We start from the raw sequence: 256,160 nt of genomic DNA on the forward strand, positions 1-256,160 counted from the left end.
CAGCAGCAGATTACTGCCTCTGTAATGCCGGGGTGTCCACACACTTTGGCTTTGTTATACATACTGAGCAGGACAAATGTGTTAGTGCTCCCTGGTGGATAAAGCGCATTACAACAACACTGCGTATAAATTACCTCGAACAAATGGAAATTTCTGTACAGTACTACACTACTGTGTGTGTGTGTGTGTGTGTGTGTGTGTGTGTGTGTGTGTGTGTTCATAGCCCATCTTAGATGGAGTAAAATGAGCCAGGCTCTGATGTGTACTTGAACATTGTACAACATTTATGTTAGAGTATATAAAGACTGTAAATGTGCACACACTGCCATCAATGCGTTCTCTGCGTGCACTGATTAAAAGCTTATAGTTTAAGGGACGAGCACATTCCTGATGGGAAGGAAACGGTGGGCACTGACTCCGCCTGTCCCAGAGAATATTTCAAGGGCAAACCTGTTGATGCGATCTGCGGCAGGAGGCAAGACGGGGAGCGAGCGAGCGGGTGGGAAGGCAAAAAATAAAAATGAATGAGTTGACAAACGAATGGGTCCCAGGGAAGCGTGAGGAGAGATGATGCATTAATCTGTGGTGGTTGAAAAAGGGGGGATGTTGTAGAGTTGTAGGGCAGCCAGTACTCAAAGAGCAGAGGGAGGGAAATAAACGGGAGGGGTGGAGGGAAGGGAAGAGAGAGACGGGAGGGAGAGCGAGAGGATAAATCCTTACTACATAATGATTAGAGCTCACAAGCCCTTCCTGTGACATGGAGTGTAGGAGTCAGGATTACAGCCGGCCAGAGAAGCCAGAGTGAACGCTCTGCTGATGGGCGAAGGAGGGGCACAGGTAGGAACAGCCCAAAAAACAACAAGGCATACAGGACAACAAGTGCAGCCAACTGAAGGCTAGAGCAAGCAAGGTGCGCTTGGAGAAAGGTCACGAGGAAGATCCAAGAATTTCCAAACTCCAGCAGTTTGCATCTGCACCTCTGTTCCGGCCATCTGTCGCCGGCCGCCGACGGCCTCGTCCCGGGCAGCTGGATCATTTCTCAGAGCCTTATTTTGATGGAGTGGCAGTAAAAGTACCGCTCGCACCAGAGGAGGACGAAGGAGGGAGTCTGGGAAATGAAGAGAAGGGTCACCCTGCAGGACCTGCGATAGATGGGGACACACGATGCGGACAGGTGTCAGAGACGGAGTAGATCTGCGTCTTCACGAACCGGGCAGTGACGATCAAGGACGCGGGTGACGAGCTGAAGGTTGAGGATTTCTTTTGGCGCAAGTTTCTGGCAGCTTTGTTAGTTTTTTCTTTTTCCCAGAGACTCACTTTCCAGCCAAGAGAGGAATTATCTTTCCCCCAGAGTTGCGCGGCTGGTGAAGACTTTAAAAAGGCTACTGCTTCACACAGGTATGCACACTCGAGGGTTTCTCCTAAATTCCTCCTCAGTTTCTCCTCCTGGGACACATTACCTGAAAACAGTCTTCAGAGGTGTCCCTGTCAACAAGTTGGAAAACTAAACCAAAAGCGCATCCGTGGACGGCTGAGATTATATCAACTTGCTTTGCTTCTCCTTTTCCTCCTCTGGCACCTGTTCACCTTGATCTCCCTCCGTCACTCCATCTATCCTCCTCCTGCTCCTCTTCTTCCCCCCCCTCCCTTTTACCAGCGAGTGATAATGTGACCTTCTGCCAAAGTGCTGGAAACCATGCCACCGTCGCAGCGGGCTCCTCTGTTGCTGCTACTGAAATAGACTCAAACAAGTGCAGGGAGAGGAAGAGCGAAAGGGGGAGGGAGATACGAAGGAGGGAGGAGGAGGAGAAGACGAGGGCCAAAGGGGAGAGAAAGGAGAGGAGGAGAAGGAGGGGAAAAAAAGAAAACGGGGAACAGGACGGCTGAAGCTGCACACACGGCATGAGTGGTGACGAGCCAGGGCTGGATGTGGATTGCCAACACAGGTAAGATCACCTTCGTCGATCGCATTATTTAAGCACCGGCGTGCTCCGATCAGCTTGCAGTTACTCCTGGTTAAGTATGGAAATGCTTTCTGCTTCTTTGGAGTAGTTTTGTTTGTAGTTTTGTTGAGCAGAGTTTCCTCCTGCTGCTTTCTGCTTTGGGTCAATAGCAGAATTATCAGAACGCAGAGGGGATCAGATCAGAGGGGGTACTCGACAGCATCCTTGTCAGAGGGATCAGACGACACGCTGCGCGGGGCTTTTTCCGCCTCTTGTAGGTGGCAGTAACTGTTGCTTTAACTCACCGAGCTGCTGGGAGGGGGGGGATTAAGCAGAGTGGATCGATGTGTCATTGTAAACAGTTAGAGCAGCTGAGAGGGCCTTTTGATACATGCCCGCCGGACTTGAGATACCACTGCTGCAGGGGAAATTGAACTGCCACTGAAGAGTGACTTCACAGGATGTGAGAAAATGTGTGCTTGCTCCAATTACCGAAGGATTCGTTCTAGCGTTTTGGCTCCAGGAGGACGCGGCGCCTTCGAATCAAATCTTGTGGCTCGAAATTAGAGATTTATTCAGAAGTTAGCCAAGAAAATTTGTCCCACTCAGACCAATAAATACAAGGAAAACAATGCTGCTGATAAAACAAACATGGAACAAACTATATTTTATCTGACATGTGCCCCAGGATCACTAACACCATCCGCTCCACAATTTAATAGTGTCAAGACGCATGTCTGCAGCAGGAACTCAACACACAGGCAGGAATCCATCCGGAACAAACGGCCACATTATCCATCCCTGAGTGAATAACTGACGGACGTCTCTTTATCTCAGAGTAACAGATTCTTCTGTCACAGGCCTTAAACACGACTCAAGTCGTTTTATTTTCATGCGTGGACAGAAAGTGAATATGAAAAAGGGGCTTTAACGATGAAGAGGTCAGAGGAAGGGAGGCAGTTTAAATGAGAGGCGACGGTGAGGGGGGGAATCCGCGGGGACGTTCTGCCGAGCTGGACACGACTTCTTTGAGAGCCGAGGCTGCTGCTGTCCGGACACCACAGCCACGAAGGATGGACACAGACTGACTTTAACCTGTTTTTAAGGCTCACACAGGTTATTAAACGCCTACAGAAACCTGTGGAACAGTGTTTCCTGTACAGCGGCCAGACTCAGACTACAGCATGTTTGTCTGTGTCAGAAAATGTGTTTGTGTGACCGAGACACTTTCACTGCATGCGTGATGTGATCGGGAATTACAAAAGGAACACTACGCTGAATTAGATAAGAAAACAGAGGACGAGGTCACACAAACTCATCGGCAAAGGTTTTAATGAGCTTATAGATCACGGGAACAAAAGCCTGTTTTTTCCATAGACGTCTACACAATCCAAGCCTGAGGAGACGCCCTCTGCTGGCTGCCACAAGGAATGCACATTTAAGCCACTTCCCCACTGGCTTCACTTTTCAAACCTGGAAATGATGCCTGTCGTTTAAATGCACACACAGCCACACACGTCCAGACCAGAAAATATACTCATTTAAGAATTCTGGCTTCTAAAATTAACCAGTTTAATAGGGATTAGATAAGAAGTGGGCATAATTTCCACTTTGGCACGCAGTTACTTTGGTTTGAGATCCATTAGGAAGAAAATGAGTCTGCTTTATGTCCCTTTTCATAGTTTGCAGATGTCCTCTTATTTATCAGGCTCTAAATTTGGGTCTTATGTGTCCTCGTGGGCTTTTATGCAATTAAAGAGTTTTCATTTACACCGCCTATAGAAGTAAACGCTCCAAGAATTCATTTATTTTGAATCAAACCTAAGATTCATGCGATGTTGAAGTGAGGATGAAACTTCTTCGGTTAATCGTGGTTATTTGTTGTAAAATCGCAGGTCCACAGGTGGAGGTAAAAGTCTGTTTTTCCTGCAGTGAGAGCAGAGTGGGAGCGGGGGGTGGTGAGAGTGTGTGACAGTGCAGCAGCAGTTAGGCAGGTGAAAAATGGCTGTTCATTATGTTATACCAACCATATCCCAGTTTCAGTAATTGGGTGCGTGTATGTGAGTTCAGTACAGACAGCCTGTACGTACATGCGCACCAGAAACCAGCCGGAGGATCCTCAGCCCATCGCACAACATGATGCAATCTCACTACATCACACACACACACCTGCCCTTCAACACACGTGAGGACCTTGCCTAACTCAATAAATGGTTACGAGGGTTTTTACTATGATCGTCCCTCTCCCGGCTGCACCAAAAACACGCTCAGCAGCAAATATGTCTGACTTATTAAACACTATCAGTTACAGGTTGTCAGGGAGGATCAGCCTTCATGTTAGCAGACACTGAACGAACCTTACAGCAGCACCGAGCAGCTGTAACGACTTCAAACATTACAGGGAAGGTTCTTATATGAATCTGTGGTCATGTAAGGCACACAGTCAGACAAGAGGGTGACAGCTGGTAATATCATTTTTCATTGTGAATCATGCAAAGCTTTTCTAAAGAGTCTAAGACTGAAATGCAAAGTTCATTTCTACTGTTGTGAAGTGTTTGCAGACAAATTGGCGTCTTCCAAGCAAGCTACTGACCCCCACAGCAACATAGCAGCAACCAAAGAAAGATGCTGGAGTCAGAAACCAGTTGTGGAATCCACATGTTTTCCAGGGGTTATCATGGTGATGACCCCTGCAGAAAGCAGCTGTTGACCCCATGAGGCCTGTGTGAATGAGGCTTTAGCAGCCGAGTAAGGAGAGGCCTGGCCAGCTGCACTTAAGTATGTGAAGCAGTTGATTATCAGCTGATAAAACATCAACCAGTGAGTGAAGAAATCTCTTCCCCTGTGCTGATGCTGTGCCTGGACCAGCCTGAGTATGGTAATTAAAATGGATGCAGCATTGTTGCTCTTTTTATAATTGAAACAAAAGCAACGAACGCCGTCATCCTTCGCAGCGCTGGATCTCAGTGAGCGCAGAGACTGACAGCGAGAAAAGCAACAGCAGCTACACAAACACCAGTTTAACAACCATTCCTGTAGCCTGGAGTTACTGAGCTCTTCAACTGCAGAGCTAAATTATATCGTCACGCAAGCCTCGCATGCTTGCAGCCTGCAGCCTGCGGGCAGACTGACAAACAACCTCCGGGTTGGTATCACACAGACACGGGCTGATTTGTCAGCTGTCCGGATCTCCCATCTCACGCTCGGAGCCGATCTGCTTAATCAAATGTTAAAGACACAAAACCTCACCCATCTTCACGTCTCTGCAAAGCGAGAGGCGAGGGAGGGGAGGAAGACGGGAAGAGGAGAATGATGATTGAGAGAGCAGACCCCAAAAAAAAAGAAAAAGAAGAAGACATAAAACAGAAACGCCAGTCGGCTCGCCCGCACGGGGAACGGGTTGAAATGGAAACTGCTCTGATTGACGGCCGGTTACAAGCATCCCAGACAGTAAAACATTTACTGCAGAGGAGGGAAGGAGGTTACAGGATATCAGATCAATCTATCCAAGGTCATCAGAGACGAGGGTAGATTTAACTCGGGCATCATCCCTAAACCCTTCTCTCGACAATCTCTAAAACCCGTACGGGTCACCGTTAAACGTTCAAACGCAGATCTGTGCTGCGACGCCGGGCGAGAAGAAGTTCTCAGGGCGCTCTCATACTGCACAGCCTGCGTGGTGAAACCTCAAACTCCGGGCAGAATGAGGCTTGCAGGCTATGCTGCTCTCCTCTCGAGTTTATGGCTGCACTCACGGGCACAACAGAGACTCGGGGCCCATTTATATTCATGGCGCAGCGCCGCTTGCACCTCGTCTAACGTCCTGTCCCTGTTGAGAAGGAAAACTGACACGCCGTGGGGTTGGGAGGGCGGTGGAGGGGGGCTTTCTTTGCCTCTCCTTTCCTTGTCATTCTTCTGCCTCTTGTGGATCCTGACACCAACCTGAGTGTTTGTGCATGTGTGACGCGTGTGGGTGCATGTGCGCTGTGTAGTACGGGAAATTGATTAAGCTAATCGCTTTCTATTCACAGCTGCGTGTGTCCCGCTTAATTTTTCACAATTATCCCTGAGCGGGTGACGCGGTGGGAGGGCGTCTCGATGAGGGATGATGACAGCGATAACCTTAGAAGGAGGGCCTGGAAAGTGAGGGAGGCCGGTGAGACGACATCCAAACAGAAAGCTGCGTTTAAAGAAATCGGGCTGAAGCGTTTCCACTGCCGTCTAACAAAAAGTGACGCGCAGCGTCCTGGTGGTTCGGCAGCTTGTGATGACGACGTGGTTGGGGCTTTGCCACGTGTCTCCTCCTCCTCTGTCCTTCTTGTCACTCTCAGCGTCACCTAACAAAGTCAAACTGCTCGACAGAGCAAAAAAGGCACAACTCGTGACTTCCTGAGAGATAAAGAATAGTTTTTTACTTTTCTGGAGGCTGTTTATTGTTGCAAAAATCAATACGCCATCTCCGGAGAAAACCATAAAAGCCAGAGTTGTTTATGACATGCTCCGATTGCTTTCCATGGAGTGGTTTTACATGTTTGAGCTGCGATTAGAGGCACTGAGGCTGTACCTCTCACTACCTTTTCACAGATTCTGACAAATCGAAAGCTCGTGCAGTCATCCAGACAGCAAAAGAAAACCATCTCTTTGTCGGCTTCCTTTGACATTAAATTTCTCCCACGTATCCTTTCAATAACCAATTAATAACACTTAGTGTCCTGCAGAGTGTTTTTGCAAAGCTCCAGCTCATTCTGTTTTTTTGTGGATACTTGGTAAACATGACAGATGTTTTTCTTTGGAGTCCGAACCCGAGCAGAAAGTCAACACTGATGTGCTGAACGCAGCTCAGACTGGGTGATGATGCAGATGTGCGTCTGCTGGATGTGTTGAACTTTCACAGCATGCAACACGTGGAGACATCGAGGGCCAAACAAGTGTTTTTGTTATGTCCTGGTAGCTGATCCGAACCAGCAGGTCGAGTACATCCTCTGCTGGGCAGGGTTCGGTTTATGTCTGTGAGCTGTTACAACTGCCCAAAAAAATGCAAATGTTCTATTATTATTCTAATATTTCTACTATCTATGCAGTGTTTTTGCTCTAGTGACCTTCAAGTCATCTCGAACCAAAACAAACACGGTGAAGACAGATGACACTTTCCTAATTTAACGTGACCCTGTGATGCAGCTGGATTCTTACAAGCATGCTATCCGGTCGTTAAGTGATGACGTGAGTGAATCCTACTTCCGGGCCTAAAGTAGTCTGCGTTTAATATGGCTTTTGTGTTGTTAACATGTTTAATGTTATGTATTTTCTTCTATTTGATCTCAAAAAGCTCCTAAAACAGTCAGTGATCACTGTTGACCTCCCTCGGCTTTTATTACCGCTAATCATTTATTTAAGCTCAGTTTTTAAAACCTTAGGATGTAACTACAGCCCAGCCCATGCAGCAGTATATGAATGACTAACCTCGTATTGTGGATGGATTATCTCAGTTGTTCTCCTGGCTGAAGTTTGGTCCTTTTACAGCATCCTGCCATGCGATTACATTTGTTCCTGACCACCGAGAACACTCACGTTAACTTTTATCGAGTGGAAAAAAAGTTAGCTTGTTTATATTATGCTAACATAGCTGTGTCGCTAGCGGTCACGTAGCACATCATTATATACCAGCTAGCCCAACTTCAGTAACCCTACAAACGTCACTGCTGTTTAGTTTTCTGTCTTCATTTATGCTGGAAGTGATAGCAGAGCTGTACGTTTGAATTTGTTTCCAAAACCCCGCAGTCAGGACATGCTATATTGTATTTAGATAGAAGCTAGCGAGCTAACTTCCTGCTAACTTCTAACTCTGTTAAATGTCATAAATTCCGTTTTCATGGATGCCTGGATGCTAAACTCAATTGTTACACCTGGTAGAGCAGAACGCTGATCATTTTATTAAAGATGAAAGACTTTAGACAGTTTTTCAACTCTCAGTAATGCCACAGTGATCGTTTGATATATGGACCTGCAGCAGAGTTTAGGTCCAGACACGGCTAGTGACGTCAGACTGAACAATCGGATAAGTAATGCTATTCCTGCACCAGCAGCACAGACATGGTGCAAAGGCTGACTCTTACCAAATGGCGAACAAGCCTCGTCTGCATCCTCATTTATGGTTTACATGTAAATACAACAATGACATGAAGTCCTCGAACCATGTTTAAGTTGTATTAGCTCACCCAAATGACTGAAAATCTGTTTTCTTGAAGTAAAACCCACGTATGCATTTAATGACTGAGCTCTGAATCCAGGGAGAAAAACCTAAACCAGTTTGCTGTCCAAGAATCAGCATCTGTGTGAAAGCCTTTGACAGATCCTGAAGATTATCCCCGAAACCAGCACAATGTTTCTATACGGCGATGTTGCTGAAGAGTTTATAAAAATATAATATTTCAATTCTATCTTTAGTACAAAGTAAATTGGTTTAAAATTGGTATTTCAAAGCCTCCGCACACAAAAATCAATACGGTCTTGCCAGCTTTATGCCTCTGTGGGTGTGTGATTTGGAAGAACTGACTGATGTTGCGTTTATCTTGCACATTCCTGCTTTACACACAAAATAGGAAAGGAGAGAAAGACTGCACAGGCCACACACACACACAGATTAAAAACAAAGTGATATGCTCATATGTGGATTAGAGCGTGTGTGTGTGTCAGAGGTCAGCTGTATTTGTGTGCAGCCACTATATCAACTGGGAGAGTAGGTTGGTGACAGCTGGACCGGTGGCAGGGGTGGAGGGGGGGTGGTCTGGTTCTGCATGGGCAACCCCAGTTTCAGCTTAACCAGGGTCTTACACTGATCCCTGCTTTACATACGGCTGCACATGAGGCCGAGTGCGGGGTCCGCCAAAGCCTGACAGAGGACGCTTCCGCCACCCTCCGTGTTACCTGCCGCCGCGGGTTTACAGCCAGGTCAGCCCGCAGGGTCAGAGTAGGAGTATGGATATCAGCGTGTGATGTCGCGCCCTGTAAGCCTTCGCCAAACATCCGCCCATGTGTTAAAGGCAAAATGGATTACATTTGCATTGCCATTGTAATCTTCAGCCTCGCAGAGATTATTACCCTCAAAACGCGTCACAATCTGTTCGATTTCACTACGCGCTGTGCTGACGAAGACAACGCCGGGTGATGAAGTGTCCCCTGACGATAAATGTGCCAAAGCAAAGAGGAGAGATATATATCAAACATCTGTCCAGTGACGAGCAAACACGTGGCCTCTGTCCTTGGGGATTTTTCCCCCACTTTGGAGTAAATGATGATCTTTTCTCGACTATGTTGATCCATTTATTGCACGACCAAACTACGGAGTCTTTTCTTTTTATAGGTTTAATGCAAAAGGCTCAAGCTGGGCGATGACCTGATCAAGGTTATACGACACTTGCTGCAGAGGGAGCGCTGCTTTATCGCTACGTGAGGTTTCAAAGATGGAACTGTAATAAAAGCCGGCTACATAGCTTTCCATCTGCTGTGGCATTTAAAACCTGCTGATCGTGGCCCCTCTGATGCTACAGAGTCAGAAAATCCAACTGTTCAGTTCTGCTCCATCTCCCTCCTGAATATTTAAATCCTTTAATGCAAAGAGATACCAGCAGCCGCCTGACTACTCCCCTCTCCCACCCCAGAACCTTTGTTCAGAAACGACAGTAAAAATCTCACCAGATTTATGAGGACTTTACCTAGACAGGTTTTCACCCTGTGGCAGATCAATCACTCGTAGTGCAGAGTTCCAGTAGAGGCGTGCGCGTCTTAAATATGTCTGCAGTGCCGGCGGCAGAGGCGAAGTCAAAGGGTCCGCGACAGAAACTAATATCACCGAGTGAGTCTGTTTGATGCGTCTCTGTCTCCGGAGGTCACGTGAAACAGATTCATTGTTATTGGTTTGGACTTCAAAGCCTCCACTGGGGTTTCACTTTGGGTGCATTTCAGCAGGAAACCCTGGTGGACGTCGACTTGGTCTTTTTCACGCGGCCGGCTGCCGTTTATCACACGGCCACGATACACGACCCCATCCCATAAAGACCAGAGCCGTAAATCAACAGGCAGATTTAGGGGGGACCCTGCCCCTCTGCTGACGAGTCTGTCGCTGCAGAAAATGAAAATCCTGGCCTTCATGGAAACGGAGCCATATTTTGTACAAATGAGCACAAAAACATGATATGGATTATGCATTTTGTTAACTTTATAAGTTTATATAACATAAGAGCCACATAGTTTTTTTGTTTTGTTTTATTTATTGCAGTGCTACAAGTCCTTACGCAAGCAATTTGGCAACACCTCTGGGCAGTTACTTGGAGGGGAAAACACCTGTAACATGGATTTTAAACCCCAGAAGCAAATAGATGAATGATAACTGAGATACTCTCTTAATTTTGGTGCGTCTGTGTTGTATTTTCATCACCTATTTGCTCATGAATGCAGAGATGCAGCCTCTAACGGCTGATATCCTATTTTGTAAATACGCTATGATGAATGTTAAACACTGTATATGTTTCGCAAATGATTGCATGCTCTGCTAAACAGGGTCATTTGTGGGTTAATTGGTGCATTAAATTAATTTTTGAATCATATGATTACGAGCATCGAGTAAGCAGGTGGTGCAGTTTCTGCCCAGCATGCACCACAAAGCTCCTCCCACCAACAACAGCAATAATAAAAAACAAACTTTAAAGAAAAAAAGAGTTAAAATGTTGATTTTAAGCCCTTTCGTTTTTGGAGTTGCACATCACTGCAGGTTCTGAGTCCTCCACGAGAACACTGAACAAATTCTGTTCTGATTCTTGTTATCAATATACTGATCAAAACAAAATACAGATAAGATCCTCATCTATGTATTTACTAAAATAATAAATACAGAAATATTCACAGCCTTATGACCGTGATCCACAAACGTCACAGCATCATCACTGGCTAACTGCAGATTGGCTTGTTGGGGGTCAATCGGCAGCACAGCAGCTATCTGCGTTATTACACTCGACATAAACAAGTCCAGCATGATCCAACAGAAAAACTCCACTTTATCAAATTATGTTTGCATAAAGCAGTCACAGCAGGTGAAGATGGCTGTTTTCAGGCCATTTTGTCAGATGTCTAACACTTCGTCACTGCTGATGTGGCATTTGCAGTCAGAGTCCCTGCAGTGACGAGCACCTGCCTCAGGAGATATGGTAATTCAAACATCCACAGTTCCTTTGTTAACCGGTTTTGTCTTTAATTTATTCTCAGTCGCCTCCATTGCTTTATCTACACATTTCTTTTCACTGTTCCATAAAGGTGGCCAGTTACGCACATGCTTCAGTGAAGCTTCAGTGAAACTGAGAGGCCGTGAATCTTAATCTTTGTGGCACAAGTCAAAGTTCTGATTAATATCAAACAATCCACTGATTTTAGCATTAATCTGTCGTTTCCCATCGTTTAATCTTAAACAACATCAGAGGCACAGGTGTCGAACTTAATGAGAGCTTCACGATTGATCTTCTAAACAAACGAGCCTAAAGAGAACCAAATTAAATAAGCACGATTAGAAAGGATGAAAAAAGACAAGAGATTTAACAAACACACTCGAGGAGACTGAAAAACCAAACAAGGGCCAAAAAGATGTTTCCTGCACGCTAGGATGAACACAAATTGTGCAGCTTGAGGGCAGCGAGCAGTTACAGCCCGTTTTTGCACAATAATTAATTTGATATTTCCAAGGTTAGTTGCATAAATGTACTTGTTGTTTATGCTATTTAAATTCAGCTTCGGCTTTAGTGTCATAACGTGTGCAATTTTACATCATGTTTATTTGAAGATAAAGGTTCACAGAAAGGTCTCACTGAATAAACATATATTATTATTATTAGTCCTAGACCTTTAGGTCACAACAAGCCTAAAGATCGGTCGCTCAGCAACAGGGAGGTGCAAGTTCAGGTGGTCGCCCATGGACACAGCACCACAGACGGAGTCGTGAGCTCCGGCTCAGGCCTGTGGTGGAGGTGAGGCCAGTCTGACCAGCACGCCGACCTCAGGCTTGCTGGTCAGACCGGCCGACAGTCTGGGAGGATTCCCACTCCTGCTCGTGCACCGCCGACCACGCCCCACCACAGAGTCCAATAAGATCAGACTTGGTAACCTTGTTAAAGTGGCTGGTAAGACTTCAGGGAGGTCTCAGGTCCAGCTTGCGGACTTTTATAACAGGCAGGTGCTGAGGAAGGCGACCTCTGTCATCCTCTCTTAAACGACTTTCAGCTGCTTCCTTCAGGTTGTCGGTATAAAGTGCCGTTTATACCTGCTGCTATCATCGTGCTTGATAACACTAAACCATGTTCTCTTTCTTTTGGTGTTGTTTGATGTGTGGACATACTGCAACTTAATTTCCCACTGGGGACAATAAAGTGACCACTGAGTGCATTCACATATAAGGCACAACAGTGCTGCTATATGATCAGTCACAAACATGGTTCAGTCTACTGGCAGCAAATATGTGGTTTGCAGTTTAAGCTGCTTCGAGTGGCCTGCAAAACTCAAACATGCTGTTAAACAATTGGTGACCTACTCGATTTTATAATAAATAAACTTTATAAAGTTTATTTATTATAAAATCTCACCCATTATTAGAACGGACTATAAATATAATTGTGGACACTGTGAACAAGCGAACCACTGCCAAGCTCTACTTCGAGGTCAATTTTGAAAAAGGACCACGTACAATAAACATTCAACGCATTGTACCAGAGTTATTGTACCTCGGCAGGTCAGATGCAGAAGATCATCAATTACATTTATCTGAATCTCATCATTCATGAGTAAAAAAGTGTAGAACAGCTGAATACAGCATAGTCTAATATTTGTTATCTGGTAAACTGCAGCTGAGGAACTGGTGTTGCTTTGTTAATTAACTCAAGCGCCAGACGATGTGGAGCCGTGCCAGACTCGGTCCCACGGAAACAAAGAGCAGTTATTGTCTTAATGTATTTGAATACAACTCTAACAGAGCTAACAGTGTATTTGCTGCCATGCTGTGGTTTTTCAGTGGCCTATAATTAATGATATAAGCTGTTTAACTGGAGCAGCTTAGAGCAGCCAACAGTCGGAGAGAAACTACAAACTGAGGACAGGATTTGGCACAGACTCTGTCTGTCTTAGCTTTTCTGTATTCTGTGTAAAAGTACACAGATCAGAAAGGGATAGGAAACCTTAATAGTCTGATTCAAAGGTTCGGTCAGGACCTGCACAGCGGTCTTAGTGGTAGGCTGTCCTGGGTCACAGATATATCCAGAGATCTGGCTCCAGATATTTAGTTTATTTGAGATCAGTCAGAAGATATCGAGGATTGATCACATTTAGCAAAGCTCGCGCTGTAGAACGTCTGACTGCAGTACAGCCTGTATAGGAAATGTTTACAAAAACACTTTTCATTTGGGCTCCAACCAAAAAATGCGGACACGCGCCAACTATGTCATACCGTGGATATTTTTAGATGCCGATGTTTTTCCTTTTTTTGCCACCTCACCCCGCTCCCACTGTACTTATGAGGATGATGATTCTACAGATTAGTTAAATGGGTGCAGATTTAAAGAGATTAGCGTGGCTGTATTTTTTAATCAGAGATTAGTTCAACATATTCATACAGGTGTAATCATCTGGTGGTAAATGAATCCTGACTCTTTGTAACAGAGAAGGTCAAACTGTGGCTTGTGTTTGCTGGGTGGTTGCATTTATTAAATTCTATTAAAGAAACCTCTTTCAAGCCTGGAAAGCACTGATCCTGTCTGCAGGATACCCACAGCGAGCAGTGACGTAGACCAAACTGAGAAAAACAGAAAGCTCAAAAGCTGCGACACACTTCCAACATTTCTGAAGTTTTTTGAAGATTTTGTTTTCGTAGTTCTGGAGAGAAAAATGTTCCTACAGTCCCCAACAAGATTAGCAAGCTAGGGTACATCCAATAAACTGGGAACGCTCTATTCCTGTACAGTAATACTTAAATTTAAACAGTTAAAGCCGAAGATGAAATAAAGATGTGAATTTCCTGACCGGTTAGCGAGCAGTTGCTGGGTGATGGTGCTGCACTAAAAACCTCCCTGTGAGTTGTCGTAGTTTCCATGAAAGATTCCAATTTGTCTGCAAACGCTTGCCAACTAACGGGGTAGTCAAACTTTCCAAAGGTTAAAAAATGAGAAAAAAAAACCTTCAAAGTAAAAGTTATTTATTTACCTCTAAAATTATAATTATATATATATATATATATATATATATATATATGAATAGATGCTATCTGGTTACCTATAAAAAGTCTTGATTTGGAGTACCTACATCTCTTAGTTTCACTAAAAAGTCCCATTAATTAGCTCATTATTTTTGATTTGGTGGATTGGCGTTCACTGATCACACCCAGGATATACCACTGATTTGATTTCATCTATAAAGTGATACTGTGATAAAGTGATTCAGTAAGAAGTTCTGCCTCTGCCGTGTCAAACTGAGCTCAGAGATTTATTTTATTTATTTTACTAAAAAGCTAATTATGTTCCTACAAACCTAGTGGACGTCTTTCTTTCTTTGCTAAAGATGGTGTATTTCACTATTTTGGGAAGAACTGGTCACAAGAGGAACAATAGAGCTAATTTAAGTAGTGTTTGCCTACCCGGTGCAACGATAGGGAAGCCCTAACGTTCATACGAGTCCCATAAAAGTCATAGATCTGCTTGATCATGGAGTTCTGACAGCGCTGGATCAAGAGGAAGCTGCTGGACTGTTATCAGCAGGTGAAACACAGACGCAGCAGGCTGCGGATCCATGGATGAGTGTATTGATTAAGTAGCAGGAGACGGGACAGGTGCACATTGTTAAACAGCTGCAGCAGGGGTGTCGTGCCCAGAATATAAAGGGAGTCATTAAACACTGCACCACACTTCTCACCCAGATGTATTTACTGCTGCAGCTTCACGTTAATGAGCTGGATCAGGAATCACTTGGAGGACCTTTGCAGCATCTCATCGATAAATGGCAGGTTGTTTTCTTTCATGTGGTTTCATCACTCATATGGTCTATATCAGAGAAAACAGAGAGTGGACAACTTTGGAAGAATGGATGCAGTTTGCAGGATGCAAAGATGAGATTTCAATGCGCACTGTGGGGCAGGACGGCTGTTGCAAAAGTAATTAAAGGGCACTGATTGCGCTAATCCTCATTTTCTGTCATGTGTACTGATACAGTGGTGGATGCTCATATTAAACAAGGCCAAATTTCCAAATAATGAGGTCAGTGTATGCATAAATAATCCCAAAGGGTCAGGCTTCAGGCTGCTCTAAACACTCGGTTTCAGACAGCTTCTTTTTTACTTGTGTCTTTGCATGTTGCCACAGATGGGGGATCTCCTCATGTGGTCATTCTTTGGCTGTGAGATGCCCCACCCACCAGCTGTTCAAGCTCTTTGTTTGCAAGGAGCAGCCAATCAGAAGAAAGCTGGGTCAAAAGGAGAGGAAGGGAGATGCCAGAGGTGCTTGTTGAAGCTTCCACCCCCCTCATAAGAAAATTAAGGATTACTTAGAGTCCAACAATAAAAATCTGGACCTGGAAATGAACAAAACAGGTTCCCTCCAATATGACAAAATGATATTTTTTAAAAATGTGAAAATAAACTGCTGCTTTTGGTTGAGACAGTGCTGAAAAAGGTGAAGGCAACATACACTTGCATTAGAAGGGGAAATAAACCGCACTGTACAAGACTTCAATATGCATGAACCAGATGTACTCACATTCTCATCACTGAGTCTGTGTATGTGTCGCCGTGTGCAGAAAATCCAATTTGCCTTATCAGCAATATTCAATTTCTGGGAGCAGATAACATGTGTATGAGCTGAACATGCAGATGTGGATGTTTGCATTATTTACCTGTTCAACTTAACAAAATGTCCAAGTGTCAGCAGTGTGGAAGCACAACAGACTAAAAATAAATAACGTCGTTGTAGGATAGAGCCCCAGCAGCTATTTTTAATCAGTCTGCATTTCTCAGCTCGTTCAGTAAAGACACTGCTTCCTCCGTATGTCACCCACTAGAGGGGGATAAGCACATCTTAAATGTTTGTTAGTCAAACTCTAACTAACTGAGGACAGAGAATACGAACACTGTCGATTGGTGGGACGATACTGCCGATCGGCACCGTTTAACTTTGAAAGTTCGGTCTCTCGTCCGCTTTTTAAAATCTAATCTCTCATCAGATGTTAGATAATTCTCAGCGGTGGCCTGTTTACACAGTTCAGCCGTCAAAAGAAGAGGAAACAGGAAAGTGGCTGGTATGTGCTGCTCTGAAGCAACTTATTTAAGTCACGTTGCTTTTCCATAATCCCTTTGACAAGAACGGACTTTGGCGACAGCTTTCCAAGAGAGGCAGTAAGAAATAAATAGGACAGAGGAGTGTGTGTGCTTACATTAATCCTGTAATGGGGACTAACCTCCCAAACCATCATCTCTACGTGTAACCTTAAATATCTGACTTCTTGCATTCTTGCTGAAGAAAGTTTGCAATTAACAGGGAAAAGTTCGGGTTCTTCATGTGGGTATGGAATAACCGTTAATGTGCCGTCTGTACCATATGTACAGCATGCAGCGCTCCATGTTGTTATACTCTATATAGGTTAAACATACTGTGGTCTACTTTATTTATTTAATCTCACAGTACAAAGACAACATGTAAAACACTGAAAAGGAAAAGGTTTCCCTTTTTTTAACGCAAATTTAAAGTTGGGACAAGTTATCTCACATATTTATGCAACTTGCAAGCAACGCATTAGAAACTGAGGAGCCCATCACTGTAGTTTAGAAAGCAACATGTTTCCCATTACAGCTGCAGGATTTCAGCTCTTCTTTTTTCTGAATCATAACACTGCAGATGTCTTTAGTGGGCCAATCATCATCTACCACCCAAATTTATTTACTACAGAGCTATCCACAAAGTACGAGGCCACCTCCACATGTTCAGGCATGGAAACCTGATGCCATGAAGCTCCCAGCACACAGTTTGTATGCTGATGTTAATGCCTGAAGGCGTTTTAGAACTCTTTGCCAGCCGAGCGTTGGCCATTTAAATGCACTAACACACCTCAGCACTCTGTGTCACTGACCTGACTTGTTGCAGTAGTGCTATCATATCACAGTACCATGCTGAAACTCAGTGAGTTCTTCTCAATGACCTGTTCATTCAGACATTTTTTAATTATGAAAGATCTTTCAAATCAATATTACATAAGCTAATAATAAATGAACTCCATGCTGACAAAAGAACCAGCTCGTTTTCTGCTGAAATATTTAAATGTTATTAGATAACAATGGAGTACTTTCATAAGAAGCTTACATGCAGACGTAATCAAGTATAACTGGGCAGTGACTGGTTGCACTCTGTGGGGCACCAAGTACAGTATGACTCATTCTGAATCCAGTTTGCAGCAGCATCATGACGCAAAAGGCAACCTGTCTCCGGCTCATGGCTCAAACTACAGTATGTACCTTGTGACTGCTTCGGAGCCGAAATTGTCTCTGTTTTGTTTTGATTTAGCCAAAGGACAGATGAAAATCCTCTTTCCTTTATGTATCAGTGCAGTTTAAGGATTCGGCTGGCTTTAGAGGTTCGGGGGTCGGCACCCAGCAAACGTACGGTCACAAGCTGTAATGTATCTGCATCATGAATCTTTGAAGGCTGTTTCCTCCAGATCTGAACGGTAAATAGAAACTGAGATACGATAGCCTCCATGGATCTCAAAATACAATATAAAATATATTCCAACTTTGTTTTACTGATTTCAACGATAACGTTAGCAACAAAGTTAGCAACAGCAAAGTCAATCTTGATTTCAGAACAGTTGTATGTCCATTGTACCCCCCATCCTGAATTCTCCCCCTGCCAGGTCCACACTAGACAAGACAGCACAGAGAGCCAGTCTCTGCCCACACACACAAAAAAAACATCTCAAGACTTATACACATAACAAGCATAACCCAAACAAACAACAACAAAAAAGGGACCAAACAAAACAAAAGGATAAACAAATAAATAAAGTAAAAATGAGATTAAAAAAAAAATCCAAACTTTATAATGTAGCTTCACTCAGTTCACTTCAGACTCAGGAAGTAAAGTGATGGTGTCCACTAGTAAGAGAAATGATTTCCAGATTTTGTTAAATTTCCTATTTCTTTATTCTTTTAGAGAGAATCGAAGTTTTTCCAGCTTTAAGTTAAAGAGTACATCTCTCACCCAATAATCATGAGTTGGGGGGTGGGGAAGCTTCCACTTCAACAGAATAAGCCTCCGAGCTAGTAAAGTGGTAAAGGCTAGGGCCTGTTTGAGGGGGCCAGATCAAGTCGGGAGGAATGCCAAAAATTGCGGAGAGCGGGTTAGGAGGGACAGTCTGGCCATGTGCTTGGCTAAGTGTGTTGAATATATTCCTCCAAAATGGACTCAGTTTCGAACAAGACCAAAACATGTGGAAATGGTTGGCAGGTGATAGTCTGCATCTGCTACAGGCATCACTAATGGTTGGATAGATTTTAGATAATTTTGCGTTTGTATAATGTACTTTATAGACCACCTTGCACTGAATCAAAGCATGACGGGCACAAATTGAGGACGAGTGAATCAGTTTCAAAGCAGAATCCCACTGCTGTTCTGGCAGGGTTGTCTGTAGCTCTTCCATTTCAGCTTAGTATGAGAAATGGATTTGGGGACCGACGTATCTAGTATTTTATACAAGGCTGATATCAGTCTGTTTTGATGAGGGTTCGTCTGCAGGATGATATCCAGATTTGTTTCTGAAGGCCGATTGGGAAAGTGAGGGAACTACGTTTTTACAAAATCTCTAGTCTGAAGATAACGAAAAAAATTGATATTAGGCAGGTCATATTTAGACGATAGGTCAGCAAAAGATAGAAAGGTGTCCTGACTGTACAAGTCCTTAACAGTCCTAAGACCTTTATCTTTCCAACTGCCAAAGGCCGCATCAATGTTTGAAGGTGCAAAATTACAATCTTTTTAATAAAGGTGTTAGCAAAGGTCCAAGTAGCCCGAAGTATTTTCTGAACTGTCGCCAATTATTCGATTATCCCCAACAAGGGTTGGAGAGAAAGGGAGTGGTGAGCTGAGTATTGATGATAATACTAGATGCAGTTTCCATTTGTACCCAGGCTGGTACAGGGGGGTCGTTGCGAACCCAATGCAAAAGTTTGTGTATGTTAGCTGCCCAATAGTAGTGTCTAAAATTGGGCAGACCAAGACCACCGTCAGCTTTAGAGGACTGAAGAATAGACTTGCGAATTCTAGCTTGTTTCCCTCCCCATATGAAATGTGACAGAGTCTTTTCTAACTTGTCGAAGAATGCTTTAGTAAGAAGAACTGGGACATGTTGAAAAAGATACAAGAATTTGGGGAGGACATTCATCTTTATCAGGTTAACTCTCCCTGCCACTGACAATGGTAGTGAAGTCCAACGGTCACAACCTTTCCCAACATTGTCTAGTAGGGACAGAAAATTCTCCCTCATCATTTTAGGTATAGAAGAGGAAATAAAACCCCCCAGATATCTAAATCCAGTTTCTGTCCACTTAAAGGGCACTATTGAGTGGGGAAGAGCTCTGGCCAGGGAATTAAGGGGTTGCAACTCGGTTTTTTGATAATTGAGCTTATATCCTGACAGTGTACCATATTGGTCCAGTATGTTAAAAAGCACCGGAAATGAGTTTAGAGGGTCAGAAATGTACAGGAGCAAGTCGTCTGCATAAAGGGAGAGTTTGTGGGTTACACCGAACCTCGTAATGCCTTTAAATCTATCCTCTGAACGCAGCCATATTGCAAGAGGCTCGATAGCAATGGCGAATAGGAAGGGTGAGAGAGAGCACCCTTGCCTAGTGCCCCTCTCAAGTGGAAAAGGGGAAGACAAGTTGTTGTTAGTACGAATACAGGTGAATGGCGAAGAATATAGTAGCTTAACCCAGAGAATAAAGTCAACCCTAAGTCAAACCTATCCATCACCTCATAGAGGAAGCGCCGCTCGACGCGGTCGAAGGCTTTCTCCGTGTCAAGAGATACCACAACCTCTGGAATTGAGTTGCATGATGTGTGGATAATATTCAAGAGGCGTCTTGAATTGTCATATGAGTGCCTGCCGGCCATGAACCCATCTGATCAGTGGCGATAATTTGTGGCACAACACGTTGTAGCCTAAGTGCGAGAATTTTAGATAGTATTTTAAAATCAATATTTAAAAGAGAAATTGGTCTGTAACTACTGCACAACAGAGGATCCTTGTCTTTTTTCAAGAGTAAACAAATAGTAGCTTCGGACAAAGTCTTGGGTAATTGACATTTTGAAAAGGCTTCATTATACATATCTTTCAACAACGGTGCCATAAGATCAGAATTGGCTTTATAGTATTCTGCAGAGTTACCTGTGTTTAAGGATTTAATGGCTTCTTGTACCTCTACTACAGTAATCGGTCCCCCTAACCCCTTCGTCAGATCTATTCTTGGAAAATGTATATTTGGAGAGTTTCTTCTGATAGAGGTGGAGAGCTTGACGTGTACAGATTGGAATAGAAACGAACAAATACTTCATCAATTCCCTCTGGGTCCGATATTATGTCACCAGCGGCAGACTTGACCTTTGGAATTAGTTTGGAGGTTGCTTCGGCACGGGCTTGATAGGCCAGAAGTTTCCCTGCCTTATCACCGGATTCAAAAAAGCGTTGCTTTGTCTTAATTAATTGAACCATAGCTGTTGCGGTGGTGGTTATACAATATAAAATATAAATAAATATATTAAAATCATGTCACAAAGTTACTGATGACTCCATTTTTGCTTTAATGACATTTTTACCACCTGAGCGTTCAGCCTTCATTCATGCGCCTCAGCTGTTTTACGGTTTCATTAAATATACAGGAGGTCTTCACGTATTTCTTCCATGAATGTTAATCTTACGACATTAAGCCTAAACGTCTCTACTGCTGTCAGCTGAAACACGGCTGATGTCACTGAACAGGATGTAGAGTCGAGTTGCACATGCAGGACACGTCACGAACAGCTTCCCATGCATGCATGCATGATGTGTTTTCTCGGAGTCTGTGCATGCAACATGACAAAAAAACCCAATTCCTTCATAAGTATTCTAGAGATGAACCGGCCCGGCCGTCATGCACTGCATGCTTGTTCTGCAGTGTTTTCCAGAGGAGCTCACAGCTCGGTCCGACACAGGATGTAGAACGGAGAGAAAAACGCAGCACAGAGCTGCACCGTGCTCCGTGCACTAGCCAAATCTCTTGATAAATTTATACACTACAATCAAGCCGCAGGCCATGACGCCTGGTTGGGATTACCAAGGGATTACAATATATTCACCCCACTGGGATTCCATCACATGGTGGATCAGATCTCTGTGACAGGGGCCCAGTGTGCAGCACTCCCCGAGGGCCACAAACACTGCTGTGAAAGATTTGACAACGAGCCTAACTCTGTCTGACAGCTCAACACAAACCGCTGTCTGCTTACAATGTGAATGTTAAACTAACATTACAGGGTTTGACATCGCAGAGTCCCAACTATGGCATTTCTCCTGCATTACCTTCCAGAGGGCAGAAAGCACAACAATTGGAAGTAATTAAGATAGTACGGCTGAGAGTTAGTGCTTGCATTGCAGTCCATTAGAGAGGCAGTGTTGCACAAGGAGCAAGGATTTTATCACCAGAGGATTAAAGGCATTTGTGAATAAAGTTTTTTTCCTTTTGATATGTTGAAATGTATGCTAATGAACATTATTCTGACACTGTGGATGTCACATGATCGTCAAAACTATGCATGCAGATCTGCAGCAGATTAAGCCTGAATGCCTTGGGCTGCTAAAAAAGAAATTAAGTAATAGCATCAAAAGTAATGTCACGAGAGAAAAATTATAAATCCTCTTGTTCTCCATTTGTTGCATTAAACGCTGGACACCATCTGCTGGGTTGTACCGCAGAATCCAACAGCAGCAGGGTGGCAGCTGCCATCCTAAGACGCAACAGCCTGGCCACAGCCTCGCTGCACGCTGACAAACACTAAAAATACTGCTCTGGGCTCCGTTAATGGGCTCTTACACGTCTGATTACAGCGACCGGGCCGGCACGCTGAGCCGAGATGAAGCCAGAAGGTCATTTATATTTATCAAAACGTAAAAACAAACACAAAAAGATCTTCCTGTCTAACATGTCGATCTCTTCTATCCCCCCCACCAGGCAGTAGGTGACTGAGATGGGCGTTCGTCTAGGCTGCTGGAGCGACTCCCCGTGGTGGCCGCCGCTGCTGCTGCTGCTATTCTGCGCCATCCCTGGCTGTTCCGGCCGGCCGTTCGGGATCCCCACGCCCTCTGTGAATGTGGCGGTGGTGTTCAGCGGCACGGCCTACCAGACGGAGATCAAGGGGCGTTTGAGTCGGGAAAACTTCATGGATCTTCCCTTGGAGGTGAACCCTATCACTGTACTGGTCAACAACACTAACCCTCGGGCGCTGCTAACCCGCATCTGCGACACTCTCTCAACCAACCGTGTCCATGGCGTGGTGTTCGAGGACAACGTGGGCTCAGAGGCCGTGGCGCAGATCTTGGACTTCATTTCCACTCAGACGGCCGTGCCAATCGTGGGCATCAGTGGAGGCTCTGCTGTCGTCCTGCCACACAAGGTCAGCTCGTCATCAATTACTACACCACACACACACAAAAGCCTTTGTTTTTATTCCACCGCCGCTGATCTTTCAGTTTTTCTTTTTATCCAGAATACACCAACACCACAGTACCAACCAGTGTTGGTCAAGTTACTTGAAAAAAGTAATCAGTAACTAATTACTGATTACTTCCCCAAAAAAGTAATCCCGTTACTTTACTGATTACTTATTTTCAAAAGTAAATAATTACTTAGTTACTTTTTAAAAACACGATTTACAACCTGAAGAGGTGATAAAGCGATAGATCTTTCAGCCCAATTCTACTTTTTCTGCATCATCATCATACAAAATGTAATCAAATGGAAAAATCTCTTTTTTTTAAAAACTTGTTTTATTAGTTTTAATCTTTTAACTTTATGCATCAAGCAAAAATGTAATTATATGCAACATTCTCTGACTGGAAGAAATTAGTTTAACATGTAAACCTATTTTCTGCACATTCCAGCACATAAAATAAAATATTTTGTGTGTTTACACTCAGTCTTTCAAATAGATGCAAGTAAAACACAGCAGAAAATAAATAAAGGCAAAGACTCAGCGGTCCTGTTGCTCTATTTTCACCTGTAAAGCAGGAGTGGGGTAGGCGGAGGTTTACCCTGGTGCAGGTGTGCAGCGGTCAGTGGAAGAATCCGCGAGTTTCTCTGTGAGTTTCCCATTACGTCGTAGCTACTCGGTGCTTGTTGGAAGTTTAGGGTTTTTTTCGCTGTAAAAAGAAGTTTTCTTCCCACGCACAGCGGACACTAATGTTTTTATCACTTTTTATGGAATCAAACTCAAAGTAAGGTCAGTACTTCCACGCTTTAAACGCTGCACGCTCATACTCTCTCTGCACTCGATATATGATCCATTGTTGATCTGCACACAGCTGTTGCCACGAACCTCGCACTCGCTTCCGTCACTGTCGTGAGACATTCTCGCAAAAAATCACGGTTTTAGTAACGCAGTAACGCAGCGTTCCTACGGGAAAGTAAAGGTAATCTAATTACCATTTTTGCAACAGTAATCCTTTCTTTACTCGTTACTTGAAAAAAGTAATCAGATTACACCATCTCTGGTACCAACTATAATAATATTTCATTAAACAAAGGAGATAGGTGCTCTATGAAATCAATTGTTGGGGTCAATCTCATTCCTGGACAAAGTTTCTGTTTTTCCTTTTGGTCTGTCAGGTATTAAGAACTCCTTACTCTTATTGAAGTTAGATAACAGCTTCATTCAGTATTTAGACATTTACTTAATCACATGAGTCTGCAGCGTGACTCGTAGTAATTATAGTCCTCGTAGCAAAAAGAGAAATCATTTCAATCACAATTCTGCTTAAGGTGCTGATTCATTTTCTTGAGAGCAGTTAAATAATGACAAAGAAGCCATTAGGAAAAAAACAGGAATCCGAGTGCTAATTACATCAGCTTAATGAACACTGAAGGACGTATAATACGTCACTTTAAAGCGAGCAAAAAAGAAGAAGAGAAAAAGAAAATCGATGGATATTAGTAATGACCAAATTGCACATTTGCATTATTGTTTCACACAATTCATGAGAAGAAAATGTTACTATTTCAAAGTCAGATACAAAGAATATACCTTTTATTCAAATCCTCAGTTTTTAATACACATATAGGACCTTTACTGCCTGATCTACGGCCTTCAAAGCATTCTACTGTTGCTCCAGCTGGAAGCAACTTTGGGTTCAGTGTCTTGTTGAAGTTTCAAAGCATCAACCATGTATCATAATTCCACTCCACTATCTGAGCCACAGTCTAACGGATATGCTTCACACATAATTTTTGCATAACAAAACCCATCATGTCAAATGATGAAGTTGTGCTATTTGAAAACGAGTGAATAACAACACCAAAAATATCCAGACTTTCATTTGCCCCACAGATTTGCCAGCTGATTTATTGTTGGAGCACTCATGCTGCATAAATAATCAGTACAAACGATTGACATCTGCTCTGACTGGCAAAACAATGCAATACATCTGCCCATTTCCCAGTAAGATGCCCATGATAACGCTGGTATCACCACCACGCCGTCTCAGATGCTCATTACATTGCACGAATCTGTGCAAGTGAAGGAGAAAAGGGTTGGTGCATTTCTTCACTGTACTGTGGTGTCAGTGTGTTTTTATCTTGTAGTTAATATTAGCTCCCTGATTAACTTTCCAGATGTGAGCCATCCTTCCTCAATGCAAGACGCTGAATTTTGGTACCCAAGTGTATCATGAGGTACTGGCTCCAAGTCAAATGGGTGAAGGAAACAGTTTATATAAGACTAACAACATCTGGCACCAGCATGCTGATAATCTATTGCAAGAGGAAGTGATATGATTTATTGTTATGTCAACATTAGGGCTGCCACAAACGATTATTTTGATAGTCGACTAGTCACCGATTATTTTTGCGATTAGTCGACTAATCAGATCATCATCCATTGGACGTAAAACTACAGCTTATTGCACCAGCAGCATCTGGTCTTATATAACTATCATTAGCTTACAGCTTGAAGTGTTTGTGCTAACTAAAAATAAAGACAAGATGGCAGTTTATTAATTTTTAATGAAATTTGCAGATTGTTTCGGTGAAGTTTAATAAACTCCTTGCTTTCTAAAATATAACAGGACACCGGAGTATATTCTCCAGCGTCTCACACTTCTGATAATCAGCTGTCTGCTTGACAGTTTTAGCTGTGCAAAAACTGTAACTTTAATCTCAGCCAAACCGATTTACTCAGGAACAAATAAAATACTAAAGAAAGCCAAACTAACATTTTTAAGTTATCTAAGTGACTTATATATATGTTTAACCTGACTAGCGAAAGACGGCGGTGGGTTTGAAAACGATTTGCCGGGAGTCCGGTGTTCTCACGGCTCTAGTTAGCCTTGCCCCCGCCTAGCTAACGAGCTAGTGGGTAACAGACGTCTCCGAAAACGTCGGAGCGCTTTTGAAAATATGTGGTGTCTTGATAAACTGAGCAGATATTTGAGGTTTACACAGCTACATTCTCCCTGAAAATATGTTAAACGTTTATTTTGTGACCCAGAAAGAATAATAAGAGTAATATTAAAACTAACTAGCTGCCGCCATTGTTGACAACTGCGCTGGGCTGCGCTATGAATTCTGGGACACAGCTTCTTCTTCTTCGGGGTTTAACGGCAGCTGGCATCCTTGTACATGCAGTGCTGCCATCTTCTGTTTCAGTCCGTTATTACACTCTTAAATCCTACTACTCATTCCTGCGTCCTTTGTGATCTTACAAAGCTTCAAACGAGGCGTCGACTATTAAATTAGTCGTCGACGATTTTAATAGTCGACATAATCGTGACTAGTCGATTAATCGTGGCAGCCCTAGTCAACATTTAGTGCAACTTCTAATTTTATTAATAAGAAAAACTAGAGTTCCAACTCTTTTGAACATTTTTGTGCAGATGTTGTATGTCGAGGTTGTGTTACATGATGTTAGTGCCACATGCTGCTACACTGAGGTGAGGTCAAGTACAGGAGACAAGTTTGTGGCTCAAACGAGCATTTAAACCACATCTGAGTTGAAGCTGGTTTAGCTGCAACGATCGATCTAAACAAGCACAAATACCAGCAACAGAGACTATAATCTTTTCTCTGGTGACATTTCTACAAGAAACACTTTGGCGGTGCTGGGATAGCATCACACGTCGACAGCCGCAGTCTGAAGCCCTGAAAAATGATTCTTTCACTTGATGACTCGACTTGGTGGTGGTGCACATTATGCTTGGTTTCTTGAATGATGCATGCTGCACAGCTATTTATGTTTTTCCTCACACGTAACAACTTGGCTGGGCCATTGAGGCAAACACAGCCACACTGCAACTTTTGTTTTTGCTAGCTAGTCCCAGACCTGCCGGCTCATGTTTGCACAGCATCAGGTTGACCGTGTCGCTGTTGTGGCCGTCCTCAACGCCATTTAGCTGCTTCCCAGATGTTCTCTCAACCCACAGTTAGATGGACTTTTAATACACTTTTTTATAATATATTAAACAAATGTTATATATTTGTGCCCGTACCACATAAAATACAATCAAAGTCTATGAGAAAAGGATTTAAAATGTCATTAAAGATTTATTTTAAACCACTATTTAAGTTCTAATTAAGTATTACCACACCAACGAGTTTGGTCAGCAGCTTTCGGGGAGTCGAAATTAGATCAGAAGCATTTATTATTTTTCAAAGCTAAAAAGATGTTTTGTTTGTTATTACTAGGATTAATGCAAGCATACAAATGCTCTGCACCCCTATCAGCCTGCCTCACATTCACCTTTAGACTTTTCAAGACCTGTTTACTCCTTCAGATGAAATCTAAAACCAAACACACTGATGTGAGTGTAAAATCTAAGTTAAGGTACAATCAAAGTCTTAAAAGTGTTAAAATGTGTTTAATAATGTGAAAAGTATCATTGCTGCCCTAAAGCTATTTTAAGTATTAGCGATTTCTCAGTAAACTCAAATCTTCCCATTTCATTAGTCTGAAGAGTAAGCAGCTTTTAGGCCTTTTTCTTCATCATCATCTTCAAGGTTTCCATCAGCAAACTGCAGGCCTCCCACGCCTAAACTGACCCCCTACCAGGTCTCAGCACAGGGGATTTTGAGATGTGTTTTTAGCCATGAGCTACAATAATAAGCTAAAGCTACTTTTACAGTTAAAAAGAATTGGTCTCTTTATTTACAAATGATGGTGATCCTTTGCAACGATCAGATCAGTGGAAAAATGCTAATACGAAAGATGCACAAGAGGTTTTAACCATCACAGCATCTAACAGCACGAGCCTGAGGCAGTAATCTCACGGCACTGAATTCATCTTTTCACCTACAGCATCAGTGAACTCTTTCAGTGCTTTGGATAAGAATATGGTTCTTCATTCAAAGCCCCAGATTGGCCTTTTCCATTTGACTCTTGAGGCTTTCCATAAGCAAGGAGACACTAACAAGACTCCAGTAATTTGCATCATTCACACGGGCCTGTAGACAGCTCCCCTGTCAACAACATCCATTTCAGAAAACATGCGGCGTGATCTCGCCCTCCGCATGGCGTCGAGGGTAATAAAAGAGATGTCATGCAGCAGTTAATACCTCCTGCTGCTCATTTACACTTTAACCATTCAAACCTGAGGACAGAAACAGCGAATCAATCACAGTAAATTACAGAATAAACACATGTAATAAGAAATAAGCTCTTTGACAAAGGCTAGTGTGAAAATGAATGATTGCTTTTCATCAGCAATTAGTTGGGACCATTAATTTATGACATTTAGTGAAGCCATTATACTTGCCTTTCAGAGCAGTGAGTGCATGCATTATTAATATGGATGGTCCCAGCTGGAAACCAACCGTAATCTACCCACTGAGGCACCGGGTCTCTGAGTGACATGCACACATGCCTGCCCTGCATGATTTGCTATTTGCATGCAAATAGTTTCCCGCAGCCTTGGGTCCACTTGTACTTAATCCATACCACAAATACCAAAGATTTTGGTTATTACTAAACATTTCAAAAGCATAAAAAACATGGAGCATGCTTAGACTTTCTCAAACTTCACCTGCTTCCAAGTAGAAGAACACGCGACCTTCAAACTGACCCCAATAACGGTTATGAAACAAAAAATGTTGCTGCTTCAACGCATTCAAATTTCAGGTCGGCCAGTTTGTTTGTGTGAACATTTTAAGAAGCTAATAACTTGTAGAAAATTAAACCAAACCCACAAATGAAAAATGTGCTTATTGTAGAAACGAGTAATCACAAAATCCTTCTTTACTCTATATACACGTCTGTCCACTCGTATCCATCTTTGCACTGCTTCCAGGCAGATATCTGGGCAGCGTGTTGAATCTCTATCAAATAAAATCCGTAACTTTTGCAGTCGTCACTGAGACAAAAGAAAAACTACATCCATGTAATCAGTTAATTTGATTTTATAAAATTGATACATTTTTTCCCAAAATAAGGTTAAAATTAATTTCAGTCAAAAGTTGTAATTCTACTCTGCATACACACATTACAGCTGACCGCTATCTCAGCTCATCCCAGCAGAGAACTGAGCAAGTTCACGTTATAGATTCACCAAAGAAGAATCTTTATAACCATATAATGACAGAATAATGAATAGATACGCCCATAAAGCAAACAGGTGAAAAGGGGGGACTGGACCTACTGGGTAGAGGTTCCAGGGAAGACCCACAACACGCTGGAGAGGTTATATCTCTCAGCTGGGCTGGGAATGCCTCGGTGTTCCCACAGATGAGCTGGAGGAGGTGCCTGGGGAGAGGGAGGTCTGGGTTTTTCAGCCTGAACCTGTGACCTGGGCTGTGATAAGTGGCAAACAGATTGATACTCAATTGTGCATCAATTTATAAATGACTGGCTCATGTGTTGATAATCTCTCTGGTGGCAAGGACAAGGAAAACGTAACAGACAACAGATAAATGTAGTCATAAAAAGAATAATGTGAATGTGGCATTTTATCCCGCTCTAAAGTGAACCTCTCAGTCCGCACTGCCACGTCTCTTTAAATTAAAACTAATGCATGCCTCAGAGGTTAGAGATGTGGGGTAGCTGTAGCTCAGTTGATAGGAAACATTAAATCTGTCCCTGCTGACCATTTCTCAAAATATCCTCAGGCAAGGCAGTGCACCCTAAATCGTCTAAATATTCTCAAGGGATAAAAGTTAACGGCTCTGAACATTAAAATCCTCCAAAAGAAGTCGAAGTAAATGATTAATAAAATAATAACATGCAAAAATGTGGAGAACTTTATAATCTAGGGGAAAAGAGTCAGACAACATTATAAATAAAGGTTTTACAGATAAAAGCAAAGCTGGAAGTTCAAAAAAACAACAAAAACTTTTAGAGCGACTGATATAAAATATGTCATAAAGATTATAAATTACCTGAAGGAAGAAGAAGATGATCTGTAATTGTCTGTCAGACTGTTATAGACCAAATAAAACACCAAAAAGCACTGTTTTTAGACAGCAAAAGTGCCATAATTTATGCTTTATTCAGTAGCATTTTAATATTTGATCGCTGAAAAGGTAAAAATGTGCAAACAGTAATGAACGAGCTGCACAGAGATTATTTTGATCTAACCTTCTTTGAGTTTCCCCTTAATCAGGAATGCCATTCACCAATTGATTTATGGGGTGCTGTCAAGGGTAGTCAACAAGGCAATGGAGCTCATTCATTTTTCATACATATCACTGAAAGCACAGAGTTTGAGCCCTATGAAAGCGACAGCATGAAATTAGGTGATAAACCGATTGCTATCCTCAGGACATTTCTGTTTGTCGATTGGCAACATCAGAGCTGACGTGCCATTATACGCCTCATTTTCTATTCCTATCACAAACAGCCATTAAAAAACTAATGCTGGGCCGAAGACTCAATTAAGAATATTGCTTTTTCGTGTAATTATAGTATTGGAACTCATTCAGCTAGCAGTCACGTCAGGATCAGATGACCAAGGGAAGCTTTAGATCAATCAGTTCCCAGGAGCCTCCTCAGTGTCTAAACACTGGATAAAATCAATATCAATAATCACGGCTGACACAAATCACCGACAGGTTTGGGAAGCCCGAAGAACGCGCACCTGGTAAAGCTGGTCAAACAAGGAACAAATGCATCAACTTTCAAGAGGTACAAGAACCATCAGACTCCAAAGAAAGAAAACAGAGGACAAGATTAGCAGGTCTACTTGCTTTTATTTAATTTGATACACTAGAGACTTGAAATAAACTATTCCAACATCAAAGTGCCACAATTACACAAACTCACAACCGCTTGAGTCAGCTGTAGACAAACACCTGTTGTGTTTCGGAAGAGTTACTGTGTTTGGCGGTGGAGGCGGCGGAGTTTCCAAACTCGAGGGGTAGACTTGAACTGATACGGATTCTTTCTGTGTTTGTGGCGTTACTCTCTGTGCTGGTTGAGCTGCATGCTTCATGCCTGCTGCCGTCTGCTGCAGCTACAACGCTGAATGTGGATCACAACCTTTTATTCGTTCAACCAGTGACAACAAAAGTCGCTTATCATTGTTAGAAAAGATCCTTAAACTGCCACAGACACAGAGTCATCATATCCAGAAAAACAACATAGTCTAGCCAAATGACTCTAGTTGGAAATGAATAATAGTTCTTGGTGCAGTTTTTATTTTAGTGACGTTGTCATAAAACGGTAAGAGAAGTATTTTGGGGGGTTTAATCTGTAAGTGAGGGCAGGAAGGATTGATCCACCATCTTCAGTAACGTGGATTCTGTATAGTCTGCTGTGATGAAGAGAGCTGAACGTAAAGCTGAACGTGAAGCTGAATGTGAAGCTGGTCGTTCTACATTTGTGGATAGTGACTAGGGATGACTAGGGATGGGTATCGTTTAGGTTTTATCCGAGACCGGTGCCAAACCGGTACTTTTGAAACGGTGCCGGTGCTTAAACGGTGCTCAAACCGGTGCTTAAAGAATGGAGAACACAAAATTGGTCCAAAAACCTCTCATGTTCAGCTGTTTTTTGTAAAAAGATAACAATGTTAGCCTTTTCTGCAGCTATGGGGCATATATGTTATCACTCTTGGCTGGAAGCTTAAACAATGGAAAAAACACAAACTTTGTCCAAAAACCTCTCATGTTTAGCTGTTTCCCTCTTTTTCTTTGGTCATTTTAGCCTTTTTGGCCAGGGTGAAGGGAGTATCTGCCATCAAACAAGAAGACAGCCGCATGAAGCTATGATGGTGTTTGCTAGTTCACCTTACATGCATTAATGTAATAACGTGGTTAGCCTACTCAACGTAAATTACACACGAACAACATTAAGCTACTCACGCAGAGAAGAACGGCTGCTGCTGCCATCATCATCCTCATCATTTCTGCTACACTGGCAGGGCTAGGGGCCAGGACTCTCCTCTACGGGTTTTTGGGGGATGTTGCTAACTCCGGGTCCGATAACAGGCACCACACCCGCAGTAGATGTGCTCGGTGTGAGGTCTCGCAGCAAGCTATCAAATACGGCGCATTTCTCGGCTTTTAAAAAACCGCTATGCGTCGCCAGGTGTTTCATCAGATTCGAGGTGTTACCTCCTTTGACAGTATCACAGTATCAGCTTAAAGCACTTGTTGCTGCTGAGTTTGCATCTTTTGCTGTGAAGTACAGCCAGACTTTGACCGCTTCGCCTTGGACATTTTTAATCTGTAGCTCTGCTCTAAAAGAACGTACGTACCTGGCCCCGCCTACTATCCTCGGAAACGTAAAATGATTGGCTAGAATCTAAAGTGTATCACAGCTCAGGAAAAAAAAGCACCGAAATAAAGCACCGAAATGTGCGCTGCTTTTCGGTCTGGTTACTACCGTTTATGTCAGAACTGGTGCCATCATGGCACTGGATACCGGTACCCATCCCTAATAGTGACTAAAAAACAAGATGGCAGATACAAGTGTTAGAAGTCAGGTTCTTAATTTCGTCATCTACTCGAAGAGAGAGGCTGAGGAGCTGGGTAATTTGAGAGAGGCTGAGGGTGGAGCTACTACATCACCATCAAAAGAGCATCTGAAAGCATTCGGGCATCTGACCAAGATGCCCCCCGGACACCTCCTATGTGAGGAGACTTGATGTTTTTGATGGATGAACAGATGATGGATGTATGGATGGATTTAATTCAGTTTTATTTTTAATAATAATAGAGAGAAAACCCAAACATTCAAACGTCCCCCTTTGAACAAGCACTTGGCAACAGTGTGGCTACACATTCTCAACGTGTCTGATGTAATTTCGCTGAACAGGGGAGCATAAATTCAACTTTTCTCTCATTATCCATTTAGTTCAATATCCTGACCTAAAATCCAAAGTACTCTTTGAAGCATCCATTCTGTAGTGTGACAGATCACATCCTCCGAGCAAGACCGTCTGCACAAAGTGTACAAAATGTATGACAGAAAGGACCAAAAAACCCTGATTGTCTTTGCAAGAACAAGAGCCTGAGGCTTTTCTCAAAACTAGAGCACTTCTTTTTTTTCAGACTCTGCCGTGTCTACTTTTGGAACTCACTTGTGCCCACTTCTCAAGTCCTGCATGTCAAAACTCACAGAAATAAGAGGATAACCTGTCTAGACTGAAGCAGACAGACTCCTGAACGGTCACAGAAAGCAGCCAGCGGTAAAAAGGACAAGTGTTAGCAGAGTCAGTACATGTGTATATGCAGCGTCACGTTCAGCTATCGGCTCCAGTGAGATTCATTAGGTCGGGTCCAGAGAGGCCCGTGTGTATTTTTTTAAAAAGTATTTATCAGCTCAAATCCCTGATATTTATTAGTTTATTGATGATTTTCCAATTTTATGTTCACGTGCAACTATGGCTCATCTCAACCAGCTCATGACAACTAAGATTAAATTGATGACACTGCAAACCTACCTAATTATAATTTATAACATCAATCTGTCACATTAATCACTTTGGAAGTCTTTTTATCTAAAATATATAAACGCTCTGAACATGTGAACATGAGGACGTATGCTGCTAGGGCTGCTCAATTAATCGAATTTTAATCTCGATTACGATCTGGGCTTTCGACGATCATTAAAAATGACTGAGCCGATTATTAGCCCCTCCCTCGTGCTTTACTCTCGCGCTGCTCCGTGTGGCAAATCGAGCGCACCTCTCTGCATTTTGAACACGTGTCACAACAATTAAGAGCAACGGTCTCCAACCTTTTTTGCGCCACGGACCGGTTTATGCCCGACATTATTTTCACGGACCGGCCTTTAAGGTGTCGCGGATAAATACAACAAAATAAAACTAGTACCGGTACCGAAAAAAAGAAAATTTATTCATAACACACGTGAAAAGACCCAGGAAAACAGATTAAACGATAAAAACGATAACAGAATAACCCTGAAAACCATACATTTCACGAAGCCGGTTTAGTGCAAACTCTGAGTAAGTATACCCTGAGTTAACAAAAACTCTGGGTTTTCGGTTTCACAAAGCGAGTTTAGATTAATTCTGAGTGAGTTACTATGACGACACACTCCGTGAAGCTAACCTGCCCCCTAGCAGGTTTACTTCAACTAACCCTGACCTTCTCCGCCTCTTTGTCGGAAACCTGACTGTAGGAAGTGTCAGACATGGCGTGCCCCTTCCTTGAAGAGCCAGTAGATGTTGAAGCCCAAATACTCCGCAGAGCTCTCCGCCAGGAGAGAGTGATCAGAGCGCGTTCGGACATTTTATCATTTCCTGATGATTTCCTGTGTGAACGTTACCGTTTTTCAGCACAATCTATAATTTATTTGAATAACATCCTCAGGCCTAATATTGCTCATGTGACACATCGCCGACATCCTCTCAGTTCATTACATATTATTTGTATCGCACTTCGGTTTCTTGCAAACGGGAGCTTTCTGTATAATATTGGTGACGCTGAGCACGTTTCCAAGGCTACCGTCTGTCGGGCAGTCAGGAATGTTACAGTTGCACTGAAACGTCTCCTGCACTCGTTTGTGGTGTTCCCCGGTCACAGACCCACAAGATTTATCAAAGAGGGATGCCACAAAATTGCAGGTATCAGGATGAACAAAACTTAATTCATGATGTGGTGATACTTGAACTACTACTTAAATGTTACATTTATTCTCACGGTTCCCAGGCGTGATTGGCTGTATAGATGGCACTCACATTCCAATCATTGCTCCTTCAGTAAATGAAGGAGACTATGTGAACAGGAAGTCTTTCCACAGCATTAATGTACAGGTACATGGTTCCCTGTAGCATTTCAAACTAACAAATTATTTCATTATAGTAATGGATGCTAATTTGTGTTCTCTGCACTGTGAAGATCATATGTGATGCTGCCAACATTATCACAAATGTGGAAGCCAACTGCTCAGCCTCTGTGAGTGGTGGTGGTGGAGGACCCCCACCTGTTTTTCAGGCCTCCGCTTTTTTTCTGTTGGCTATAACGGGTCACATTTGAGCATACAGAGTAAGCAAATATGTACTTGTAATGTGCTCAGATAATTTCAATAAGTGCTTACAGAGGGGAAATTAATGTAGCCTCTAACTGCAATTGATTTACATGGGACAAACAGACCAAGCACTATGGCTCATAATACAATTACACCTTACCTGTTTGGACTATATTTTTATATTTCATTTTTACTTGCTGCCAGGAACGTTTGGGGCCTGTTGGGTTGCACCTGCGCTCACATCACATCACAAAATAAAATGTATAAATTAAAAAATAAAATAAAATATAATAAAATAACGTGTTAAATGGGTGGAAATCCCTAGATCAATGTTTAAATTAACACTCACGCATTGACTCTGTCGGCTATGTTTTGCCGTGCATGCTCTCTTTCTTTTGCAGCTGAGGCTGTGTTACTTTTTTTCCGCAGAATTTGCATGTTATCGGCATATGCTGCCATCAGAATTTCGGCCTCAAGCGCTGTAAAATACATTGACCGCGCCTTCTTTCCCTCCGTCTCCATGGTGACTCGCTTAATCTGTGCTCCACTAATCAGGGCTTTATGTATCCTCGTGCGCACGCTTAACTTGGGGTTAAAGCAACTCCGCGTTGATTGAACTACTTGTTATCAGCCTTTCTGAAACGGAATATTCCGAGTTGGACAGTTCGGGGTTACTCAACCCTGAGTATCGTTTTTCACTCTGAGTTTTCTAAACCGGCTTCCTGAAATAGGGCCCTGAGCCTCAACTCTCGCGGCCCGGTACCAAACGACTCACGGACCGGTACCAGTCCGAGGCCCGAGGGTTGGGGACCGCTGATTAAGAGGACCCGAGGGAAGCTCGGAAAGCTGAGCAGAAGTTATTTGGAGAGGAGAGTGACTGCTGTTGGTTGAAAAGAGAGGTAAAAAAAAACTTCAGTGGTGTGGAAACATTATGGGTTCAGTCAGACGTGGATCAAGTAGACACAGTGTGTAAACTTTGCAACAGTGTCGTAGCTGCACCACAGAGCAACACTGCAAAGTTCACTAAACATAGATGTTTACATTTTTCATTGATTTCTTATATTGCAAACATTTGCACTGTTATCAGTATTTGCACACTATTTTATATTATTTTTTGACAATCTTTAAAGTCATTATTCAACACATTGTTATTGTTAAATAAATATCGTCAAATAATGGAAATCTCAATTTCAGTGAAAATAATCGTGATTATCATTTTTGCCATAATCGAGCAGCCCTATATGCTGCATCACTAAATCATGAAACGGTAAAACTGTGTGACAGCTCGACTTCTCTCTAACTCTAACCCTCATTTACCATTCGCACCGACCGATCCTCTCCACGTCAAGAATAACTGATATTTAATGAAGTCCTGTGTCTGGTTTGTTTATGCGACTGACTCGCTTACTGATGGAGGGATTTAATAAAAGTTAAACAGACCGAAGCAACAAACAACTTCATCCCCGGTTAACATTTTGTCAAACCAAGATTAGGCAACATTTACCGATGAGTCTCATTAACAACCGCTCACAGCGAGCTCTGTGCACCACGAGAACTGAGCGTGTAAACTGTAAGTCTGCCTCTGTCGATATTTATAGACCCGTGTTGGTGCTGAAACGTGGAAGTAGTGGGACGTTTCACAAAGGACGGGCTTTGAGGCGTCTTCATTCTTGGTAACACAGAATTAATGGTTTCGGTGACTTAGTGCAGAATTAGCTTCTGTGCTCGGATGTGCGTTATTTCAGTGTCGCTGCACGCCACCTATACAGTCCTGTTTTGTGATAAATGCCACAGGGAGCCGTGTGTCTGTCCCTGGTCAACGTGCAGGATCTACGTGACGTCAGCAGCACAGGAAGACGGTGCCAGGGCGCTTCCTGCTGCGCGGCGGAGGCAGACATATGTCGCAGCAAAGCGCCGTGGCCAGAAGTCACTCTTCATAGAGGGACAGAGGGAGAGGAAGGGGAGATGGCTGCAGTTGAGTCATGTGATCAGGGGAGCCATACACCGCTTTGTGTTCCGTATCTTTAGTGCCAAATTTCACTCACTGCCACAACACATTTACCTCAGTACATCCTTTCATCGTGGTCCTATCCCAGCATGCTCCTCTGTCACACCAACCCTCTGTACCTCCTTCTTCACTACATCGACGGATCTTCTTTGAGGTCTTCCTCTGGCAGCTCCATGTCCAAACCCTCTCAGCCTCTCTGACTCACATCTGTCCCTCTGATGGACTCATTTCTGGTCTCCTGTCTTGTTCTCAGCGCCACCGTCTCTGAACCGTCCATCACAGCACGTCTCTCTCCATCATCTTGCAAACATTCTCTTGCTGCTATCTTTCTATCACAAATCACCCGTCAGTGTGTCCTTGATCCCTGACTCAAATATCTTATTTTCTTTAGATTGTTGGATACAGTCCAAGCCTATCAATAGATATCACCCACCTGAGTCATTCAAATAACCTTCAGCTATGAGCTAGGATATTTCTGAGCCCGTAAAGGTCAGTTATTGTGTATTTTTAACTATTAAATTTAATATATATCCTTCAATACATATTTTAATAAATAAAATAAATTAAACAGCCATTTAAAAAGACAGCTAAAGGTCTGTTACAATGTTGGACGTCATCCAACCCATCATCCTCGGAGGTTTTGCTCTTGTGATGGATTTGAGTTTGCCCTTTCTGTGCTGTGTAGCAACATGAAACACATAAAACACAATGGTGTCCGGACTTTGATTAATCATCGTCATTGCAATCTCAATAATTCTCAAGTGGAGAAAAGGTTGAAACATAATTGTCCTGAAAACAAAACCTGTGCAAACAACAAGCAAAAAGTTAAAATAACCAAGATTTTTGGACCTGATTTGCAACAGGAGCGCCTCATTTCGCCAAACATAGAAACTAGGGCTGCACAATTGATAAAATTTGAGTCTCAATCTTAAATTTCTGGCTTCCCACAGTTAACTAAATATAATTAAGCAACAATAAAACTGCTCTGCCAAATAGAAATCAAAGCAAACCCCAATCAAACGCTTGCTAAATGACCACACGGCTCTGTGTGCCAATAACAGCTGTTCCTGCACCGCACAGCCTGAAGTCTCCAGAATGAAGAAAGAACAAACTGTGAGACAACAGATCTACAACAAAATTAAACGGTCTGGTCCGTTGTTAGAGATAATCTTGATATGGGGAAAGTTAACTAACACAAATCATACACAAAGATGTGGGTCTGAACTGCAAAGCAACACAACCTGAAAACCACACCACAGACTGCAGTTTATCGCCCAACATTAACAACATCGTCAATAAAAACAAGCGTGTACAAAACATCAGTGTATCCATCGATACACAAAGATGCACTGAAATTATCAAGGAGACACACAGGCACAACTTTTAGTGTTGGAGATAATCACAATAGATCATCTAAACTCTGTAAGGTTTTCAAACCTTTACAAAGAAAATGTCAGGCTGCAAAGAACGTCTCCACGTGGACATTTAAGAGCATCATCAGGACTTGTTCTGAAAACTCTTAGAGGGTTTTTGTCTGTCTGCACTTATGCACGATTTCTAAAACTATGTTTGTAAACAGATATCAGTTTTGCATATTTTAAACTTCTGAATGTAATCTCAGCCTTCAGATGCTAAGCTTTTCACTCAATGGCTGTAATCTTCTTTGGGACTGTGGACCATTACTATGACACTGTGGAAGTACAGCTTACTGCGCAAACAGAGTCACGGACAGCAGTTTGTATGTATAGTATTCAAGCTACTCATTAGAGACAACTGCAAGTCAGAAAAAGCAATTTAGAGACTGCTTTTGATCTATTTCAAAGAACAAAACAAAGCAGACACAATATTTCTGTCCTTTTGGGCTCGTGCAAACCTTTCTGCCTTTACGCCAAATTTAATTTGACCCATTTCAAGATTTAAATCTGCATTTTATGCCTAAAAAGGTGGAGAATTCATTTAACATTATATGGAAATGACTGGTGACGACTGGTTCCCTTCCATACCACATGCACTGGACAGTACTCTGCATGCTGTGCACACTGACAAGGCGGTCGTGACTTCAGGCTTTAAACTGCAGCTGAGCCTGTGGTAACGCCCCAGGCTCACTCTGGCTGCACTACCAGTCTGCTCTCTGCTAATTGAGGCGTTGAGACTGTAGTTTGCAGGCAGCTTTAATCTGACACACCCGTGGGCTAGCAACCATCTACAAAGCATACAGAAACACAAGCCCGTACACACAGACGCACACCTGCACAGACACTCGATGGCTCCTCGGCACCTGTCAGGGTCACACTTGTAGGGGTGAGGCAATAACGCTGACAGATTTGCTGTGCAGTGAGGGGAGGTAAATTAGTAGATTTATATGATTCAAGGAGAGATTCTTCAGCTCCCCCGTGACCAACCTGCATAAAGACCCTGCACCCAGTATAGATGTGTATAGACAACCAGCATCCAGAACAGTCTAATCCATCTTAGTCCACAGCAGGATGTTACACACCGAGTTTCCCAAAAGGTCCAGAGACCCAATGTAACTTGTGCAAATATTAATCTGTAACACATTTAAACAAAACCATATTAGCATTCATTGCAGCTGCATGTTTGTCCACCCATGCATGAACGACTTTTATCACGCTTCTTCCCTGTTCAGGGACGAGTGTGAGGAAACAAGGGCAGTGGCAAGCGAAGCAAGTCAACAGAAAAGGAAAATATTTTCATAGCTGCGGGCAGAGTAGAGTCACAGGCACAAAGTCAGTGGATTTAACCATGACGTCTGAAACCGTAAGACCCTCATACATCACAAAACCGCTACACTTCTCTCAAGGACGACGAGGAAACAGAATGAATAAGCTCAGAGGCCCGTCTGAGGATACACGACGCCTCCTTTTTTTGAGCTCTGAGGGCGCGCTGCTCAGGATGAAGTGGTTTTTCCCCAGAGTGATAGAGGGTCAAGTGGGGGCCACCTACCTATCAGCCTGAGGGTGGCAAAAAAGGCTTTTATTAGAGCAAGAACACAACCGAGTCCAAAGTTACGCTTTTCACAATTTTGGAACGATGCATTAAAGACAAACAACTAATCGTGTTGATAAAAATTATCCATCATCATTAAACCTCCAGAAGAAAACAAAATGTATTCACAACAAAACTTTGTGCACTCAGTCACGCCGCTCCAAATGATTCACGGTCTGATGGCGGCGTTTGTTTTGCTGAGCAGTGCGGTACAGTACAAATGATACAGAATGATTGGGATCTGCTGACGAATCGATCAATAATCCTTCATCTCAATCGCTCTCACGTTAACTGTGATACCCTGCTATCATTTCTGAGAAGTGATGCTATCATCATTTACAACAGCCTCATAGTTTGCTACTGTCTCATAAGACAAGTCTTGTGAAATAAGTCAGTCTTAAAATATCACTTAGTGATTAATTATGTCTATGTTTTAATAAGTTGTCTATTTTAAGTAACAGTGTCCACCTGACCTATAGAGGATGCTTCATTCAATGCAATAAACCAATCATTAAACACAAATGTTACTTTTGTTTCAGTAGAAAGTGTCTCTACTGCCACTTTAAGAAAGTATTCCTTTGTGCCAGAAAGACTTTAACACATCTTACTAGGGCTGCTCGATTATGGCAAAAATGATAATCACGATTATTTTCACTGAAATTGAGATCACGATTATTTGACGATATTTATTTAACCCTTTAAGACCTACTATAGAACCAAGTCCACCAGAGCTTATATTATTTTTTTTACATGCTGTAGTGCCATTTGTAGGAGCATTTCAAGTTGCTATACATCAATACAACTGTTATAGCCCATATTTTAATAATATGTATGCATTAAGTCCATAGTAATTACATAAATTGCAAAAAAGTGCAATAAACTACAAAAAAAATTGAAAATCGCTTTTGTTTTGTTTACATATATTTCTACTTGGAGAAGTTTAAGAGGTTTATCCCTCAAAACTTTAAATACAATAAAGTTGCAAAAAATAGTTTACAACAACAGGAAATTTATTTTGAGTGTCTTCATAGTTTTATTTTGGAGATACAGCAATTTTTATATACTGCAGGAAAAACAAAAAACAATCCTATGATGCAAATTTGCAAAGAAAACAGCATGTGCATCATTTCACTGTGGGAAGTGTTACGAACAGCTGATAGGAACGGCAAAGCCTGTTTCTGGAATATTATGTTTTTGTTCCTGCAAGCGCTTTTTATGCAATTTTTGCAAAGCTATATGTGGAAGGAAACCGTGACCGAGGACAAGCTGATGGCATAAGATATAAGTACAACTCCTCCGGTTTCATATGCAAAACAAATTATTGCGCTAGCTTACACGGTTCAGGTTCTACAGGGATTTAAAAATAGTTACGCAAAACGGAGCGTGCTGCTCTGACCGGCTTTAAAGGGTTAACAATGACTTTAAAAAATAATATAAAATAGTGTGCAACACCACTGAAGTTTTTTTTTTTTTAAACTCTCTTTTCAACCAACAGCAGTCACTCTCCAAATAACTTCTGCTTAGCTTTCCGAGCTTCCCTCGGGTCCTCTTAATCAGCGGTCTCCAACCTTTTTTGCGCCACGGACCGGTTTATGCCCGACAATATTTTCACGGACCGGCCTTTAAGGTGTCGCGGATAAATGAGGGAGGGGCTAATAATCGGCTCAGTCATTTTTAATGATCGTTGAAAGCCCAGATCGTAATCGTGATTAAAATTCGATTAATTGAGCAGCCCTACATCTTACCAAGGATAATTTACAGCCACTTTGTCTTTAATTCTGTGCTGATTCATTGCCGTTAAATGTTTCAGACAGCGGGTTTAAATGGTAGCTCATCACTAAATCAACTAAATCACAGTAAAGAAAAAGAAAAACGGCTTTTCGGTTGAATCTCAGTCAAAACCCAATCACAGCTGCCGCAGCTAACAAAGCTTCGCTTCACCAGAAAAGTTGCATTAAAATAAAGAGGTGGGGCTGTGTCTCATACCACGAGATCATACAAACTATTTTCTCACCACTCCACCGCTTTTTCCTGATAATACACTTAACAGAAAACCCATCCTTATTCCTCCCCTCAAGGTCAGTGCATTTTCAGAGGAGACAGGTGAAACGGCGCAGGTTCTGGCCATCCCTCTGCGTTTGCAAGTATGGATGGCATCCACTGTTTGTACGGCAAAAATAAGACACGTGGGTTTAAGTGATGAATGAGTCTGCAGCTCCTGGTGGAGCAAAATAAAACAGAACCACTTAGCTCTTGTCAAAGCTGCACTGCAGACTGGTTGGGCGACTCTCTTCCAGGTGTCCGAGGATGAATTATGTGTGTGTGCAGGCTTAGTGGTATGAGGGGGGTCCTCAAGATGTTGCAGCACATTTTCCAAACTGAATTGAGATAATCATTTGCTTTTTAATCAGCAACAAATTGTGTAGTGTGTGCCAACAAAGCATGAAGGTGTTTCCCAACGTCACACCATATTGTCCTCTCCCTCCAGGGTGAGGGCTCCAACTTCCTCCAGCTGGGCTCCTCCATCGAGCAGCAGATCAACGGTATGTTCAAGGTGATGGAGGAATACAACTGGGACAGCTTTGTGGTCATAACCAGCCTCTACCCGGGTTACGAAGCCTACGTGGATTACATCAAGTCCTTTACTGACACCAGCTACTTCATATGGGATCTGCAGGATGTTCTGACCTTCGACATGTCCACTGACATCACGAACGACATACGAGCGCGGAGGCTGCTGCAGCAGATAGACGCCCAGGTGCTGCTGGTCTACTGCTCCCACGAAGAGGCCCAGTACCTGTTTGCCATGGCAGGAGAGGTCGGATTAGTGGGACCAGACTACATCTGGATTATCCCGAGCCTGGCTGTGGGAAACCCAGACATCCCTCCACCCGACAGCTTCCCGGTGGGGCTCATCAGCATCATTACGGACCGGTGGAGGATGAGCCTGAGGAAAAGGGTGCGCGACGGGGTGGCTATCGTCGTGAAAGGTGTCCAGAGTTTTCGAAAACAAAGAGGCTTCGTTCCCGAGGGCCACAGCGACTGTCACAACCCTGTCAAGGCGGTAGCTACCAATGACACCCTGTTCAGGTAAGCTACGATGTTGTGGGCAGCGCCTTTACTTTACTACCAACTGTTTCTGTCTGGTCTGCTGTTACATATCCTTAATGTAAAAGAATTAAATTCTTTATAATATGATAAGTAAACTGCTAATGAAGCAGTGCCACCGGCCTCAAACTGTGTGACACAGTTTAAGCTTATAAGAAAAAAATTAATTAATTAAAAGAGGTCACATGGACACTGTCAGGTAAAGTTGCCATAACAAAAGTTCACACCTCTAATTTATCTGTAGATAAATTCAAATTCATATACTTACCTTCAGGAGAAGAATTTATTTTATTTTATTAAGCTCCATCTACAGGTACAGGTATAAAAAGATTACTCCTCAGACTGCTTAAAATCACTTCAACGACATTTAAGACTAAACTTGCACTCGAAGTGAACATAAACTCCCCACAGAAAGGAAACAGGAAGTAAAATCAATTTATTTAGCTTAAATTTACACATTTTAATATATTTTTAAGACTTTTGAAACACTAATAAATTAGCCATTATATCTCATCTGTTATAAAATATACAGGTTTATTCAAACTGTGAAAAAGTTCAATTCATTCATCACTTGCGTGATAACAAGGTTAAATGTGATTTGGTGCTGACATGCAGGTATACTCTGTCACAGCTGTGGAAATTCTCACAATAATGTGACTAAAAACTTTTAACAACTAAACTCAGTTTAATAAGCCTCCTAATGAGGAGCATCACAGGAAAGCCTGGGAAAAAGAGCAGGAAGTATTAGATTTTACTGGCTAGCAGTTTGCAGGTGTGTGTTACCACAACTACACAATCCTCCTAGGACCTCGAAGTAATTTCACCCCAAAGTCAGACTGTGCAACGCTCAGAGAAACAAAAAAAACAAGAGCTAGATTTCAGTTAGCATGTTAAATGTGACATCATGACAGCACGACTAGAAAAAGAGAGAAAAAAAACATGGCAGCTTACTTGCTCAGGTCTGCATCTGAACAAAACACCGCACCTTTAGAGCAAAGTCCAAAGTGCCAATGTTTGGTCATAAAACATAGACCAAGTCTGGAGAAAACCAAACAGCACAAACACATCATATAGTACCAACTGTCAGCATGGTGGTGGAGACCTGATGTTTTGGGCTCATTTTGGAGCTACAGGACGTGGGCGCCTGTGCAGTCATCAAGCCATAAAGTCCTCTGGATACTAAAATATTCTAGAATCAATCGTGAGACCATCTGTCTCCAACAGAATGGCTGAAAAAGGAAAGATTGAAGAAAGTCCCAGTCAGAGTCCCCACCTGCATCTGACTGAAGTGCTGAGACAGCTGTGAATAAATGAATGGCTGCAAAGGCCTCAATGAACTGAAACTATGTTGCAGATTAAAGTGGACGTTACAACGTCACAACGTTACAATGTTACAACGTCCAGTTATTGCTGCTCAGTAGAATAGAATAGAATTCAAAAGTACATTAAAAACCACTAAATAGCAGATTCTAGAGAGACGCAGAGCCTCGCATTGTTCACGTGGTGGTTCTACAAGCTACTGAACGCAGGGGTGGACTGCAGAGAGACCTATGAAACGTCTCTTTTATGACTGTATCTCACATTTAGAAACTAAAAGGTGCACACAGAGGTGCCAGAGTCGAGCTTGCCCGTGCTTCCCCTCTCTACCAAGTTTCATAAAACTCAGAGTGGTTATTGTTTAAACTTGCTGGCAGATAAACGCTGAACACGAGTTTCTCCACTGGGAAAAACTGGTTACCGGGCCAGTCCTCGTAAATGCTGCGAGTGCCGCAGTTTGACGTTAATGGAGCTGATTGTGAGCATGAGATATGAACTCTGTACTTTATAATGTCTAGCTTGTCGTGTTTAATTGGACACTAGACTCTAAGGACAGCGCTTTAAATTTAAATTGAACCCCAGAGTTTTGGAAACGCACTCAAAAATGTACCAGCTGTTACAGCAGCTGCACAAGAGGAGCTCAAACAACTGCGAGACGTCTTCAGGACAAACAAATTAACACTTTAACACACCGACATTTATCGTCTTTTATACCATTTTATCATTTTTATGTTGCAGATAGAAAAAAACCTGCTTGCTCACTCTTCCTATGTCTATATTTTTTACTTATTTCTGTATTTATTTTGGGTGGAGTTGAGCTCTGCCACTGATTCGAAGCAGTGACGATATTTCACAGAGAAGTCAATATTTTGAGTTATTATAATAAATTAGGTTAAATTGCTCCCTGGTGGTCAGAGATCACACAGTGAGTATCAAAGATAAGAACGGTAATGGCTCCGTCTTACATCTGTGGGACATGGCAAGATTGAGGTCAACAACCACTTATTTATTCATGACTGCCCATCTGTTTGATGCTGTGGAGCACATTTTATGGCGACTGTCACTCTCCCAAACTGTGTCCTCTGCCCCGCTGCCATCTATCTCCTCGTCTCTCCAGCACTGAGCGCTCTGCTGTATCTCCTGGAGGCCGCAGGGTAATTTAGTTGGCGGGCAGGGTGTTGGTAACGACGGGTAAGGGGCGTGGTTTCGCATCACCAAAAGAGTAATCTGACACCATCTGTGCCGTTGAGCACACAGGAAATCCTATTTTATTGGGAAAATGTTTTAATCAGCAAAAGGGTAGCGCTAGGAAAAAAACTGCCCCAGCAACAGCTTTTGGCTCATGTAAGCCAAGGTCATTCAGGGAGAGACTGAGGGCGTTTTGCGTGTAAATGTTTATATGTGCAGGTTTAGATGGTCACCATGGGGCACCGAACGGGACACAAGCGTCACCAGACACTCGCCTTGCATTATGAAACATCACTCTCTCCCTCTCATGTCAGAAGTCGTTTATCTTACAGAGTCTTCAGAGCCTTGGGGGGGACAAATTTTCCTTTTGTAAACCCAAACCGTCCATAAAAGAGCGGAAAATTGAGAACAGGCTTTGATAATGTACAAACCCGTCCGTTTAAACTCGCTAAACCCAGCAGGCATGATTTGAATAGCGGCAGTAACGTGAAGGTCGGCGAGAGAGAACAAAGCACTTCTGTCACCTCGTGTTTCCAGCCAGATCAAACACGAACGACGGCCTCTCCTCCCAGATTCCTCCACACATCGCTGGAGTTGGAAACAGGCTTTTGATAATGAGTCGGCTCACCTGTTAATGAGATTATTGCACGATACCAGATTAAAGAGGCTTTTCGCATAGACCTGTTCTCCTCTCAGCGGGCCTTCGTCACCTCTGCTGGAGTGTGAGAAAGCAGCACCACAGGTCTAATGTGACAGAGGATGTGGAAGCCGAAGGAGCAGGGAACCATTGTCGCTGGCGTTCTCAGATTACCCATTCAAAGGGTTTAATAATCCCAAAAAGTACATGTAAGCTCCTCCTACACCTGAGAGTTAGGACTAAAATAACTGGTTTATTAATCACTGAGTCAATCAACAGTAAAATTATTGGCAATTATCTTGGCAAGCAACAGATGTCAAACATTACTTTATCCCTGCCTCTCAGGTCAGATGATTTGTTAAATCAAAGAATTCAAACTCTTTCATTCTTGTAGCATGTTTACGTTTAACCACCCTTCTACACCTGACGGGGTAAAAAAAAAAAAGTATCAGGGTGAAAATTAACACCACCCAGTTGACTTTTTTGCCAAGTATTATAGTTTTCAGCAACTGTCACATGTACCTCCTGAACAATGTCAGCCCATTCCTCTTTAACAAATCTCTCAGGATCCTGCAAATTCTCATTTGAGTTTTATCCATTAGCATGTACCTTGGTCTTCAGCCAGTTAATAACATTCACTTTGGTCTTGCAGAGTAAGTTCTTCACCAAGAGCGACACTTAGTCTGGGTCGCTGTAGCGTTGGAAGACATCTCAAAAACTGTGGATCCACTGGGAACTGTTCGACTGCTGCACAGTTGTGGTTATAAGGTGGCAGTTAGTTGGCACCACATGTGAATTCATTTTTTTAGCATCTTTATTTATAACGCACTTTACATCCAACAACGTTGGCCAAAGTGCTACAAATATAAAACAAAGAGAAAATTGCATATAGAATATCTTAAAAATAAAAATAATGTAATTAATAAGCAACATTAAAAGTCATCAACAAGTCCTGCTGTGCTGAAAGCCAAGGTAAATATGTTTTAAGATGTGATTTAAAAACACGGCTTCTGTAGCAATTTTATTTGTATGTCTTGTTATATTGTTACACACATACATGTTTAAATGCTGCAAAAAAATGTTACAACTGCACAAACATATTACAAGTTCAACTCACTGATCATCTTGTTCTGGGATTTCTGTTTCAGGCACATGTTGAATGTAACATGGGAACACAATGACTTCTCCTTCAACACTCATGGTTACCTGGTGAATCCAGCCATGATAATCATCACTCTGGACAGAGAGCGACAGTGGGACAAGGTAAGATGACGGCAGCTGCTCGACTTCACACCAAATGGCTTTTTAAATGTGTGTCTGATTATTTCTGAGTGGATAAACTAACAGTTGAGCTCACACAATGAGGAGTGTTTACAGGACACTGATGTCTTTCTCTACATGCTAACAGCAGAGTGATTTCATACATCGCCGGTCTCTTTGTATAGACTAGTTAGCGGAATCAAAGCTCCACTGATACCAATGAAATAATGAAGGATCGCCTCCTAATCACACGCAGCACATTCACACCCCTCCCCCACTGATCCCACCCTACACTTCTTCGAAGGATATTAAAGTAAAACCCACACACTCGGGAAACTTTGCTTCAGCAAGCTGCCTCATTGAGATCGAAACATTCATTGAACCAGAGGGTGAATCTGATGTAACACTAGACTGGAGGGAGTTCACTTCCTCATCAGGTTCAACAGAAAGTGCTTAATTTCACATTATGCACAAAATGAAGAGACACCAGCAGTTCAAAGCTAATTATGTGATTTTAATGTTTTAAGATGTTACTTCCTGTAACTTCCAATATGTTATTGGGACTGTGAGAAAATGGGAAGCTGTAATGGCAACGTAAACAAACAATTTGTGGATATGGAAGGAGACTGAAGCAGTTTTGTGCATCATTCAACACTACACCAAACACTATTGACTTTTGACTGTTGTCTAAATGACTTTTGTGTACATGAGACAATCAAATGTTAACAGTCAATCAATTCCAATTAATCAACTGTAAAAAAAACAATCAGAAAATAATTTAAAATCATTACGGTTGAATAAAATTCTGTGATGACTCTAGTAGAAGTAAAGCTTCTAGAGTGTAGAGACCTAAAACTGTTTTAGTCTGGATCAGTATAGTCGAAAGAAAAATTTAATAATTGGTGGGATAGCTTCATATTTCCATCAAACAAACCCAGCACAGAACAGCGCACACGACACTGATTAAGTGAGGCAACACATGGAAGGAGCTGCCGGGTTGTAAGTGGGTTACAAAGTGGCTTGCAAGCACAAACCAACTGTAGGAAAGTTAGAGCAGCCTAAACAGGACAGCCTGTGAGATCAGCCGACTGGACGCTGATCTGGTCTGCTATTGAGATCAGCTGATGTACCTCCAGCGCAACTAACTGTGGATTGTGCACATTCAAAATATATATGAATATTTAAGAAAAAGCAGCAATTTGCACATTTAAAAACTAGATCTGGAGATTATCTGGTATATTATCTTTAATCACCATTTATCTTTGGAAACAGTTTTTTTTTTAAATAAACGATCACTAAAAGATTGTTATTTTTGTGTCTCTATCCATCTTATTTTCTTTATATGCCATTTCTTTCTGAACAGACAAGTCTTTCCTTGGTATCTTGTCCTGGTGCATTATTCATTATGGCTCAGTCACACTAGAAAATAGGACAGCGACCGCCTTGAAACTAGGGGGGGGGAGGGTTGCTCCGTGTTTTCACTGAATTTGTTTGCAATCGAAAAACAATTTCAAGAAGCTGCAGTTTCTGTGCAATCGGTCATGCACAGGTTGACCGCACAAGCATGCAACACCCTCAATCTCTAGGAAACAACTTCTGACTGTAGGCAGTTGCACAGGTTTCCGCCAACTAGGCAACTTGTCTCCAAACAATTGCGATCCAACTCCTGACTCCAATTTTTAAGGTGAAGGTTTGCAAATAATGCTGTCAAATTTATACACTCATTCAAATTGCCAACACAATGCAATCAGTCGGGCTCAGTCTATGCTGATGAACACAACTCATCTGTGACATGCCTCTTTGCCAAAGACGACTCAACTGGTTGCCAACTGGTTGTATTCTGATTATACTCCTGTATAAAACCAAGGTTGCTGACACTTATATAAGGTTGCAGTTAAATTGCCGTCCTGCAGCAACAGGATCACGATTTGTGGAGGAATTTCTGTTTTGGCGAGTTTGTGGCGATACTCTGAATGCAAGCAGCTAATAAATTTATGTTTAATGTCCATTTCTGTCTGTGTAGAAGGCAACGGAGTTGTGATGTTTTTAGATTTTATCACAGTTGATCTCCATCTCACAAACAGATTGCAAGTAACTGTCGACGTGACCCAATTCAATCACAAACTGACAGCAGACTCATAGCAAACCGACTCCATTTTATTGCCTATTTATTCCCGTCTTGATGGACCAAAGTCACTTTGAAGTTAGCAGCTAGACCTGGTGCCCCTTCTGCATAGCAATGAGAAAATGAGATCACAAGTTCACAGCACACAGCTGCAATAATTTTAGTCACATCGCGGTGTCCGACTACTTTTTCCAAATCGTTCCATGCTCTTTTCTCTTTTTTTTTAAAGTAACGACCAACAGAAAACTTCCTGGAAGTGTAACTCTGTCTCCTCTAATATGTAAACACAATGCTAACAATAGAAGACTGAATCTAAATTGAATTCACTGATGTTAACAGGAACTGGATAGGTCATGTGACAAGCAGCTCAGCTGAGTTTAGCATAAGACGTTAGTCGTATTGACTCAGAAACACTTTCACATAAAATATGAAATGTGGGCGACAGACTTACATGTGTCCTCCCAATCACCCCCCGACTCCAGCACTGCTCATTCCTAGCGTGCTGACCTTTACATAAACCTTTCTGGGGAGGAAAAATACATTTCTCCCGTTCCCTGGAAGAACAACACTGCACTCATTTCACAAAAATTTGTCTAAGAAGTGTGAGGCAATCCATTTCGTGTGCTCCACTTTCTGTTGCCTCTATTCTCTGAAAGCTGAAAATCAATTCCACCTTTTGATTTCCTTTTTACCAGCCTTTGTATTGTACACATGCAGAGGCAGCCGGCCTGTTACATTCATACATCATCTCTGTACAAGCAGCCTCACAGTTTTTAGGCTGCTGCCTGGCATTACACGCCTCATATTTTTTTAACTTATTAAAAAAACCCTACATCACTACAACGCTCTTATCGGCCAGGCCTAATATGGAACTTGCCAAGAGTCATTGTTCAGCTGTTTCCACAGATGTACAACTCAAAGTCATTTGGAAAGAGCAAGAGAGTGAGTGAGAGAGAGAGCATGACAAAAGAAAGTGGAGACGGAAAGAAAAGGGCCCTGAGAATGACGAGAAGTGTTCCTGTCATTGCCGTTATCTGCAATTTTTTAGCTGCATGCAACACTTACAAACCCTGAAAGTAGAACCTCACCACTGAAAAGGATTTAACTGGAAAGATGGATCCAGTTGCACTTTCCCGACAGATTTTCTGTGATATAAACAACCAGTTCTCTTTCCAGACAATTAATAATAGAATTAAAACTCTCATGACAGTGTTTGCTATAAATTAAGTTTCCCATTCCTTATTCTTGCTTAGGTGCTGCGTGAAACACAAACGTCTTTTTACCGATGTCTCAGATGAATGAACAATGAAGATTTCACAGTCTAAGCAGCCACAGGCAAAAGAGTTTATTTTTTTGTTTCACTCATCTCAGTACGTTCTCTTGTAAATTGAAATTCTGAGTGACTAAATGCCCAAGAGTGGGATGATACTATAACAGTGGACTGATCGATATGACTGGCAGGAAAGAAGAATAACCGTGAGGTCCAGGGAGACCTGAGATATTTGCACTTTTCTGTCGACGTTCAGTTTTTTTCCATTTCACTGTGACAGGCTTTACTGACTGGCATGATGAGATAGGATTGCCCTTCCTGCATAAACAGCAGAGATTATGTGGGAGGAAAAACATTGTGTTCAGACTGGCGCTTTTTTTTTTAGCTCTCCAGGAAGTTGATGACATTTACAGAAGCACAGTCAAGTGAACTAGAAAGAATTTTGTTTAAATATCAATAAGCTCACATTTGTCCCAAATACCTCACTGCCAGAAGTAAAACTCAAGTGGAATCGTTTCATCTACACGAAACAAAAAGGTGCCGACTATTTTAAAAATGTGTCTAGGTGATTGATGTAGATGGAGACAACTGAGATACATTGCTACTTTGACCTACACTCAAGTATTAGGTTTACTGTTTTAAACTGGCAGAAATACAAAATAATTGCGACCACGTAATTTTACAGTCTCGCTGCCTTTGAAACGGGTGCTTTAAAGACGGTGATCGGGTCTGCGACTGTTCACAGTCAGCTGCCGTCTTCGAAGCAATAACACGGAGTCAATCTGCGGTTAGTTGGATTATTAAATGATATTAAGTTGGCAGTTACATAAAGTGGCAAAGAGTCCAGAAATTCAATAACTCCTCCACAAATAGTGACATAACTTCTGAAGGACTGCGATTTAACTGAGAAATGCTTTTATGTAAGAACCACAAAAAGTTGAGTCGAGTTTCATGTCGCAAGGAGACGCAACGCAGATGGATTGTGTTCATGGTGCAGACTGGATCAGACTGACTGTGAAGTATCTGCAAATTGAGCAACAATTTGCAAACATGTGCCAACGTCTCTGAATGTGACTGCAGGTTCGAGTCAGATCGCTATCAGAGGCCAAATGTGATTTGTCCTGTTTTGTGCCATTGGTCTAGGGCAGGGGGTGTCCAACTCCTGGCCCCGAGGGCCGGTGTCCTGCAGGTTTTAGACGTTTCCTTGATCCATCACAGCTGACTTAAATGGCTAAATTATCTCCTCAACATCTCTTGAAGTTCTCCAGAGCCAGGTAATGAACTAATCATGTGATTCAGGTGTGTTGACCCAGGGTGAGATCTAAAACCTGCAGGACACCGGCCCTTGAGGCCTGGAGTTGGACACCCCTGGTCTAGAGTAACTGAGTCATAAGGGGGCAGGAAAATCATTCATCGCGACAAAGAAACATCCCTCAAAGCCGCTGCTTTGTTTAAACAGATCAAAACTTGTCTTGTTGGTCATTTTCTTTCACTTGGTCCTTTGTATTTGAGATGTGATCATCCAGACCAGGGTCTGTGAGGGCTGGATGATGACTCTGGTCTGTCTGGTTAGCCGACCACATCCACACAAGTCAGTGTTTTGCAACAGGAGATGGATTTGCACGCCTAGCACTGGGCGTTGCTGAGTTTCACTAACCTTAGCTCACTTGCCTGCTAACAACGTCATTAGCCATTAACCTGAAGCCACATCAGTTTTCATTTTGACCTCCTTGTAGCATTTGTGCTGGAGTCTGTGTTGTGCTGGGAGGCAGTCATTCGTTTAATTAGTGAGTAATGGACTCCATTTCTACCTCCCGGTAATTTATTGTTGCTCACTTTGGATTTTCACCGAAGCAAGAATGTTGGGAAAAGTCTCACTTTCCAAGTCAATCTGCTCAAACACTGGGAAAAGTTGCATGTAGCACTTTCAGAACAAATCTTAATGACCATGTTCAGTTTTGTGTATGACTTTGTCTCTGCTTCTGAACATCATTTGTTGCCAAATCTACCAGGACCTGCATGTGTTTGCAATGCTGGAGTTTGCCAGATGACTCCGCACTGGTGCCGAGTTTGTTACCAGATTTGTCTGCGCTGCCATCTTCTCTGTGAATCTGCAGCAATCCCTGTTCAAATGAGCGAGAGGGCAGATTAATGTCGTTGTTGTTTTCTGTTTGACGCTAGGATAGAATATTCTTCAAAGGTTTTAGCCAAAACTGTTGCAAACGAGACAGGGAGCCACACTACAATTTAGCAGACGTAGAACGTGCTCTGGATTGAAAGCTGGTGTTTCTGGACTTGACTAATTCTTCATGTTTTCATATTGCCAGAGTGAAACGGAAATATTTCACCGCTGCTGATCCTCTACACTGGCCACGGTGTGTACTCTGGTCCAATGACAGCTGGGAGGGAGAGAGGGAAAAATGGATGGATGTTTAAAATGTTTTAAAGTAGCACCTGTTTACATTTGGGTTTCTGGTCCAACTCTCAGAAAGGTCATGCTTCTCTGGGAGTAAACTAACTGCAGCTGCTTGTACCTGTGAAACTGTGAAAGTCTGTTTGCCATTCATTTACTACACTGTGGCACGAAAAACAGCATTTAAAAATCAATCTGACGTGTCAGTGTTTGTGGTACACTGGGACCAACCGGTCCAACGCAACATTCACTCCTTATTTGTGAGGCTGATTAAAGGAGGGTGAGTCAGAAGGGCCAATCAGTGGAGCTGAACAGGTCACGGCTTCTTTAAATAAGTGAGGCTGAAATGTTTAATTTCTGATCTTTATTATGTATTCAGCTTGCTCGTGAATGCTCATTTCCCCACAACATCCAATTAAAATTAGCTCCCTGGTAATAAAGCGGGGGTGGAATTGCTTTCATTGCATTAGATGTATAATTGTGCTCTCTACATCCCCAGTGACAAAAAAATCAATTTCCTCTAAACTGTCCAGGAACTAAAACTCTGCTCTCTGCGCCGGGACCAGACGCTCAAATCGCAACATGTCAAAACAGCACATACAGTTAGAGGATTGAGGACAAGTGTATTAAGAGTGGAGACTGAGATAGACGGGGTTACGCACTTCTGTCCTCACAAATGCATGAGGGGCTTATTTTCTCAATATTATACAATTATTTTTATGTAGTTTTGTGGCTCGGCTAAACAGATTTCCAGGATCCTCTGGAGTTTATTTATGTGGCTGTTCCCCCAAATCCATGTTTATTTCTGTGCCTCGCTGCTGTAACAAATCAGAACCACAGAAGCCATCTGGAGTTTGGTGCAGGGATTTTTCACTGCTTCGCATTAATCCACTCCCTTCCTCTCTCTGTACCTTCAGGTGGGCACCTATGAAATGGGGATCCTGCAGATGAGATACCCCGTCTGGCCGCGGTTTGGCAGCTACTTAGAGCCCGTGTCAGATTACAGGCACCTCACAGTGGCCACACTGGAGGAGCGGCCCTTTGTCATTGTGGAGGCAGTGGACCCCGTGACTGGTACCTGTGTTAGCAACACCGTGCCCTGCCGACGACAGTCCAATAAGACCGAGACGTAAGTGAAGTGGCTCCAAAGATTCCTATTAAATCTTTCATTTTTCCTGCTGACGAGACAGATGTTGCATTTTCAGTGCTATCCTAATTAACGCTCACAGGGTGGAGTTAAAAGCTGAAAATCAGATGAATAGCATCACATATCATAAGTTGATTAATTACACATTTCACATTCAGTTGTTTTGCAAGCCAATTACTCCAAACACTACAGGGTGTAACCACTGGGACAGGAGGCTAATGTAGCAGATGGGGAATGGAGTTTGTAATAAGAATATCGCTGACCAACAGAGTACGAGTTCGGACAACAGCTTGCAGAGCGCATTAAGCTAACAGCCAAGTTTAACCTTGGCCTTATGGCAAAGTTACATGTGAAATACATTTTAATTAGCTGAAGTCAATTTGTACTTTAGTCGTCACCCCGTCGACTGGGGTCTGTGCAGAGAACAATATCATACTTTACAGATTTTTTTATTTATCTTCCCGATTTTATTTTTTATACAATTGGCTTCCTTCTAACGATGCCACAGACAGCACTGTGCAAAAGATTTATGCAGGTGAGGAAAAAATGCTGTAAACAAAGTGTTAATCATTTATTTTCATCAATCAACAAAATGCAGCGAATGAACAAAAGAGAAATGTTTGCTGTGACCACCCTTTGCCTTCTTCTAGGTACACTTGCACACAGTTTTTGAAGGAACTCGGCTGGTAGCTTGTTCCAGACATCTTGGAGAACTAACCACAGATCTTCTGTGGATGTCATGTAATCCTGACACACTCGATGATGTTGAGATCAGGGCTCTGTGGGGGCCGTACCATCACTTTCAGTACTACTTGTTCTTCTTTATGCTGTAGATAGTTCTTAATGACTTTGGCTGTACGGTCGGGGTCGTTGTCCTGCTGCAGAAAACATTTGGGGCCAATAAACGATCATTTACACTTCTGAAAACTTTCTTTGTCTACAGCATTTTTTCACACCAGCCTAAAAACTTTGCACAGTGCTGTATATTAAATGTTTTCTGTTTCTTTATGGGCAATTCCACCTACAATTTTGGGCAACTTTGATTCTTACAGTAAATTATTCTACTCCATGTATGTTAAATATGTTGGCAGGATGAAGGTGAAAACGTCTAAAATAAAGTCCAAGACAAGGTTTATATTTTCATTCCCTTGTACAGATTTGAGCTCGTTAACTTTGATCTTGTGTAGAAGTCATCGGTGACTCCACATGTTTATTACTAGAAAGAGATAAATGGACCGGTTCTTACATGAGGGTTTCAACTCAAAGCGCTAACATGCTTTTTAAACATGCTGTTGGTTTGTTATCAATTTGCTAGGCAGCTGCTGTTGTGTCTTTATCTTCAGGTGCCATTTGGTCTCCCTGAATATACGGCAAGAGCTGGTCAGGTCATTTCAACATGTGTTGATCATCTCAGCCACACACACGTCTTATGTGAACCCACTTTACCGCACAGTCCCACATGCACACTCACATGTTAACGTGCCCATTTTAATTGATTCTGTGACTAACTTGAGAGTGCCATTAGGTGTGAGATTAAGAGACTCTTCCTCTGCCATTAGCGCATGCATGACTTCTTATCACTCAATGGTGAGATGCTCATTAGGCTGCTTGGCCAGAGTGCAATATCCCGGAGATCACTCTGTGACCCAATCAGGGAAATGTACGCGCTGCATGGAGGGGTATCAATTAGATGGGACGATTAGGCCATGTCATCAATCCCGAACACCTAGAGACTGATATTGGTGTTCATTAGTGGGGGGGGAGAAGCACAGGCTATTATCCATTACTGACAATGGCGTTAACGACATGAAGGGGATGGAAGATGAAGATCACGTCCCTTCAGTGTTATGAAGCGCTGGAGTGCTTAATCGCTCATGCTGACCAAATCATCCTGCCAGTACAGAAAGAGCGTAATTCCTCTTGTCAAACAATGAAACGTTTTCACAGAGCCGAACAAAAATCCAAGGAAAAAGAAGACGGAGGCAAAGAGGGGTCCAACGAAGCATCCGGCACCAATGAAGGGTGACTAGATGGACTGTGATGGATCCTTGAGTACAGACACACTGAGGACTTCATCTATAGGTTTTATTTATCATTCATTTAGTCTGAATTGTCAGAGACTGGTGAGAGTGGCCACCTGAGTGATGTCTTCAGATTGCCTGTTCTGCCAATTCAAAAGTAATCCCTTTGCAACACTAACAAAAGACAGAGCAAAGCAGCATGCGCTTATATTCATGGAGTATTTGGAAAGGGAATGGCAACAATGTAGCCATCATTGTGACGTGTGATGTGTCTTTGATCCATCACAGCTGATTTAAATGGCTAAATGACCTCTTCAACGTGTCTTGAAGTTCTCCAGAGGCCTGGTAATGAACTAATCATTTGATTTAGGTGAGATCTAAAACCTGCAGGACACTGGCCCTTGAGGCCTGGAGTTCATCATCCCTGACCTAAACTATCAGATGTCCACTTCAGCTACAAAACTATGCAGGAATATATTTATACGTGGAAAGGATTTATTTGGAATAAATAAGTCTAGAGTTAGACTGATCTGAGATTTTACCGCCTAGCCAAGAAGAATAAATCCATAATGCAATTAAACATCGAGGCTGCAGAGCAGAGCGAGGACTACAGTCAGCACCTGCAGTCTGAGATTGTGGAGGAGAGCTGCTTCTCCACAGATATCCTCAGCTGATTGCATTGTTCGGTCCTCTCTGACACACATGTATTTACGTGTGTATAATCTCTAACCCCTCAAACAGAAAATCTACATCTGTGTAAAATACTGACCAACTGGAGTTAACTTATTTTCATACACTTCTCTGTATGAGAAAACACTTTTAGAACTTGCAGGTTACACACATTTTAATATGCATTCCCGATAGTGGTCGGCCAATTTCCCCCTCAGCCTCTTGAAAGCACCATCTTTCTTTATCTGAATCTCGACAACAGTTCCAAATTCCCCTTCAGCACTAAACATGATTGCAACTCAGACCCATGTCAGTGCTTTCTAAATGAGAAGCCACTGGTCATGCAGATTCTCCGTTTCAATCCCTCAACCCCTGGGCCATGCACGCAGCTTGCCAAGCAGACCATCTGTGTGATTCACTCACGCGTCCTCAGAGAGGCCTGACAAACAGACACCGGCGTTTGTCAGGACTTGGCAAAAGCAGCTCGCAGCAGTTACCACGAGCTCTTCCTTTTGAGTCGCGCACGTTCTCCTGTCGGATCAGAAAAATCTCGCTTCCTCGCTGTCTTTGAACAGCAGGGAGCTGGTTCTACCTCAAAGCACTCTGGCAAAGACTAATTCAGAGTTAATGCCCTGGTGAAGGGTAGTATTGACCTGAGAAGATAATGTCATCACACATTAGCTGCATTCGATGGGAGTTAGATGATAAGATGATTTCATTAAAGCTGAGACTGAGTGCAGCAGCAGATGTGCTCCCGGAGCCTGAGAGCCAAACGATCTATACGCAGTACTAGAAAGTTGCACTAAGTAAATTTACACATTGATGGTCTCAGAGGATAGTGTAGTCTCAGCACTCCCTCATATATACAGTGTGTTTACCAGCTCACTGCTCAGTCACAGTAGGAGTCCTTGTCATGAACAGAGCTGCCCCATGAGGTTGTTGAGATGTCTTACTGAAAGGTAAAAACCCCCAAAGACCACCAGGAAACCTGACCTGCTTCCTTAATCCTCCACCTTCATTAAAAAAGCTCCAAAAACTCCAAATTTAGGATATTAAATGACAATCACGTTTGTTTTTCTACAACTTAATGAACTCTAAAAAGCGGAAGGCTTGTTTCATCGCTGCATCTCAATACGTGATTTTCTGTTTGTTTCCTTTTGTGGCCCACGAGTCCATAAAGCACCTTTATCTATTCAGTGATATAAAACAGATTAGAGCTCGCTCACTCCACAGGGAACCCCAACCATAATCGAATTTTTGGGGAGGGTAATGCAGGTGTATTCATAAAGTGAAAGGCTATTTCAAAGTACTGTCCAATAAGCCTAAAAGACATTTCAGTAAAGGCAAAATAACTTGAGGTACAGACGTAAAGGAATTAAAAATAAGAGTGAAGAAGAAACTTGTCAGATGAGAGGTAAAAGGTCCAGTCGCTTTCTTTCCAAGCTCCTTAAAAGTACAAGCGTTTTTTCAAAGTTTGCTTTGCTGCTTCTGCACCTTCAGCAGGTGATAAACTGTATCAAACTATACTCTGTTATTTATTTATGTGTCGACTGCTGTGATGCAATTTCCCAACTTCTGGGATATATCAATTATGTCTTATTGTTGTCTTCAGATTACTATCATCATTATTATGGCGATCGTGGCTCAAGAGTTGGGCGTTCGCCTTGTAATCGGAAGGTTGCTGGTTCGAGCCCCGGCTCGGACAGTCTCCGTCGTTGTGGCCTTGGGCAAGACACTTCACCCGTTGCCTACTGGTGGTGGTCAGAGGGCCCGGTGGCACCAGTGTCCGGCAGCCTCGCCTCTGTCAGTGCGCCCCAGGGTGGCTGTGGCTACAATGTAGCTGCCATCACCTGTGTGTGAATGTGTGGATGACTGGATATGTAAAGCGCTTTGGGGTCCTTAGGGACTAGTAAAGCGCTATATAAATACAGGCCATTTACCATTTATTCTCTTTATTAAAGGTTCATAAGGTGGCTATTAACCAATCAGTGCTTCAAAAACAGATTTTTTGGGCGGGACACGGGAAAATAAAGATGTTAGAAGAGGATCGATGTGCACTTAGTGAGGCTTCCTGACTCAGCTGCAGCTGTCCGACTTCCATGTTGGAAGTGTTACAGTTCCAGCGGAATGGTCAGCAAATCCATGTGTACAAATGACAGGCAGCCTGGTTCATGAATGGGTGTATCAGGCTGTTTAAAGATCACCTACACCTAAAACCGCTGTGTTTCATCATCCCCCAAAATCAATTTCAGCTGGAAAACTGCTGCCGTGTTTCTCCTCTCTCTATCTTTACTATTAGTTTCCACCAATCCCCACTGATCCCCCTACAGAAAAAAAGACATTTACATTTTAATGTAAAAAATTACATTAAAAATGCAGAAAACAACAATAATCTGCACTTAAAATCTTCCACTATTAATCTGGAAATTTAAACAACAACTATACAATAATTGTGCACCGGTGTTTTCCATAGATGCGGATTCTGTTAATTCTGCTGCCAGGTGGAGTCAAAGACAGTGACACTGTCACAGGATGTGCTCACCAGGATGCCAATGAGACAGGAAGTGCCGGGCTAACTGGTTAAACTTTTAAAAATATAAGTGAGGGGACAGTCCATTAGTAAACCGATTAAACCTCCACATATACTGTATGTAAAAGTCTGTGTGTGGGGAAAAACCGAGCATGGACATGTTTCTGTCTGTTCTTTCCTCTCCATTATCTCACTTCACAAATCCTCAGATATTTTGTCCTGTTTCCTCAAAAAGCAGATTCAGCATCACCAAAAGCTCTGCAAACTAATCTAATTTAGCCCAATATTTAAGAAAAAAAAATCACCTGGTGCAAATTTACAGCTCCTTTAAGAGGTGAAGACTTGAAGAGGTTCTCAATGAGAGTGATGAGTTTAATTTTCCCAAGAAGGGGATACGGATGGAAATGAACGTGCACACGGGGAAAAAAATGGCACATACTGTCACCATCCATAGAGCACCATCAAAACAATATTCCAAGAATGTCCACAAGGAATAAACTACCTCTGTCTCTCTCTCTCACACAGACACACACACACACGCAATGATTCCCAAAGACCCATTTTAATGCGACTGGCAGCTGATTTAAGGCCCAGCCCTGAACCCTGGCAGCTGGTGAGACGAGGGATGTTGGGAGCGCTGTGTTTACTCGGGGTGTACTGTGGCAGCCTCGTTTCCCTCTAAAGTGTTTGTTTGTTTCTGTTTGTCGTGGCTCTGCTCCTCCTCGCAGCCTCGCCTTTTCGTCTCATTGACTCCCCGTCCTGATGTGTGGGTGCAGAGTCCATTAGACTGAAGGTCTGGGGGAGGTTAGGGGTGATGTGTCATTAGTGCTCTCTGCATTGCACCCATGGCTCACTACTTTGCAGCCACATTATCTCACACTGCCCACCTCATGCACCATACGGGATTGCTCACTGAAGGAAATAATCATTTGATGGTAGAACGCCACATTCTCCAACACCAAATAACACAAAATGGATCAAGTTTGTCGGAAATTATCTCCCATACGGCCAGTTTCACTCAGAACAATTAGAAACAGATCCTACCCACACAACTGTGACTCAATTGTTGGCAACTTTTTCACAAATGCCTCTTTTTCAGAAGCACTATCAAACACGCACAATAATAAAGGATCCAGGAAAATCCTGTTAGCGAGCACAGCGGCATCAGCAAACCCTTCAACATTCATTCGTCTTAGTTTGACTTCATCTTTTTCTTCTAATATCCTCGCACCACTAGTTTAGCAAGCACTTGGTTTTTGAGTTTTTACATCAATAAGGGCACAACAAAGGCAGGCAGATTTACACCCACAAAACAGAAAAATGTGGACGAAACAGGTCGTCAGGAGAGATCCGGATTGGGAATTTAGACGACTGGATTACAAAACTGTTGAGTGGAAAACGACTTCACCAGTTGGGGTCATTTTATGTAGCTTATTTAGCAGCAGTTAGTCTAGGTAAATAATAAAATTAGCAACACAAGTTACGTGTTATTTTCTTCTGAATAAGTGGGAGAAAATGGATGGATGGATGCAAACAGTGCTGGCATGATCAGGCCTCCAAGCGTCCAGTGAAACTGAAGATAACAGGTCATGTGGATGGGTAATAACCAGTTTGCAGTTTTGTCACTAACAGAGATGGGTGTAAACTGATGACTTACTTCAAGAAATAAGTAATGTAAGGAATTACTATTGCAAAAACAGCGATTAGATTATTGTTACTTCCCCGTAAGCACGCTGCGTTACGGCGCTATAAACCGTCGTGGTTTTGTTTGTGAGAGTGTCTCATGACAATGACGTAAGCGCTGCACACGTCTGTGGCAGCGGCAGACGTGTGCAGATCAACATGGATAACATCTAGTGCAGGGGAGAGTACGACCAGGCAGCGTTTAAAGCGTGGACGTATTTATATTTATTTAAAATATATTTAAAAGTGACGAAAACATTAGCGTGCGCTGTTCACTCTGCGTTGGAAGAAACTTCTTTCTACAGCAAAAAATTAAACTTCAAATCTGAGCACCGAGCGCGCTGCCACGGGAGTGTGACATTCACAGGGACACCCCCGGATCCTCCCACTGACATGACCGCTGTGGGCAAACCTCCACCCGCCCCACTCCTGCTGAACAGGTGACAACAGATTTAAGAGCGACAGGACTCAGAGCTGCTGAATCTTTGATTTTATTTATTTTTTGCTGTGTTTTACTTGCATCTATTTGAAAGAGTGTAAACACAAAACATTATTTTATTTTATATACTGGAATATGTAGGAAATAGGTTTAAATGTTAAACACATTTCTTCCAGTCACAGACTGTTGCATTTAATTTAATTTTTGCTTGATGCAATGTGCATAAAGATAAAAGATTAAAACCAATCATTTAAAAAGAGGCTTTCCATTTGATTCAGTTTTATGTGATGGATTATGCATAAAATAGCATTGGGCTGAAAGGTTTATTGCTTTATTACGTTTTCAGGTTGTGCATCATGTTTTTGAAAAGTAACTAAGTAACTAATTACTTTTGGAAATAAGTAATCAGTAAACAGGTATACTTTTTTGGAGAAGTAATCAGTAACTAATTATTTTTTTCAAGTAACTTGACCAACACTGGTCACCGACACCACCACTGCACTGTATCCTGATCCTTTACGTGTCATTTCACCATTTTCAGTGTAGATTCAGAACGTTTGATTTGATTTGTGTCTTAAACAGGAACATAATCTGCTTTAAAGTCGAGATTCTTGATAATTAATCTTCAAACGCAGCTTAAACTTCTGAATACAAATCACTAAAAATGTACAAATTTAAATAAGCGCCACACATTATGTTTTAACTGTCAGGATCAGACTGCACAATGTTTCTGTGTCTGAGTAACTTTCTCTGAGGCTGGACTTGGACAGGACAAAACCTACCTGTGAGTGATAGACAGTGACCGCTACGGAGAAAATCAAAAGTCATTAAATTAATAGCTTTATGTAAATAAAATCGCTCAGAAATAAGCCTTCATATTTACATTCTGATCCAAGTTCGCAGCACAGGGAGGGAGAGAGGAATGCAGACTCCAAATCTCCAAATCACAGCAAAGTGTTTTACAAGACGGGACTTTGTGTTCCCGTCCTTCTCCCTGGCTCACATCGCTGCTGTCATCTTCTTAGTGTGAAACTGAAGGGCATTTTCATCGCCACGTTCCTCATAATCCTGCTGATAAGCAGAAGGAGAATTGATTTCAAACCTTACGTCAGCCCATTTTACTTAGTATGCAAAGCCTGAAACTGTCCACTGGGCTTCTGCTGCCTGCTCTGTCTGAAGATCAGCAGAATATTTAAGAAGGCATGCTGTGTCTGTTTTGTGGCCCAGACAGCTGGGTTTGTGCTCGCTACTACACCGGTATATTTCATTAAAACTGTAGCAGAGACAATCAGCCCGGGTCAGAGGACAAACTGTTGTATGCATGAGTCTGAAGAAGATATGGCTGCAAGGAACAATATAGCATTTTTAATGCAGCATTAAAAGCTTTGCAGCGGTAGTTGAATAATAAAAGATGAAACGATTGGCGAGAAACGTGGCCGCCTGCCAGCCTTAATGCTACGTTTTATATGCTGTTCTAACACAGAAAGAGGCAGTCGTTACGCTGTTAGAGCAGCACTGTGTGACAAACGCATTAAAGTTTATCTTCATTATCGAAGTGACTGAGCCTAAGAGTGGCAGGGATTTTCACAAGGCATTTAAACAGAAACTAATACACAGTTCATTCCAACCAGTTTGTTTTACTGGTGAACTTGAAAGACTGACTGATGGAACCACAGGCAACGGCCCTCCTCACCATAAACCTTACCAACGTATCGCCATATCCTTAGCATCCCATCCCACAAAAACGCCATCATTCAGCCCAGATAATCCTCCAATGAGTGTCTGCTATTGTTTGTGTGTCATTAACTATGTCTGTATGTATTGTTTTGTTCCACCCAGCTGTTCATCCATCTGTTGGGACCAAGACATCATGTGCACGCCTGTAGAGTGGCTCACAATTTCCCTCCAACATCCACCGCAGCTTTGACGATGAAGTGATGGCTGTTCATTACCTCTTCATCCCACTCCAGTCAATCATTCCTCATTTCTCAAATCATTTGTAAAAAATGACCTGACTATGTGTTGGGTCTACAAAACAGGAAGAAGAAGAAAACTTCCAGTTTTAGATAGTTTGTTTCTGCAGTTTCTCAAAGAAAACATGTTAAAAAAAAAAATTCAGTATCCCAGCGTTCCGATCTCTTTTTCCTTTCTCGTTCCCTTTCAGTATCGTAGGCCACACTGAGCCATACACAAAGCTGTGCTGTAAAGGTTTCTGCATAGACATCCTGAAGAAACTGTCCCGCACCATAAAGTTCTCCTACGACCTCTACCTGGTCACCAACGGCAAGCACGGCAAGCTGGTTCGAGGAATCTGGAACGGGATGATCGGAGAGGTATGAGCAAAAGCAGCTAGTTTAGTTTTGTTTCAAGATACAAAATCTTTTTTTCCCCCTCTTTTATAAAAAAACAAGAAACAAAATCTACATCATAAAAATCCAGGTCTGAATGTTTCAGAAACTGAAACTTGATCTACTGGGATTTTTAAACAAAACCATCTTTAGGGTTTACAGAGAGTAAACTATCCCACAGGACTGGAGTTATACGAGATGAGGCCTGACTGCTTGATAGGAAGGTAACAGGAACTCAAATAACTACTCATTACAACCACGGTGTGTAGAAAAGCCTTCCTAAAGGCCATGCTGCCCACCTGCCGGGCAGGGTGACAACAATATCCATAAAAAACACTGAAATTATCCAACCAGGTTGTTCCGCACAACCAATTCAGGGTCACAGTAAGCCAAGGTGAGAGGCAGGGTACACCCTGGACAGGCCACCAGTCTATCGCAAGGACATGCACAGAGACAGACAACCACTCAAATTTGCATTCGCATCTACGTCTAGCAATTAACCAACATGCATGTCCTCAGACTGTGGATGTCAGAGTACCCGGAGTGAACCAACGCAGGCATAAAGAGAGCTTGATAAAAGTCACCCAGAAAACACGTCTGAAACTGAAAGCACAGTGAAACTAGAAGTCGGATTGTTCGTTTTGATGCTGAGTGTCAGGCAACAATAAATAAGAATAAAAACCCTCAAGAAGACAAAAGTCTGGTCTCTGATTGAAAATGTGTATGACAAGGTCGACTGGGTCAACACAAAAAGGAGGCGCAAGTGTCCTTGTGAATGATGTACTTTCAGATTCCTCTGACCGGCCCTTCTCCTGAGTTGTTGCAGGATACAACATTAGTAGGACCCCCCCACACACACACACACACCCTTTTTTATCAAAAACAGGAAGGCTATTGTGCTCAATGAGGCATCGACCTCCGCAGGAGAGCTAATGGCTTGCATGAGTGTCTGGACTGTAAATCTACCGGCTCTCCATCAGCATGATAAACAGTGGTGTTATATAGAAACAAAAAAAGGAGGGTTGCAAAGTCACAGTGGAATTTGAACTGCACTGCTGTGGTTCAAACATCAGAAAAAAATAGCATCAGCGTTTTTCAGCCAGACCATCCAGAGCCTGCAGTCTTCAGTCACTTGTTCCATTTCCAGCTTCTAACATTTGGTAAGTGTGACTTTATGTAATAGGTATTATACTATATGCTCCAATACATTATGATGGATTAGAGACGGATTAGATGGCAAATCATGTGTTACAATGCACTGGAGGAAAAAAAGGGCAGGATAACACTGGCAGTTGCTTTTGAGCTGCGTCCATCTGGCTGCTAGCTGAGCTCTGGAAGAAGCAGGAAGTATATCACCCTCAGGGGCAGAGGCCCAGTGTGTCGACTTCACTGATAAATGAGATTTATCTCAAACATCAGCAGAGGATGTCCTGTATTATGTAGCTACAAAGACTTTGATTTATGATCACATCATACAAACATCTGCTATCTGTTTGTACCTACATCCAACCCCAACCACCCAAAAAAAATCCAATAAAAAACATAAAATCGAGACTCTTCTTCTGCCACAGGTGTTCTACAAACGGGCCGACATGGCCATCGGTTCACTGACCATAAATGAAGAGCGCTCAGAGATTATTGACTTCTCGGTGCCGTTTGTGGAGACAGGGATCAGCGTGATGGTGGCTCGGAGTAATGGGACGGTCTCTCCTTCTGCTTTTTTAGGTGAGGAATGTTTCCTAGAAGCATTTTAACTAACATCAAAGCATCACTGTGCAAAAGGCCGGAAAACACGCGAAAATAAAGAAACTCATATCTCGACCTTTTTAGGCTGACATGCAATATGTGAGGCATCACAACCGCTTTCATTTAAAGTCACTTTATCGTTATATAAAAATGCAAAAATAAAACATTACAAGGTTTTGGTTTCTCAGTCAGGAGCTGCTGCAGTTTCACAGGAAACCTTTTGAAACTTTTCTACCCATTTTATTGATGTTTGCAATAATTACCTTTGTACTGGGTAAAATGATTTCACTCGGCTGGGGATATTTCAAGTCTCTTTGAAGTGGGGCCGTGCGAGGTTTGGATCCACGGTCAGTGGACCTGTGGCAGATGGCAGCACCACCAACCGACACACTGTAGTAATGTTATTAGTCACAGCTTCACTGAAGAAAAGCGTAAAGTAACAGAACTTCATATGATATCAATAAAGTATACCATCTATGTGTTTTGCAAATATTGACACATTACGAATTATCAGTTTATTGTAGTGTGACCTCGTGGTCTACAGACGTAAAGTACCTGAACATCTATAAAACACTCATATTTGCATATATCTGCAAACATGTGCACTCGATTGGCTGTGCTCTCTGTCCCCGCAGAACCCTACAGTCCAGCCGTGTGGGTGATGATGTTCGTCATGTGTCTCACAGTTGTGGCCATCACAGTCTTTGTCTTTGAATACTGCAGTCCAGTTGGGTATAACCGCAGCCTGGTCAGTGCCAAAGGTGAGTCTCCTAACCCGGTCCAGTCCATCAGCGCCTCAGCCCTCGAACAATTAACCAAACAGAAACTTCATGCAAGTATTACAAGGACACAGATACCTGCTAATTGGGGCTAAAGATCTATTAAAACAGTGCAATTTTCCTCCAATTTCCTCCAAGACTTTGACCCGACACTCGTTGCGAGGCAGCTTGTTTTACGCTGCGTGTTGTGTACCTCAAGTCGAGTGTTTTGACCGATGCACAAAACATTATATTGATAGAGATACGTTGTAATGGCCGCTATGATCTTCGTGGGTCTTCGTTAGATGGTGCCTTGCAGGAAAAAGCCTGTTCTAACGTTTGAGTCTAAGGTTTATTTTGAGCACCTGACGGTTCTTTTTACTTCTCATCAATGAACTCTCTCCACACTCTTTTACGTGATTATTGTGTATGTAGCAGAGGAGGTTTGATGTGTCTGAGGTGGATTGGTTTGCTGCATAATTTGCATACTTTTCATAACCGAACCACGTCCCTGCCACAGTGGTAGCCCCTCGTTCAGGAATGAGCTACTCAATCTGTTTTGGCCGGTCCTTCTGTGGTGGCTACTGCAAACCGTCATCTAAAGCAATGAAAAGATATTGCAGTAATTGGTGTGTTTTGCCATTAAATATAATTAAAAGGTTTTGTAAACTCATGAGATGAATAATGATTTAATCCGGCTAAAAGCCTCAGACTCTTAGTTGTCAAGGACTCATTCCTTCTTTAAGGTGAATGTTTGCCAGAGGATAGAAAAAAAATCATCTTTTGTTTAAATTCAATGATATATTGGTAGCAACATTTACCAAATACTGTGTTGGGTACCGTAATGAGCTTTTCTCTAATGGAAAATTAACCTGCATTTAGGGCTCAGTGAGGGTCATTTTGGACTTTGGTTATTTGTATCCATGAAAATCTTCTTAAAATCTTTGCACCCACAAAACCATTTTACATTTTTATTTTTTCTGAATTCGCAAACATTCTCGGAAAGTTTAAAGTGGAATTTAATCCATGCAGAAAATATTGATCAAGATATACATTTTCCATTTTAAACTAGCAAACAAACTTTTTTCCAGTATGCAGCAGCAAAATACCATTTTAATGTAATTTTAAAAACTGATTTAAAACATGGCAGACCTGACTTGTTAAAGGTTTCATATCCAATCCTGTTTACAGTGGCCACGTTGGATCGATGCCTGGTAGATTGAGACGCTGCAGTTTAATTTCAGAGCCATGTGGGTCTATGAAGTATTCTATAATGGATGAAGGACATATGGGTTAAACCCATTTAATCTTTATTACAGCAGTCTTTATTTTTATATATTCTATAAAGTACGACATATATGACGTCACAAAGGTAACAATATAAACAATAAAACAATAACAATAAATAATAAAACACCAATCATGTTCTTTTTGACATGTAACTTGAGATTTACCCAACTGGTGTCTTTGTGACCATCAGCACATTCAGTTACATATTATTGCTGCATAAGTCAGTTTGATTTAGACTGAAATACTACACCAATAACTCAAGACCAGTCAGTAATATTTGGGTAATAAAGAGTTAAATGAAAGCTGACATAGGCAAACTTGGACAACGTTCTTTTGTATATACTTATCTAATCAAATACCAGTTGCAGCCGGTGTGTTCTCAAATTGCAAAGAGTCACATCACAGATGGCGCAAACTGACTGACATAATCCACACACACATCTTCACCAGTCCATCTCAGAGTGACTGCAGTCGATCTAAATTGTACAGTAACTGTTTGGAGACTGGTTGCCTCCCACCAGCCAACCTGTGCAATCACCAAACTACTAGGCAACTACCAATTTTCAAGGATGTTGCCTTCCTATTTCTAGTTTACTGTGATTGAGCCATTAGGGGAAAAACTCAATTATCATCAGAAGTGAAAGTCTGAACCAGGGGTGCCCAATCCCGGTCCTCGAGAGCTACCGTCCTGCAGCTTTTAGATGCATCCCTACTCCAACACAGCTGAATCAAATGAATGGCTTGTTATCAGGCCTTTGCCAAACACGATGGCATGCTGAAGAGGTAATCAAACCATTTGATTCAGCTGTGTTGGAGTAGGGATGCATCTAAAAGCTGCAGGACGGTAGCTCTCGAGGACCGGGATTGGGCACCCCTGGTCTGAACAATAAGTATAACTATGTTTGTTCATCCCTAAAGTTTTCTCTATCACTAATATGTTACCAAAAAACACGTCAAGATATTAATTAACAAATAAATATTTTAAACGTGTTAGATTTCACAGATACTTGGGTCATCGTCTTGGCCGGTACTAAATGTCCCCTCTTTACTTCATCCTTTCTAGATCCCGGAGGTCCCACCTTTACCATCGGGAAGTCTGTGTGGCTGCTGTGGGGAATTGTCTTCAATAACTCTGTCCCTGTTGAGAATCCAAAGGGCACCACTAGCAAGATCATGGTCCTGGTCTGGGCTTTCTTTGCCGTCATCTTCCTGGCTTCCTACACAGCCAACCTGGCAGCCTTCATGATCCAGGAGCAGTACATCGACACAGTGTCCGGACTGAGTGACAAAAAGGTACAGACCTCTGTCATTGACCGTCCTGAGCGTGTTGCTGTGTTTAATGTACAGCTTAGGAAAGTGCTCTATTTTAGGAGTGCAAACAACATGTGGCAGAGCTATGAAGTGTAAACATCCAGAAATGCCAATGTCATAGCTGTGACTTTCCACTTTCCCTGCAAAACACTAAAGGGTTCACACAGTAAGTGGGGAAATTGAATTACACAGCCAGACTCTTTGGAAGGTGATGTCAACGGAAAGCCTGTGAAACATAATACACAAGTGGATTTTCTGGGTAGACGGCGATTATATTTTTCTGGTATTATCTTATGCATATTTGTCTGGCCCGGGGATGTGTTTTATAGGAATATTGACGAGGAAATCCATGTTAAACCATCAGCACAAAAAATGATTTGCAGACTTTTTGCTTGCAGGCAACTGAAGGGATTAAAGAGGCATTTGAGGAAAAGACCAAGCAGTCCGCCGCTCATTACGAGTCTAGCAAAGTCGTTTACAATTCCAGTTTCATCATACATTAACTCTGCAATGCAGCGAAGGAAACAGAATCAGTCTGACAGCGAGCCCATAGATTATTAAAGGGAATTCTGCCTGGCAGCATGGTGGGAAGTGAGCGCTCAACTGCTGTTGGTCCAGCTGTGCCGAACCCCTTAGGTTAAGTAAATGTAAATGAGGTACAAGAAGACACCACAGAACGTGACCTTGTATCAGAGGAGAGTGATAGAGACAAGCTCAGCTACTTTCAAGGCACTGCAGTGTTAAGGGAGATGATTACCTCGGTTGTCCAGAAAAGGCACTTCACTTACACAACAACTTTTTGCAAGTCGGAAGTTGGTAACACGTCGCTACCCCGAACTTCTTTTGGCACTAACCTTTAAAGTAGGGGTGTAATAATTCTCCATAACCACAGTTCATGCCATGCTTTTTCTTCAGAGTTGATGGTGAAAAATATTCATTATTCTGATGGCTTTCTGCAAAATCTTCATCCAGGTGGATTCAGGGAGGTTGGTCAGATACTCCTGATAAACATCAGAAATACTGTGTCGTTTATTTGTTCATTTTTGACTTTTGGATAATGTGCCAGATGTTCAGAAGTTCATGTCTGATGGCTTGAATTGTAAAGATCAACAGGTATCAGATCAGCACCTACTGACCAATCAGTTCTTGAGACAATAGCGTCACCCTGGAAGATCCCTGGGACCTCTGTGTGGACACCAGGAGGGTCTAAAGATTCTTATTTGCAGCTTTAGTCCTTTACATTTCTTCTGTTGGCTGCAAATAATTTCACAACAATTTTATTGTTTATGCTCCTTAATATAAAACCCTAAAGCAGGACGTCCATTTGTACCTGCGGACCTTATCAAATTTCCACGCTGTCTAAGCCAGGCATGTCCAACACATTTTACACCGTGAACTACATACGGCCCACTCCCCTGAAGCTCCCGTCTGTCAGTGTAAAGGAGTTCAACTACACTTGCAATTTCAACAGAACGTCTCAGTTTTTCTCCAAGGTAAATAAATGTTGCTTCAGTAAATGAAAGAAATCTATCAGCGTGACTCTTTGGGCTTAAACTGTAAGAAATAAATGTGTAAAATTACAGAAAAACATCGGTTAGCTCACAGCCTAGCACTGTTTTTTTTTTTTTGTTTTTTTACTGTAGATCCAAACGTTTTTATAGCAGATGGGAAATTTTCAGTCATTTAAATGTTTTTCTATTACTTAATTACTTCAGTGTACCAAGAATGACCATGTGGGAAGTCTTTATTAGTGAAAAAACCTCTAGTGGGCCAAAATGCTTTTCTGTTGCTGGGCAGATTCTGGCCCCTGGGTCGTATGTTTGACATCCTTGGGTGGATTTTGTTGATCATTCTGCAGATGAAAAAAATGAAAACTAAAAATCTTCCGCACATCTAAAATTTAATAAAATAAAATAATTAATTGGTGCCTTAATGACAGAGCGTTAATACTAGCATTAATAGTTCAGCCCTTTTCATCTTGGCTTCAGATAGGCGATACTACACTACTGCACACTGACTTTCAGTCACTCATACAGGCGGTTTTTCTGTAGCAGCTGTGTTGGTTTCAGTCTGTATAGTCAGTGTAGCCTCTTATTTTTAAGATAATATAGTTTCATGTTCCTTTGGGAAGTCTTATTTGTGGTCAGATGATGCCAATGACATCTATTTCATGAGAACATGATTGAAAGCCCTGGGTTGATTTATTGAGTTGATAACCACCTTTGTGTGACTGCTTACCCTGATTGCCAGTGTTGGAGTAAGTGAGGTGAAATGATATCCTGGGTATGTTGTACTTGCTTCGTACTACAGGGCCCCGACTGACCATTAATAACGCTGATCCTGGGCTGATGTCAGCAGCCTGTGCTGCAGCTGATGTGATTTCCTCCAGAAGTGTTAGCTTCTGCCATGCAGACTGCAGCAAATGTCATTTCTCTGTTTTCTCATATTATCTGTCACATTATCAGATTTTCACTGTAATATAATTAGACAGTCATAGTAGAATTTGAAAAAACAAATCACAATGATTATATTATTATGAATCCTAGAGAAAATTAAAAAACAGATAACGGGACTGGTTAAATTAATAACTTTTTTTGAGCAACGAGGTGATGAAATGCATAACTGTACAAACAAATATAATTTGTTTACATATCAATCTCTGTGCATTTTATCACAATATTGATATTTCATTTCTAAATATGAAGACGGGATACGTTACGGGCGGAGACTGCACTGGTGTTCCTCATAATGCCAACACTGTAACCTGTACTCTGCCACTTCGGTTGCTCTGACGACTTGTGTTTAATGTCAGTCTGTTCACGAGCACTCTGTCTTTCTGACATGCAGAAATTTTATACAAATTAACCGCATGTTCAGCTTGTAATCAGACACAATCAGCTCCAACAGAACAGCCTACAAGAGCCACATCTAGAAGCTAAACACCACAATACGGGAGCCACCAACCAGCATTGTGGGGCTTAGTTGTATTGTTTAGTTGTATTCAATTTAGAAAGACTTCCTTCAATGAAAAAACAAAACAAAACAAACAAACAAAAAAACCTTCGGCATGCTGTGAATTATTTTGTCTGAAAACAGACAATATTGGATCCAAAGATCAAGTTTTTTTTAATGGAAATTGTAATCATCACATTTCAGTTTTTCCTTGAGCCTTCTTGTTCTTATTTCTCTTTCACATGAGGAGAAGTGCTTCCTCATAAAACATCAGAGTGATTGAATAATCTATGTCTATATGCCATCGTCTCTCCTGAGACACTTATTCGATCAACGGCATTATTTTTGTCATTAAAAATTGTTATTCTACTTCCAGTTTCAAAAGCCGCAGGAGCAGTATCCTCCATTCCGCTTTGGTACCGTCCCAAATGGCAGCACAGAGCGCAACATAAGGAGTAACTATCCCGAGATGCATGCCCACATGGTCAAATACAACCAGAAGGGAGTGGAGGATGCCCTTAACAGCCTCAAAACAGGGTAAGTGTCTGCCAGGAATCGTAAAAAGTCTCCTCACAGCAGACGTGTGACTGAAAGAAGAGCCAGACAATTACACGATGTCCATTTGAGTAAAAATCCTTTTCTTTACCCTGCTAGGAAACTGGATGCTTTTATCTATGACGCTGCTGTGTTGAATTACATGGCTGGCAAAGATGAAGGCTGTAAGCTGGTGACAATTGGCAGTGGCAAAGTGTTTGCTACCACTGGTTATGGCATTGCACTCCAGAAGGATTCACGCTGGAAACGACCCATCGACCTGGCCCTGCTCCAGTTCCTGGCTGATGGTAAATTCTTCATTTAATAGATTGCTTTAATATTTGTATTTGCAGTATCCCCATAAAGCTGAATAAGAAAAAATTCTAATGATTGAAAGCAAAACCTATACTGTTGTAATAAAAGGGCCACACAATATTATTACAGTAAAATGTATCTGAATGAGAGAATGAAAGATCATAAAAGCAATAAAGAAACTTTCATGAGATAAGATCAAATGTGATTCATTAGGTCCTTAGGCAAATTATTGCAAAGCCTCGGGCAAAATCCCCATAACCTTTGGCAGAATATGCAGTAGGTAAACATTTGGATAATAAAGCACACTGGCAGACTTATCACTGCTCAGATCAGCAGCAAAGGCACACGATTTAGGCAGGAAGATTTTTATTCTAGAGGGAAGAAGAGGAAGACAACAGCTGTCGTAAACATAAAGATCTCACAGTTTTTGTGGAGGCAGTTTAGGAAGCAAACAAATGACTGAGCCAACACTGTTGGTGTTGCCAAAAAATGTTTTCAGATGATCCGGATGGTGGTTTATGTTTCTTTTGATTTGTAGCTTTATTTTTACTGATATCGCTGCTAACATGTTTGCTAGAGCCAGCGATGTGAAAGCTTTCTTTGCAATAATAGCCATAAGGCTGGGCGATGGTCTCCATCACTGGATCATCGTATCGTCCCCCTGAGAAATCACAAATAACCAATGGCATCGGTGCAGGACATACAGGGGCTGGGGGTTAAAGTTCACTTGTTAAGGTAGCACTTTCCACCCTCTGTAATGCATACTGTACTGATCGAACAAAACAAGCAGAGCACTACAGCTCCCGGTGACAGAGAAATACACACACCAGAGAGCACTTCCCCTATCCAACATTACGAGAGACGCTGCAGCTGCAGCAGTTGGAGAGAGTCATTTATACAGCACAAAAAAAAAAGCATGATTTAGACACTGTAATTAGTGAGAATAAGTTGAAAGTTATCATTTGATCAGTTGCCTGGATCTTTTTTGTAATTAATTAATTACTTAATTATTTAAGGTCGTTCTGAGTCCTCCAGTGTTTGGGAAAAATCTCACCTGGTTCTCCTCTAGTGTCCGCCATGACCTCTGCATACATACGTAGTATGTAGTAGAGGCTGTTAAGCTCTAATTTAAAAATGAAACCATCCTTGCGTTTTCTCTCATTTTGAGATGCACCAGTGCAGCCATTCCACACATGCACATTTATTCCAAAGGAAGCAGAAATACGTGCAAGGACTTGTGTGTGCATGCATGCGTGCACCAAGACAAGTCCAAGTCGCAGTTGTCAGTAACATGTGGAGAAATCGCATAACATAGCAAGACGGATATGTTGTCTGCATCTGCACAAACCTAAATGACTATAATAAAAGTGATCCTGAAATTGAAAAGGAGTGCTACCTTGGTCTTGTTTTCTGCTTAGTTCAATATGAACTTTGCATGAATTAAATTTACAGAGGTGCATTTCCTTCTTGCAGCCAGGTAAATGTTACCCATGCTCCCACCTGGTCTGTGGGGCTGCAGTTTGAGACCCCTTGTTTTAGACAAACAACCGCTGTCTGCCCAGGATTTTTCAATTTGCAAAAAAAAACAACTTTACTCCGTTTTATCTGGGGTACTGATTATCTGAAAGAATTTCATTATCCCATGTGAATGATGTTCAAAGGAGATTGGAGGGTGTTCTATTACTCCCTCAAAATACTGCTAGTGTTATGCAAATAGAGCTTAAGCCTGTATTCTCTGCTCCTCGCTCACAGGTGACACACAAAAGCTGCAGACCGTCTGGCTCACTGGCATCTGCCGTAATGAAAAGAAAGAAGTCATGAGCAGTAAGCTGGACATTGACAATATGGCGGGGGTCTTCTACATGCTGCTTGTTGCCATGGGCCTGAGCCTGCTGGTCTTTGCTTGGGAACATCTCCTCTACTGGAAACTACGACATTCAGTCCACAAATCAGAGCGCTTGGACTTCCTCCTAGCTATCAGCAGAGTAAGTACCCAAGTGGTTTATGTTACTTTCATCAGCCACGTAGCTTTAAGTGCATTCATGTGCTGTCAGTAAAATCTAAAAAACTATCTATAATAATAATAATAATAATAATAATAATAATAATAATAATAATAAGTTCCCAACAAGGAAAATTCACCCAAACAGATTCAGTGCTCATGTTTACGCAAACTAACGGCACAAAAATTCACAATTGTAAAAAAATGCTGTATCCTTTGTGAGGTCTCCTTCAAAGTAGAGCATTAAAAGACATCGGAAATCCAGTAGGTGAGTAACACAACCACAATAGTTCAAGGGTAGCAAAAGAAAGACTGTAAAATACAGTGAGCTTAAAGCAACGAAGGGACTTCAGGGATACTGGAATAAAGTGGCAGTCGTGCTGCTGGTGAAACTGAATCTAAATTGCCCCATTTAAAAAAAATAAACTTCATCTGTGTGTCTAGTGTAGTCAAAAATGAGATTAAGTATTCCAAAGAGATATGCAATGTGGATGTAAAATATAGCTGATGGGATAAAAGTGGAAAAACTAATATGGTAAGTGCACGATCAGCAAATCGCTCATTTATATTCCTGAGATGAATCTGTCCAAACAACATTTCAATCACAGCAACACGCACATAAACCATCAAAACAATAACGACTCTCCTTCTGCAGTTACAGCTTTCTGTCATTTTTTTCCACTTTACTAGGTCAGCATGTCAATAAAATCTCTCTTTTTTTTTTATCCCACTCAGTTGATGAAATTGCCGGTCATTCTGGTATCTAATGAAGTTTACACATATTAATATTAACTTTCCACCTCTCCGCAGGGCATCTACAGCTGCTTCAATGGGGTAGAGTCCGCTGACCACAACGGGAGCATACAGAGTCCAGACGTCACTTCTAACTATACACAAGCCAATATGCTAAAGATGCTTAAAACAGCCAAGGACATGGTGTCCTCTGCAAGAGTGGAGAACTCTTTGGATAATGCCACCAAAACAATAGAGAACTGGAGCAGGCGGGGGGCCGACAATGTGCGAGCTGCCCTGCCACCCAGAGTTACCACCACAGACATGACTCACGGACGCCTGCCCTACATCTCAAGCATCACAGACAACCATTCTCCGTACCCTCAGAGGGCCATTACACCCACCTTTCCCATTCATTATGGGGATTCTTCATCCCAAACCCTCCTGGATAAGCCCCGGGTGGTAACTCGACCAACCCCACTCCGGTACACGCTGCCCGCCCGCAGCAGTCAGCACATCTTAGAGAGGACTCTGCCCATCTCCAGTCTCAGCAGCCCTCACATCGCCATAAGGGATCCTTCTCCTGCCGGACCGTCAAACCCCCATCCCAGCAGCAGGCTGTATGTGGAGAACCAAGCCCGTCACCCCATCTCTCCTTTTGCCACTTACAGGGACTTCCAGATGCCAGATATCTACATGGAACACAGAGCACCCCTGAGGAGGAAGTTCAGCTACCCCCCTGACTGTGTGAGCCGCAGGAGGAGGTCCCATAGCTATGTGTTTGATGCTGCAGACCCGAGAGTAAGAGGTGATTACGATGGACCTCAAACCTGCCTCGCCGAGCTGAGAGCAAATCACCTCCTAAGTAACCACGCCTCCAATGCAGCTGCCATGCCTTGCACCGCAGGACACTACCCTAGTGGCAGCACCAGCTGCAACTCCTGCATGAAGTCCTACCTGGAACCCGACATGGACGACATACCACTCCTCGGAAAGGACAAGCTGAACCGCCGCGCCTCATTCCTCAAAGCCACATGGGGCAATGACAGGATCCATCAGGTAGATGAAACAAAGCCTTCGACATCCACATCTCCCCCGACCAGAGGAGACATGCCTGACCTGTTTCCACGGGTGGTAGTGGCTAACCCCAAACCCCACAAGCTATATGGCAGTCTGGGGCACAACCTGTCCTGCTACCCTTTGGCTGCTGAGCCAGCCTACTTGGACCCAGCCCACATGGGCTCCTACCCCTACAAGCAAAAGCTCAAGTACTCCGAGTCCACCCGGCTGCCCTCTTACAGGGAAGCCATTCTGCAGAACGCAGCCGCCCTGCGCCGTTCTTCCTCCACAGTGGTGCACAGACACTATTCCACCTACCTGAACTCGTACACAGACTTACCCGTGTACGTGGGGCCACTGGCTCAGGGACCGTCCCAGTTCTACAACAGTTCCAAGGACATGTGCCACTTGTTTCCCTGTACAAGCCACTGCCCAGACAATGCAGCAATGCTGCCTCGTATGAGTGACAGGCAGATGGTTTACCACAACAATATGTTTGGGGCCTACGATGGCACAGGAAACAGGGAAGACCCAGGCTCTGGGCCTAGAGACCGGAGGCAGGTGTTGGTTGCGCGAAGAGTCAACAGTCCCTATGTGCCAAAGCCCTGGGGTAGGGTTTCAAGCCTGGAGTCTGAGGTCTGAACCACCATCCTTAACAGTCCTCCATTAGGCTCTGTGACTGAGCCCCAAGGAATGCCTGGAGGTTCTCCCCTCAGCCTCTGGTTAAAGCAAAAATAAAACTCTACACCAACAGTGTATTTGAGAGCATTGACTCTCAATTATCAGTGCAATAATATCTTGGGCAGTGATATGTAAAAGGAGAAGACACTCAAAAACAAGTTACTGCTGGGACTTTATAAGCCAAACTGAAATACAAATTTTAAAAAAGGCAATGTTGAAAAGTATTTAATACATAAGAATTTAACCCGTTGATTGTTATTTAAACGATTTTTAAATGCTGTGTTGCTATGTGAACGAATACTGGGAGACAATATACTGTAGCCTCTCGATCTGATTACAACTTGTGATTTTCTGCTCTCATTTCCTACAAATTCACTTCAGTTTCCCACCATTTCGATTGAGTGATAAATTATCGATATAATTTTGTGATCAAACCACTGACATGTCTTCCGTAAATTTCTTAGTCCATGACCTTGGGCGCACCGTTGTTCTGAGACTTTCTGCTCCACTGGTCATTAATGTAATTTGACTGAGATTTTAAAAAGGGAAAACCATATAAAGTATCATGTATTTCCATTGTCACACTACCCTTTAATAAAGAACAAGGCCATCAAGGGTCTTTTGGGATCATCCTCTGTCCTCTTCATCTGTGTCCTCTCATATTCAAAGGACATATAAAGAAAGTGGTTCTCTCATTTAAACTTGAGTTGCATTATGCACACAGTCCATCAAATCATACAGAAAGAATAAATACAGTATAGTGGAACCATTTTTCAGTGAAGTAGCCTAGGGTCTGCTATTCCACAGATCACTTATAATCTACAGACATTTAAACAAGACTTGGTCAAATCAAACAAGCGGTTTTTCCTAAATGACCCTGAAGATCAGTACATATGGTAACTAATACAGAAAGACAAGCAAATTATTTCACCTGGGAAAAGAAAAGAGAGGGATGTTTATCCATTTACAACAACAAAATCTGTATTTTTATGTTGTCACTGAAAAGTCTGAATTCCCAAAGGAGCAACAGAGGGTTCAAAGAGTTGCAGAGCTTAAGAAATATCTTTCTGTAAGCCGAATCTCATATTTTCTAATGTTCAGTCAATGTTTTAGTAGATAAAACAACTGATTCACATTCACATATCAGTCAACATTGTTGTTATTATTGTTCAAATGATAAAATCCCTACAAAAAATATTGCTGTACAAGAGGTACAGCCCTGACAACTGCCCAAAGCAGAGTTAACTTCACTTCCATACCTGTCCTGACTTGATCTTAGATGTGTTTAAATATTAACTGCAGGCTCAAAAACCACAGCGTTTTGGTTTCAGCTACAGTAACATGTAAAAAGATGTAAAATGAGAAAGTTGCAAACAACAGAATATCCCTTCACACAGCTCACAGCATCCGTCTGGGTAACAAACCATAAGATCAACACTCATTCACACAACAGTCGTGTGCAAACAGCTCAGTCAGGGTGCTGCTGTTGTATCTGGCTGCCAATCTCTAAACACAGAGAGCTGCCCCTGCAGCCGCAGAGAAAGGCCGCACTCGAAATAAAATGAAAAGCAAAGGCAGTATAAAAATCAGAAGCACTGTAAGTAAGAGGGAAATGAGGCGTTTGAGCTGAGATGGTAAATATTACCACATTTTTAAAAAACGAGAGTAGGAATTTGTCTGCGGAGATGTCAATCCAAATAATCCATTGGTTGATTAGGACAGATCTATGTCTATGCTAACATTTAATGGGTTAATTCACCAATATTTAATCATAAGCTGCACATCTCCACAAACTGTCATGAAATTTGGCCTGGTAGCTTTTCCTGCGAACTGACACAACAAAAAATAACCCGACTGATGGCTCAAATAACCTGTGTTCACACTCCATGTTGTTCACAAAGCACCAACTGCATGTGCCAAGCAAAAAACAAAGGGAAATGACTGCAGCTCAGCCAGCAGAATAAAGTTTACAAAGAGTTAAAACAAACACCGCACACAGCAGTATGAACGCTCAAAGCTTCAGCCAACAGATACCAGAACAATCAGCCAGGAGCAGATCTGCAGAGAGCAACGAAAACAGCCAGCAGCGTCAGCAGGCGCACTTCAGAACAGCAATTAAACAGAGTCCCGGCAGAAACTCACCTGTTAGCAGAGGCAGTAAACATTTATCGTGCCGAAGGTTCCCATACTCAAAGCAGCAATGAATATTTCTGATATTTACATGCCTAAAGCCAAATTACAGCATGTAACCATCACCGGCTTATCCAGAAGCAAAATAACACAGAAGACAGGCAAACTGTGTCCCATGTTCAATGCTACACATTCTCCATGTGATTCTGCTAAAGAAGTCAGAATGTGTCTTTATTTAACCTCCTAGGACCTGGCGTCCACATATGTGGACATCACATTTTGGGTTATTTAGACCAAAATACTCAATTTTGCTCTACAAGGGCCTGATATCCACTTACGAGGACATTATGCTGCTACTGTTCTATCGAAATTTTAATCAAATATCCTCATAAGTGGTTCTCATTTTTCTCAGAAACAAAAATTAGGCAAAATTTTTTTTAGTAATTCTTTGTTTTTACATTCATCAGGTCCCAATCAGCCCAAATATCAAAGAGAAATTAAAAATACAAGTCATGGAAGAGTTCGGGTCTTAGGAGGTTAAGATTTGATCTGTGTGTTTGTGTCTATGAGGCATTTGTTTTCATTAAATAACAACTCTGAGAAGTATGGAACTAAGACACAAATGGACATTTACAGTAAACATGATAGCCGGCCTGACCTGGCTGATGTTCATCTGGGTGTCAGCTGTCAGTCTTCTCTTCCACCCTGCACAGACAGGAAGTAAAAGAATTGCAAATAAAGAAAATAAAAATGATGAGAAAAGAAATAAAAAAAATGCCGGGTTGAAAATAAATACATGAGATCTGGTCCATAACACTTCTCCGTCCTCAAGCTCAGAACTTACTATGCATTAGCAGCAGGCATCATGTATAAGAAACAGTAATCCAATAAAAATACTGTAAACAGGTAAAACGGCAGTATTAGAACAAAAGCAAAAAGGTAAAATGAAACAAACAAACAAAACAAAAACAGGAAGCTGGCATCTTGTTTATGTTAACATGTTCTGAACTTCATTAATATTATTTGACTTCATATGTGACTTGAAAGCGGAGAAATTAGAAGCTCTTTAAACTAAGAACAGGCAGTAAAGACTCTCACACTGAGCTGAAATTAAAGTAGTGCAAATACATTATTACTGTATGTATTTATGGACCAGTCTTTCCTTATTTCAGTGACAGATACAACCCCAGCAAATTTCTATTGGATGAACTTCTTTCTTTATTATTTATAGGGTGAGCATATTTTGACTTCCAAAAAAGAGGACACTTGGCCCAATCATGAAGAACTTTAATAATACTGTTTGTTTATAAAAACATTTTTAACATATTTAAACGATGCCTTCTCCGTGTGGTTAATGAATGGCGAAATTCAAATGTCATATAGGCTTTTACAAGTCAACAAGCACAAAACGTTGGCCACCCTATTATTTATTTATTTATTGGAAGAAATCATTTAGCCTGACTGTTAGCTAGCAAGCTCGGCTCTTAGAGCTAATCAATTACGCTAGCCGAGATCACCTGTGCCCGACAGAGTTACACTGACCGCTGGAGGACTACTGTCACGTGAAAATTACAAACAACACAACGTTTAACAGCAGAAATAATCTCATATTTAAAGGATTTATAAGAGTTTAACACAGACGAACGTACCGAAGCAAACAGGAGGTGAAACCGCGGTCCAAGTCTGGAGACACCAGCAGAGGGCGCTGCTCCTACTGATAGAAAACAGTGAAAACTACGTTAAAAATCCAAAATTATTTAATATATTATTAGTAAAAAATAAATAAATAAAATATTTAATAGTTAATAGAATCGGGCTTGAATATATGGCAGTGAATAAACCCATTTAGGGGTCATCTACCTCCATCTCACCCTATCCTATACTCTGTCACGCCCATCATGTCCACTCTCCCTCCTCTGCGCATGTCCAAACCACACCTGTGTATCCCGAGCTGCCTCTCTGCTCCACTTATTTCTCACTCAACACCTCCAGCTCAGCCTCCTGGCCTTTTTCAGTTTAAACCATGCACCATCACAGGTCTCACTACCATCTAATAAACCTTCCCTTTCACTCTCGCTGCTTTGCTTCTGTCACAAATCACCCTGACTCTCATCTCCACCCACTCCACCCCGTCTGCATGCTCTTCTTCACCTCCCTTGTGCGCTGGCGTGTTTGTGGATGGTTAACCACAGGTATTTAAACTCATCCACCTTCACCACTTGCCCTCCTTGCATGTTCACCTTTCCACCTGTCTTCCTCTCATTCACACACGTATTCTGTCTCACTTCGACTGACTTTCATTCCTCTTCTCTCCAGTGCATACCTCCACCTATCCAGGCTCCCCTCCACCTGCTCCCTACTCTTGCTACAGAACACAGTGTTGTCTGTGAACAGCATAGTCAATTTAGACTCCTGCCTGAGTAAAAAGTATTAATTTATAAGTGGAATCAAGTAGCTAAATTAACCTTTGCTCTATAAGTCTGAACAATAAAGTATTTTATAATTTTCTTCTTGTTTTGCTTTTATTCATTTTGTAGTAACAAGCATACAAGAGATACAGAGAACACAAAAAATTGTTTTACTGCTTTCTCCTATGTCTTGTAACAATTTTATTTGACTATAAGGTTTAAGCATATTCTTGATATTCTTTCTTCTTTCTCCTTTTATGTCACAACTTGTTGAAAACAGATCTATAAAAGCAGAGCACCCAATAAAATGAGATTGTTACTGAGGTATATTATACAGCTGGTATAATATAAAAGCATAAAATTATTTTAATGAATAATGAGTCCAGTCATCTGTTCATAGAAAGCCAGTTAGACACAAATATATTCATCCATGGGAATATTACCAATGGAGTGAAGTGAACACAAAGGGAAAGGGGGGGTCGGACCTCTTATATTGAAAAAAGAAATTGTTCTAAATGTAGTTTCTGATTTGTCAGACACACATATGTGAATTATTGGTTTAAAAAGTGTTAGTCAAAATCAAACACTGAGTAATGCAAATCTGAGTTTTACTACATGTGACACAGAGCAAAATGCACAAATAAATGTTTCTGGAATGTCTCTATTTCCTTTTGATGGAGGAACTGGACATCAGCTGTGTATTAAATTTCATTTTTCTGCTTATGCTTCGCTTTGAAAAAGCATTAGTTTGAAAAATCACCTTATTTCGCACCAGCTGACAGCATCACATATATCCTGTATCAGCTTATTTCAGCTTTAATTGAAGCGATGTTTACACTGAGTGTTCACAGCCAAGAGTCCTATGTTTTTCAGGATGTATCATCCATCAAATGGACATATCAGAGATATACTGTGCATCAGTTACTGCAAATCTTTCCAACTTTTCACAAGAATTTGAAATAAAGTTGGATGGGCCAGGGCACTGTCTGTCTGCGGGGAGAGCTGCCGCACTGTGTGGGGCATTAAAACAAAATTTTCCAAATCTGCAGGAAAATACTCCAAAAAAGAAGTTTGATTTGCTGGCAAACACACTTTAAAAGCCTTCAGACAAACTTTATTTTCACCCTGACATTATTTCAGTGTTTACACCAATTGCTGCGCGGGGCTGAAAGCCACACTCAGTTCTTAATCCTATCCAAACACAAGCTTTATCACAAAGCCAAACATAAAAGCCTAACACTATGTCCCACTGAGTGTCTTTCTGATACTGTTTGAAATATTACAGCTCACAGTGCTTGATTTAACATATGTGCCACGTCAGCACATTGTAAAGGAGTCCGCTGGCCCTAATCGCTCTGATTTACTCAAACGTAGAAAGAAAGAGTCAAAGCCATGAGTGCAGTCTGTGGCCCATATTGATGCAAAATTCATATCTCTGCGTCTCATGCCTCGGGCTCTCGTGTGTTTTCATCTTGGCTCCAAGACAAACAGCGATATAATGGTGCAGCGATGAGGCGTTTATGTATTCTGCACCGCTCTCTGAGACCTGCGGAATTGATGTGAGGGCTGGCTGATTGCAGTGCAGTTGATAAATGATTCTACACATGCACGTAAAATATGACCAGCAATTCGCTTTGTCCAGAATATCCACTCACGTGCGCTGTAGCAGTCCTGACCCGCGAGCCACTGAAGATGGTGAAAACTATTTTAAAACAGCAACGCTGTTTTCAGAGTTACCACACTGGAAGATAACACTATCATCATCACTGATTACTCACATTAGCAGTCAAGTGTGAAACATTTACACAAGTGACAAGAATACATTATATTAATAAATACAATCATATAGTTAACATGACAAAAACAGTTTCACTGCAAGCTTGTCAAATGAAAAAGACTTGAAATGAGTTATGCTAAAAAAAACAAACACTAAACAACAAAAACCTGTGTTTGAACTAAATATCTGTGCTGAAACAAAGACTCAGGTGTTCAGGCCACAAAATAATCATCCACATACATTATTCATGGACTTTGACATAATTCAGCACAGTGTGTGCCGTGTTCCACTTCAACTGTCCAATGTGTGACCCTTATCAGTATGGGCCTCTGCTGCCCATACTCCACAGTCCAGAGAATGTATGTTAGATTCATTTATGTTGGATTAACGAGTAATTCTAAATTGACAGTAGGGGTGGGGGGAAAAAATCGATACTGTGTAGTATCTGATATTTTGTTTGCTAATAATGTATCGATACAGGGACAGCAGAAATCGATATTTTGTTACAAAAAAGGACTTCAGAGCATGTTGATCCTTTTTCTGAGCAAGAATCCTGACATTCCTTCACTGTCCAAATGTGTTTAACTTTTTTTATGGCAGCAATAAACATGACAGTTTACTTATTTTAATTTAAGACATGTTTTATTTTAATTAAGTTTAAAACTTTTTTATTTAATGTAAAATTATATTTTGTTTTAATTTACTTTCAAATTCTTCAGTTGCTGAAGGGGCTGCATAGTTTTCATAAATTGCATAGTTCAGAATAGCTATAATTGTACCAGATGGTTGCATTCAGTTAAGTTGGACTAGACTGTAATAAAAACCGTTCAGTTTGTCAACAATAAAACTGAAATGAGAGAAAGACTGAGTGTGAGACTTTGATATTAGATAAAATGAATATTGATAAAGTTTACCTTTATGTACAAAATCTGAATATCACAAAATATTTTTAAATTTTGCAATAATATCGTATCATGAGTTAAATATTGTGATAATATCGTAAATTTGCAGTAGCCCTGCAAAAGACTGGCATCACACCTGTGGTCTACCCTGCCATTCATTCTGCGACAGCGGCAATGGGCTCCAGTCCTTCGTTTACAAAGGTGGTACACATCACACATGGATTTCAGGACCAAAGGTGTCATGATCTGAGTGTCTGGTGTTTTTCGGTATGGGTCCTGTGGTTTCCTGTGTTCGCCCAGCAGAGGGGCTTTTAAGGCCAGCTCAGTCCTCCAGTCTTTGACAGTCTATCAGCTACCTCACAGTGGTAACTACGCCTCTCGTGTCTCTTGCCTCGTACTTACCCTTGTCTCTTTGTGTCCCCAGTTCTCTCGCCTCTGATTAGGCTCACCTGCAGTGCAATCTCCTGGCCACTATTGATAAAATTCACCAAGCCTGCTTACAAACTCATTCCTGGAGAAGGCAACCACTCACCTGCCGGCCCTCCTTCCCAACATCACTCCTGGATTTCCTTTCAAACACCCCGCCATTCAGGCAGACGCTCACTCCGCCACCCTCCCTGAAGCCTCTCGCACATTTTCCAGAGGATGAATCCCTGTCCCAAAGGTGAGATCAGACCTCTCATCGAGTGAAACCGCTAAATGTCAACTGCTTCTCCACAGAATCCAATAAAGTCGCCGTTCTCTGATAATCTTCCAGCAGCTTCTAAATCAGGTGCATTTCAGCTCAAAGACAGCAAGCCGATTAAGCGCACTGATTAATTCACAGCCTTTAATTGTGCATAATTAGAGAAGAATTAAAGAGAATTAATTTGTGTGCTCTGGGCCTGTTTATCCTCTGAAAATCTTTGAGCAGAAAATTCTGTTTATTCGTGGTTCCTAGAGTTCCCTGCAGAGTGCACCAGGCTTTCTGAATTTTCAGTGAGTAATCAGTCTGCAGAGCCACAGAAATCATTCACAGTAATGAAAACTAGTGTTCACAGTCCAGAAATAAAAGAAATGGGATTTTAAGGAGGTAACAGTTAGATCAATTACACGTAGAAACGACAATCTTTGAGAGCAATCGATCTGTGGCTCTGGAGCAGAAGAGAACTGTGTCAGAACTTCACCTGACAGACAGGCAGCCTCGTGTTGTGTGATTAGGACGTGGAGTATAGTAATAAGCTGCAGGATCCCCTGATTTCTATTCCTCATTTTCAGCAGATATCCCCATAATGTTTCCTGCGTATCCAAAGAAAAGCTTTGATTATATTTTAAAGTGGTTTCTGGGTTAAACGCTCTGCATAGCTGCGTCTCAGCATGCCGTGCTCACTAATGGGAGCTGTTCGCTGATATCACTGACTGATGAGTGCTTTTCACTGTGGCTCGGTATCATATAGAAACATGACTTCTGATTGGACAAAGACAAATTAATGCCATAAGCACTTAATAAGTGTGAGAATCGAGTCTCGGCTGAATAAACTCATTCGGTGGAACTTTAATGTAAATCTCTACAGGCACGTATTTGAACTGGCCAGCATTCATTCAGCTGAGCCGGTAATTACTGAGTAATTCTGTGATCTGTGCTTTAATTGGTGACAAATTCATTGCCTCTCACTCCCATTTAAAATGTATGAACTCATAGAAGGTGGGTGTACAAGGATGAGCCATGCAAGACCATTTATTTCCCAATTTTTATCACATAAATACTGGACAAGATTACATCTAGTGTCAGGGGATTGTTTATGAATACGATTTCACTCTTGATTCCCTCTGCATATTGGAAATATTGAAATTAGACAGTCACAGGTACATCTGAGCTGCTGATGTGCATCCACAGTGAGAGAAAAGTTGACTAAAGGCCTCAGGCACTGTGCTGATGTCCTATCACAGAGCAATTAATTTCACACTGTGACTCCATTTGGTTATTTGCATGAAGGATGAACCAAATAAAGGTGCAAAATTATAATTTTTTTCATTTAAACCATTGAACAAATAACAAAATGCATGTAATGCAGACTCCGACGGCATGACAGGCAAAGACATCTATGTATTGAAATAATAAATGTATCTTAGGTTTGCATGCTAACCAGCTAGCTCTGTCCTCTTTTATAGATATAATGAGTCACTGAAGCGTCCCGTCTGCCTGCAATCCAACAGAGGGAAAGGATCGCTCTGAGAATAGTCTACACTCTTGATCAAAGTCTTTCCAGAAGCAAGTCCACTTGGCTGCTATATCAGCAACACCTCAAAGCAGTTAAGGCCAAACCTCATTAACCCAAACAGTCTAGCCTAGCAGATAGGCTTCGCTGTAATTTTAATGGTCGCCAGACAGAAAAATTAGAGGATTAAAAACAACAACAATAAAGTTTTAGAGCTTTTAGAAAAATGACCTATTATAAGGTTTAAAACGAAGAAAAATATGTTTCCTTTGTGGCCCAGAGGCCAATCACAATCTCTGCTCATCCCACCACAGCACTGAATAAGTGCCAGGCCAGCCGACCTCGTGGACACTTTAAACCAGAAACAAGCGGATATGTTGAAGCTGTGCTGGACCTCGGCTTCACCCATGTTAGTGAAACATCGCACTCATTGGGAAGCTGTTGGTGGCAGAGCCGGGACGATCTAGCATTCTGTTTTAGGCTCTTTGAGTTCTACGTCCCGTCATGTCTCTTATGATGACAGAAAGAATGAAAAGCAGAAGCTAACGATCACTCGAGAACAGGATTAACACGAGTCTCTAGCGTGGACTTTCTGTTGCTCTGTTTCCTTGTAGGTCAGTTACGTTCGCCCTTCATCTCGTGAAGCACGGTGTCTTTTGGCAGTGGAGCGTGTGACTGAGCTGAAGCTCTCAATGAGACGGGTTTCAACCCAAACCACAATAGTTTCTGAATTCTAACCAAAAATCAAAATAGTTTAGTTGGTTAAATGTAAAAGTATGAAAAAGCAGTGAAAATCAAATAAAGCAGCAACTGAAAAAAAATGCAGATTCAATCACAACAGACAAAGGGCCAAACAAGGTCTTGGCTGATAATCCTGAGACTAATGCTGCCAGTACCGATCCGGTCAGGCACAGCGGCGGTCAGGAGGCACGACGGAGGAGCAGACAGCAGGAGGAGCAACCTGAGGTGCTATCCCTCAGCTTGAATTAGCACAAAGAACAAACAAGGATTTGTCACAATGAAAGAGAGGAGGAAGTAACGAAGGCCATAATGGTTGAAACTTATTGAGAGATCAGATCAGATCTGATGGTGCGCAATGACCAAATGAGTTCTGCTGGGACACAAACGGCACTTTAACAAGCTCACGAGACACCAGAGCCGAGAAGACGGCAAAGAAAAAGTCACTTTTTAGTTTCTAGTTTTGCATCCGTAAAGGAAAAGAGTCCACAACAAGGTAGAGAATGTCGGTCACACTGTTTCGGTTCTGCTTTGCTTGTTTCTACTGCATCTACTTTACCCTTCACGGTTTTCCTCCCAGACCCTTCTGATCAACCCACAGACAATGTGTTAGTGATGTGTTTAATCAAACCACCTGGATGTGTAAGAGCTGGAAGATGGCCAGGCTTCTCACACACACACACACACACACACACACACACACACACACACACACACACACACACACACACACACACACACACACACACACACACACACACGACCCATCCAGGCCCTTCTCATTAGCTTAGCCGTGATGTGTGGACCCGAGCTGACCAGCTGAGCCAGTTTCTGCAGAGACCTCAGGCCTGCTGTTTGTTTGATGAATCCTTGAACTCCCCTTCCACTGCAGGCATGACAGCTCTGTGGATGGAAACACAAAGCCACAGAGCATGGGGGGGTGGACAAAATAACAGAAACGGTACATAAAAAAAAGATATGAGCTTTTATCTAACCACATCACACCTCCCAAGGTATCAATGCGGGGAAGTCAGATGTGTCACCTTTAAAAGATGCCTGGTAATCATCACCTTTTAATATGAAAGTATTCAAAGAGAAATGATGCAACTGAGCTCCAAGGTGCAAACAGTCGGTGCTGCACTGCAGGTGTATCAGTCAAACACAGGATGACTTAACTGTGGAAACAAACTCCCTCGTGCATGGGTCATGAAAGACTAATACTAATAAAGCTTAGGTAAGAAATATGAATTTGTAAAAATCCAAAAATGTTAAAGATTAGAATGAGAGCAAACGCTGCAAAAAGTCTGCAAAGCTCAGGAAAGTGAAGTCCCTGCGGGAGTGTCTGAAACCTGCTTTCTCTGTAACAGGATCTCATAGATAACGGCCCCCAGCTGCCCGGCTGTCAGTAAACACCTTACTGATTAGTTCATGAGTTCAAATTTAATTTAATAGAACATGATGATTGTGTTTTAAATTGAGGTCTTTATTACAATAAAAAGGATAAGATGATGGGTGTTTTAAGGTGAGCATGCTCCACACTGTTCCTACACTCCGTCATCACAAGATCGTGACAGTGAAAACATTCACAGCTTCACAACAGTCTTAAGATATGTTCTGATCTCAATAAATATGTTTATACTGCACGCTGAAATCACGCAAACCATATTAACCCTCTGAGGTCTAATTCACCATCGAAATGACCCAAACCCTGACCCTAACATTAACTCTGACAATCTGTGATTTTGACAAACAGAGAACAAAGGAAATAATAATTCCAGCATGAGAAAATTTCCTTTTTTGGTTTTTAAAGGCAGTTTTGGTCACGTCTCCAAGATACAGGCTCGGGGTCGGGTTCGGTTTTTCCCCTATCATGACTTGGTGGTTAATTTCACATTACCATATTTATTACTTTTCTTAATTACCTTACTGATGGATTACGTGACACGTGACTGACAGACTTTGACAGCCATCAGGAAGGAGCTGTGATAATGGAGTGGAGTCACTTCATCAGGATACACTCCATAAACATTATTAACTGTGTGCTTCCCAGGGGACGAAGCCAGGGTGAGCTGCTGACATGAGGTCAGAGTGTGCAGTAAATCAGGCTAATGGACGCACAAAATATGCAACGGTGCAGAAAGGTATGGATCAAAGGAATGGCGTTCGCTCACTGATCAGTATTTCAGAGCTTTTTATTCAACATTAGGATCATCACAGGGCAAAAATACAACTGTTTTTGTCTCTTATCGTACACAAAGTGCTCTCTATGTTCATATGCATTCTTATTATTAAACCTGCAGGCGTCAGAAATCTAAATAAAAACTGCCAGAATCTGTAAATAGAGCCGTCGTCTGCAGCTCTCCCCTCAGAGAAAACATGAGCATATGCACCAACACAGCTCTTTTATTGGTTTCACATGGGATTCAAACCCCACCCTGCAGGTGAAAAAGCCCTCAAACGGCCAAAGTCTCCTGTCATCAGGTTCATTTTCGTAAGTCTTAAAGAACAGAGCCCAAAGGAGGCGTGGGAGACTAGTTAGCTCTGTCTGTAACGGTTCACAGAAATCAAATGCATGGCAGCAAACTTCATAGTCCAAAATCTTAACCTTAACTGGCACGTTTGGAGTCATGTACAGGTTTCCACTCATCTCAGCGAACAGCATTAACAAGCTCCAGGCAAAGGGCAAAGTTTAAAGAACAATCAAAAAGGTCAAACGGGAGGAGAGTCGATAGAGACATGTGGAGAGTAAGAAAACAGCTGAACTGGAATCAAAAGAAATCAGGAGGCATACAGTGTAGGAACTGCAAGGGAAAAAAACAAAGCAATCCAGCAAAAGCACAAAGAGAAGCGGGGGAGTGTAAATGCTGGGGTGAGGGGTTGTCTTATTGCTAGTGGTGTTGCAGAAAACCAGAGGGAACAAACAGGGGAAGTAAAGGAATGAATGAGAAGCTGGGATTGCAAAATGAAACAGGAGGTGGAAGAACAGAAACCCAAAATACATACAAGTATATTTACAATTGACTGAAATGTCACTATGAATGTGTTTTTGTTGTTCTATCTGACTGAAAGTAGTCGTATGATGCTCCACCTGCAATCTGTAAACGAACATTAACAATGGAGTGCACTTTTACCTTAACATGAGTGAAACATGACGAATTATTCAAGCATTTGTCAAAACAAAACAGTTTTGAATGATGTCCTCATGTCCTCATGTCATTTACTAATGTGGTCATGCCACAATCAACTAACTCTGTTTCTGTCTGCAGAGGATGGATCCGTAAGCCCGTCAGGGACGCGCTATTACCAGCCTCTGGTTGTTTGGCCTGCGGGTGTCAGTCTGCCTGGGTCTTTTATTTGTGGCAGATGCCTTGGCATCTGTACCCAGGCCAGGAGCACTGGAGCAGATTGGTGGCCGTGATGGTGCCTGTTTTTCATCATTCGTTAGCCAAGGCCTGCAGATAAGCCATCGTCCCACAGGGGCCTTCCTCTGAAGCGTACTCTCAGGAAAAGATGGTGGGCCACATGTGAGGGTCTGTGGTGCCAAGACAGCAGGCGAATGAGATGATGGACACAGAAACATTGTCACTCTCAGACAGTGCTGGTATGCATGCTGAGATTAGATTATGTAATCTGTTCGATGGGGCTCTTATCTCGTGTGGAATAGTTTTTCTTCATCAACATCCAGTTATAAATGAAGCGTATGACCGTGTTCCATAAGGAAGCTGCGCCCCTGTTTTATCTCTGCTCAGTTCTCTTTGTCACTCTGGTTTTCTGGTGCCGTCAGAATCACCTCAATAATAGTTTCCTCATCACTGTTTTTGTCCAACGATCTATCTGCCTGCTTTCTGCGAGCCAAGCACTCCCTGACTTTGTCTTTTATTTCATTGTAATTCTGACGCTTTGCCTTTCAGGCCTGCACTCTTTCAGGCTGTGCGAGGATCTCATCTGAAGCCTGCATCCGTCTCCTTCACCACCATCACCACACCACGGCGACTCTGAGATGACTGTCACTGTCGCCTACCTCCACCTGCTGCTCTGCTCTGTGATTTCATGCTCAGGCATAAAAATCTACTCCAACGTTCTCCTTATTACTACTCAGTGGTTTTGGAGGCACTGAATTGTGTGATACTCAGAACAGCAGATCAAAAGAGTCCTTGTGTGTTTGCATGTATGCTCAATCAAAATGTTATGTATGTAATGTAACAAAAAAATAATTTCCCCCAGGGATCAATAAAGCATTCTGATGCTGATTTTATTTTATGAATATAGTAGTGAATATATAACAAGCTTGAGCTGAGCTGTGTTTAACTGCCGACTAAGCTAATGAGACTTCCTGATAGCGTAGCACAACATCCTCTTGATAGAATAGATCTTTATTGTAACTGTTACAAGAACAATGAAACACAGTTTCTCTCTGTTAGCAGCGTGTAGACTTTTACATTAAAATTCCTTCAGAATAAGAGGGAAAAAAGAGAAACCAAAAAAATAGACTTAAAGTTAAAGAGGTGCCTACACTGAGAGTGTATGTAATAACATAAGTATCTACACATATGTGCAAGTTACAGTTATATGTGCTGTATAAAGAGGAGCAGGTGCAATATGAGGAGCTAGTGATCGGTGGTAGCGCACAATGAATAGGAGGTAGGGCTACAGGTAGGCTGGTTGCTATTATGATAAATACGGTTTATAAATACAGTGAAAATGTCCATAAATGTTAACAGCACAGTGAAGGGTGGAGGTGGGGGTGGAGGCATGTTTGACAGCCTGTGGGTAGAAACTTTTATTGAGGCTGTTTGTCTTTGACCTGATCGACCTGCAGCGTTTACCAGAGAGAAAAGTGAGTGTCCAGGGTGCGAGGGTGATGATGATACTTCTGCCAGTATATGTCTCTGAGGGGGGTCTGCCGCCCTCACCACCCGCTGCACTTTTCTCTTGTCCTCCACAGTACAGCAGTCAAACCACATATGATCCATTTTGGCTCCAAAGAAACAAGATGGCAGCGACCAAACTGTCAAAATTCAGGTTTCAGAGGGAGACGGAGGTAATAATGCTGCTCTCTGGAGCTGTAGCACCAGAATGTAAATTTCAAGGGGTAAACATTTTTCTTTTGGCAATACTACTAATGTTTGTTGGGAGTGTCATGAAGACACTCAAAAATAAATTTCCTCTGGTTGGAAACTATTTTGTGCAATTTTCTTGCATTTAGTTCAACATTTACAGTTTTGAGAGACAGTGTTGGTCTTACTGGTCTTAATGGTCTTACTTGAAAAAAGTAATCAGTAACTAATTACTGATTACTTCCCCAAAAAGTAATCCCGTTACTTTACTGATTACTTATTTTCAAAAGTAATTAATTACTTAGTTACTTAGTTACTTTTTAAAAACACGATTTACAACCTGAATAGGTGATAAAGCGATAGATCTTTCAGCCCAAGTCTACTTTTTCTGCATAATCCATCATACAAAATGTAATCAAATGGAAAAGTCTCTTTTTTTTAACTTGTTTTATTAGTTTTAATCTTTTAACTTTATGCATCAAGCAAACATTTAATTATCTGCAACATTCTCTGACTGGAAGAAATTAGTTTAACATTTAAACCTATTTTCTGCACATTCCAGCACATAAAATAAAATATTTTGTGTGTTTACACTCAGTCTTTCAAATAGATGTAACGCGTTACTGCTAACACGTTACTTGTAACACGTTACTGCCCATCTCTGTTGAGAGATATCTCTGAAATCCCTGTGACTAGAAAAATGTGTAAAAAAAACCCCAAAACAAAACAAAAATGATGTTCAGTTTCTTTGCAGTTTGTTGCACTTTATGTAGTTACTATGAACTGAATGCATTCATATTATTAAAATTTGGGATATAATGGTTGTATTAATGTATAGCAACTAGAAATGCTCTAAAAATGTCACTACAGCAGGTAAAAATGTAAAGATAAGATCTAGAGGACTTGGTTCTACAAATGGGAAAAAAAGGAAGTGAAATGGCTCTCCTCTGGATTCAACCATCTTTTATATACAGTCTATAGCAGCCAACCATACTGAAAGCTTTGCTGACCTTACACTTCGTTTTCTTACTGTGTGACCGCTACTGTTAAAACCTGAAAATCTCCCAAAGCCATAAGTCAACACAAGTTATTAGGACACGTTATTTGGACGGTCGACGTATTAAGGTATAAAATATTCATGCATTTCATTTCCTCACCGCTTACTGGATGTGGAGACCCTCCACTGCACCTCCAGGTCGGAAGAAGCCGCCCCATCATCCTGTGCAGCTGCTGCCGCGCAGCCATGAAAACAGGTAGGAAGAAAAATGAAACTGATTTATTTTTAGAAAAGCTTTAATATTCAGTTTACTGATGTTCCGCATTACTGTGAATCACATCTCACATTCTTTTTACCCAAGCTTTTAATGCTTGTGCTTGTTTGTTATGCATTTTTATCTTTAATGTGTCGTCTCTGCTCTTTGAATAATAGCTTGCACCTCGAGGACAAACTGGTACTAGCTGACCTTTAAGCCCTGGTACGTGACACGTGTACCCTTGAAAATGTGATCGCACTCAGCCCCGCGTGCCTTTCCTCTGTGGTCTACCATTGATCATTCACTTTCTCCAGCCACATTTTGCCATCTGGCTCAGGCTCTCAGACCAGTCACCTGCTGTTTACAAGTGCATCTTTGCACTGTGAAGGTGGCGATGATGCCATCAGCTCGATGATTCAAACAGAATCTGCTAAAGATGCTGTTTAATAATCTATTTCTTTGTGATCTGTTTAAAAAATACCACATGTATCTGCCAATGAGGCAGCTTTGCTACCTTGTGACACTGATGAGCTTTTATTCTCCTTTAAAGTGGCATGCCATTAATTATGCCACAGTCTGATCAATTAACAGTGAAGATGCAGCGAATTGAGACCGGTTACAAACATGATTGATTTTAATGTCCTTGGTTAGTTTTCCTCCCTCCTCCTTTTTAGTCATATTCACTAACATCATGGCATCTATTTGCTCTGCAGCATCAAGTTTATACAGTCAGTAGTCGGTTTGAGAGGGACTCCACAGCGAAAGGAGCCAGTGGAGATGGTTTGAGCGACAGACCAAGACGTATGTCAGGCACGTCGAACTGGGATGAGGCTTCAGCACAGACTCAGGCCACGTCCACACTTATACGTTTTCGTTTGAAACGCATCTTTTTCTCTCCGCTTTGGCTCAAGGAAAACGCAGCTTTTTGAAAATGCTCTCCAAAGCGGATATATTTGAAAACGCCATTTTCAGTGTGGACAGCGAACCCGGAGCCTTTTCGAAAATGATGACACATTTTAGTCATGTGACCAGACTAGCTTTTCTTCAAATTCTTTAATTCTCACTCGCTTTTGTAACTTTGTACTTTTGTGTTACTCGCAGCAACAACTCCACCTCATTGTTAGTCCATTTAAAAAACTCGGTGCTTTTCCTCGACATTTGCCGCGACGTTTCAAAGAGCCGGAAAGGAAATAAACGGCAGAAAGAAATGAGGCAGGTCGAATCGTCTTGCGTTTCACGCATGCGCTGGACTGGCACGTAAGCGTTTTCGGCCGTTTCAATGTCAACGCACAACTCTGTGAAAACGACTGAAAACGATAGTGTGGACGCGGAGCGTTTTCAGTCGAAAACGCCGTTTTCAAATTTATCCGGGCTAGTGTGGACGTAGTCTGAGGGCTCGAAGCTAGAAGAGGTGGCCGGGATGACCCTAGGCTTGTCTTTTCTGCTCAGACTGCTGCCTGTGATACGTATGGATGGATGCATGGAGTCAGTGGTGTATGAAAACTATATTTTTCTTTTTGTTGCATCTGAACAGCCTCCAGACACGTGAAGGTGTATAACTGTGTACACACACGTCATCTTACTGCCCTCCTGAGTCTTGTGCTCGTCCATAAAGTGACTCCATAAATGGATTCTCAGGCCTTCCACTCTTTGAATATATCGCCTCACACTTCATAAACTTTCCCAGAGTGAGGCCAGGGTAGGTGTTGGAGAGCTGAGGATGGACAGAAATGAGGAGACCGAGTTCAACAGATGAGAAAGAAGAGTGTCCGAACAGACATTTATGTGGTGGTTAATATTGTAATTATACTACAACATAAAAGAGACATTTAAAAATCATTTGGAAATGATTACAGGGTTTTGATTGAATTAGAAGGTCCTGCCAACTGGTCCAGAAACCAGCAGCTCATCTTCTTACTGGTTTTAGCAGATGGCATCACAGCACCTCGGTTCTGGCTTCCCTCCGCTGCTTTCCTGTAGGTTTTAAAATTGATTTTTCAGAGTCACTTTTAAAGCACGCTTGGGTCTTGTGCCAAGGAGCACGTCATATTAATTTGGAGACCATTCAAAGTATTTCATAGACGAAAGTCTAAAGGTGCTGCTGGAACAACTTCCTTTGAGCCACTTCCTAAAACATGTTTTTACAGACTGTCCTCTTTTATATTTATATTCTGATCATCATCTTTGTCATCACTTGCTGTTATTTGTTTATCAGTACTTATTGTTTATTGTTTTGTATTTCACACAGTTTTCAAATTTTAGGTCTGTCTGAACTTTGTTTGTGTCTAAACCACAACCAGTGCATCCAACACATCGATGTGGTAACCATAAAGTTCCTTCCACCATGAAGTTTTTCCACAGCGTGTCTTTTATCCTGTCTTCCTTCTCTCACCCATGGCAGATGGCTCCGCCCCTCCCTGAGCCTGGTTCTGCTGGAGGTTTCTTCCTGTTAAAAGGGAGTTTTTCCTTCCCACGGTCACTCATAGGGGGTCATATGATTGTTGGGTTTTTCTCTGTATGTATTATTGAAGGGTCTACCTCACAATATAAAGCTCCTTGAGGCGACTGTTGTTGTGATTTGGCGCTGTATAAATAAAATTGAATTGAATAAGTATCTGTTTTTCGTGGGGTACACTTTTGACACCTCGCCCATATAGGCTTTCTTTTTTAGCTAAAAGTGACTTTAAATGAAAACAGCTCACTTTGGAGCCTCAAGGAATCGCAGCTTTTGGAATTTTCCTTCATTCCTTTTCTGCTTGTGTGTTTTCTCTGAGCCAATAATGAGACTTTGACTTCATTAAATTTCTTCCTTTCAGCCTCAGTTCACTGTGCACATGTGACGCATTCACATGAAAATTGTTTTCCTGACTTCGGTTGGACGCTTGTTGGTTTTTGAATTTATTTGTGTCGCTAAAGTTGAATAATAGATTGCTCAATCACGAATTAAACTAAGCACAGAAGTCATGGAATTATACCCTCCGCTAAACTGCCAACGCTAATTGGATGAAAAGTCAGTGGGCTGTGAAAAGGACTTTGTTTGTACTGAGGTTTCCGTATGTGAGCCGAGTGTTAATATGGTCTGCAGAGAATAAATTATTAGTTAAATATAGTCGCTAAAATGACTGATAACTTGATGGCACTGGATTCTTTGGAATCTCAGTTGGATTTTCGTAGTACTGTGTGAGGTTAACGAAGGATCTTCAAACAAACAGCAGCAAGAAAAGCCTGACTGTCGAGTGCCGGACACAATGCCGAATACACCGCCCGCCTGCATAAGCTCTAAATCGTGGGCGGGGTTGGTGATCAGTAGAGAGGATATTGGCTTTTTTTGAACATATCAGCTGATCAATATCACCTGTCACATGCTTCCTCTCATCATGTGCTGATGTCTTTGGTAATGACTAGTTCAAGGGCAATGGGAGTGCTTTAATGGGGTCCTCCCTACCTCCTCCATTTGATTTCCCGTGTCTATGAGAGAGACATGAAAGAAGGACGGGGCGGATCATTAAAGAGAGCTATTTCCTTTTTGGTAATAAGACAGAGCCAAGGTCAAGTTAAAAAAAAAAGAAAATCCTGTTTCCATTTCACTCGTTTGCCTTTTCTTCATTTTCAGGAACATTGTTGAGACTGTTTGTATGCACACTGAGAAGTCTGTAAGTAATCAAGCTTAATGTCCCTCGAAGAAAGTCTAATATCAACATGCTCGTCCGCTTCCTCACAGCCTCCGCCTCAGTTTTTAAAGGATTGCTCTGCAGAAAGTGAATCTACCAATCGCTGAACATGCATGAATGATATGACACGTTTCTTCTATCTGCAAAAGACTGACAAGGGCAGTGATGACATGAAAGGTGAGGCTAAACAAACAGTCCTGGTTTGGTGCTCATATCAGACAGGATGGTGAAAGATAACCGCTTTGCCTCTTTGTCAAAGACAGATCTGCTCTTCAAACTTTAAACTTTCTGCAGTGATGCTGGTCCCAGACAACTGTGGCTCCCTCTTTCACCAGTCATCCTAAATCCCCTTCTTGTCACACATTAGTTTCCTTTCTGTCCATTCCTCTCAGCTTGGCTTTGTCCCTTTAATCAATCCAAGTTTCCCAAAGTTACCCAAATGCCCAAGTGTCCTTACAGGCAGCCTAAATTACCTTGTCAGTCCAGTGCCCCTTGTGGAAAGCTTAGGTTTCCTTTCTATCATTCTAAAAAGTCCTGCTCCAAATCCCCCGACCTCCCAAAGATCTGTTCTAATCAATCAAATATCCCACTGATCAACCTAAATCGCCCCCAAAGCCCCATAATCAGTGCTAATCATTGTTGGTCTGAATGCTCAAGCTCATTTCAAATCAGTCTAAGTAACCGTGTGACCAGCCTGGCTGCCACTAAAATCAATGCAGATGCACATGAGGTAAGCACTGTTAATGGATCCAGATGTGTTTGCAGTTTAGCCAGCTGCCGCTTTGATCAATAGAAAAAAACCCTTGTGATGAGCCCAGCCACCACTCTTCATGCATTCATCGTGTTAGTCCTAAAAGTTCGAAGTCTAAGATTTAAGTGGGTAAATAATCTAAAAGAATCATTTTCTACTTAGTCCACACACTCATGTGGTCAAACAAAGTGCTCATGTGCTTAAACCTGCAATCTGTAGTCAGTCCAGTTTGCTTAAATGCAGACTCCAGGGGGGCCTATCCCAGGACAAGAGGACAGGTCGGCGGTTTGTAGCAGGGCCAATGCAGAGAGACAGGCAAGCCATCACACTCTGTGGGCAATATAGAATCACCAATGGTTAACCAAAACAAATAAGTGCATGTCTTTGGACTGTGGGAGGAAACAGTAGTAGTAAAATCCACAAGCAATCTATAAGTCCATTTAAATCCCCTCCTGATAAAGTCAAGACCGTATTTCCCTCTCGCTCTTACAGAATCACCACTCACACACTACAGTCAAACTGACAGATCCCAGATGTGTCTGCATGTATCTGTGTGACTTTGTGGCAGTGTGACTGTTTGTGTTTGCTGAAAAAGCTCATTCAAGCTCAGCAAATCTTCCCTTGATAAACAAAGCGGAACGTGAACCAACAACAGTCATTTCAGCAGATATCCATCAGCCGCTTTGTGTCAACATCATAAAGTACCCGCAACATCTCAAAACCATCTCCAAGGCCAGAAAATGTAGTTAAAGTACTTATGTCATAAAGCATATTCTCAGCTTCCTCTGCCTCCAGACAAAGTCATCCATCAGCAGGGCTTGATCCATGAATTGTTTTCTACTTCCGAGTTAATGAGGCCGCAGTCTGGCAACAAGGAATCGACTCATCCTGATGCTCGCCGATGGATTTCACCATCACACACATTACAGATGGTTGACTCCTGATCATTTTTGTTATTGATTTTTTTCTTTTTTACAAGGCCAAATGCGGTGCAGCCAAGACACAGGAAAAATGACCGCATAAATCCGTTGTGATTCATGCAGGACGAAGTATTTGGTCTGCTTCAAACAGCCAGCGAGGTTCCTTCAGACAGTTTCAGGCAAAGCTGCTTCAAAAAGTAGATTCAGACTAAAAACGACACGGCAGGTTTATAATTGATATTTCTGATTACTTTACTTTACTACTACATTACTACATTACTTTAATATTTCCCTTCACCACAAAAGCAACATCATTTCCTAATTTTCCCTGGAAATCAGCAAAATTTGCAACCATAGGCTAAAAGACATAGGTACAGTCATGTCACCCAATCGTTTGTGGCCATCTTGGATTTTTAAAGCTCGACATGAAAAGTGAGGGGGGAGTATCCAATACAGCCACACCTTAAATCAGGGGTCCCCAATCCCAGTCCACGAGGGCCGGTGTCCCTGCAGGTTTTAGATCTCACCCTGGGTCAACACACCTGCATCACATGATTAGCTCATTTCCAGGCCTCTGGAGAACTTCAAGACATGTTGAGAAGGTCATTTATCCATTTAAATCAGCTGTGATGGATCAAGGACACGTCTAAAACCTGCAGGGACACCGGCCCTCGTGGACTGGGATTGGGGACCCCTGCCTTAAATCATACCCTTCTTTATCATTTATTTCATTCTAAATGGGACCAAAATGTTTTCTTCCTGTTAAAAGGGAGTTTTTCCTTTCCACTGTCGCCAAAGCACTTGCTCAGATGGGCTCATCCAACATGTTCTTACCCCCAAAGTGTAACATATGTGCTATGTGACAAATTGTCAGTATGTTACGCTTTTGGCCACCCAACACTTTCCTATTTTATGCGTTCGGAAACAGGAGGAAACATGAGAACCGTTTGGACTGAATCTACACACGTACATTTATTTTACGTTCTCATTATGAAAAGCACAAATCTAACACAATTAAGGTTGTGGTTAAGGTTAGGATTAAGGTTAGGGCTCGAATACACGGCTGGAATGCGTGTTACCGCCGGGAGCGTCATTCTATTGGATTCCATCCACAATCGGGCGTATCATAGGGACGTGGAAGGTTACCTTTTGCATTTCCATGGGACACCTCAGGACGTGACAAATCGTTGGTGTGTTACGTGTCGGGAATGAGAATGCTCTGGGTCATCTGATTGTTGTGGTTTTATTTATAATATTGCATTTGTTGCATAAAATAAAACAGTATAAAAGAACAAGCACGGCTTTTTTGTGTCGTTTATCTCTGGACTACTGTGTGATCTTGTTTCTAAGAAGAAAACAGTTTCCCCTGCTTACATTTGCATAAAACATTTAAATGGTTTCTCCTTTATGCTTGCTGTAAAATTCACCCCAAACGGCCAACCTTCTTCTCCAAGGGCAAACATTAATCTTCTTCCTCACACAGAAAAGAAAAGCATACATTTATGCTGTACATCACATGCTTCACATTACTGTGTGCAACAAAAGAAACATAATAAAATACAAAAAAGCAACAACAGCAAAAAGAAAAAACACATAAAAAGACGCCCACACATCAAACCAGAGATGAATAGTTTGCACGAGAGAGGTAAGGAGTTGTAGGTTTATGGCCACTCTTCTCTGAAGTGGAAATTTCCCCAGAGGAAATCAGCGAGAAAGTAGAAACCATTTATGTGTTCAGTCCTCCCTATTGCAAAGAAATTATCCCGTACAAACCCCCACATCTCTGAGAGCTCAGGTACCCTGACCTTCACCACACACTACCTGTAAAGCCTTTCAATTTGCAGCCCATTTTGTGCTGGATATAAAAGTGGAGCGAGCTCAAGCATCGGAGAATGATATGAGCCATGATGTTCTGGGGAAAAACAAACTGTCACAGGCAAAAGAGAGCCCACACCCTCAAAACCCAATCCCACCCTGCACTTCACTGGTAAGAGGGCATCCATGAGTGTAAAGCATAAAACAGTAAATAAATCTAGCTCCTTTTATTTAAAGAGACACACAGAGCAAATTGTTTCCTCATTTACTTGTAGAAAGTTTGCACACAGCCAGTGTCACGGACCCGGTTCCGGGGACTCGGGGTTCGTGAACAGTGTGGACCTTTATTGTTATTAGTGTATTGGATGTATGTTTACTGCACTGTGTTCTTGTGTTCAATGCTGGTGTGTGTATGTGTGTGAGGCTGGAGGATGAAGGACAGCCACCTGCAGGCCTGATGGGTGTGGCCCTGCCAGCTGCTGGTCACGCCTAGCTTACCACACACCTGCTTCTGATCAGGATCGTCGGGGGAGCTACTTAACAGAGCGATGGAGCTTCCTCCGGCGCAGGATCGTTGAGTTAGACTCCATGTCAGTGTTTCTAGTGTTGTTAAAGTGTATGCCTGCCGGAGTTGGTGCCATAACGGCTGTGTCTGTGTTTTTCCCCAGGAGGACAGCGGAACACAGGACTGCAAGACACACGGGGTGTGTGAAGGCACAGGGGCAGAGAGCACGGGATACCAGCACTTGGGAGAAGACACGTCACGGGAGTCGAGGGAGCACTTTTGGAGATTCAATGTGTGGTGTACCATTACCTCACTGTAAATAAACCCACTGTTCATTCCATTAAGTCCAGCGTTTGGGTCCTATTTCCCCATCTCCCCACGATCTGCCAGCCAGACCGTGACAGCCAGGCTCTTACTGCGACTCCACAGATTACCTGCTGATCTGTTATGCTTTACAATAATAATCTGAGAAAACAACACATTATTTCCAAACATAGAGATTTTTTCACTTTGTGTTGTTTGGCTGTGGAGCCCCCGAGGCGTAAATTGTTCTCTGGATGTTGTTTAATTAGAGCGTCGCATTTAATCGGCGTCGAAACTGGAAACAAATTAAAACATTTTAAATAAATTTGTGTTTGTAAACAGAGTTTGTAGATATGTCCGTGCAGGAGCTTGCAAAGTTTGTTTTAGTGGTACAAAGTAGCTATTTGGAGGAAAACTTTTACATTATTTATATTAAAATGTTATATTACATCGCTGGTTTGCCTCTTGCAGTACAGTGCAATTGCCTCCCCATGCCACCACACCATCATAGGCTGTATATAAAAGATGGCAGTAAGAACTCTGAAATGTTCTGTTAGTGGGATTTTTATTTTAATTTTTTAAGCCAGATGTGGAGGATGTCCCCCTAAATTATCAGCTAATGCTAGTTAGCCCGTCAGAGAATGATATTAGAAGTTACAGACAAAAACGAGAAGACAGACTTGTTTCATTCGTCCAGATCACCGAACAGCTAACCAGATTTTTTTGACAGATAATTGTGAGAAACTTCTCCAAATATCACCAACAGCTGACAGCCAGCTGCACCCACCTGCCCGTCAAATCCACCTTTTAAAATGTGTTGGTTTCAGCAGGAAAACAGAGCTTTTATTTTGTAAGCAAACAGTTTCCATTTCTGGTTTGAGTTCCTCTGCTCATTGGTTATTTGGTGATGGTGTTTACAGGCAAGCTGACATCTTCCATACAAACCAATCAGCTGCTGTCATGATAATGAAAGGAAGGTTTTTGGTGCAGCATCCAGTTAAACTGATTTCACTCACCAACCAGCTGGTGGCCTTACTGGCTGATATCTTTAACTGCAAGTGGTTCACAAGCCAACCTTTAAAGCCGGTTGGAGCGGGCACGCTCTGTTTTGCAAATATTTTTAAATCCTGGTAGGTCTGCAACCACATAAACTAGCGCAATAATTTTTTTTGCATATGAAACCGGAGGAGTTGTACTTACATCTTATGCCATCAGCTTGTCCTCGGTCACAGTTTCCTTCCATGTACAGCTTTGCAAAAACTGCATAAAAAGCACTTGCAGCAACAAAAACATAATATTCCAGAAACACGCTTTGCCGATCCCATCAGCTGTTTGTAACACTTCCTACTTTGGAATAGACGTCAGCGCGAACCTTTGCATGTCCGCCATTACCTGCCCGAAACCGGAAGTGACGTCATTTTAGCGGAAATGTAGGGGTTTTTTTTACCATCAGGGCCTCATGAGCCTATACTGGTGTTTTTAAAAGTTATCTTTGACTCTATGCATTTCTGAATAGTTTCTGGGATGCTTAGGACTCATATTGCACTGCTGGAAATAGTTTCTTTTGATGCATATGCTGTTGGGTTTTTTTTGCAAATTTGCATTATAATATTTATTTTCATTTTTCCTGCAGTATATAAAAATTGGTGTATTTCAAAAATAAAACTATGAAGACACTCAAAATAAATTTCCTGTGGTGGGAAACTATTTTGTGCAACTTTTTTGTATTTACAGTTTTGAGGGATAAGCCTCTTAACTCATTCACTGCCAGCCATTGGCAGTGAATGAGTTAAACCCATTGACTCATTCACTGCCATTGACGGGTATAGACGTCAATGGCAGTGAATGAGTTAAATTTCTCTAGCTAGAAATATATGTTAAAAAAACAAAAACGACTTTTTTGTAATTTATTGCACTTTTTTGCAATTTATGTAATTACTATGCACTTAATGCATACATATTATTATAATTTAGGCTGTAATGGTTGTATTGATGTATAGCAACTTGGCACTACAGCATGTAAAAATACAATATAAGCTCTGGCGGACTTGGTTCTATGGTAGGTCTTAAAGGGTTAAGGTACCCATTAAATGCAGCCATGTAGCATCTGTTCTTCCTGGGGTCAGTGATCTTTACACTTTCACATATACACATAGGAACTATACACACATGCACATAACACAACAGCTCCTTACAACACAAATTCTGCCCTAGATCAGGGTAAACAAAAATCGTTATTATCCTGACGTGCACGTGTTCTGTAAAATATACTTCCCCATCAGTCGGATGGAACTTCTGCACAAGTACCGCAGCACTTAGTGTTGTGTCGACAACTTAAAGTTCAGTAATGGGTTCGGTTAACACTGAGTCCCAGCGATGATCTGATAGAGGAAGACACTGCAGCCAGTGTTTCTGTTTACCTCTCAGAGTGGTCAGCAGACAGATAAGGGAAGCAGACAGCTCAATGAGCAAAACAATAAGCACTCAAACAGCAATTTCCCTCAGCAGAATGAGGAGGGAGAGACTGAAAGAGCGAGGGTCTTTTTATCAGCAAACAGAGGAGCTGGGTGTTTAATCTCCATCTTGTGGGGCTGACACTTAAATAGATCTCTGGTGTCGGTGTGTGCATTTGTTTGTTTGTGTGTGTGTGCGTCCTCTGACAAAAGCAGCCGAGTGTGTCCTGACACTTTGCCCTCTGCTGCACCTTCGGTCCCACAGGTCTTTCTTTCTACACAAATTCCTTCCCTCCTCGCTCGCCCTCTTGACTCTTTCCCCACTAACTCGGATTTTATTCATTATTAATTTTTTGCAGAGGAAGTAGAAACATTTGAAAGTCACTGCAGACGAGGTCAGAGGTTTTCTTTATATCGCGTCACAGCTCCGCAGAGCACAAAACTCTGAGGATTTTTACTTTTTAGAGAACGCAAAGATAATTCTCCTGAGTCCTGCTCGCTCCCTGCAACCCAGGAGTTATCTGCAGTTACCAAGCAGGCTAACAAGGAGGGGTCACATTAAAATAGCAATAGAATGACTAATTTTAACAGTTTCTGCATGGGTACTCTGAGGAAAGGCATATACTCAGCTTTCTAACAGTATATTAGAGGATCTGAGTTAAGAGCAAATGTACCGTGCAGCTTTGATCTACTCAAGAGATGATTTGCAAACTCAAACATCCATATCTGAGTGTTCTTGGTATAAATTAGTTGTTTTCTTACTCAGTGCCGATAGTTTTCCTTCATTTATTTTTCAGGGACAATGAACATTAATCAACAGTAAACTGCAAATGTTCTAATTCCCCCCCGCTTGGCCAGATGTTGAAACATTAAAACAACAATAAAGCTGGGGCCTGTTCTTCGTACCTCGCTAAGTAAGTTAGCTGGATTAGATTGTTGACGATTTCGCGTGATCCTGGATCGTTCGGTTCCCCGAAGCTCATCCGGGACTTGCTGTCATAGCAACAGAGCCGTAAGCGTAAACCTGCTCGGGAGCAGGCTTACTTTATGTAAACAGGATTAGATCACGGCCACGCAGCTATGTCCGCTTCATTTATACGAAAGCAACAGCGATATTCCACCACTGTTTCACCATAAATAAATAACATCAATGTAACTAAAGACAATGCAGCACTTGATCCTTTTATTGATTTCACACAGATACATACAGGTCATTTCCTAAAAAAGGGAAATGTACTATTAACATTCTATTACATGTATGTGATTATTACAGATGTAATTCATATTTCAGAGTAGCAATTGTAAATTACTTCGTGTAATCAAGATGAGAGACCACGGCTATAAAAGCGAGGGTGGATTTGGGAAGTCTGTCGCAGTCATGTCCTGTCCGTATACGCGAGCCACCCATTGTGGAAGGTGCAAGATTGATAAGGAGAGTCCTCAGAATTCAGCGTATATTGCGGGATAGACAGGATCCTTTAGCTCAGCGCGACAGTGTGCTCATAGAGAGATATCGATATTCCCGTGAGGGTATTATTTACTTAACCAACTTGTTGACGAGGGGGTGCAGGACCACCACCTGTCTTTTTTTGCTCTGCCCTTTTCCTGGTTGCTGTTATGAACAAACTAACAGAGTATTACAGGGTCCCTTTCCAAGAGACGAAAAGCAATATAAGAGATAAATATTACCATTCTGTAGAATACTCCTGTATTTCACTTTTACTTGTTCCCATGTTCTTGTGGGTCCTGTTGTGGCTCTAATGTGAAAGGGGATATAATATAACATATTATAATATAATATAATGCCATATGATATTGGACAATATAGTGTCATATGATAGATCTACCCTACCGCCTACTGGTGTTGGGCAGAGGGGCCGATGGCGCGATATGGCAGCCTGGCTACAACCGTAGCTGCCTCCACCAGTGTGTGAATGTGGGAGTGAATGAATAGTGGTATCGTAAAGCGCTTTGGGTGCCTTGGAAAGCGCTATATAAACCCGATCCATTATTATTATTATTATTAAATTACCTACGAGTTTGATTTGTCAGCAACTTTCTGCCAGCCCTCTCTCCTTGCTTTTGCAGCCTTTGCAGTGTTCCCTTGCGTTTTGATTGAACTCTGAAACTCCTGAAATCCCTCACTCAAGAGTTCTTGCTCTGCTGCCAAAAATACCGAGCGCGCTCCTTCGACATTTTCGCCGACCAATCAGCGGGTTGCCGATCAATGTTTCTACTATCGATGCGTAGCCCCTTTTACGACACCCAGTGATGTCACATTACTGCGTCCAGCTGTACTAATCGTCAACAGCAGGTGTGTTCGGAGAACCGGATTAGCGAGCTCACGGTTAGCGCGATGGTTTGGTCTTGGATGTGTCATTTGATCTTGGATGTAGTAAGCGACGTACGAAGAACGGGCCCCTGGGGCGTTTTTATTAGTACACAAGAAAGCAAACCAAAACAGGAGTGCAAGCATGAAAGAGTACAACGTGTGCAACTGATGCAGGACATTATCAAGCAGACAATTAGCGCCGCAGACAACAACGAACGCCGTTACATCACCAACAATCCAGAAGGCACAGACACCAACAAACAGAGGCAACAAACAATAGCAGGAAGGTGAGCAAGCAGAGCGAAGGTTTGACGGTGTGAACGTTTCCTTTTAAATGCAAACGAACACCAATCTGCCACAACAGTCAAATAACCGGATTAAGATCATGTAGGCCGTCCTCATGTTCAAAAACACATCATATGAACACACAGTCACACGGTGTTGTTGCCACGGTTACAGCCTCTGTGCTGTGTTGCGTTAATGAAGAGGCGAGCCCACCGTTGCTCACTTTGCCAGCTGATCAGAGTTTATTCTCACAAGAACTGTTTTAAACTTCACATTATTTTAGTGCAGCATCTTGTAATTGTGTTGAATCTTTGAACGCGTTAAAATAGAATAAAAACAACAACAGAGAAAAAAGAGACAAACAAACAAAGCGAAAGGAAAACAAAGCAATAATAATTATAAATTACTTACATGTTCAAACAGGAGACTGAGCTTATTTAATCCCTTTTATTTAGTAACTAATAGTCTACACCAGGGGTGGGCAATCTCAGTCCACGAGGGCCGGTGTCCCTGCAGGGTTTAGATGTGTCCTTGAACCAACACAGCTGATTTAAATGGCTAAATTAGCTCCTCAACATGTCTTGAAGTTCTCCAGAGGCCTGTAATGAACTAATCATGTGATTCAGGTGTGTTGACCCAAGGTGAGATCTAAAACCTGCAGGACACCGGCCCTCGTGGACTGAGATTGCCCACCCCTGGTCTACACCCTTGTCTTCTTGTTTATGGCCTGCCCATCAGAAATTCTTCAGTACATTTACATGTTACATGTATTATTTTTATTTATTTATTTTCAGGTTTCAAATAATGAGGTCACTGTCTGTACAGGTAATCTCTGCATCACTCTCATACAGTTTTTTCTACTATTGGCTCTTCAGTACGTTGCAGAGAGGGGATATCCCTAATATGGTCATCCTAAGTACTCAGCTCTGGCTGTGAAGCCCCACCCACCTCCCGTTCAAGCCTTCTGTGAGCGGCAGCCAATCTGATGCAAGTATGTTTAATGGGAGGCCTTAAATGGCTCGTTTCACACACAGTGAGATAAATAAAGATCATTTAGAGCTATGAATCACGAAGGCGACCCAGCCGGGGGTGATCAGGCCCCGACTTGTGCACCAGTAGCTACCCACGGATCAGCCCTCTTGATCCACAGCCACCGTGTGGCTTTCTCTGCTGCTTCACTCACAGCCTGGATGGCCCTCTTCTTGGCTGCCCAGCCGGCCGAGGACTTTGCAGAGTGATCATCCTGCAAAGCCCCTACAGCCCACTTCTATGGGCTCATAGAAAGTCTTTCAGCCCCTTCCCCTGCACTCCTGTTTCTGTTCTAAGAATAGAAACAGAATAAAGTAAAAGGGTTTGCCATTAACATTAAACAACAGCTATTTATCAAGATATTCAAATAACAGGTAGATTAATCCTTTTCTTAAATAATATAAAGTACAACAAAATTCATGAGGTCATCCTGAGATTTAATGCCTTATTTAAATTCCAACACATTCCATAATTGCTTTTTTTCTTTCTTTTTTTTTTTTACTTCATCAGTTTCTAAACTGAGTGTAATGAAACAGCGTAAAAGTGGCGCTTCAGCCTGGTAAACAGGGAGCTGGAGGGATGTGAGGCGCTGGAGTGTCACACAGGTACGGACAGATGGCCCTCTGTGTGCTGATGAATGTTTCAGCACATTAAATCTGGTCATTTACTCTAATGACTTGACTTCTTGTTCCTCGGCGCTCCCTCTTTGACTCTTTGATGAAGCCGCGGATTCTTCTGTTCGCTTGCAGATGCTTTGTTTGCTTCATTCATCAGTGTCCAAGATCCAGGAAACTTTTTCTGACTGGCCGCCAGCATCGCGCCATCTGTCTCCACCTGTCCAATAACTGGAGGTGCGGCATGAGAAATGGACTTCAGGCGCCTAAGCTCATCTGCAAGAGAACCAGATGAAGGCGCAAGGTGCAGGCTAATAGCTGCAAATTATAATAGAGCAACAGCTACAAATATGTGTTGAATTATGCAGCGATGCACTGGGATAATCTGTCATTAATATGCCATCCTGACCTTTGCTGGTGTTTGTGACTTTCACTGTGAATAAATGATAAATGATACCAGAAAAAGAAAGACTGTTTCGTGATAAGTATTTCTTTGAACAGCTGTTGTAAGCCACAGAAGTTTGTGCCCCGCTGAGCATCTGCCTTTGCAAATTGATTACCCAGGGGAAGCCCAGACCTGCCCTCCCTCCTCCACAAACTAACCACAGCTGCTGCTTTGATTAAAAGCTGGATGGAAGTGCCTGAATGCAACTTCCCGCTCATAAAAGTCAGACTGCAAAGTGGGATCGGTATTATCTGAAGAGGACGGAGACAAGGTGCCTCTGTGGTAGAAGAATGCTGAAGCTTCCTGTTTGGGTTTTGGAGCAGAGGGTCATGTGATCAGGTATCAGCTAATGTTAGCAACATCCACAGACTGTTGTGCAGAAACACAAACACCTACACAGACTCATAGATATGTTTTTAACAATTAACTACAGAGCGGATGACTGAGCTGTCATATAGAAACACTAAAAAGTGTTTCAAATGGCCATAAACGCGGTCTGGAGGTCGAGTACGGACACTTTGGAGACCACTTGAAGACATTTGGCAAGTTAAATATAAAAGTTGTGAAAATATTCACCCTGTATGGTTTTTAAGTTTTTGTACCAGGTTATAAAAATGTTTATTTCTGCCGTAAACTTCACTCACTTTGGAAGTTTAAAGTGGCCATTAGACGTGCAGTTAGTGTCCTGTCACCTCGCCACACATCCATCTACACAGATGGAAGAGCAGATGAAAGACCGCCGCACAAAACAGTGCAGACATCCTCTCTACATCAGGACATATAGCTGGTTATCAGTTCTCCAACTTAACCAGCGTTTCCCGTCGTTAACTTAGCAAACTGGGTTCACATTAGAGGGACGGCCCAGCAGCCTCTGACCAATCAGATTTATGGATATCTGTGAGGCGTACAGGAAGCGCTGGTTTTCTGCACCTTAGATAAGATAAAAATGTTCCATGAGAAAAATATGAAGAGGTTGAAAAAAAAGAATACAGTCTTAGAGCAGCTGCTGCAGAAAATTAAAGACTAGACTAGAAAATATGGTGAAGCAAATCTTCCCTTTGGCTTCACTGTACGGTGTCTCGTGTTTGTCCTACAGTGTCCGGCACCCGTCTAATGATTCCTGCCGTGACTTGTTACCTCATCAATTCACTGCCCATGAAGCAGATCTTTTTCTGCTGAAAAGCAATCACTGGAGAAGATGAAGCTTGTTTGTCAATGAAGACGGAAAGTTCCACAGGAAATTGGCCTCTTGTTCATCCAGCCGTCACCAAATTACATCTTCATGGACCAATGAGGAGGAGGTCTGCTTCCAATATCTAATTACCCCAGTCGTGTTTAACAGGAAGGAGAACTGACCTTTGACTCTTTTTATAACATTTCAGGTCATCGATCTTATCGACTCCACGGCGTCAGTCACCCTCCTGAGCAGCGCTGGGGTCATCTGGTTAACTTGAGGGTAAAAATAGCAAAAGAGGCGCTTCTAAAGGAGAAAACGCCTCTTACATGCAACCAACTTCCCCAATATTCAGCCAACCAAATTTAAACCAAAGAGCCTTAGTCTAATCAGGGGTTAGAAAATCCTCCCAAGCAAATCAAACGACTAATATGTAATTCTAATCTACACTGACCTTGTGTTGATTAAAATAAGAAAATAATTTCAGTCTAGTTGTGATTTTGTGCAGAGGGAAAAACTCTGATTAAGTGCACAGACTTAATAAGTTACATCTATTTCAAAGACTACATGCCACGAGTGTAATCACGATGATGAATACATATTCATATGTCTTTATTATGCGTTGTGTGTGCATCACAGTGCAGAGTCGTCACAGTGCTACGCAGGGACAGGGACTGAAATGTAACACAATCAATCGAATAACTGTGTTTGCATGCATGCAGTCAGAACGGTGAGGTCTGAGGTTAAGGAGATTTAAAAGGACAGTAATGATTACTTCATAAGGTCAGAGACAAGAGACGATCATCTGCAAGACCGAATATACGAGGTTCACCTCAAGCGCTTGATTTGGAGCAGGACATGATGCACCTGAGTGCGTGTACACTGCAGATTTGGGATCATTAATGATGACTTTGTCTGCAAAAAAAACAACATTTAAAAATAGGGTTAACACGACTAACAGAAAACGCTCGTGTAGATTTCAACGAGGTGGAATTAAAACCTAGAAATAAAGTGGATCTACATCTAATGAATACAGAAATGTGGGATACTTCAAAATAAAAGCATGAATAACAGTCATAAATAGAACCAAAGTGAAGGTTGTGGAGGAGTCGTGCACGATCTGCAGGATCAGCTTTATTCTGGGAACAGGGACGGCTGAGAGAGCTGATCTCACTGTCAGGGTCACACTCATGAAGTAACCAACATGTTCCTTTGATATGAAACTGTGTTTGGTCTCTGCCTGCTCGGTTTGACATGTGAAGTTTATGTTAAAATCTTTTCCCCACACCAACCATCACTCCCACCTTTGAAGCGTCATTCTCTTTGCATGTGCTTTTCTCTGTTTGCATTTTTACTTGTTGCATTTTAAACATTTGAAGCTTTTTCCCATATATGCTTGTGCTTTTCCCTTGTACAGTATGTGTTTTGTCCTTAGGGACCACATTATATCGCTGACTCTGGGAAGCCTTTTGCTTATCTGCTGGTGAAAGCTGTGTTTTGTGCTTGTGTACCACTCCGCTGTATTCTGTGCCGCTCTGATTCATCTATTTTCTGTTGCTTATCTGGAGCCTGCGCTCGCGGCAGAAGGGTAAGTAAGGTAGTCCCTCTTCGGGGAATCCCGAACAGTTACCGAGCCGAATGAGATGTATAATCTCTCCAGCATATTGTAGGTCTGCCTCAAAGTTTCTGTCCAGTTAAGCGCGTGCAGAAAACCTCCAAAGGTGCCCCAAACAACCTTGACCGGCTCCTCTTATTGCAAAGACTCGTGGGCTTGTCTCCAAACTCCTATCTGTAAGTGTGATACTCTGATTAGTGGCACATTTTGTGACTAACAGCAGAAAGTAGTTTACGACGTACCGCATTACAACAATACTGAGCAGATAATGGCTGAAGTCACCTCAAGTGCATTTAAAGAAAGTTTGCTGTACAATCTTTCACCTGTGAACATGTGTCTGATAGAAAATGAGTGCACCTGCTCTCACTACCAAGACTTTTGCTGAAACCAAAACTGTAGTTCCTCTAATGACCACATGGGGGTGACTTCAGAGGTGGATCAATCCTGGCAGACTCGCATGTTAAGGCAGAAATCAACATGTTCGCAGCCTGTTTTTGTGTAGCTCACATAATTTTTTAAGGTTTCGAGATGTAAGCTGATGATTTCTGCACGTGAGCGGTAATCTGAGTAGTGTCACCGTGCTGCTGCTTGAAGTCTAGTGTTTTATTTGCATGCATCATGTGACCTCCTGTGCAGACTTCTTTTCTTTTCACCTGGCCGGCTCGTGTGTTTCAGAGGCGGAGCTTCCTCCAGCGTTCCTGCTCCTACTGGAAACAATCGCTTACCTGCTACTTAAAGTTCCCCCGCCGTGCACTGGTGGTGCTTCTTGTTGTTTTCCTTGTGTTTGTGTATTTGCTCGTGGATCCTGTTCTTCTCGTGTGCAGATGCCTCCCTCATGTCTGAAACCTGCGGAGAAAAATGAAAACAAAACTCTGCATTTTTGCATTTTTGCCTGCTAATTCAGTCAGAACTGCAGTAAATGTGTTAAACTTTTATTCTGGTGGTTGCAGTTGAGTCCAGATGTGGTTCAAGTCATTAGGGTTTGCTAATAATTAGCAGGTATTCATGCAGCACACCAAGCTGGCCCTCCACTGTCTCTGTGGTGGAAGCAGCTAAAGCTTAATAAAAATGAAAATAATGCAGATCCACTAATAACTAATGTGATGTCAGAGTGGCTACGTCTGTCTCTTATAGTAACAGATTTTGGGCAGATCTGTTCAATCTGTGCATCAGAAAGTTGAACAATGTTATTTTATTGCAATTAAGAACTAATAATGTGAAAGATTTCATGCACTTACATGAAAGTAGCACAAAGGGATCGTTTGTGCAGCAAGTCATAAATCAAGTGACGTTATTCTTCTCCACACGCAGACGGCCTGCTGTGACTAAAAATGATGCCAGCGTGTCATAAATTATGACATCCAGTGAGACGAGAGCACTGGGTTTTGATGGCTGCGTAGGAGGGCGGCTACATTTCACTCCTTACAAAACACAGACAGATAAATAACATCATATTGATCCAGTGTAATTCCTGGAATGTCAAAGACGCTGAGCAAAGGAGATGGAAGTATGGGAGGATGAGGAGAGGAGGAGAGGAAGGAGGGAGACGGGAGGCAAGCAAGCAGAAGTAAAGAGTAGAGTTCCGGTGACGTCATCCCAACGCATGGCAGCCTAACGAGTAGCGCTCTCTCATATATGATTCGTTCACCCCGCGAAGTGTCAAAATTATTACCAATTTTTGATAGATAGTAGAGTTACATGCGGGGTGAACATGGGGAAAAGAGACAAACAGAAAAGCTCAGCAGAAGAACGTGTAAACGAAGGGCCTATGGCAGCGGCATCGCCATCTCGACATGAAGTCAATACTAGGGCCAATATGGATGAAGGCTCGGGCTTGACCATGATACTGGAAGAATTACGGGACTTTCGAAGAGAGTTCCAAGAATTTAAATCCGACTTGGTCAGAGCCAATAACAGGATAACCGAAGCAGAAACCCGCATTGCAAAGCTGGAAGACCGGGTCCAAAACGCGGAACAGGTGATGCTAAAGATGTTAAAAATTATCAACGAGCAAGAAAACAAAATTGTGGATCAGGAAAGCCGGGCCCGGCGAAAGAATCTGAGGCTGTATAATGTCCCTGAAGGAGTGGAGGGGTCTTCGATGACAGTTTTTGTGGAAAAAGTATTGACGGAATGCCTCGACCTCCCCCAGGGCACAGAGCTTGGTATTGAGAGATCACACCGGGCCCCGGGAGCAGTGAGGAACCGAGAGGGAACCCCACGTTCGATATTGATTTGTTTTGCACGTTACAACACCAAGGAAGAAGTTTTGCGTAAAGCGTGGGCCAAGAGGACTGTTCTGTTGAACGGTCAGAAAATATATTTCGATCAGGATTATGCACCAGCTATTCTGCGAAAACGTAAAGGCTACGCTGAAGCTAAAAGAGCTCTGAAACAACAGAACATAAGGTTCCAGACTCCTTATCCTGCTAAATTGAGGGTCTTCTATCAAGAGGGAACCATGCTTTATGCGACGGCGGAGGAAGCAACCGCGGACATGCGGACAAGGGGATTTCAGATCGATAAAGTTGCCCTGAAGCAGACCTTAACGGAACAGCTGTCAAATTTGACGTGGGCGAAGATTGGAAAGTCGCAGCGGTGTGACTCGGAGGGACATAGAGAAAGTCCCAATAGTGAGCAGCTTCAGCTATCTAGAAGGTGCTCTCCCTCTACGACAGGAGACTAATGGAGATATACTGTACAGCCGCAATGGGTGAGATAACAAATACTTTTCCCTTATTAGATGATTAAGATTGCAGAGAGACTGTGGAGAAATGCACCTTAAAGGAGCTAGCAGGGGCCCTTGCCCTCCAGTCAGGGGAGGTTTCCCCCTGTCTATGGGATATACGTGCCAGGGTCTGTTAGGACTGACCCCAACCTTGGAATCACATATTATTTTTGTTTTTTTCTCTTGTTTTGTTTTTTCTTTGTCCGATTCTGGACGATTGTGGTTGTTTATTATTTGGGTTGTTAAAGGGAGTTTACCAGTTGATAAATTAATTAAGTCTGGATATTTTATTTCGGATAAATGACTGCTAGAGGAATTAAGGTTATATCTTTTAATGTGAATGGGCTCACGAATCCCATTAAACGAAGTCGAATCTTGAATAAAATGAAGAAAGATCGAGCGCAGATAGTATATTTACAAGAGACACACTTGAATAATAATGAACATGAAAAACTCAGGAGGATGGGTTTTACAAATATGTTCTCCTCAGCGTATGAATCAGGCCGCAGACGGGGCGTGGTAATCTTGATTTCCAGGGCACTGAACTTTGAAAAGTCATTTGAACTTAAAGATAAGGATGGGAGATTTATACTGGTACGGGGAACAGTTGATGGTAATCAGGTTACTCTAATGAATGTGTACGCCCCACCAGGAAGTGACCTAAGTTTTTTTAAGTACATTGTTAACATAATGGTGACAGAAACTCAAGGCCCTTTAATTTGCGGCGGTGATCTGAATATACGCCTACAACCGGACCTAGATAGCTCTAAAAGAAAGAAGCCGGGATCGAGTACATTATATAAAAGAATCTCAGCACTGTTCGATGAGGTGGGTTTAATTGATGTATGGAGAAATCGCTTTCCTACAAGGAGGGATTACTCTCATTTTTCAGCCCCACACTCACTTTACACGAGGATAGATTATTTTTTAATGTTTGGAAGAGATAGGGATAAAATCTTAACATGCGAGATGGGCTTGATAGATATAAGTGATCACGCACCGCTGTACCTAACGATTGATATGAATGTACACCCAAAAGTTTCAATTTGGAGATTGAATTCATCCCTGCTTAAAGATGTAGAATTTAGGAAAGTAATAAAGGCAGAGCTCAAAGATTACCTTGAAATTAATGATAATGGGGAGGTTTTACCCCCGATACTATGGGACGCATTAAAAGCTGTTATGAGGGGGAAGATTATAGCATTTGCCTCCTTCCAAAAAAAAGCAAGAGAGAAAAAAATGGAAGATTTACAAGCGATTCAAAAACAATTAGAAAGTGAGCACAAACATAAGCCTTCAGCGGGCACCTTGCAGAAACTAACAATGATTAGAAATGAAATAAATACGCAGAGTATACAAACGATAAAGAGAAAATTGTTATATTTGAAACAGAAACATTATGATGGAGGATCGCAATCAATGAAAATTTTAGCATGGAAACTTAAGAAGAAGATAGCGGAGAATACTGTAACTAAAATCAAACACCCAGAGACGGGGAATATAATGACTCATCCTTGCAAGATACAAAACGCCTTTGAGTCATTTTATAAAACATTATATGCGGGAGTCCCAGGGGGGGCTGAACACGAAATGGACAACTTCCTGAACTCTTTATGCCTACCAAGCTTTAACGAGGAACAAAATAAAACGATGATAGCGGAGGTGACGGAAGCTGAACTTATGAATGCCATCAATAGGCTGAAATCAAATAAGTCACCAGGCTCCGATGGTTACACCGCGGAGTGGTATCGGGAATTCAAACAGGACTTGATCCCTACACTACTTACTACTTTTAACTGTGTGTTAAAAACAGCGCAAATTCCACCGAGTTGGAAGGAGGCAATTATTTCGGCTATTCCGAAAGAAGGGAAAGACAAAATGGAGTGTGGCTCATATAGACCTATTTCTGTCCTTAACATAGATTATAGATTGTTTACTTCGATAATGGCCAGGAGAATGGAAGAATTTTTACCTGACTTAATTAGCAATGATCAAACGGGGTTTATAAGACGACGACAGACCCAGGATAATATACGTAGAACTCTTCATGTAATACATCAGATACAGACATCTAAGAGTACAGCCATGCTTATGAGTATTGATGCAGAAAAAGCCTTTGATTCTGTAAATTGGGACTTTCTATATAAAGTCCTGGATAAATTCGGCTTACATAAGGGAATTGTTGATACGGTGAGGGCACTATACACTAACCCCACCGCAAGAATTAAAGTTAATGGTTCTCTCTCAAATAGCTTCGTTCTGCAGAGAGGAAATAAACAAGGCTGTGCTTGGTCCCCGCTCCTGTTTGCATTGTACTTAGAACCCTTGGCACAATCAATTAGACAAAATAAAGACATTAAGGGGATCACTATTGCAGGACAGGAACACAAGCTCGCTTGTTATGCGGATGACATATTGATCTATTTAGATCAGCCCACTAACTCCTTGCCTTCGCTGATGAATCTGTGTCAAAAATTTGGGAAACTCTCTGGATATAAAATTAATATGTCTAAAACTCAAATTCTCAGCTATAACTACAACCCCCCAGCTCACATGGTTGTTCAATATCCAATGAATTGGCAAGCACAATCATTGAAATATCTAGGAGTTGTTATTCCCAAGGATTTAACTAAACTATCTGAGGAGAATTTTGGTTCTCTACAAAGGAGAATAGTGGGTGATATTAGGCGATGGAACATGATCCCCTTTCTTTCTTTACACTCACGAGTTGAATCTATTAAAATGAACATCTTGCCAAGAATATTATATTTATTCCAAACACTACCAATATCCATTGATCCAAGTCGTTTCAATGAATGGGATAAAATAATATCGCGGTTTATATGGGGGGGGGGAGCGGCCGAGGGTTTGTTTTAAAACTTTACAATTACATAAGAAGGTGGGAGGATGGGGGTTGCCGTCACTAAAAAATTATTATCGGGCTGCTCAGTTGAAAACGGTGGTTAATTGGTGTGATACAAGCTACCAAGCACACTGGAAGACTATAGAGGAGAATATGTTTTCCTCCCCAATACAAGCTGTCCTGATGGACTCGAATATTCGAAAATATATTGACAAGATTCATAACCCCTGGGTGTCGTGCACACTTAATATATGGAGAAAAGTCGTGAAAGAATTCAAACTTGAACAGGATTTGGCTTTATTTAAATGGTATGCATATGATTCTGACTTTGCCCCGAATAAATTGGACTCACGTTTTAAAAGCTGGCCTGCTAAAGGGTTATCTACATATGATAGTTTGATAAAGGATGGGAACCTTATTAGTTTTGACACGCTGAAACAGAGACACAATCTAGAAAAACAGGATTTTTTTCGATACTTGCAAATAAGACACTATATAAAGACAACAATCGGTCAGATGTCAAATACTAACGTGGAATTGGTAACTTTATTTAGACAGGCGTACAGTGGGGATGTTGACACAAGACTCATTTTTTTTTGGTACAATTTTTTTATGAATAAGCTTCCACACTCAACTGATTATGTGAAGATGTTATGGGAAAAGGAGGGAGGGATGTGTATTTCTAGGGAAGAATGGACTCAGATGTGGGAATGGCAATGGAGGAGTACTTCCTCCAAAAGCTGGAGGGAGTTCGGATGGAAAACTCTGATAAGGTTCTTTATCACTCCATGTCAAAAGGCTCACTATGATGGGAATCCTCCCGTGTGCTGGCGAAACTGTGGATACCAAGGAGCCCATCACACCCATATTATGTGGGACTGTCCTGTGCTACGGACTTACTGGAAAGACATTCATGGTATATTACAAGGCATTTTTAACTGTACATTCCCTCAGGATATGAAGACAATTTTTTTTGGCTGTATACCACAGAACTGGTCCAAAAATGACATATGTCTGTTAAGAGCTTTATTGGTTGCAAGTAAGAAATGTATAACAAAGAAATGGTCCTCGCAAGACATACCGACTTTGTCATTATGGTGGGAAATTACGTTAGAGATATATAGGATGGAGGAAGTAACAGCTCATGTTAATGACAGGATGGCCTGGTTCCATCTGTGCTGGGATAAGTGGGTCCAATACGTTAATACCTATAAACCGAATTTTCTCTTTAAAGCTTGAAACCACCAATTTAGTTAATTGTTTACTCCCGACAGAGCTTTCTCCTTTTATTTTATATATATATAATTTTTTTTCCTTTTTTTTTTTCTTTCTCTTTCTTTCTATCTGTCTTTCTTTCTTCTCGTTTTGTTTCGTTTTTCTCTTGTAAACTGTGTTAATTAATGCCTGTAAGCATCTTTATGAGGTAATATTGTAGAAATAAAGAATATAAAAAAAAAAAAAAAAAAGTAAAGAGTAATTTTGGATGAGTGGAAAAAATAAACTAATGGCCAATAAAAATGAGACGCCCGCTCCTCTGCTCTCCCGGAAACACTTTTTTGTGCTGCTTTATGTGATGCAATAAAAAGGACAGCTGAGAGCAGCGAGCAGGAATGGCCGTTTTATCAGCTGGAAATGAGTCTGTCTCTCTCAGCCCCAAAGACTCATATTAGTTTTATTCTTGTCACAGTGAACTTCCCTGAAGCTTCCTGCCACATTTTCCCGTGTGCTCGTTTAGCCGGTTTGCTCAGATTTACACACTCATTCTGCTTCCTCAGAGCTCCAGGACTCTCTTGCACAACCTGCAAGGTTATTTCATGTAGTGCGTGGAGACGAACAGTCAGAGAGGCGCTAATAGACGCTGATAGAGTCACTCCTTGTGCATGCAAACTGGAATTTACATATATAATAAAATGAATGGAAGGCTGTAATGAGCCATGCACAGTGTTGGGAAGGTTACTTTTAAAATGTATTCCATTACAGAATACAGAATACATGCCCCAAAATGTATTCTGTAACGTATTCCGTTATGTTACTCAATGACAGTAACGTATTCTGAATACTTTGGATTACTTAATATATTATCATGCTTTTTACAACAACGTGAATGTACTATTGCTGTGTGATTTATTATTATTACTGAAGGTCCGCGACTCCGAACTGTAGTAAAGGGACCTCTGACTAATACGGCGGGGTCCCTGTCGGCTCGTAGCTGAAAACTAGCTTTACTTTGTTGTGTGGGTCAACTTTCTTGCGAGAGACAGAGAGAGGCGTTGAAAGGCTCCAACGGAACTTATTGTTTTCGGAGGAAAACACGAACACGGCGTACAGTCGAGTCTTAATAGCTTACTTACAACTGGGCTCGTCAGGCACTCTTCTTGGCTGCAGTGGTTATTATTATATTTACATGCTTCCAGCTCCCGTTTTTCCTCGATGACAACTCGTACCTTTCCACTCCCCTTTTTCTCCCTCCTCGCGCTCACAGACACATAACGTGTATGGCAGTCCATTCTCCCTGCAGCACGGACTACACTGCCCATGATGCTACATTCTTGTAGCATTCTGCCTGTTAGCTTAGCACAACAACAACGAAAATGCGCTCTCTCACCCAGGAAACACACAGTCGCAGAGAGAGAGAGAGCGTCGCCCTGTAACCATGGCAACCGTAACGCTGCCGCCTGGAACAACAGAACGTAGCTGTCAAACAAAACCCAAACAGTCCTGACCCGCGACAATATGAAACAGGAAAGTACTGCAGTGTAATCCATTTATTTCAACAAACTGTATTCTGAATACCACCTTTTTAAACGGTAACTGTAACGGAATACAGTTACTCATATTTTGTATTTTAAATACGTAACGGCGGTACATGTATTCCGTTACTCCCCAACACTGGCCATGCATTCACATGCAAAAATAAAATAAGATTATCTACAACTTCCAGTAAAAGCAAAATTCATTCATTAAAATTAAGACCGACCTTCAGGAAGCAGGAAATGCCAACATCTACATCAGGAAGCTTCATGTGCTGCTATAGCTAAAAGAAAACAGTATCCCCAGTCTCAGTTAGGACACATCTGTGGCTGTTTTAGCTCAACATAGATTTGGAAGTATGAGTTCAGAATCAGGCACTCATCACAGACCGGTCAGCAACCGGCACAAGGCAAAAATGTGTAAAACAAGGCAACTAAAAATGAAATAAATGTAAACTAAACTGGGTCACAAACATAACACAAGGAACTAAGAGACACAGGGTTGACACAGGGGCCAGAAACAGAAAGGAAACAGACTGGGTAGACAAGGAGGAAACTCAGGGAGGCGAACATGGGAACAACTAAGGGACATGGAGGGAACAAAGACATGACTAGGGAACATATAAGTAAACTCAAACCTAAATCATTTTAATAAAGCAAAGAATCATGAATCCCAAACGTAAACTCAAAAAGCTGGGTCACAGACCCACAACCACGACACACACAGTGTCACAGAAGACACTAATTTGTCTGCAGACACACATGAACGAGGCCTTCAGAGTAAAAGCACACCTTACAGCTGCAACCAACACATTTCAGAAGGCACAGCTTTTACTTTGAAGGGGAAAGGTCTCTGTTTCCGCACATTTCCCAGCTACGGCAAAATCACAGCTGTTTTTGGTGCAGCTCTGTGTACTTGTGACCAGTTTCACCAAGCGACACCAAGCATCCTCGCAGCCGGTGTAGGAATACACTTGGTTTTGTTTTACAACCAATAGTTGCCAGATGTTTGCAAACCCGTCTGTGGACCTGTGTGATCGTGACCTCTCAGTCCCACTTTAAGGCGCTTACAGCCTTCGCTGCTTCGTCTTCTTATCTAAAATTGAATTCAAATGTAAACATGAAAACATATCTCAAACTCTCAAACGCTTGTTTGTGTCAAAGCTCAGCACTGAAGCTTGGATGCTGCTTCCGCAAATGATTCCATGATGGAGGACCTGGAGGAAGAATTATTATTTACCTGCAGGTCCGACTGCATATGCATGAACGAAGGATTTGTGCAAGCGGAAACCCTGACGCTGGGATCATCGCAGATGCTCTTCAGCCTCATTTCCAATCCAAGAGGCAACGATGAAAAAACACTAACAGTGATAACTGCTTCTACTACAACATTAGAAAATCCATAAGCCTACTAATGTGGATCACACAGGCTGCATTTACATTTATTCAAGGTTGCTCTCTCCATAATCAGAGCTGTAAACACTCGTAGTGCTAAACAGCGTTCAGCTGGCATGAGCACAGTGAGTGGACAGACTCACAATCTACTGCAAGGGCACAGGGTTACCAAACAGATCCTTCATTACAGCCAAAACAATCTTCTTCTCCTACACAATTAGCGCCAAAGCTCCCAGCGGAGGCTCGACAGCGCTGTGCTGCCGTCTGTCTGCTCCCCGCTCCGTCCAGGATGACGAACACTCGTGCACAGTAGTTTCTTCCCTGTGTTTCTGCTGCTGTGTAGCCTCAAAACACCAGGCAGACGCGCTTCCAGAGCCAGCAGCTAACAAACCGAGCTGCTCCCGAGGGCCCGGGGATGCAAACCGTCTCCAAACACGAGGACAGAAACAATAGATTCAGTTTGTCAGAACTTCTCAAAGCACTGGATACCACTTCATCACAGAAAACTTTTCTGTATCAGTCCTATTCTTACATATATATACTGTTTTTAACACACGTTTATGTAGTAATTTATAAACAATAATCTTTATCGTCACTTTAGGTATCTACAGATTTTTTTGTCTTTTCTCATAGATAAATATTTTTTTATGAAAAGAGCAAAACATACAAACAGCTAGACTCCACTGAGAAGAAAAATAATGGAGCAAACCTGCAGATGAAGGGAAGAGATGGTGACAGGACCTTCCTGAAGTCTAGAAGCAGGTTGCAGACTTTGCTTGTAATCACACCGTGAAGGAACAATGATGGAGGGGCTGAAAGGCAGTGTGGCAGAGCACGAAGCATTTACAGAGCAGGAGCTCAGGGCTCATCGGACTGGAGAAGGTGAAGAAAAGGAATGGAGATCATCCTTACTGAAGTTAAGTAGCTTTATTATAACACAAACCTGGAAAGCCCACATTTGGTTAAGGACACTTCTGCTGCTCGGTGTTCAGACTGGGAGGTGAGGGTGAAGGAAGCTGCTGGCTTCCTCGTATCCATCTTCGCTTTTAGCCACACCAATATTGTTTAAACAAAGGAGCAATTTGCACATTATCCTCATGACAACCGAACAGCTCTCGATTCATCGTCGTGTTCAATTTGCACGACTACTTTGAGCCAAGTGGAGACGCCTCTCGACAGCCCGGTCCTCTGGGCAGAGTTTCCTGCATGTGTGATGCTCACATGCCTGCGAGAGAACGGATGAGGAACACAAACAAGACGAGCATTAATGTGCTCATCCATAACGTGCTGGGCAAATATCCCATAATTACTGCACAGACCGGGGTCCAGTCATACATTAGCATTGATCATTACAGCATGAAGCTACCTGGTTGAAGCAGCTGATGATACCAATCACAGCCTTAATGAATCCCACTTAGCACCAGTGGATGTTTGTCCCACAGTGATCGCTCTCCCAGTAAATTAGAGGCTCACATCTGTCACATTCCTGCAGATCAGCAGTTTAACCACCGGGAGCTGTCACGGTTCGATGAGAGGCACCGTGTGTTTCACAGGTTTTCCTTCACTCGGTTTAAACTGAAAGGAAATAATTTGTTTGTCTTTTGTTCTTTTTCCAAATGACTTTGGTCAGTTAGCGGAGCGATGAGCCATTCCAAGCAGCCCTAATGACCGTCCTCCTCCGGCTATTAGCAGAACAATACAGTGGATTTAGAGCTTGTGGTGGGCGAGCAGATGTGGAATAAAATTTCAGGCGTTATTATTATTATTATTGTTATTATTATTATTGTTATATGTTTGTAACAACCTTTTGGCTCCAAAGGAGAATCACTTCCCAAAGAGTCCGGTGTTTAGAGGCTGCTACAACGACCGCTATGGCTCATTTACTTCATGATAACTGCTTAGAGCAGAATTTGTTTTTATCCATTCACGTTGAATGTCACGTGTGTGCTAACACAGCTGCTAACTGTTTGCTAGGCTTCACCTCTGTGCTGTCGTTGCCTTTTATTACAATTATTATTTTTAAAAATGGTGACAGCTAAAGCAGTAAAATCAAGGCTTCAAATCAAACAGGATTTCACCAATTATTTTTTCTTATACAGTCTGTGGTGCCTCTGATACTTCACCTGCACTGTGTGGATTATTTAAAGTGTAGACTTGAAAAGTTGACTGCCCCCTAGTGTCTAAATGTGCATTACAACAAAGAAAAGAGAGAGTAAATGGCTGTTACAGAGACATCTGTGGTTCACGGTAACACTTTGAATCATTCATATTATTTAGTAGCTTTACTAAAAACAACAACATTTCTCCGTGTGGAGCAAAATTTAAATATCACGCGATCAGTTATTATCTTCACTCCGTGTCACAAATTAAAAAGGACGAGGATCCAAACTCTGAAAGTGTTAACCCAGGTTAAAAACTACAGTGCAAACATGTGAACGAGCCAAAAATCCAAAAACAAGTAAAAGGCTTAATTACCACGACAGCTACAAACAACTGGCATGCAACAAAAACCAACGATAAAACCAGTGATTTCAAAATAAAACTGAAAATTTATTTTATTTTGAAATCATTTGAGTCTCTTTGTGCAACTTTAAAACTTCGGTAAAGCAGACACTATGATATAAAAACTCAGTTCATCCATCAGGTGTCCTTTATTATTTACTATTGTTGCGCTAACATGTTTGAATCAGAATCAGAATACTTTATTGATCCCTAAGGGAAATTATTTTGGTTACAGTGCTCCAGTATAAACAGTAACAAAGACAGACAATACACTAAGTAAGAAATAGACACAATATGTACATTACTTATATACATATAAGTCACTTATTGATAAATAGCTGAATAAGAGGAGAGCGTGTGCAAAAAGGGTGTAGCTATTGCAGTATACAGTGTGCTAAGTGGATGAGGCAGGAATGATGTCCTGTGACGTTCAGTGGTGCTTTTTGGTAATCTCAGTCTCTCACTGAACGTGCTCCTGTGTCGTGGAGTGGGTGGGAGGCATTATCCAACATTGTCTTTATTTTGGACAACATCCGCTTCTCCGACACCACCTTAAGGGAGTCCAGCTCCATCCCCACAACATTACTGGCCTTACAGATCAGTTTATGGAGTCTGTTGGCATCAGCGACCCTCAGCCTGCTCCCCCAGCATGCAACGGCATAGAGGATCGCACTAGCCACAACAGACCCGAAGAAAATCCTGAACATTGTCCAAGGAGTCTAACAGTTTTTGCTGCTGGCCTCACTTTGCAGCCTGCGATCAAATCCTGATTCATTATAGTGAATACATCTGTATAGTCTTTGTATCTTGTTCTATTAATGACTAACCTCGTATTGTGGATGGATTATCTCAGTTGTTCTGACTGAAGTTTGGTCCGTTTACAGCATCCTGCCATGCGATTGCATTTGTCTCTAACCATCAGGAACCTTCATGTTAACTTTTATCGAGTGGAAAAAAGTTAGTGTTCATCCTCCAGCTTCACTGTTTATATTATGCTAACATAGCTGTTAGCTAGCCACCACGTAGCACATCATTATATACCAGCTAGTCCAACTTCAGTAACCCTTAGTAAAGGGACCTCTGACTAATACGTCGGGTTCGTGTCAGGCTAGTAGCTGAAAACTAGCTTTACTTTGTTGTCTGGGTCAAGTTTGCTAGCGAGAGACAGAGAGAGGCATTGAAAGGCTGCTCCAATGGAACTTATTGTTTCGGAGGAAAACACGAACACAGTGTACAGTCGAGTCTTAATAGCTTACTTAGAAACTGGGCTTGTCAGGCACTCTTCTTGGCTGCAGTGGTTATTATTATATTTACATGCTTCCAGCTCCCGTTTCTGCTCGATGACAACTTGTAGTTTTCCACTCTCCTTTATCTCCCTCCCTCGCTCACAGACACATAACGGGTATGGCAGTCCATTCTCCCTGCAGCACGGACTACACTGCCCATGAGGCTACATTCTTTAGGGCTATGCCTGTAGCATTCTGGCTATTAGCTTAGCACAACAACAACAACAAAAAGGCGGTCTCTCACCCAGGAAACACGCAGAGAGAGAGCGTCACCCTGTAACCATGGCAACCGTACCGCTGGAACAACAGAACATAGCTGTCAAACAAAACCCAAACAGTCCTGACCCCACAATATGAAACAGGAAAGTACCGCCGTGTAATCCATTTATTTCAACAAAGTAACTGTATTCTGAATACCACCTTTTTAAACGGTAACTGTAACAGAATACAGATACTCATAATTTGTATTTTAAATACGTAACGGCGGTACATGTATTCCGTTACTTCCCAACACTGGTCTTCATTTATGTTGGAAGTGATAGCAGAGCTGTATGTTTGAATTTTTCATAAATCTCTCAGTCAGAACATGCTACATCATGTTCAGGTGGAAATTAGCGAGCTAACTTCCTGCTAGCTTCAGACTCCTAGCTTCATAAATCCTGCATCCAGAAGATGCAGGTAATGATCTCTGTCGGGATTTTTGTTTATACTCTGACAGTGCTGGGAAAATGTTCCCACACTTCCCGACTAATCTGCCCACCTTCCGGTGCTATTCTCTCCCTTTTTAATTGGTGACCAAAGACGGCGTCCAACACCAATTAGGAGTCAGTATGAACAAGGGGAGTTAAAAAAGCTCAGGTTGAATCCAGAAGTCGTCCAACCTGCAGCTGAGCTCCAACGTTCTCACGGCCATGAAAGGAAAAAGAGTCTCATATATGTCAAGACGCATTAACGGAGATTTAACCACGCTGTTCCCTGCGTCCCTCAGAGGGGGGAGACGATTCGCCCGTGAGAGAAACAAGGTAGCCAGAGGAGAAGGACAAGTGTAAATCTGAGGAGACTTTCAGAGGCAGGAGACAGGGGGACAAATATAGTGTGATGTGTCCGTAAATACCAGCAATAAAACCAGACAAATCCTTTGGACCTTGGAGAGCTTTCATGCAAACAGGCTCCGGCTGGGTAGGGCAGCGCTGTTTATCATGAACTTGTGGATCGTTGCAGTGTGGCAAACTGTTTGGATGGGATATTAAAAGCCATATTTCACTTTCTTCCCCTGGTTTTGGCCACTATCCAGCAGGTGAGGGAGTTCAAGCCTCCCGGTTCACTCATTGATCAACACAAATAAGGCAACGGCACTGCTTTTAAAGGCTCTGATACAGGAAACAAAATTCCTTTCCTGAAATGAGAGTTAATACCTCACATTTCATCATCGTACTTCAAGTTTGCAAGCTGTCAGTCTGATTGTGATTTCAGAGGTGGGCTATGCAGTGGCATAAAGCTACAAATCAGCCTGTAAACGCGATTTATGGTCCAGTGTACTCTTTTATTTGGAGCTGAGGAGCGTCTGATGTGGAAAGCTGAGTCACTGCATCGTAGTACAACGATTGGTAATAAACAGATGAATAAAGCACAGCTGACATTTGTTAATGATAAGTGAGATCTTTAGATTTCTGCACAAGTTCATTGGATCAGCGGGATGTTGGCTGAGGAAGCAGAGCAGGTCGTTAACTAATCGAAAGGTTGGTGGTTCGATCCCTGTTTCAAAGTATCATCGGACATAATAACGAACCTTGAGTTACTCCTGATATGTTCATCGTAGTGTGAATGGGTCTCTCACAGAGGACGAGACGAGGGAAGTAAAACTAAAGCACAGGAAACCAGAAACTATCAAAATAAAAGTGGAACTAACTCAGAGATACAGACTAAGACAAACGAAAAGTTAAACACGGAGACAAGACTGACCTCACAAAAATGACAGAGAAACAACGAAGAGAACTAATGAACTAATGAACTAGAAAAACAAAAATAACAGAACTAGACTAAAAAACAAAAACCCCGAAAAAAATTACAGAACTCAAAAACCCCACAACCCGGGAACTCTGATGGTTTACGTTTCCTAAATATATGAAAAAAGATTTCATTTCTATCTTGAATATTTAATTTGTTCGCAGATGTCAAACTGTATCTGTTCTTTGAATTCTTGTGTTTTAATAATGATGCAAATAGATTAATACTCACTTTTAATTATTACATAAACTTAGGGTAAAAAACTAGGTTTACAAGAAATCATCACAGTTTTATTAAAAGTGGCCAAAAATGGAAAGTTGTCATCAGAGTGGGCGGAGCAATCCAAATATCGGTAGAATTGTTGCTAATGCTGACTGATACTAGCGCAATAGGATCGCTATATGTTTTATCTTCTAAGTTTACTATGCAGATCGGTGATTCTGATACCTCAGCTGCTTGTGTTAGCTGTCAGGTCTCTTTCACGTACAGCCTACAGCACATTCAAACAGCAGACAGATTCATTTACAGTCCAGGTCTCCAGAAATAAACTATTTCAGAAGACATGAAAATCTGACGTTCTGTTGTGTTAACTAATTATTGTGGAAAGTAGAAATCACAGTGGTGGTGATGATGATTGGTCGGTGCTGGTATCAGCAGTAATGGCGCTGTGCTCACTTGGTATCAGATCGATAACTACAGGCCTCCACAGGGGTGTGTGTCTGTACTGAGCAGAGGCTCAGAAACTATTCAACAAACTAAGCTTTGAGAGATTTTTGCAGACAGTGAAGTTAACGTAAGAAACTTTGGAAATATTTGAAAGCCTGGATCTTCTTGTTTGCGTCATCGTTTAGCAGCCAAAGTTCTCGGTCGGCATCTTCGGCTGACTTTTCCTCATTTGTTCAATAGACCAGCAAAAAATAAAAATGGTGTAAATAGGCGTGACCTTTACCCTTTCTTCTTTTTAAAGATGCTTTTGTTTTATACCTCTCTGAATCTAAATATCATAATCACAGAGCTGACCATTGGGTTAATTCTCACACTCGTCAGCGTATCCTGATTAAACATCCTCGCTGACAAGTCATTTGGGTGAGAACAAAATTGGAGGCTGAGGCTGGCATTAGCGGACCGAAGTCTTAGAGAGATGATGGCGGGCGGGATGGGTGAGATGAGAAACAAAGCACCTGGAGACTAATTAGATATGACATCCAAAGCCTGCTATCAATTTGTACCCTGCGCACACGAGCCCGGCCAGGACCGACCTCGACCAAGGGCGAGGCGGCGAGGTGAGAAAAGGAGAAGGAAGAAAAGCTCATTGAAGTGTAGAAGAGGAGGGACATTAATTACAGAGCAGCTCTACTCGGCTTTTTATGGGAAGTTAACTCTCCAAACTGAGGCAAAGCATGTTCAACATGGACTTTGAAAATAACAAAAGTAGTGCTGACATTATTAATTGATTAATCAGCAAGTCTGAGAGCTGATCGATCATCTTTTCAAACACTATTTGATCTGTGCCTAAATGTTTAGATTATCAAAAAATGTATACTCTTGTGTTTCGCATTTTGATTGTGTCATTAATCAGCCGTTTTTCAGCAGATCATTAACATTTTGTCTCCTTCTTCTTCTGTGGTGTCTGATACCCACAGGGGGCAAATTAAAGGCCTGAGGTCGTTCGCTGTGGGAGCTGCTGCTGTTGTCCTGGCACACTCTGTCTTTGTCTTCAGGAGGAAGTGTGTGCTTTGCAGCCCAGTTCAAATGTAAAAGCACTACTTTTCACTTTTTAGCCAAATCTCAGCGTTGTTCGGACACGAGGCGAAGTCATCTCTAAGTTTCTGTCTCAACTTTTATCTGAAAACTTTAAATCTGTTTAAATCGAGAATAAAAAGTAGACCAACGATTTACAGCACCTGTCACACCACTCCTCTGAATTCCTCTGTTCACATTAATAAAATTGTGCATTCGGCTGAAAATGAGGCATATTATATATTTCTAAAGTGCTGACAATTTCATCCACACTTTTGTGACTTCAGGACTTGAAGATTGTAACTCATCCCTGAACATCGGCCTGACTCACCTGCAGATGCTTCAAACCTCTGCAGACTTTCTAACAAGGACGAAGTGCAGCACTTCACTCCAGTGCTGAGCCTCTCTCCGCTGGCAGCGAGTACGACCCAGAATTCAACATCAAATTTTGCTTTTTACTTATCAGTTTCTAAACTGTGGCGCTCCCGTCTGTATTTCACATTTTTGTCTGTATATTATCTAAAATCTCTTATTCTGGCTAACCACCAGCTACTGATGTGCCTGGAGCTGTGCTGAAGAAGACACGCTGAACACTTTCCAAACTTTCCCAAGACACCAATTTTATCTTCACCCATGAGCTGGCACTTGCCTTTATTTCATTACCAGGGGATCGGTGTTGGCTTAATAACATCAGGCCTGAAATGTGCCCCTTTAACCCAAATCAAGGCAGCGCTGGGGCACGATACAGTCCATCTACTTTCCTAACAACATTTGGGATGGCATTCTCAGGAGGCTCCACTTATCTTCTGCGTGTGCATATCAGTCATTAGTTCAGCCTAAAATAGTCTGCAGGGGCCACATTAAAGAGAAATCGTTGGAAATGTAGCCTGAAGTTAACCTCAGGGAGTGAAAAGTCTCTGCAGAATCAGAGCGGCTGTTCCTCAACTGTTAGAGGTAGCTGGAGTCACGCTACCCATAACGCACCACATCTCATGGTTGAATAATGGTCCCGGATGTTTGTACACACAGTGAGGTGCGTTTTTTGTAATGGCCAGCAGGGGGCGACTCCCCTGACAGGTAAAAGAATTCCTAATTGTCGGCAGGACGATCAGAAAATGAGCCCACTTCTCGTTTAGTTAAAGACGTGATTAAACACACTCCTTGTCTTGAAATGTTCAATTATGGTCTCATGAAGAGCAAAGTAAAAGTTAGATTCAGTTTACTGTTATTGCAATGAAGGCAGCAAAACAACAGAATCACTGTGGGACCCACTGACGTGCAAAACTTAAAAATTAGTACAAAACGCAAATCATTTATATGATTGCACATAAAAATAAATATGTACAAAGATAAGAAAACTATAAAACACAGTTTAGACGTGCAGTTAATGATCATATCATTAAAGTTTTGCGAGATCCCGAGTTTGTTTTGCGAGATCTCGCAAAAGTCCGTCTTAATTTTTTTTTCTCCCATGTCCCCTGCGGGGCTCCGTACAATCTCCCTTTGAAAGGGTTTTTTTGATGAGCAGGTCTGCAACTCCCAGTAAGTTTCCATCTTCAAAGCAACTCTAAATAAGGACAAGATAAAAAGATAATAATATAATAGATAATAAATAAATACTTTTCTGTAGCGTAATTTTATTGTTTGTCTGTTACTTTTTCACTGTAGTGTAGTATGCATGGCTGTGGGGGAAGTCTTTATCAGCAGCCAAAGGTCTAAAATGTTAAAAGTCCAAAATCTATGCCCTCCTGCATGTTTTCTAAAATCCAGTATTCCAGGTTGGAGTCTTTGCTGGGCCGGTTCTGCCCCCACGGGCCTTATGTTTGACACCCATGACCTGGAGGTTGAGTGTCTTGCACAGTCAAACTCTGGGCGACGGGCTAATTACTGCACCGGGTCACCAAATGCTAAAAAATTCAATGCATTTACCTGTTTATACTCTAGTGACTCTCAGCATCAGGTGCTTCCATAGACAGTGAGTCAAAGTCCAGACACCTCTGTGTGATTCCTGTGACGCCTCTGGGATGAGATCATGTCACAAAGCATGCACACTGGACACAGCAGATATCAAAGTTTGCATTAATAAATATTCAGAAGTAAAACAGAGCAGCAGAGAGGCACACGGACGTGAGTCCCTGCTCCTCCAGTGTTTCCTGTCACATCACGGAGTGTGATGGAGCTAAACTGTGGAATTTCTCTAGTGACTGCGGCGCTAACCCAGAGAAACACGCTCATTCCCAACAAACCCAAATCAGAATGTGCGCACACGTGCACTTCTGGCCACAATTCAGGATGCAGCGGCGACAGATGGCTCCAGATGAAGGCGGCTGGGCAGGGTACAGTATGTCATCAATTCATTTGGACTGTGTCCTGAATCCCAAATGATGCTCCTGTACAATTTCAAAGACGCAGCAACAGATTGGAGCTGTGAGGGAGGAAAAAAGAGTTTAATTGGGAGCGCTAACATGCAAATTCCTTGTAGCATCAAAGGCAGCCGCAGTTATTACAAACCTGTCTTTTCAGAGAATCTGTCAGGTATTACTGAGCGAATCAATCCAGACTTTGAGGAAGAAGTTCAATCTGACCCTGCAGCCAGAGGCGCAGCGATGATCTGTGAATAGACGCTTTTAACCTAACTGAACTTCATGACGACCAAATGAAAAGGTAATCAGCAGACACACAGAGTTTGTCTCCACTACGCTCTGCTGTCCTTGTGAGTTTTGTGATTAAGATTGCGAATCAGTCCGTGCCCTGTCAGCCGAGGCAGACGCGACCCGAGGCCATGGATTTGCAGCGTGGAGCAGATCGGTCACCGGGGGACTGCTGGAAAGTCTAAACTTGTACGACCGATACGCCGCAGAACATCTTAATCTTCTCTGAGAGCGGCGAGACGCCGGCATAAGCTGCATGATCTCGGGAATCTTCTCGGCTCAGTCGAGCATCCGGGCACACTCATGCATAAATCCACGTCTTAATACACAAACAAACTGTCTGAGGGAGCTTGATGCTGCTGGGTAAACTGGGTCACTGCACCAGTGGAACTACAACGACATGAGGTGAAGAACAGCAAAGCATGAATGAAGATTTGAGACAGCCGATGGCCCGGCTTTCGGGACAACGAATCAGGGCGTGTTTATGAAAAAGCAGGGGGGTTGCAGAGTAGGCGTGGCCAAGAACACGCCACAGTTCAGATCGCCTCTGCTAAAAACTGCTCGGCTGTAGCTGCGACATCCTCTCTCACCACCACATGATCCTCGAAAAGAACTTTTATGTTTACGGTTGATGACTGACAGGCTGTCAACAGCAGACGTGCTGCCTGGAAAAGCCCGAGAAGATAAAACTGATATCAGAGAATATCAGACGACCCTTTTTTGAGCAAGCACTTGGTGAAGGTGGGAAGGAAAAACCTCCCTTTTAACAGGAAGAAACATTTGGTAGAACCAGGCTCAGGGAGGGGCGGGGCCATCTGCTGTGACCCAGCTTTAGTCTGTTTCTGCCACTTTTTAGTTTTATTTATTGTCTATTTTATTTCTATGTTTCATATTTTACTGTTTATTGTTTTGTTTAATATGTTTTGTATGTTATTGCTCTCTTTTTACTAGAATGGGCCATGCTCCTCTTTTTTAAAGTGCTCTATAAATGCAGCGGGATTGGAACGTGGCCCACTTCTGTTAGAAGAAGCAGTGAGAGGTATGAGAGGGCATATCCACACTGTCATAAATCCAGCTGTTATGTAATGTGACACAAGCAGCCGTGTACATGACTGTGTGTTCGACGTCAGTGTGAAACTTGAGGGTTTTTTCCGTCAGCGCCGTGGCCTCGTGTCAAACCCGCCCGCTGTCCCACTGCGGCTGTTTCAGCATCATTGCTCTGCAGGGTTTAAGCTCCTGTCACTTTCACCATTTTGTATTCTGATGGCGAGTCCTAATGAGGATTATGGAGGTGACTCCGTGACCCCTCCCCAACCCCGCCGTCCACCCACATCAATCCTAACTTTGTCAATTAATCCTCGGCGGGCCGGCCCCTCCTGGAAAGAAGGGCAGTCGCTCACAATGCAGAAGTATCTCTGACCTTAGATTACAGAGGAAACTGCCAGAAACAGCTGCTCAGGCAGGAACATGATACGCTTACATGATTCTGATGTTTTTTAAAGACTTTGTATGAGGTAAACTTATTTGAAATACATCTATACGGGAACATTAAGTAGGATTTGGGAATGAGTCTTCAGACTGAAAGGATCGGAAGAGGCTCACCGATCATTCTCACTGCAGGTTGAGCAGATTTATCGTGACATTTCTGCTGAAGCGAATGATCCATAAGGATGTATCGTTGTTTGATCCTCACAGAAACATATTTATTCATCCATCTGTACCACTGTTCACAGCCCAGGTCACAAACCTCTGGATCCCCTCCACCTCCAGATTTTCCAGGAAAGCACCGATGCTTCCCGAACCAGGCGAGAGACACGATCCCTCAGGTGTGTCCTGAGGTCTGATCCCAGTGAGACAAAAGACGTCCCATATGTCTGAACCACACATACACTGTATATTAAAGATGGACATGGCTTCTGGGTCTCAAAGGTGAAACTAATGAGGAAGCACGTTAGCAGGAGGTGACTCCCAGTGGGTGATCCTGTGGGAAAATGATCCTCTCATGCTGTGATGTGTGACTTCAGCAAACACTCTCCGGATGAGTTTGTGGTCAAACTTTCATTGTCTTATATCTTATTCGTTTATTTTAAATACTGCGTGCTCCTCCGTGACTACGCCTCACTCTGAGGGAGAGTGGCCCTTTGGAAAAATCAGGTGAGTCATGAATCAGGCAGAAGTCAAGAGCGAGCCGAGGTGGTCCAATCACTAGCTGCCAAAAAGACTCAGACTCAGCCGCTGTGCCGGTAAACCCTGTCAGTCCACATCAGCTGATAGATCAGCTGATGCCCTGCCACTCATCCTTAGATATTCTCATATAGTGTGTACAATTTATTTTACAAATACCATTTAAACTAGAGTAAAACTAGTAAAACACTGGATCATTTTTTTAAAATTTGGAAACAAATTGTTGCAGCAACTGAGCTGAGCGTGCAACACCGTCAATATCTGGGCACCACTTTCAATCGCCCGGTGGGAGGCGACCTGTCTCCAACCTCAGAGCGACTGCAGTCGCTCTCAGACAGTCTGGCTGGTGTGGAAGTCACTGACTGTGGTTCTGAGCACTGGCTTTAAACGATGCAGTGTTAGGACATTAATTATTATCTTGGAGTTTATGTAGAATTTTACAGTAAACCACATGAACTGTTGAAGATTTGTCCTGTTTTTATGTCATGTAACATGGACACAGCAGCTGGAAAATGACCTTTTCATGACTCCAGAGGACAGTAATGTATTAGAGGCATTTGAATAAAAAGCTGAATGTGAAGTAGGAAACAGGGAGGTTGGTAAAAAAAACCCTAAATTTAAATTTCTAGCAGCATTGTTTTTTTTTCACAATCCAATTATCTGAAAGCTCCTTTCACACTGATATTAAAGACACAATCCTCCCCACAGCTTTGTGCTCCTAATAGCTGATTTTTGTGGTTCGACACACAATTTCGAGGAAAACACTGTGAATGATGATTAGCAGTCACCTCTGCTGCCCCCAGGAGGGCAGCTAAATATTTAATAATTAACTCTGTTAACCTTCCCGTGGGTTTTCCACCGGTGTGGCGCCGATTTCACCCCCATGAACGCGCCGAGTCGTGGACGAGAATTTTAACGAGCTGATTCATGACAGAAACAAACCTGGATGTGCAGAACGTCCCGTGTACGCAGCGGCAGCTTTGATGGAGTGATTTTATGGGTGATTAACAGAAATTACATCCCTCCTGTTAACAGTAATAACAACTCATTAAATGCATTTTCGCCCTGATTAATTCGAGATTTATAAGCACACAGGGGCCAAATGTTTTTCTTGGCCACTTTTAAGTGTCACCATAAATTGTCGATCCATGCAGGGAAGCACATAAAGTGTTTCCAAGACAGGCGAGGAGAAGCGGCTTCTGTTTTCTTATTTTAATTTTTTATGAAAAAGGAAAAGAACAACACTGCTGCACTAATTATGAGCCCCCACCACCTCCGCCACTATTAAGGGCTTCACTTTGGTACAGTGGGAGGATGCGGTGAAGTGTCATCCATCTTTATATACAGACTTTGATTAGCAGACAGGCGCCTAGAATAACTAGGCTGTCCTCCCTCAGACGAGCAGATTATTATGGCCTACACTCGCCTTTTCAAAGTTAAGCAATCGTTAGCGGCGAGCATGGAACATATCTGCTGCTGTCCTCGGCTTTACAGGAAGCCTGGAAAACTGTTTCACATGCATTTAAACCCAAAGTCAAACAGTTTACAGCTCGACTGATACGCAGCAGGATTTTTAAACGTCTGATATTCTAATATGAGCAATAACTTGCTTTTTTTCCTCTTTCAGACACAGGAAACATCAACATAAATATGTATTAAATGCAGTTATTTGTCTACTCCAGGGGTGGGCAACTCCAGGCCGCGAGTGCCGGTGTCCTGTAGGTTTTAGATCTCACCCTGGGTCAACACACCTGAATCACATGATTAGTTCATTGCTGGAGAGCATTAAGACATGTTGAGGAGGTAATTTAGCCTTTTAAATCAAATGTGTTGGATCAAGGGCACATCTAAAACCTGCAGGACAAACCATCCTACTTTAGCGAAACGTCCCACCGTAAGTCGTTTATGCACATATCTGCTGTCACACAGTAATTCCAGCACAAACTTAAGTAGGTATGACAGACACTTAACTTTGCCCGTTAAACTATGCTTGTAGGTCACATTCACAAAGGCAGGATGGTTTGCCACTTAATTTCGTGACGTGCGCATGCGCAGAAACAACGGGTAGGATGGATTCCCAGAATCAAGGCTGCTCAAAGTAGCAGAGTGACCTCTGGTGGACAACCTATGCCACGCCACCACACATAAGACTGAAGGGTGTTTCTTCAGGACTGGTAGATTTGGTGCCTGAAACAAAACCAAATGAGTGAATGGGAACACATGTTTCAGTGCCAGATGCTCATATTAAACATGGCCAGAGCTTCAAGTAATGACGTCAGTGCATGTAGACGTAATCCCTGCGAGCCAGTGGTCAGCAGACTGCTCCAAATGCTCAGAGAGGTGTTTATACTTTTTGAATGTGTAAATCATTGTGAGTGGATATCCCTAATATGGACATTAAGCCCCACCCCTTGCTCTTTAAACCTCCAGTTTATGAAGGACAGCCAATCAGGAGAAAGATGGTTTAAAAGAGGAGTGGTAAAAACAAGAGCACCAGTAACCTCTATGTAAAACGTGTAGTAGTTGCCACGTCTGGCTTCAGAGTTAAAACCATGATTTTTAAGGCAGAAGACACATTTCAGCTGAGTTAAAACCTCAACATTTGTTTTTGAGATGCTTCATAGATAGCAGAAGCAGCAGTTTGCAGGTACATATGTATGTGACATATGCAGGGATGTAATTCAGTGAGTCTGGCATGTAGCGCACATCGCAGCATCGCCCGGTGATGGATGACGAGGCTTCAGACAGCTTGGAGGGATGAAGCAGAGTCTTATCTCTCACATCAGACTCACAGCTTGCCTGGAAAACACACCATCTCTGTGTCATCCCACTGACAGAGACTAATGCTGCTCTTTCTTCTCATGCAAATTCACAAAATGTGCAAAGAGAGAAGACACAAACTGCGGCCTCTGCAGGGGTTAAGGGATGTTTGATTGCAACATGATTGCCTTCAAGTCTTCATGAGCCAGTTATGTAAAATAAAAACTACTGTGCAACAATCCCTCCCAGTCTATCACTGGCCTCGAGAAGTTAGTTTAGTTTGAACTATATGAATAGTTCAGTGAGTGTTATGCCATGAAACCACGAAGAAGCTAAAATGTTGCGCCTCTTAATCGCACCTTTTTGAAGCCAAAGATTTCCATAAAATTACTGCTGTTTGCTGCCAGCTTGGTTTTTCTGTCACAGTGGGAGGAAAATGCCTCAGACACTATTTAATCAGAATCAGAATCAGAATACTTTATTGATCCCTGGGGGAAATTATTTTTTGTTACAGTGCTCCATTTTAAACCAACATTAAGACAAGACAGACAATACACTAACTAAGAATAGTACAATATATACATATATATACATACATACATACATAAGTCACTTATAAATAAATATTTGGAAAAGAAACATGTGTAGCTGTAGCAGCAAACAGTGTGTTAAGTGGATGCGTTGTACAGGGAGATGGCCACAGGCAGGAATGATTTCCTGTGTCGTTCAGTGGTGCATCATGGGTAATCTCAGTCTCTCACTGAACGAGCTCCTGTGACTGACCAACATGTCATGGAGTGGGTGGGAGGTGTTATCCAACATTGTCTTTATCTTGGACAGCATCCGCCTCTCCGACACCACCTTGAGGGAGTCCAGCTCCATCCCCACAACATTGCTGGCCTTACGGATCAGTTTATTAAGTCTGTTGGCATCTGCGACCCTCAGCCTGCTCCCCCAGCATGCAACAGCATAGAGGATCGCACTGGCCACAACAGACTCATAGAAAATCCTCAGCATTTTCTGGATGAAGCAGCAATCCAAGCTCCACTTAAACTCTACAATGGCATAAAAACTGTCCAGTTTATATTTTTGGAAAAGTTGCAAAGAATTTAGGACGTTAGCATATCTGCAACATTTTAGAGGCAATTTAGCACAGATGGGATATTCAGTCTCAGCCAAGACTGGATGAAGCCAGGCGGCACCTTATCCGCCCTGATGGTAGTTTTACTCTTTGTTTTACTACTCAGCAAATCTGACAAAAGACCCTGAACACAGCCTCAAGCCAGCTGCTTTATTTGGAAGACGTGAAGGAAGAGTTGGATGTCCTTTTCTGGACTGAGGTGTTTAGACAGAGTAACCTGCAGCGTGTGCTGATTAAATAAATGAATGTGCGAGTCCACACTAAAGCTGGGTAGAAGCTAATGCGAGTCCTTAAAATAATCAGTTAATTTTACATTTTTAGGGATTAGTATGTGTATATAAAACACCATCAGACATCTTTACTTACGTCACATGCACAGACTGTATATAAGAGATGAATGTATCCACTGTGACATCACCTACTGGTTTGCTCAGGCTTCAGTTCTGAAGCTTCAGCATGCTGAACAAGTGCAGTGCACAGATACCTGCTCAGTAACATCCAAACTTCTTGGATGTTACTTTAGCCCAACTAACCTCACAGAAACCAGATTATTTGTCAGATGTAATTTAAAAGTGCTTGAAAACCAACAGCACCGACATGGTCCAGAGCTCCAGTTCAGGGACTAATTAGCTGAGGTGAAGCGTAGCAGACAGTGGCCATGTTGGAATTCAAACAGACCACGCCCCTAATAATGCAAATAATTGTCCTTTAATCAAATTCAAACAGGAGAATTATGCTAAAGATCTCAGAGGAACGAATAAACGTGTTGATTTCTACTGTGGAGTTTGACATTTAAACATGGGAGTCTATGGCAGCTGCACATACACAGTGGCTTTACCATTGCTGATTGGGTACAAAGCATCTTGACCTCTCAGGTTACCTGTGCTAAGCTTCCTTAGTGTTCCCAGTATTACAACCAAGCACGACAAAGCAGCTTTAAGTTGACCCTAAATTCCTAAAACCTTCAGCTCATCAACTTCATTGTTTTCTGCATCTTTCCATTAAATTTACCGCCATGCTTTTATGAAGCACCTTGAATTGCCAAGTGTGTGAGTGGTGCATCACTCAAGTCACATCACTTGAGCCTATAGCAATCAGAGTGCAGAGGAAGTGGAGCGAGAAGGGCTTGTGTATTAGCATGTGTCAAATACTGTGTGTAGGGGAGACCGGGGATAGTTGTAACGTGGGTCAGTTGTAACACTTCCAATTTCTCCAATCAGGGCTAAGTTTCAAATGATGTGACTCATCCTGTGCATGCCCAACTCAGTTCTGCTATCACATGTGAAAAATCAGCACATTTTGTCAAACACAGACAATTTAACATGAAAAAAAGTAATTTGTATGCCAAAAAGTAAGTTTTTCTACTTTATTTCAATTTCTAATAGCATTATCTGCTTTGCAGTTAAACTCATCAAACCTAAATTATGTTATTTGTATGTCTATGGGGATATATTCTGTGTAGGTCTTTAGTGCTAATGTTTTAGCTGTTGGCTGTAATGTTAGCTAGTTCATGGCTATAGGAGTCTGGGTCAGTTGTAACAGCAACAGTCTGGGTCAGTTGTAACAATAATCCAGATGTTAAAACTTACCACACTATTACTTTAACTTATATTAAACAAGTTTGTGAACGACATCAGCAGAGAGAGGTTCACTGGTCGCTTTTGTATATGCGGTTAATGCCATTGGCAACACAATTCCTCCACTGTTTGTGTTCCCACACATACATTATGCAGACCACTGTGTCAGAGATGGACCAGTAGGAAGTATTGGTAGTGGAAATAAGTCAGGATGGGTGCACGAAACAGATTTCCTCATCTTTCTGAAGCACTTTGCAAACCACACCAAGGTAAGCCATGATAAAAAGTAATGGAATTGTGATGCTGGTGAACAACTACATTTTTTTCAGCTTCATTGTTATGTTCAAAATTGGTGCAAGAGTTGTAGGTTATAATGCCCACTGAGCCAATGAGGCCAAACTCAAGGAAGACCAACCAAAATTAATGAAATATTTAGTTGCAGAAAATTCCAGAATTTGTCTTTTTTGGGGGGTTGGAATATGTTCAAAAGCTAGATTTCTGCATTCTGTCACACACACACACAGCTACATAAATGGCTCTAAGTGCATTCATGTGTTGAATAAACAAAGATTACATGTTAATATTTTGTTAGTACCCTTATTTCATTGTGTTACATTTCACCCCAGGATATGTTACAACTAACCCAGACTATGGGGTTAATTGTAACATTTCACTCTTTGTGTTTGAGACCATACCATGCAATGGGTAATTGTGCTGCAGAGAAAATAGCTGCACTATTTAATAGCAGAGACATGTAAATACTTTGCATTACATTTTGAATCCACTACCTTAAAAGAGCTCCAATTTACAGACAGAAATGTCAAAAATGTTACAACTATCCCCGGTCTCCCCTACATACGTGCAGACCTGGAATATATCCGCCTTATGTGACAGTCGAGTGTGGAACATACAGCCCAAAGTGCTCCAGCAATGCTGCAAAAGCAGTAACAGAAAGAGCATCGAGCTGTTGTTAGCTAATGTTTGAGCACATCACAGTGAGTTCTGGGCTTCCAAATAACTGGCAGGTTCTGTTTGAACCCTTCAAATAAAGTGACGGAGTTCACAAAGAAAGAGGCTGCAGAATGCTTTTCCAGGTTAAACTTTAGAAGAAAATACCCTAAAATCCCTAAGAAAACTGAGTTCCTGCCAAAACACGGGCCGTTTGCTTTTTTCCCCCCAGACGGTGGGACAGTGAAAGAGTATATGAGCAGCATATGGCAGCTCTGTCTCAGCGCCCTTTAACCGCTGAGGCTGGGTACACACGGGCCGGCAGCGCTGCCATCAGCGTCTGCAAACAGGCAGGAAGTGAAAGAAGCTGGGAACGTGAAGAGAAACACCTCACTCATCACCATCAAGCTGAAATATCTCACATCTTTAAAGCCACGGACGCTTTCTTGAAGTGATGGTGTAATGTAAGAAAAACAGACTGTATTTAAAGATGGACGTAGTCATCATGACATCACCCATTGGTTTACGGCTCCTCATTTTGAACTCTTAGCATTAGCATTTCGGCTGATGTCGTGTTTAGCTAGCTTGGTTAGCAGGCTGTATCCACTGACTGTATGGATAGATCACTAATTATGAGTGCAGCATAGAAACCAGAGACTATAGAAAGTGAACGATTTCCCACGACTTCAAACAACTACGGGTGCTGGTGACGAGAAGTGGGTGGGGCCAGAGACAAACATTTGTAAACCTACCAATAAGAGTGAAGAACACCCATGACTGATATATTACCTGGTAGTAAATGAACAAGTCAGCCAGAGCCTGGATAGTGACCGTGTGTACGCAGCTTTAGAGATAGGACAAGGAGCTCAGTTATTCAGAATTTATTCGTCCACATCGGAGCCGGTTCAGTGTCTGACTAGGATGCTTCCTGGACACCACCTCAGTGAGGTGTTTGGGGTCCAGGACACCCTGGGAGGCTTATATCTTTTTGTTGGCTTGGGAATACCTCTGTGATATAATCCCCTGGAACAGTTTAGAAAAGCAGCGATGGATGATGGACTTATTAAAGGTGTATCTTTTTAAAGGTGTAATTTCGATGATTGATAGTGTCTGGTCTGTGATCCTGCAGCTGCCTAATACAAGATGATTTTCTCCTGCAGGCCGGGAGTTTCAAATAACAATATCTGGACAAGAGGGTGGTTGCATTTCTGCGCTGTATGGATGCACAGCAAAAACATAGATATCTGTTATTTGACAGATAATTACATGAAGATTCTCCAAAAAGCTCCAATAATTCCAGGTCAATGCCTCAGATTAGTGGCTCTGTCTGTACCCACCAGTGTTACGGTAAGACAAACATATCTTTGAAGGTTAACAGCAGCTGCAGAGACTGAATCTGTTCTCACTATCAGACCGTAAACAGTTTTACTTCTCCAGAAGTGAGTCAGTCCCCTCGGACTCCTATGAAGAAATGCTTGTTTTTGTTTTACGTTACAGCAGGTAACTAAAACATTCTGCAGTTAATATTCAAGAATTTAAATAATAAGCACTCGGACCATATTTATCCACTCAAGCTGAACCAGCTGTTTCTCCACGTACTCCGCCATGCACAGTCAACTTCAAAGTGTCATCAGCAGCACATAAAATATACGAACTTTAAAGAGTGGAGTTAATGTGCTTCTGGTTGAACTGCCAAACCTGCCCAGATTAAATATGTAATATGTAGCAGGAGCACGGCTATGATGTATCACTGCTGCCATCTGGTTACACTATAAATCTGCAGGCAGGAGATCACCTGGAGGGCTACAGAACAGGGTGGAGTCGTGTGTGAGTGTTTGTAAATGACAGCGAGGCTTCGCTGAGCGCCGTGTCATGGACCGAGTCTGTTAAGCAGACAGGTGTCAGAGTGTCCAGCTCCAGCAAAGAGCTTTCTCGGTGAAGCGGCGAGCTGACAGCAGAGAGCAGTGAGATGCTCGTTGACCCAACAGCTGCCTGAGACGCCATCCTGCAGACCTGTCATCCTGCAGAGACTCACGGGTGACGAGCTCGTTTTACATCAAGGAGAAATTCTTATTCTTGGAAAAGGAAGAGATGTTAGCTGCACAGATTTCTGCAAAGCTGTTTATTCATTTTTACCTCGTTTTCTCATTTAGCACTGAATTCCTGGAGGTGCCGCGCTGTAGCGCTCGGTGGATGAGGATTAGACCAATGTGGGGCTGAAACTAGGGCTGAACGATTATGGAAAATAATCTAATTGCGATTTTTTGCCCCAATATTGCGATGCGATATGCGATTATTTTTTAAGGTCTTTGTCTTCTGTATTATTAAACAAAGACAAGCAATACATCATATAGTATGGCCAATACTATATTACATACTGTTCTTTCCTGGAAGACAGACCTCTGTTATGATGACATGAGGTGATGCATGAATTGATGACTGACATTTTTATTTAACTTCTTCAATCACAACAGTATATTTGAACATACACAATAGTTTATTTTTAGCTTACAAACATCTGAGCATAAAGTGCTGACAAGGAACCCTGGTGTAAACATTAAAATGAAAGTCAGTACAATGTGCAGATTGCAGAAATATACATAAACAAAATCAGTGGCTTTACCACACTCAGTTTTTCGACATCTGTGAACTACTAGACAGTCATTAAATTAAAAAATAATATTAAATAAATAAAACTAATAAATAAAAAATACACACATCTTACTGATCTCTGCAGTCAGTAACATTACACATAAAGTGCAAACATAATAGCAATAGTTGGGTTGCGGTCACGTGGTTCTGATGACGTGCGGAGGCAGCGCGATTTTTGAGTGGAGGGCGGAAGTAAACATGGAGGACACTGTGGAGAGTCAGGAGAGCAGCTATTGTGCAACTTTAGACCCCGTTTCTCGGGAGAGATATAAACAGATAGTTAAAAAAAATATATCGGACGTGATCCGTATTCTTTGAAAATGTCCGAATACACCACAGAAGTAAAGGATTTGCCTACTATCGAGGCTGTGGATATCACCAACTACTTGGTCCTCCAGACTTCTTACTACACTAGGCAGCAAATGAAAGCTTTCAAGAGTCTGGAGGCGTACAATTTTTTTGTCAGCGGGTGGGTCCACAACCTTGGAACAAAACGTCTCCGTGATGGATACAGTTTGGTGTTTGCAAGGGTGAGTGTTTGTTCTTATATTGCTTTATCTTAAACACGCTAACAGTTAGCGGTAGCGGCTTTAACGTCAACAAACATGCCACATCCTTAGGACTTCGTTAGAGTGACAGTTGTTTGTTTCAAGGTAAACCATTCTCAGCGGTCTAACGAGACACCTCTGAAGACTTGGGTAATTGCAAAGGAGGATGGAGAAGTGATTGCAGCTCATTGCAATTGTATGGCAGGGTTAGTAGCCTGTTCTCCACTGTCACTAGGCTCAAATCCGGGCTCTCAGCCGTCTGTTGCATATCCAAAATCGCCTCTGCACATCGATGCTGTTCTGCCTTAAGCTTCATTCTTTTCTCTCGTTTGAGAACTGATTCCGATCTGGGTTTTCGTTCGTAGCCGAGATTGACCGTCGGAGCCCAGTCCTCCGACTCTTCGTCATCCAAAGCACTTGGGCAGCCTATAGTCCCAATCAAGTCAATATTAGACTACTAACTTAAAAGCACTAAGTAAACGAGAATTTAACGACAACCTAATGCTAATAAGTTCGTTTGCAAACATAACATTACCTCTGACGAAGTGGTCGCTGCAGACACGGGCATTGGCAGACTCTGCTCCTCCCGACTGTAAACGTAAATTTAAAATCCATTTTTTCCTACGTTTTTCGGTTAGAATTTTCCATTTTTCTCCTCTTCGTTGGGCTATTTTTGGTACCCTAAAATACCGTTTATCAGTTTCTCTGGTCGACCTACTGGAGCATCCGTAAACACAACAGGACATAGGCATTTTGCGTACTGTCTGTCTGTGATTTTGCGCTTATCTTTTTCACTTCCGACCGCCAGTCAAATTTCGCGCTTTACGTCGACGTCACGTCTACGTCAAATGAAACCTAGCAATTGTATAAACACACACACAAACACGCCTTTAAAGTTTAAAGGCGTGAAATTGGACGGTCTAGCCTTCTGATTAGCGTCACCGCTGTCTCGGTGGAGTTTAATAAACTCGGCCGTCTGCTTCTTGCTATCTAAAATATAACCAGACACTGGTGTAAATTCTCGACTGTCTCATACTTCTGTTTAATAAGTTTTCTGTTTGACGTTTAGTCAGCTGTGTGAAAACCAAGGAGGAACCCACCCGGGGGATTAATAAAGTTTTATTTTATCTAATCTAATAACTTTAATCTCAGCCAAACCGATTTACTCACGAACAAACAAAACACTGAAAAAAGCCCAACAATAACATTTTTAGGTTGTCTAAGTGACTTATATATTACGTTTAACCCGAGCAGCGAAACTCCGCGGTGATCTGAAAATGATGTGCCGGGAGTTGTGCCGTTCTCGGCCGCATCAGTAACCCTCGAGCTCCCGGCTAGCTGTCGAGCTGGTGGGTAGCAGACGCCTCTGAAAACATCGAAGCACTTTTGCAAATATGGGATATCTTGATAAACCGAGCAGATATTTGATGTTTACACAACTACTTTCTCGCCTGAAAATATGTTAAAAGTTTATTTTGTGACCCTGAAAGATTAGTATGAGTAATTTTAAAACTCAGTAGCGGCCGCCATTGCTGGAAACTGGAGTTTGGCTGGGCCGCGCTATGAATTCTGGGATATGGTAGTAATTTGGACAGCTTTCGGCGCGTCGCTGTGACGTAATCGGTCTACAAATGCGGCCTCAGGAGGATGCAGCCCATGAATTTGGACATGTCCAGAGTATAATCGCAGCCTTTGCGGTTAGAAAATTGCACTTGATCATGTTGCGATATTATCGCAAATGCGATATATCGTTCAGCCCTAGCTGAAACCGAAACTAACACTAAAGTATTTACTCAACACACGCATCCACATCTAACTGCCAAAAATCCAAGCATGCAGGGAGTTGGGTTTCCCTGATGGTAAAAAATAAAAGCATCAGACCACAGTGGCAGCTTGTTTAAGGTGGACTGATGGGACCCTTAACCATATAAAAACAAATAAGAGCCACTGAATGAAATTCCAGCTGGATTTTGAATGGAAAAGTGATCCGATGTAGGTTTAAGCCTGAACACAAAGCGGTGAATGCTCACACGTGTGTGGCTGCTGAATGTAAAAATCATGTTAAAGTTCATCTGCACGCCGTGTGTGAGGATTATTAATCATGCACTGACACGCTGCCGCAGAATATTCAACTACAGCGCCGCCCTTTGTGGCATCGTGTGGCCACGCCCCCCCCCAAACAGTTTCTATAATACAAACCATTTAAGCTGTGCCGTTTGAGAATATAGTTAAACCAATAAAAACGGACTTTACTGTCCTTTCTACAGTTTAAAGAAGAGGAACACTAAATCCTCATTCACTGCTCTGCAGCCAGAACTCTGAAATAAAGGCAATGATAAAAATGCTTCAGTTTTTGAGAATGACGCCTGAAAGTGTTGATCTAGTTTTTAGAAATGATGAAAAGGTTTTATAATATTATCTATCTGACGTTTGACCTTCTCTCTGACTTTGTTGACTTTCCCAGTATCAGCTAATCAGTAGTGCTGCAAAGAAAATAATCAAGCAAATATTTTTCATTTTCTTTCACTGCAGTTCTGCTTTTCGGGCTCTGTACGCTGCGTTTAATGTTTCATGTCCCTGTAACCACGGTGTCAGCAGGTGGGGTCAGACCACCTGTGACCTCCACCTGATCCACAAAGCGCTGACGCCCGACAGAACCTCCTGATGGCGTGGTACTCCTCCACATGGAGAGACGCCTCCTGCGCACCTCCTACAGTAGGTGAAGTGTTTCGGGCATGTCCCCCTTGCAGAGCTGAGGAGGTGGGTGGGGAGAGGCAGGTATGAGCGCTGTTTCCTCCTGTTACTTTATCATCATCAAGCCAAAGTCATCAACGCTTTAATCTTTTCAGGAGATTTGACCCCATTTTAATACTCACCATGTCTGTGTCCCAGTGGCCACTGAAATGAAAATCATTTAGATACATTTTTAAAATCAGTGCCCCAAAAAACTGCCATTACCACGATGGCACTTAGTTCAACGTGGCTGTAATTTAAGAGGTAGAGTAGCATGTTTACCGATTGGAAGGCTTAGGATTAGATAAAAGGAGAGCAGCGAGAGTGAAAGGAAAGGACCTGTGATGTATGGTTGGGTCTGACACGGACATCGGGCAGGAGGAGGAGCTGAAGATGTTCAGATGTTCAATGGGAGTGAGCGGAAATGAGTCAAATTAGAGGCTGAGATGGTGTGAGCTGAGGAGGGAGACTGGATATACTGGACAGAGGAGGATGAAGATGGAGCTGAGAGGCAGGATGATGCAGAGGAGGAGGATGCTGGGACAGGAAGAGATGGAGGCAGATGATCTGCTGTGGCAAATCCTAAAGGGAGCAGCTGAATGAAGAAGAGTATAATTATTATTATACTGACTGCTGTTGTAAAAGGATTTCCCACATTTGGGATGAGCAAATATCTCATGTTAAAACCGAAGTGAATCTCTTGCCCATGAGGTCACTCGTGGCTGCAGAAACACTCCCTCCTGTCTGGACGCTCGGTTTGAGGACGCAGCTCCTCACACAGTTATGCAGATGCTGTTAAAGTTTAAAGAGCGCCTCCCGTCAGCGCAGACAGACAACCCGCTCTGTCCTGCATGACGATCAGGCTGTCAGAGCAGCTCAGTCAGGGCTTGGCCAGCATCCCTAAAATGCTGTGACCCTCATCTCTCTCCAAGACTTCTGCTAAGCCCCGTTTGTGCTAATGAACCTCACAGCAGCGAGGCACGAGGGAGGGGAGCGAAAAAAGGACATTTAAAAAAAGGGAGCATCTGTCTGGAATTAAAAGAAAACCATCTGTCATTACAAGATGAGACTGCACCTGGCTGGGATTGAGCTCCAAACGGGCTAAAACCTCAGGCAGTTAAATTCAGACGTGAGCAATGATGAAACAAAAGGAGTTTGTAGATGGGGGCAGATTTCTACTTTTAGTACCAACAGTCCAAAATCAAACCCCTGACTCTGCTCTGGTGCGTTCATGTCTTACCCAGCAATGACTGTGTTTGCTCCCATCGTCTGAAATGACTTCTATTAGTGAGGCAAGGTGAACTAAAGCTTTCAGCCATGCTGGCTGTACCACACGGCTGCAGACAGAAGAAACATGTGACCTGTTAATGAGCGGCGAGTGGCTTGAAACGGCACGCGGCGACTGATTTCCCTCCACAGCGGCCACAGCGCCCTGCCCGCTGCTGCCGACACTTAATAAGAGCTGCTGATAGAGTCATAATCGCCTCCACCGCCGGGGCTCACCTGAGGGACCAAGCAGGGCTCGCCGAGGCACCTGACCCAGCCTCAGTAAATAAATCTAGTAATAAAGCTGTAGGCCAGAATAGATGCGACTGCAGATGGCACTGTGTGTGTGTGTGTGTGTCCGTCCTCACAAGGACAAATCTGGTCAGATTTCCACGACTATCAAAAGAGCTCAGCAAAGACACAGAGGGAATTTAACTGCAGAGAAATAATATCTGACAGAGCAAGAAAGAAGAACGTCATAGAAGCGATGACGTAAACGTGCACGGAGGGAGATGATCGGCCTGCTGTGTCTCCTCCAGCATATCTGAAAGATTTCAAAGATGAGGTGAATGTCTGGATTCATAATCTGAGTTTGAATCTTCACAATCGGCAGCGTCCTCGTGGAAAAATCCTCTGATAGAGAAACCTGGTCATTCGGTCTCTTCAGGTTGTCAGATGACCTCAGTTTGCTGAAGCTGACCGACAGAAGCAACCCCAGATCATAATGTGATGGTAGGAGCGATGCATGCTGGGTGCTGCCCGTCCTCCAATGGCACAAAACGAGTAAATCTGGACTCAACGGAGCAGGTGAGCCTTTTTTTCGTTGCTCCAGAGTCCAGTCTTCATGCAAACTGAAGCCTCTGTGGTGTTTTTTGTGGTGCACAGGTGTGCACAAAGCCGTGAGTTCTGATTTTTATTTATAATAAATGAATAAATAAATAAAAATCTTATATGTGTAAAATTGAAAAGCGTGGCACTTTTACTAACATGATACTTTAACGTTAATTCAAAGTGAAATGAGACAAAACTGTTTTTAAAGGATGTAGAAAATGAATCAAAATCGTGTTTTTAATGAGAGACGGGAGTTTAATTCTGCAGATTATCTGACGCTTCAGCGGAGAAGAGAGCAGGTTCGAGGTTTTTGATTAGTTCTGATGAAGCCAGCAGTTAAAAAATATCTCCAATCACCCCAGGTGATCAAATATTTGCAGGCGTGAGGCAGCCAGTACGTGCGCTCTCTTCACACCGCCGTGCTGAATAAACCATGCAGCAATTAAAAACGCTGTGAATTAATTAAGTTTGCATTTCCAATTAAAGCTCTGCCCCCAAACATGCAGGCACATCCCACATACATAAAAGGACAGAGGGTAAATTAAATTACACCGGAGCAGCGCTGCTGGGATTGGAATTCAGAGGGGGAGGCTTGCTTCGATAATAAAAACAGCCATCTCGAGTATCAATAAAAAAAATAAAAAATGGCGGCATGCTTCAGGGAAGATCGAGGTGAAGAGGGCTGGAAAAAAAAGGAGATGCCAATTACCTGCAGAGCAGATACAAATACTGCCAACGGTGAGTGTGTGGAAGTATGAATGAACGTGGTATGAGACTGATTCATGCATCCAATTCCAGAGAATGACTCTTAGAGTCGGGAGAATGTGTCATGTTTTTGCACTTTTAGGAGCCTGACAGGGCGGCACAGCGATGCGGTCGCCGTCGTCCACAGCAGGAAGGTTTGAATCCAGTCGAGGCCTCTCTGCGTAGAGTTTGCATGTTCTTCACGTGCCTGCGGGATCTCTCAGGGTTACCTGGCTTCCTCCCACGGTCCAAAGACATGCACGGGGTGTACTGGTGACTCTAAAGTGGCCCTTGGTATGAAAGCGTGTTTGTAATTTATGTGTTGGCCATGAGACAGACTGATGGCCCCGCCTCTCACCCTGTAACGACTGAGACAGATTCCAGCAACCCTGAGTTAGAAAAGCAGAAGAAAATGTATGTATGGCTGATTCTGTGAACAGGACAAACTCTTGTAATTAGATTGACTCTTACAGGAGGATTTGATCATTTTGGAGAATCGGTTATGGTTTAGTAGTTTTTGCTACTCTGCTGGTTAAAATGCTTTAATCGCTTCTAAGATTTTCCACTGTTTTAGAGTCGAGTCAAAAGACACCACGTTGGCAATCTGTTACCTGGTTTCCTCAAACACGCCGGTGGATGAAACCTCTGAACACCATCTCAGGAAAATCTTCCACCCTGGCTGTCTTCTCCTTGCTCAGTCTTCAATATGAAATAAATAAAGACCTGTAATAAAGAAATGTAAACAATAGAAAACATCTGGCCTATCACGGTGCTGTTTGTGCTGTGTTAGCTTGGTTTACTCTAAAATGTCCTGCAGCGGCTCCTCTTATTTGGTTTGAATTTTCAGCGATGGTGCCAGTTTTTAGTTTTGGCAGAAATGCATGAAACCGGTTCTGGACTGGTGTCCTGTCGGTGGGCCACCTCAACACCGACAGGAGCTACTCCACCTGTGACGCCTACGTCATGAAGCTCCCGGCACACAGTTTTTGTGCTGATGTTAATGCCAGAGGTTGTTTGCAGTTGGTCCCTTTCATGCATTCAGTGCCCCCCTCTGTAACCCTCTGAGGTTTTTCACTCTGTGGCTGAGTTGCTGTGGTTCCTAAACACTTCCACTGTGATATAATCCACTCACAGCTGATCGTGGAATATCTCTGAGACAAGAGGCTGCACAAACTGACATGATGCAATGATGGTATTCGCTCACATGACGTACCCGCGGGCTGTATAAAAGGTGGACGCAGTAGAAGCAGAACGCAGATGTAACGTCTGCTCCTATAGAAGGTCTGTGGAAACCTTTCATGAGTTTATGAGCTCAGGCATCGTATTCGGATCAACTTTGCACATTTTCGTCATTCTAAATGTAAGAAAGCCAGAGATTTCAGTCCGATCCGTCCCTCGTCATCAAAACCCCGAGAAAAATATGATTTTTCTTTTCCATTAACAAACTCGATCAGTTTTGAAGTAACAGTCGATACAGTACGTCAACCAGGGACAGCAAATGGAAATCAGCTTCCAAGTTTTCATCACAAATTGAGAAACACAACAGAGCTGATGCTGTAGCACAAAAGAGAAAGTTATCTTGAGCCACTTTGTTCATGTGGTCATGCAGCGTATCTCAGCGGTTAATAGAATATGACGGTACAATAGAGACCAGATTAGTTTGAGCCCTAAATGTTTGACAAAAGGCTGAAGTCACCGAGGGTTAGGAAAGCAGAGTTTTCCTTCAAGGCTGATGCACTTCAGATGAATATAAATCATTTATTTCATTTATTTAACTTTTTTGTGAGTCATAAAAACCAAATAATTAAAAAAAACAGAAAAAGAAAAGAAACAGAATATCAATTAAAGCAGAAACATTACAGCCAGATCTCTGTAAACAAACACAAGATGTAAACTTATGGAAGAAAAACAAAGAAATGAAACACAAAGAAAAGGAAAACATGCAAGTTTCTTTTTGGCAAACACAGATTGTCATTTTTAAAGAAAAGGATTAATGCTGATGATGTCGGGCACGCTGCTCTTCAGATGATAAGAAGGAAGTTTAGGGCTGTTCTTTAAAAAAAGGCACGTTTCATAACTGATCTGCTCGCACAAACACACACGTTGAGTCTGGCTTCAGGTGAAGTATCAAACATCTTTTCAGGGTTCACGTGTTCGTATCATTCGCTTCACTTCAGGTCATTGCAAACATGTAAATGGCTTCTAAACATCACCGCTCCTCCCTCAACCCAGACCGAAGCTGGCGGGCGTCACACCAGTGGGACCCACCGCCGATATCTGCAGTCAATTCGATTATTGGCGACGGATCTTGTTAAAGACGGGCGCGTCCTGCTGACGCCACAGACGCCGTCACCCCTGTAACCTTCAGCAGTGCTGGACTGACGCTGCAGTGCCTTAAAAACACTCGAGTCGCAGCACATTACCTTTCAATTTAAACTGCATTACAGCGGTTGATGAAAAAGCTGCGGCGCCTTTGGAACCACTGCTCAACCCGCTGAACCCTCCCAACACCCTCAAACTGCGTTTGCATGTAAATTGACCACAACTGTTAATTCTTCTACAGGCTGAGAACAACAGCAACAATTAAAACCCGGAAGAAAATACTTTCCCACAGTCTCGTGTAATCATCCTGTACACGCTGCATATACTGTAGGACGTTTTAACTGTGCTTTGGACTAAAAGTGTGGATGTCTTTGCTGGGTCAGCTGACCTGTCCGTTCTTCCTTTGACAGACAGATGCTCAGTTTAACCATAAACATAACCTGGATCTTTATTCTGAGATGTAAACAAAAACAATGTGAGACAATGTAGGAATGTTATGAAGTCCACAGACAAAAAAGCTGTTTTTACACAGTAAAGGTGCAGAAAATCCTTGTAAACCAAAACTATTTCCCCACTGGAAATACTTCCAGACCATCTGATGTTCAATCAGGCTGACTGGGACTTTTACATACTTCAGCTTCAAACCAAATAAAAGCTCCATTTACCTCACATGTTACCATCACCAGAAAGCAGTAGAAATCTGTACTTGTCCTCATTTTCCATTTGTTCCAAACACTCTGAGGTGTGGAGCCTCAGACACTAATAATCTGAAATTAAAATCCACGGGAGAATTTCACAGCCGCACGCATCCGGGCGGAGATAACCTTTAGGTGGTTTTTATTAAACTTGACCTATGACTCTTTATATGCGGTTTTAATGCTGATCTGAATCCACTGAAATTACATTTATTTAAATAATTATTTATTTTATCCAAACAACTGGGCAAAGACTTCGAGAAGGACTTTGGTGTTACCCAGTCACGATTTAAGCATCTCAAAGTCAAAGCCTTACATAAAGGGAAGTAGTGCTAACCTAGAGTAAACCTAGAGTTTATTATTAGACTGGCAAGTCCTCTACATCCGACAGAGGGGCTGAAGCAGCAGATGGAAAGGGCTGCCTCCGTGAGCCCATAACCCCGTTAAGTGGTAGAAAATGGATGGATGCAACCAAACTACATCAGCCAAGCAGGAATCTGTATCTCTGTTATAAAGCAACACACCTCCCAGCTCTACTTTCTTGCGCTTCTTAAATGCTGAATTTTGTCTTTGGTGGTTGCAAACAGTCACAAAATCATATTCAACAAAAAGAACAAAAGAACTCCTAACAGCTCCAACACACTAAAGCAAAAATAGAAAAGCGACTGAAGATCGGTGAAGGATTGCAAATAATCCCAGACTGATTCATAAACAGTCTGAGTCGGTCTGCACTGATGTGTCTCTACGCAGCAGGTACTTCACTCAGCTGGTGGCATTCTGGTTACGTTGTTACATAAAAACAAAGGTTGCTTATATTAACGTGCAGTTAAGTTGCCGTCCTGCAGCAACTACGTTGCTATCTGATGAGGGACTTCTGTTCTGTTCTAGATGCCAGACTGAATGTAAAATGCCAACTTGACCCTGTTCAATGGCACACTGTCTTGCTGCCTTTTTATTTCCATTTGTCCATTTATTTCCAGAGCTGTTTGTCTCCAAAGGCTGAAAGTTCATTGCCCATGATTGCATTCATCTTTGCCGCGTTGTGATCTCAACTGTTTTCCTTAAAGCAGCGTTTTGTTCACCGTGCTTCGCTTTGCGGCTGAACCTGTCATATGTCAAAGTTACTCTATGCTGTGACAGCTCAGCTCACAGTTCAGGTAAATTTAATTTGGGATCTGCCCGCTTTGTACTGCTGCTAGTTTCTCACTCTGTGGTCACCACGCTGCTGGAGGTCACTGCTGCTTGGGTCTCTGAGCACCACCTACATTTGCCTGCAAACCTGTGTGCGACACTATAAGTCGAGCATGAAGGTTTTTCTGGTTGTTGTTAGTCTGCACTGAAGTATTTCCAGATGATTTCCACTGTAATGTGAAAATCACACAGACAGAATCGTGCAACGGGTCAAAGATGGAAGTGTAAGGGCGATAATGAAGTTGGAAGAAGCTGCCAAGTGTCAGTGAAGTTACCATTGGTGTACAGTACAGCGTGCACTTTATGAAGCTGTGCAGTTGGCTCCCATCGCTTTTGGCCGCGGATGCCTTCGTCACAGCCAGAGCTGAAGCACTGTAGATCTCCATTATCCTGTCAGGTGCAGCTGTGTGATGGATACAGCTCGAGGCTGACAGAGTCATGAATGGGTGCTGAGGAGTAGAAGACGGGAAGACATGCCCTGTGTGTGAACTACAGGCGCGAGTGTCAGGTGATAAACAGAGATGGAGCTCCTCCTGGAAGCCTATCTGTCAGTGGATCTGTCACGGACGGAGCTTCATTGTTCACCAGGGGGAGGCGAGGAGATTGGAGGCAGCCGCCGCTGAGGAATGGATGCACGTCAGACATGAAAGAGTGATCGTCCCCGATCCCTTCGTTTTTCTTCTTCTTTTGGTCCCAGTTCCAATCTCATTATCAAGTTTTGCAACAGCACAAGTCTGAATGTGACAGGCTCTTTTTCATGTCTGCTCTTCCGCTTGCTTTAATATATTTTTACTGGAACATTCTGCCCTCAAGGTCCGTCGGATCTTTTCTATAGTTTGGAATATGAATGAGGCAAACTTTAAGAGCAACCCACAGAGCTGTTAAGCAGCACGGCGTGTTAAGTAGCATGTTAGAGTACTCAGATTACCAATGAGAGCATATGTTGCTGCAGATCAAAAACAGCACATTGTTGTTGAGCCAGTGTGATGACAGAGCAGACGCCCTTCACACTGTGGAATAATTCATATTCTTGTGTATCAGGGTGATGCTACGTGTCAGCTGCTACTTCAGAAGCACCATTACTGCTGAAGAGGTGGACTGAATAAAACCAACCTGCTCTGCGATAGAGTCACAGCTAAATCCCCAGTAGTCTACAAATCCTCCAGATAACAACATGATCGAGCTAACTGCAAAGGAAAAACTCATTTTTCCACGTTGTAGCATTCAGAACTACTTGGTTGCCCGTAATGTTGTTGTTGTAATGTGAGTCACACCACCCGACTCTAACGCTTGCTTTAAATGAAGCGTTTGCTGGAAGAACGCTCTCCAGTGATGGTTGCGTTGACAATTTTGTCCGATACTTGGACAGCAATCCTGGCGGGTGATAAATAAGGGTTAAACATCTTTCTCTTCTTTTGAGGCTTAAAAAGCCACAAAAAGCCTGTCGGATACATTTTTAAAAAGTGCAAAACTTTGTGAAAAACTCAAACTGTCTGGTGTTTATTGACAAAAAACCCTATTAATAAATTCCCTTTAACTCTCATGCACTGCTCCAGCTTTACTTTTGTGGAACATGAAACATGTGACATTTGGTCCCTTTTGACCAGGACATGTCCTTCAACGCACATATTAAACAAATATGTAAGACTGCTTTCTTCCATTTGTGCAACATCTCTAAAGTTAGAAATATCCTGTCTCAGAGTGACGCTGAAAAACTAGTTCATGCATTTATTACTTCCAGGCTGGACGACTGTAATGAACTGTAAAAAAAAATCCTGCTCCTCACATACAAGCTCTTAAATAATCAGGCCCCATCTTATCTTAATGACCTTGTAGTACCATATCACCCTATTAGAGCACTTCGCTCTCGCTCTGCAGGCCTACTTGTTGTTCCTAGAGTATTTAAAAGTAGAATGGGAGGGAGAGCCTTCAGTTTTCAGGCTTCTCTTCTGTGGAACCAGCTTCCAGTTTGGATTCGGGAGACAGAAACTATCTCTACTTTCAAGATTAGGCTTAAAAATTTCCTTTTTGCTAAAGCATATAATTAGGGCTGGACCAGGTGACCCTGAATCCTCCCTTAGTTATGCTGCAATAGACGTAGGCTGCCGGGGGATTCCCATGATGCATTGAGTTTTTCCTTTCCAGTCACCTTTCTCACTCACTATGTATTAACAGACCTCTCTGCATTGAATCATATCTGTTATTAACCTCTGTCTCTCTTCCACAACATGTCTTTATCCTGTCTTCCTTCTCTCACCCCAACCGGTCGCAGCAGATGGCCCCGCCCCTCCCTGAGCCTGGTTCTGCTGGAGGTTTCTTCCTGTTAAAAGGGAGTTTTTCCTTCCCACTGTTGCCAAAGTGCTTGCTCATAGGGGGTCATACTATTGTTGGGCTTTTCTCTGTATCTGCTGTACAATATAAAGCGCCTTGAGGCAACTTTTATTGTGATTTGGCGCTATATAAACAAAACTGAATTGAATTTTCAAAAAATATTTGATAAATTACTCTTAATTACATTTAATTGACCCAACAAACGTTCAAAAAAAGGGCACACTGCCCAACCAGCAGCAATAAGGCTTCCTGTACGGGAACCACAAACTGAAACACAGATACGAGTTCTCAGTTCTTGGTGTCAGTCAGGATGATGTTGGCTGTGACAAACATGAGGCTGAAGGCAGCCCACAGCAAAACGAACCACACCCAGAAGCTGTGGCGGAAGGGTGACCGGTGCTTGTTGATGGCATCTCTGCCCATCACAGGCTCCAGGTGGCGCCTGGCGTAAAAGACAAGGAAGGCTGGGACAATGTACTGGATCCCTGTACCGGCATAGGACCCTGTGATTCCCACCAAGGATTCCAAGTTGTGTGTACAGAAGGCAACCACGATGGGGGGCACGAGTGTAATGAGGGGAAATACCACTCGGTCCACCACCCACGGGTAGGTACCTCCGTCTCGGTGGAACAGGGTCTTCCAGTTGTTTCGAAGCGTGACGGCGATGATGGGGAAGTTGGTGCTGATGGTGAAGACGGGGAACAAGCCGAGGAAGTAGCGCAGCACCGGGATGTCTAAGACGTCGCAGTTGTCTGTGAAGTTCAGGGTGTACATGTCGTAGAGCAGCGAGCTATCGAAGCAGAAGATGGCGGTGAATGAGAGGAGCACGTAGAAGCCGAGGATGAGGATGTAGTCGAAAAGCACCAGCGAGCCGACGCGCTTCTTGTTAGAGATGGGCGTCACCAGGGACGGCAGTGAGTGTTGGCACATGAAGGAGTAGACGCACACCCCGAACAGGTTGGGGACCCCAGACAAGGAGGCGACAGGTGGGTGTCCCGCGCCGTGGTCTTTTCCGATGCGAATTACTGCCAAGATGATCATCATGGTGAAAGCTGGAGGGACAAAAACAAAACAGGAAATAGATTTTAAAAACCCACTGATGGCAGAAAAGCTATAATATTATTGTACATTTGACCATCCTGGTAGAAAGGAGAACTATTCTGCTCATTTTCAGCTCCACTTTATTTTTCTTGAGTAGCTATGAAAGAAGTTAAAGTTCAAAACAAGCCTGCTTTCTTCCAACTGACTGCACCCCACAAACAGAGGATTTAAATCAGCAGGCCAGTGGGGCGTCAGCACCGTGTGCCTCAAATGACCCCCAAAGACCAATGGGTGATTCCTCGGCAACCTCCAGTCAGTAGGGAAAGATGTGTATTCCTCAACCAGTTGGTGAGTGCTTGTTGAGTTTGCGGACTGAAATCTGTTGCCGAGAGGATCCTCCACCAAAAACCTCCCTGTGTTTGCTTTGGCTGCTAACAGATATCTGAGGTTCCCACAGTTTACACGAAAGACCCTGACGAGCAAACACTTGCCAACTAACCACCGAACAGTAGCGCACCATATGGCATTTTTGAAAAGGCCCAGCTTTTATTTTGACAGTGAACAGTCTCCATTTCCAGTTTGCATAACACTTTTCACAGTTTTACTGCTTTTACTAAGAAGGCCTAGTTGGCAAATTCAATTAAGTTCAGTTTTATTTATACACACCGCCAAATGACAACAACAGTTGCCTTAAGGCGCTTTATAGTGTAAGGTAAAAACCCTACAATAATACAAAGAAAACAGAAAATCTCAACAATCATATGACCCACGTATGAGCAAGTGCTTTGGCAACAGCAGTAAGGAAAAACTTCCATTTAACAGGAAGAAACCTCCAGCACAGGGATCCCCAACGCCAGGCCTCAAGGGCCTGCAGCGTTAGATGTGTCCTTGAACCAACAGCTGATTCAAATGGCTAAATTTCCTCCTCAACATGTCGTGAAGTTCTCCAGAGGTCTGCTAATGAACTCATCATTTGATTCAGGTGTGCAGACCCAGTGTGAGATCTAAAACCTGCAGGCCTGGAGTCGGAGACCCCTGCTCTAGCAGAACAAGGCTCAGGGAGGGATGGCCGCCTGCCTTGACTGATTTGGGTGGGGGTGGATAGGGGTTGGTGGGTGGGTTGGTTGACACACAAATATTTGCAGACAAGTTGGAGTCCTCAATGCAACTTGCGGGTGACTGTAGACATCTGCAAAGAACTTAATCATAGGGAGGTTTTCAGTAGTACCCATATAACTCTGTGCAACTAAGTAGTAACAGGAAGCACTTGGCAACAGGAAAATACCCGTTTTCCCTTAGTGATCGGTGGTTACTATGGGGTGCTTGACCGGTCTCTATGGTTGTGTGACTGCAGCCTCAGCGTGGTGGCTGACAGGAGTAAAAGGGAAATGTTGACCATTACACTAAATGAATCATTTCTCTGGGTTTAAATACAGAAATGTAAGTCAAATTAATCAAATAAGCATCTTACATCTATATTAGAAACTATATAGTTCTTGCAGATTATATTTTTTGAAGATGTTTAACTTCAAACTTCTGCAAACTATTACAGTAAATGTACTTTTTACACATTTTCAATTAAGCTATTTTAAAGATATCATGATCTGGTCATCTGGCCTTCAGTGTTGCGCAACTGCAGCTCAAAAAAAATCTAATTTAGTTAAATATCAGTAACATCACTCTAACATTAGTTACTAACATCCACAGGGTTAAATCTTGTAATCTTCCAAGTGTTATCAAAGGTATTTAGATTGAATCTTGTGTTTGTGAGTGCAGGACTGCGTTAGTGTGAGGGAGCTGAACTTCCTGTACATTATTTATCAACTTTACAAATAACAAATAAAAGAGATGATAAATAGTAAAGAGGGAGGGTTTAAGACAGCGTTTTTCTGATGGTCTCACTTGATTTTAATGTTCTTGTAAAACAGCAAAGTGTACCCAATAAGTATTATTTTGGTTTAAATCCAGGCTTTACAGCGTCAGTTTAATTCAACTTTTTTAAATGAAGTATTTGGTGCATATAATCCACTCAACTCCAAACTGGTTATCAGATTATTATTATTATATAAAAATAAAATATAAACATGAAAATATCAGAAATAATTGTCTCTCCACCTTTTTTGTGCTTTTATTTTGAATTAAACTGGGCTTCCAAAACATGCCATACATAAAGTTGAAGGTGCATTTGACTGATTTCTATAGTTATAGAGTGAATTCTCTCAAAAGATCAACGAGGTGAAAACCTGATATGGTGACCACATTGTAGTCCGGTCTCAGTTCTCTCAGAGTTTAACCTCATGTGGATAAAGATGGCAGTGCTGAACTGCCTTCCAGCTGTTTGTTCCAGAAACATCAGGCGTAAAAAACAAACCAGCGGTCGTTTCACGGCCCAGTATAAAACCGTCCTGCGGTTCCCACTGCAGCTCCAATTGATTTCAGGAGGCGCATCGTTGGCAGCTGTGTCTAAAGGAGACTCCTGAGAGCCGCATGCAGTCCTGTTACAGGCTAACGGTCATGTGGCCCAGCAAGCCATCTCTCCTCACACTCACACACACACACACACACACACACACACACACACACACACACACAATCAACCCGTGACACCAGGAGTTAGTCATAGCCCAGGCCAGGAGCCAGCTCCTCAGCTTTCATTATCAGCTGTCCTTTAAACACTCGGTGACATTTAGGAAGTGTCACTCGGACCATTATATGCCTCATATCTGCAGTAAAATAATTCTATACCTTAAACTCTGACATCACTCTATAAGACTGAGACTCACGCTGTCTTTGATGGGAATATCTAACATCTGCAGACCAAACTGTAGGGATGCAATATGCCACAAGGCAAGCTTTGTTCATCTACACTGTACAAGAGGCAAAATAACTGCTGACCAAAGAAGAACCAGGAAAAAAAGCTCATTTTGCCTTTGTTTTAGTGTTTCAGTGTTTCAGTGTGGATGTAGAGCTTTACAAAAGAGTAATCTGATCTCTGAAAAAGAATATTCACTTTTATTCACTTGCTTAAATTTACCTGCATGGATAACGAACGAAATCAGCACTGATTTCAGTATAACTTGGTATATATTTTATATCGTGCACAATTTTAAAAAAGGCAACGACACGACACTGCAAGCTCATAAGGTACCGACTCATCTATCACAAAGCAGCGACACTTTAAAGCGCGCCGTCCTTTATCGTCTGTTTTACTCAGAAAGTGAAGATCATTTAACAGAGAAACATGGCGCTCATCAGAAGCGTTTTTACTGAGGTCATACGTCAAAGGAGAAGTGAGCTAATTTTGTCATAGACCTCGATTCAAACAGACTTCTTTGTAGAACCAGAAAGGTCGCCCCCTACTGGCCACGTCAAAAGAAAGCAACTCCATTAGACCCAGAAGCTGTGTCCATCGTTTAGCTTTCTCCAAAACTCGGGCCATTGTCTCCAGAGGCTAAACTCATGGGATTATAACTGATGGGCCGCCTGATTGAACACTTGCTGAAAATGTAGCCGTGTCAGGAAAACACAACACAGCTACATTTCGCACCCTTGTTTCACGCTTGCCTTGAATTTCACATGTAAGCACAAACTCTGTAAAACCTGTTTCACGACTGTTCAATATTGAATGCATCTTTGGCTTAGGCCCAATGTAATCTGTGGCTCCGGGGAAAGCTCTGCGACTCCCCGCTACAACCTCAACCCTCTTACACAGAGATGTCAAACGAATGGGCAACACACCAGCTTTCAAGGACGATGACACGCAAAAAAGTCCCTTAATTTATCTGTGCTGTATAGATAGATCTTTCTGAATTGCTCCTCTTCCTACAAAACATCTGCAATGTGTGAAAGAGTCATTGCCAAAACCATCTGTCTGCCCCCTTTGCTCCGCCTGTTTTCTTTCTCCTTCAAACTCTCATCTTTTTCCGCCTTTCTGTCTGCACGAAGCTATGTGTGAAATAGCTGGCAACTAAACCCGTCTGCCTGCGGTACACCAGGGAGACGAAGGTGCAGGGGAAGAGAAAGAAGGCTTTTCTCCATCTTTCTCCAACACTCACAGGCTGCACAGGAAGGAAACTAGCAAGGGGCTTTTAATTAAGAGTGCCTCAGGGTGGTTGGGCATGGTTACATTACCTAAAGCACCTTTTTCCAAGTCTGGCCAAGATTAAGATGCTGCAGGAGAGCCTGCAAGGACAACGGGGCTGGTTGTACTGGGAAGCTCCCAGTCAAATCTTATTGAAGCTTAAAAATGAAATATAACTCCAAATGCTTTTAAATTGAAAAGAATCGATTGGAAAACATTTCTTTGGCCCACAATTAGAACGTTTTTATGCTGATCAGAGACAAAGCACTCATTTATCCCACTAAAGTCACAGGAACCAACTCATTATAATTCAAAGTAACTGAAAGTCAATCAGATGGTAGAGAGGAGCTGAGCACTAGATTGAAGCCTTTCATAATGTGCTCATTTGTCACCGGCCCTCGCCTGCATAATGCTACACGAGGTGGGCAAATCACGTCCGGCCGTGACAATTTTATCGCGCTCATTGCACCTATAAGCCATGAATCTCAATGCTGGAGTACTGTACAGCCGTGAAATGGAAGCATATTAGCTTTGATCACCTTAACTGAGTGTAGAAGTTTATTTACATAGTAAATTCAGTAAGGCCTCATAATTCTCTGGACTGACGTAAGAGACGAGCATAAGGGGCATTCATTACTCCTTAAAAGGCATTATTCAGTGACAAATTACAGAGAGCCGGGTAGTGCGTACACACGACGTCTTCTTGTAGCCATTAATGCTCCTGTCTTCTTCTGTGGTTTTTATTTGCTCACCGGAAACATTTCACACATAAATCTCAAATGATTTCAGGAGAATTAGACCCAAAGATAATTTTACCAAGTATGTGAGCGAGTAAAGGCGTAGATGTTTAAACTAAACAGTATTATTTTAGTGCTCTATTGTAGTCTTAGCCAATTCTAAAACCTAAAAATGCCAAACCAGTTAACTGACCTGTAAATTAGGTGTCACAAACATCGATGTAGTCCTCACTTGCTAGTATACACAACAGGAAATGCTGTGCGCCCTGCTGAAATGACTCCTTTTGGTTTAGGTGATGGATTGAGTGTGCAAAAGGCACTGGAGCTGTTAATGCTACTATTCGCACGTTGATGCAATCTGACATCTCATGGACTTCATCATAGGAGTGACTAATGTCTGATCTGACTGTATACTTGCATATCTACCAGTCATCAGCCATCTTTGGCCTGTGGGAGCTTATTTGGGCAGTTATACTGAAATCACAGGTTATAAATGTTTGAAATTAAACTTTCACAATCACCTTCATGGACTGGATTTCAGTGCCACGTCTGTGCAGTGCACATGTGGAAGCGTGAAAACAACACCCATCTTTCAAAGCCCCTGCACAACATACCATCACAGACAGGATGAGCCATTACCCCTGCACCTACCCGTCGAGATATGCTAATTCAATGCGCCTTCACATAGACACACTGAGCCCAACCAATACTCTCCACCGCACTTGACGTGCGACAACAGGAGCTGAGTAAATTGAGCAGCCACGTATCCCAATCCCCACGACTAGGCCCGTCCATCTCTTTGAGCCAGTGATTTATATTACCTGGATGGGAACGCCATTGACCTTGTGAGGAATGCTTCAACTTAACGACCCTCCAGAGCAAGCTCGTACGGCTGTGTTGTCTCTAGTAGCAAACATAGCAGACGCGGTTAGAGCCAAGGCTGGCAGACTCTCTCAATGCTCCAAGAAGTCATCGACTGCCTTGAGAGAAAGACTCCCAGATGCTATCGGAGAAGAGATGGGAATCCTGGACTCAATCAATGAGGAGAAAATGGTAGAAGGTGAGAGGTGATCAATCTCATGTGCAGTGGTGCACAGGAAAGCTGAAAGTTGGGAGGCCCTGCTCTTTGAATGGAACAACGCGAGTACTTAAGTGTGAGCAATTCACTGATGACTGCAGGAAGGTCAAGGACTTCTGCGCTGTGCTTTGATGCTTAAAAAAGCAGCCGTGCTGAAGAGGAAATGCTGCGCGCTCGAATGTAACACGAGGTTCTGGTGATGCTGCTTGTTTTCTTGTCACGTTGGCCAATTTAAGCATCCCCCCCCTGGCAGTTTTAACGCACAGCAATCTTGCCATCCCTAATTAAGAGAGGTACTCCTTGAGCACTCTTGGATAATCTCTGCAGTAATTAGTAGCTCCGGCTCTTTGCCCAGGTCTCACCAGGGTTTCAGGAATTCTCACTGTGCCGAGCCTCCATCACGTCAAGCCTATCAGGAACAGAGGTAGCGAGCTGCTGGGGCTGTTGAATTACTCGTATTTGTTGGGTGATAAGTGGCTTCCTCGCCTCCTAACGTGCTCTGTGATGTTGGATAGGGCTTTCTGTATACATGGCACAAAGCAGCGCAGCAGTTGGCTGCACCGTTTAGCACCCCATGCTGCAGCTGAGGTTCACAGACACGAGCCAGCCAAACCTCTGTTTCACTGATTTAAATGCTTTGATAAAGATGCAAAATTTCATTTTATTTATATAGCAACAACTCGCAACATCAGTCGCCTCAAGGTGCTTTATAAAAAGGAAACAAACAATGTAAAGAAGTGGTTTATTCTTCATTTAAAAAAAGGTTAGGACTAAAAAAATAACATTTCTCTGGCTCATTCTACTTTCTCAAAAGAAATTATTAGATTTTTATACTTATTCTATACTATGACTTAAATATGTTGATTTTAAATGACTGTGATGCTTTTTTAAATTGTCCGTGTCTAAAGTAACTTATAAAATAGACTGTCAGGACTTTCCCAGTAAAATGGTTTCCAGGGGAAGAACTACGAATAAATGTTAAACATCACGAGTTTAACATGCAGTCATGTGTCATCTTCGAAACAACTCTGGTGCATCAATAAAGTGATAAAACGGCAATCAGAGGAAGTCCGTCTGCTATCAGTTTGCAACTGAAAGGGGCCAAACTGGTAATGACATGCGAACTGTGATAGCACAGCAATTAGCTGTGACACATCAGGGAAAATCTGCATGAACAGATATTAACTCGCATTAAGAGCCCAGCCAATTGTCAGAGTTTTGAAAAAACAAAAGCACAGCTCCTGTAGGACAGCAATCAACCACAAAATGAAAAAGGTGCTCAGATTATTAATAAACAGAATAAAACCAGTTCAGTCGAGTTGCAAAAAGACATCGCAGAGTGCGAAAAATTCAGCAAAGTTTTATCTCCTAGCTCAACACAAACTCAATGTTTGGGAAAAATCCATGGTGGATTTTATACTGACGTTTAGCTGCTACGTTGGATATGAAGCACTTAATACAGTGTAACTAATGAAGCCCCTCTTACCAAACAGGAATTTGAGCATCAGGGGAAGAGCACAGTCAAACTGTCATCATATTCATGGAAGGATCTCTCCTCTGGAAAATGTTAGCTAAGGGGCAGGGATAGCTCAGTAGGTAAAGTGGTCGCCCCATGATCGGAAGGTCGGCGGTTCGAATCCACTTAACGGCTACCCTGAGGTACCCCTGAGCAAGGTACCGTCCCTACACACTGCTCCCCGGGCGCCTGCTTAGTGGGCTGCCCACTGCTTCACTGAGTGAATGGGTCAAATGCAGAGAAAAACAAGTAATTTCCCCATGGGGATCAATAAAGTATCTATTATTAATGCAAGTATCCATGTTAATATATGAAAAATATAGACAAGGTCTGTTAATTGACCCTCAATGCTGGTCTATAAACTCCACGAAGCATTTTCATGTTATTTTACCAGCTAATGTTACAAACTAACCATCACCAGATTCCTGCAGTGTAGCTAGGTTACAGCTACCTGCTTGCTAACATTGTACATCCTGCTATTAGCTGCTTTGTCATGTCCAACCCAACTTTCTGTAAGTATACAGTATATATACTGGTTTCCCAGTTGTTACCCAGCAGTGAGTGCGTGCAGTGGACAGTGTCAGCCGTTTACATTTTAATCAATGTTTTTAAAAAAGCCTACAAAACATAATTCTAATATTACGCCTAATTAAGGTCAAATGTCAAATAAATGACGACCACAATGCTAAGTGGATTAAGCATTAACGATTTTTTAAACAAATGGCTGAAACTGCAGCATTACATTTTAATCACTTTAATCAAATCTTTCTGTGTAATGACACCGCCTCTGAGGTAAACAAAGACCTGAGGTCAGTGTCTCTAATTAAAAGCTTAGCTAGTGGATACAGTTGTATTGGATCGTGATTCCTGAACCACCTCAAAACCATCTCTGCAGAAAATCAAAGTGGCCATCACACAAAGGAACATCAGTGCTAAGCAGCGAAGCCAAGCAGGCAGTAAAAACACTGAAAGTGGTCGTGATCATGTAAATGTTTAGACGCAAAAAAAGAAAAGGTTCTTTGCTCCTGACAGCACAAATGTCACTGAAAGCCAGAACAGGACTGATGCTCATCAGCTGGTCTTGAAATGTAATTTTTCAGGACCTCTGAACTGTGATTCTGGCTGCTGCTCACTTCATTAAGACCGGCTCATAATTCACCCCTCGCTCTGAATGAGCAGAACCTTTCCAGTCAACAAGCCACCAGAGTCCCCCTGACCTTCAAAAACAATATCTCAATCCCATGGCCATTTAAAATGGCAGTGGGCAGCTGTGAGCATCCCTGCGGGGAGTTTCTTGGCTCTTTACATTATGTTGTTGTAAACTAAGAACATTAGATGGATGGAGAGACCTGCGGCTCGCTGAAACTTACAGCATTTGACTTACAGCAAAAGCTATTTATGAAAGATGAACTCAGGACAAAATCTTAAAGATTTAAAGTGTTTTAAATGAATTACACTGAAATCAAAAAGTACTATTTTACTGGACAAACTAAAGTCACTCCATCGCAGCCATATCCTGCTGCCAGCCAGTCAAGCTAGAGTGTAAATCTATGTTTTCATTTTTCCCAATAATGGGAGATGGGAGTTTCCTGATCGAGGACTGTTTCAGCCACAAACATCGAGTACAAATGTTTAAAGGCTTTCCTGCTAAGTAAGTCTGATGGCTGTTTTTAGGAGCCCTGAGATCCACATGGCACCGACCTACTGATAAACTCAGACAGCAGCCCCTCTACACATCTATCCACACGTCTCAGGAGAGATGGCTGGCAGTAATGAATACTTATTTACTGAGCGGACAGGCTGTTAACTTTTTCCCTTTGTCTCATATGACTCAATAACAATTAGAGAAGCTGTGTACTCCTGTAAGTGTTTGGAAAGTGTCCTTCTGGAGCACCAGTAATGATCCACTCTGCTGACAGCGGGCAGGAAGAGGCCGGCTGCAACAGGTTACAGCAATGTCTGCCTTTACCTTATATTTATTAAGATTAATGTGGAAAAAAACAACAAAAATAAGGTGAAGACACTCCAACTACATCTAACTGCAGCTACAACGCATCGTGTATACATAACACTGAATATTCATATACAAGCTGTGCACTGTGGTTCCTTCTCTGTCTCCTTGTCCTTCACCAACATGTGAGGTACTTCTGCTGTGAGACACGTTATCGCAGAGATGCAGATGGCCCTGATGACGTCCTTTATTAGTCACTATAAAGCATTAATTTAGATTTATATGGCACCGCTGCAAACAAGGTGACTAAATGACTGCAGCTAGGAATTCTGGGTTGTATAAAAGGTGTCGCGCTGACCCAGGCTAATGGCGACTCTGCTGAATATCCCAGCATGTCACCGACAGCCGAGCAGCAGGCAGGTACACCATCACTCATGTTTGGTGTAAAAATCGGGGCTCTCTGGACAACGAGGTGACTACAGTTGAGTGGCAACAACTGTGACAAGGCCGGAGCCGAGGGTGGCGGGCGGGGCACCGACGCACCGGCCAGCTGCTACCCCTGACATCAAACGCACCCCGTCCTCGCTCAGGGCAGCACATGTGACTGCAGGTGCATCCGGGGACTGGTGAGTAATGGTCAGGAGGGGAGGCAGGGTCTCCTGTCTCATGTGGTCAGTGTCAGCGCCTTCAAATAAAGCGGATACCAACACCCAGGGACACAATATAAAAAACAACTACACAACATACATTTTCCAGATGGTAGAATTACAAAATATGGGGCTACGAGTACGAGCGCCCCAGCTCGCAAACAAGCTTCTTATCGTTCATTTGTTCATATTCTGCATGCAGCCTATTTGCTCCAGCACATTGACTCGTCCTCAAGACGCAGCTCATGCAGAAATACTCCAACAAGCAATCTAAAACTCAGACTGTCTTTACACACTGGGAAGGCTGCTTGCTGCTCTGCACCAAAAACAAAGATGCACAACTGGACAGAGCAAAGAAAAGGATCCAGGCCGATAATAAGGATCGATGGTGTGATGGATAAAGTAGGCCGCGACGAGGGCCAAGACATCTGTGCACAGGTCAGCACTTGGACTCGGAGTGTTACAGAAGGTTATTAAGTCCTCATTTTAACGTGTAACAAAGTGGAAACTGCTGGATGTAAAACAGGACGTGAAAGTCGACACGAAACACAAAAATGTTTTGAAACAGCGCCAACGCTTTAGCTGTCGTCTCTCGTAAAGAGGTCGACTTGCTTCTGGATTGTTGTGGAGCGCTTTTATGTCCGAGAACAGTACTGACCTTTACAGACACTGACTGAATGTGTGCTGTTTGTGTAGTTGACTAAATGTATGCCACTGACAGAGCTGCTTGGTGTGAATGTCACTACAGGAGAAGTGTTAATTGATCATAGAAGATAATTTCCAGACGAAAGGAAAGACTGGGAATTTTGATATGCTTCACTAGTTAAATGTGCTGCAGGACTGTATATGTTCAGCTGATAACCGGCCTCTTCCCCCAGTGTATCCGTCTGTTTATAGCTTTGAAGGGTTTTTAACTTTTAGCAGGTCGTATATTTATCCCATACTGGTAATATGGGCAGCTGAGAGGCCCGTGCAGCTATATTTAACTACTAACTACTACATTTTTATCCCTCTAAGAGCCGGTCAATGACATGATCACTTTACTAGTGAATAATTCATTCACTCTAATGTTCAGTAATCAGCTAGCCTGATCTATTTCAGCTGCTTCAGCCCAGCAAGGTGACGCAGAAATTCATCCACAGGACGAGAGACTCACTGGAGACGCAGCTGATTTTGATGCTCACGTTCAGAGAGAATTATTTAATAGTTAGTTTAATAAGCACGTCTGCTTCTCTTCTCTGCCAAAACTCGACCTAAAGTACAGCAGACCAAGAACAAAATAAGTACGACAAGTTTATCTTTGGCTTTTATCAACAACTTCAACGTAATTTTGATGGTTTACCCCCGCCCTACAAGAAAAACAGGCTGGTTTTTCTTTTTTAACGATTTGCTGTTCCAGTATCTTCGCTTGTCCACTGGAGCCGTTTTAAATCATTATCCCGTGTTGTTTGGAGCCCTGCAAAAGTGACACGTCCAATCAATTGCAGAGCCAGGGGACGCTGAGACGAGGAAGAGGGAAGGATGCAGCTAAAACCCGCGTGTTATTTAGTCAGACGATGGACAGAGCGCGAACGCTGTTGTGTCTGCGTGCGTTTACGTGAGCGAGCGTGCGGCCGTACGGGGGCGGCGGGACTGCCGTGATTCAGTGGTGTTGTGATTTTAACAGTGGACCCAGGACGGGCGGTTTATTTTCATCCGTCGCCATGTGAGTGACGGTCCAATCAAGCTTGGGACGGGCTGTCAAGCCTGTCAGGCTGAGGAATGAGAGGAGATGGGAGTCAAAGACACAGAGCAGGACCAAACCATGATGGACGGACCTTAAACGCAGCAGCCACACAGGCAGGTGAAGGCAGGAGGGAGGGATGAAAGAAACTCTGAGGGAGACGCCGATAAAATGGAAATATGCGTGTGTGGAAAAAGAGGCTGCAGAAATGGAGAGGTCACAGAAAGCGAGGGGAGAAAATAGTGAAAAGAAAAACAGCACGTTACGAGGGAATACTGCAGGAATGTTTTCTTACCAATCCATCGCATGAGTGAGGTGAGAATCTGGAGATACTTTGTCTTCTGGGCGTTGAAGAAGGTGAACGGGCCCAACAAAACAGTGAACACGCTCTGTGGGAACAGCAAATGGGAAAGCACATTTAGCTAGCTGAAGAAGGCACATTAATTAATGAAGAAGTGCTTTACATTTCTTAATTAGGTCAGAAATCAATCACAGTCATGTAAAAGCTGCCTTTGAGTGCTTCACTGTGAACCATAAGAGATGAAAAATACAGAGAATGTAGACAGAAGCACTTTTTATTAACCTCCAAAATTGGGAAAATCGCCACAGAAAAACCACCAATGCAAACTAAAACGGCCCATTACAGTAAAATTGCTCAATAAAAATAAATATGTCAGAGGAAAAAATGAAATGACTCAGAAAAGTAACAAAAGCTCAATAAACTAGAAAAAATACATCAATAAGGAAAGTGTTTTTATAAAAAAATACAATTGTTCTAATGAAAGTGTCCAATATATTGTGCAGAGTAACACAAACAGTGCAGGATCCTGAAACTAAACCAAGAGATTAACAGCAAAGTCACGTTTCCTGCGTTACATGAATAATAACCTGTCAGTCAATCTGTTAAATGAAAGAAAACTTCCAACGTGACGTTCTGCTCGTCTGTATTACTGGATCGGACTGTGAAGCTACTGTAAAGTATCTCTTGTGTTCTTACACTGGGCCACAGTTCACCTTCTGTCTGATATAGGTCGTTTTAGCCCCTCCCCCTTTAATCAACAATATTCTGATCGGCTGTCACTCATCAACATGTTTGGGCTTCTCTGCTCACAGGAATTACCTGCGCATACACTGACCCCGTTATTTGAAACTGTGGCCACCATTATAACGAGACATGTCAGGGGTTTCTTGTGTATGAAAAGCAAAAATACACTTTTAATTTTCAAATGACCAAAAAGAACTATCTCCCCATTTTAAGCCAGAAAAATATCTCATATAACAACAGACAGGAACGAAAACACAAAACTGGAAAAACACTTTCTGGCTTCAGCATCGCAGCTTTTCCCAACTCCTGAGTTGGACTGATCCTGCAGACTTTAGCCAGCAACTCTTTTTTTGTCTTGCAGTTGTGACACTGACATGCAATTCTGAAACGCTATCGAAGACGCAACGTTCCTCAAGTGCTGTCAAAATCCCATCAGCGCTCTCAAAGATGGGTGAAAAGATGAAGAGGTGGCCCAATCCATAGTACAACAAAAATTTCAAATCCTCCCAGGCCACAGCTCTGATAGCCTATCAGATACTTTCTTTATCAAGAGCTGCAATCAGACGCAGCTCAGCTACTGTAGCTCCATTCCCATCAGCTCCCATCAGCTCCCATCACTCCCTCTCCCCCACGCCTGCAAACGTATTCCCTTCATCCGTCTCTTCCATATCCCCGCTCTCTGACACTCTCAGGTCTGACTGCACAGTTTGAGTGGCATGTGATCTCCGAGGCAGTCGCTTGTGTGCTTTTTCATCTGAAGAGCAGCCTGCAGGCTTTCAAAGAGAGGACCTCGCCCTCCCATCAAACGCATGAGGACAGACACACACTGACACACACCTCTGCAAGAGCGCAGGATTTCAGCCCAGCAATGGAGGTGCACAAACAGGCTGCTTAACACCTTCCAAAGTACTTGAAAAATAAAAAGAATGAGGCGAATTTAGCACTTTTAAAATTTTGATGAAGAAAACACCGAGTGCCACCAGTGTATCCCTGAACGAGGACTTCAATGGCACAAAATCAAATAATACCAGAGTTTGTATAAAAGGGTGGGTGGATGGTAACACAAAGGTGCTTTTATAATGTTTGAAGACATCGATGGAACTGCTACAAATGGGTTTCTCGTTTTTTCTTTTTAAATTTTCAGACCTTTACTGTCCCCGAACGATGGGTAATAATGACTTCAGTGCTATTCTTTTACAGCAACACAAGTTTATATTAGTTTTTTCTCCACACGTATAAAAAGTCTCAGGAACTATGTGATGTATTTGTTCAGACACTGAGAATGAATACAACAACGTGGCCTGTCCACATCCTATTGATCCAAATGTACTAAAACTGGCTGCAGTCCAGGAGCACCTGCAGTCCTCAACGGAGTGAACGAAGCTGAAACACTTTACATCTGCCGCTAAACATAAAAAACTCAGTTTATTTTAGTTTTCACAAATTTAACATGACTGCACGTGCAATTTTGTAAAAACAATGTTAGCATCCTGCTAATGCATGCTAACTGGTTGGTTAAAGACTCATCACTCCTAACTAACTGTTTCCAACTACAGACGCGAGCAGGATGGTTAAATCAAACATAAAGTCACATGTGTGTATAAGGAGTGTGAGTCTTCTTTGGGAGCTTCAGCATCCCTAAAACCTTTTCTAACACTAAAAGCTGATGAAAGAAGGCAAACAGTTATGTGTTGACCCCCTCCATCAAAAACACAATAAAATGAAAACACACTTTGTATATTTAACCCTCTTAAGGCAGGCGTTGCCGATTTGCAACAGTTAAAAACTAACAACCTGATTACCCCACATACATATTTTATGAGGTTTTTTTACTCAGAAGTGGAACTTGGTGGTTGAAAGGTTCCCCACGAGACCTTCAGCCGGTGTATCAAACTCATTTTACATCATAAAAGGAGTTTGAGTAAAAAGGCAGTGTAAAGAACTTTAACCATAAATTTAATCCCTGAGATATTTTAATATAAGGAAAAGAAGCAATTTCAGCAGCACATGTTGGTTTTTCTACACGATCAAGAAATGATGCTGTAGTAATGAAAGTGTGTCAGCGCGACTCTTCATCCGGAAACTGTAAGAAATTTAAATTGAAATAATGTGTAAAATGACAAACAAAAGTTCTGGTAGCTCATCGTCCCGAGTGTCCTATAAGAATAAAATGAAAGGTTTTTCAATTTGTTTTAATTTGTTTTGGGGTTTTTTGTTCCACTGTGAAGCTACTGTAAACATACATTTCTATAGTAGATAGTGGAAAAACAGAAACTTTGTGTTATTTTATTGTTTATCTGTTATTTACACTGGGATAGTATGAATGACCACTGGTTTGGTCTTCAGGAGAAAACCTGCGAAGCTGATGAAAATACAGTTGGAAACTTATAAAATACACCTAAAAGTTGCACCTTAAGTGGCTGTAAGCGACTGCAGCTTTCAACCAGGTGTCGTCAGGTGGTGTCCAAATATCATCAGGCATTTCGACCCTGAACCAAAACGCCCTCAGGTCGGCAGTGATGACCAGTCACATACCTGAGCCACTTGCGGAGGTGTTTGTTTACTTGCCTCTCGATACCGATCATTTATGTCCTACTTCACATTTTCCAAAGCAGCTCAGTGGCCCAGGTTGGAGCCTTTGGCAGGCCGATTCTGGCCCCCGGGCCTTAATTTTGACACCCCAGCCTTACAGAGTTTTTCCAAAGTTGAAATCAATGAATGAGGAAACAAAGGAGCAATTTTAGACACAATAAGAGCTCAAAAGATGTTAAAAAGGACAGCTGGGCTATCTGTGAGTTTGACAGAAAACCCCCCCAACAGCTTTTAATCCTGCTGAATAATGATGATGCCTATGTCTCTATATATTAAAGTATTACCAGCTGTCCCCTTGGCAAAGTGCAGTCTAAGCTCGGGCTGAGCCAAAGCATAAATCTGCAACAGCCATTGGAGGTAATGAATGAACCATTATGAAGAGAGATGTGTCTGAAGAAGAAAGTGAAATTAATGGCAGCCGGCTGACAGAAAGCTGTATTTCAGCCCTGAAGCATGGTCGGCCGCTCTCCTGTTCCTTTATTTTCTGTCTAAAGATCACTTTGCAAACTACAGAATGACAATGTGAGGTCTAATTTCAGACTGAATTCATCTACGGTGTGTTTGTCGCGCTGGACGACAAAGGCTGGTTCGTATCTATCTTAATCTTTTTCTTTGGATTTTGTGGTGCCAATGATGAAACTGTGCTTAGCCTAGTTTGCATATTAATAGGCACAAAGTTCACCAATCATGTGTGCAATATGTACAAAATATACCAGCATGATTAATTATAAGTGACTTTGCATGGGCTTAATATTCTTCTATGATTTTTAATTGAAAGTGTAAACGTAACGTTTCTGTTAAAGAGGTTCTTTGATTGTAACACTTGGGTTCAGATACAATAAAACTTCATCCAGGCATAAAAAAGTATTCATCTACAAATCCTCTATATTATGTGTTTGGCTGATTGCATCCATCTAGTCAACTAACTCTGATTAAGTTTGATTTATTTCGATTATTTATTCCTCAGATGTCTTTGAGCCTGAAGAATCCTGTAGCACTGAAGTGCCTCCAAACCAAATTCAAATAAGAATTTTAGAAGCTGCATGATTGCAAACAAACTCCGTGGGAAGTGTAATCGGACAGTTTGGCCAGGACGTCATGAAGCTCCATCATTAACATAAAATCATGCATAATAATAATAATGGATTGGATTTATATAGCGCTTTTCAAGGCACCCAAAGCGCTTTACAATGCCACTATTCATTCACTCTCGCATTCACACACTGGTGGAGGCAGCTACGGTTGTAGCCACAGCTGCCCTGGGGCAGACTGACAGAAGCGAGGCTGCCATATCGCGCCATCGGCCCCTCTGGCCAACACCAGTAGGCAAGTAGGGTAAAGTGTCTTGCCCAAGGACACAACGACCAGGACAGAGAGCCCGGGGATCGAACAGGCGACCTTCCGGTTACAGATGCGCTTCCCAACCTAACTTTCCAGACAAGATGTATTGAGAGAATACACCCAGAAATCAGTGAAACAGGTGATGATGCCTTCATAGGATCAACAAAGAAAATACTAGACATGTACGGTGGCAATGGCCAACATTTGTTAGTATAACATCGATTATTTTCAAAGCTAAATAAATTTCACATTGTACTGAGAAGAGACGATGGGTGTCACAATAGTTCATTAAGGTGCATTTCACCAAGTCATGTGATTATTTTCCCACACAAAACAGACCAATCAATCACCGCCTGCTTCAGTCAGAGGACCTGGTCACAGAGAGTTGTGAAGAATAGGGGTCGTTTTAAAGAAGACCGCCCCCTATTAGGGCTCTAAAACTTTAAACATTGATCTCTAAAAAAATGCCAAACCTTCCAAATATAAATGCTGCGCTTGAAATCATCACCAGACCTTTAACCTGCTTATTTTATAACAAAATAAGTAAGAGTAGCCTTGTACCTGTAGAAAAACAGCTGTTCTCATTGGTCAGTGTCTAGTCCTGTACTATCTGATCTTAGATTTATAACTTGAATATTTTTGGTAAAGAGATAAAACAGAAAGTGTGTCAGCGTCCAAAAATGTGTAATGTACTCCCTCAGGTGAGAATCTATATCTGTCTTAGTGATGACAACATCTGAACGTGACCTCCTTCAAGGCAGTTCAGATGTGCAGCATCAGTTACCGTGGCGATCGAGCCAGGTACAAGCAGAGCCACCTTTGTGACTCTGGCTTTAGGCAAAACGTGTCTTCATAACCCATTAATTTCACTTTGCAGTGCATCCCTCGAATGTGGCACAGATTCAGGTAATATCCCTGAGGCTTGTCTGTTGTTGTCTGCGTGCGACTCTCAGCAGTTTTTGGACTGATCGTGAATCAAGACTGCACCTCCAACAGCCTGAGGACACCGGACTCCACTCAACTGGGCCTCAGCTACAAGAGTACTACAAGAAAACGTCCAAAAATGAAGAACTGCAACACATCTTTACTGGGGTTTCCATCAGCTCAGCAACAGACACAATAACGCGGCAGCTAAGGTTTGGACTTGCATCTGTATTTTGATATTTGGTGGTTTTTATCCCACACTGACCATAACCTTCAAAACATTGGTCCGAATTTATGTTCATCTGCGAGGAAGCGAGAAGAAAAAGAAAGAATGAGTGCATAACTGGACAAAAATGACGAACCTACGTCGACACAATAACAAGCTCTTGATTCTGGCAGATTTGAGATCAGGAAACAGAAGACTGGAAAGATGACAGGATGTCAGGGAGCGAGAGAGCATGGGAATGGAGCCGGAGAAAAGTGAGTGGGCGAGGAATCAGATGCCATGTGTTTGTTTGTGAGTGAGTCAGACCCACAGAGCTGGCATGACCCACCCAAAAGGAGAAAAACTGGTAGGGTCACACTTCACAATTGCACTTTAAATAACACCAATCCAACCATGCACTTTATCAGTTTACCTGTAACATTAGCAAATATGTCTGAGCAGACCTTCCTGTTTTATGAATGGACTTCATGACATTGATGCCATTTGATTTTCAGTCCGTTTTAAAGCGCCCACATGTCACACAGAGATACTCCGAGCTCTCCTAACTGCTCTGGCTTTTCTGGCATTTTTTAAGAAAACTGAAACATTGATGTTTCTAATGAAAAGCTAAACAGCAGCTCACAGGCCCTGACCTTCTGCTACTCAAACAAACAAGTTAAAATGATTCATTCAGTGATTTACACAGGAGAAACTTAACATCAGAGTGCTTTACAAGGCCGATACACAGCACATTACTCAAAAGAATTAAAAAGCGACACATTACTGAAAGACTGAAATTAAGGTAACACAAGAAGAACTAAAAACACACAAAAAAGAAAGGTGAGAGCAGCTCAAGCACAAACTACAAAGCCAACCTGGTGTATGAACATAATGCAAATTCATGTTGACAGAAACTTGTCCTTAGTGACAGCCTCACAAGCTTGTACACTCAGGTTCTCTGATGCCACACATATTGTGTTGTTTGTTTGGTGTTTACTGTCATTACAAACAGTGATCAAAATGTTCCAGGAAGAGAAATGAAAATAAACAATCTTAAAGCTTTTAAATGTTTTCATTACAAAGTCATCTCGTCATGCACGCGCCAACAGACTCACTCTGCTCGACCCGAAGAATAACGAAACAAAAAACAGCATTCTCCATGTTCGCAGGCCTTACCGACCATCGACCATCGAATGACCGGGTCACTTTGAAACAGAACTTGATGTTTGCTCTCTGTGCAGGTTCTGGATTTGTGATGAAGCTGTCAAACAAGAGTTTGTCCAAATTTAAATCAGGTAAGGTTTAGATTTCATCCATTCATTCCCCAAACGTCTGGATGACACCTTGTACAGCGGCTCAGAAACTCTGATCAGGTAAACTTCATGCTCAGAGCAGAGACAATTTTCTTGTTTGGTCGTGTCAAAAAGCAAAGTGCACATAAAACTGGTGCTGAGAATGAACCGAGGAGCTGCTGCACTACAGATCGCGCGAACAGGTGTGGGATTAGAGCTCTGGGTAGCTCCCCAACTGGGTCTAGAGAGTATTTTAAATTCAGGGAATTTAAAATAGAAAGTAGCTCGTCCACAGAAGGACTGGTAGCTCCCCTTACGATAAGGGTTCAGATCGCGCGAACAGGTGTGAAATGTGTGTGTTTAGTTAGTTAGTTTGTTTTAATCAATTTTAAATCATGCTTTTTATTTGTTTTTGTTTCTAATGTCTCTGTAAAGCACTTTGAATCACCTTGTTGTTGAATTGTGCTATACAAATAAATTTGCCTTGCCTTGCCTTACACCAACACGTTTTCCACTTCAGCACCTTATTAGTGCTGGGCGATATGAAAAAATATTTATCGCGATATGAATTATTTTATATCACGATAACGATATATATCACGATATACCACCTGACCTGTGGTCATCTGGAAAGTACGCAGTCTGTAAACAGCGAGCGCAGAGGGTGGAGTCTTTGTTAGTGACATGGATGGTTACGCTCATGTAGGGCTGCTTATCTCTGCTCATCCATAGGTCAGTCGTCAAGGCATAATGCACGACACTGCAAAGATCCTTCTCTACTTTGGCCCGGCATGCGTCATATAAGCGAGGCAACTCGACTTTACTGAAGTGCTTACGACCGGGCATAATGTACCTCGGATCAAGCTGTCCTTCTCAACTTTTCCCAACTTGCTCCCGTCGTTCCACAAGTTGGTTTAGCTCGGATTTTCTAGATTCTTGAGTATTCTTTTTCTTGGACCTTCTGTAGGTCATAGAAGAGGTTTGTTGTGTTGCCATCGGGTGCACGAATAGTTTTATAGCATAGCTTGCAAATGGGCGTCTTCTGCTCCGTGTTGGTGCTGTTGAACCCAAAATGTAACCAAATCACAGACATACTCCCTCTTTTCGGTAAAAGTGCTTCTTCTTGGGCTGCTTGTGTAGCTGTGTCTGCCTGTTGCATGTCCGGGTTACCGTAAAGCATGTCGCAAATCCGGGTGCATGTAAAGCAGCACCATGTCGCAAAACCACAAGACTGAGTTTCTTTGCGAAAAATATCATTTTTTTATACTTTATTTTCTCTTGCATAAAATTAAGAGTATGTATAGTGAGAAGACAACACTAATATATTTGCCACAGGCTATTTAACCTTTTAAGACCTACCATAGAACCAAGTCCGCCAGAGCTTATCTTTATATTTTTACATGCTGTGGAGCCATTTCAAGTTGCTATACATCAATACAACCGTTATAGCCCAAATTTTAATAATATGTATGCATTAAGTCCATAGTAACTACATAAATTGCAAAAAAGTGCAATAAACTACAAAAAAAATGAAAATCGTTCTCTTTTTTTTTTTACATATATTTCTACTTAGAGAAATGTAAGAGGCTTATCCCTCAAAACTGTAAATACAAAAAAGTTGCACAAAATAGTTTCCAAACACGTGAAATTTATTTTGAGTGTCTTCATAGTTTTATTTTTGAGATACACTAATTTTTATATACTGCAGGAATAATGAAAATAAATATTATAGTGCAAATTTGCAAAAAAAAAACAAAAACAAAACAGCATGTGCATCAAAACAAACTATTTCCAACAGTGTAATTTGAGTTCTAAGCATCCCAGAAATGATACAGACAAGCATGAAGTCAAACATGACTTTTAAAAACACCAGTACAGGCTTATAAGGCCCTGATGGTAAAAAAAACCCTACATTTCCGCAAAAATGACGTCACTTCCGGTTTCAGGCAGGTAATGGCAGACATGCGATAGTTCGCGGTGACCTATATTCCAAATAGGAAGTGTTATGAACAGCTGATCGGATCGGCAAAGCGTGTTTCTGGAATATTATGTTGTTGTTGCTGCAAGTGCTTTTTATGCAATTTTTGCAAAGCTATATGTGGAAGGAAACCAGGACCTGGGACAAGCTGATGGCATAAGATGTAAGTACAACTCCTCATATGCAAAACAAATTATTGCGCTAGCTTATGTGGTTGCAGTTCTACAGAGGTTTAAAAATAGTTATGCAAAACGGAGCGTGCCTGCTCTGACCGGTGTTATAGGGTTAATGATATATTTTATGTCATAATTTATAAAATTAGGTTAGAAACGATAGAAGACAAATGACACGATAGACACTTTTCTATCGTCCACACGATATATATCGCCCAGCACTACACCTTATATAGCAGATAAAACCGAAGCTGCACACTGAAGTCATCACTCATTTTCCTCTGATTGTGTTCTCTCCAAACAGCAGTAACTGCTTTCAGATCAGACCGAACAGCCTCGGTGTCGTTGGAGTGAACATGGCCTGCTTTAGCTGGAAATGCCCACCAGAAAAAACAAAACTGCCAAACAGCAACAGATTAATATTACCAGGATTTCATAACGCAGACAGATTGAATGACACTTGCTTCCAATGCATTTATTCATTTAATACTCTGTTTGGGCTGCTCTTGCAATTTCATCCGGCTCCTGTTCGTGGGGCCGGTCTACAGATTCTGACGGTGTTTTTGCTTTCTCGCCACAGAAACTGCTTACATTTCACGCTCACTTTAATAAATGTCGCAATAAACAAAAACAAATGCTGTCAGGAGAAAAGTGGCACGAATCAATTTAGTCTGGACGCTCACCTCACCCTTCCCACACCCCTGCGTTCCCTCCTTTTTGGCAGGCCGATGGGCTTTGCTCCTCCGCAGCAGCACACCCGTCAACTGTGAGCGATTCAGGTTTGACGACGAAGACGTTCTTAAAAATCGTCCATTTCTCCTCCTCAGCACGACACTCTCAGCCACCTAGGCTGGCTGCAATCACACACTTCAGTGAAATGCAGTAAACAGCAAGTCTGAGATGAGAAACTGCAAAGGTGACCAAAGCGACGACTGACACAAACACCGAGATCGGTCCCATTATGTCTCAGTGGAGAATACTGAGTGACGGTGCATGACTAAACACTCAGGAAAAACTGTTCAACAACCTGAACGCACAAATGTGGGGTCGAAGCAACTGTAATGGTAAAAATTTGGGGGGGGGGGGGCTATTTTATTTCTGTTTTTGCTGTATTATAACTCCTGTTTCAGTGCTGGATTCTCATTTAAGCAAGGCCAAAGGACAGTGTATGTACAAGGATGAGCCAGATGTTCACTCAGTTTATCACATCTTTTTTGTGTCTGTATGATGTCAAAGAGAGGGGATATGCCTAATATGGTCATGTTTTTGTGTTTGGGGGGCAGCTTGTTTCAGACAGAGGATGAACTGATGAGGTGGAATAAGAAGGAGATGAAGACTGAGAAGATGATGAAGGAGAAGTAGTAGTAGTAGTAGCAATAGCAGCAGTTGGAATGAGCACATTTTACAATAAAACTTTCTCGTGCGATTAGTTACATGAAAATGATTTTCATTGTTGGAATAAGTGAAGATCCAAATTCTCTTTTTCTTATTCACATTCAGAGAATCACACACGTTCACTGATGCAGCACTTATGTAAACAAGGTGGAAAGTGGGTATGTAAATGATACTGAGTACGCAAAAAAGTTATTAAGAGAATTTAAAGTCATGGATTATAAAATCTGACATGCTTTTTTATTAGAAAACAATTTACCAAGGAAGCTTGGTAGCTGATTAAACAGATTACCAGAAAGACGCCTGTTGTTGAAGTTTTCCTTTAAATATTTTTTTTTTACCAGCGAGTCACTATTTTTTCTGCAGTTTGGACTTCATCAGATCAAGCTGTAAGAAAAGTGAATTTGTGTGGTCCCTGCACTGTGAATGAGGCACTGTTTTTTTTATAAGAATTAAAAAATGATTGTGATGAACCTTTAATAGTCCTTTTATAGTGAGGTGTTTTGCTTTTGTGTTTTTCTCTCCCCACAATCAATATTTAATTTTCACAGTAAATAGTCTAAATTTTTTTAGCCATCTTTTGATGATATAATCAGATTTATAGCATCCGCTGACACTGAGCATGCTCAGTCAGACCACCTCACAGCTCGTCTTGTCCGCTTTCAAAACACCAGCAGCGAAACAGCAGCTCCGCTTAAAGCTTTTTTAGCAGGACTTCACTAACCAACAGGTGGAGTTATGGGTACTACATCATCCATCAGACTCGCACTGTGATGCAAACATACATCAACAACACGCATGTTGGTCTTCCTTGGTCTCTTGTGTTCTGGGGGCCTCTGGATGTCTGGAGTTTTGATCTCCTCCACACCTGCTTCACGCCCTGGAGGACGGGGCTGTGGCCCCCCCACACCCTCTAGCAGATTATTACATGAAGGAACCTTTTAAAAAAACAAAAAACAAACGCGTCCATGCTCACAGGTGTACACACGGGTGATCACACCCACAAACTACACCCTTTTTGGCTCCTACCTCAAAGCACACTGTGTTCTGTTGATCTTATGTGCTGCACAATAATGTTTAACATTTAGTATTTACTGTCATATTCCCATATATCATTGTGATGTTGTTTATTCTATTACTCTTGTTCTCTTCTGCTTGCTTTCTTTTTTCCTTTCTCAGCAGGTGATCCAGGTGATTGATATATGCATTTTTTTTCTCTGCCCGTTCTGTTGGTTTTTGTTTTTTGCCCTTCTCCCCCGTCCCTCTTCTCAGCTGTTTCTCTTTCCCTCTTTCTTTCTCCCCTTCTTTCCCCCAGTCAAGTCTGTCCCGTATTCAGTAAGTGAAAATAAAATAAACAATAAAAGGTAAGTAAGTAAGTAAGTAAAATTTTATTTATATAGCACATTTCTAGATAGAGATCACAAAGTGCTTTACAAGATATAACAGATTAAAAAGACAAAATACAAACAAAGTTAGCAAAAGGCAGTTTTAAAAAGATGTGTTTTTAGCTGTTTTTTAAAAGTAATCAATGAATCAGCGGATCGTAAGTCCTGAGGAAGGGAATTCCACAGTCTGGCGGCCACAGTAGCAAAAGCTCTATCACCCCTAGTTTTCAGTCTCGTATACTGAATGACAAGTAGGCCCTGACTACTCGACCTCAGAGACCTACTAGGGGCATAGGGCTGTAAAAGTTCAATGATATATAGTGGTGCTTGTTGTTGAAGAGCCTTGAAAGTTAAAACCAAAATCTTAAACTGGACTCTAAATTCAACAGGAAGCCAATGTAACTGCATGAGCAACGGTGTTATATGTGAAAATTTAGAAGCTTTCGTCAAAAGTCTTGCTGCAGCATTCTGAACGATCTGCAGACGCTCCAAAGAACCTTTATTTAAACAAGTAAACAGGGAATTGCAATACTCCAGTCGTGAAGACATAAAAGCATGAATAACAATCTCGAGTTCGGTATAGGATATTATAGAGCTCAATTTAGAAATATTTCTTAAATGATAAAAGCAAGACCGAACAAGAGATTTAACATGACTATCTAACGTAAGAGCAGGATCAAGGATAATCCCTAAGTTCCTGACAGATGGTTTTACAAACGTTGAAAGAGGACCAAGAGCATTTATTATACTGGGTATATGTCTATCTGGGGCACATAAGAGGACTTCGGTTTTACTTTCATTTAGTTGGAGGAAGTTTTCAGCCATCCAGCCTTTAATGGTTTCCAAGCACACATTTAAAAGCCGCAGCTTAGAAGCCTCTTCCGGTTTAAAAGATATATAGAGTTGGATATCGTCTGCATAACAATGGTAACAAATATCCTCAAAAGGGCTCAAAATGTGCTGAAGAGGGAGTAAATAAACTAAAAACAGTAATGGCCCTAGCACAGAGCCTTGTGGCACACCAAAAGACAGGGACGCAGAAGATGATCTATACTTAGAAACTGCCACAGAAGAATATCGTTCAGAGAGATACGAGGAGAACCATTTCAATGCAGTCCCAGAGACACCAACCCAGTGTTTCAGCCTGTTAAGTAAAATATAGTGGTCAACAGTATCAAAGGCCGACGTAAGATCCAACATTAAGAGAACAGAACATTTACCTGCATCGCTTTGTAACAAAATGTCATTAGAAACTCTAAGAAGGGCTGTTTCAGTGGAATGAACTTTACGAAAGCCAGATTGAAATTTGTCGAAAATACTATATTTATCTAAAACTGCTGTAAGCTGCTTAGCCACGATCAAATGGACCACTACGGCAAGGCTGGGATGGTCAGTTTGGTAAAGTAAATCCGTTGGGCATCTTTCTTTGCCTTTAGACAACAATTCTGATGGCAAAAGAGCCAAACGGGACAGGCCAAAAAAAAAACAAAAAAAAAAAACAAAAAAAAAAAAAAACAACACGCATGTTGCCATTCCTCATCCTTGTACCAAGGTAAACCACAGGGATCAGAGGGAGCTACAGCCTGATGCCTCCTGTTTTCTCAAAACTTTTTGCATGGCAGTCTCTGTCAGATAACAGAACGCTTGCAAATCTGATCCAGGAAGAAAGTCTCACTTAAAAAATAAATAAATAACTAAAACAGGAGCACACCAGCCGCCTTGTACTTTATGATACTGACCACAGCAGCTGTGATGGACTCTGACCGGAGGTGTGCGTTGCACATCGTCCCCCTTCTCTGTTCTTTCTGTTCAACAAAGTACGAAACTTTTAAAAGTGAAAAAACCCCACTTTTGATGCACTTTGTGTTGTGCCACGAAACAAAGTTATAATTTGGAAGGAGGAGATTAACGGGGCTTAGATATGGTGAATGATCTCGGTAATGGCGAAAACCCGCCACCAACTGGCAAACCAGACGATAGCTGTCAATCACTTTGTTTTGGATTTGTGTGGCTGACAGAGCGCAGGGACTATGAAAAGGCATTTAATTGGCGGTAGATTGCGTAACTCTGAGCTCAAGAGCCGTTCCACTGGTCTCTTTTAATCACCGCATATGTGAGCGCCTCTCCTGAGCCATCACAGTTGGGCCATAAGTCAACCCCTGACCGTCCACCCCATTTAAGTAATTAATCAGCCAAACACTCATGGCACAGATGTCCTTAAGCGCTCTGATGTCACTGTGGCTGAATTCATACCCAGAAGAGCCACACGACTGCTTTGTTCACGACTGCAGATGGGTAACTGCAGATATTGCGTGATAAATAATATTGGCGGGCACCTCGTCATACTCAAAGCGGGTCAGGGGGAAAATACCCCGATGACTAGCAGTGATCACCTCAGGGAGAAAGTCCAGCAGTGAAAATCCTAAGTGCCCTGATGGTCCAGCCTGGGCACTCATAATCCCCCCCCCCCACCCACGCGCACACACACACACACTCACCGCTTCTAACAATTACACTGAGAGGAACTGGATGTACATTAGAGAACTAGAGTTTATTATCATTATTAATATTATTATCATTATGAGAATAACTGCCTGTGTTGAGCCTGAGAGAGTAGATAAACCTTGTAAATTCAACACACACACACACACACACACACACACACACACACACACACACAAAATCAGAGGAAGAAGGATTATGATTCTCTGCCCCCAGAGTCCCGAGCTCCCAGGCCATTTGTGTCTGATGTTAATCTTTGTTCTGAACAGATTTCAAACAGAAAGCGCTAGTACCGAACGTCACCACTCATCCACACTTTTATTATTTTTGTTTAGTTGTTGCTTTTTAAACCAGGGATGCAAACACAAAGTTAAAAAACACCCACGTGAGGAACACCTGTGCTAAGGTCAAACCTTTACTTACTTTCTATAATTTGTAGATTCAGACAACCCTTAAAGTGACGACGTGAGCGTATGTAAAAGTAATCCTGCTGCTGCTCTGAAAACTGAGTTTTCTATGCTGTCAAAGTGAGCTTGAATAAAACGGACAGAGACAGAACAGCAGCAGAGTATGGTATCGAGTTATCACACCTGAAAACGTGGGTTTCCACGCCGCCCACCCACCCAGCAGGTTCACAAGAAGCTCCAGTGTCCACCTTTAAAAATCAGGTGTTCCTGTTTCCAGTTGCAGCTAGTTGTGCTCTGTGCAGTCGCACGCTGCTGCTGACAGGGGAAAGATGTTAGTGTTGTTTCTGCATGAAACTCAAGTTTATCGTCCTCTCAAACATCCCCACCTGCTTTTGATTGATTGAGCCATTCCCTCTCAGTTTCTTCGCCTCTACCCACACACAGCTGCCCTGATTAATGAAAGCAAAGTGAACGTCTTAAGTGATTGATTAATCATTGTCATGTGTTGGGCAAAGCCAGACAGGCCCATCTCATCTCATTATTATGAGGTTTATGATGACCTCAATCAACATGTAATGCATACCAATGCATATACTTTTTGATGTATGTACATATGTTAAGGTGAGGCAGCATTACACACTGCGCTGTGATCTATTTCATCAATCTGACTGCAGAGTTACAAGAACAATGAATATTATACTGTAATTAATGCCTGCTGCACGGAGACTCTAGCACTAACTAACACAAATATCTGTATTTTTTCCACACTAAGACTAACTTTATGTTTAAAGGAATATAGGACAGATTTATATTTATTCCCATCTGTAAACAAGATCCCCTTGCTCTTATTTTGAAAGTTTGACAGCTAACCAGCTTGCTGCTGTTTTGGTGGTCCTCGGAAATCATTCAGCAGCCTCCCAAGAGACTCTTCAGTTATCCTGCAGTTAATTTTGACTCAATTGTTGTGATCTGCAGCTGGAAATCGTAGTCTTTGTTCTGTTTCTGCTGTGAGCTGGAGGGTCACGCACTTGGAGCAGGTGAAGAAAGGACATCTGCAGCTGCAGTTTGAGTTCATTCATAGGATGAGGACATTTCTTGAGAGGCAGCTGACTGTTGCTCCATTATTTACAGTCTCCTATCTCCATCAGTCTGGCCCACACGGTGGCTTTGTAACACGTGAAAACGCTAAAATGATTTTCATGATGTGATGATGCCAGCACTTGTCTTCTAAACACAAATGGAAATGTAAGAGAAATAAGTTGTCTGAATCAAGATGTAAAATAATGTCAGTGTTTAGTTTTAAAAACATCTTTTTTGCTATGATCTGTAAATTATCACGTACGTCTAATAGCAGCAGACTCCATGAATTTGGAGGATTGTTCAAACTGTACTTATGGTCTCTTAACACATCTTACGTCTCTGTTTTTGTCCCACTGAGAGCAAAAACAACTAGCACCTCCTTCCTTTATAAGGAAGGAGGTGCTAGTTACTCTGAACAAGTTTGTCTCATTCCTAGATACCTGCCTTAAGAAATGCATGAAATATTATTCTTTGGTTCATATTTTTAAAGTGTAACACTTGAAATGCCAGCTTGAATTAATTACAAGATGCATTTCACAACAAACACAGTTAAATAGCTGCAATGCAGACAACTCAACAGTGTTTGAAATAGAGCTGAGCTGCTTCCTCTGCAAAACTGCAATTATTTAAGACCTCAACAACTGCAAGCATCATTTAACTTTAATTAAGACCTTGAGTTGAGACCTTGAACGTTTAAATTTAAGAGTTTTTTTCCAACCCTCTGACAGAAATTAAGACATTGCTCACATTCACTGTGCGAATGAAGCAGTTTTCTTTCCGTTATGGCTGACTGAAATTAATCAGCAATAAAAAAACGATTCAATTATTCAACATATGTTTAAATAGCTCGACATGCTTTGTATGTTCATGACATGAATGAAAGCAAAGAAAGAAAGATTGTTGTTTCCCGGCGATATTTAACCTTAATGATGCACGAGAGAGTAAACCACTCCGTGACTGAATGATGCTGGAAACACCACTATGACTGCATCTTACATACAGACCACAAAGAAAAATGTATCATTGCTACGATTCTGACATGTATGATATAAGACGTGAGGATACCCCGACAGCAGGGAGTAGAAATGGCCTGAAATAGTCCATAAAAGCCCAAAACATACATGCAAATCCTCGTGATAGCAAAAACAAGGATTTGCTGAATATACGGGCAGCGAGGAGGAGGAGAGGCAAGTAAGACAAAGAGTGTTAGAACATGATTATGGTGGAAGTGGTCGAGGGAGAAACAGAAAATACAGATGGAGCATGAAAGAAAGCACTTTATAAGAGTGTTCGTTCAGCACCATTAATCACCTGAAAACATCCCCATCAAGCAAACCTAACTGACATTTATACGCATGTTTCATCACATTAAACTCAACGTGCTTTACATACAAAACAGTGGATAACATGAGAAAATGGATAAAACGGACACTCAATCAAAAAATAAATGCACAAATAAATAAATGAAGCTGACCTGATACAGCGTGTTTACACAGACATACGTTTGTATTGCTTAACCCATTATTATACACCATCTTCTTTCTTTTTAACACAAATGAAGTGACAACGAAAGGATTCATTTAAAATCTGATTCCCTTAAAAATCACAGACTGTATATAAAAGATGTAAGCATGTAGCCCATTAAGTGCTAACAGGTCATAACGGGGTTCATGATTTTATGCATCCTTTAACTATTTGACATCATGATTTTCACACAACTAGCTTGTTGTCATAGCACTGCAGCCATGACCAAATGAGCCACGCCCATCAACCATCGCCGCCTGCTGAGCTCAAACCATGAGCACACTTGTTAACCAAACTAAACTTTGAGGAGTCAAATTGCATACATGTGTGTGAAAGTATGGACCGCTTCTAACAATTACACTGAGAGGAACTGGATGTACATTAGAGAACTAGAGTTTATTATCATTATTAATATTATTATCATTATGACAATAACTGCCTGTGTTGAGCCTGAGAGAGTAGATAAACCTTGTAAATTCAACACACACACACACACACACACACACACACACACACACACACACACACACACACACACACACACGAATGAAATGGGTTCAAATTCTGCAGGAAAACATTCCCAAAGTAGACAAGTAACACTTTCTGTCAATCTAAACATAAATATTATTTTAAAAAAGCAACGTTGTGCTAATTCCTCATTCTGTGTGTTCATATTTGTGTTTTGTTAGAGAGGATTTTTTTTTTTTAAAAGTGCTTTTTTACTGAAAGCAGAAGCCTCTCCATTTGTCTCATGTGACTGTCTCCATCAGCCCCGGATGCTCCTTTCACCCCTCTGAGTCTTTGGGCCACCATTTGGCTTCATATATTTAACTAGACATTCTGCACCAACACAGAGAGTATTGTTGAATATCGAAATATATCATTGTGTCTTTCTCTGAACGCGTTTTACAAAAGCAGGCTTCAGGAAGTCAGTGAACAGACCTCTGTCAGGGGAAGTAGGAATGTGTCTGCTATGATTAATGAACCTAGAACATCGAATATTGTGTATCAATAATGTGTGTATCAATAAGATTACAGTGAAGAAAGGAACTACTTAACACATCTATGCTCCTCAGTAAAGGTCTTTTTTAATGCTGCTTTGCTTAGACTGTGTTACTTTGTGTTGCAGAACATGTTGTCCGCTTATGCTAATCGAGGCCTTGCCTCAAGAAGGAGCGACTTGGCCGAGGTTAGATTTGGAGTCACGTCTTCAAAATCACTCAAACAGGAACATGAAAAACGAGGAAACATTATTTTGATGTTCTTAAAAATCCCACAAGCAACTCCAGATTTCCAGATATCCGTCAGAATCCAGGAGTCAGTTCATGCATGATGTAGAGGGGATTTACAGCCTCAGACTGCTGGTTAGAGACACGCCCTGGAGACCGCCGTGCATATACAATTAAAGACAGGACGACAAGGCGGCGGAGAAGTGAGGACAGAGACAAGGAGAATGGCTGATGGCGTTTCCTGCGACAGCACTGCAGAGCGGGTCATTATATTTTAAAGAGTACGTGAATATGCAGCTCAAGATAAAGTTCAGGAGCAAAAACAAACAGTGCCTGGTTTGGGATGTGATTCTGACCGTGGAGAGAGGGTAACGCCGTCTCAAGTTTGGATGATATCGCCCAACAAAAAAGTGGGAAGATTAACTATGTGGCATTCAAGTTCAGACCGCAGAGCCAACCTGATGGAACACTGTAGAGCAGAGACACCTTTATTTCACTGCAGTGCTCCTAAATCACACAGATCTCATCACTGTCAAACAACGACTGTTGTAATATGCAAGCGCAGTAAACGAGCTGGCTGGACCGTTTGTGGCAGAACTCGTGTGTAAAAGTTAATCACACATCGGTCATCTGCAGAGTGATTTAGAAGGTGATTAGGATGTTCCACTTCCACGATTTCAATAACAACAAAAGGTCTTTCGACAGACAGCGTTTACCTTCGGGTAATGGGGTCACATTTTCCTTGCATTCCACTTACAAACTTATAATGAAAACTAAACAAAGACAAAAACAAACGCTCCCATTAACACGGAGCATCTCTGAGGCTGTACGTCAGAAAGTGATTATAGCAGTTCCCCAACATTACACATCTGGCCAATCACCAAGTAGTAAATGTTAGATTGTTGGTTTCAATTAGAAAAAAATCATAACATCAGTTATGACATTAGAAAAATGTAGAAGGAGAGAGTTACGGGTGTTGCACAACCATCCAGCAAGCACTTCTATTGGAATATGCTGCCATCTTTGGCCTTATTATTACTGTAGAGCCAAAGACATGTTTCTTAAATGCCTCCAGTCATCATAAAGATGGCTTAAATTGCTCAGAAGTGTCAACTGAGTACAGAGATAAAAACCATAAAACGGAGCCATCTGAAAACAGAATCAATCTACAAGCAGAATAAATCAGAACAAACAACAGCAACGGGAAACAGAAAACAAACACTTTCCAGCAGTAAAACGAACATGAATGAAGAATAATTAGTGTAGAAAGTTTTTAGCCTTCAAGACTTCACACAGTTTTATCATCAGTAGTGCTTGTTCCAGTCTACAACCTCTGTGATCTCTGCTTATGCTACAGGCACAGAAAACAGTGGTTTGAGATTGCAGTACAAATCAATGTGACTATATGCAGTGCACTCAATCTTACTGCCTTTGAAACAGGTGCTTTAACCAGGTCTGCAACCACTTGCAGCCTGTCTTAAGTCCATAAAGATGTCAATAAAACAGCAGCACGATGAAGTCAGTCTGCTGTGAGTCAATCTGGCAATTAAAATGCACCCTGTTTGTCATCAGTCTGTTCAGAGTCAAGCCAGGACCATCATCATGATTTTTTGGAGATAGGGTTCCTGCTGTGTGATCAAAATAGGGCTGCCACGATACTAGTCACGATTACGTCGACGACTGATTTAATAGTCGACGCGTCGTTTGAAGCTTTGTAACATCCCAAAAGACGCAGGAATAAGTAGCAGGATTTAAGAGTGTAAAAACGGACTGAAACAGAAGATGGCAGCACTGCATGTACAAGGATGCCAGCTGCCGTTAAACCCCGAAGAAGAAGAAGCAGCGTCCCAGAATTCATAGCGCGGCCCAGCGCAGTTTCCAACAATGGCGGCAGCTAGTTAGTTTTAATATTACTCTTATTATTCTTTCTGGGTCACAAAATAAACGTTTAACATATTTTCAGGCGAGAATGTAGCTGTGTAAACCTCAAATATCGGCTCAGTTTATCAGGACACCACATATTTTCAAAAGCGCTCCGACGTTTTCGGAGACGTCTGTTACCCACTAGCTCGATAGCGAGCCGGGGGCTAGGCTAACTAGAGCCGTGAGAACACCGGACTCCCGGCAAATCGTTTTCAAACCCACCACCGTCTTTCGCTACTCAGGTTAAACATGATATATAAGTCACTTAGATAACTTAAAAATGTTATTGTTTGGCTTTTTTCAGTATTTTATTTGTTCCTGAGTAAATCGGTTTGGCTGAGATTAAAGTTATAGTTTTTACACAGCTGAATAAACGTCAAGCAGACAGCTGATTATCAGAAGTGTGAGATGCTGGAGAATTTACTCCGGTGTCCTGTTATATTTTAGATAGCAAGGAGTTTATTAAACTTCACCAAAACAATCTGCAAATTTCATTAAAATTTAATAAACTCTCATCTTGTCTTTATTTTTAGTTAGCACAGACCTGAAACACTTAAAGCTGTAAGCTAATGATAGTTATATAAGAGCAGATGCTGCTGGTGCAATAAGCTGTAGTTTTACGTCCAATGGATGATGATCTGATTAGTGACTAATCGCAAAAATAATCGGTGACTAGTCGACTATCAAAATAATCGTTTGTGGCAGCCCTAGATCAAAATGTGGTCACTACAAATACTTGCAATCATTTGGTTAATGTGGAAAAAATGAAATGCAATTACCAGATAACCCCAACCAAGAACAGCAAAGTGATGGAGTTGGTGCATGTCCCAGAGCAGGACAAACTTATTTATATTTGTTTTTTGTGAAAATTTGATCAGTTCACTTGTTCTAAACCCAGTTATTTAAATGCTAAGATTTAAGGTATGAGTCAGGACACAGTTTCTGCCTATCCGTGGGATGATGAGAAGTGGCGAGGAGCAGAAAAAAAATAAAAATAAAAGATGCATTTACAGCAAATACTTTTGGCAGCAGCCAAAGAAGTAATATTGCTAGTTTAAAAAATCCTCCACTCTCAGTATATGGAAGTCAGCAGTTACAGGAAAACACACAACGGACAAGATAACTTTTCAGCTGAGTGTGGAAAATATGCAATTCAAAGAGTGATGTTATCCTGGTTAGAAGTGATGAGAGAGATCGAGCTCGTCATAGATGGGAAACTTTCACGTCTTATCGATTTACAAGATTGGGCGAGTTAATGGTGAAAGAACAGATAACTGTGTCTGTGCAAGTCAGCGTTTGGTTATGATGCCGATACGATTCTTGGTGTGTGAGATCGAATTTTTCTGGTGCAGGATTTGAGTTTTTATTCGTTTGTTTTCTCTCTTTGCTTTTTGTGCAGTAGAGCTCAAGGAGAAAATGGAGGTTATTGGAATATGTCTCTGATATTTTAATAGTCTGCTCTCAGCATTGTCATTTCCAACCATCAATCCACGAGAGGAAGGAAGCAGAGCAGAGACACAAGGAGACGACACTGAATGGGCTTCATCCAAAGTTTAAATTAGGCAAAGGTTTTAATTCTTCTAGAAAAAGCTTCAAACTTTTAATCACTCCTCATTAATGCGATGGGGAAAAAGCTCAGAAAAGCAACAGCAAGTGTAAATAATTTTATAATCTCGCTGGCACCACTTTCCTTTATGAACACTCATCTGTCATTACAGAAATATTAACATTTCACACATCAGGCAGTGTTGGAAATAACTCTGAGGAATAATTGCTCTTTTGTCCCATAATACTCCTTTCTACCGTCAAACCTGTTTGTATTCAAAAACATCAGGTCATTCAGTGTGAAAGAAAAGAAAATTACAGTAAAGAGTGACGTGTGTGCATTTGCTACAGACTTTTACGGCTTTGAAGAAGTTGCTGTTTTGGAGACATTTTCCTAATTAAAACCTACAAAATGCAAAACGGCCTCTCAAGAAAAACGCCGTTAAACACCTACCAAGGTAAAAATAACAAGCAGCAGGGCACAGTGAAGATTTATGATGGGCTTGAGACATATCTGGGGGGACATGAGAAATGATTATTTGCTGCTGGTTTATTAGGACAATGACCATTTCACTCCTGCCATCACGAGTATTGGAAAAATGAGAGCAAAGAGAAGGATTCAGAAGCAGGGATAAAACAAGTTGCCTCCAATATGATAGACAGATGAAAACAATCAGAATAAATGAAAAAAATAAAGCCTTACGTGGATTTTTCTTAATTGAAAAAGACAATTGCTCAATGTTTTATTTAGTGAAGGGCATTATGGGTCAGTGGACAGCATTTAAACAGATGCTAGAGAGATGCACCGTGACCCAACTACCCAATCAATTCAGGACACTGGAATGAACTGCAGTCTTCAGTACACGAGCGCCCAAAAGAAGCAGCAGGACACGTAATGAGCTCAAGGTTATACCGGGTCTCAGTGTAGACAGCTATTGTTAACCTGTCTGCATTTTAATTGCAGCCAAGTACTCCTGTATGTTTGATGTAAATCACATTCATTTGCCTTCAGATCCCTCTGAAACGTCCTTGTACCAGATAACCGGCTTTGCACTCTTCGCATTCTGCATGTTGATTTCCTTCCACTTCACATGGAATACAGCTCGATGAAGCAGTAAGAGAAAAAACAAAGTATATACAGAGGTTCTCATGTGATGTCACGCACACTTTGCCCAACAATACAGCTCCTATGTATATTCCTGACTGGCTGGCAATGGTTGCTGGAAGTTGGTGGGTAAAAACTTTGCTAGACCAAAGAAAAAAAAAGGCCTACTGATCGCTTTGGGTGCAACTAGATTCCCTCAGTTGCCTGTAGTTGTTTTTCTAGCTTTGTGATAGTAAAACTTGAAGTTATGATGCAAACCAGAGACGGACAAGGTTCACCTTCAAAGTAAACGTTGTCCCTCGGCGCTGAAGCAAACACGCGAACAGGTTCTTTTTCTACAGCTCAGAGGGAAGTTGGGCAATGTTTGTAGAGAAGTCAGTTTTTACTATTCAAACTGCAACTAGCTATATGGTAGCAACCAAAGCAATCACAAGTTCCAACATTTTCCCCGAGCAACCAGAGCCGCCCATCAACCTCCACCAACCACTGGCAACCAGCTGGGGAATACTCATTTGTCTCTTAACAACTGATGGTTGTGGACGAGTCTCTAGGTCTGTGCAACTTTATTTAATTCACTTCACTTCAGTGAAATTTTATTTCCATTGTGCCAAAGTACTTGCTTTAATGCTCTATATATCAGAGGATAAAGACCCTACGATAAAACAGGACCAAAAAAACAAAATCTGACGACCTATCAGCAAACACTTGGTGACAGCGGCAAGGAGAAACAGTTTTAACAGGAAGAAACCTCAAGCAGAACCATGTTCAAGAAGTGGCAGCTATCTACTGTGACCTGCTGAGGGTACTTGATTGTGCATTGTTACCAAGACTGTAATAGTTTCAAAATGGTTAGTGGTCACATGATTAACATCACACGGTTAGTGGTCACATGATTAACATCACACGGTTAGTGGTCATGTGCCTATAAAAGCTCAGAAGAAACAATTGCACCATATGGGGACATCATATATGACTAATTTTTTCCTTTTATGCATTTATTTTCCATCCATCTGCAAATATTCACCATTTACTGCTCTAATAAGAAACAAGAATCAAACTGCAACATTTTGTTGAACCACTTGATATTGTTGTGATTTTACGACACATTCCATCCTTGCTTAAACCTAAACTTGTGACTTTTTTGCATTTACTGAAACAAATGATGCTGATTCTGGGAGGACAGTCTCATCAGGTGCCCCACCCTCACAATGCCCTTGAACATGCTACTGCTTAATAAATCAGAATCAGAATCAGAATACTTTATTGATCCCTGGGGGAAATTATTTTTTGTTACAGTGCTCCATTTTAAACCAACATTAAGACAAGACAGACAATAAAGGCATGATGCATGAGTGTACAGTACATTATCTCTCCTAAACAACTCCCCATTATTAATCATTCTGTTTATCAGCCTACACGAAAATGGCCTGAATAACTATCTGAACCTAATTTTTAAAACTTTAAAAAGGTCCATCAGTTATTCCTCAGTGACCTCTACGTCTCCTTGATAACTGCTCCCTCCTCTCCAGTCTCCACCATTTAAACAGCACCATGCTTTCCCCCCTCCCCGCTCTGATACGGCTTCCTGCTGTTGCATGGAGTGGACTCCCCCCCCGTGGATCGTAGCTCCAACACTTCATCCCGCTGCGATAATCCCCATTAAACCATCTGCACTGTCGTGTCCCCGCTGCTCCGGCCCTGACTGGGATAGCCACTGCCATTACATACAGCATATATCTGCACTGTACAAATCAAACATGACTGCTTCAGTCATGTGCAGCAGATCAGCAGGATGGAAACTGCTCTTAAATACTAGGCTCCAATATAGAAATGACATGAGCTGTCAAACTTCAAGGATAAGGAAAAATGAGCTCAGACACTGTAAAAAACATCCGCTTTTCATCAAGTTCAAGTACACACTATGTGTCATTTAGAGGTTTATGTAGGGTGAGTTCACAGGGATCAGAACCAGCCCACTGAAAAATGTAAACAAGAGCTAAAACTGGGAACTGGGAGCTTCTAAACTCTAAGCTTTGCAGACTTCTTACAAAGCCTCCATCTCACACAGAGTAAATAAGCAATAGATGAACAAATAAAATGAATATTCACAGTTAGTCTTCCACTGAATAACAGAGGTTTTTGATTTTTTATTGCACGTTCACCGTTAAATTATTTAAAACATTTTTGGTGAATTCATAGAAAATATCCTCTCTCTTTTTTTAATCACAGGAGAAAGTGTGAGTAATACTTTTTCTGTAATTTTAGGGATTTATTTCTCAGAGGAGGCACGCCGACGGCTTGCTTTGATTTACTACAGCACCATTTTCTGTAATGGCATTAAACTGAATGAATGTGGAAAAACTGAGACGCATTATTTTTCTTAAGACATCTCAGGGTGTTCATCATCACTTTGTTAAAGTGAACTTTTTAAAAAATACATTTAAAACTTCTTTATGCTAAAAGAAAAAGGTTATTTCAGTGGTGTGGCCCACATTAGATCAAACTGAGGTGTTTAAAACGAGCTGCTTTTAATGCAGCATTCGACTTCATGTAAAACTTGTTTTCAGTGTCGGGATAATTAACTGCCGCTAAAACAGTTCAACAGAGCAAAGAAAACCAACAGTCAGATGATTACACAAGCTTTAAACAAACCAACAAACTGTGGCACACAAATGTTTTTAGAAGAGAACAAATGCATAAAAGCTAAAAACATCCCCCAAACCGTGCACAACAATCTGTCTACAGAACTGCAGCCCAATAATAAACTGACGACAACTAATGTCTGAATGAAGTGATTTAGATTGTCAGGATCGCATGAGCCTGTTTACACGCACTCAGTTATCCCACTACTTTTTCACATCCTGCTGTTTTGCCAGACGTACCGAATAAACGTATAAAAAGTACACAGGTCCAAATTTCGTTTTAATTAAAGTCAAACCTTTGCTCACCACTTTGAAGGACAACCACAAAGAATGGTATACAGAACTGTGTAGAAAAACCTCAGGTCTGCAGAGACTCCAGGCTGCTCTAATGGTTTTCTGCATGACTTTATCAGGATCTCACATTATCACAGATCTGGACTTTGGATCATTGCAGAACCTTCATTCTTTTCTTTTTCAATAATTCAGTGGGAGGTTTGCTGCTGTGCTTGGGATCATTGTCCTATTGATGACCCAGGTTGGGCCGAGATTTAACGTTAACATTTCACTGTAGAATACTTTGGAGTTCATCAATGGGCACAAGGTGCCCAAACCACCATCCCTCCACAATCATGTTGACAGTCGGTTTGAGATGTTTGCGCTGATATGGTGTATTTGGTTTTCTCCAAACACAGTGCTGTGCACAATGGACAAACATCTCCTCTTTTGTCTAATGTTCAAAAGACATCGTTTCAGAGGTTTTTTGGTTAGCTGCAAACATTAGGTGTGCTGCTATATTCTTTGTAGAGAGCCACTCAAGCCATCTTTGGTATTCATTTCATCTGAACAAGCCCTAAAAAGAACAGTCAGTGATGACTGTCAGCCTCCCTCTGTTTTTATTACCACTGTTTAGGGCTGTTCGATATAATGATATATATCGGATGACGATATAAAAACGTCTGTCGTTTCATTTTACGCTATCGTTTGTTTCGTGGTGTCGCAAAATAAACTGTTTACGGCAATATTTGTTCATGGTTTTGATGTCACTGTAGTGGCTGTATTAGTTTCTTAAAGTTCTCTCTTTCTCTTATATGTAATATAACCACACTATGGATGGACAACCACCTGTTTTTATGCGTTGTCGTTAGCAACAACGACGGTAACACCATCGCGTGTCCGCTTGTTTATGTTCCACATAAACCTTCCACAATAAAGCTCAAGATCCTGTTGAGGCTTTTCAAAATAAACTGCATACTCTTTTGCGTGATTCAGAGTATTTACGGATGAGAATTAAAAAAAAGAGCCTCCGGGTGCTAAAAAATAAACCTTAGACTCAAACGTTAGAACAGGCTTTTCCCCGCAGCACGCCGTGTAATAAATACAAAGAAAACGGCGCCGTTACAACTTATGTCTACAGATGTATCGTTTCATGCATCGGTTAAAACACTCGACTCAGGTACATGACGCGCAGCTGGTAACACTTCCTGCAAGTCGAGCTGCCCGAGATTCACAGAATTTACAGAAAATGTTACATTTTTGTGATTTATATCGTTATCGGGACGATAGATGTCTTATATCGGGATATGAGATTTTGGTCATATCGCACAGCCCTACTTGGATGTTAAACTTCACTGTTACACCTGGTAGAGCAGAATGCTGATCATTTTATTACAGATGAAAGAATTTAGACAGTTTGTAACTCTCAGTGATGGCGCAGTGTTCGTTTGACCCGGAAGCAGCTAATGACGTCATACTTCCAGACCGGATAGTCAGGTGTCCCCCACTGCATAGAGTCCTTTAGTGCATCAGAGAGCAACAGGGAAAAGAATGAAACTTTTTTTGGGTTTTTTTTTAATGACGTTATTCCAAGTTATTCCCACACATAAGATACTGTTGTTGGTTATATTTGTTTCCAGTAGTTTGTTGGCATTGTCACCATTTTCTGTAGTTTGTACTACCAAAACCAACCAGTTTTTCCTTTGATTAACAGCATTATTATTTAATTTCAGATTTGTGCTTTGAACAATTATGAAAACAAGATCACTGGAATAAAACCAATTTAGCTTTTTTCACTACACTTCTTGCTACAGTGCATTTCCACCTCTCCGTGAAAGCTCACACTCATTCACAGTTCAGTGCAGCTCGATTAGATTGAGATTACTAATAGAGAGCCTGTCATTAACTGTATCTATGCAGACAAAGTAAAACTCACCAAGTTTGAATATGAAGAATATAATTTCTCTAAAAGCAATAATTAAGAGTCATATGATAAACCAGTGCTGTCCTTTATTTCACTTGAAGTGGATTCACAATTAATTCTAAATAAAATAGAGACGGGTGTGGGGCAGCTGACTTTATTTTTTTGTGAATAATTGCGTGATAGAAAAAGCAGCCACGGCTTCAAGGCAGGATGAAGGAAACATCTTGTTTCAGAGAGAAGATGAACTGAGGGGCTAGACCAAGGCCATGTATAAGAGAGGGATTATTTTGAAGTGTGAATCATGCAAAGCTCTCTAGTAAAAGTTACGCATAAATGGCTTGTTTCAGGCCGTAACAGGCTAAAGTACTGCAGTAACAACAAGGTGCGCGGCCTTCAAGGGGAACAGCACTCAAGGTCACTGAAACTCCTCTTAGAATAAATCTTTATTAGTCAGTTAATTAATCAATCAGGTCTGTATTGAGGAAAGTGGCAGGTTGGGTCATTTCTGAAGCTGTGGGGGACAGGCGAGTTAAAATTAACTTTATTTCAACACATGAAACTGTGCGTGGCTTAATAGTCACGCAGTGTAATTGAAATATCTGCATGATGATAAGCCGTGAACAATGCAGCGCAAGCATAAACTGCCTCTGAGCTCATATACGGCATCGATTTTCCATCACTTCCCACATACTGGGAGAACAATAAATCAGCCATTTAAAATGTACTGGCCGTCCAGCAGGGTGGGGTGTACCAACCACTGCTTGGCTAGTCAGTGTGACACAGACCCTGTGGTGAAATTCAAAAAGAAAACTTATCTGGGGACAATCAAGGACAGAGAAGTTTAATCGAGGTCTCGGGAATCTCTGCTGGAGCTCAAGCAAAAAGCCAGAAACACCCGGCTCTTTCACGGCCGCTTAATCTTTTCAATCAAAGCTGTGTAAAGGGCCAGGATCAACACTGTGATCAACTCTGTTATGCAATGGCCTCTATCGTCTCCCCTTCACACCCTGGAGCCAACAAATACTGCCAGGAAGGGGAAAAAGAAAATAACGCATTCAGCCATCCATTTATCCATTTGGGTGGTGAACATGAGAATCAATCAGCAGGAGAGCAGATCTCAGTCAACAGATCTTTGTAAGAGCTTTCAGAAGTTGAAGATCACGTCACACCCACAGCTGACAGTGCTGATGCACGAAGCCGATGCTGATTAAAGATGTGACCTGATGAATTATCAACCCGGCTGCTTTTAGGCCTTATTATTGTGAAGTAATTATTCTGTCTCTTTGTGAATTCTTCATTAAAATGAGAGGTTAATGCACAATAAAATATTCACATCACACTTAAGTGGCTTGTGGCTGAGTGAAACTAAATATGACAATGCAAGATCACAGGCAGCGTGCGGCTAATTTAACTCTGTGCACTCGACAAACATCACCCATCATCTCCCTGTGGGGAGAAGAGGCGTCGTGTCAAGCCTGTCACTCTGTTTGGGTGACTGACAGATGGTTGGAGAGCAGGCCTAAGGTGAGGCGCTAAAAACAAACCATAGGGCCTGAAACTCCAGGGGGGAAGAAAGAAAGGAACTCTGAATCAAACAGGTTAAATTCTGACCCGTTTGATCACAAATGCTGCCAAAGCTCAAAAACCCGGATCAAAACAGGTGTCATCCTTAATGTTTTTCTCATCCCTGCTCATCTCTACAGCGCTGCTGCTAAAGGTCTAATCATCTGCATGGGGACAGCTGCTGTCAAACCTAAAAATAACCCACAATCTGTTGTCCGCTGCGAACAAAGCACCCCGAGTGCTGCAGACTGTCCGTCTGGGGGAAAAAATCTGCCAAAACTGCTCAACAGATTCACACATAAAAATCTAACAATGCAGCGCCGGGCAGACGAGACGCGGCCAAACAAACCGAACAAAGTGAAGTGACGTTAGAAGCCCAGCTGCTAAACTGGTCTCAAAGATAAGATGGAGTAAAGTCTATTAATCAAACGGTAAAATTACACATCCAATATTCAGATTCCTGTTTAAGGTAATCTGAATATTACTTAATGTAACTCCCTTTTAAATAATTCAAATGTCTTTATTCTCCTGACATGGCATTATAATAACCTTCGACTTTGTGTTCATCGACAACGAGCGTCCCACTGCTGATGTGCTAACAATGGAAGCCTTAAAACGTGGACACGGTTTAGTAGTCTAGAAGGGTGTTAACAAACACACATGTCAGAAAGCATTGTCCTTTTAGCAGACAATGTTTGTCAAATTTCCAGGAGGGACATGATTAGAAATGCGTATATCAGAGGGACAGCTCAGGCAGGGATGGACAGTGCAGAGGGAGAGCTGATATATTGGGCAAAGGATGGTGAAGCTGGAGCTGCCAGGCATGGATGTGGTGGAGGAAGAAAAGCAGGTGGTTGGTGTGACAGAAGATGACAGAGATAGGGTGAGATGGAGGCCGATGATAGGCTGTGGCAAGCAGCCAAAAAAAAGAAAAAAATGAAGATTTGTTAAACTTGAGTTTAAATCCAAAATCAAAACGAGCACACTTATAACTGTGCAAAGCACTCATTACATTCTCAGGTTAAATGTGACCATGAAAGGAGAATAAACACATTATAAATGTTATTTAACAGAAAGTACCTTGGAGTTAGTTGGTTTTGTTTTCATGCATTACCTGCAAAGAGCAAAATAATATGAATCTCGTAAATGCAGCTCCTGAAGCACTCTTTATCCTCAAAGCTGTTTATGCTGCTTTAAGTACATGATGACCATTTTATCCTGTTTCTGTCTAATCCTGTATATATCGTGCAGTGGAATAAAAGATCAGAACTGTTGTTTTTTCCCCAATATTTCTTTGTTACAGTTATTTTAAGTAATTTCAAATAATGTGTAACGCTTCAGACAGAAACACGTAATGGTACCTTACAACAAAGAAATAATTATACTGTAATTATATTATAAGTAACTTTAAGTAATACATAATTTTTTATGTATTGCAAAACTTAAGGTATTATACAGGAAAGAAGAAATAATTAATTTTTAAGTAAATGTGAAAAAAGTAAACTATGAAAATTATATAAGTAATTTAAGTAGTGCTTAAACTCCTGGTAACTTTGCAGAAAAACAAACAATGTTTCTCCATCTTACACTGTACGTAGATATAATACTGGAAAATATTGTTGAATTATGATTGAAATTCCATTTATTTACGAGGCAGTTACGCTCTTAGTCAGAGGTTGTATAATAAAGTCCTACCAGCTTTTCTATCATCCGTTTTCTAAGATGTCAGTGGGACCAGTATCAATATCACTTCAGCCAATCAGGAGACGGTTAGCTTCGCGGTAGAGTAACGGGACCTAAAACGGCTCGTTTCACTCAGCGGATCAGCTGCAGGGCCTGTGGTATTAAGAATTTTTTAAAAAGAAATGCTTTGAGCGGTGAATCGTACAAAGCCACTCAAGCTCCAAAGGTACAAATGTGGCAGTGGAAATGAGCAGAACAGGGCTCCTTTAAGAGTGTGAGACGAGAACGTCCTTGAAGCTGGTCTGGCTTTAGTTAAGTATTATCTTTAAAACATCAAGGTTACAGAAAGATTCATTTAAATGCACAACTTTGGTATTTTAAGGTGTGTCGTTTGATGCCAGTTTCAATTTAAGAGAATATCTGTCCTCTAAAGTAGATTAAAAAAAAGTGTGACCCATTAGGGTGGATGTGTGCAGGCGGATTGGAAATGCTTTTTAAAAAACATACAGCTGGAAGAGGATATTTCTACCGATGAATAAAGGTGAGACATGTATATTTATCATAAAGCTCGGCCTTTCAGATAGCAATTTTGAGCATGGCTTCCTGGGCGACCTGTCCTAAACTTTGCAACTGAGTGAAAGTGGTGGGTCCCAGAAATAAACTCCCAGTTCAACACAATGGAAGAAGAAGGGCAACTGAGCTCCCAATGCAACACTGAAAAAGACTTCTGGTTCTGTGTGGGGCTGGCTTTGATGGTCCCCTGCAGGCAAAAGAAGAGCTGATAAGAAAGAGTCAATTATTTAGAGTCATCAGTCTGGGTAGTAACTTTAGGCTAGAGCCTCTGACCCCACACAGACCCCAGTGAAGACGCAGGCCAGCCACTGTGAGCCGACCACAGGAGTGTTTTATCCCCCCTAACAGAATTATGACTTATTGAAGATATGAAAGAAAGATCTGATGGACAAAAATACTGTTAAAATTATATTCCTAATAAAAAACAAATAAAAATGTAACAAATTATTACTTGTCAGCTGTAAGCTGATTATGATAAAGATCATATTATTTCTAGTTATTAACACAGTGAAAAATCGAACGCGAGGGGTGTAAGTTTGACTCATTTAGATCGGTGTAATGAACAATAATTACATTTGTGTCATTACATATTGATTGATTGATTGGTAATTTATTTCAACATGTGAACAATATACAAGTACATTTAGAAAAGAAATGAGAGAAAAAAAAATACTATACAAATTACATACATAAAAACATTCTGATTAATTTACATGTTGAAAGGGAGTGGGAAGAAGTATACACTTATTTAATCCCACCCCTGTCCCATAAATTATCAGTGAATATTTAGTCAGCTTCCTTACTGATATAATTTGTAATAAAAATAGTGAACAGATTTCTGATATACTATATACTATAATATCACATCATGAATTTTTTGTTTGTTTGTTTTTAAATAGAGACATTCACTTAATTTAAATATTTTCCTTTTCTTTATAGATCGAGAAGATCATATTTTTATAACTCTTTTTGAACAGTTTTATGTTTGGACATTGCTTTAATTCCATATTCAGTTTGTTCCATAGTTTCACTCCTTGAACAGAAACACAAAAGCCTTTTCTTGTAGTACGTACCTTCATTGTTTTGAAGTTACAAAAACCCCTTAAATTATAACTTCCTTCTTTCAAAAAAAACATACTCTGAATATTACCTGGCAGTTCTTTATTTTTTGCTTTGAATAGAATTTGTGCTGTTTGAAATTTCACTATATCGTCAATTTTCAATATTTCAGACTGCAAAAATAGTGAGTTTGTATGTTCCCTATAACCTGCATTGTGGATGATTCGAATTGCTTTCTTTTGAAGAGTAAAAAGTGAATGTAATGTGGTTTTATAGTTATTGCCCCAGACCTCTGCACAATAGCTTAAGTATGGTGAAACCAGTGAACAGTAGAGAATATGAAGTGATGTTCTGTCGAATACCTGTTTTGCCTTGTTTAGTACTGCAATGCTTCGTGATACTTTGGAATGAATATATCTTACGTGAGCTCTCCAGTTAAGTTTTTCATCTATTATTACCCCCAGAAATTTATTTTCACTGACTCTTTCAATATCAACACCATTTATTTGAATCTTTGCATTTGTATTTAAACTACTATTTCCAAATAACATAAGTTTAGATTTATTCAAATTTAATGATAATTTGTTTTTATCAAGCCAGAACTTCACTTTACTTATTTCATTAGTCATATCATAGATTTATATACAGTTCTCTGCTCCTCTTCATTTCTTCAAAGTGCAACTTTTTGCTATATAAGACTTATTCACATAATCCCATGCATGCCTGCACGCACACACGCACGTGGCATTGCCACTTCAAATTAAATTTTGATAGAAATAAACGTTAAAAGTTAAATCTACTCTTTCGCTGTAAGAACCCTGATGTCAGTTCAAAGCGCTGTAACCGATTTTGTCTTCATCGGGCGGTGACCTCGAGCTCGCACTGAGATGGTTTGCAGCCAGGTGTGAAGTGGCTTGGATTGTGAATTAGCACCTCTGAGTTTGAAGCTACGGGTCTGGAAAAGAGCGGAGGGCCCGCTCAGGGTTGGGTATGAAGTGCTGCCCCAGGTGGAAGAGTCCTTGTCACAGGTGAGGTGAGAGCAGAGTGGGAGACTGACAGATGCAGCATCTGCAGTCATTGTCTACAGTGGTGTGGACGCTGTAACGTCCTACTTCGGTAAAGAGACACCTGAGCATGAAAGTGAATGTGTTAAGTATTAATTAATCTATGTCTCTACCCTCAACAACGGCCACAAGCTGTGTGCAGTGACCAAATTATAGGTTGGCGGATAAAATGTGGCAGAAACGGGCTCCCTCTGAAGGTTGGCTGGGCTCAGTCTTAGAGATAAGAGGAGCTCAGGATAAAGCTGCCACTCCTACAAAAGAGCCAAGTGGACGGCTTTTGGTATCTGAGGATGAAACCTCCTGAACACCACCTAGCTGAGCACTTTCCAACTGCGGTGGGACCTCGACATACACAGCACTGCTGGAGAGATTGTATCTCTCAGCTGGCTTGGAAACAACTGCTTGCACGGTTAGTTTGGTTTAGTTTGGTTTGGTGGTTGGACAGCATGTTTCACGCCTTTCCTAAACAATACTCCATTGTTGCAAGTTTGAAATGAGTCCACAGACAGCACGGTTTTCTTTTCAAGCATTTCAAAGGAACGGACAAAACCGCAGAGTAGCTGTTATTAGTTAATGAGAGTCTCATATATTTATATACATATTTCTGTTATTACTTAGCCATAAAAATCTTTTTTTCTTGTCTCACATAATCATGATTGATTCTAACGAAACTGTTAAATTAGTCTGCAAAACTGCAACTGTAAACGAAAAGTCCGGAGATCACAAGTCAGCATTATTTAAATTAGTTTTATATAACAAGAAGCTTCACCCCAAAGGAGACAAAGGAGAGAAAAGTTCATTTATTAGGAAATTATTTTGTCTGCTCATTCTGTTAAATATAAGCAAGGACTGGACGAAGAGCGAGAGAGAGAGGAGAGAGGCGAGGCTCCAAAATTATTCAGGAGAAGATCAGCACATCGATCACTGTCTCAGTGCAAAGTTAAAGCTCGAGTGGAAATCACAGTTAAGACTTCAAGGACACAAAACACTTCCTGTGGGCAGCCGAGGTGGGGGTGTGCAGGGTGTCGGGGGAAGTTTGAGTGAAGAAGAGAACAGAAAATGTTGTTAAGATCAGAGTCTGACAGAAATGGAGGCTGGGCACATTACGCCTTGTTCTTATGGGAGATAAAAATATCCATGCAGGGTGTACGAACATGGGCTGCTTGGGCCAAAAGAATATTTTTATCTGGTGCCCAGTGAAGTCATCACTGTGGAATACTGTTCCCTGGAAAACATCCTGTACTTGCACTGCTGAACAAACAGTTTCTATTCAAACCTCTTGTACTGTCTTTGCTTTTTATGCTGGAAACAACAAAGTCCACAAACTCTCACTGACACCCGTTTTTCCTCGCATGTGGTTCCCACATTTAACTACTGTCATGCTGTTTGTAAATGCGACTTGACTGAGACACATCGAGCTGAACAGAACCTGAGGGGACCATGAACTAAGGGGTTAGCAGGAAATTTGGGGCTTGTTAGTATCTCAAATGTCCAGAGCTGCAGTTTTAACTCCACAGGAAATACAAAATTGTCACATATTATTGTAATAAAGAGTTAATGAATAAACAAAGTTGGGTAGGAAATGCAAACTATATGCAACACATTGCATGTGATGCAGAAAATCCATAAATATATTTTTATGTTTACTGATAAAAAGCTGCAGCAATTAGAAAATGGATCAGTTAATCTTTAGACTATTTTCCAAGAATATTCAATCCATAAAATTAATTTCGCTTTGATCTGGCCACAAATTGATTTCCACATCTCCTTCATTAGGGTATGAGACAGACCTGAACGCACTCACTAGCCTGTCCTGTGTAAATAAATGAGACACAAACCAGCCCTGAGAAAGTCCTGAGTGGTAAAATAATACATATTAATCCATGAATTCAGAAGAGTGCTGGTTTTCTGCAAACGTTGTTCTCTTGATTTGCTCTGGGTCTCTTTTTTTTATGACTGAAACAAGCGGCATGCATTTTGTGCAAAGGAAGAGTCAAGTATCTGCTTTTTATGTTACAGCCTGAAGCAGAAAGCCTGACCACAGGACAGCTGCCTCCTTCATCAAAGACCCACCTCCAACATGGACTGTTCACACTTCTACCCTCGTGTGGAGGTATGAAAGTGTGAAATCTAAGATCTGCAGACTAAAGAACTCTTTCTTCCTGCTGCCATTAAACAGAAGTTAATCTTGGCCTACTTTCATCTGCTACTGTCTGCATTTCTCACTTTGCACACTCACAGCTGTCTACTGCACATACAGCTGATCAAGTACTCCAAACTGCATAAATATCCACAATATGCACATAACTCACGGGAGGTCAGATTCTTTCATTTTATTTCTATAGTTCTATTTTTTGCACATATGTGATTTTATAACCGTTTTTAATTATAATTTATTCTATTTATCTGTTTTATATGTGGATTTTGCTGTTTGCCATCTGTTGTGGACATCAGTGGAAGAATTGCACAATTGTACAGGGACTGGTAAATGGTAAATGGACTGGTTCTTATATAGCGCTTTTCTACTCTTCTGAGCACTCAAAGCGCTTTACACAACTTGTGCATTCACCCCTTCACACCAGCACATTTTTCCTAGGTGCTTTCTAACTGACATTCACACACATTCATACTCCGATGGACGCATCGGAGAGCAATTTGAGCTACAGCCACCCAGGGAAATGACAATAACACTTTGAAACCAAATTGAAAAGCCTGGTTAGGTTGAACCAACACAGCAAGATGTATTCTGTTGTTGCCAACTTTCTCAATTAGATTTTTAAAAACATGTTTAATATTTGCAAAAACCGCACAGGAGACACACAGAGAAATGTGAAAGCTGTCCACTTCTGTGCACATTTCAGCCAGAAGACAAACCAAAAGAACAAAGTACTGCATGTCCACTGATCCAGAGGATACTTTCAGCTGCTATGAATACAGGCGTGGCTTTAAACTGTCACACCTTTTTGGTGTGTCCCGAACAAAAAACCCTATAAATGAATCTTTAGTTGGTAGTAGGGCTGCCACGATTTGTCGACTAGTCACGATTACGTCGACTATTAAAATCGTAGTCGACGTGTCGTTTGAAGCTTTGTAAGATCGCAAAAGACACAGGAATAATAGCAGGATTTAAGAGTGTAATAACGGACTGAAACAGAAGATGGCAGCACAGCATGTACAAGGATACCAGCTGCCGTTAAACCCCGAAGAAGAAGAAGCAGCTGTGTCCCAGAATTCATAGCGCGGCCCAGCTTAGTTTCCAACAATGGCGGTAGCTAGTTAGTTTTAATATTACTCTTATTATTCTTTCTGGGTCACAAAATAAACGTTTAACATATTTTCAGGCGAGAATGTAGCTGTGTAAACCTCAAATATCGGCTCAGTTTATCAGGACACCGCATATTTTCAAAAGCGCTCCGACGTTTTCAGAGACGTCTGTTACCCACTAGCTCGATAGCTAGCCGGGGGCTAGGTCACTAGCGCCGTGAGAACACCGGACTCCTGGCAAATTGTTTTCAAACCCACCACCGTCTTTCGCGACTCAGGTTAAATATATATGAGTCACTTAGATAAATTAAAAATGTTGTTGTTTGGCTTTTTTTTTTTTTTTTTTTTGTATTTTATTTGTTCCTGAGTAAATCGGTTTGGCTGAGATTAAAGTTATAGTTTTTGCACAGCTGAATAAACGTCAAGCAGACAGCTGATTATCAGAAGTGTGAGATGCTCGAGAATATACTCCAGTGTCCTGTTATATTTTAGATAGCAAGGAGTTTATTAAACTTTACCGAAACAATCTGCAAATTTCATTAAAATTGAATAAACTATCATCTTGTCTTTATTTTTAGTTAGCACCTTAAAAGCTTAAAGCTGTAAGCTAATGATAGTTATATAAGAGCAGATGCTGCTGGTGCAATAAGCTGTAGTTTTACGTCCAGTGATGGTTGCTGCATTTTATTTTTGAAGGACTTTTTGTTTATTTTGGATGATGATGATGATCTGATTAGTCGACTAATCGCATAAATAATCGGTGACTAGTCGACTATCAAAATAATCGTTTGTGGCAGCCCTAGTTGGTAGCTTGCACTGGTTAGTTGGGTGTTGGAGGGATTTGTCAGAGCAGCTACAGTCTGCCAGCTCTCCACAGTTTGGCCTTGGTCCTAACATTTTGAGGTCAACTGACTGTGGCTGCAGAACTGGGCTAAGTTCCACTTCCTGAGGCTTGAAAAGTGACCGTTAGCTGGAAACTGATAAAAGTACCGTAGGTTAAAAAATGAATAAATAAACACTTACCAGAAACACCCGGTACGCATCTTTCCTCGTGACAGAGCCCCAGCACGGATCTGTGTCGTTGTACTTGACACTTCCAGCGCTGCAGGAGTGGTTTCCACTGCAGGCAATCACAAAAAAAGAGCTTCATGTTAAACCCCGTCACCTGTCGGCTGTGTGAAACAAACAAACTGTCACCGCAGCTCTAACTCTGACGCACAAACTTTTATCAAAGGTTTAATTTAAAATGTCTGTGTTTACACAGACGAAGATTTCCACTGAAGGAAAAGCTTTAGAGCGTATCGCTTAAGAGCGATCACTAAGCCTGTCATTGTTGCGTAACATAGCAAGCGTTAGGAAAATCATCTAGTTCTGTCAGTGTTACTCGGAGGTCTCCAGTTTGTGCCTTCAGGCGAGGCAAACTGCCTCTGAAGTCTCAGTTACAGCTCACATTTGTTCTAGCTGGAAGGTTAGCAAGGTTGGCACCAGAGTGAGGAGAATTTAATACAATGAGACAGCATCAGCATGCCAAACCCCTGGACAGGATGGAGAGGTCAGTTTTGTCATAACACCAATTAGAAGAGGGAAGGACACGTTAAATACGAGGGGGGGCATCCCTTATATGGTCACGAGGAGAAGCCATGAACTTAAAGCGAGAAAGATGGGAGAAAGAACGACTTTTTCAGACAGATGAACGGAGGCGCTGCACCAAGGCCCAGTTTAAGAGAAACAAGGAACATTTTGAACAGGAAATCATGCAAAGCTACCCTAGCAGAGTCAAAGAACAAAGACATGGAGCTGAAAATGAGAACCACAGGTCCCCTTTAAGCACATGTAGCATGTTTTTCCTTCTGCTTCTATTTTGGCTTGTGTTTTAAAGCCACCACACCTGTTTCCTCTACAGTGGCCCTTTTTTGCCCCTCTCCAAAAGCCTGAATGTTTACCAAGGGTTGGATTGTTCCCCCATTAATAGCTGAGAATAGACTGCTCTCAGACAGCTCGGTTTTACACTGCTGCTGCTGCCATGTTGGTTTATTTCACTGAAATAAATCAGTTAATAAAGGACTGTGCATTATAGCTTCCTTAAAACTCCTTTGAAACTGCCTGAAACTATTAAAAACATCACTGTCAGAAACTGTCACAATCCACAAATAATAAAAAAAAAAACACTGAAGGCAGAATGACTATTTCTGTGATCTGGGCTCTGAAGGGCTCAGTCCACTATAACTATATATGAAATACCTCATTTTCACCCAGACACTCGCAATAAAAACCTTTCTGGAAGCAAATCAACACGACTCAGTCGCCAGCAGCACCGGTATGAGGTGAGCAGGCCTAAAAGTGAGAGCGAGGCTTTATTGTCTTAATCTCGGGTTCAGCAGGTCACAACAGGACTAAAGAGAAAGGACAGAGGAGCCAATGAGAAGACGGGCGTGCTTCATTGTGCCAAAAGTAAAAGCACAAAGGTTATGAATACTTTTCATGAAGAATATCACAAGTAATCCCCAATTTTCAGATTCGTATTTTTAAGCTTGGACTCTACTTGAGCAGCTTTGCCACTTTAGCCCCACCCCCTTTAAGGCTGCACCTCCTATTAGCCAACTTTGTGATTGGCTGCCCCTCAAAGAAATGTTCTGAGTGCCAGGTGGGCGGGGTTTCTGCACTCAAAGTGGAACAAACGGTTTTTGCAAAATAATGTTTAATGAAGGCGTAATTTCAGCAAAATAGCTAAATATTTATTACACTACTACACTACTGTCCAAATTAATTTGAGTAAATAAATGAATACAGTTTCAATAATACAATATTAAACTGAGTATTTATGCCCTTTCATTTTTGTTACAAAGTCAATACCCATAAAAGAACTGAGACTAATACTTATCAATAGTCCCGATAAGATTCTACAGCAGCACCCGTTTCCAAACAATAGGAACAAATTAGAAGTGAAGTTAAACCACAACAGAAATTTCCACGTGTTCACAAAAACAGGAGGCTGCTCCCAGGAAAATGCTTTGGAGCGCCTCACTTCATGTCTCAAAGCAAAATGGGGCTTGCAGCAGAGAGGGGCCTTGTTGCTTAATGTTAATTAATTCTGTACAACTTCACAAGCACCTCCTATGAACTGGCTCTATGAAGTCCAGCGAGTAGAAGCTCCTGAGTATTTATGAGTCTGACCGGAATGAAATCACTAAAGTGAGAAGAGATTACCTGTACATACACTGACCTCTATGGTTGGAAACATTAGTCTCTATATTAATCATGGCTAAGGACAAGCAGAGTAGGTCTACTTCTAATATAATCTCGTTATTTCGAAATAAATCCAAAAATAATCCTACCAGGCAACTTCCATCAGCGATATCGGCACAGCTGCTGCGTAGATGGCCAGGTCTCCATAAAGATAGACTATGATGCAGATGTAGAACATATTGACGCCAACTGAAAGACAAAAACAAAGACATTAATATATTAATGAGTCAGGGATGCATTGTACTCAGTGCTGAGAAAAGCTACGGACGTTAGGCATGACCAAATTCTGACAAATGGTTTGGTCAACCCAATCAAAGGACCTTATCTTGGTCTCGTCTTGTAGTCTCAGACAAATGCTCAGAATGAAATGAGGATTAATTCAAATTTGATCCTTCAATCTGGGTCCAGAGCCTCACTACAAGACATCCGTCCAGGTCCAAGTTTGAGTCAGGGGGCAGTGGTTTAAACAGAGTGTCAAGACCTCCCCCCTACCCAACTTCTCCAGCTCTACCAGGAGACACTAAGGCAAGGGTGGGAAACTCCAGGCCTCAAAGACCGTTGTCCTGCAGGTTTAAGATCTCACCAAGAGTCACACCTGAATCAAATAATTAGTTCATTACCAGGCCTCTGCAGAACTTCAACACATGCTGAGGAGGTAATTTAGCCATTTAAATCAGCTGCATTGGATCAAGGGCATGTCTAAAAAGATCTCATCTCCTGGGTCTGCACCGGGGCCTCCCCCAGCAAGAACACCTCACCTAGGAAGAACCCAGCAGGCATCATGGTCAACTGACTCCTCGAAACTCTGAGCTGCTCCTAAAGGACCGAGCTCCTCACCCTCTCGCTAAGATGAGACATCCTTCAAAGGAAGCTCAGTTCCACCTCTTGTCTCAGCATCTCATTCTTCCCCTAACCAAAGTGGATGGAGACTGACCTGTAAATCAACAACTCTGCTTTCATGGTCAGCTCTCCTTTCACAACAACAGACCAGTATGACATCCATGCACTGTGGAAACTACCTACAACTAAGGATACTCAAAACTGCCATAAATATACAGTCTACATGATGGGATATTTATGTTTGAGGACAGGAGTCTTTTTCAGAGTTTCACATAGAAGGTAGTGCGTTGATGGACGGTTGGTTTCCAGGCTCGGTGAGGTGTTTAAGGACAACTTGGATCCAAACTGAGTGCAGATGGCAACTCCACCATCAGGGATTAACAGGCAGGCGGCAGACACGGGGACAGAGCCATCACAGTCTGGTGTGGGTCACTCCTGTGTGTACGTACCACTCCCCATTAAAGCTTATAATTTGGCAATTACGTTTGTGTGACGCAGACAATCTTTACAGATCACCAAAGCACGGCTGGTTTCTCCACGTGAATAAAAACAAAGTAACACGAGATCAATAAGTGACAAGGAGACGCATTTTTCATTTTTAGCGTCCGTCTCAACATTTCATCATGAAATATGAGCGACGGACCACGAGTGTGAAACTTTGCCATCTCTATTAAAATGTACTCTCATCTACACCTCTGCTCATTACATCCCTCCATCCCTTTTCTGGGACAGCGGCCTGCACGGCATAGGCACGTCTTACTGGTTCAATGAAATATATTAATAGCGTTAATTAAAAAAACTAATCGGGGAATTTTCCTCATCAGCCTGTACTCTTTACAAGTTCTTTAACCATCTGTTCTCCTCTCGCCATGCAGCCAAGATCGAGAGCTTTCACCAGCAGACACATCAACACGGTGCCCCACACATCCATCATCCTCTTGAATTCTTAGAAGGGGTTTCGACCGTCCAACCGGACCCCTCAGCTAATTCATTACTGCCAAGGAAATTAGAGCATACAGTCGATTAAAAAGAAATAAAAGTTGACAGATTTACGGCTTTAAGGGCTACACTGCTTCTTTTATGGCTGAGGGTGCCCATCAAACAGTTAAATTAAGCAGTGACAGAAGTTGAAAACACGAGGAAGTGGCAGCCTAATAAACAACCATTCATCTCGTTGTAATTAAAGCTGTCAGCTGACTCACAACAGTCAGAATGCAACATTAGAGTCTGGAGCCCTAAAAGAGTAATCCGAGTCTAATTTAGCCCAGACTCTATTAGAGTGTGCTGGTTATTATCATTATAAGAAAATGAAACAATTAATCATGTGGTCAATACAGTGTCAAAATGGAACACACCCATTACATTTTAACAGCATATGTACTACATATGTCATGGTGAACGGCTCGTTCTGTTAAGAACAAAGACGCAGACCCATGAAACATAAACAGGACTACAAAGGCCTGCACAAAGAACACCCTTACTGCAATTAAAAGGGGAGCAGCAGCCAGGTGCTGCTATCAAATGCACTTCATTAATTAATCACCAGTAAATGTGAGAACCTCTATAAAAGCTGTAGTTTTGGCAGCCAAAGATCTGACCGTGCAAAAAACCCAAGAACTGCATCTCAGACTTCACAGGCCTCAGTTAGCACGTTAAAGGTCAAAGTTCATGAAAGCACAATTAGAAAAGTCTGCACAAGTACGGCTTGTTTGAAAAAAAACATGGCAGTATGGACAAACCGCAAGACCTCTGGAACAATGTCCTTTAAAGAGATGAGACCGAATTGGAGACAACTGACGATAATGCACAGCACCACAATCAGAGGAAACCAAACACAGAACATCAATAACAACACCTCATACAAAGGTGATGGTTAGAGCACCTTGCAGCCACTGAGTCGCCCATAAACTCTTCAAGTGTTAAAGCTTGGTCCAAACTGGATCATAAAACAGGACAATGATCTCAAGCGCAAATCTACAGCAGAAAAGCTGAAAAAGAATAAAAGGTGCAGTCTTCCAAAATCCAGACCTCAACCTGAGCTCCACAAAGCTGCAAACCTCTATGACCTGAAGCAGCGCTGTAAAGAAGAAGGATGTGACAGACTGATGAAGTCATATAGAAAACTGTTACTTCAAATCATTGCTGCTAAATGTGGTTCTGCATGCTGCTGGAATATGGTGTGAGCTTAGACGTTAACCTGCTTGCTTTGTCTGCACTGAGTCTGGCTTTCACACCAAGGTCACTGCGCCTTCATATTCTAATACTACAGAAAGTACAGGTGCAGGAATTAAATGGCAGATATTTCCACACAGTCCCAAGTTCAGAGTCTGCTGCAAACTAACGAAGCACTGTGGTCAGCACCTCGCATTACGATGGCCTAAAAATGTCCGGGTTCAGACTGGACAGCCATTAATAATTTGATCATGGATGAGACTTATCATTGAGAAACAGGTAGCAGGGTATTCTGCTGCTGCAGTCGGTAAATGATAGAAAGGCGAGCGCTCCACATGACCACGGGCGTGCAGGCCTTCGCTGCACCGCAACTAATTTTTCCCAATTACTCCGAGCCGCAGGCACGCGGGCTACAAAATGGGCCTTCGTGTAGGAGCTGAGGACTCCGTGTAGCTGTGAAACATCGCCGCCATCCATCAGCACATTTCCTCTGACTGACAGCAGACATGAAAACCTGCCCGGGAGGAACTGAGAGAACAGCACAAAGACCACATTTAGTTAAGACTACAAGGAGACTTTGGAGGGATTTAATACCATTTAAGTCCTAAAAGGAATGGGATAATATTTTATTCGTACTCTAGTACTAAGCCACCTGTGGCCTGCTCTTTAAGGTGAAGCAGTTTGGTTTTGTGATGCCTGAAAATGAGCTGTCATCTTATGGAAAACCTCTGAAATAAAAGGAAGAAAGAGAATATTAACTTTTATTCGGACCTCAGTAGTCGCCTTCTCCTCAGATTCCAGTTCTATCAAAGGGAAATTCTGATGAACACAAACTACAAACAGTCGCTAATCAAACCGATTGACGGCTTGACATATTTATCATGTAGAAAAACTGAGACGTGCTGCTGAAATTGCATTTTTGTATCTTATATTAGTATACTCCAGGGATGAATGTGTAGTTACCCGTCTTTACACTCACAGAAAGAGGAGTTTCACTCGTCCAGCTGTATGTGGCCATCGATGTGAAATGAGTTTGACATCCCAGCGCTAAACAATCACTAATCTCTCAGATTAACATCTGGAGAATATCTCCCTTCTAAGTCGGAGCAGAAGTTAGTCAGTTGCTGTGTCATTCTCGTGTAACCAGCGACACAATAACAAAAACAGTAACTGCGATAATGAGTCCGTGTACATCAATGGATCCTAAATGCATTTTAAATGGCACAAAATACAAAAGAAATGCTCTCACTAACAACATGCACATTGATTATTATGTTTTGCAATAAAGTAAAACGTGATGCAAAAAAAGTTTTACTTATAAATTTTTTTGTCCAAACACAAAGAGACAAAATTCCCGAGAAGCTTCATTGTTTGGTCATTTCACCTGCATCAACACAACGCCAGAAACGCTGACTCTCACCTCGAGGTGGTTTTCTAAATGATTGCCTACTAGGATATTCTGCAGTAACAGAAGTCGTAAAGTCCAGGAATTACATTAAACACTTGGCTTTCCATCAATCTGATTCCACGAGTCAGTCTTTCGCTCTTGCACCGATGGACGGTAGTTTGTCCGTTTCACAGATTGCAACAGCAGCGAGAGGGCTGGACAGCATCAGATCACGGGAGGAGACAGCTGAATGACAATGAAGACAACAAGACAGGAAGTGCTGGCACTAGCTAGTTAGCAAAATAAAAGTATTGCCTACTTGTGAATCTGCGTGGAAGGGGACTGCTTTATCACATGGATGAAAGCACTGCAAGTTACAAAGACAAAAGCATTCAGTAGTACAAGGGGGGATACAACAGAAGTAAAGCCTTCAAGGAGGAGACTGAACTTGTGATCACAACAAAACTTTGAAATTAAATTATCCTAAAACTGCTACAGGAAACAGGTGTTTGTGACTTATAGAAAAAGATCAGGAGCCATGCTGGAGCAAACGTGTCCCTTCATCTTCCCAGTGGCTCGGGCCCTGCTGGTTTTCATTTTGCCAGAGCTCTGCATGCACAAGTATGACATTTAAGTAAAAGTCACTCAAGTATTAAAAATGGATGTGCCCATGTTTGGCTCTCATTAAAGACAGAGGTCTGTGTTAAGACAGATATATCAGTATTCATGTCCACGGCCCTCCATATGTCAGGGGAAGGACGGCTTGCGTTGAAGAAACAAGCATTCTGTTTGCAGAGCCGTGGACAAACGGCAAATCATATCAAAAGTATGAAACGCCGGGACGAGACGCTGATGCGAGGATGGCACTCCCGCTCGCCTCCCTCTCTCTCTGCCTTTGTGACTTTAGCCAAAGTCGTCTCCTAATCAACTTTCAAATCGTCAATGTGAAGGTTATAGTAGCACCTTTCCACAGAGGTGCAGATAAACCTGCCTCCATCAACATTCCTGTCAGTGGCTGCAGGTCAGGCTGATACGATATCCATGGCCTTATTCCAAGCCTGCTTTACCGCTGCTGCCACCGTCACGTCAATTTCAGCCCAGGAGGAAGTCGAATGCCCTCTAAGAGTGCCTATTCAACAGCAGGAGAGATGCTTTTTAATTGCCTGCTACGGCGCGGGACAGGAAGACAGTGTGCAATCACGCCTGCAGGTCTTTGAAGAATTGAGGGCGGTGATAAAACTGTTTTAAAGTCCTGTAACTTTAGCACAGCGTGAAGGCGTTTGTTTGCACCCATTCTTGTTAATAACGGATGAAGAGTGCTGAATGCGCCTGTCAGTAAAGACTGCAGTCTGCCCTCAGCTCATTTTGTTTTACTCGGCTTTCCAAGAAAAGACAACTGCCGGCTGTCACATGTCAACATCTGTCTCCTCACGCCTGTCAGATGTCAATATCTGTCTCCTCACGCCCAATCCACTTATTCATAAACGTGACAATTTGCAGTGTTTTGAAAGGAGCATTGCAAAAAAAAAAATTGGCATTTAAAGGAAGATACAATCCCTCACAACTTAGGGTTGGGGGTTTTTGGACTTGGTTTGGATTAAGTTGTTGCCTCTACAAAGAAACAAAACTGCTCAGCCCACACATTTCCATACAGACTATAAATAGTCCCTGATAGACTGGCTGGGATTATGTTTCATTTACATTTTTAATTTTAGAAAACAACCCTCTAAATTCTGTATAAACACCGACTGACATACAGAACCAAAAAATAAAGACATATCTCAATTTTTCCCTCATTATCAGATTATCTGCTGATTATTTTCATCTATTATGGCCCAAAAAATCAACTCAAATTTAATTTATAATCATATAAAATGACAAGAGACAAACACACTGTTCAGCACACCATGTGTGTACCTCAGTGACGAGTGTTTCCTAACAGTTATATCAGTCCTCAGGTGTTTGCATGAATTAGAATTAGAAAGCCTTGACCTGCAACCAGGGTGTGATCAGTGTGTACGTATGTCTACGATCAAAGTGCTGTATGTGTTTGTTTGAATGAGATTTTGACTTTTAAGCTGGGTTTAGACTCCATTACATTGAGTTCATGTTTCATTTCCCACAACAGTTTTCTCCCTTCTGTTATGCTGACTGGTTAGAGCAAAGAGACGTCTGCTATCGGAGTCAGGGGTTAAGTTTTTGTTTTTTCTACCACTCAGTCCAGCCTGCTGTGTCTAGTTTACTTTTTTCAGGAAACTGGGAACGCGCATTTGTGTCTTCACGTATTGATTATTGTAACTAGGGCTGGGTATCGTCACTGATTTCTAGAATCGATTCGATTCACAAGGTCCCGAATCGATCAGTTTTATTACAGACACAGCGTTTTGAATTTTGCATAATTTTAAAAAATTAGGTTTTCTTTTCGGAAATAAGTAAAAGGAAAAAACAGCGGAGGGAGGGAGGGGGAGAGAGAGAGAGAGCTGTGCATGAAGTGTGATTTTATCGTGGTGGAAGTTCGGTCAATAATGTTTGGAGAGAGTTAAAACTAACAGCTTTAGAATCGGCGCAAAAAGGGCGTGAACACAAAGCTCGACCCGCCGACGCATCAGAATCAGCGAGCTGTCGGCTTTCAGCCCGACCGTGTCCGTGCCGTTGGGTGAGAAAGGCGACATCTCACTGATTCTGATGCGTCGGCGGGTCGAGCTTTGTGTTTACGTCTTTGTGAAGAATCTGTGTTCCTGTTTGGTGGTTTTCGAAATTTTGTGAGGTTTAACCTGAGATTCTGGCGTTTCTGGCAAAATAAATTTATATTAAAAAATCGATTCAGGATTTTAATGAATCGATATCACGTTATCCAAGCCAGAATCGATTTTAATCGATAAATCGATTATCAAAACCCACCCCTTGTAACGCTTTAAAATCAGGGGTGGGCAATTCCAGGCCCCGAGGGCCGGTGTCCTGCAGGTTTTAGATCTCACCCTGGGTCAACACACCTGAATCACATGATTAGTTCGTTACCAGGCCTCTGGAGAACTGCAGGAGCTAATTTAGCCATTTAAATCAACTGTGTTGGTTCAAGGACACATCTAAAACCTGCAGGGACACCGGCCCTCGAGGCCTGGAGTTGCCCACCCCTGCTTTAAATGGACTGGCACCTTCATACCTCTCCGACCTCTTACACCTTTATGTTCCATGCCGTGCTCTACGATCTCAGGACTCTGGCCAGAGCCAGAAAAAAGACAGCTGGAGAGCTTTTTCTTTTCGTGTCCCGTTCTTGTGGAACAACCTCCCTCAAGATATTAGGCAGGCATGCTCTGTGGAGGTTTTTAAAACTAAGGTGAAGACACATTTCGTAATTCTTTGCCTTTTAGTTTTTAAATTCTTACTGTTTTTGACTTGTATTGTGTTTTACTTGTACTGCTATTTATCCCTTTTATTTATTCATCTTTTTAGTTTCAGATAGCTGTATAGCACTTTGTTTGAAAGTGCTTTATAAATAGTTATTACTACAACTCGACGCAGCAGCGCAGTGTCCCTGCAGCTGCAAAGAGCCAAACATTCAGAAGGTTTTATATTTATGATACCGATTTGGTGATTTAAGAATACGATATTATTATAGAATGTAATATTTCAGACACATTAAAGTTAAAGACATTTCTCCAACTTTTGTTGTGTGCAGATTTTTATTTGGTTTTTGTCCGTGGGGAAGTTGCAGGTTGCCTTTTGGTGGCCTAACGATGCAACACTCACAGCTCAGTTTAGTTTAAACTTTCATCTATCAGCTGTTATAAATGCAGACATCAACAGATTAGCAAACAGGGAATATTGGCTGATAAATAAAGCCTGCGCTGCACTTTTTCAGTGAACCCCACCTGACTCCATTAGCATCAGTTTTTCAGTGTGTTAAATGTAAAGTTTTACCTTCATTCTGAAAAATTATCTGAACCACACGCTGGGTTGGAGTTTGGATTTTTTATATTTGTATATTTTTCCAGCACCTTTGAGTGACTTCATGAGTGAACATGAGATTCTAATGAAAAACATATTTCTATATGCACACTGTTAAAAACAAAGTGCAACCAAATTAACGTTTAAACATCGAGGCCCACTCCACAAATGCCACAATCCAACTATATTTTTCTATAAGCAAATTTGAGCATGAGTATAACAGGACATATCATCCGTTCAATAAAACGCACCAATTTAATGTCTTTGATGTGGAGGAACAGAAGCAAGCGTCAGTACTCTGGATGTTTAAAGCTGATAATTCATTGGAGAAACTGGAGGAGTCGATGCTTTTTTCAGGTTTGTTGCTTTGTTGTCTGTTAGTCTTGTGATGGACAAGCTATCAGCCAATGTGCACACCTTGGATGTGTGCTTGGACGCTTTCTCATGTCTTTGTGACCCAGAGGAGTCGCTCCCTACTGGCCATTAAACAGAATGCAGGGTTAAAGCCCTTTAAGATGTCTACAAGAACAATGTTTGAATTTTTATTGACCCAAATATTAAAAAGTCAGTGCCTGCTTATTAAAACTGCATGACTGCAACAGATGAGAAGTGGATGAAGTGGACAGGAAGGTGGTGAGCAGGTAGAAGCTGAGCGGGTCGGCGTAATCGGGATAGAGAAAAGGGCTCCGTCTCTTTCCTCGACCAGCACGTGTTGGGCTAATTCGTTTCTGATTAGAGTGACTGGGCTGCTTCTCACCACATGAGGGAGAGAGACGAGGAGAGAAAACTCATTTCCTTATTACCAGTCGATAGCTGCCCGTGTTTCACCTGCATGGAGTCGTTTCGTGGTGGGAAAGGTCGTCAGCCAGCCTCGTTTTTTTTTTCTTCTTTTAAGCACATTAACCAAGCAGAACAGGCGAGTGAGTGACGAGCAGACTGTACGGAGCGCACTGCAGCTTTAACAGCATGAGCTGCATGACAGCATGCATGAGTGCGTTCACACGTGTGGGTGTGAACATGAGCCGAGCGGATGTGTTACACTGAGCGTGTGCCAAGTGCTCCACCTGCTGCCGAAACGCTGAAGGACAGAGCGTGTCAGCGCAACGATGTTGTCGGAGCTTCGACCTTTTGCTGTTCCTTTACTCCTGCAACAACAGGGATGCTGCAGACTGTGGAGGCACCCGCGCCGAGTGAAGAAGAGCTGGCTGGATTAATGCAAGCGGACAAGAGGAGCAAGGAGACGAGGAGACGAGAGCTCCGATATGAGCCTCGAGGCTTTGTCTGTCTCCGGTTGAAGGTGATTCTGCCTTTAATTCAACAGCAAAACTTCACAGAGAACTCATTAGCCCCAAATCATTCAGGAATTTGCCACAAGTGCAGGTTACCCTCACTCACCTACTCACCCACCCACAAGCAAGGCAGAGAGATTAACAACCTTGATAGGGTCTCAAACAGGTAATTAAAACCAGAGGCAGTTTTTCCATTTATAATTACATCCAATTAAACTGCCAGCAGTCTTCCTTTTGTAAATGTGAGCACCGGACATTAAAAAAATTATCCCACACAACCCTCACTACTCCTCCATATAAATGTTACGCGTGGCTAATGATGGCGACGTCGAAAGTTAATTGAATAATGGCTGAATAATGGGCAGAGAGAGGAGGTGAAGAAGGAGCTGGAGGCGAGAAGATTATTACCTTTGTTGAAGAACATGGAGGCCATCTGACCCATCTCAACCCGCTCCATGATGTCAAAATGATCGGCCTGCCCTGATCTCTCTGTGAAGACAGGAAGCAGACGACGGGAGTAAAGACACCTCGTGCAAGGAGTCAGATAAGCCCAGACTGAGATGTCTATCTATCTATCAAAAAAAAGTGTCTTTATACTTGCTACAAATTTACTACATTTATTTAAAGAATTCACATTAAAGCATTTTAACAAATGTAACTTTTTCTCAGGAAATGCCAGAAATGATGATAATTATACTCGGAGGCTGTTCCACCTTGTTTCATTTGCCAAATTGTGAAAATCTGAAAAATATTTAATATAAAATCGCATAAAACTGACAATTTTTGTTTGATAAATGACAAAGTCTAAAATTCATGTCGTTAGCCAGTCATTGGAGCACTTGCTGTGTCTCTAATGTTTGATGTGAATATTAACTTGTCTGTAGCTGCACTGCTGTCATGTGACTTGCTGATTGGATAACTACATGAGTAAGAGGAGCCTGAGCCGGCACACCTCGACTTCAGAGCCTGGATCCGGAGCACGATGAATTTGTGATATATTAAGTCTATACATGTCTCACAGTTCTTCATTTCTGAATTTTATGTGCATTTGTGAACACTTCCTGCAAAATGAGCAATTTTGGAAAATTGCTTAAAGGTAAACTGTGCTAAGCAAGCCATGCACATACATCTGTAACGTGTAATAAAGCCCTCGGCGAGCGTATTTGTAGAGGTGAAACCTTACAATGAGAGAGAAACCTGAACTAAGTGCGTGGTCTTGATGTAAGACTACATCTTCTTTCCTATTTTTCTAAAGAGAGCGACACTCACGAACAGACAAGATGGGCCTCGTCTCCGGCTCCGATCGACCCCGGCACGTGACCTCGTCGTCGTCTGAATACTCGGACGTGGAGTCGCTGTTCTCGACCTGCTGAGGACGACAGGAGGAAAGCGTGACTTCCTGTTTTCCTCATTTCTAAACACAAACAATCAGCAAACAGCTGCAGCAGAGGAAGGTAACATCTGGAAACTACAAGCAGCAGCTGGGAAACCCCGTGGAGGACGGAGGCAATCGCGTGCCCACAGAGTCTCTGCAGATTAGCGTCAATTAGGTGTCAATGATGAGGTGAGTGACATAGGGACAAAGATCGGACGAGGAGTGACAAACAGCAGCTACATGGCCCGCCTTACAGCGCCAATCACAACTTAACTAAGAGTTCAACAAACACCAGACTGCAGGATGTGAACCCGCCTTTTAAAAGATGGTAAATTAGTTTCTTGGACTCCAACCTTGATTTTAGCCTCACCTCACAGGTTTTAGGCTGTTTTCACACCGACACACTTTGTTTGCTCAGGTTCAAATCAGGGATTTTTGTAAAGTCGTTTTTCCTGTGGTTTAATTTGTTTTCATACAAAAAAAATAAAAATCTCCAAGTAAGCCAAAATCTTCGGTACAAACCATCTGAGAACATTTAACGTGGCTATTGGTCAGATGTGTCAGAGGCAACAAGAGTAAATACAGGAAGGAGGACAGAAACCACCTCTTCTACCACAGTCTGCACCCCAGTGTAATAACCGTGTTCACAGATTATAGCATCACTCGGACCACCTGACCCTCCTCCTGATGGCTCCCAGATCTTAAAATTAAAACAAAAGGAGGGTCACATGTTTTTCAGTAACCACCTCAAAGCTTTTAAACATCCCACTGCTTCATAGCAAACAACGACCTATTCACTCAAACTGCAATTCAGATAAATTAAAGACAACCACAAACATAAAATGTACATAAAACAAAAGCAGACTGGATAAAAGGCATCCGTGTAATGGATAAAAACAGGTGCAGTCACAGTGCTAACTGTGCTGATTTAAAACGATTAAACGGGATTAAACAGCTTCTGCAGATTGTGTAGAAAAGAATCTGTTTCAATATTAACCTGATGATTTTCAATAGTCAGGCCAAACATTTATTATCCTTCCTGAAACTCTGAACACTATGACATGTTAATTCAGTTACAGTCCTCCTAAAACACCAGCAGAGGGCAGTCATGGCTCCCTCCAGGCAGGCCTGTACGCCTCCCATACTAAACCAGATCACTCCTGCTGGGAGGGCTCCTCTTTAATACCTCAGGTAATGAAAAGTAATTGATTGATAACAGCTGGTGGTGTCTGACAGTTTTCTTTGCCTTGAAAATGAATCCCTTTGAATTCTTAAATGTTCAGACAAAAAAATAAATTTAAAAGAAACCCTTTTGAGAGTTTCACAATTTAGCCTCCAGTGCACTGCCAGACTGCCAGAATCATTTTAAGCTTTGGTATTTAATGGCAGTTGGCGGGAGCACAGGTAGATTCAAGCAACAACATTTTTGTGTGTAGCACCACAAAAGAGCCGTGTCCTCAAAAACTGTACTTCAAACTCAGTCCTCCTCAAATACATAAAACACTTTAACCCACAAAGTCACAGTGACGACAGGTGCTGCGTACGCTTCGTCATATTTCCTCGTCTTAGCTTTCGGGAGACGTTCGTTTGTCCCGTTATCGCTGTCTCTCTCCGCCTTTCTTTTCGACACTGTTAAATATTTTTTGGAGAGTTTGTTTACTGCACTTTATCTCCTGCTCTGTGCTGTGTGTGTGCACGTGCTCAGTGCAAAAAACCCTGCCACCTACTGTAGCGGATGTGCAATCACACTCTATTCTAGTACAGCAAAGAAAGCATGCTCCCCGGGGTCACACGCTCCCCCTCTGGCATCGCACCCCACTGTTTGAGAAAGGCTGCAATAAGGGATCTGTGCTGACTTAAAGCTGGGAACGTATGGACTTTACACCTGCTGTTATCATTAACCCTCAAAAACATATAATATAAAGAGGTTAAACATATCACAGCTTATATCCATCCACCAATTATTTTTAGTGAAATCATTTAACAATATGTTAACTGGCACTCATTCTCTCTCCTTCCAAACTGGCTGACAAAGGTCAAACGTATGTCCTGTGTTCAGTGTTAGAGTTTAAATACAGTGCACAAGACAGCTGAAGGATGGAAGCAAGAGTGAAAGGAGAGGTTTACAAGACAGAAGTGCGACCGGCTGTGATGTATGGTGTGGAGATGGTGGCACTGGGAGGAAGACGGGACACCGAGCTGAAGATGTTCACGTTCATTGGACTCAGCAGGATGGACAGGATTAGAAATGAGTCCATCAGAGGGACAGCTCAGAGTCAGAGAGGCTGAGAGGGTTTGGACATGTGCAGAGGAGGAGGGTGGACATACTGGACGAAGGATGCTGAGGATGGAGCTGCCAGGCAGGAGGAGAAGAGGAAGACCACAGAGAAGATTCATGGATGCAGTAAAGGAGAAGATGCACAGGGTTGGTGTGACAGAGGAGGATGTGCGACCCCTGAGGGACTGAAAAATGAAGCTGATGCTAAAGTACAGTTTATATAAGCTTTCTGGAGTGTTTTTGAAAACAAAGATCTCCCTTGCTGAGTGCTCGGGTGGATGAACTTCATCAGTATTTAATTAGCGTGTTGCTTGGCACTAATTAGCAGGTGTCTGTTTGTGTCGGACATCCATAAGAACTGTTAGAGCGCCACCTCTCATTCAGATACGGTAACTTTCAAAAAACCAACATGGTGGCGTCCAAATCAGTGGCGCTGAGTCAGTGGGTGACACTTACATATGTGATGTCAAATCATGACAAACATGCACCGGTGCAAACTAAAGAGCAGGTAATGGTGACTGACTGCTCTCTGGTTTTTGCTAAATAAACTCATTTTGAACCTGATGGGGTTTTTTGTGTTTTTGTTTTAAAAAGCGTATATTGTTGTTAAGAGGCTTCACTCATGCAGAGGGAAATAAAGTGTTGAGCAGCTCTCCCGTTTCCATTAGATGGAGGGAAAATGCTGAGCAGCACAGCAGCCATGAATCACGGCTGAGTGTTTGAGGCTCAGTTCGAGCCGAGCTATTGTCCTCGGGCTCATAACTCCTCGACTGGAAACCCACAGGCATTAAGCAAGATGACTTCTGTACCCAGGGAGAAACAAAAAAGCAAAGGCCGAGCCATTTGGAGTACACCAAGATTTTTTTTCTAAGGCAAAGTAAAAATGATTTAAGACTCTGTTGTTTCCTCTGGTAATCAGTATCGTTCTACACCGACGGCTTCATCCAAATTGGGTTTCTTATAGACGAGTGGCAAGAGGCGCATTTCACTTCTGCTAGGATTGGGCAATAAAACAACAACAGCCCCCTAAATAAAAAAAATACAGCTTCCCTTTTAAAAGAGAGAACTTTCAGGCTTTAAGCTTTAAATATTCTACAGTCAAGTGATTTTTACTGGGAGTGAAATGAAGACAGTCACCGGATCTATAAAGAAGGTCCAAATGTCCGTGTGGTGATAAACTCAAATAAGGAAGACGTCAGTCGTGTTTAAAGGTTACAAACCTCTATAGTCAGACTGCCGTTCTCATTCTCGAGTCAAATGACTGCACAGTACAGTGGACACTTTAATCTTCATAGCAGCGCTATAAGATGTGGTGAAGCTGTTTTCTCTGCATTTGGCATCACAGTTACAAATGTCACCTGTGTCTGCTCGAGTAGAGCCAAATCCTCAATCTAAAGAGAAGAGTAGGGTTCCTGCATCATGTCAAAAGTCTAAACGGATGCAAATACCCAGAAAAACAGAAAACAGCACAGATTTCTGTCAAGGTGACAAAGCCTGAAGCTACAGTTACACTAAAGGAAAGAGTGGTTGTAGTCGTTGCTACGACCACAATCACTGCAACCGCAATGATCTTGCAGTCTCGTTTCTTTTAAATGGGAGCAGAACACAACAATAACACAAAGCTGGTCTGCTGTCAGTATGAATCGTAATTACATGCAGCCTTTCTGTAAAAATATGCAATAAATGTAACAGGGGGAAAAGAAAAATCAGTGAAAAACGCAAATCTGTTGCCATAATCGTCTCCGAGGCTACGTCCACATGCACACGGGTACTTTTGAAAACGCAGATTCTTCTATGCATTCGGGATTTTCATCCGCACATAAACAGCGTTTTGGGTCAATGAAATGGAGATTTTCAAAAATTCAGTTTTGGCGTTTAGGTGCGGACGAGAAAAACTGAGATTCATGCAACGTCTTATTCTTCTTCTAAATTTGATTAGCAGACTCGCGCAACGTCAAAGGCGTGTGCCGTTTTTGACACCGTGTGTGCCGTACACACAGCTACTGTCCTTCCATTTAAAAAGACGCAGGCATCAGGGTGAACTTCTACATTCAACACTCACAACCCAAATCCCAACGTCAGTTTTGAATAAATTTACTTTTTTTAATTAAATTGATGCATGCTGTTTGCATTTTGCTCATTCCTAAGTTGTGTGTCTGCACAACAGCCAAAATACTGTCTTTAGTTATTAACATCTGAAATGATGAACGCACTTGAAAAATAACACAAAATTAGCTGCCTGACCAGAAAAACTAAAACCTTTCAGCAGTACTTCAGGTTTAGTGGTGGCACAAACCCTCTTTACCCTTTTCCTCCCAGGCTTCTAGACTTCTGATTGGCCAACATTTAGTTTTTAGTGTTTACATGCGGACAGAGATATTTTTCCAAAACTGCACGTGTGGACGGGATTTAAAAAAAAAACAAAAACGGAAAATCTCAGTTTTCAAAAATACCCGTGCAAGTGTGGACGTAGCGTGACTGCACTCAGAGTCGCTGTAGTACGGTGATCACACTGAAAAATGGCACAAACGCTCGCCAACCTTGCAATTATATGAGAACAACTAGAATAAAACAGCTGGTAGTCAGCTGAGTCCATTGAAATTGAAAGCGGTCGCTGAAGGTTTAAGGTATTTCTCAACTCAAACTCAGGCGGACAAACTGCAAAAAAATTCAACGTAATCACTGAGCAACCACCAATTTTTCCTAGTCGCTAGGCAGTTCCCTCCTGATTTTACTCGATATGACTGAGACATTACTGGCTTTACATTATGCAGACCAAATGTGCAAGGAAGCGAATGCCTCCTCTGACTGCTGTTTTGTCTCTGGTGTCTTTCACTCTCAGTGTTTACTGTAAACATTTTACAACTTTATCGCTGTTCAAGTTCTGCTGCGTCAACGTGTCAGAATGAGACCTTAAGCAGACCTAAGAGCTCGAAACATCCCTGCACTGCTTTTAAACACTAAACATTACTTTCACCTTGCTGCAGGGTCGCAGCTCTGTTTGGCTAAGTGTCTTATTAAACTCCCCCTGACAGGGAGGAACATTTACTTCTTTAATATTTGGTTTGTCTGACACACATCCTCACAGCAAAGGGAGAGCGATCTGTCCAGCCCACATCTTATTAAAAAGGATATTTACATATAGAGTAAGAGCCTGCTCCTTCCGACACTTTATCATCTCACCTCTTCCTGCTCTCTCCTCTTCCAGCGCAGCTGAGCGTTGGCCGCTGCCATCGCCTCGATCACGAACGTGGTGGTCATGTAGCTGTAGAGGAGATGATAATCGAGTTAACAGGTCATATTTTTAATGACAGAGGAAAAAAAAAAGTCTGATCCATTATCAAATGGTGCTTTCACCAGCAGAAACCTTCATTTATTACGCCGCCGCAGGCTGGCGAAGAAAGGAAAGCACCAAGTTTCTGTGTATAACAAATGAGGGATTTATGAAAGCTTCAGATTAGAATAAGTTTAATGAAAATGGGTTTATAAAAAGGTTCATATTGTTAGGAAAAGCCTACACTGGGCCTTCCCTATAAACTTTCCATATTCGCAATGACAGATTGCAGAGTTTGGATGTAACATTCTCATATTTATGCTGGTTTGAGTGTAATCCCAACTCTGAAAAACTGATCCAGTATCAGTAACATTTCGTTGCTTGCAGGTATACACCAGCTACTAACATGAAGTGGAAGAAGCAAAGTTTTATACGCATTTATTTATTTGATCCTTATTTGCCCGGTGCGCTCCCTATAATTAAAATCTCTTTTTCAAAGCACACTGCCAAGAAAGCAAAAGGTTGCGAAAGCTATAAAATGAAGAGGCGCGATCAAGAAAATCAAAGCAAACAATTACAAAAAACCCCAAAACAAAGTCCAGCTCAGGAATAACGCGCTTGGAAACGGAGCTCTTCCAGGGAGATGAATGAACAGCTTTAGTGTGTTCTGCAGATTGCTCCATGACCAGAGTGCAGAGTGAGTTTGTTCTACCAAACAGTCACCAGAGAAATATATATACAACATGTAGAACATGAAATATTCTATACTGGGAGTAAAAAATGTTCACAACAAAACAAACCAAGACAAAAATAAAGCGATTCCCTCTAAAACATACTTCGGTGTCTCTGTGTATGAAACTGATGTCATCACCGTGATTATTTCGTTTTATTTCTCCACTCGCTCCTCTCATGTGTGAGTAGGATCGCTCAGCTTCCTGTCACTCATTTATTAATAAATCCCAATTCAGTTAAGTTATCCTGAATTATTGCATTTCTGTTATTTATTATTATTAGTTGGGTAACCAAACCCTGATCCGACCTTGCATTATAAAGAATTACTTCCAGTGTATTCCTCACTTCCTAATTCCAGCTAACCGGAGGCTAGTTGGCACCAGAAGCTACACATCCAGGTCCAGCGTGCTGAACTATGAAAGCTCCATCCTTTCTCAAATAAACTTCAGATCCCTGAGTTACCACCAACAACCACTGAAGCAATCTGTGCTCCACGCCACGACACTTTTGTTAATTAAATAGTCTTTATATATTTCTTAAATCAGATATTTTTCTACATAATAATCTGATTTTAGGGGTAAAATTTGGCAAGAAACACTCAGAACTACAAAAGAAATGTTCATTTGAAAACTCGACATAACTGACCCTGCACATAGTGTGCCAATAAAGCCTGAATAATTTCAGCGCCTGAGCATGTCTTTAATAAACATTGCTACTTCTTGCTGTGGGTTCACTGATAGGGACCAAAGGAAGTCCAGTGTCATGAAGTCATTTGAATGAGCACTTCTCATATTTCAGCTACAAGCCTCTCTCTCTTAAACTTAAATACCAACACGCATCTAAGATGTTTAGGCTACATCTGTAAATGGAAGATATATTTAAAAAACGAAAACAGGGCTGCACAATTTCACTTGATTACAATTTTGGCTTGTCTCAGTTAAATCAAGATAACTGACTGAAGGTGAGTGCTATCAATCTGTCTTTAAATCTCCACCTGGTGATGTGCCTGCATGTGCCAATCACAGCTCCTCCCTGCACCGTGCAGTTTTATGTTTCCAGTAAACAGTCTGAACCTGTAACGCTACATTAAAAGACGATACAAACACCAGACAAGAAACAAATCGAGAGCTCGTTCCTGGAAGCAGCTCAATCCTTCAGATTCAGGGCCAGCGATGTTAACCACGAACAAATCACACCCGGCATAATCATGCAGTCCTAACAGAAAGTAACCTGGACACAATAGAGTTTTTAAAATGTGCCGTGTTATTAGTGAAAGAGGAAGTAAAAGAAGGCCTACTGGGTGGCAAATATCAACCAAAGAAAGAAACCCACGTTTACCTGTGAATCCCAGACAGGAAAAAAAAGGCAGAGGTGGAAGTCAATGACTATTATTATTTAACTAAGATGGGATCAGAGCAACACTCACCTCATAAATCCTAAAAAGGTGATGAGGGCCAAGCTGACCACCCACCCAGCTTGAGCGAAGGCTTTGGGCATCGTCAGAGCTCCGGTCCCCACAATCAGGTTGAACATGTACACCAGCCCCACCTGGAGAGGAAACCACGGGAGGTAAAGACATGCACAGGCATGCTCCTGATAAATATTAACATTTATCACCGCACAAGCTTTTCATTTCACCTCTGCTGACCCCATCTCTCCACAGACATCCAATATTTTTTACTATTGTATAATAATATTAGAAAATATTATTAGAAACTATTAATGATTTACTAAAAGCCTTTTTCCTCAAGTGCAAATCCTCAGGCACCAGAGTATCCGGTGCTCCTTGGCACCCGGGCTGATACAGATCAAGCTACTTGGGTGGAAGAATGGGCCAGTGCCAAGGGAGACAGTAGGGCTTAATTGGGCAGCACTTACACTATCGGATAGCTGAGTGCTTTAATCATTCAAGGATTTTACTTCCTGGAAAAAGAAAAAAAAACCAAAAACAGAAAATCATCTGACCAGCAGAGCTGACTCTTTGTGGCAAAGTCATGCTGAAGTAAGCAAAGTCAGGGTATGTACTGAGCTGTCGAACTGAGTAAAGACGCCTGACGTGACAAAAAGAAGAAAAGAGGACGTAGAAGGATCTTTTAAGCTTCCTCTTTATTTATCATTGCACTTTCACACACAAAACTTATTTTTACAAACAGACTTCATCAGCTATTTTCACTAAAAGTCATCTCAAGACCCTTCGTTTGTAAGAAAATTAGAGAGAGAACCAAAAAAATGAAATGATCCCCTGCGAGCAGCACTTGGTGACTGTGGAGAGGAAGAACTCTATTTTAATATCAAGAGACAGCCAGTAGAAGCAGGATCAACCAAAGGGGGGAGAAAAACGTTGCATACAGTGAACATGAACAACAACTAGTAAATATAACTACAAGCCTGCAGTCTGAGAGTGAAGCTAGTACTCTCACTGTGGTATTTTCAATCAACTGAAGACTTTTCAGAGAGCTTTTAGGAAAGCCTGATAATAAGGAAGCACAACAGTCGATCCTAAAAGTATCATGGATACATTTCTGAGGCAACTTGACACAGACGTGTCCTAACTTTATGAAGTATTTAACGTGGTTGTTCAGCTCACAGGGTTCCGGGTTTCTGAATGTCAGGGGTTCAATCTTATTTTTAACCCTCTCTGCTTCGAAGAGCTTTGTTCAAACAAGTTCCAAGGTTGGCAATAAAGCAACAATACTGCAACTACAGCATTTTCAAAGAGGCCAGTCAGGTGGTTAAGCATGTGCCTGACCTTAAAAGGAGCTCTGACAAAGACGACAGCTGCGGCTTTTTAATCGGGATTTTAACCTCAGCAGTTTCAATCTGCTATTTTTTTTGCCACTTGTTTTGCACATATTCAACTCTGTATATTTTATAATTATTATTATTATTTTTTTTTTTTTTTTTTTTACTATTTAATTTGTAAAAATGTGTATACACACACACACACACACACACACACACACACACACACACGTAGGAAAATATTTAGTATACACATCCAGAAATGCATACACTATTATATATTTTACATATATTTATTAGTTTCAGGTTGGCCATTCTTGTATTTTGCTCGTTTGTGTTGTTGTGTTTGCACATCTCTGTTGCTTGTGGGGCTCGCACACAAGAATTTCACTCGCATGTGCTGTGCCAGTGTGCCTGCACATGTGATGTGACAATAAAAGTGATTTGATTTGATTTGATTTAAAGCTAATTCTTCTAAAATTTGAAAGATCATTGCTTTCCAGTCTTTGGTTCCTACAGTGACACCATCACACACTAATGTCCTCTAATTTTCTATCCAGGTCAAGTAAATCATTCCCTGGCCGTCACATAGCTGCTGTGTTACTCTTTCTTTGAAAACACTTTTAATTAAATTAAACTATCAGCACTGATTTTGTGTTTAGGTGTCCTCACAACCAGCACCATCTCTTAGCTCCTTTAGTGACTAAATGCATCAGCTGCTTTGGGACAGAAGTGACGAGAGCACAGCCACGCTTGGAAGTCAAACAATTTCCTTCGATTTTCCTCTTTTCATTGACAGGAAAGCTGTGACTAACACACCGTCCTTTGTTTCCTTTAAACTACAAATTACAACCAAAAGCAGCACAGTGTGGCAGCCTTTAGAGGTCATAATGTGCTGAACATTAAACGCCCTTTCATGTGTTCGTAACAGTGTGCTTTAGTAGGAGAGGCAGTTTTAAACCAGCAAGGGTGTGTTTTAAATATTCAAAGAGAGACTGGGAGATAACTCCTGCATGCTGGAAACTTACAAATGGAGAGTAGGGCTCTCCTGTGTCTGTAATCCCACCTGCCATGGTCGGTGACCCTGGTTCTCACCTCTCACCTGGACAGAAAGAAAAAGCAGTCAGGTAGCTTATGAAGCCTGTTGCGTTACTGCCATGATGATAACAATTATCTTTTCTTAAGTTTCAGGGGGAGTGTCATTCGAAGTGCTAAATCTTTTCTTACTTGCATGGAAACAAAAACCCGGTAACTTATCGTGTAATTTAGCATTTACCTTAACATTTCCATGAAGTACAAGCACAAAATCCAACCTGGGACATTAATTAACTTTTAGGAGCTGCTCTTTAATTCGGCAGAAATATGACGCGTTAAATCTGAAGGTTTGTGTTCAGTGTCACATGTCTTCTTCCAGCTGTCAGTGACAAAAACTGTACTGCCATAGTTCCTTTGAGCCATGGCCACAAATATGACCTACTAAACGTTAAGTATGTGTATCTTCGCTGGCCACTTTGCCTTCATTTAGTTGAGTTTATGTAATTTCAGAGAGCTGACATTTGCATGGCAACCGCTCATTCGGGAAGTATAACGTCAGACTAGCACATCTATCACGTTTGAATAACAGCATAAAATAATTACTAATAAAAATAGATAAATTCATCAAGTTATTCTGCAGATATCGAGCTGCCACAGAGCTGTCATTACTGGAAATGAAAGTAAACACTGCTCACCTCCCTCCTCTCTGGTTTGTGTTGCTAACTTAGCTGCTAAGCTAGCAGGATGCTCGGGACCAAATCCTCACTCACTAGCCGAAAAAAGCTCACTTTTCCAGTTCAGCCAGCACGGACTGGTTCGCCTTTATGTGGCAGCCTGGAAGTCGGTGTAAAGCGGGAAATAAAAACACATTTCCACAAAGAAATACGTCTCTAACACGGCGCTAACTTCAGCAGTAAACTAACCGAACCAGCTGAGGTGCTGGTTCGGTCAACCAGTCAAATAAAACTACCTCTGACGCAAGCACACATTTCCGTTACTGATTTTCAAAGTAAAGGCTTGTTTACCCTAGTTGCAAGGCAGCCCGTTGGCTGACCAAAGAAAGCTTTTATTTTGAACATTTTGCCCCATCTTATAATCGTTAACTTGACGACCCTACTGTAAAATCACGGTTGAAATTTGACTCCATGTTTTAGAGTTTAATATCACATATTAATTATATTTATTTTTTATGGTAACCTTTAGCTTATTCTGCCTCGCGTTTTAGAAATACATTTGATAAATTTGTCTATTTGAATTAGCCACAATTTATTACCCGCCTTTTCGGACTGTCAGGGTTATCAATATGAGCGACCCTTCTAGCGGCATGTACACGTGTACATGTCATATGACATATGGCATACCTGTCTGTGCCATAATAAAGCAGAGTCCCTGGGTCTTGGGCTCACACTGAAATCCCAGTGAATGAAATCCTTCTTTTATTGGCGTTTACAATTCTGGCATCAGACAAGTGAGATTTGGTGCAAAATTACCACGGATGCCAGCATGAACCAGCGCCCTTCTATAATAATCACATTTACTGGAGATGAGTTTATAAACGTGTCGCCTGACACAGTTGTTTTTACGTTATTTCAGTCCACAAACTGAGCTGAACCGGCACTTCCCTCTCAGGCATTTAAACACACCCTCAGCTGCAGAGGTGTTCAATGAAAAACGGTTGTAATCCTTCAGGTCCTCCTGTGTCTTAACAATCGAGCTGTGATTCTGATAAGTCTGTTAAACTACAGCCAGCTTCCCTTCCAGCAATATGATAGATTTTATTAATATTGTAGCTCAAGTCTATGGGCAGAAATCTGTGCCATCAGAAACTGAATTTGAATAAGTTCAATTTGAATTTGAATTGCTCCAATTGAATCTGAATTGTAACTTGAATAAATGCTTTTGAAAACTGAATTTGAATTAGTCTAATTTGAAATTGAATTTATGGTTTGAAAATGATCATCACTAAATTGAAATTGAATTTATATTTTGAAAATGAATTGATTTGCTTTGAAACTGCATTTTATCCTTTAAAAATTCAGCTCTCGAATAATTTCAGTTTCACTTCTCACCATTCAGTTTCAGTTCTACAATTCAATTTCAGTTCCAAATTCAGTTTTTTGGAACTTACATCCGGTTCCGGTTCAAGCGCAGATTAATAGAACTACGTTTTACTAGCGGACCGAAAGTGTTACTGACGGGAATCTACAGCGTCTTGAGCTGAATTAAGACTTCAGAAGTCATTCGTCATGTCGAATGACCAGCGGATAAACTCTCAGGTCGGTAATAAATGTACTACATGTATAAGAACAAGCGTCATGTTAACAAAAGATAGCCGTAAGGTAACTGTTATGCTTATTGTAGCTGCTAGCTAAAAACGCTAATTTAGCGTAGTTTGCCCTGAATTCAGCTTTGACAAACAAATATGATCGACTGTTTCTAGTAGAATTCCAAAGTTGTCATCTTGTACCCTCTCAGAGTACCCCTCTGTATGCTTGCAGAGACCCCTACAGTAGGGAAACATGCAAAACGGTGTCCAAACCTTTTGTATTTTAGCTTTATTTATGTCTTACACAGCATCCCAACTCTTTAGCTAACTTAATAACTTTAGCTAAAGTGAATAGTTAGTCTAATTCATTAGTGCAGCATTACTGGATCATCTCTGTTTGAAGTGATATAATATGATATACAACTATCACTGTGTTTAACTACCATAATAATTCTTAGGGTACTGAGTGCATGCTTAATTAGATATATTTTTTAAACATGCTGCTCCATTACCATGTTTGACAGGCTGAAGTTGTCGGGTCACCTCCTAAATCGACCATCTTTTACAGGTGTTTTGTGCCAGAAATGGAGTGTCCACTGAAGACTGAAGATACTGAATCTCTACGCCTCCCTATTGTGCCTTCATCTAGACAAGAGACATTAACTTAACCACTCTCATATGCTCTGTACCTACATCACATTCCCTGACAGTCGTAGCTTGGCTCATCTGAGGGTGAAATTATAAGAATGTGTTATTTTGCAAAGTGCTCTCTAGTGTTCCTAAATAAAATATGGCATTGAGGTCATTTCTTTTGAATTAATCCCTTCTTCTGAAATATAAGAACCTCTTCTGGTTTTAATGGCACTTTGGATTTCCTGACTTTCTGTTCCACTTCCAAACCCAAATAGATGCTGACAAGCTGACACAGTAACATGGAAGAGGGAAAGACGTTGGAAAGGACTACTACAAATAAACCTAATGCCTAACCATGAAAAGTGTAAAATAAGAACAACAATAATAATAATAATAAAGATAAAAGATGAAGTAACAAGTTTTTAGTTTATTCCAAATAATCATCCAGATGTCTGTGACATGTGATGACAAACACCATAATGGAAGGCCTTAGTCATCACATGCTTAAACTCATATATTTTTGCATATGCTGAACAGGCAGTCAGACATGCTGTAACTGTGGGGTAGAAAACAGCATGAACACCATACGGCAGGGGTCTCAAACTCCAGTCCTCGAGGGCATGGAAAAGTTGCATGACTCCAGTCCACCTTTGAGGACTGGAGTTTGAGACCCCTGTCATATGGAATATGACAGGTGTGGTTGAACTGCATGAAGACTCTGAAGTTTGTCTTCTCTTCTGGCAGGACAGGAATGTGGCCTTGTCCTGTGAGCCACTGTAAGGATGTACTTAGAGTAGAACTGGACTGTCACCGGCCTCAGGCTCTTCACCCTTTTCAAAGACAAAGCAGTCATTTAAATAAAATATTAGATATTGTTTACCTGTAAATGCACAAAGAGAATTTAGAAATGTAATTATTGTTAAGAGTGAACAAGCACTGATAGTGTAATCTACAGCTGTGGCCAAACGTTTAGAGAATGAGAAGTGTTGTTTGCTTATTTACAAAGTTTGCTGTTTCAGTGATAGTTGAATATCATATTATATCACTTCAAACAGAGGTGATCCAGTAATGCTGCACTAATGAATTAGACTAACTATTCACTTTAGCTAAAGTTATTAAGTTAGCTAAAGAGTTGGGATGCTGTGTAAGACATAAATAAAGCTAAAACACAAAGGTTTGGACACTGTTTTGCATGTTTCCCTACTGTAGGGGTCTCTGCAAGCATACAGAGGGGCACTCTGAGAGGGTCCAAGATGACAACTTTGGAATTCTACTAGAAACAGTCGATCATATTTGTTTGTCAAAGCTGAATTCAGGGCAAACTACGCTAAATTAGCGTTTTTAGCTAGCAGCTACAATAAGCATAAAAGTTACCTTACGGCTATCTTTTGTTAACATGACGCTTGTTCTTATACATGTAATACATTTATTACCAACCTGAGAGTTTATCCGCTGGTCATTCGACATGACGAATGACTTCTGAAGTCTTAATTCAGCTCAAGACGCTGTAGATTCCCGTCAGTAACACTTTCGGTCCGCTAGTAAAACGTAGTTCTATTAATCTGCGCTTGAACCGGAACCGGATGTAAGTTCCAAAAAACTGAATTTTGGAACTGAAATTGAATTGTAGAACTGAAACTGAATGGTGAGAAGTGAAACTGAAATTATTCGAGAGCTGAATTTTTAAAGGATAAAATGCAGTTTCAAAGCAAATCAATTCATTTTCAAAATATAAATTCAATTTCAATTTAGTGATGATCATTTTCAAACCATAAATTCAATTTCAAATTAGACTAATTCAAATTCAGTTTTCAAAAGCATTTATTCAAGTTACAATTCAGATTCAATCTGAGCAATTCAAATTCAAATTGAACTTATTCAAATTCAGTTTCCGATGGCACAGATTTCTGCCCATACAAGTCTTTTCCATACTGCTGACCAAAGCATTTAAAATTCACACTCATTGTACAATCGTGACTGCACACTCCCACAGAGCTTTGGAAACACGCACACACACACACACACACACACACACACACACACACACACACACACACACACACACACACACACACACTGCTGCAGCTTTAACTGCTTTCAGTGTGTTATATGTGTTTAATCTCTTGATATTTTCTAATATTGTAGTTTTAATTTGCTTTATAAAGTCAATGCGCCGCCAGTGGGCTCATCTGTGTTTCTGATTGGTCAGCTGCTCTCAGCTCCAACCATGTGAGCACTAAACTGATTAACCCTGAATCAGAATCAGAAAGGGTTTTATTGCCAAATGTTGAGCAGGTTTACAACATTAGGAAATTGCTGCGGTACTTAGTGCAAACATACTGTCAGATAACACTTAAATAAACATAAAAATTAAAATTGAAAGTGCTAAGTAGATAGATATATACATGAGTGCAGGTGGTGATCAGTGCAAACATGGAATGATGCAGTGAACACAGCGTAGGGTCATGTGTTAGTGGCGGGAACAGTCATATGGTTATTGTTCATGTGTCCAACAGCAGAGGGGAAGAAACTGTTCTTATGGCGAGAGGTTCTGGTGCGAATGGACCGGAGCCTCCTGCCTGAGGGGAGCAGGTCAAACAGACTGTGTCCAGGGTGAGAAGGGTCAGCTGAGATCCGAGCTGCACGCCGCAGTGTCCTGGAGGTGTACAGGTCCTGCAAAGATGGGAGTCTGCAGCCAATCACCTTCTCAGCAGAGCGCACAGCACGCTGCAGTCTCTGTTTGTCCCTGATAGTGGCTCCAGCGTACCACACGGTGATGGAGGAGGTGAGGATGGACTCGATGATTGCGGTGTAGAATTGCATCATCGTCCGTGTTGGCAGGTTGAATTTCTTCAGCTGCCTCAGGAAGTACATCCTCTGCTGGGCTTTCTTAATGACGGAGGTGATGGTGGGCTCCCACTTCAGGTCCTGGGTGATGGTGGTACCCAGGAAGCGGAATGAGTCCACAGAGGTGATGGGGGTGTCAGTCAGGATGATGGGGGAGTGGGGCTGTGTCCTTCCTGAAGTCCACAATAATCTCCACTGTCTTCTGGGCATTCAGCACCAGGTTGTTGTGGCTGCACCAGGACACCAGACGTTCAACCTCCCTCCTGTAGGCAGACTCGTCCCCGTCCGAGATGAGTCCAATAACGGTGGTGTCATCTGCAAACTTGATTAGCTTGACAGACTGGTGGGTGGAGGTGCAGCAGTTGGTGTACAGGGAGAAGAGCAGGGGAGAAAGAACACAGCCCTGAGGGGAGCCGGTGCTGATGGTCCGGGAGTCCGAGACATTCTTTCCCAGCCTCACATGCTGCTTCCTGTCCGTCAGGAAGTCAGTGATCCACCGATGGGATCAGGCACATTCATCTGGGAAAGTTATCAAAACCTGGGTTAAGTTATCAAGTTGATAACCTCTGCTTAGCCTTATTGAAATGAGAGTGACATGTGGGCGGATTCAAACCAACAAAGAGTGAGCATTTATTTGGTTGAAACTACAAAAAACCCGTAAGCTTGAAGATGGAAGCATAAGAAAAAGATTGATGACAGAAACAAACAAAAAAAGAAACTGAGAAGAGTTTACAAGTTACTGATGACTAACTTTGATATTTGTCTGTGGTCTGTTTAAGATTCAGTTCCAGGTTTAAGTCTGAGAATTTCACGTGACACTCACTGTGGTGGTGCAAACACGCAGTAGCATGCCTCAGCACCTCCTCCCTTTTTCACATTGGATGCTCGTCAGACGGCAGGTGGGTGGGGCTTCTGTGCCTGAGATTACCACATCAGACATCCCTTCTCACTGACTTCATAACGAGCCGTGAGCAGTTAGAGCAGTCTGACCCCGTGGCTTTTGGCAATCAGGCATTAAGTGCAAACAACCTGACCTCATTTGAAGCTTTAGCCATGGTTAATAAAATAATAAAAGCAACAAATAGCCCATAAAAACAGATACAGTGCGAATCTGAGAGTGTATGAGAATTGGGGGACCCCGGGATTACTTTGGGGCCGTCTGCAACCATATGTTAAACAACAGGAATGAGAATTGGCGCCTCCAAGTCTGAGGCCAAGGTCAGAGGATGTAGTGTCAGGGCAGCAACTCTTCCCAGACCCAGGGAGGAATTTAAGTATCAGAGAGTAGTGCCAACGCTCCTCGGTGGCTCGGGCATCTGATAAGAATGCCTCCTGTGCTCCTTTTAGGTGAAGTTTTTCAGGCATGTGCAACTGGGAGGAGATCCCGGGGCAGACGCAGCACACACTGGAGAGATTATTTCTCTCAGCTGCTTTGGTGGTCCCTGCAGTAGAGGTGGAGGAGGTGGCCAGGACAAGGAGGGCTGAACATGTGGTTAGACTGCTGTCATGTGACAAAAACTTGGTTAAGTGGATGGCAAACAAAAAGGCACAAAAATACATATTTTTTATGAAGAATAATCAAAATTGATAATTATAAAGATTAACACATTCATTGTCTTTGTCTCGTCTTTCTTCTTGTTTTCGAGCTGCTTTCAGTTCATGTCAGCAGCTCACAGGCACGACCAAGGTCCTCGTCCTGTGATTTCACCTGGACTTTCTCATCAGCTTCATTAGACTCTGTATAGGAAATGGAAGAAATAAATAATCAGAAGTAAAAGAGTCATATATACAAGTTCATGTGATTTCATCTGTTCAAAGATTTTTCACCAGAACTCATTTTACCATTTAATCAGTCAGTTGTTTGGTTATTTTTAGTATGAATAAAATGGGAGTAAATGCAATAATTTCTCAGCGTAAACACATGTAACTCCTGCCAAGTGGAATCATGATGATAACAATACCAGAAATATGCAAATGCACAAAAGCTAAAGGAGAATTATTTCACTGAGTCTGGCAGTTTGTAACGTTTAAGGCATTTTTCACCGAGGTTTGAGTGACACCAGAAGGGTTTACACACGTGGGTTTATACGTGTGTGGTGGAGGTGTGGTCCCTGCTGCAGGGGAGGGATGGTGCAGTGAGCTCAAGGGGGCAGTAGGCAGGTGAGGCCACAGATGGTGGCGACCTGACTAATGACAGCCTCTTCTCTTATAGTGAGGCGGGAGACCAGTGCAGTGCGCGTACTGAGACCAGCTCTGAGTGGAGACTGAGTGACATTATCTGCAGAAAATACCAATAAAATCTGCAACCGGGAGCACAACCACTGTATGTTGGGTCCATCTTTAGAATGTGTCTAAGGACAAATTTATAATAAACATGGATGGTAGTAGGATCTGTCTTTGTTTGTTTTAAAAAACTGTGGATTACAATGTGTCAATACAAGGAGAAGTTTTGTTTCTTTCACTGCTGTTATCAATGTTTTTAACAGATTAACAACTGGAAAACCCTGCTAGGAAGAAGAAATCCATATGAACAGTGCAAACACCTCAAACTTCATATAATCCAACAATATCTCAGAAAGAGTTTCATAACACGGGGCGATCGTGGCTCAAGAGTTGGCAGTTCGTTTTGTAATCGGAAGATTGCCGGTTCGAGCCCCGGCTACAACAGTCTCGGTCGTTGTGTCCTTGGGCAAAACAAAATGACTGAATGTAGTGTAAAGCGCTTTGGGGTCCTTAGGAACTAAGTAAAGCCCTATCCAAATACAGACCATTTACCATTTTTACCAATATCAGAATCCATTTACAGCTCACCAGTTAAAGAAAGACAAGCTAGAGTCTTTAGAGCAGCCATGGCAGTTTGCCTACCATAGTCTGAGTAAACTGTCTTACGCTGTGAAGCCGCTTGTATTAAACAAAATATAATAGCATGGATGACACCAGTATATTAAATCAAATGGCCTTTGTGCATCAGTATTGTTGGCTGGGAGCCGAAGCAAAAAGTAAACACGAGATCTCATTATCAGACCAGGTGGGAGTGGAAAGGTTGTCAGTCAGTACAATGACCTTGAGATTGAGTACTCCTAAGCACAAACATCCTTCCAGCTGTCCAGCAAATTTCTCAACAGCATATCCAGCTCAGGCTCACAGAGGGGCGGGACTGTGTAGCAGCTACCACAGGGTGAGAGGCAGCGTGCACCAAGAACAGGTCGCATCCATCCATCCATCCATCCCAGTAATGTGCCCCCTGCATTTTAAAGAGGTATCCTCAATGAATGTGGAAAGTGAAAAATATTAGAAAAATTCTCACAATCCTCTTTAAAAAATACTTCCTTTCTAAGATTGTGCTACCACAAAAGATTTAAACTTAAATACACAAGACTTCCACCTTTAATTCAGGCGCTTAAACAAACATTAGGTGAATTTCAAGGAATTGCAGCTTTGTGTAGACACAGCCTCCTTTTGTTCAAATGTGATTTCATTTCATGGACAGGTGTGTGTGATTTCATTCAGCCCACACGCTGTGTAAACAGTTCTTTCACAGCTATCTGAAAAGGGGAAAAAGACACCGGAGCTCAGTTTACATCACTTCAGCTACAACATTTCAAACCAGCTGTGCATCGCAGTAGAGCCAGTGATGAACAAACTGTGCTTTGATATTTTTATCTGAGCCCAGTTCAGCCTTCACATCAAGCAGATAATGACAACACACCTGAAATTCTCCTCTTCACAGGAGGAGATGGCAGCAGCCCAATAATCCCTCCCACTGACCACCGAAATTGCAGGGCCATTTTATTTAGCTGTACATTAACTGTAGTATATTTAATAAAGTCATGTAAGATTTTATGTTCAAACTAGTCTGCCTCTTTAAGTCTCAGAACCATAATGTTCAGGAGTCCGACCGCGGAGCCAGTGGTGGTGACGAAGCAGTTCAGGACGCTGACCGCGGAGAAGACGGTGGCGATTGAGCAGGTCCAAAGGCTGTCTTTTCTGGTGAAGATGTCCAGTCAGCATCCTGGAAGGTGGCCGCCAACGCCAAACCAGACGTGGACGAGGTTGAGCAGGCTGAGCCGGACATGGACGAGGCAGGACCAGGTGACGGCAGGACCAGGCGATGGCGGGGAAGCCATGGGTGATGGACCAGGAGGTGGCGCTGAGCCTCCAGAACATTGGAAAAGCTGCTGGATGGGCTTAACTGAGCTGCCAGCAGAAACAGAAATGGGTGCAGGCTCTTGCTGGACACTAGCCACTCCCACGCGAGGACTAGGAAAGGGTGCGGAGACCGACTGTGCCCTGGCAGGCCTCAACCTGGGAGCCGGAACAGGGATCCGCTGGACCTCTGCCTCCTTCACCCGAGGAACTGGTGCAGGTGTAAAAGAAGCCCTAGCCGCCTTGGGCGCAGGGACAGATGGTGCAGAATGGAGCTCAAGAGTATTTTCACTAACAGTCTCTGTATAAGCTGGTGAGCGGGACAGTCCAGGGGTGAAGCCACACCCAAAACAGTCTCTTGAGGTGCAGCTTGAACTGTGTTAACTTGGTCTTTCTCTAAAACATGGTGAATGTGTTTGAACATGGCTGGCTGTGGAACACAAAATTCAACTTGATTCGTTAGCTCAGTGGCATCAAGTTCAAGTTTTTTAGCCAGTTTAACTATGGCAGGTGCCGTTCTGTTGTCATTAGTATTTACCAACTGAGGCGAAGAAAAAGTCACAGACTAAGAAATTGGTGGAGAAACATAGGGTGTCTCAGTCACAACAGCAGGTTCACAAGTGTCTGTGGGAGCTGGCTGGAAAACTAAACAGATCATAGAAGGGGCTTAGCTCAGCAGCAGGTTGTCCATAGTCACAATGCTCGGACTGAGTGAGCGAAAAACAGTCAGCATCACTCACCGACAGGGCTTGCTCAGTAGGGATGGGTACCGGTATGGCACCGGTTCTGACATAAACGGTAGTAACCAGACCGAAAAGCAGCGCACATTTCGGTTCCTTTTTGTTTTCCTGAGCTGTGATACACTTTGGATTCTAGCCAATCATTTTACGTTTCCGAGGATAGTAGGCGGGCCCAGGTACGTACGTTCTTTTAGAGCAGAGCTACAGATTAAAAACGCCCAAGGCGAAGCTGTCAAAAGTCTGGCTGTACTTCACAGCAAAAGATGCAAACTCAGCAGCAACAAGTGCTTTAAGGCATAGGTGTCAAACTCTGGCCCGCGGGCCAAATTTGGCCCGCAGCCTAATTACATTTGGCCCGCGAAGCCATACCAAATTACTATTGGAGCTGGCCTACTGGTATTATACAGCTAATATATATATTGTTTAGTATTAAGCTTTGCTTGTTCCATATTCAGTTTTCCAGCAAAACTTATTTGAGTCCATAAGAAAAGATTCATTCATAAATCTGGAGGAAGATTTTTTTTTCAATAAATATTAATGTTAGCCCGCGACTTTGTTCAAGTTTGGAATTTTGGCCCACTGTGTATTTGAGTTTGACACCCCTGATTTAAGGTGATACTGTCAAAGGAGGTAACTCCTCGAATCTGATGAAACACCTGGCGACGCATAGCATTTTTTTTAAAAGCCGAGAAATGCGCCGTATTTGATAGCTTGCTGCGAGACCTCACACCGAGCACATCTACTGCGGGTGTGGTGCCTGTTATCAGACCCGGAGTTAGCAACATCCCCCAAAAACCCGAAGAGGAGAGTCCTGGCCCCTAGCCCTGCCAGTGTAGCAGAAATGATGAGGATGATGATGCAGCAGCAGCCGTTCTTCTCTGCATGAGTAGCTTAATGTTGTTCGTGTGTAATTTACGTTGAGTAGGCTAACCACGTTATTACATTAATACATGTACGGTGAACTAGCAACCACCGTCGTAGTTACATGCGGCTGTCTTCTTCTTTGATAGAGTGATACCATACATGCCCTATAGCTGCAGAAAAAGCTAACATTGTTATCTTTTTACAAAAAAAACCAGCTACACATGAGAGGTTTTAGGACAAAGTTTGTATTTTTCATTGTTTAAGCACTGGGGCCCGTTCTTCGTACCTCGCTAAGTAAGTTAGCCGGATTTGACTGTTGACGATTTCGCGTGATCCTGGATCGTTCGGTTCTTCGAAGCTCATCCGGGACTTGCTGTCATAGCAACAGAGCCGTAAGCGTAAACCTGGTCGGGAGCAGGTTTACTTTATGTAAACAGGATTAGATCGCGGCCACTCAGGTATTTCCGCTTCATGTATACGAAAGCAACAGCGATATTTTACCACTGTTGTACCATAAATAAATAACATCAATGTAACTAAAGACAATGCAGCACTTGATCCTTTTATTGATGTCACACAGATACATACAGGTCATTTCCTAAAAAAGGGAAATGTACTATTAACATTCTATTACATGTATGTGATTATTACAGATGTAATTCATATTTCAGAGTAGTAATTGCAATTTACTTCGTGTAATCAAGATGAGAGACCACGGCTATAAAAGCGAAGGTGGATTTGGGAAGTCTGTCGCAGTCATATCCTGTCCGTTTACGCGAGCCACCCATTGCGGAAGGTGCAAGATTGATAAGGAGAGTCCTCAGAATTCAGCGTATATTGCGGGACAGACAGGATCCTTTAGCTCAGCGCGACAGTGTGCTCATAGAGAGATATCGATATTCCCGTGAGGGTATTATTCACTTAACCAACTTGTTGACGAGGGGGTGCAGGACCACCACCTGTCTTTTTTTGCGCTGCCCCTTTTCTTGGTTGCTGTTATAAACAAACAAACAGATTATTTCAGGGTCTCTTTCCAAGAGACGAAAAGCAATATAAGTGATAAATATTACCATTCTGTAGAATATTCTTATATTTCACTTTTACTTGTTCCCATGTTCTAGTGGGTCCTGTTGTGGCTCTAATGTGAAAGGGGATATAATATAACATAATGTAATATAATATAATGTAATATAATATTGGATAATATAGTGTGATATGATAAATCTACCCTACCACCTACTGGTGTTGGCCAGAGGGGCCGATGGCGCGATATGGCAGCCTGGCTTCTGTCCCAGGGCAGCTGTGACAGCTACCAGTGTGTGAATGTGAGAGTGACTGAATAGTGGCATTGTAAAACGCTTTGGGTGCCTTGAAGAGCGCTATATAGATCCACTCCATTATTATTGTTATTATTAAATTACTTACGAGTTTAATTTGTCAGCAACTTTCTGCCAGCCCTCTCTCCTTGCTTTTGCAGCCTTTGCAGTGTTCCCTTGCGTTTTAATTAGACTCTGAAACTCCTAAAATCCCTCACTCAAGAGTTCTTGCTCTGCTGCCGAAGAATACCGAGCGCGCTCCTTCGACATTTTCGCCGACCAATCAAAGGGTTGCCGATCAATGTTTCTACTATCGATGCGTAGCCCCTGTTGGGCCACCCAGTGATCTCACATTACTTCATCCAGCTGTACTAATCGTCAACAACAGGTGTGTTCGGAGAACCGGGATAGCGAGCTCAGAGTTAGCGCGATGATTTGATCTTGGATGTGTCATTTGATCTTGGATGTAGTAAGCGACGTACGAAGAACGGGCCCCTGGTTCCTGTCACGGCGGGGTGCGCCGGTGTGTGTGGAAACAGGACCCAAAAGCAGATGACGATGAGGAGTAGTAAGGTTTTAACAGAAAGGTGAGGCTTTAATGAGATGACGGCAGGGAAAAACCAGGAAACCAAAGCAAACTGTCAAAACACTAAGAAACAAAACACTAAAGGTACTGAGACCAAAAAACTATAACTATAACTGTGGAGAACATAAACAGGCAAAGGCAAAAACTAAGGCTAAGGTCAAAATAACAGACGAAAACTAGAACTATGGCTGAGGTAAACAGACGAACCGACAATGGCATGAAGAAAACAAAAGGCTTAAATACAGACAAGAGGTGATATGGGGAAGTGGGGACACATGGGGGAACAGCTGACAGACATAAACCTAATGACAGGACCAGGAGAGGAAAGCTAAATACAATGAACAAAGAACACATGACATTGTCAGAATAAAACAGGAAATACTAAAACTAAACATGACAACACAACTTAACAGACCTAATACATGATGAAGAAATACAAAACCCCAAAACATAGAAAACCAAGGGAACAATAATAAATAACAGCTTAAACTAAAGCTAGATAGGAAATAACACAAATTAATAACATATCACAAAATACAAAGAAAACTTAGAGTGCTGGGTCGGAGACCCAGCCTGTGACAGGTTCCAATCAAAGGAGATATGTTGTATCAACAGAAAAGGCTAACTTGGTTATCATTTTGCAGAAAAAAAGAGACTGCTAAAAATAAAAACAAGAGATTTTTGGACAAAGTTTGTGTTCTCCATTCTTTAAGCACCAGTTTGAGCACCGTTTGAGCACCTGCACCGTTTCAAAAGTACCGGTTTGGCACCGGTATCAGATAAAACCTAAACGATACCCATCCCTATTGCTCAGCAGCTCTGGGGTGACAGCGACATGAACTTAAACGATAAACATAAAAATAAACTAAAACTCAAAACGCTGGGTCAAAAGACCCAGGATCGTGACATAAACTGGAAATAAATCACAAACTCTACAAAATTGTTGAAGTCGAACAGGGATAAAAACCAAAATCTTCATTTTTTTCCAAGTTATTTTCTATACCTAATTTTGGGTATCGATATGATGGGATATAGTGTCAAGTATTTAACCTTCTTAGAAATAATTTTATATAGTTGGAAAACCTGTTTTTATTTCGCCTTAATGGTGCCACATTTGTGAGGAAAATGCATTTGTAGGTTGAGCATCTGAGTTGCGCTCATGAAAACATGAAGTATGATTATAACAAAGAAATAATCAACCAAACACAAAAAACTTTTTATGCTAAGGTTATTTGCTTTCCACTGGAGAAAACTTCAAAAAGCCCATTTCAAGGCTCATATCTCCATGTGAGAAGGTTGCTCTGGAAACCTGCTATGATATGAAACGTCTCCTTTTTATCTACATTTGATACCAGGCTCATCCTCTCGCCGTGGCTCCTTCTGTGTGAAAATAATTTTCCAATATAGTCATGTTTTTATAACTAAGCAAACATTAAAATTCAGATTTCTTTTACTCAAGCATTTAAAATACAATAATAATGCATTTAAATATCATAATAATAACACTTTGGTTAATGACGGCTTCCTTCCAAAACGTTGCAGTTCAGTCAGTGGAAAGGTTTAGGCTGTAAATATCCTCTTACTGCTTCATGTCACACAAACATTCTGCATGACTAAGAAAAGGTTTCGGGCACTTTCAAGCAAACTTAACAAAATTAAAAAGTAATACGGCTTGGAAACCTTGACTTTTATTAATCAAGAAGCTTTATTTAAAATTTGCAGAAGTTAACAACAACAGTTATAAATGCAAATCAATAATCAATCAATAGTTAAATCAGTCTGTCTCTAAATAATCTATTCTTGATTCTGTGAGGTCTCATTAAGAAGAATCATTAAGCGCTGTCCTCCTGCACTGCCGTCCCAGCCGGGCTAGTTTCCATCTGAGTTGTGCTTTTATTGTATTTCTATTAACGACTTTCATGCACTAGAGACAAAGTAGCTTTAGCTTTAGCCGCGTCTTTACTGGAAACGATGTTTTTATTACCAATTACATGGAGTGGGGTGACTTTGACGTGATGAGACCCATGACACATGGGAGTTTTATAGTGACTGAGATAAAATCCCCTAAATGGGAGGTCACTTGGATCGATGTGTGTAAACTACACTTATTACATTAGATTAAAAAACAAACAAAACCTTACTAAAACCTACAATCATATAGTACAGGGTGGGCCATTTATATGGATACAGCGTAATAACATGGGAATGGTTGGTGATATTAAAGTCCTGTTTGTGGCACATTAGTATATGTGAGGGGGCGAACTCCTCAAGATGGGCGGTGACCATGGTGGCTGTTTAGAAGTCGGCCATCTTGGATACAACTTTTGTTTTTTCAATAGGAAGAGGGCCATGTGACACATCAAACTTCTTGGTAATGTCACAAGAAAAACAATGGTGTGCTTGGCTTCAACGTAACTGCTACACCGTATAAGCATGCACTGGCAGATTATACACACACCGTGTAGGCTTGTAGGCAGGTGCAACAAATCTAACTCAAATAACCTTTGCAATCCACACTAAGTACATGAACGCCAGAAACAAAGCACAAGTACTAAAATATAAAACAAAGAACACATAATCTGTGATTTCAGCCAGTCTCCTGTAGCACCCATGCTTTTTATTCTCTTTGTACTGTCTTCCTGCTTCCCCTCGAACTGCCCTCACTTCATCCAGGATTAGTTTCAGCAGGTCACAGTACTCAGGAAGGTAACACCTGTCTTCTTTTACCTGGCCTGTCTCTTCGGCTTCAGCAGACTCTGAGTGGGAAATGAAAGAGATCATTTATTGAGCAAGCTGCAACAACGTTTCTGGTCTGGTTGACTTTTGCTGTTTTCAGTGAAAAAGCTTAAAAACACCACCATACTCCAGTGACGCACAAAAAACAAAAACAAAACAGAGATAACAAACAGAAGGAAAAGAGACAAACTGACTCCTCCTTATTGATCTCTGTGTTAGTTTCTTTGCAAAGAAAATCTACAAACACATACCTGTGACATCGCCTGTTTGCAGCTGAATATCCTCATGGGCCTCATGGGCCTTCTTACCACAATAACAATCGAGATCGATTAAGAAGGTCACCAGCATGGCCTCCAGGACACTAATCCCCACCAGGGCGAAAACTCCAGCACAGTATGTGGCTAGAAGGTGCAGAGAAATTGCTTGTCGGTGTACTGTTACTAAAATCCCTCTACCTCATTAAAATCTCGATCTTAGATCTACAAGGCTGCTCACCGATCATTGGCAGGCTCTTTTCTGTGGAGGGCAACATGTCCTGAAGAATCAGCAGTAAGACGGAGATGGACAGGAGTATCGTCACTTTGAAGCTCAGCTTTTCACCTCTGGCCTCACTAATGAAGAATGATGCCAAATCCAGGATAAGGAAAAAGAAAAGCGGCACGATAAGATTTATGACATACAGCATTGGCTTCCTCTCCATTGTGACCTGTAAAACAGGCAGATTCATCAGACCTGGACATGAGATAAAAAGCTGTCCACAAAAAAAAACCCATCACAAAAATATTTTCTTACCATGTATCTAAGTCTGTTTCTGGCTTTCGATCCATTAAAAGTTATCAAGCTTTTGAGTTCCCACTCTCCCATTGTAACCATGGCCTCTGCTGAGACTTTATTCAGCACGTTGTCACTGTTGAATGTTCCTAATTTTATCATTTTCTCTATGGAGACAATAAAAAAAGGAATAAATTGTTACATCAATTGCTCTGGAGGTAATCTGACTCAATTTACAATATTTACCATTCGAGCTCATTGTTGAAAATGTGATGTTGCAGGATTGCGTATCAAAAGGAAACATCGTGAGATCCAGACTGCAGGTGTAGGTCAGCCGCTGGCGTCCACTCGTGTACATCCAACCACTGGAATTCACGGTGACCAGAAGACTCTCCTGAATGCTCCCGGTATCGGAAACACTGAGGGGACAACAGCAGACGCAGGAGGAGAGTCAGAAATTAACTTTATTTTTCACTCTCACTGTTATAATTTCAAGTTTTGCACTGAGTGTGTAATAAAGTTGTGTATTCATCTCCTGAGAACACCTCTATAAATGGTTTGGTAGCTCCCTGTACACTTCAGGGTTGAACAAAAAAAAATTGCATAAAAATATGAAGAACTAAAGCATGATTTTTTTAACACAATCCCTTCATTTCAAAGTAAATTAATGGATTCTGCTGGAAAGTAATTGGACAAATTAAATAACTGAAAATAAAATATTCATTTCCAATAGTTGGTTGAAAGCTTTGCTGGCAATTATAGCCTGAAGTCTTGAACTCATGGACATCACCAAATGCTGGCTTTCCCCCTTTTTAATGCTCTGCCAGGCCTTTACTAGGGGTGGGGGAAAAAAATCGATGCTGTGTAGCATCGTGATATTTTGTTTGGTAATAATGTATCGATACAGGGACAGCAGAAATCGATATTTTGTTACAAAAAAGGTTTTTGTGCTCTGACTTCAGAGCATGTTGATCCTTTTTCTGAGCAAGAATCCTGACACTGTCAAATGTGTTTAACTTTTTTTGGCAGCAATAAACATGACAGTTTACTTATTTTAATTTAAGACATGTTTTATTTTGATTAAGTTTAAAACTTTTTTATTTAATGTAAAATTATGTTTTGTTTTAATTTACTTTCAAATTCTTCAGTTGCTGAAGGGGCTGCATAGTTTTCATAAATAGCTATAATTGTACCAGATGGTTGCATTCAGTTAAGTTGGACTAGACTGTAATACAAACCGTTCAGTTTGTCAACAATAAAACTGAAATGAGAGAAAGACTGAGTGTGAGACTTTGATATTAGATAAAATGAATATTGATAAAGTTTACCTTTATGTACAGAATCTGAATATCGCAAAATATTTTTAAAAATTGCAATAGTATCGTATTGTGCGTTAAGTATTGTGATAATATCGTATCGTGGGATGTATGGTGATTCCCACCTCTAGCCTTCAGTTGCTGTTTAAGTTGTTGGCCTTTCTTTAGTCTTTAGTCTTCAACATCTGAACTGCTCAGTTGGGTTAAGATCAGGTGACTGACTTGGCCATTCAAGAATATATCACTTCTTTGCTTTAATAAACTCCTGGCTTGCTTTGGCTGTATGTTTTGGGTCATTGTCCATCTGTCGTATGAAACACCGCCCAATCAATCTGACTGCATCTAGCTGGATTTGAGCAGAATTCATTCTGCTGCTTCTGTCCTGTGTCATATTAACAATAAACACTAGTGTCCCTGTCCCACTGGCAGCCATGTACACCCAAGCCATCACACTGCCTCCATCGTGGTTTACACATGATGTAGCATGCTTTGGATCATGAGCTGTTCTGCGCCTTCTCCATACTTCTTTCCTGCCATCATTCTGGTGGAGGTTGATCTTGGTTTCATATTTCTAAAGAAAGTTTAGTTTTAAAGAACTCTGCTGACTTTTTCAGATGTTTTCTGTCAAAGTCCAATCCTGCCTTTCTATTCTTGAGGCTTATGAGTGGCTTGCACCTTGCACTGAACCCTCTGTATTTACTTTCATGCACTCTTCTCTTTATGGTAGATTTGGATATCAATAAGCCCTCCTCCTGATGAGTGGTGTTCACTTGCTTGGCTGTTGTGAGTGGGTTTCTCTTCACCATAGAAATGATTCTGTGATCATCCACCACTGTGGTCTTCTGTGGACGCCCAGGTCTTCACCAGTGCTTTCTTTCTTTCTCACAATGTACCAAACTGTAGATTAATAATAATATTTTAGCAATTTCTTGGATGGGTTTTTCTGTCTTCGCAGCTTAAGTATGGCTTGTTTCACCTGCACGGAGAGTTCATTTGACTGCACGTCGTCTGTTCACAGCAAAATCTTACAAATGCAAGCACCACACCTCAAATCAAGCCCAGGCTTTTTGTCTCCTTATTTGATAAGGACATAACGTAGGAACTACCCACACCTGCCCATAAAAAAGCCTTTGAGTCAACCGTCCAATTACCTTTGGTCAATTTAAAAAATTGGTGGCACATATTAAGGAACTGAAACTCCTAAACCCTCCATTCAATTTGAATGTGCATATCCTCAAATGAAGCTGAGTCTATACATTATGTTATAATTGGAATATGTTTCAGTAAACAGGTAAAAACAAACTTTCGTCAGTGTCCAAATATATATGGACCTAACTGTACATCTGAGAAGAATTCTGGGATACTCCCTCCTTGCAGTCCTTATCATTGTCACTCCGGCAGCAGCTCACATCAGGGGACAGTGTTCCTGAATTTATGGATGCTGGATTGTGCCTTTGATACTCATTAGTTTCTGCCACGCTTTTTTCTTTTTGTTGGACTGTGCATTGTGAAAAGTTTTGACATCTGTGGCATGTCCTGTTTACTTCTCTATGGCCAGTTCGATATCTGATGGCTGGTAGGGCATGCATAATGGCAGCTTAAATCTGCTGAACTGGCTTTTGAGGATCTTTCTTTATCTTTGGGAGGTATTTGGTTTTGCTGACCATCTTCTGTCTTTCTCATGCTTCCTGTTGGCCTATGGGACACTCAGGTAGTTGTAGGTGTTCTGTATGTTTGCTGTTGCAACTTCTCCAACCCAAACATACAGATGTCCTCGCTGCAGAGCCTAGTGAGGTGGATCCGTGAGTAAATGTTTTGCTCACTCCTGGAGTTCAGTTTGATGTCATTCATGTACTAAAGGTATTACTCCAATAAAAAATCTATAATTTATATCCACTTGTTGTGATGGCCTGGGTGAGACCTGTGCAGGATCTCAACCCCCAATTTTCAATTAACAAAATATCTTTGCAAATGTTCTGCGGACAAATGTTTCCTAGATGTCTGAACCCAGCTGTAGTCTAGATAAGTTATGTCTACAGTGTTGTGTGTATATTTCACACTTGGACCAAAATTGAAGTTTCCGTATTGTTAATCAGGTATTCAAGCTAATCTAAGTCAGACTTTTTCCTGGGCAGCTTGCTTTCCTTGTAGGAATTACCCCAGAATAAAACTGTATAAAAGCCCAAGTTATTTTGCACTTGTGTAATGAACAGTACTTACTCCTCATTGATTCTCACATCGGGGATCCACAGAAGTGATTTTGGAAGGGTTATCTCTTCTATCCCACAAAAGTCTGAAGAATTCCAAGTAAGGAACTCATTTGTCCAAGACTAGGAAAAGTAAAAGTTTGGATTTAAAGATAATTCTGACTTAACACGAACTGTGTGAGAGTTAAAAGAGCCAAGAATGTCACTAAAGTTGATATATTTACTGATAACAGACAATGGTTTTTCAAACAGTAAACTCAAAATGACGACACTGCCAGTCCACATTCTTACCATGTAGAGCCAGATGTGAGTTGCGATAGTTTGAGACTTCTCCTCCTGCAGACAATCAGCAACACCAACATCAGTATTCACACTTTTCAGCTTGATTAAAATGCTGAACTCAGATGAATTATTATTATTATATGTATTAGGGGTGCAACGATACACAAAATTCACGGTTGGGTTCAGTTCGATACTTTGGCTTACCATCAGGGTCATGCTTCACATGAAGACCAAAATAGTTCCAAACGCCAGATCTGAATGAGGGTGGGGGAGGTTCAATTTCAGGGAGCGTTGAGGCAGTTGCCATGTTGCAACTAGCATAGCTTCCGTCTCGCTAGCTTGTGCTGCTCAGTGGATCTGCGCTCAACAGTGCAGCCTAGGCGGAGTAGTCGAACGCAGATCCACTGAGCTCTCAACACAGACAGCATAAGATGAGTTGATCCAATAAATTAAAAATATTGTATTGTTCGATACATATGCATACCGAACCGAAAGCACTGTAGCACTGTATCGAACGGGTTAATATCGATAGATAGATAGATAGATAGATAGATAGATAGATAGATAGATTCTGGCGTCATTTATTCTTTTAACATATTTCTCTAAAAATATGGGAATGAGGCAGCACAGAGGGAACTAACCAAATGCCACAACAACAAATACCTGAACCAATCTACTATGAGGACTAAGAGGCTCATAACAACTTATGGAAATCAACAGAAAACAGAAACTTAAATGGAAATATACATGAAACCAACATTCAAAATGCCCAAGGCTTGAGGTTACAGTACTCAATTTTAAATTCTTTCTGGTAATAATAATAATATAAACACATACGAGATATAATCAAGAGACAACCCAGACAAAGAACCCTGGGTAGGTCATAGTCATAACAAAAAGAAGACACCAAATATAAATAACATTAACAAGTATTGACAACTTAGGTGTTGTGATGGACATTAGATGAGAAGAGAGCTGAAGATCTAGCTATAAAGACTGTTGAACCTCCACACCTGGAAGTCTATATTTACAGAGCCATAGTACAAGATATTTCCCCTAAAACCTTTGAAGGACCAGGCCATAATTCCTTTTATGATGTGCATCTTTCCCTCGAAATGTTTTCAGACAAATCTGAGTTGGTTGGATAAAGTTTTACTCGTTTTTCTAATTTGATAAAGCGCAGTCCCTTGGATTTATTTTTGTGTAAACATAGCTTTTAAATAAAGGTAACAGATTCATGAATATAATTCGATGTAAATGTGCAGAAATCTGTGCAAAAAAAGGAGTGTGGAGACACTTACCACTTCTAAAATACCCAACAGAAACATGTCGAGCTGAACGAGTGTGGAGTTGGTCCAGCTTTTCACTGGTCTCATGATTTGCAGAACAGTATTTGATTCAGTCATGTTTAAGTAGTTCAGCAGATCATAGTATGAACAGTCTGAAGTCTGACTGGTGGAAAACCCTGCTGGCAAAAAAACACAAAATCGTAACTTACAGGCAAAATGTAAGACATCAGAAACTCATCCAACTAAAGTTCAGAAAAATAATTAAAATGTTCAAATCAATGTCAAATTTAAAAACTCACCAATTAAAGAAAGAAAAGTTAGAGTCCTCAGAGCAGTCATGGCTGTCTGCCTTCAGTCCCAGTAAACGCTTTTAAACTGCACAGCTGCTTACATAGAGCTTACATAGAGTCATACAATAGTGTGAAGGAGAAATTAATATATGTAAAAAATGAACTGTCAAGTATACTAAAATCCTTCTATTTGTTCCTGTGTGCTATTGAAAGGGAAATAATACTAATCACCTCTGCATTCATGTCATTGGCTGGCAGCTGAGTCAAAAAGTCAACATGTAAGTATTAAACCAGGAGAGAGTAGACAGGTTTTCAGTGAGCAAACTCTTCGCAGTGCCCGTAAATATTTAATGATAATTCAGTTTTACTTTGAAAAGTGACGCTCTAAGTCACTGATTATGAATTTATATTTTCAGGTATAATACAGAATGTAATTACCAGAGGTTTTATGCAATTATGTGTGAAATCTTCAGAAAGTTTAAGCACTGTTCAGAATGTAAAATTCAGCTATTCTTTAATTAACTCAGTTACTTGCAAAATACTTCAAAGACAACAGATCAAATACTGAAAGTGAGAAATAAAATGTTTGAACAATGGTAAAATATTCTTAATTTTGGCTGTGTATGGTTCGACAGTAGATTATACATTTAACACAGTTCAAGAGTTTAAAAAACATTTATAACCGTTGATAAATTATAGCCATTTTTATGTATGACTACAACCTGTTTAAAATTCAATCCATGATCTACTTGGTGAGCCTGAGGATTAATCCATGTACAGTGGAATTACGAAGACCCCATTTAACAAAAAATTCAAGTTACAAAGGCACTTAACAGCAATATTTCTGCCCATGATACGGCAAAATGCCCGTGTAACGAAATAGATAAAATAGAAAATTTTTAAAAATTAAATTAAATTCCATAATGTTATATACATGTACACGTATGTATGTATGCTTTCTTCAACCTCCGCCACCTCCTCCTCCGCCAAGAACTTCGTCTTCAGCCAGCTCAAAAGGCGATGGAAAAAGGTGCTTCGACTTACGAAAATTTTGACTTACCAAAGACCTTCTGGAACGAATAATTTCGTAAGTCGGGGTTCCACTGTAATTTATTAATCGTGATTGATGTTATGCCTGCAGTTGCCAGAAGGGGGAGCTCTGGCCTCCCTCCCAATAAAGCGGCGGAAAGAGAAGCATTGTGTCTGAGCATCGTTCTTCGTTTGTCTCCTTTTAGGTTTAAAATAAGGTTGGGCGATATGTAATTAAAGTTATAGTAAATTTTCCAACCGACAATCGTCAGTCCAATAAATGACGATAGGCGGTATATTTGTGCAGGTGACTTTTTGATGGGCGGAGCCATGTAACCCTGCACATTTAGAATTTATACGTTTTGTTTGGAGGGAATATTTTAACTTCGTTTCTTGTTTGTTTCGGTCTATCTATCTATCTATCTATCTATCTATCTATCTATCTATCTATCTATCTATCTATCTATCTATCTATCTATCTATCTATCTACTTTTTGGATTATTCATTCATTTATTTATTTATTTGACATGTACCAAATCGCACAAAAGACTTAACATTGAGTCTGAGATTTTTTTTTAACATTTGACGGAAGAGACATTTTGATTTTTAACTTAGTTTTTGTTTAATTTTGTGTTTGTTGTTTGGTTGAGTGTGTAAGACAGATAAACTCTGTAACGGCCTGTAAACATGGTTATAGTGGAAAAAAGAAGCCAGTTTTTCTTTGTTTCCATACCCACCATTATAGGTCTTTTTTTATTAAAATAAAATGGTTTTGTTTTTTCTGAACATAGCCTACTGTTCGAGTAAATGAATCGCTGCATTTGGGCGCACCATGAGGGTGCATTTGCTTGCAGCTGGAAGAAGACACCGTTAAAAGAGCGCAATTATTTTTTCCGTTGGCTGGTTCTCTTAGTTTCAGACAAAATGATTAGGAAACTTATTCATAGAAAAATAAATAAATAACTCTTGTAAAAACAATCGGTAAAAGGCTAAGCCTATTGTCAATAGTCAATATAGTCATCCAAATGCCCAACCTTAGTATTAAATGAGCATTTCTGCTTTTGAACTGTAGAAATATATATGTTGAGATGTGCTGACTGCATTTGCAAATGTACCAATAGGATACTAGAATGTTTAGATGATTTACGTTTCCCTGTAATGTTAGGACACTGTTAAGCTTAGCGCTCTGTTGCTGGCTAGCATGGAGCACCATCCTGCCAGAGTGTGTATAAGACATACAGTATCATGTGCATTTTGATAAATGCGTATTAATATTTTTATATGAATGCTTTGTTTATTTTCAGTACTTTTAACTTTAACGATCTATTATGCTTATTGATTTATTAACCATTTTTGTAAATTCCCTGTGATTTTACATCAACTGTGACAGCTGAGTTACAGTTCTTACCAGTTGCTCCACTTTGTTATAATACAACTTGCTATCAACTACTCTCTGAGCTGTGATGAAGCAGCGTAAGTTGGAAACAGAGAGTAAAATTCTACATCTTGAAACATGGCAACACCAATGAGCACAACTTTTACTTTGAAGGCAAATATTCTGTTTCCAGTTTGCATCAGCCTTTTTTTTTTTTTTTACAAGTTCTGCTGAAGCACAGCAAATAGTTACCAATCATTTGCAGCATGTCAGCGTCTTCATTGGAAACTACAGGCAATCTCTTCATTCTGCTAGCCACCAAAACAATCACATGAATGGTTGGATAAGTTGTAACCATGCAAACTACATGCAACTTGATTGTATCAAGTAACGATCACAAACATCCAAGAAACCCTTACCAACTTGTTTGGGAATAGCAACCACGGGTCGCAAGATAGTTGCCAACTTGTCTCTAGACTTATGTGACTGAAGTTGAAAATAGAACAGTTTTGAGTTACTGGATACTTTTATTATACAGCAAGAAAAAAATACAACGACCTTATTCATCCCACAAGTTGGGAAATTCATGTGTTACAGCAACCAAAACATTAATTAATCCAAGACAAAAAGCTTGAACAATATATAATAGGTCAAATAAATAGAATCTCACCAAACGTCCGCAAGGTAAGAATTACACAGAAGAGTCATTACTGCTCCTGCATTCCTGTTGCGGAGGCCCATCCTCTAAGCTGTTGACCCTGGTCAGGAGTCTTCAACTGGACATAACCTGACACATGTTGAGATTTTTTTGATTCTGCTCACAGGTAGCTGACGAATGCGTCTTCAGAGAAACCATTCCTCAGAGGATTTTGGTCCATATTGACATACAGTTGCACATCTATGATATGAGTCTCCCATTCCTATACATGCCAAAGGTGCTCTATTGGACTGAAAGTGACTGTTGAAAATATTTGAGTACACCAAATTCATTTCCATCTCCAAAAAACCCAAATTGAGACTGTTTGAGGTTTGTGACAAAACGTGTTTTCCTGCTGAGTGTAGCCATCAGAGGTTAAGAGGCCCGTTTGGACCATTCTCTGTAAACCCTGGAGATAGATGAGACTCAGACAATACCCTTTGGCAACAAGAAACCTGAATTCTTCTAGTTTTGTATTTTATAATTAGTCTTTGTTCTTATTTTGTTTTCACTTTCTTTTCAATGACCTTCCAGAGTGGGTTTCCT

The 256,160-nt window shown here is 41.8% G+C and overlaps 3 protein-coding genes and 1 long non-coding RNA gene across 7 annotated transcripts; 1 reads left to right on the plus strand and 3 right to left on the minus strand.

Annotated features, from left to right (window-relative positions):
* The first annotated feature begins 757 nt into the window (after positions 1–757).
* grin2ca (glutamate receptor, ionotropic, N-methyl D-aspartate 2Ca) lies at positions 758–77,872 on the plus strand. 2 transcript variants are annotated; one of them, XM_086290147.1, is made up of 14 exons: positions 758–1,398; positions 1,658–1,946; positions 22,216–22,657; positions 42,178–42,779; positions 47,088–47,202; positions 53,925–54,136; positions 63,661–63,829; positions 65,416–65,569; positions 66,226–66,351; positions 68,702–68,931; positions 72,278–72,438; positions 72,556–72,743; positions 74,503–74,735; positions 75,563–77,872. In XM_086290147.1, exons 3-14 carry the CDS (start codon positions 22,232–22,234, stop codon positions 77,183–77,185), a joined length of 4,239 nt encoding a protein of 1,412 aa, XP_086146273.1. In that variant the 5' UTR covers positions 758–1,398; positions 1,658–1,946; positions 22,216–22,231; the 3' UTR covers positions 77,186–77,872. The 2 variants fall into 2 exon arrangements, with proteins under 2 accessions (XP_086146273.1, XP_086146272.1); XM_086290146.1 differs by having other exon boundaries at positions 758–1,946.
* On the minus strand, positions 65,755–119,760 carry LOC147333169 (uncharacterized). 2 transcript variants are annotated; one of them, XR_015128879.1, is made up of 7 exons: positions 119,542–119,760; positions 112,325–112,445; positions 81,004–81,068; positions 80,013–80,059; positions 68,718–68,916; positions 67,501–67,616; positions 65,755–66,392 (listed from the first exon to the last, which is right to left on the minus strand). It is a non-coding gene; the product is annotated as an uncharacterized LOC147333169 (long non-coding RNA). The 2 variants fall into 2 exon arrangements; XR_015128878.1 differs by lacking the exons at positions 112,325–112,445; positions 119,542–119,760 and adding an exon at positions 81,215–81,281.
* A 35,776-nt stretch (positions 119,761–155,536) lies between these two features.
* Positions 155,537–231,188, minus strand: slc38a12 (solute carrier family 38 member 12). 2 transcript variants are annotated; one of them, XM_086290149.1, is made up of 10 exons: positions 230,919–231,188; positions 230,217–230,290; positions 227,873–227,994; positions 225,624–225,705; positions 220,057–220,153; positions 219,196–219,276; positions 209,241–209,340; positions 206,929–207,025; positions 168,514–168,607; positions 155,537–156,496 (listed from the first exon to the last, which is right to left on the minus strand). In XM_086290149.1, exons 2-10 carry the CDS (start codon positions 230,259–230,261, stop codon positions 155,733–155,735), a joined length of 1,482 nt encoding a protein of 493 aa, XP_086146275.1. In that variant the 5' UTR covers positions 230,262–230,290; positions 230,919–231,188; the 3' UTR covers positions 155,537–155,732. The 2 variants fall into 2 exon arrangements, with proteins under 2 accessions (XP_086146275.1, XP_086146274.1); XM_086290148.1 differs by having other exon boundaries at positions 220,057–220,156.
* Positions 231,189–245,319: 14,131 nt separating this feature from the next.
* Positions 245,320–251,264, minus strand: LOC147333171 (5-hydroxytryptamine receptor 3A-like). The gene is made up of 8 exons (XM_086290753.1): positions 251,138–251,264; positions 250,943–250,987; positions 250,665–250,774; positions 247,375–247,547; positions 247,150–247,295; positions 246,853–247,063; positions 246,609–246,758; positions 245,320–246,377 (listed from the first exon to the last, which is right to left on the minus strand). Exons 1-8 carry the CDS (start codon positions 251,147–251,149, stop codon positions 246,115–246,117), a joined length of 1,110 nt encoding a protein of 369 aa, XP_086146879.1. The 5' UTR covers positions 251,150–251,264; the 3' UTR covers positions 245,320–246,114.
* Between the last annotated feature and the right edge of the window lie 4,896 nt (positions 251,265–256,160).

This window comes from Aulonocara sp. 'chitande type north' Nkhata Bay, linkage group LG4 (assembly GCF_057382095.1).
Source record: "Aulonocara sp. 'chitande type north' Nkhata Bay isolate Kocher_YH1m ecotype deep benthic linkage group LG4, A_spYH_male_GT1.1, whole genome shotgun sequence".
NCBI lineage: Eukaryota > Metazoa > Chordata > Actinopteri > Cichliformes > Cichlidae > Aulonocara > Aulonocara sp. 'chitande type north' Nkhata Bay.

Bases quoted from the DNA above. Each gene is read 5' to 3' on its own strand.
- LOC147333171 (XM_086290753.1), bottom strand. The intron at 247,548-250,664 runs GTAAGTACTGTT...TTGTCCCCTCAG, and splicing joins GATGTGAGAATCAATGAGGA to TGTTTCCGATACCGGGAGCA. The intron at 246,759-246,852 runs GTGAGCAGCCTT...TGCACCTTCTAG, and splicing joins AAAGAGCCTGCCAATGATCG to CCACATACTGTGCTGGAGTT.
- grin2ca (XM_086290146.1), top strand. From the start codon at position 22,232: ATGGGCGTTCGTCTAGGCTGCTGGAGCGACTCCCCGTGGTGGCCGCCG. The intron at 47,203-53,924 runs GTAAGATGACGG...CTGTACCTTCAG, and splicing joins GAGAGCGACAGTGGGACAAG to GTGGGCACCTATGAAATGGG. The intron at 66,352-68,701 runs GTGAGTCTCCTA...CATCCTTTCTAG, and splicing joins CAGCCTGGTCAGTGCCAAAG to ATCCCGGAGGTCCCACCTTT.
- slc38a12 (XM_086290148.1), bottom strand. From the start codon at position 230,261: ATGGCAGGTGGGATTACAGACACAGGAGAGCCCTACTCTCCATTT. The intron at 227,995-230,216 runs GTAAGTTTCCAG...TTTCCTCTCCAG, and splicing joins GAGAGCCCTACTCTCCATTT to GTGGGGCTGGTGTACATGTT. The intron at 209,341-219,195 runs GTAATAATCTTC...TTTGTCTTTCAG, and splicing joins CTCCATGTTCTTCAACAAAG to TTGGCGTCAATATGTTCTAC.